Source organism: Pseudophryne corroboree, chromosome 10 (genome assembly GCF_028390025.1).
Source record: "Pseudophryne corroboree isolate aPseCor3 chromosome 10, aPseCor3.hap2, whole genome shotgun sequence".
NCBI classification, from domain to species: Eukaryota; Metazoa; Chordata; class Amphibia; order Anura; family Myobatrachidae; genus Pseudophryne; species Pseudophryne corroboree.
In genome coordinates this window covers 228195464-228483821 of record NC_086453.1, presented here as the reverse complement: position 1 = coordinate 228483821, position 288358 = coordinate 228195464, and the positions used below count along the sequence as shown (strand labels likewise).

The 288358-nt window shown below is 45.5% G+C and overlaps 1 long non-coding RNA gene and 2 pseudogenes across 1 annotated transcript; 1 reads left to right on the top strand and 2 right to left on the bottom strand.

Annotated features, from left to right (window-relative positions):
• Positions 1 to 58777: 58777 nt before the first annotated feature.
• On the top strand, positions 58778 to 264158 carry LOC134965447 (uncharacterized). Its single transcript, XR_010188366.1, has 3 exons — positions 58778 to 58858; positions 235978 to 236115; positions 264091 to 264158. It is a non-coding gene; the product is annotated as an uncharacterized LOC134965447 (long non-coding RNA).
• LOC134968333 (5S ribosomal RNA) lies at positions 205146 to 205264 on the bottom strand (annotated as a pseudogene).
• On the bottom strand, positions 211673 to 211791 carry LOC134968332 (5S ribosomal RNA; annotated as a pseudogene).
• Positions 264159 to 288358: the final 24200 nt, after the last annotated feature.

The following is a 288358-nucleotide window of genomic DNA, read 5'->3' as shown; positions in this document are numbered from 1 at the left end:
CTTAATACATTGAAAGCAAATTTTCCAATATTTTGACTGGTATAGGAAAGCTCCCCTAGGTGCATGGTTAACCTAGAGTACATGAAGCTTTGAATTAGTTTCTCAGTTTGGATGCTTGTAAAATGCAGTCTATATTGGGGGTCATTCCGAGCTGTTCGTAGCTGTGCTAAATTTAGCACAGCTACGATCAGGCACTCAGACATGCGGGGGGACGCCCAGCACAGGGCTAGTCCGCCCCGCATGTCCGGCCACCTGCATTGGCCCAACCGCGCCCCCTAAACGGTGGCTTAACGCCGCCGTCCAGCCCCCTCCCGCCCAGCGACCGCCTCTGCCCCAGAGGCGATTGCTAGGCAACGACGGCCTTCGGCTGTCTGGCATGCGCAGTTCCGACCTGATCGCTGCACTGCGATAAACTGCAGCAAGCGATCGGGTCGGAATGACCCCCATTATCTCTTACAAAAGCAGCAATTTGGATCCAAACCACAGAGGCTGAAGCAGAGGTGAACATAAAGCAGGCTGCAGTTGCTCCTGCATTGCATGCACTGAACTTAATTATACTGTACAGTATATGTACCGCTATGTACAGTGGTACCCATTTCTGGAAACAGACATACTTTATCTGTACACCCAGGACAAGTGGAGATAAGGGGCCAAATGAATAAAACAAAAGAAGAGAAAATCTTTGTAGATATTGCTTCTCAATATGTATTAAAGGGTTTTGCCTGTTTTCTGCCTGCTAGCACCAAGTGCAGGCTAGAACAATGGCAGAGGACCCATACACCTTAAGATTTACTGTCCAGCCATCCATTTAGCTGTCTGGAACGAAAATCTGTTACTGTTTGGGAGCAAATGACAAATTGGCTAAATCAATTAGTGTTTGGGAGCAAATGGTTGATTGTCATTCGCTCTTATACATTACCAAATTTTAATTCCAACTAGCAAATTGGTTGGCTGGTTGATTGGACAGATAATATTAATGCTGGCCATAAATTAGGCCGACCAGCATCCGATCCGATTCCTCATACGAAATCCCTTCAATTTCCGCGGGAGGCCCTGGCACACGATTTGTAGTTTTTTTGTGCATACGATGAAGCATACAATCTATCAATCGATTGTGTGTCTCACATAAAGTACGTAATCACCTGGAAGGAAATGCCACTCAAAAATGATGCTGATCGTATACAATGCATTGTATGCGCATAAAACAAGGTAGGATGTGCATACGGTTACGAAGGATAATATGGGCTGCACATATGATCTGAATATGCGACATTCGACCTATGGGGCCGCGCGTTGCATCGTATTCATAACCAAAACATGTATGATGTGCACACAATGCATCATATGACGCGTCTAAATCGTACATACAGTATGTACACGATATTGACCTAGTGTATGGCCAGCATAAGCAGCAAATATTTAATGATAAATGGACCCCTAAAACAGGAAACACTGACACAAAATCCTGCCAGGTCACCCTCCAAGCACTTATGGCCTTACTTACCCTAGTGGAGCATCTGTCTTCTTGAAGCAAATAGTCTACTTCCAATTACTTACAAAGTCCTACTGACAAAACAGAAAACAATGTAGTTTTATCATCCCAAAAACTTATTTTTGGATGACATGCAAGAGAGGGAATCTTGAATAAAGAATAACAAAAATAATAAACATGAATCAACTACCAATCAACTCAAAAATGTACTTCCTATTAAGCAACCATAGTTAGTACTAGCAGTGACCAGGCCAGTGTGCTGGCTGTATAACTAAATAAAATATTTCACTAGGTGCTGACTTGCTACTCTTGATCCTTAATTAGACTTTGATATTAGACTATACTATTATTTGTAGTACAATTTACAGGTTACACCGTAAACTTTCAACTTAAACTTTCCACTCTGGATCATTTAATTATTTGTAAAACAAATGTCCACCCAGATGATAAGAACAGTCTTTTCCATACCAAACAACGACTCCAACAGGTTTAGTAATACCTTATGAAAACCAGCGGTATTCCATAGTTCACTCAGACAGCTTACTCATTAGCTTCACCTGAGCAGAAAGTCCACTTTCTAGTTACAGTCTTCTAATGGACATCAGCCCTTCCCCCAATAGAATACTACTGGAAGAAGAGCAGATGTCCATTAGACATAATATTCTCTCTGGCAGCTTCCTTCTCCCAAGTATATCCTTTTTTGTTGGCATCTGCCCTATGTCTAGTAATGTTTCTCTCCTATGCAGATTCCTGATCACAAATAATAATCTCCTGTACATATGCCTTACCTTAATAGTACTCTTCTCCTTTGTTCTAGCTCTGTCTCAGGAATTTTACCAATGAGTGATGCACTTCCGGGTGCCAGCTAACATTTCACACATTATGGGATAGTGATGAGCGGGTTCGGTTTCTCGGAAACCGAACCCCCCCGAACTTCACGCTTTTTACACGGGTCCGAGTCAGACTCGGATCTTCCCGCCTTGCTCGGTTAACCCGAGCGCGCCCGAACGTCATCATCCCGCTGTCGGATTCTCGCGAGGCTCGGATTCTATCGCGAGACTCGGATTCTATATAAGGAGCCGCGCGTCGCCGCCATTTTCACACGTGCATTGAGATTCATAGGGAGAGGACGTGGCTGGCGTCCTCTCCGTTTAGAGTAGACTAGAGAGTAGTAGAGACACTTGATTTACTAATTTTGGGGAGCATATTAGGAGTACTACTTGCTGATAGTGTGATCAGTGACCACCAGTTTAATTAATCCGTTCTCTGCCTGAAAAAAAACGATACACAGTGTGACACAGTCACATACCATATCTGTGCTCAGCCTCAGTGTGCTGCATCATCTATGTAATACTGTATATCTGACTGTGCTGAGTGCTCACTGCTCACACAGCTTAATTGTGGGGGAGACTGGGGAGCAGTTATAGCAGGAGTACATATTTTAACAGTGCACACTTTTGCTGCCAGAGTGCCACTGCCAGTGTGACTGACCAGTGACCACTGACCACCAATATATTGTGATTGTCTGCCTGAAAAAGTTAAACACTCATCGTGTGGTGTTTTTATTCTATAAACGCATTCTGCTGACAGTGTCCAGCAGGTCCGTCATTATATAATATATACCTGTCCGGCTGCAGTAGTGATATATATATATTTTTTATATCATTATCATCCAGTCTATATTAGCACTGCAGCAGACGCAGTACGCTAGTCCACGGCTGTAGCTACCTCTGTGTCGGCAGTCGCTCGTCCATCCATAATTGTATACCACCTACCCGTGGTGTTTTTTTTTTTACTATCTTCTTGATACTAGTAGCTTACTTTAGGAGTCTGCAGTGCTGAGCTGACAGTGTCCAGCAGGTCCGTCATTATATAATATATACCTGTCCGGCTGCAGTAGTGATATATATATATATATATATATATTTTTTATATCATTATCATCCAGTCTATATTAGCAGCAGACGCAGTACGGTAGTCCACGGCTGTAGCTACCTCTGTGTCGGCAGTCGCTCGTCCATCCATAATTGTATACCACCTACCTGTGGTGTTTTTTTTTTTTCTATCTTCTTGATACTACTAGTAGCTTACTTTAGGAGTCTGCAGTGCTGAGCTGACAGTGTCCAGCAGGTCCGTCATTATATAATATATACCTGTCCGGCTGCAGTAGTGATATATATATATATATATATATTTTATCTCATTATCATCCAGTCTATATTAGCAGCAGACGCAGTACGGTAGTCCACGGCTGTAGCTACCTCTGTGTCGGCAGTCGCTCGTCCATCCATAATTGTATACCACCTACCCGTGGTGTTTTTTTTTTTTTCTATCTTCTTGATACTACTAGTAGCTTACTTTAGGAGTCTGCAGTGCTGAGCTGACAGTGTCCAGCAGGTCCGTCATTATATAATATATACCTGTCCGGCTGCAGTAGTGATATATATATATATATTTTTTATATCATTATCATCCAGTCTATATTAGCAGCAGACGCAGTACGGTAGTCCACGGCTGTAGCTACCTCTGTGTCGGCAGTCGCTCGTCCATCCATAATTGTATACCACCTACCCGTGGTGTTTTTTTTTTCCTATCTTCTTGATACTAGTAGCTTACTTTAGGAGTCTGCAGTGCTGAGCTGACAGTGTCCAGCAGGTCCGTCATTATATAATATATACCTGTCCGGCTGCAGTAGTGATATATATATATATATATATTTTTTATATCATTATCATCCAGTCTATATTAGCAGCAGACGCAGTACGGTAGTCCACGGCTGTAGTTACCTCTGTGTCGGCAGTCGCTCGTCCATCCATAATTGTATACCACCTACCCGTGGTGTTTTTTTTTTTCTATCTTCTTGATACTAGTAGCTTACTTTAGGAGTCTGCAGTGCTGAGCTGACAGTGTCCAGCAGGTCCGCCATTATATAATATATACCTGTCCGGCTGCAGTAGTGATATATATATATTTTTTTTATATCATTATCATCCAGTCTATATTAGCAGCAGACGCAGTACGGTAGTCCACGGCTGTAGCTACCTCTGTGTCGGCAGTCGCTCGTCCATCCATAATTGTATACCACCTACCTGTGGTGTTTTTTTTTTCTATCTTCTTGATACTAGTAGCTTACTTTAGGAGTCTGCAGTGCTGACAGTGTCCAGCAGGTCCGTCATTATATAATATATACCTGTCCGGCTGCAGTAGTGATATATATATATTTTTTATATCATTATCATCCAGTCTATATTAGCAGCAGACGCAGTACGGTAGTCCACGGCTGTAGCTACCTCTGTGTCGGCAGTCGCTCGTCCATCCATAAGTATACTAGTATCCATCCATCTCCATTGTTTACCTGAGGTGCCTTTTAGTTGTGCCTATTAAAATATGGAGAACAAAAATGTTGAGGTTCCAAAAATAGGGAAAGATCAAGATCGACTTCCACCTCGTGCTGAAGCTGCTGCCACTAGTCATGGCCGAGACGATGAAATGCCAGCAACGTCGTCTGCCAAGGCCAATGCCCAATGTCATAGTACAGAGCATGTAAAATCCAAAACACCAAATATCAGTAAAAAAAGGACTCAAAATTCTAAAATAAAATTGTCGGAGAAGCGTAAACTTGCCAATATGCCATTTACCACACGGAGTGGCAAGGAACGGCTGAGGCCCTGGCCTATGTTCATGGCTAGTGGTTCAGCTTCACATGAGGATGGAAGCACTCAGCCTCTCGCTAGAAAAATGAAAAGACTCAAGCTGGCAAAAGCACAGCAAAGAACTGTGCATTCTTCGAAATCACAAATCCACAAGGAGAGTCCAATTGTGTCGTTTGCGATGCCTGACCTTCCCAACACTGGACGTGAAGAGCATGCGCCTTCCACCATTTGCACGCCCCCTGCAAGTGCTGGAAGGAGCACCCGCAGTCCAGTTCCTGATAGTCAGATTGAAGATGTCAGTGTTGAAGTACACCAGGATGAGGAGGATATGGGTGTTGCTGGCGCTGGGGAGGAAATTGACCAGGAGGATTCTGATGGTGAGGTGGTTTGTTTAAGTCAGGCACCCGGGGAGACACCTGTTGTCCGTGGGAGGAATAGGGCCATTGACATGCCTGGTGAAAATACCAAAAAAATCAGCTCTTCGGTGTGGAAGTATTTCAACAGAAATGCGGACAACATTTGTCAAGCCGTGTGTTGCCTTTGTCAAGCTGTAATAAGTAGGGGTAAGGACGTTAACCACCTCGGAACATCCTCCCTTATACGTCACCTGCAGCGCATTCATCATAAGTCAGTGACAAGTTCAAAAACTTTGGGCGACAGCGGAAGCAGTCCACTGACCAGTAAATCCCTTCCTCTTGTAACCAAGCTCACGCAAACCACCCCACCAACTCCCTCAGTGTCAATTTCCTCCTTCCCCAGGAATGCCAATAGTCCTGCAGGCCATGTCACTGGCAATTCTGACGAGTCCTCTCCTGCCTGGGATTCCTCCGATGCATCCTTGCGTGTAACGCCTACTGCTGCTGGCGCTGCTGTTGTTGCTGCTGGGAGTCGATGGTCATCCCAGAGGGGAAGTCGTACTCGTAAGACCACTTTTACTACTTCCACCAAGCAATTGACTGTCCAACAGTCCTTTGCGAGGAAGATGAAATATCACAGCAGTCATCCTGCTGCAAAGCGGATAACTGAGGCCTTGGCATCCTGGGCGGTGAGAAACGTGGTTCCGGTATCCATCATTACTGCAGAGGCAACTAGAGACTTGTTGGAGGTACTGTGTCCCCGGTACCAAATACCATCTAGGTTCCATTTCTCTAGGCAGGCGATACCGAAAATGTACACAGACCTCAGAAAAAGACTCACCAGTGTCCTAAAAAATGCAGTTGTACCCAATGTCCACTTAACCACGGACATGTGGACAAGTGGAGCAGGGCAGGCTCAGGACTATATGACTGTGACAGCCCACTGGGTAGATGTATGGACTCCCGCCGCAAAAACAGCAGCGGCGGCACCAGTAGCAGCATCTCGCAAATGCCAACTCGTTCCTAGGCAGGCTACGCTTTGTATCACCGCTTTCCAGAATACGCACACAGCTAAAAACCTCTTACGGCAACTGAGGAAGATCATCGCAGAATGGCTTACCCCAATTGGACTCTCCTGTGGATTTGTGGCATCGGACAACGCCAGCAATATTGTGTGTGCATTAAATATGGGCAAATTCCAGCACGTCCCATGTTTTGCACATACCTTGAATTTGGTGGTGCAGAATTATTTAAAAAACGAGAGGGGCGTGCAAGAGATGCTGTCGGTGGCCAGAAGAATTGCGGGACACTTTCGGCGTACAGGCACCACGTACAGAAGACTGGAGCACCACCAAAAACTACTGAACCTGCCCTGCCATCATCTGAAGCAAGAAGTGGTAACGAGGTGGAATTCAACCCTCTATATGCTTCAGAGGTTGGAGGAGCAGCAAAAGGCCATTCAAGCCTATACAACTGAGCACGATATAGGAGGTGGAATGCACCTGTCTCAAGCGCAGTGGAGAATGATTTCAACGTTGTGCAAGGTTCTGCAACCTTTTGAACTTGCCACACGTGAAGTCAGTTCAGACACTGCCAGCCTGAGTCAGGTCATTCCCCTCATCAGGCTTTTGCAGAAGAAGCTGGAGACATTGAAGGAGGAGCTAACACAGAGCGATTCCGCTAGGCATGTGGGACTTGTGGATGGAGCCCTTAATTCGCTTAACAAGGATTCACGGGTGGTCAATCAGTTGAAATCAGAGCACTACATTTTGGCAACCGTGCTCGATCCTAGATTTAAAACCTACCTTGGATCTCTCTTTCCGGCAGACACAAGTCTGCTGGGGTTCAAAGAACTGCTGGTGACAAAATTGTCAAGTCAAGCGGAACACGACCTGTCAACATCTCCTCCTTCACATTCTCCCGCAACTGGGGGTGCGAGGAAAAGGCTCAGAATTCCGAGCACACCCGCTGGCGGTGATGCAGGGCAGTCTGGAGCGACTGCTGATGCTGACATCTGGTCCGGACTGAAGGACCTGACAACGATTACGGACATGTCGTCTACTGTCACTGCATATGATTCTCTCCCCATTGAAAGAATGGTGGAGGATTATATGAGTGACCGCATCCAAGTAGGCACGTCAGACAGTCCGTACTTATACTGGCAGGAAAAAGAGGCAATTTGGAGGCCCTTGCACAAACTGGCTTTATTCTACCTAAGTTGCCCTCCCACAAGTGTGTACTCCGAAAGAGTGTTTAGTGCCGCCGCTCACCTTGTCAGCAATCGGCGTACGAGGTTACATCCAGAAAATGTGGAGAAGATGATGTTCATTAAAATGAATTATAATCAATTCCTCCGTGGAGACATTCACCAGCAGCAATTGCCTCCACAAAGTACACAGGGAGCTGAGATGGTGGATTCCAGTGGGGACGAATTGATAATCTGTGAGGAGGGGGATGTACACGGTGATATATCGGAGGATGATGATGAGGTGGACATCTTGCCTCTGTAGAGCCAGTTTGTGCAAGGAGAGATTAATTGCTTCTTTTTTGGTGGGGGTCCAAACCAACACGTCATTTCAGTCACAGTCGTGTGGCAGACCCTGTCACTGAAATGATGGGTTGGTTAAAGTGTGCATGTCCTGTTTATACAACATAAGGGTGGGTGGGAGGGCCCAAGGACAATTCCATCTTGCACCTCTTTTTTCTTTCATTTTTCTTTGCGTCATGTGCTGTTTGGGGAGTGTTTTTTGGAAGGGCCATCCTGCGTGACACTGCAGTGCCACTCCTAGATGGGCCAGGTGTTTGTGTCGGCCACTAGGGTCGCTTAGCTTACTCACACAGCTACCTCATTGCGCCTCTTTTTTTCTTTGCGTCATGTGCTGTTTGGGGAGTGTTTTTTGGAAGGGCCATCCTGCGTGACACTGCAGTGCCACTCCTAGATGGGCAAGGTGTTTGTGTCGGCCACTAGGGTCGCTTAGCTTACTCACACAGCTACCTCATTGCGCCTCTTTTTTTCTTTGCGTCATGTGCTGTTTGGGGAGTGTTTTTTGGAAGGGCCATCCTGCGTGACACTGCAGTGCCACTCCTAGATGGGCCAGGTGTTTGTGTCGGCCACTAGGGTCGCTTAGCTTACTCACACAGCTACCTCATTGCGCCTCTTTTTTTCTTTGCGTCATGTGCTGTTTGGGGAGTGTTTTTTGGAAGGGCCATCCTGCGTGACACTGCAGTGCCACTCCTAGATGGGCCAGGTGTTTGTGTCGGCCACTAGGGTCGCTTAGCTTACTCACACAGCTACCTCATTGCGCCTCTTTTTTTCTTTGCGTCATGTGCTGTTTGGGGAGTGTTTTTTGGAAGGGCCATCCTGCGTGACACTGCAGTGCCACTCCTAGATGGGCCAGGTGTTTGTGTCGGCCACTAGGGTCGCTTAGCTTACTCACACAGCTACCTCATTGCGCCTCTTTTTTTCTTTGCGTCATGTGCTGTTTGGGGAGTGTTTTTGGAAGGGCCATCCTGCGTGACACTGCAGTGCCACTCCTAGATGGGCCAGGTGTTTGTGTCGGCCACTAGGGTCGCTTAGCTTACTCACACAGCTACCTCATTGCGCCTCTTTTTTTCTTTGCGTCATGTGCTGTTTGGGGAGTGTTTTTTGGAAGGGCCATCCTGCGTGACACTGCAGTGCCACTCCTAGATGGGCCAGGTGTTTGTGTCGGCCACTAGGGTCGCTTAGCTTACTCACACAGCTACCTCATTGCGCCTCTTTTTTTCTTTGCGTCATGTGCTGTTTGGGGAGTGTTTTTTGGAAGGGCCATCCTGCGTGACACTGCAGTGCCACTCCTAGATGGGCCAGGTGTTTGTGTCGGCCACTAGGGTCGCTTAGCTTACTCACACAGCTACCTCATTGCGCCTCTTTTTTTCTTTGCGTCATGTGCTGTTTGGGGAGTGTTTTTTGGAAGGGCCATCCTGCGTGACACTGCAGTGCCACTCCTAGATGGGCCAGGTGTTTGTGTCGGCCACTAGGGTCGCTTAGCTTACTCACACAGATACCTCATTGCGCCTCTTTTTTTCTTTGCGTCATGTGCTGTTTGGAGAGTGTTTTTTGGAAGGGCCATCCTGCGTGACACTGCAGTGCCACTCCTAGATGGGCCAGGTGTTTGTGTCGGCCACTAGGGTCGCTTAGCTTACTCACACAGCTACCTCATTGCGCCTCTTTTTTTCTTTGCGTCATGTGCTGTTTGGGGAGTGTTTTTTGGAAGGGCCATCCTGCGTGACACTGCAGTGCCACTCCTAGATGGGCCAGGTGTTTGTGTCGGCCACTAGAGTCGCTTAGCTTACTCACACAGCTACCTCATTGCGCCTCTTTTTTTCTTTGCGTCATGTGCTGTTTGGGGAGTGTTTTTTGGAAGGGCCATCCTGCGTGACACTGCAGTGCCACTCCTAGATGGGCCTGGTGTTTGTGTCGGCCACTAGGGTCGCTTAGCTTACTCACACAGCTACCTCATTGCGCCTCTTTTTTTCTTTGCGTCATGTGCTGTTTGGGGAGTGTTTTTTGGAAGGGCCATCCTGCGTGACACTGCAGTGCCACTCCTAGATGGGCCAGGTGTTTGTGTCGGCCACTAGGGTCGCTTAGCTTACTCACACAGCTACCTCATTGCGCCTCTTTTTTTCTTTGCGTCATGTGCTGTTTGGGGAGTGTTTTTTGGAAGGGCCATCCTGCGTGACACTGCAGTGCCACTCCTAGATGGGCCAGGTGTTTGTGTCGGCCACTAGGGTCGCTTAGCTTACTCACACAGCTACCTCATTGCGCCTCTTTTTTTCTTTGCGTCATGTGCTGTTTGGGGAGTGTTTTTTGGAAGGGCCATCCTGCGTGACACTGCAGTGCCACTCCTAGATGGGCCAGGTGTTTGTGTCGGCCACTAGGGTCGCTTAGCTTACTCACACAGCTACCTCATTGCGCCTCTTTTTTTCTTTGCGTCATGTGCTGTTTGGGGAGTGTTTTTTGGAAGGGCCATCCTGCGTGACACTGCAGTGCCACTCCTAGATGGGCCAGGTGTTTGTGTCGGCCACTAGGGTCGCTTAGCTTACTCACACAGCTACCTCATTGCGCCTTTTTTTCTTTGCGTCATGTGCTTTTTGGGGAGTGTTTTTTGGAAGGGCCATCCTGCGTGACACTGCAGTGACACTCCTAGATGGGCCAGGTGTTTGTGTCGGCCACTAGGGTCGCTTAGCTTACTCACACAGCTACCTCATTGCGCCTCTTTTTTTCTTTGCGTCATGTGCTGTTTGGGGAGTGTTTTTTGGAAGGGCCATCCTGCGTGACACTGCAGTGCCACTCCTAGATGGGCCAGGTGTTTGTGTCGGCCACTAGGGTCGCTTAGCTTACTCACACAGCTACCTCATTGCGCCTCTTTTTTTCTTTGCGTCATGTGCTGTTTGGGGAGTGTTTTTTGGAAGGGCCATCCTGCGTGACACTGCAGTGCCACTCCTAGATGGGCCAGGTGTTTGTGTCGGCCACTAGGGTCGCTTAGCTTACTCACACAGCTACCTCATTGCGCCTCTTTTTTTCTTTGCGTCATGTGCTGTTTGGGGAGTGTTTTTTGGAAGGGCCATCCTGCGTGACACTGCAGTGCCACTCCTAGATGGGCCAGGTGTTTGTGTCGGCCACTAGGGTCGCTTAGCTTACTCACACAGCTACCTCATTGCGCCTCTTTTTTTCTTTGCGTCATGTGCTGTTTGGGGAGTGTTTTTTGGAAGGGCCATCCTGCGTGACACTGCAGTGCCACTCCTAGATGGGCCAGGTGTTTGTGTCGGCCACTAGGGTCGCTTAGCTTACTCACACAGCTACCTCATTGCGCGTCTTTTTTTCTTTGCGTCATGTGCTGTTTGGGGAGTGTTTTTTGGAAGGGCCATCCTGCGTGACACTGCAGTGCCACTCCTAGATTGGCCAGGTCTTTGTGTCGGCCACTAGGGTCGCTTAGCTTAGCCATCCAGCGACCTCGGTGCAAATTTTAGGACTAAAAATAATATTGTGAGGTGTGAGGTGTTCAGAATAGACTGAAAATGAGTGGAAATTATGGTTATTGAGGTTAATAATACTTTGGGATCAAAATGACCCCCAAATTCTATGATTTAAGCAGTTTTTTAGGGTTTTTTGAAAAAAACATCCGAATCCAAAACACACCCGAATCCGACAAAAAAAATTCGGTGAGGTTTTGCCAAAACGCGTTCGAACCCAAAACACGGCCGCGGAACCGAACACAAAACCAAAACACAAAACCCGAAAAATTTCCGGTGCTCATCACTATTATGGGACAACTGTGTGGAACTGTGGTGACCATCAGTAGAGTTTCCACTGAAGTCAGTTCCCTGCAAAGGTCATATTCCCACTTACCTAGCGTGACAGGGAACTACTGTTTGGCCTTCATTAGAATGAAAAAAAGCAATTGGTAAATGTGATACAATACTTCTGTTTAACTTGGGTCATGGTTTTGAACCCATGCAGATGCAATAAGGAGGGCTGTTGGTGCAGTAGGTTGGGGTTTAGAGTAGTGATGAGCGGGTTCGGTTCCTCGGAAACCGAACCCCCCAGAACTTCACCCATTTTACACGGGTCCGAGGCATACTCGGATTCTCCCGTATGGCTCGGTTAACCCGAGCGCGCCCGAACGTCATCATCCCGCTGTCGGATTCTCGCGAGATTCGGATTCTATATAAGCAGCCGCGCGTCGCCGCCGCCATTTTCACTCGTGCATTGGAAATGTTAGGGAGAGGACGTGGCTGGCGTCCTCTCCGTTTATTAATGTTGATGCAAATATTTGTGCTTATTGCTTAATTGTGGGGACTGGGGGGCAGCTGTATTATATAGGAGGAGTACAGTGCAGAGTTTTGCTGACAGTGACCACCAGTATATGATGTCTGCCTGAAAAACACTCCATATCTGTGCTCAGTGTGCTGCATATATCTGTGCTCTCACTGCTTTATTGTGGGGACTGGGGAGCAGCTGTATTATATAGGAGGAGAAAAAAGGGGGGTGTTGTAGGTGCACTGTCTCTAGCATTACTGATATCATATAGCTTAACATATAATAAATAGTGGAGTTTAGTTATGAATTGATCAATGCATGAAGCTGCAGCCCCGCGGCAAGGGACTCCACTCTGCTGCAGTACCTAACACTATAGGGGTTCAAACCTAGGGCACAGGACCCCCCAAAAAACCACAGTCAAGCAACCCCAGGGCATCGCAGGGAATAATTATGTGTAGTGAGAAGTATTAAGGGATAGGTGAGAAAAAAAGGGTGTTATGGGGTGAATTAATATAAGTGAAAAAAATGTGTAACATGTATAATAAACAAACGGTGAAAGTGCCAAATTAAATGTAATGCTGCGATGCCCTGTTGTCGCCCAGCCACGGCAGTCCAGGAGGCCCCGTACCCCAGGAGCCACCCCATTTCTGACCTATTGTTCTGAATAATTGGACTTACCTAGAATTGTGCCATATTCACAAGTGCAGTCATGCTAGGTACCCTAGTTAAAATAAATGAGGGTCAGGTGCGGGTGGGTGCAAGTCTAAGAATGAAGGTGTCTCACTCCTTCAGGTGTGTCTATACAAAACACTTTTAGTTTGCTAGGGAGGGGCCTTAGACTGCACACCTATAGCTGCCAGTAATGTGAGGTGCTACCTACTGAGACTTGTAGTTCTACAGAAGAAAAAAGGGGGGTGTTGTAGGTGCACTGTCTCTAGCATTACTGATATCATATAGCTTAGCATATAATAAATAGTGGAGTTTAGTTATGAATTGATCAATGCATGAAGCTGCAGCCCCGCGGCAAGGGACTCCACTCTGCTGCAGTACCTAACACTATAGGGGTTCAAACCTAGGGCACGGGACCCCACAAAAAACCACAGCCAAGCAACCCCAGGGCATCGCAGGGAATAATTATGTGTAGTGAGAAGGATTAAGGGATAGGTGAGAAAAAAAGGGTGTTATGGGGTGAATTAATATAAGTGAAAAAAATGTGTAACATGTATAATAAACAAACGGTGAAAGTGCCAAATTAAATGTAATGCTGCGATGCCCTGTTGTCGCCCAGCCACGGCAGTCCAGGAGGCCCCGTACCCCAGGAGCCACCCCATTTCTGACCTATTGTTCTGAATAATTGGACTTACCTAGAATTGTGCCATATTCACAAGTGCAGTCATGCTAGGTACCCTAGTTAAAATAAATGAGGGTCAGGTGCGGGTGGGTGCAAGTCTAAGAATGAAGGTGTCTCACTCCTTCAGGTGTGTCTATACAAAACACTTTTAGTTTGCTAGGGAGGGGCCTTAGACTGCAAACCTATAGCTGCCAGTAATGTGAGGTGCTACCTACTGAAACTTGTAGTTCTACAGAAGAAAAAAGGGGGGTGTTGTAGGTGCACTGTCTCTAGCATTACTGATATCATATAGCTTAGCATATAATAAATAGTGGAGTTTAGTTATGAATTGATCAATGCATGAAGCTGCAGCCCCGCGGCAAGGGACTCCACTCTGCTGCAGTACCTAACACTATAGGGGTTCAAACCTAGGGCACAGGACCCCCCAAAAAACCACAGTCAAGCAACCCCAGGGCATCACAGGGAATAATTATGTGTAGTGAGAAGTATTAAGGGATAGGTGAGAAAAAAAGGGTGTTATGGGGTGAATTAATATAAGTGAAAAAAATGTGTAACATGTATAATAAACAAACGGTGAAAGTGCCAAATTAAATGTAATGCTGCGATGCCCTGTTGTCGCCCAGCCACGGCAGTCCAGGAGGCCCCGTACCCCAGGAGCCACCCCATTTCTGACCTATTGTTCTGAATAATTGGACTTACCTAGAATTGTGCCATATTCACAAGTGCAGTCATGCTAGGTACCCTAGTTAAAATAAATGAGGGTCAGGTGCGGGTGGGTGCAAGTCTAAGAATGAAGGTGTCTCACTCCTTCAGGTGTGTCTATACAAAACACTTTTAGTTTGCTAGGGAGGGGCCTTAGACTGCACACCTATAGCTGCCAGTAATGTGAGGTGCTACCTACTGAGACTTGTAGTTCTACAGAAGAAAAAAGGGGGGTGTTGTAGGTGCACTGTCTCTAGCATTACTGATATCATATAGCTTAGCATATAATAAATAGTGGAGTTTAGTTATGAATTGATCAATGCATGAAGCTGCAGCCCCGCGGCAAGGGACTCCACTCTGCTGCAGTACCTAACACTATAGGGGTTCAAACCTAGGGCACGGGACCCCCCAAAAAACCACAGCCAAGCAACCCAAGGGCATCGCAGGGAATAATTATGTGTAGTGAGAAGGATTAAGGGATAGGTGAGAAAAAAAGGGTGTTATGGGGTGAATTAATATAAGTGAAAAAAATGTGTAACATGTATAATAAACAAACGGTGAAAGTGCCAAATTAAATGTAATGCTGCGATGCCCTGTTGTCGCCCAGCCACGGCAGTCCAGGAGGCCCCGTACCCCAGGAGCCACCCCATTTCTGACCTATTGTTCTGAATAACTGGACTTACCTAGAATTGTGCCATATTCACAAGTGCAGTCATGCTAGGTACCCTAGTTAAAATAAATGAGGGTCAGGTGCGGGTGGGTGCAAGTCTAAGAATGAAGGTGTCTCACTCCTTCAGGTGTGTCTATACAAAACACTTTTAGTTTGCTAGGGAGGGGCCTTAGACTGCACACCTATAGCTGCCAGTAATGTGAGGTGCTACCTACTGAAACTTGTAGTTCTACAGAAGAAAAAAGGGGGGTGTTGTAGGTGCACTGTCTCTAGCATTACTGATATCATATAGCTTAGCATATAATAAATAGTGGAGTTTAGTTATGAATTGATCAATGCATGAAGCTGCAGCCCCGCGGCAAGGGACTCCACTCTGCTGCAGTACCTAACACTATAGGGGTTCAAACCTAGGGCACGGGACCCCCCAAAAAACCACAGCCAAGCAACCCCAGGGCATCGCAGGGAATAATTATGTGTAGTGAGAAGGATTAAGGGATAGGTGAGAAAAAAAGGGTATTATGGGGTGAATTAATATAAGTGAAAAAAATGTGTAACATGTATAATAAACAAACGGTGAAAGTGCCAAATTAAATGTAATGCTGCGATGCCCTGTTGTCGCCCAGCCACGGCAGTCCAGGAGGCCCCGTACCCCAGGAGCCACCCCATTTCTGACCTATTGTTCTGAATAATTGGACTTACCTAGAATTGTGCCATATTCACAAGTGCAGTCAAGCTAGGTACCCTAGTTAAAATAAATGAGGGTCAGGTGCGGGTGGGTGCAAGTCTAAGAATGAAGGTGTCTCACTCCTTCAGGTGTGTCTATACAAAACACTTTTAGTTTGCTAGGGAGGGGCCTTAGACTGCACACCTATAGCTGCCAGTAATGTGAGGTGCTACCTACTGAGACTTGTAGTTCTACAGAAGAAAAAAGGGGGGTGTTGTAGGTGCACTGTCTCTAGCATTACTGATATCATATAGCTTAGCATATAATAAATAGTGGAGTTTAGTTATGAATTGATCAATGCATGAAGCTGCAGCCCCGCGGCAAGGGACTCCACTCTGCTGCAGTACCTAACACTATATGGGTTCAAACCTAGGGCACGGGACCCCCCAAAAAACCACAGCCAAGCAACCCCAGGGCATCGCAGGGAATAATTATGTGTAGTGAGAAGGATTAAGGGATAGGTGAGAAAAAAAGGGTGTTATGGGGTGAATTAATATAAGTGAAAAAAATGTGTAACATGTATAATAAACAAACGGTGAAAGTGCCAAATTAAATGTAATGCTGCGATGCCCTGTTGTCGCCCAGCCACGGCAGTCCAGGAGGCCCCGTACCCCAGGAGCCACCCCATTTCTGACCTATTGTTCTGAATAATTGGACTTACCTAGAATTGTGCCATATTCACAAGTGCAGTCATGCTAGGTACCCTAGTTAAAATAAATGAGGGTCAGGTGCGGGTGGGTGCAAGTCTAAGAATGAAGGTGTCTCACTCCTTCAGGTGTGTCTATACAAAACACTTTTAGTTTGCTAGGGAGGGGCCTTAGACTGCATACCTATAGCTGCCAGTAATGTGAGGTGCTACCTACTGAGACTTGTAGTTCTACAGAAGAAAAAAGGGGGGTGTTGTAGGTGCACTGTCTCTAGCATTACTGATATCATATAGCTTAGCATATAATAAATAGTGGAGTTTAGTTATGAATTGATCAATGCATGAAGCTGCAGCCCCGCGGCAAGGGACTCCACCCTGCTGCAGTACCTAATACTATAGGGGTTCAAACCTAGGGCACGGGACCCCCCAAAAAACCACAGCCAAGCAACCCCAGGGCATCGCAGGGAATAATTATGTGTAGTGAGAAGGATTAAGGGATAGGTGAGAAAAAAAGGGTGTTATGGGGTGAATTAATATAAGTGAAAAAAATGTGTAACATGTAAAATAAACAAACGGTGAAAGTGCCAAATTAAATGTAATGCTGCGATGCCCTGTTGTCGCCCAGCCACGGCAGTCCAGGAGGCCCCGTACCCCAGGAGCCACCCCATTTCTGACCTATTGTTCTGAATAATTGGACTTACCTAGAATTGTGCCATATTCACAAGTGCAGTCATGCTAGGTACCCTAGTTAAAATAAATGAGGAGGAGTACAGTGCAGAGTTTTGCTGACAGTGACCACCAGTTTACGTTGTCTGCCTGAAAAACACTCCATTTCTGTGCTCAGTGTGCTGCATATATCTGTGCTCACACTGCTTTATTGTGGGGACTGGGGACCAGCAGTATTATTTAGGAGGAGTACAGTGCAGAGTTTTGCTGACAGTGACCACCAGTATACGTTGTCTGCCTGAAAAGCACTCCATATCTGTGCTCAGTGTGCTGCATATATCTGTGCTCACACTGCTTTATTGTGGGGACTGGGGACCAGCAGTATTATATAGGAGGAGTACAGTGCAGAGTTTTGCTGACCAGTGACCACCAGTATAAGTTGTCTGCCTGAAAAACACTCCATATCTGTGCTCAGTGTGCTGCATATATCTGTGCTCACACTGCTTTATTGTGGGGACTGGGGAGCAGCTGTATTATATAGGAGGAGTACAGTGCAGAGTTTTGCTGACAGTGACCACCAGTATACGTTGTCTGCCTGAAAAACACTCCATATCTGTGCTCAGTGTGCTGCATATATTTGTGCTCACACTGCTTTATTGTGGGGACTGGGGACCAGCAGTATTATATTGGGGGAGTACAGTGCAGAGTTTTGCTGACAGTGACCACCAGTATACGTTGTCTGCCTGAAAAACACTCCATATCTGTGCTCAGTGTGCTGCATATATCTGTGCTCACACTGCTTTATTGTGGGGACTGGGGACCACCAGTATATTATATAGGAGGAGTACAGTGCAGAGTTTTGCTGACCAGTGACCACCAGTATACGTTGTCTGCCTGAAAAACACTCCATATCTGTGCTCAGTGTGCTGCATATATCTGTGCTCACACTGCTTTATTGTGGGGACTGGGGAGCAGCTGTATTATATAGGAGGAGTACAGTGCAGAGTTTTGCTGACAGTGACCACCAGTATACGTTGTCTGCCTGAAAAACACTCCATATCTGTGCTCAGTGTGCTGCATATATTTGTGCTCACACTGCTTTATTGTGGGGACTGGGGACCAGCAGTATTATATTGGGGGAGTACAGTGCAGAGTTTTGCTGACAGTGACCACCAGTATACGTTGTCTTCCTGAAAAACACTCCATATCTGTGCTCAGTGTGCTGCATACATCTGTGCTCACACTGCTTTATTGTGGGGACTGGGGACCACCAGTATATTATATAGGAGGAGTACAGTGCAGAGTTTTGCTGACCAGTGACCACCAGTATACGTTGTCTGCCTGATAAACACTCCATATCTGTGCTCAGTGTGCTGCATATATCTGTGCTCACACTGCTTTATTGTGGGGACTGGGGAGCAGCTGTATTATATAGGAGTACAGTGCAGAGTTTTGCTGACAGTGACCACCAGTATACGTTGTCTGCCTGAAAAACACTCCATATCTGTGCTCAGTGTGCTGCATATATCTGTGCTCACACTTCTTTATTGTGGGGACTGGGGACCAGCAGTATTATATTGGAGGAGTACAGTGCAGAGTTTTGCTGACAGTGACCACCAGTATACGTTGTCTGCCTGAAAAACACTCCATATCTGTGCTCAGTGTGCTGCATATATCTGTGCTCACACTTCTTTATTGTGGGGACTGGGGACCAGCAGTATTATATTGGAGGAGTACAGTGCAGAGTTTTGCTGACAGTGACCACCAGTATACGTTGTCTGCCTGAAAAACACTCCATATCTGTGCTCAGTGTGCTGCATATATCTGTGCTCACACTGCTTTATTGTGGGGACTGCGGACCAGCTGTATTATATAGGTGGAGTACAGTGCAGAGTTTTGCTGACAGTGACCACCAGTATATATAGCAGTACGGTACGGAAGGCCACTGCTCTACCTACCTCTGTGTCGTCAAGTATACTATCCATCTAGATTCTATACCTGCGGTGCATTTTAGTTTTGCAGTTTGCTGACAGTGACCACCAGTATATATAGCAGTACGGTACGGAAGGCCACTGCTCTACCTACCTCTGTGTCGTCAAGTATACTATCCATCTAGATTCTATAACTGTGGTGCATTTTAGTTTTGCAGTTTGCTGACAGTGACCACCAGTATATATAGCAGTACGGTACGGAAGGCCACTGCTCTACCTACCTCTGTGTCGTCAAGTATACTATCCATCCATACCTGTGGTGCATTTCAGTTGTGCACAGTATATATAGTAGTAGGCCATTGCTATTGATACTGGCATATAATTCCACACATTAAAAAATGGAGAACAAAAATGTGGAGGTTAAAATAGGGAAAGATCAAGATCCACTTCCACCTCGTGCTGAAGCTGCTGCCACTAGTCATGGCCGAGACGATGAAATGCCATCAACGTCATCTGCCAAGGCCGATGCCCAATGTCATAATAGAGAGCATGTAAAATCCAAAAAACAAAAGTTCAGTAAAATGACCCAAAAATCAAAATTGAAAGCGTCTGATGAGAAGCGTAAACTTGCCAATGTGCCATTTACGACACGGAGTGGCAAGGAACGGCTGAGGCCCTGGCCTATGTTCATGGCTTGTGGTTCAGATTCACATGAGGATGGAAGCACTCATCCTCTCGCTAGAGAAATGAAAAGACTTAAGCTGGCAAAAGCACAGCAAAGAACTGTGCGTTCTTCTAAATCACAAATCCCCAAGGAGAGTCCAATTGTGTCGGTTGCGATGCCTGACCTTCCCAACACTGGACGGGAAGAGCTTGTGCCTTCCACCATTTGCACGCCCCCTGCAAGTGCTGGAAGGAGCACCCGCAGTCCAGTTCCTGATAGTCAAATTGAAGATGTCACTGTTGAAGTACACCAGGATGAGGATATGGGTGTTGATGGTGCTGGGGAGGAAATTGACAAGGAGGATTCTGATGGTGAGGTGGTTTGTTTAAGTCAGGCACCCGGGGAGACACCTGTTGTCCGTGGGACGAATATGGCCATTGACATGCCTGGTCAAAATACAAAAAAAATCACCTCTTCGGTGTGGAATTATTTCAACACAAATGCGGACAACAGGTGTCAAGCCGTGTGTGTTGCCTTTGTCAAGCTGTAATAAGTAGGGGTAATGACGTTAACCACCTAGGAACATCCTCCCTTATACGTCACCTGGTCCGCATTCATCAGAAGTCAGTGACAAGTTCAAAAACTGTGGATGACAGCGGAAGCAGTCCACTGACCACTAAATCCCTTCCTCTTGTAACCAAGCTCCTGCAAACCACACCACCAACTCCCTCAGTGTCAATTTCCACCTTACACAGGAAAGCCAATAGTCCTGCAGGCCATGTCACTGGCAATTCTGACGAGTCCTCTCCTGCCTGGGATTCCTCCGATGCATCATTGAGTGTAACGCCTACTGCTGCTGGCGCTGCTGTTGTTGCTGCTGGGAGTCGATCGTCATCCCAGAGGGGAAGTCGGAAGACCACTTGTACTACTTCCAGTAAGCAATTGACTGTCCAACAGTCCTTTGCGAGGAAGATGAAATATCACAGCAGTTATCCTGCTGCAAAGCGGATAACTCAGGCCTTGTCAGCCTGGGTGGTGAGAAACGTGGTTCCAGTATCCACCGTTAATTCAGAGGCAACTAGAGACTTGTTTGAGGTACTGTGTCCCCGGTACCAAATACCATCTAGGTTCCATTTCTCTAGGCAGGCGATACCGAAAATGTACACAGACGTCAGAAAAAGAGTCACCAGTGTCCTAAAAAATGCAGTTGTACTCAATGTCCACTTAACCACGGACATGTGGACAAGTGGAGCAGGGCAGACTCAGGACTATATGACTGTGACAGCCCCCTGGGTAGATGTATTGCCTCCCGCAGCAAGAACAGCAGCGGCGGCACCAGTGGCAGCATCTCGCAAACGCCAACTCGTTCCTAGGCAGGCTACGCTTTGTATCACTGCTTTCCAGAAGAGGCACACAGCTGACAACCTCTTACGGAAACTGAGGAACATCATCGCAGAATGGCTCACCCCAATTGGACTCTCCTGGGGATTTGTGACATCGGACAACGCCACCAATATTGTGCGTGCATTACATCTGGGCAAATTCCAGCACGTCCCATGTTTTGCACATACATTGAATTTGGTGGTTCACAATTATTTAAAAAACGACAGGGGCGTGCAAGAGATGCTGTCGGTGGCCCGAAGAATTGCGGGCCACTTTCGGCATTCAGCCACCGTGTGCCGAAGACTGGAGCACCAGCAAACAGTCCTGAACCTGCACTGCCATCATCTGAAGCAAGAGCTGGTAACGAGGTGGAATTCAACCCTCTATATGCTTCAGAGGATGGAGGAGCAGCAAAAGGCCATTCAAGCCTATACATCTGCCCACGATATAGGCAAAGGAGGGGGAATGCACCTGACTCAAGCGCAGTGGAGAATGATTTCAACGTTGTGCAAGGTTCTGCAACCCTTTGAACTTGCCACACGTGAAGTCAGTTCAGACACTGCCAGCCTGAGTCAGGTCATTCCCCTCATCAGGCTTTTGCAGAAGTAGCTGGAGACATTGAAGGAGGAGCTAAAACAGAGCGATTCCGCTAGGCATGTGGGACTTGTGGATGGAGCCCTTAATTCGCTTAACCAGGATTCACGGGTGGTCAATCAGTTGAAATCAGAACACTACATTTTGGCCACCGTGCTCGATCCTAGATTTAAAACCTACGTTGTATCTCTCTTTCCGGCAGACACAAGTCTGCAGAGGTTCAAAGACCTGCTGGTGAGAAAAATGTCAAGTCAAGCGGAACGTGACCCGTCAACAGCTCCTCCTTCACATTCTCCCGCAACTGGGGGTGCGAGGAAAAGGCTAAGAATTCCGAGCCCACCCGCTGGCGGTGATGCAGGGCAGTCTGGAGCGACTGCTGACATCTGGTCCGGACTGAAGGACCTGGCAACGATTACTGACATGTCGTCTACTGTCACTGCATATGATTCTCTCACCATTGAAAGAATGGTGGAGGATTATATGAGTGACCGCATCCAAGTAGGCACGTCAGACAGTCCGTACGTATACTGGCAGGAAAAAGAGGCAATTTGGAGGCCCTTGCACAAACTGGCTTTATTCTACCTAAGTTGCCCTCCCTCCAGTGTGTACTCCGAAAGAGTGTTTAGTGCAGCCGCACACCTTGTCAGCAATCGGCGTACGAGGTTACTTCCAGAAAATGTGGAGAAGATGATGTTCATCAAAATGAATTATAATCAATTCCTCCGTGGAGACATTCACCAGCAATTGCCTCCAGAAAGTACACAGGGATCTGAGATGGTGGATTCCAGTGGGAACGAATTAATAATCTGTGAGGAGGGGGATGTACACAGTGAAAGTAGTGAGGAATCGGAGGAGGATGATGATGAGGTGGACATCTTGAGGAGAGATTGATTGCTTCTTTTTTGGTGGGGGCCCAAACCAACCAGTCATTTCAGTCACAGTCGTGTCGCTGAAATGATGGGTTCGTTAAAGTGTGCATGTCCTGTTTATACAACATAAGGGTGGGTGGGAGGGCCCAAGGACAATTCCATCTTGCACCTCTTTTTTATTTCATTTTTCTTTTCATCATGTGCTGTTTGGGGACACTCCTAGATGGGCCAGGTGTTTGTGTTGGCCACTTGTGTCGCTTAGCTTAGCCATCCAGCGACCTTGGTGCGCCTCTATTTTTTTGAAGTGCTATCCTGCCTGACACTGCAGTGCCACTCCTAGATGGGCCAGGTGTTTGTGTCGGCCACTTGTGTCGCTTAGCTTAGCCATCCAGCGACCTAGGTGCGCCTCTTTTTTTTCTTTGCATCATGTGCTGTTTGGGGACTATTTTTTGAAGTGCCATCCTGTCTGACACTGCAGTGTCACTCCTAGATGGGCGAGGTGTTTGTGTCGGCCACTTGTGTCGCTTAGCTTAGTCACACAGCGACCTTGGTGCGCCTCTTTTTTTCTTTGCGTCATGTGCTGTTTGGGGAGTGTTTTTTGGAAGGGCCATCCTGCGTGACACTGCAGTGCCACTCCTAGATGGGCCAGGTGTTTGTGTCGGCCACTAGGGTCGCTTAGCTTACTCACACAGCTACCTCATTGCGCCTCTTTTTTTCTTTGCGTCATGTGCTGTTTGGGGAGTGTTTTTTGGAAGGGCCATCCTGCGTGACACTGCAGTGCCACTCCTAGATGGGCCAGGTGTTTGTGTCGGCCACTTGTGTCGCTTAGCTTAGCCATCCAGAGACCTCGGTGCAAATTTTAGGACTAAAAATAATATTGTGAGGTGTGAGGTGTTCAGAATAGACTGAAAATGAGTGGAAATTATGGTTATTGAGGTTAATAATACTATGGGATCAAAATGACCCCCAAATTCTATGATTTAAGCTGTTTTTGAGGGTTTTTTGTAAAAAAAACACCCGAATCCAAAACACACCCGAATCCGACAAAAAATTTTCAGGGAGGTTTTGCCAAAACGCGTCCGAATCCAAAACACGGCCTTGGAACCGAATCCAAAACCAAAACACAAAACCCAAAAAATTTCCGCTGCACATCACTAGTTTAGAGTGATTCTTAACTCCTTCTGTTGGTGAATGCATGTACGTGCAGGACATTGTCCCTCAGATTAACTGTAATATTGTGTCAGAGAATTGAGATCTCTGTCATGGTGATTTTTAATACCTACTCAGATTCATCCAAGACACTAATTATTGTGATGACTACCTATATCAGATCCTTTAGAGCAAGAATACTCAACGGCTGTGCCCAAGTACCACCAACAAATCATGTTTTGTGGATTTCTTTAGTCATGTACAGGTGTTACGCACACCAGTGCTAACAGGAGTATACCGGTGTATGAACAGAGAGGGAAGCGAAGCAAACGAACTCACAGACAGTATAACATAACATACACAGGAGGTGATGGAATAACTAATAAACACAAAGTGAACGGAGAAGCCCAAAGGCTCAGGAATTGGGTGTCTCCCTAGTGTCAGGAATGCTCAGATGGAATAGAGCGGACAATGAAGCGATGTGTAGTGATTTAATATGTGGAGCACCTGAAATGATGTTGCTAAGAGCAACAGAAAAAACCCCAAAGGGTTACCAACGGGTGTGGGAATAAACTCCTTGGTCAGAGATAGAAATATAGACACAAGGAGAGTATCCACAATCCTAACCCCTACTTGCAGGGCACAGGTTCAGCTTACTGCCACTAAACTGACACCTGGACGCCCTGCACAGTGAGGGAGGATTAAGCAAGCAGGTCTGAGAGTACAGCCGCAAACCTGCTGGGGTTCTTTTGCTATTCTGTGAACCCAGCAGGTTTGCGGCTGTACTCTCAGACCTGCTTGCTTAATCCTCCCTCACTGCTGGGTTCACAGAATAGCAAAAGAACCCCAGCAGGTCAAACAACTGACTCCAGTCTTACTGCTAGGTCCGGATTGGCAGAATGAAGTACCGAATCCCAAGGCCTAGTCGCAGTAAGCAACCAGTAAATACAAAGTCACACAGTACTAGCTAACTCTCTGGAACTGACTAACAAACAAAGATTCAGCAGCATTTGCCTAGCCTGAGAGGATGGTTTATATAGCAGGTGCTGTCCACGCCCCACTCAGACCTCACAAACTGTGAGCACAAAACCAGCGCCGGATTCCCTGCCGTGCACAGAGCCTGTAACCACTACACAGTAAAAACCCGGACCGGAGTATCAGCTGCGCTCAGGTTACTTCGCTAACACTTGCCTCCCGGTTGCCATGGCGACGTGGCAGCACAGAGCAGGAGATCCTAACAGTACCCCCCCTCTGACGAGGGGTCAAAGAACCCCTACCACCGGGTTTATCGGGGAACTGCGAGAAGAAAGAGCGTATCAGTCTGGGGGCATGAAGATCACAACTGCGCACCCACGACCGCTCCTCCGGGCCATACCCCTTCCAGTGCACCAAAAATGACAGCCGACCCCGAACCATCTTGGAGTCAAGAACCCTTTCAACCACAAACTCCCTCTGACCCCGTATCAGAAGAGGAGAAGGTCTTCCACTGGAAGAAGGATTACTAACCGCCAGTTTTAAAAGGGAACAATGAAATGTTTTATTGATACCCAATGAACGGGGCAGATCTAACTGAAATGCCACCGGATTGATAACCCTGGTGATCTTATAAGGGCCGATGAACCGGGGGCCTAACTTATGAGATGGCTGTCTCAACTTCAAATTCTTGGTGGACAACCAGACGAAGTCTCCTAATTTGAAGCTGCAGGGTCTTCTCCGCTTATCAAAAACCCTTTTGGTCACTAATGACACAGACACAAGGGCTTTCTTCACTTTCCTCCAAATACCCCTAAGGACCGAAACAACAGAGGAACCACCAGGCGTGGAATCCAGGGGGTCAAAAGAATTGGCCTTAGGATGATGCCCATACACACAAAGGAAGGGAGAGATCCCTGTAGCAGAGTGAGCCGCGTTGTTATAGGCAAACTCCGCCATGGGCAGATGAACAACCCAGTCAGTATGACACTTGGAGTCATAACACCTGAGGAACTGCTCCAAGGACTGGTTCACCCTCTCAGTCTGCCCATTAGACTGTGGATGGTAGCCTGACGACAAGCTCACAGAAATCTGGAGATCAGAACAAAATACCCTCCAGAATTTGGCCACAAACTGGGATCCACGGTCAGAGACCACATCAAGTGGCAACCCGTGGAGGCGCACAACATGCTGCATAAATAACTCAGACAGGCGTCTGGCCGATGGCAACCCAACCAGTGGAACGAAATGCGCCATCTTCGAAAACCTGTCAACGACAACCCAAATGGCTGTCATCCCCGAGGATTTGGGCAAGTCCACCACAAAATCCATGGAAATGTGGGTCCATGGCTTAGACGGAATAGAGAGTGGATGTAATGGGCCGACAGGAACCCCTCTAGGAGTTTTATTTTCGGGCACAAACGTCACATGCCCGAACCCACTGATCCACATCCCTAGCCACCGAGGGCCACCACACCGCCCTAGACAGCAACTCCCGAGTTCTGGCAATACCCGGATGCCCTGCCGACTTCTTGGCATGGAATTCCAGGAACACTCGCTGTCTTAACCTAGGAGGCACAAACAAGAGACCTACCGGAAGGTCTGGAGGAGCCTGCTCCTGTGCTCTAAGGACTAATGACAAGAGGTCCTGGGTAATGCCCACTTTAATACATGATGGGGACACAATGGGCAATGGCTCCTCGGTGGTCTCTTGAACTGGAGCAAAACTTCGCGAGAGCTCATCAGCCTTGATGTTTTTTGACCCAGGGCAATATGTTATCAAAAAATTAAAGCGAGCAAAAAACAAAGCCCATCATGCCTGCCTGGCATTGAGCCGCTTCGCTGACTCTAAATATGCCAGATTCTTATGGTCGGTGAGAATTGAGACCACAAACTTAGCCCCCTCAAGCCAGTGTCTCCACTCCCCGAGTGCATCCTTTATAGCCAACAATTCCCGGTTACCCACATCATAATTCATCTCGGCAGACGAAAATTTACGGGAAAAGTAAGCACAGGGATGAAGGCGATTATCAGACACCCCCATCTGAGAGAGCACTGCCCCAATACCTATCTCAGAGGCATCCACTTCTACCACAAAAGGACGCTCTGGGTCTGGGTGTCGCAGCACCTTGGCCGAGACAAATGCCCTTTTGAGACGGGCAAAGGCCGCTTTGGCCTCACAAGACCAGTGAGCAACATCCGCCCCTTTCTTAGTGAGTGCCACCAAGGGGGCCACTATAGACGAAAATCCAGCGATAAACCATCTATAAAAATTCGCAAAGCCCAGAAAACGCTGAAGCGCCTTCAAACTAGTGGGCTGCACCCAATCCAGGACTGCCTGTACCTTAGAACCCTCCATTTGAAAACCTTCTGAGGAGATAATATACCCTAGAAATGCGATTTGCTGGACTTCAAACTCGCACTTCTCCAGCTTCGCCCCAAGCTGGTGGTCCCTGAGTTTCTGGAGGACTAAGCGTACATGCTTCCGATGTTCCTCCAGGGAATGAGAGAAGATTAGGATGTCATCTAGATAAACAACTAAGAATCTATCCAAATATTCCCTGAGCACATCGTTCATGAATTCCTGGAAGACTGCCGGGGCATTAGAGAGCCCAAAAGGCATCACCAAATATTCATAATGCCCTGAGTGGGTATTAAAGGCAGTCTTCCATTCATCCCCCTCTCTTATTCGGATTAGATTGTAAGCACCGCGTAGGTCAATCTTAGAAAAAATGGTGGCAGTACGAAGCTGGTCAAACAAAACCGAAATGAGAGGCAGTGGGTACGAGTTTTTAATCGTGATACGGTTCAATTCCCTGAAGTCGATGCAGGGTCGCAACGAACCGTCCTTTTTACCCACGAAAAAGAACCCCGACCCAACTGGGGACTGTGAGGGTCTGATAAATCCCTTAGCCAAGTTCTCCTGAATGTACTCTGCCATAGCCTGAGTCTCAGGACGTGACAGGGAGTACAACCTGCTCTTGGGAAGCTTAGCATCCGGCAACAAATCAATGGCACAGTCATAGGGCGATGGGGAGGTAGTACCTCCGCAACTTATTTGGAGAACACATCCGCAAAATCTGCATAGCATCCTGGCAATCCTGTCAAACTTAGCTGCGAGAGCCTGACTGGAAAGCTCAAGCAACTCCTGAAACAATCACTACCCCAACTAAGAATCTCCCCAGAGACCCAGTCAAATTGAGGGTTATGGGCCCTTAACCAGGGTAACCCCAAAACCAATGGGGCAAAAGAACAGACAGTCACATAAAAAGACAATTTTTCAGAGTGTGTGGCTCCAATAAACAAAGGAATTTGGCTGGTGCAGGAGGTAATTTTACCCTGGGACAATGGTTCCCCGTTTAACCCACAGATCTCAATCTCTGATGCCAAAGGTACTGAGGGAACAGAGTGTTCCAGGGCGAATTGACGGTCCATGAAAGCCCCATCGGCCCCACTGTCAACAAAGGCCTCAGTCTTGACAGTTTGACCGAGGATCTCCAAAGTCACCGGAATGAGAAAAGTCTTTTTGGGAAATTCTGACTTCTGGCCTGACAGGATATTTCCCATCACCCTCAGGCCCTGAAGTTTTCCGGTTTTTCTGGGCATGATACTACAACATGACCTTTATTCCCACAGTACAAACACAAACCCTGCTGTCTCCTCCGCGTCTTCTCACGCGAGGAGAGGCGGGTAGCCCCAATCTGCATAGGCTCCTCGGAATATTCCTCAGAGTCTGAGGTTCCCTTGGGAAAAAAGGAAACTGCGGTCTCCCTTTCAAGCCTACGCTCTCTCAGCCGTCTATCCACCCGGATGGATAACTGCATGAGCTGATCTAAGCTATCAGGCGAGGGATATTGTACCAGTTGGTCCTTTATCTGGTCAGAAAGGCCCCTTCAGTACTGGTTTCTCAGGGCTGGGTCATTCCACTGGGTATCATGAGCCAACCTCCGAAACTCCGTACTATAAACCTCAGCTGGCCGTCGCCCTTGCTTAAGAACCGTAATCTGAGCCTCGGCTGAAGCTATCTTGTCAGGGTCATCATACAAAATGCCCAGTGCCGTAAAAAAAGCATCAACACTTTTAAGCGACGGACAGTCAGGCTGTAACCCATATGCCCAGACCTGTGGGACTCCTTGTAGCAAGGAAATCACCATGCCCACCCGCTGAATCTCCGACCCAGAAGACTGGGGCCTAAGCCTGAAATATAGCTTACAGCTCTCCTTGAAACAAAAGAACTGCGAGCGATCTCCAGAAAAACGATCCGGGAGATTTACTTTCGGCTCCTTAACCCTGAACTTGCCGCTGCTGCTGCGGGAGCTCCGCTAGCGGCCTGCGGGGTGTTCATTTTAATGGACATCTCATTAAATTGTCGAGTCAGGACCTGCACCTGATCGACCACCCGTTGCAAAGTATTTTGAGGGGTATGCTCCATATTCCCACAAAATTTCAACAGGAGTAGGGCTGCTGAATATGTTACGCACACCAGTGCTAACAGGAGTATACCGGTGTATGAACAGAGAGGGAAGCGAAGCAAACGAACTCACAGACAGTATAACATTACATACACAGAAGGTGATGGAATAACTAATAAACACAAAGTGAACGGAGAAGCCCAAAGGCTCAGGAATTGGGTGTCTCCCTAGTGTAAGGAATGCTCAGATGGAATAGAGCGGACAATGAAGCGATGTGTAGTGATTTAACATGTGGAGCACCTGAAATGATGTTGCTAAGAGCAACAGAAAAAACCCCAAAGGGTTACCAACGGGTGTGGGAATAAACTCCTTGGTCAGAGATAGAAATATAGACACAAGGAGAGTATCCACAATCCTAACCCCTACTTGCAGGGCACAGGTTCAGCTTACTGCCACTAAACTGACACCTGGACACCCTGCACAGTGAGGGAGGATTAAGCAAGCAGGTCTGAGAGTACAGCCGCAAACCTGCTGGGTTCACAGAATAGCAAAAGAACCCCAGCAGGTCAAACAACTGACTCCAGTCTTACTGCTAGGTCCGGATTGGCAGAATGAAGTACCTAATCCCAAGGCCTATTCGCAGTAAGCAACAAGTAAATACAAAGTCACACAGTACTAGCTAACTCTCTGGAACTGACTAACAAACAAAGATTCAGCAGTATTTGCCTAGCCTGAGAGGATGGTTTATATAGCAGGTGCTGTCCACGCCCCACTCAGACCTCACAGACTGTGAGCACAAAACCAGCGCCGGATTCCCTGCCGTGCACAGAGCCTGTAACCACTACACAGTAAAAACCCGGACCGGAGTATCAGCTGCGCTCAGGTTACTTCGCTAACACTTGCCTCCCGGTTGCCATGGCGACGTGGCAGCACAGAGCAGGAGATCCTAACAACAGGTGAGTCAATCTATTTTGCTGAGCCCCATAATAATTACCCCACCTGCTACCACAGACAGAAATCCTCACTTGAGGAGTTGAGGTAGACAACAACCAATGACTTAGAGCACACTGCCCTTTTGGTACTTGGTTACCCCAAGGACTTACTGCAGCAAGATAAAAGCTAGAACGTGTAAAAGTCATTTTTGCAGTCCAATAATGGCAATACAGTATCTAGACTTTAGGACCATAGTATAGCACCACATTACATGGCTTACAAATGCTGCAACTGTTCCGACACTCTTGCTCATTTACATCAATTAGACAAGTGCCTGAACTCTCTAGATGTCTTTAATAGTCATGTTACATCTTTATACCAGGCAATAATAATAATAGTTAGAACTATTATTATTATTATTATTATTATTATTATTAATAAGACTGGATATAAATACTGAAAGATGTGCTAGAAATAGTACATTTCAGAAACTGCGTATCTGCCACAACCTGGCGTAAGTGCACCCAAGTGGCACCATGAAGCATTAACATTTTACAGATAAATCTCTTGCATTCTGCAGCATTATAATGGAGTTGTATGGTGTGACAGACTTTGGCAGATGGTGGTAGCTTATGTCAATTGGCCAACCGTGTGATTTAGCAGAATAGGCCTCTCTGTACTATCTATCGCTTGCCCTTTCGTCATGGAGAGTGTCTAAATAAACTCCACGTGATCCAGTCCCAGTCCTTCATGTTGTTCTTGGCTCTGTCTAGTGCTGAAACAACTCCGGCTTTGCTAGGCAGAAACACAATTTGATATTGGTCTTGAATGTGAAAAAAAAGTTTTAAATAAAGAAACATTGCAGCTGGATAAATACCAAAGGGGAACTTGTGCAAGCCAAAATAAACCCCCGCAACAGGACCTGCCTCTTACATGGGATATCCCACTATAACAGAGCAAAGAAAGCAACTTTGTTAGCTTTGTCAGAGGTTCGTTTCTTGCCCTTTAGAGTCTTTTTCCTATGACTCTGCACTTAGAAATTGTAGTGGAAGACGAAGGAAATGTAATGACTGTGCAGATGGGACCACTGCCTCTATTTTATCCTGCAATATCATATAACAATAGCATGAGGGCTTATTATTCTGATTTACTCTTATTACGTGACTACAAAGTGGTCTAAACTTCTTCTCTGACAGAAGGCCACGAATCAGAGCTGTTTTAGCAATAGATCCCTACAATGTATATATAGGAACATACAGGAAGACTTAGAGGTGCACACAAATCCCGCTGCAATTGCAATTCCGAAGCAGTGGAATTGCGGAAATATGCAAATGTCACAGCTGCAGGGATTTGTACTGACAACCAGCATCTGAAATCCACCACTTGCATACAGTGACAAGTCCTCATTGTGACTGCCGTCTCTAATCCATTGGGACACATGCGTAGTGTGACTTGGGATGGGTGCGCAGTACAAAAATAATTGTTCAGATCCGCAAATATCAGCATTGCCTCCACCTCTGAATCAGGTCTATGTGTCCTGTGTGCTAAATAATGTATAACGTCTCAAAAGACCACCTATATTGACAAAATACTTTAGAAAAGGCTTAATTAGAACTGACTACTGCTTAATAAAATGACATCTGCAATTATTAAATAGTGATCATTAAAAAATATACTCAGTGGCACAACCTTCTATTGGCACCTTAAATTGTACCCATTGCCAATCAGTGGAGGAAGCCAGGGAGTGGCTACCATGAGATTATGACATTTGAGCCATCACAGAGGTAGAAGGAACAAAGGGGGAGATGTACTAAGCAGTGAAAAGAGTGGCAACCAATCAGCATTGAAGTAACATTTATAATTTACATACTATAAAATGATGCAGCTGATTCACTGGCTCACTTCTCCACTCTTTTCACAGCTTAGAACATCTCTCCCAAAGTCTCTACAGTGCAAAAACAGCTTTCTACTTCAGATTCTCCTCAATTTGCAGTAATGCATCTAGATTTCCACAGAGGTACATAGTTTAATTAAGCAAGATGCATGAGGAGTAGCGGTTCAGTATGCATAAGCATAGGGAGGAACTAGGCAGACTGAAGGTGCTATGAGCTGCATCTCCGATCAGCTCACAGGCAGTAAGCCTCCACCATTTATTACTTGTAGTTCCGGCTGCATGTTGCCTACCAACTGAGACACGACTGCTGAGTCACTGGTGGTCACACGACTGTGAACACATTTCAACACTCTGGGGGCACTTTCCTTAGGAGCATTCTGATTGATGAATATGGATTTAAATGACCTAGAGTGCTCGTGCTTCTGCTGGTTATAGTGTACTTGCTGCAATGCTCTCAGCACTGTGCATTGCTCCCAGCTTGTTCCTGCAGGGTTTGCTATCTGCTCTGCCCCTCGACTATGTCATTGAAGATGTTGTCTGCTACCTGTCCTGAACTTGGTTATGTTATTATAAATCCATTATCTGCTACCTGTCTCCATTGCTGAAGGGCTGGTGCAACAATACAAAATAATCATGATAATGATGACCATTAGCCAGGACTTATTATTTATTTATTTATTAGCAGTTTCTTATATAGCGCAGCATATTCCGTTGCGCTTTACAATTAGAACAACAATTATAGAACAAAACTGGGCAAATACAGACAGACAGACAGACAGAGGTAGGAAGTCCCTGCTCGCAAGCTTACAATCTATAGGGAAATAGGCATTGATACACAAGGATAGATGCTACCTATTGCATAATGGTTCCCCAGGTTGCTAGGTTCTTAATGGGTTGTATATGATATGATCACCCAGCAATGTTGGAAGACAAAATGTGAGTTTATGTGGACTGTACAGAGGGGATGTAACTTGATAGGGAAGCTGTTAAGGTTATGTGTGTGGGTCTGAAATTTGGTAGGCTTGTCTGAAGAGATGAGTTTTCAGAGAACGTTTAAAGTTTTGGAGACTAAAGGAGAGTCTTATTGTGCGTGGGAGTGCATTCCACAGAGTGGGTGAAGCCCGGGTAAAGTCCTGTAATTTTGAGTGTGAACAGGTAATACATGTGGATGAGAGACGCAGATCTTGTGCAGAGCGGAGAGGTCTGGTAGGGAGATATTTTGAGATGAGTGAGGTGATGTATGTTGGTGCAGTTTGGTTAATAGCCTTGTATGTAAGTAAAAGCATTTTATATTTGACACGGTAGACTTAGCTCCTCACCCACCCTCTAGGTCTCACATAGCAAGTCATCCACCGTAACATTATGGCCTCCTTCTGGCAGGGGATTCAGATTGATAAATTTCTCATTTGCAAGGTCAGTTCTCACTGTCCTCATTTGTAGACCTTCAGACACACCACCCCGTCCCTTCCTCTTACCCTTACCAATATCTGCAAATTGTCAGCGTTGTTCATTCGCAATCTCCATCACATACCCTTCGGCTGCTGACCTAATTCAAACACCTGTGCACTGGCGTTTCTATGATGGGTGCAGTGTGTGCAGTGCACACGGGCCCCTGGGTCCAAGGGGGCCCACTCCGCACACACTGCACCCATAAAATATACTTGCCATTCCAGAGTCCCGTGGCGATGGCCTTCTAGTGCGGGCATAAATCACTGGGAAAATGGCCGCCGTTGCTATTTCCGAGTGATTTGCGCATGCGCACTGGAGATGTCCCCGGGAACAAGGCGAGGGCGCCATGTTACTAGACACCTGCGCGTGCGCAGTAGACTCTAGCAATATGCCAGAGCGGAGGGGGCCCGTGACGGAGGCTGCATGAGGGTCCCCTCCTCTCTTAAAACGCCCCTGCATTTATTTTATTGGCCGGAAAGACAATGTGCAATATGTAATAGCCTGCAATGTGCAGGCTGTTTGGAAATGTTTGCAAGTCTGCCCATGTTTTTAAAGCAGCAATCATTTCCTAGGTAAAGCTGGCTTTGCTTTGTAAATGATTGCTGCTTTAAATATACAGGCAGACTCGCAGAAAATCCTGAACAGGCTGCACATCGCAGGCTATTACTTATTGCCCAATATATCAGTTTTACATCACTGTATTCTGGCGCCACCTTCCCTTGTCCGTGAACCCTATGAATTATCTTGGAAAACTGACATTTCAACCCCTATTGATGACAAGGGATGGAAGACCATTAGATCCTGAAATGCTTAGGCTTTAATCATTGTAGCCATACTGGAAACATGCCACAAGGTCTATCCCAGATGGTACTTGGTGCCATATAAATTACACAAGATGTTCTCTCTGACATCCAGTTTCTGTTGGAGACAATGTGAGGAGATGAGTACGTTCCTTCACACTTGGTGATCTTGTTCCATTATCAGCTCATTCCCGGGACCAAGTATTGAATTTGATTACACAGTAATTAGGTATGTCAGTATCCCGTGAAGCTTCTATAGAGCTTTTAAGTGGACCAGACTAATAAATAACTAGACAAACTGGTGGTCCATATATGTAACGTTGCTAAGTCTCTAATAGATAAGAACTGGAAGTATCCTTTGGCACCTTCATTAGCGGTCCTTTGGGCATAGGCGCACTTTGTGACCTCAATGGAATATATTACGAGCTTGCAAAATAACTCCCTGGTCACCTTTCATAAGGTTTGGTCCCTGTGGTATTAATCCCAATCCTCACTTCTCCCTGGCCTCTGCTAACTTTCCCTCTAGCCCCCTTTTTCATTCTTATTCTTCCCTCCTTTATTTGACTCTGCTTTTGCTCATTACATTCATTGTTACCCTTTCTGATTTTTCTAAATTGTTTACACTTACCCCCTTCCTTCCCTTATTTTTCCTTTTTATTCTTTAGTATTGTGTATTATACCCTTATTTATGTTTTTAACTCTGTGTCCATTGCGATTGCCCAATGGGCTCCAGTCTCTCCACATGGGCAAACGACTCCGTATCATTGTTTTGTGGGTTTATTATTCTCTCAATATCTCTCAAAAGTTTGTTGTGCAGGTACTGTGTATTCCCTTTGTACTGTAATCTTGTTTTTGGAAAAACTAAATAAAAACTTGACGTTGAAAAAAGAATTGGCACTATATTACTTCATTCTGCTCATGTTTCTTATTTGTAGTTTCCTACAAAGTTCCTACGAAACTTATACGATGGTAAAGTGTTCCATTTCTGTACATCTGGGTCATTCGAGACCACAGTAGATGTGACAGCACCGTCACAGCACGGACTGATGTCGGTATTGGAGCAGGTCATAAGTGCATTCCTGCCATGCATCAGTTGATTTATTAAATTGTCATTTGATGATAAAAAATATGTAATTGCTAATTTTCCGAATGTCTTAAGAGCAGTAGATGCTAGAGATGTAGCCCTTAAACCACTGGAAATGAATCAATCTTTTGTCATCGGAAACATTACCAATTCAATTTAGTTCAGCCAGCTGTGCAAAATGTCAGTGTATCAAGCAAAGCATGTTTACTCGTATATGCTGCAGGCACACATTGTGATTTTAAAATTCAAGATTTAGAAGAATCTTAGGTGTAAACATCTGACCCTCTTCATCATCATGTTTGGGTCATGCACACATTTTCAACTGAAATAAATAGAAACAACTGTTGAGGATACAGCCTAACTGATAGAGCACTGCAGTGCCAATACAGGAAGATGGGTGTGGTTCATTGGGTCGACCACTATTGGTCGACAGTGACTAGGTTGACACCTGAAATAGGTCGACATGGTCATTAGGTCAATATGGAAAAAGGTCGACATGAGTTTAAAAAAAAAAAATTGGTGTCATTTTCTACGTAAAGTGACCAGGAACCCCAACTAGTGCACCGTATCCCCTCGCATGGCTCACTTCGCTCGCCATGCTTTGGGCAAGGTTACTATTCCTAATCGTAGTCCACGTAGATCGAAATTTGAAAAAGTAAAAAAATGGAAAAATTGTGAAAAACTCATATCGACCTTTTCATGTGTCGACCTGCTGACCATGTCAACCTAAAACATGTCGACCAATAGTGGCCGACCTAATGACTGTCGACCAAAGTGTGGTCGACCTAAAGACCGGATACCCAAGAAGATAGTGCAAATTCTCCCAAAGTGTTCTAATAACAAATTGGCTGAGTGGTCAACATCATACATAGGGGCCGATTTATCACCATCTGCATCTGAGGATGCTAAAATCGAGCAAACTTACAATGCAATTATTGCATGCAGGGACAGAGCTTGCAAGCAAGATCTGTCCCCACGATGACACTCCGCAGCACAATTGGGGGATTTTTCGTGAAAAATACCGCAAGTGTGTGCTGTGGATGCGCCGCCGCCTGACATCGCCAATGCTACCGCCACCTAATAAAGTTCATTCATTAGTCTTCAATAAAATGTTCTCGGCCATATACAAGTGTACAGATCACATCTTTGTTCCAGGAGCGACTTTATCACCTCAGTTATCCCAACACTGGACAAAACTGGCTTTGGATATTCTGTCACCACAAATATTAACTCAACTGATCCTTATGTAAAATGATGAAAGAATTAGTTATCATTGATTGTCGGAGAACCTTACAACTTATAAGAAAGTCTATTCTCCTTCTTTCCAGTACATTTAACACATTCTATGATTTACTTTTTCCAATGCAGCCTATTTAACGCCTCGTCGTGACGACCCCTCCTCACACCGCAACCCCTCAGACCGCTGATTATACTCACCAGTGGTGATCGGTGCTACGGTCTACTCTGCCAGTCCTCGGGGCTCCCTGCTGCTGTGACCTCCGGTGCTGTAAAGTGAGCTGCCGGTTTGCAGCATCACTTTACTGCACCGGAGGTCACATGAGTAGCAGGGAGCCCAGATGACCGGCACCCCGCAACAGAGCACCAATCACCTAACCCTGGGGAGTTGAGTATGATTTTTTATTTTTTTAACACAGTGATCAGCTAGTGTGTCCATTGGACACATAGCTGATCACACTGCCGGCTCCCTGCACAGCTTTCTCTGCCTAGGGGTAGAGAAAGCTGTGCAAGAGTACAGAATCCACAGTGCTTCCCAGTGATCACGCCAGCTGCAGCTGGCGTAATTATCACAGGGCTCTCTCCAGTATTTTTTTACATTTGTTTTTTTTTGTAAATTCGTTCAGATCGCATTTCCGTTTATAAGTATGGGAAATACGATCTTGTTACAAAAAAGAATTACAATTAAAGGGTTTGGAGCAGTTATTCATGAAAACTGCTTCAAAAGCCCTTTAATACAGTCAGGTGAAACTAAAATAATTTGAAAAGGATGTGAAAATACCCTTTTCCACATTATTTTAGTAAAAAAAAAAAAAACATTAATATGCCCCATAGTCTCATAGAAAGATGTATGTCACATTTATTAACAGAACACACAGACATATATGTATAATTAAAACAAAAAACAACATACTGTACATTGCAAAATCCACTACAATAAATAACTCAATGCTGCTTTATGAATAAAGACCTCTCTGATGTGGTTTGATCTACTAATCATGATCTAAAGGTCCATCTAATTATAATCTCCTATATAATAGCCCAGATCTGTCACTCTATGACTGTGTGGCTAATGCTGGGCGTGGCTAGGAGCTCTCATTGGGTTAGCAGCAGGTCTATCACACCCAGTCCACAGCTGATTGGGCGAGAAACGCCCTCCCACACCCCAAAATAGGCCCACTGCATCTGCAGCAACATACCCTCCAACAATTAAAACATAAAAATCGGTATAAATTTGAAAAGGGGGCGTGGTCACGGGTAAAGTGGCGTGGCCACGCCCCTTTAACTATACTTTCAATGGAAGTTTGGAAAGCCAAAAATCGGTACAGACCATAACAAAATGGTACTGTACCTGCCAAAAAGGTACAGTTGGAGGGTATGCCACTGCATCTGCAGCAAGTCTGCGCTGTAGATAGGGAGAGAAAAAAATCCTTTTACTGCAGCATCCTATGTCCTGCTGCCAGTCCGCCTGCCCCCTCCGGCATCAACAATCCCCACTCCCTAGCTGGGGTGCAGGTGGAACAAAAGCTGCTGCGTCCACTGCTATAGATGTGTATGAAAGCTGCGCAGCGGAAGGCTTTCACAGCCCTCTCTGCGCCGCATACTCTCTGAGCCCCGGAGCCTCCTCTGCGCGTGATGTCACAAAAGTGCCTCCCCGCCACAGCCGCGCCCAGATCCCCATAGGCCCTGATTCCGCAACACAATGTAAAAGGTGACAGTGCTGTGCAGTGCAGTGTGTGTGCAGTGTCACTGACACTGCATAGCATTCTCACCTTTTTCATTGATTCAGCGAGTCAGTCAGTTCTGCCAGCCAGTCACTATTGTTAGCGCCGGTGTCCCAATGCACCGCATTACAGGGAGGTAGACACACTAAATAAACTACAGCTCCCAGCAGCCCTTAGCACCGAAGCATTCTGGCGCTAAGGCCTGCTGGGAGCTGCAGTTTATTGAGTGCATCTTGTTCCCTGTAATGCGGCGCGTTGGGACACCGGCGCTAATAATAGTGACTGGCTGCTTGGCTGCTGTGCGAGTCTCTGGGAGAGCCACTGCCAAAGGGAGGACAGCAGCTTAGCTGCTTCCAGGAGGAGAAGCAGGAGAAGCATTACCCGCCCCTCCCCCACTTGCAGTATCTCCGGGCCCCATCCGCGGCTCCCTCACACCCCCCACCCACGGTGGTTCCGGACCCCCTCCTGCACATGCAGCACCCCCGCATCTGACTCTCCCCCACCCATGGCACCACCGCACCCACCCCTCCCCCACCTGAGGCACCCCCGCAACCGCTCCTCCCCCACCCACGGTGGCTCCAGACCTCCACCCATGGCACCCGCCCATCCCCCACCCGCGGTACCCCCAGCCCTCCTCCCCCATCTGCGTCTCCCCTGCATGGGCCACTCCCCTAACCACAGCACCTACTAGGTGATTCATCAGGCCCTGCTTGCGCTGTTCACGCCATTGCAAGCTGCTACGACCCCTTAACCATTGCACGACCTTTGTCCATGCAATATTTAACCACTCACACAATTATGATTGGAGGTGATACTCCATATAATACAAATATTGCACGACCTTTGTCCGTGCAATATTTAACCACTCACACAATTATGATTGGAGGTAATACTCCATATAATACAAATATAGCACGCCACAAGAGCGTGCAAGGGTTAAGGGGGCATAGCCCCTTACGACGGTGTGAAGAGCACCCATAGGGCGCGATGAATCACCTAGTAATTATATAAGTGCGTAGCCTTGTATTTCTGAAAGTGGAAATGTGGATCTGATGCAGTCTATATAAATTGATATACAGTACAGTAGTTTAGTAGCCCACTGAACAGACCCGTTAATAATAATAATGGGCCTGATTCAGATGTGGTTGAAGGTGATAGCGCTGTATGGTGATGCAGCAGGAGACGTCCATTACAAGCAGACACCTCCTGCTGCAGTAGTGATCCCATGGTGATGCGCAACCCAAATGTCGCGGAGGCCAGGATATCTCCGTGCAACCACTAAACAGTGGCAACACACCTCCATTTTAAAAAACGGAGGCCGTTGTCACCCCTTTACCACCCCCAAATGGCATCAGACTGCCAATCACTGACAGTCTGATGCCAGAGTGCGTCCCGTGTTACAGGACCCATTTGCACGCACACAGAATGGGTCCTGTGCATTCGCAAAATACAGATAATCGGTACTTTGTGGAGCAGGGCGCACCTCCGTCTACATCCAGGTTCAGTAGTTTGAAATAACAGATCTTAGGCCCTCATTCCGAGTTGTTCGCTCGCAAGCTGCTTTTAGCAGCTTTGCACACGCTAAGCCGCCGCCTACTGGGAGTGAATCTTAGCATAGTAAAATTGCGAACGAAAGATTAGCAGAATTGCGAATAGACACTTCTTAGCAGTTTCTGAGTAGCTCCACACTTACTCAGCCATTGCGATCAGTTCAGTCAGTTTCGTTCCTGGTTTGACGTCACAAACACTCCCAGCGTTCGCCCAGACACTCCCCCGTTTCTTCAGACACTCCCGCGTTTTTCCCAGAAACGGCAGCGTTTTTTCACACACACCCATAAAACGGCCAGTTTCCGCCCAGAAACACCCACTTCCTGTTAATCACATTACGATCACCAGAACGAAGAAAAAACCTCGTAATGCCGTGAGTAAAATTCCTAACTGCATAGCACATTTACTTGGCGCAGTCGCAGTGCGAACATTGCGCATGCGCAATTAGCGGAAAATCGCTGCGATGCGAAGAAAATTACCGAGCGAACAACTCGGAATGACCACCTTAGTTCCATGAAGGCTGGAATTGGTGAGTACAAAGACGGTTAGAAGTCAGTCTGTGCTGTGTGGACGTTGTTGCAAAAGTCAGCAGGAGAGTCATACGCCCACTTCAGACGCTGACCCTTGCAACTGGTGCATATTCACTAGCAATCCTGACACTCCTGCTATTGGAGAATACAACAGCCGTGGTCACAGTAGATTCAATATTTGAGAAGTTAAGTAGGCTGCATAGGAAAGAGTAAATCCTAGAATGTGTTAAATGTACTGGAAAGAAGGAGAATAGACTTTCTAATAAGTTGTAAGGTTCTCCAACAATCAATTATAACTAATTCTTTCATCAATTTACATAAGGATCAGTTGAGCTAATACTGTATTTGTGGTGACAGAATATCCAAAGCCAGTTTTGTCCAATGTTGGGATAACTGAGGTGATAAAGTCGCTCCTGGAACAAAGATGTGATTTGTAAACTTGTCTTTAGCCGAGAACATTTTGTTGAAGACTAATGAATGAACTTTATTAGGAGCTTAACACAAATGTTTACTTTTTTTTTTCCCCTTTCTGGGTCACAGACATTAAACAGTAAATTCCAGAGTTTGATCTGAATCAGAATGGGAGCAACTCTCTTCTTCTACCTAAATAGGAGCACAATAAGAAAGGGTTATAATGAGTCGCCTGAAGGAAGATAAATTGAGCTTTATAGCTATGATAATAGGACATCGCTTTGGTCCTGTTCTTCGGAGAGTTAAACCTCCCAACATTATGTGATAGACAACCATGTCCTTTTTATGTAACAGCTGTAAAAGGGGTCACCTCATCCCATTTCAATAAGGGTCAAGACTGCCTTGGGCCTTTTACACGCAAGACATAAAATTATAAAAGTATTCCCTGTTTTTGTATGGAGTGTGTTCAGAGTTGGATTAAGGCTTTGGGGGGCCCAAGGCATCTAGGACTGGGAGGTCCCAAAGAACAACATCTGGGACACAGGGATCGGGTTATTGTGCACAAGCCATCAGCGCTACATGAAAAAGTGGACGTGATTACACATCATGCCTTCATTTTATGTTACACAGGATGTGTGTACATCCCTTCTGCAGCTGCTGGGCTGGACCTTGTCTAGTGCGAATAGCAGGGGAGAGCAGTCCCTCCCTACCTTTCCTTCTCCTTGGACACTGCAGCCCACACATATACACATACATACTGTCACACACCGATACACATACATACATATATACATACATGCATACATACTGTCAAATACACATACACACACACACACACACACACACACACACACACATATATATATATATATATATATATATAGTATAAGTAACAATGAGCGGCACTCAGCAGGCTTGTAGTAGAGAAAATGCAGTTAGTTTAATCCGACATGTTTCGGGGACAACCCCGTCCTCAGGGCCTAACCAATCTGGTTAGGCCCTGAGGACGGGGTTGTCCCCGAAACATGTCGGATTAAACTAACTGCATTTTCTCTACTACAAGCCTGCTGAGTGCCGCTCATTGTTACTTATACTGCATACTGGGAGATTGTATTCATCTTACCTGGGAGGGCACCGCAGCCATTCATCTACATGAACAGGGAGTGCCGGGACAAACAGCTTGGATATATATATATATATATATAGTCACACACATACATACAAACATAGTCACAGTCATACTTACACACTTACATACTGTAAGGCACATTCATACGTATGGTCACACATCGATACACATACATACATACATACATACATACATACTGTACATACTGTCACACACATAGTCATACACATTCATATATACACAAACACCTACAGTATACACATACATATTTATAGAGACACCTATCACAAGGGAGGTGCTAGCTGCACAATGGTGTCACTCTTCTAGGGGGCAACACCAGAATGCCAACTCCTCCGCAATGACAGGAGCTGGGTGATGCAGTGTGACATTATCCTGCAGTACTCAACTCCTGTCACTGTGAAGGAGCCGTCAGTGCAAGAAGAGTCAGTGCAGCCCGCATGACCCTGGAGTGAAGTAATTGGGGGATTCCTGTGAGGCCACACCCCTTTTAGGAATGTCAGTGGGGCTTCTGCTAGACCATGCCCCATCTGGGAAGCCTTTTTCAAAATGCACTTACCTTTGGGGCACTCCAGGGAGGGTCTCATAGGCGCGCCTGGTGCCACCGACTGCCAATGACACCTATATACATATTTGTATATGGAAGAGTGGCCACTCACAGTGGTGTCCCGACCATTTCATGCATGTGTCACAGCTTGTGACTGATATTCAGTACGTAGTTACAATGGCTTCGGCATCTTCTGATGACCACGCTGTGTGACCATAGGGTTGCTCATTAACTATTGTCCACAACTATCCACAATGTGCGTCTGATGTCTGTGTCTTCATACACTAGTGGCTGATGTCAGACACCTCTAGTGGGTGTCACAATACAAATACTGGCAGTTGCGAAGACATTTGTGTACATGTCTGTTTCAGACCCTCTGTGTGTTTCATTATATGCTTTGTGTGCATGTTTCCTATCTTGGGATGGCCATGGGCCTAATTCAGAGTTGATCGCAGCGGCAAATTAGCTAATGGGCAAAACCATGTGTACTGCAGGGAGGGAGGGGGGCAGATATAACATGTGCAGAGAGAGTTAGATTTGGGTGTGGTGTGTTCAAACTGAAATCTAAATTGCAGTGTAAAAATAAAGCAGCCAGTATTTACCCAACACAGAAACAGAATAACCCACCCAAATCTAACTCTCTCTGCATGTTATATCTGCCACACCTGCAGTGCACATTGGGGGTCATTCTGACCTGAACACTCGCTGCAGATCTTCACAGCGCAGCATTCAGGTCAGAACTGCGCATGCGCTGGCACTGCAGCGTGTCGGCGCATGGCTGACAGCCAACGGATGTCGTTGCCTAGCGATCGCCTTGCCATGCTGCCCCCTCCCGTTTGGCCGGAGTTTGGCCGCCGTTTTGTGGGCGCGGTCCGGCCAACGCAGGCGTGGCCGGACTGTGCGGGGGTCGGGCCGCAGCGGCTGCATGACGTCACACGCAGCCGCTGTGAGCCGGGCAACAACGAGTAGCTCCCGGCCAGCTGCAGGTGCTGCGCTGGCTGGGAGTTACTCTACAAGTACAAAAGCATCGCCGCTGTGTGATGCTTTTGTACTTGTGTGTGTGTGTGGGGGGGGGGGGGCAGCCTGACATGCAGGGTGAACTAGCCCTGTGCTGGGCGTCCCCCCGCATGTCAGGGAAGATGATCGTAGCTGTGCTAAATTTAGCACAGCTACGATCAGGTCGGAATGACCCCCATGGTTTTGCCCAACTGCTAACAAATTTGCTGCTGCGATCAGATCTGAATTACTCCCCATGTTAAGAGGTTGGAAACTCCTGGAATTGTGCTTTATTTTTCAAATATTGTAGTGCGTTAAGATTCCTACTACATATATATTGCTATCCACTCCCTCTGTTCCATAGTCCAAATATTGCCCCATATGTGTCTGTGGGATGCTGCAGGTGGATACACTCATCCACTTACTTTAGTTAATCCTTATATTTGCAATCCCTGTGTAACTCAATCTGCTTCCCCCAGGAGATAGTGGGTAACTAACAGGACAAGTGCCCCTGTGTTATTATATGTAATTTATTTGTGTCATGATCTAATAATATTACATTACAGTGGCGTAACTAGAACTTTGTGGTCCCCATAGCAAATCTAAATCTCTCGGCACATGTTACCACCTGCAGTGCAACATGGTTTTGCCCATAAGTGTGCTTTTTTGGTCTGCTAACAAGCTTGAATTACCCCCAGTGTCAGGGAGAGAGAGAGAGAGTGTTCAAGAAAGAGAGATAGAGTCAGGGGGAGAGAAGGAGAGACAGTGACAGGGAGAGAGAGACTGTGTCAGGTGGAAAGAGAGAGACAGAGACAGTGTCAGGGGGAGAGACAGTGCCAGGAAGCGAGTGAGAGTGTGTCAGAGAGAAGGACAGTGTCAGGGAGGAGTGAGAGACAGTGTCAGGGAGAGAGAGTCAGGGAGAGAGAGAAGTAGTGTCAGGAGGAGAAAGAGAGTATCATGGTGAGAAATAGAGACAGTGTCTGAGAGAGAGTGTCAGGAAGAGAGAGAGACAGTGTCAGGTAGAGACAGAGGGAGAGAGATGTCGGGAGGAGAGAGAGACAAAGTCAGGAAGAGAGAGAGACAGTGTCAGGGAGACACAGGGAAAGAGAGGCAGTGTCAGGGGGACAGAGGGAGAAAGACAGTGTCAGGGAGAGAGAGAGAGAGAGAGAGAGAGAGAGAGAGAGGCAGTGTCAGGTTGAGAGACAGTGTCAAGGATAGAGGGAGAGAGACAGTGTCAAGAGGGAAAGAGAGCATCAAGGAAAGATAGAAGGAGAGAGTGTTAGGGAGAGAGAGAGACAGTGTCAGAGAGATAGAGTGTCAGGGAAAAAAAGAGAGAGGCAATGTCAGGAAGAGACAGTGTCAAGGAGAGAGAGAGGGAGAGAGAGACAGTATCAGGGGGCTGAGAGAAAGTCAATGTCAGGAAGAAAAAACAGTATCAGGGAGAGAGACAATGTCAAGGATAGAGGGAGAAAGACATTTTTAGGATGAAAGTGAGGGAGAGAGTGTCTAGGAGAGAGATACAGTGTCAGAGAGAGAGTGTCAGGGGGAGAAAGAGAGAGACAGTGTCAGGGAGAGAGAGAGACAGTGTCATGGACATAGAGAGACAGCCAGTGTCAGGAGGAGAGTGAGGGAGATAAAGACAGTGTCAGGGGAAGAGGAGCAAGAGAGAGAGAGAGGGTGGAGAGAGGAAGGGAGGAAGGGGAAGCAAGTAGGAGAGACACAACATGAGTACATAAGTGAGCACAGGTCTCTGATGGAGCGGGCACTTCACGGTGTTAGGTCGCACGCCCTAAATAACCATGAGTCACAGCACTGCACTGCTTTTCTGCGGGGAGCTGGCCAGTTAGGGGCCGAGAGGGCATAGCCAGGCTGTACCAGTGTTTGCTGCAGTGTGGGTGGGGAGGCCCGCTGCATCCTACAGCTGCGGGGGCATGCTACCATTTTGTCCGGTCGGCGGGGTGAAGGGGGAGCAGCGGGCCTTATAGAAAGCCCATAACTGGGTGCAGGGGGAGCTGCGAGCTCTGGAAACAGCCCAGGCCCCATAGCAGCTGCACCAACGGTAGTTACGCCACTGTACAGCGCTGCATGATATATCAGCGCTTTAAAAATAATACATTATAATTACAACCCCAGTCATTAGCACTCACCTATGCTTGGTATTTGAGATTCAGTCACAGAGTGGAGCAAGCAGAGGGCCCTTCAGATTGCATCACCTTGATGCAAAGGGAAACAGTAAGGGAAAGTTGCCACTAGTTTGTGCTGTATAATGGTAGAATTTAGCACTCCCCAAATGGGGAAGACCATCAGGAAAGGTATGGGCAACCCACTGGATGATGACTGAAATGATACAGTGTCCATGTTTATGTGGCCCATGTAGATCATGTAGCTACCCAAAGTTATATGTAGCAAGTACCTATGCTACACATATCAGTTCTAAGAGGTTAGATGAACTAAGCCTTGCAAAGTGATACAATTCACGGTGATAAAGTACCAGTCAATCAGCTTCTAACCTCCATGTTACAGGCTGGGTTTGAGAAATGACAGGAGCTGGTTGGTTGGTACTTTATTACTGTGCAATTTTTGACTTTTCAAGGCTTAAGGGGATTACATATGGAGAGATTAGTGCTTAAAATCTAAGCAATCTGACTAGATTGCTTAGAAATTAAGCCCGGATCTCTCCGTGTGTAGGGTCCCGCGCGCCGCTATCGCCGGCTCTAGAGTGCTGAGCAGGGGGAGAGATGTGTGCTGAGCGGTCTGTTCTAGCACACATCTCCCCCGTGTGTACGGGGCTTTAGTACATCTGGCCCTAAGTAAGAAGTGAGCTTTACAGATAGCTTTGAAAGAAAGGGAGCACATTCAAATAAAACCTCTTTTGGCATCATAATTTTCAACATTGAACTGTGGATGCCATTATAAGGTCAGCATCACAGTTGTTAATTGTAGCCCACTTCACAGCAGGAGGGGTACTTGACAAATCAGCACTTTCAATATCAGTGCTTCATCTAAGAGTGGTGATGTGCACCAGACATTTTTCGGGTTTTGTGTTTTGGTTTTGGATTCGGTTCCGCGGCCGTGTTTTGGATTCGGACGCGTTTTGGCAAAACCTCACCGAAAATTTTTTGTCGGATTCGGGTGTGTTTTGGATTCGGGTGTTTTTTTTACAAAAAACCCTAAAAAACAGCTTAAATCATAGAATTTGGGGGTCATTTTGATCCCATAGTATAATTAACCTCAATAACCATAATTTCCACTCATTTCCAGTCTATTCTGTACACCTCACAATATTATTTTTAGTCCTAAAATTTGCACCGAGGTCGCTGGATGGCTAAGCTAAGCGACACAAGTGGCCGACACAAACACCTGGCCCATCTAGGAGTGGCACTGCAGTGTCAGGCAGGATGGCACTTCAAAAAAATAGTCCCCAAACAGCACATGATGCAAAGAAAAAAAGAGGCGCACCAAGGTCGCTGTGTGACTAAGCTAAGCGACACAAGTGGCCGACACAAACACCTGGCCCATCTAGGAGTGGCACTGCAGTGTCAGGCAGGATGGCACTTCAAAAAAATTGTCCCCAAACAGCACATGATGCAAAGAAAAAAAGAGGCACGCCAAGGTCGCTGTGTGACTAAGCTAAGCGACACAAGTGGCCGACACAAACACCTGGCCCATCTAGGAGTGGCACTGCAGTGTCAGGCAGGATGGCACTTCAAAAAAATTGTCCCCAAACAGCACATGATGCAAAGAAAAATTAAAGAAAAAAGAGGTGCAAGATGGAATTGTCCTTGGGCCCTCCCACCCACCCTTATGTTGTATAAACAGGACATGCACACTTTAACGAACCCATCATTTCAGCAACAGGGTCTGCCACACGACTGTGACTGAAATGACTGGTTGGTTTGGGCCCCCACCAAAAAAAGAAGCAATCAATCTCTCCTTGCACAAACTGGCTCTACAGAGGCAAGATGTCTACCTCATCATCATCCTCCGATTCCTCACCCCTTTCACTGTGTACATCCCCCTCCTCACAGATTATTAATTCGTCCCCACTGGAATCCACCATCTCAGGTCCCTGTGTACTTTGTGGAGGCAATTGCTGCTGGTGAATGTCTCCACGGAGGAATTGATTATAATTCATTTTGATGAACATCATCTTCTCCACATTTTCTGGAAGTAACCTCGTACGCCGATTGCTAACAAGGTGAGCGGCTGCACTAAACACTCTTTCGGAGTCCACACTGGAGGGAGGGCAACTTAGGTAGAATAAAGCCAGTTTGTGCAAGGGCCTCCAAATTGCCTCTTTTTCCTGCCAGTATACGTACGGACTGTCTGACGTGCCTACTTGGATGCGGTCACTCATATAATCCTCCACCATTCTTTCAATGGTGAGAGAATCATATGAAGTGACAGTAGACGGCATGTCAGTAATCGTTGGCAGGTCCTTCAGTCCGGACCAGATGTCAGCACTCGCTCTAGACTGCCCTGCATCAGCGCCAGCGGGTGGGCTCGGAATTCTTAGCCTTTTCCTCGCACCCCCAGTTGCGGGAGAATGTGAAGGAGGAGATGTTGACGGGTCACGTTCCGCTTGACTTGACAATTTTCTCACCAGCAGGTCTTTGAACCTCTGCAGACTTGTGTCTGCCAGAAAGAGAGACACTACGTAGGTTTTAAATCTAGGATCGAGCACGGAGACCAAAATGTAGTGCTCTGATTTCAACAGATTGACCACCCGTGAATCCTGGTTAAGCGAATTAAGGGCTCCATCCACAAGTCCCACATGCCTAGCGGAATCGCTCTGTTTTAGCTTCTCCTTCAATGTCTCCAGCTTCTTCTGCAAAAGCCTGATGAGGGGAATGACCTGACTCAGGCTGGCAGTGTCTGAACTGACTTCACGTGTGGCAAGTTCAAAGGGTTGCAGAACCTTGCACAACGTTGAAATCATTCTCCACTGCCCTTGAGTCAGGTGCATTCCCCCTCCTTTGCCTATATCATGGCCAGATGTATAGGCTTGAATGGCCTTTTGCTGCTCCTCCATCCTCTGAAGCATATAGAGGGTTGAATTCCACCTCGTTACCACCTCTTGCTTCAGATGATGGCAGGGCAGGTTCAGGACTGTTTGCTGGTGCTCCAGTCTTCTGTACGCGGTGGTTGAATGCCGAAAGTGGCCCGCAATTCTTCGGGCCACCGTCAGCATCTCTTGCACTCCCCTGTCGTTTTTTAAATAATTCTGCACCACCAAATTCAATGTATGTGCAAAACATGAAACGTGCTGGAATTTGCCCAGATGTAATGCATGCACAATATTGCTGGCGTTGTCCGATGTCACAAATCCCCAGGAGAGTCCAATTGGGGTAAGCCATTCTGCGATGATCTTCCTCAGTTTCCGTAAGAGGTTGTCAGCTGTGTGCCTCTTCTGGAAAGCGGTGATACAAAGCGTAGCCTGCCTAGGAACGAGTTGGCGTTTGCGAGATGCTGCTACTGGTGCCGCCGCTGCTGTTCTTGCTGCGGGAGGCAATACATCTACCCAGTGGGCTGTCACAGTCATATAGTCCTGAGTCTGCCCTGCTCCACTTGTCCACATGTCCGTGGTTACTTAACATTGGGTACAACTGCATTTTTTAGGACACTGGTGACTCTTTTTCTGAGGTCTGTGTACATTTTCGGTATCGCCTGCCTAGAGAAATGGAACCTAGATGGCATTTGGTACCGGGGACACAGTACCTCAATCAAGTCTCTAGTTGCCTCTGAATTAACGGTAGATAACGGAAACACGTTTCTCACCGCCCAGGCTGCCAAGGCCTGAGTTATCTGCTTTGCAGCAGGATGACTGCTGTGATATTTCATCTTCCTCGCAATGGACTGTTGGACAGTCAATTGCTTACTGGAAGTAGTATAAGTGGTCTTCCGACTTCCCCTCTGGGATGACGATCGATTCCCAGCAGCTACAACAGCAGCGCCAGCAGCAGTAGGCATTACACTCAAGGATGCATCGGAGGAATCCCAGGCAGGAGAGGACTCGTCAGACTTGCCAGTGACATGGCCTGCAGGACTATTGGCTTTCCTGGGTAAGGAGGAAATTGACACTGAGGGAGTTGGTGGTGTGGTTTGCAGGAGCTTGGTTACAAGAGGAAGGGATTTAGTGGTCAGTGGACTGCTTCCGCTGTCACCCAAAGTTTTTGAACTTGTCACTGACTTATGATGAATGCGCTGCAGGTGACGTATAAGGGAGGATGTTCCGAGGTGGTTAACGTCCTTACCCCTACTTATTACAGCTTGACAAAGGCAACACACGGCTTGACACCTGTTGTCCGCATTTGTGTTGAAATAATTCCACACCGAAGAGCTGTTTTTTTTTGTATTTTGACCAGGCATGTCAATGGCCATATTCGTCCCACGGACAACAGGTGTCTCCCTGGGTGCCTGACTTAAACAAACCACCTCACCATAAGAATCCTCCTTGTCAATTTCCTCCCCAGCGCCAGCAACACCCATATCCTCATCCTGGTGTACTTCAACAGTGACATCTTCAATTTGACTATCAGGAACTGGACTGCGGGTGCTCCTTCCAGCACTTGCAGGGGGCGTGCAAATGGTGGAAGGCGCAAGCTCTTCCCGTGCAGTGTTGGGAAGGTCAGGCATCGCAACCGACACAATTGGACTCTCCTTGGGGATTTGTGATTTAGAAGAACGCACAGTTCTTTGCTGTGCTTTTGCCAGCTTAAGTCTTTTCATTTTTCTAGCGAGAGGATGAGTGCTTCCATCCTCATGTGAATCTGAACCACTAGCCATGAACATAGGCCAGGGCCTCAGCCGTTCCTTGCCACTCCGTTTCGTAAATGGCATATTGGCAAGTTTACGCTTCTCATCAGATGCTTTCAATTTTGATTTTTGGGTCATTTTACTGAACTTTTGTTTTTTGGATTTTACATGCTCTCTACTATGACATTGGGCATCGGCCTTGGCAGACGACGTTGATGGCATTTCATCGTCTCGGCCATGACTAGTGGCAGCAGCTTCACCACGAGGTGGAAGTGGATCTTGATCTTTCCCTATTTTAACCTCCACATTTTTGTTCTCCATTTTTTAATGTGTGGAATTAATAGCCAGTATCAATAGCAATGGCCTACTACTATATATACTGCGCACAACTGAAATGCACCACAGGTATGGATGGATAGTATACTTGACGACACAGAGGTAGGTAGAGCAGTGGCCTTCCGTACCGTACTGCTATATATACTGGTGGTCACTGTGTCAGCAAACTGCAAAACTAAAATGCACCACAGGTATAGAATCTAGATGGATAGTATACTTAATGACAACACAGAGGTAGGTACAGCAGTGGCCTTCCGTACCGTACTGCTATAAATAGTATACTGGTGGTCACTGTGTCAGCAAACTGCAAAACTAAAATGCACCACAGGTATAGAATGTAGATGGATAGTATACTTAATGACGACACAGAGGTAGGTACAGCAGTGGCCTTCCGTACCGTACTGCTATATATAGTATACTGGTGGTCACTGTGTCAGCAAACTGCAAAACTAAAATGCACCACAGGTATAGAATGTAGATGGATAGTATACTTAATGACGACACAGAGGTAGGTACAGCAGTGGCCTTCCGTACCGTACTGCTATATATAGTATACTGGTGGTCACTGTGTCAGCAAACTGCAAAACTAAAATGCACCACAGGTATAGAATGTAGATGGATAGTATACTTAATGACGACACAGAGGTAGGTACAGCAGTGGCCTTCCGTACCGTACTGCTATATATAGTATACTGGTGTATACTTGCCTACTTTTGAAAACTAGTTTCAGGGAGATTCCAGGCGGCAGTGGAATGTGCAGTTGAGGGGCGTCTCTAGCTCCGCCCAGGGTGTGTGTCTAGCTCCACCCATGGGCGTATTTATTGCAATCAGGGGTGTGTCCTGTAATTGCAGGTAAAAACTATAATACTAAAAGCAGCAAAAGGCAGCATTATACCCAGCACTTTACATTATAACATTCCACCAAACTTGTTGAATCCTCCAGGAGGGACATCTGTGCGCGCGAAGGGACATGGCCTCGTTAATAAGGGTGTCGCCTCACAGGAAGTGCAGCAATTACGAGCCATGCCTTTTTTTGTTACTATGGGGGCATGAACAGCGCTCTGTGAGCAGCTGGCCATGCCCTGTGTCCTCTCTGCCGGTGAATAGACGCTGTGTGCATGCGCTCAGTGTCTATACACTGCTGCTCTGCTGACGTCTGCCAACTGCCCCTCCCCCAACTGCGGGACACTGATGCCCGCGGGTGGGACAACGGTACAGTCAGTGAAAAAATGGGACTGTCCTGAGAAAATTAGGACAGCTGGGAGGTATAACATAAACAACATACACAGCGCTCCTCGCCCATATTACATCCAGCACCACATTACACACAGCATACACAGCTCCTCCATATGGGATGTAATCTTGTTACCGGCGGTCAACATCACGACCGCTAGAAATCTCAACAGTCGGCATTCCGACTAACAGGGACTATTCCCACTCGTGGGTGTCCATGACACCCATAAAGTGGGAATAGAACCTGTGGTGAGCGCAGCGAGCCTGCAGCATGGCGAGTGCAGCGAGCCCGCAAGGGGCTTTGTTGCGCTCATCCCCGCCGCCGGCAATCTGGCGTCTGGGATCCCAGCGTCATTATGCTGACCAATGGGATCCCGACCGTCGGTCATCCGATCCCAACCCCCCCATATTACACCCAGCACACGAACTTACACCCAGCACACGACATTATACACAGCACCCCCCCATATTACACCCAGCACTTGACATTATACACAGCGCCCCCCATATTACACCCAGCACTTGACATTATACACAGCGCCCCCCATATTACACCCAGCACATGACTTTATACCCAGCACATGACATTATACACAGCCCCCCATATTACACCCAGCACTTGACATTATACACAGCGCCCCCCATATTACACCCAGCACATGACATTATACACAGCACCCCCCATATTACACCCAGCACGACATTATACACAGCGCTCCCCATATTACACCCAGCACATGACTTTACACCCAGCACATGACATTATACACAGCCCCCCATATTACACCCAGCACATGACATTATACACAGCCCCCCATATTACACCCAGCACACGACATTACACACAGCCCCCCCATATTACACCCAGCACATGACATTATACACAGCGCCCCCATATTACATCCAGCACACGACATTACACCCAGCACATGACATTATACACAGCCCCCACCATATTACACCCGACACAATACATTATACACAGCTCCCCCCATATTACACCCAGCACACGACATTACACCCAGCACATGACATTATACACAGCCCCCCCCCCATATTACACCCACACATGACAATATACACAGCCCCCCATATTACACCCAGCACATGACTTATACACAGCCCCCACCATATTACACCCTACACATGACACTATTCACAGCACCCCCCCCCATATTACACTCTGTACCAGCTTACATATTATTATACACAGACCCCCCTCCCCGTCCCCCTATATTACACCCAGTGCCACATTACATCCCCCACCATTACATCCGTACTGACCTGCTATAAAGCTGACCTGAGGACAGTGTGGGAGGGGACATGAACACCCAGAGAGAGCCGAGAGAGCCGAGGAGCTGCTGCTGCTGGGCTGATGATACACTGCTGAGTGTGGTGGGAGGGGCCAGCCACAGGGAAGCAAAGCCCTGCTTCTGACGGCTTCTCAGTGTGCACAGCAGGATAGCTGCTGCTGCTGCACACAATGCTCCGGTGGCTGTCCTGAAGTCTCCCGTGAAGGCCCCGCCCCCCGGCCTCTCCAGACTTGCGCAAGCGCAGTATAGCATGTCATGGGTGGCTTAATATCCGGGAGGGCTGAAAAGGTTTGCGGGACAGCGGGAGGCTCTTTTAAAATTCGGGAGCCTCCCGCTGAATGCGGGAGGGTAGGCAAGCCTGTACTGGTGGTCACTGTGTCAGCAAACTGCAAAACTATAATGCACCACAGGTATAGAGGCCCTCATTCCGAGTTGTTCGCTCGGTATTTTTCATCGCATCGCAGTGAAAATCCGCTTAGTACGCATGCGCAATGTTCGCACTGCGACTGCGCCAAGTAACTTTACTATGAAGAAAGTATTTTTACTCACGGCTTTTTCTTCGCTCCGGCGATCGTAATGTGATTGACAGGAAATGGGTGTTACTGGGCGGAAACACGGCGTTTCAGGGGCGTGTGGCTGAAAACGCTACCGTTTCCGGAAAAAACGCAGGAGTGGCCGGGGAAACGGTGGGAGTGCCTGGGCGAACGCTGGGTGTGTTTGTGACGTCAACCAGGAACGACAAGCACTGAAATGATCGCACAGGCAGAGTAAGTCTGGAGCTACTCTGAAACTGCTAAGTAGTTAGTAATCGCAATATTGCGAATACATCGGTCGCAAATTAAAGAAGCTAAGATTCACTCCCAGTAGGCGGCGGCTTAGCGTGTGTAACTCTGCTAAATTCGCCTTGCGACCGATCAACTCGGAATGAGGGCCAGAATGTAGTGATGAGCACCGGAAATTTTTCGGGTTTTGTGTTTTGGTTTTGGGTTCGGTTCCGTGGCCGTGTTTTGGGTTCGAACGCGTTTTGGCAAAACCTCACCGAATTTTTTTTGCCGGATTCGGGTGTGTTTTGGATTCGGGTGTTTTTTTCAAAAAACCCTAAAAAACAGCTTAAATCATAGAATTTGGGGGTCATTTTGATCCCAAAGTATTATTAACCTCAATAACCATAATTTCCACTCATTTTCAGTCTATTCTGAACACCTCACACCTCACAATATTATTTTTAGTCCTAAAATTTGCACCGAGGTCGCTGGATGGCTAAGCTAAGCGACCCAAGTGGCCGACACAAACACCTGGCCCATCTAGGAGTGGCACTGCAGTGTCACGCAGGATGGCCCTTCCAAAAAACACTCCCCAAACAGCACATGACGCAAAGAAAAAAAGAGGCGCAATGAGGTAGCTGTGTGAGTAAGCTAAGCGACCCTAGTGGCCGACACAAACACCTGGCCCATCTAGGAGTGGCACTGCAGTGTCACGCAGGATGGCCCTTCCAAAAAACACCCCCCAAACAGCACATGACGCAAAGAAAAAAAGAGGCGCAATGAGGTAGCTGTGTGAGTAAGCTAAGCGACCCTAGTGGCCGACACAAACACCTGGCCCATCTAGGAGTGGCACTGCAGTGTCACGCAGGATGGCCCTTCCAAAAAACACTCCCCAAACAGCACATGACGCAAAGAAAAAAAGAGGCGCAATGAGGTAGCTGTGTGAGTAAGCTAAGCGACCCTAGTGGCCGACACAAACACCTGGCCCATCTAGGAGTGGCACTGCAGTGTCACGCAGGATGGCCCTTCCAAAAAACACCCCCCAAACAGCACATGACGCAAAGAAAAATGAAAGAAAAAAGAGGTGCAAGATGGAATTGTCCTTGGGCCCTCCCACCCACCCTTATGTTGTATAAACAGGACATGCACACTTTAACCAACCCATCATTTCAGTGACAGGGTCTGCCACACGACTGTGACTGAAATGACGGGTTGGTTTGGACCCCCACCAAAAAAGAAGCAATTAATCTCTCCTTGCACAAACTGGCTCTACAGAGGCAAGATGTCCACCTCATCATCATCCTCCGATATATCACCGTGTACATCCCCCTCCTCACAGATTATCAATTCGTCCCCACTGGAATCCACCATCTCAGCTCCCTGTGTACTTTGTGGAGGCAATTGCTGCTGGTCAATGTCTCCACGGAGGAATTGATTATAATTCATTTTAATGAACATCATCTTCTCCACATTTTCTGGATGTAACCTCGTACGCTGATTGCTGACAAGGTGAGCGGCGGCACTAAACACTCTTTCGGAGTACACACTTGTGGGAGGGCAACTTAGGTAGAATAAAGCCAGTTTGTGCAAGGGCCTCCAAATTGCCTCTTTTTCCTGCCAGTATAAGTACGGACTGTCTGACGTGCCTACTTGGTTGCGGTCACTCATATAATCCTCCACCATTCTTTCAATGGGGAGAGAATCATATGCAGTGACAGTAGACGACATGTCCGTAATCGTTGTCAGGTCCTTCAGTCCGGACCAGATGTCAGCATCAGCAGTCGCTCCAGACTGCCCTGCATCACCGCCAGCGGGTGGGCTCGGAATTCTGAGCCTTTTCCTCGCACCCCCAGTTGCGGGAGAATGTGAAGGAGGAGATGTTGACAGGTCGCGTTCCGCTTGACTTGACAATTTTGTCACCAGCAGTTCTTTGAACCCCAGCAGACTTGTGTCTGCCGGAAAGAGAGATCCAAGGTAGGTTTTAAATCTAGAATCGAGCACGGTGGCCAAAATGTAGTGCTCTGATTTCAACAGATTGACCACCCGTGAATCCTTGTTAAGCGAATTAAGGGCTCCATCCACAAGTCCCACATGCCTAGCGGAATCGCTCTGTGTTAGCTCCTCCTTCAATGTCTCCAGCTTCTTCTGCAAAAGCCTGATGAGGGGAATGACCTGACTCAGGCTGGCAGTGTCTAAACTGACTTCACGTGTGGCAAGTTCAAAAGGTTGCAGAACCTTGCACAACGTTGAAATCATTCTCCACTGCGCTTGAGACAGGTGCATTCCACCTCCTATATCGTGCTCAGTTGTATAGGCTTGAATGGCCTTTTGCTGCTCCTCCAACCTCTGAAGCATATAGAGGGTTGAATTCCACCTCGTTACCACTTCTTGCTTCAGATGATGGCAGGGCAGGTTCAGGCGTTTTTGGTGTTGCTCCAGTCTTCTGTACGTGGTGCCTGTACGCCGAAAGTGTCCCGCAATTCTTCTGGCCACCGACAGCATCTCTTGCACGCCCCTCTCGTTTTTAAATAATTCTACACCACCAAATTCAAGGTATGTGCAAAACATGGGACGTGCTGGAATTTGCCCAGATTTAATGCACACACAATATTGCTGGCGTTGTCCGATGCCACAAATCCACAGGAGAGTCCAATTGGGGTAAGCCATTCTGCGATGATCTTCCTCAGTTGCCGTAAGAGGTTTTTAGCTGTGTGCGTATTCTGGAAAGCGGTGATACAAAGCGTAGCCTGCCTAGGAAAGAGTTGGCGTTTGCGAGATGCTGCTACTGGTGCCGCCGCTGCTGTTCTTGCGGCGGGAGTCCATACATCTACCCAGTGGGCTGTCACAGTCATATAGTCCTGAGCCTGCCCTGCTCCACTTGTCCACATGTCCGTGGTTAAGTGGACATTGGGTACAACTGCATTTTTTAGGACACTGGTGAGTCTTTTTCTGAGGTCTGTGTACATTTTCGGTATCGCCTGCCTAGAGAAATGGAACCTAGATGGTATTTGGTACCGGGGACACAGTACCTCCAACAAGTCTCTAGTTGCCTCTGCAGTAATGATGGATACCGGAACCACGTTTCTCACCGCCCAGGATGCCAAGGCCTCAGTTATCCGCTTTGCAGCAGGATGACTGCTGTGATATTTCATCTTCCTCGCAAAGGACTGTTGGACAGTCAATTGCTTGGTGGAAGTAGTAAAAGTGGTCTTACGAGTACGACTTCCCCTCTGGGATGACCATCGACTCCCAGCAGCAACAACAGCAGCGCCAGCAGCAGTAGGCGTTACACGCAAGGATGCATCGGAGGAATCCCAGGCAGGAGAGGACTCGTCAGAATTGCCAGTGACATGGCCTGCAGGACTATTGGCATTCCTGGGGAAGGAGGAAATTGACACTGAGGGAGTTGGTGGGGTGGTTTGCGTGAGCTTGGTTACAAGAGGAAGGGATTTACTGGTCAGTGGACTGCTTCCGCTGTCGCCCAAAGTTTTTGAACTTGTCACTGACTTATGATGAATGCGCTGCAGGTGACGTATAAGGGAGGATGTTCCGAGGTGGTTAACGTCCTTACCTCTACTTATTACAGCTTGACAAAGGCAACACACGGCTTGACAAATGTTGTCCGCATTTCTGTTGAAATACTTCCACACCGAAGAGCTGATTTTTTTGGTATTTTCACCAGGCATGTCAATGGCCCTATTCCTCCCACGGACAACAGGTGTCTCCCCGGGTGCCTGACTTAAACAAACCACCTCACCATCAGAATCCTCCTGGTCAATTTCCTCCCCAGCGCCAGCAACACCCATATCCTCCTCATCCTGGTGTACTTCAACACTGACATCTTCAATCTGACTATCAGGAACTGGACTGCGGGTGCTCCTTCCAGCACTTGCAGGGGGCGTGCAAATGGTGGAAGGCGCATGCTCTTCACGTCCAGTGTTGGGAAGGTCAGGCATCGCAAACGACACAATTGGACTCTCCTTGTGGATTTGTGATTTCGAAGAACGCACAGTTCTTTGCTGTGCTTTTGCCAGCTTGAGTCTTTTCATTTTTCTAGCGAGAGGCTAAGTGCTTCCATCCTCATGTGAAGCTGAACCACTAGCCATGAACATAGGCCAGGGCCTCAGCCGTTCCTTGCCACTCCGTGTGGTAAATGGCATATTGGCAAGTTTACGCTTCTCCTCTGACAATTTTATTTTAGATTTTTGAGTCCTTTTTTTACTGATATTTGGTGTTTTGGATTTTACATGCTCTGTACTATGACATTGGGCATCGGCAGACGACGTTGCTGGCATTTCATCGTCTCGGCCAAGACTAGTGGCAGCAGCTTCAGCACGAGGTGGAAGTCGATCTTGATCTTTCCCTATTTTTGGAACCTCAACATTTTTGTTCTCCATATTTTAATAGGCACAACTAAAAGGCACCTCAGGTAAACAATGGAGATGGATGGATACTAGTATACTTATGGATGAACGAGCGACTGCCGACACAGAGGTAGCTACAGCCGTGGACTACCGTACTGCGTCTGCTGCTAATATAGACTGGATGATAATGATATAAAAAATATATATATATCACTACTGCAGCCGGACAGGTATATATTATATAATGACGGACCTGCTGGACACTGTCAGCACTGCAGACTCCTAAAGTAAGCTACTAGTATCAACAGGGACGTGCAGTCAGGGGAGGCAGGGGAGGCAGTGCCTCACCTGTCATACTACACAGTTTTTATTATAAAAATAATCTGGAAAATACAAAGTAATTATTTCTAACTTATAAATATAATCATATATAATCTTTGTAGTCTTCAAATCATTTTTATAGTGTAAACTCACAAATGCTGCACTGCTCCAGGAAGACACAGAGAGTCGTGAGGCAACATCCAGCGGAGCCTCCACTGTGATAATAAGAACGACCTGGTGCAGGGGGGGCGGGGCTCCACAGCAGCCAATAATCCCGCAGAGAAAACGGACCACTAGAGGCAGCTACTACATCTGCCTCAATGATGATCAGGTGACCTGTCCAGGACGTAACCAGGAAGTTCAGACTTCAGACAGCTCACTTCAGAGACAGAGCACTGCTGCTGCGGTGATGCTCCTAAGCCTCCTGTGCCCTAGCTAGGTAAGGTCCTGTAACACATTTTGTGTGCCTCAGCTCTGTGTACTCACAGTTCCCCAAAGTGAGTGAGTATGCTGTGCACTGTTAGCACACAGCTGATCAATCATTCTCTCCTCTGTGACATGAGCCTGCCTGCTGCCCTACACTGGTGCAGAGGTCAAGGCTCATGGGCACTGACAGCCCACCCCTGTGCACAGCATGCAGCAGTCTCTGTGTGATGCTGCTGGCTGAGAGCTCTGCACAGGGGAACCACAGGACTTTGGCTCTGCAATATCATACTCACCCATCTTGTTATTTTGATAAAAATCTGCACATCAGGAGCTGCCCTGACTGTAATCTGGTATATACAGTACTACATGTAGCATACTCTGCACATTTATACTGTATGTGATTAGTGGCAGTGACCAATCTGAATTGCCCAGGTGGAACCTTTAGCTACAGTATGTGTATTTAATATAGAATGCAGTTAATGTGTGTATAGAACACTTTAAGTTGTTGTTTTGTAGTGTTGCCCTCTGAAACTGGAATAACATTAACTGCAATTTTTGGTATTATTTTTAGTTTTGTGTGTGGTTTTATCACATAATTGCCAACATGTACTTTTTTTTTAATCTACACAGCAGTACTGGAATAAAAAGTACTGTAACTTTACTTTGTATGCTCCCTCTTCCCTCCTCCTCTCTTCAGTGCCGGGTCATTTTGCCGGGACCTGCCTGACTCCCCTTTCACATAGACGTGCAAATTACCGGTTCGAGAATTTCGACCCGGTAATTTGTAGATCAAGACGGGTATTTTGTCTGTGTGAAACGGTCAACCCGTGTCGAAATTCCAGTGTCTCCGACCCTGGTAGATTCCAGGGTCGAAGTCTCGGGAATTACTACACGGGTCGACCCTTTCAGACAGAAAAAGGACCCTGGTGTTTCATGAAATTACCGGGTGGAACTGCTTCATCCGGTAATTTCATTTTCTGTCTGGTATTATATTAGCGTAGGTATCACTGCATGCTGGCTGTGAGATGATCAGCTGCTGATGGGCTGTACACTCACTGGGTGTTTCAGGGGTCATTAATATTGCTGTCTAATGATTACTTCTCCAGATTCCAAAGTGTGTGTAGGTTCCTCTATACTCTTCTCTTACAAAGCCGGCAAAAAGGTCACATCTAGTTTTGTGTGTTCATTTAGGTATGCTGCAGTTGTTTTATGTGAAAAAGTTGTATGTGTGTCAGACTGGTAACCGGATAAATACAGTAATGATTTATAGTAAACGTCAGAGGCAGGACAGACTTTACATATTTATTTATTGCTAGCCAGACTTTTTAATTCTGTAAATCATCCTGAGGTTTCGGTTCTGACCATACAGCGATACCAGCTTGCAAGTTAAGTGACAGACAAACCCTCCAAAATGTTACATTGACTGTAATACATACACAACATGCTTGGTAAAAGGGATGCAGTGAGGATACCGACTGACGGGATCCCGGCACTGGAAAAACTGACAACGGAATCCCGTACGCAGCTAGAACACCGGCGTTGACATCCAGACAGGACATGGGATCCCGGCATCTAAATACCGATGCCCGTAATCCTGATCCTTCTTTCAGCGGGATGCAATCACGTGGGAGGGGGGGAAAGGGGGGTTAGGTTTAGCCGTCAGAAGAGGGTTTAGGGTTAGGGTACAGTACTCCTCTATTGGGCTCATATATGCGTGTGTAAATCTGGCTCTGATACAAGCCAGTGCCTCCCCAGCCATTTACCTCACCGCACGTCACTGAGTATCAAGAAGATAGAAAAAAAAAAAACACCACAGGTAGGTGGTATACAATTATGGATGGACGAGCGACTGCCGACACAGAGGTAGCTACAGCCGTGGACTACCGTACTGCGTCTGCTGCTAATATAGACTGGATGATAATGATATAAAAAATATATATATATATCACTACTGCAGCCGGACAGGTATATATTATATAATGACGGACCTGCTGGACACTGTCAGCTCAGCACTGCAGACTCCTAAAGTAAGCTACTAGTAGTATCAAGAAGATAGAAAAAAAAAAAAACACCACAGGTAGGTGGTATACAATTATGGATGGACGAGCGACTGCCGACACAGAGGTAGCTACAGCCGTGGACTACCGTACTGCGTCTGCTGCTAATATAGACTGGATGATAATGATATAAAAAAAATATATATATATCACTACTGCAGCCGGACAGGTATATATTATATAATGACGGACCTGCTGGACACTGTCAGCTCAGCACTGCAGACTCCTAAAGTAAGCTACTAGTAGTATCAAGAAGATAGAAAAAAAAAAAAACACCACAGGTAGGTGGTATACAATTATGGATGGACGAGCGACTGCCGACACAGAGGTAGCTACAGCCGTGGACTACCGTACTGCGTCTGCTGCTAATATAGACTGGATGATAATGATATAAAAAATATATATATATCACTACTGCAGCCGGACAGGTATATATTATATAATGATGGACCTGCTGGACACTGTCAGCTCAGCACTGCAGACTCCTAAAGTAAGCTACTAGTATCAAGAAGAAAGAAAAAAAAAAAAAACACCACGGGTAGGTGGTATACAATTATGGATGGACGAGCGACTGCCGACACAGAGGTAGCTACAGCCGTGGACTACCGTACTGCGTCTGCTGCTAATATAGACTGGATGATAATGAGATATAAAATATATATATATCACTACTGCAGCCGGACAGGTATATATTATATAATGACGGACCTGCTGGACACTGTCAGCTCAGCACTGCAGACTCCTAAAGTAAGCTACTAGTATCAAGAAGATAGAAGGAAAAAAAACACCACGGGTAGGTGGTATACAATTATGGATGGACGAGCGACTGCCGACACAGAGGTAGCTACAGCCGTGGACTACCGTACTGCGTCTGCTGCTAATATAGACTGGATGATGATGATATAAAAAATATATATATATCACTACTGCAGCCGGACAGGTATATATTATATAATGACGGACCTGCTGGACACTGTCAGCTCAGCACTGCAGACTCCTAAAGTAAGCTACTAGTATCAAGAAGATAGAAGAAAAAAAACACCACGGGTAGGTGGTATACAATTATGGATGGACGAGCGACTGCCGACACAGAGGTAGCTACAGCCGTGGACTACCGTACTGCGTCTGCTGCAGTGCTAATATAGACTGGATGATAATGATATAAAAAATATATATATATCACTACTGCAGCCGGACAGGTATATATTATATCATGACGGACCTGCTGGACACTGTCAGCAGAATGCGTTTATAGAATAAAAACACCACACGACGAGTGTTTAACTTTTTCAGGCAGACAATCACAATATACTGGTGGTCAGTGGTCACTGGTCAGTCACACTGGCAGTGGCACTCTGGCAGCAAAAGTGTGCACTGTTAAAATATGTACTCCTGCTATAACTGCTCCCCAGTCTCCCCCACAATTAAGCTGTGTGAGCAGTGAGCACTCAGCACAGTCAGATATACAGTATTACATAGATGATGCAGCACACTGAGGCTGAGCACAGATATGGTATGTGACTGTGTCACACTGTGTATCGTTTTTTTTCAGGCAGAGAACGGATTAATTAAACTGGTGGTCACTGGTCACACTATCAGCAAGTAGTACTCCTAATATGCTCCCCAAAATTAGTAAATCAAGTGTCTCTACTACTCTCTAGTCTACTCTAAACGGAGAGGACGCCAGCCACGTCCTCTCCCTATCAATCTCAATGCACGTGTGAAAATGGCGGCGACGCGCGGCTCCTTATATAGAATCCGAGTCTCGCGATAGAATCCGAGCCTCGCGAGAATCCGACAGCGGGATGATGACGTTCGGGCGCGCTCGGGTTAACCGAGCAAGGCGGGAAGATCTGAGTCTGCCTCGGACCCGTGTAAAAAGTGTGAAGTTCGGGGGGGTTCGGTTTCCGAGAAACCGAACCCGCTCATCACTAATTAGAATGTAGATGGATAGTATACTTAATGACGACACAGAGGTAGGTACAGCAGTGGCCTTCCGTACCGTACTGCTATATATAGTATACTGGTGGTCACTGTGTCAGCAAACTGCAAAACTAAAATGCACCACAGGTATAAAATGTAGATGGATAGTATACTTAATGACGACACAGAGGTAGGTACAACAGTGGCCTTCCGTACCGTACTGCTATATATAGTATACTGGTGGTCACTGTGTCAGCAAACTGCAAAACTAAAATGCACCACAGGTATAGAATGTAGATGGATAGTATACTTAATGACGACACAGAGGTAGGTACAACAGTGGCCTTCCGTACCGTACTGCTATATATAGTATACTGGTGGTCACTGTGTCAGCAAACTGCAAAACTAAAATGCACCACAGGTATAGAATGTAGATGGATAGTATACTTAATGACGACACAGAGGTAGGTACAGCAGTGGCCTTCCGTACCGTACTGCTATATATAGTATACTGGTGGTCACTGTGTCAGCAAACTGCAAAACTAAAATGCACCACAGGTATAGAATGTAGATGGATAGTATACTTAATGACGACACAGAGGTAGGAACAGCAGTGGCCTTCCGTACCATACTGCTATATATAGTATACTGGTGGTCACTGTGTCAGCAAACTGCAAAACTAAAATGCACCACAGGTATAGAATGTAGATGGATAGTATACTTAATGACGACACAGAGGTAGGTACAGCAGTGGCCTTCCGTACCGTACTGCTATATATAGTATACTGGTGGTCACTGTGTCAGCAAACTGCAAAACTAAAATGCACCACAGGTATAGAATCTAGATGGATAGTATACTTAATGACGACACAGAGGTAGGTACAGCAGTGGCCTTTCATACCGTACTGCTATATATACTGGTGGTCACTGTGTCAGCAAACTGCACAACTGAAATGCACCACAGGTATAGAATCTAGATGGATAGTATACTTAATGACGACACAGAGGTAGGTACAGCAGTGGCCTACTGTACCGTAATGCTATATATTATATACTGGTGGTCACTGGTCAGCAAAACTCTGCACTGTACTCCTCCTATATAATATTATACTGGTGGTCCCCAGTCCCCACAATAAAGCAGCACACTGAGCACAGATATGGAGTGTTTTTCAGGCAGACAACGTATACTGGTGGTCACTGTCAGCAAAACTCTGCACTGTACTCCTGCTATATAATACAGCTGCTCCCCAGTCCCCACAATTAAGCAGTGTGAGCACAGATATATGCAGCACACTGAGCACAGATATGGAGCGTTTTTTTCAGGCAGAGAACGGATAACTGGTGGTCACTGATCAGCAAAACTCTGCACTGTACTCCTCCTATATTATACAGCTGCTCCCCAGCCCTCCCCACAATTAAGCAATAATGCACAATCAAGTTCAACAATAACGGAGAGGACGCCAGCCACGTCCTCTCCCTAACATTTCCAATGCACGAGTGAAAATGGCGGCGACGCGCGGCTGCTTATATAGAATCCGAATCTCGCGAGAATCCGACAGCGGGATAATGACGTTCGGGCGCGCTCGGGTTAACCGAGCCATACGGGAGAATCCGAGTATGGCTCGGACCCGTGTAAAAACGGTGAAGTTCGGGGGGGTTCGGTTTCCGAGAAACCGAACCTGCTCATCACTACTCATCTTCAGTCTATTCTGAACACCTCACACCTCACAATATTATTTTTAGTCCTAAAATTTGCACCGAGGTCGCTGGATGACTAAGCTAAGCGACCCAAGTGCCCGACACAAACACCTGGCCCATCTAAGAGTGGCACTGCAGTGTCAGACAGGATGGCACTTCAAAAAAATAGTCCCCAAACAGCACATGATGCAAAGAAAAAAAGAGGCGCAATGAGGTAGCTGTGTGACTAAGCTAAGCGACCCAAGTGGCCGACACAATCACCTGGCCCATCTAGGAGTGGCACTGCAGTGTCAGACAGGATGGCACTTCAAAAAAATAGTCCCCAAACAGCACATGATGCAAAGAAAAAAAGAGGCGCAATGAGGTAGCTGTGTGACTAAGCTAAGCGACCCAAGTGGCCGACACAAACACCTGGCCCATCTAGGAGTGGCACTGCAGTGTCAGACAGGATGGCACTTCAAAAAAATAGTCCCCAAACAGCACATGATGCAAAGAAAAAAAGAGGTGCACCAAGGTCGCTGGATGGCTAAGCTAAGCGACACAAGTGGCCGACACAAACACCTGGCCCATCTAGGAGTGGCACTGCAGTGAAAGGCAGGATGGCACTTCAAAAAAATTGTCCCCAAACAGCACATGATGCAAAGAAAAATGAAAGAAAAAAGAGGTGCAAGATGGAATTGTCCTTGGGCCCTCCCACCCACCCTTATGTTGTATAAACAGGACATGCACACTTTAACAAACCCATAATTTCAGCGACAGGGTCTGCCACACAACTGTGACTGAAATGACTGGTTGGTTTGGGCCCCCACCAAAAAAGAAGCAATCAATCTCTCCTTGCACAAACTGGCTCTACAGAGGCAAGATGTCCACCTCCTCCTCATCGTCCGATTCCTCACCCCTTTCACTGTGTACATCCCCCTACTCACAGATTATTAATTCGTCCCCACTGGAATCCACCATCTCAGGTCCCTGTGTACCTTCTGGAGGCAATTGCTGGTGAATGTCTCCACGGAGGAATTGATTCTAATTCATTTTGATGAACATCATCTTCTCCACATTTTCTGGAAGTAACCTCGTACGCCGATTGCTGACAAGGTGAGCGGCTGCACTAAACACTCTTTCGGAGTACACACTGGAGGGTGGGCAACTTAGGTAAAATAAAGCCAGTTTCTGCAAGGGCCTCCAAATTGCCTCTTTTTCCTGCCAGTATACGTACGGACTGTCTGACGTGCCTACTTGGATGCGGTCACTCATATAATCCTCCACCATTCTTTCAATGGCGAGAGAATCATATGCAGTGACAGTAGACGACATGTCAGTAATCGTTGGCAGGTCCTTCAGTCCGGATCAGATGTCAGCACTCGCTCCAGACTGCCCTGCATCACCGCCAGCGGGTGGGCTCGGAATTCTTAGCCTTTTCCTCGCACCCCCAGTTGCGGGAGAATGTGAAGGAGGAGATGTTGATGGGTCACGTTCCGCTTGACTTGACAATTTTCTCACCAGCAGGTATTTGAACCTCTGCAGACTTGTGACTGCCGGAAAGAGAGATCCAACGTAAGTTTTAAATCTAGGATTGAGCACGGTGGCCAAAATGTAGTGCTCTGATTTCAACAGCTTGACCACCCGTGAATCCTGGTTAAGCGAATTAAGGGCTCCATCCACAAGTCCCACATGCCTAGCGGAATCGCTCTGCTTTAGCTCCTCCTTCAATGTCTCCAGCTTCTTCTGCAAAAGCCTGATGAGGGGAATGACCTGACTCAGGCTGGCAGTGTCTGAACTGACTTCACGTGTGGCAAGTTCAAAGGGTTGCAGAACCTTGCACAACGTTGAAATCATTCTCCACTGCGCTTGAGTGAGGTGCATTCCCCCTCCTTTGCCTATATCGTAGGCAGATGTATAGGCTTGAATGGCCTTTTGCTGCTCCTCCATCCTCTGAAGCATATAGAGGGTTGAATTCCACCTCGTTACCACCTCTTGCTTCAGATGATGGCAGGACAGCATCTCTTGCACGCCCCTGTCGTTTTTTAAATAATTCTGCACCACCAAATTCAATGTATGTGCAAAACATGGGATGTGCTGGAATTTGCCCAGATGTAATGCATGCACAATATTGCTGGCGTTGTCCGATGTCAAAAATCCCCAGGAGAGTCCATTTGGGGTAAGCCATTCTGCGATGATGTTCCTCAGTTTCCGTAAGAGGTTGTCAGCTGTGTGCCTCTTCTGGAAAGCGGTGATACAAAGCGTAGCCTGCCTAGGGACGAGTTGGTGTTTGCGAGATGCTGCTACTGGTGCCGCCGCTGCTGTTCTTGCTGCGGGATGCAATACATCTACCCAGTGGGCTGTCACAGTCATATAGTCCTGAGTCTGCCCTGCTCCACTTGTCCACATGTCCGTGGTTACTTAACATTGGGTACAACTGCATTTTTTAGGACACTGGTGACTCTTTTTCTGAGGTCTGTGTACATTTTCGGTATCGCCTGCCTAGAGAAATGGAACCTAGATGGTATTTGGTACCGGGGACACAGTACCTCAATCAAGTCTGTAGTTGCCTGTGAATTAACGGTGGATAACGGAAACACGTTTCTCGGCACCCAGGCTGCCAAGGCCTGAGTTATCCGCTTTGCAGCAGGATGACTGCTGTGATATTTCATCTTCCTCGCAAAGGACTGTTGGACAGTCAATTGCTTACTGGAAGTAGTACAAGTGGTCTTCCGACTTCCCCTCTGGGATGACGATCGACTCCCAGCAGCAACAACAGCAGAGCCAGGAGCAGTAAGCGTTACACTCAAGGATCCATCGGAGGAATCCCAGTCAGGAGAGGACTCGTCAGATTTTCCAGTGACATGGCCTGCAGGACTATTGGCGTTCCTGTCTAAGGAGGAAATTGACACTGAGGGAGTTGGTGGTGTGGTTTGCAGGAGCTTGGTTACAAGAGGAAGGGATTTAGTGGTCAGTGGACTGCTTCCGCTGTCACCCAAAGTTTTTGAACTTGTCACTGACTTATGATGAATGCGCTGCAGGTGACGTATAAGGGAGGATGTTCCGAGGTGGTTAACATCCTTACCCCTACTTATTACAGCTTGACAAAGGCAACACACGGCTTGACACCTGTTGTCCGCATTTGTGTTAAAATAATTCCACACCGAAGAGGTGATTTTTTTTGTAATTTGACCAGGCATGTCAATGGCCATATTCGTCCCACGGACAACAGGTGTCTCCCCGGGTGCCTGACTTAAACAAACCATCTCACCATAAGAATCCTCCTTGTCAATTTCCTCCTCATCTTCAATTTGACTATCAGGAACTGGACTGCGGGTGCTCCTTCCAGCACTTGCAGGGGGCGTGCAAATGGTGGAAGGCGCCACCTCTTCCCGTCCAGTGTTGGGAAGGTCAGGCATCGCAGCCGACACTATTGGACTCTCCTTGGGGATTTGTGATTTAGAAGAACGCACAGTTCTTTGCTGTGCTTTTGCCAGCTTAAGTCTTTTAATTTTTCTAGCGAGAGGATGAGTGCTTCCATCCTCATGTGAAGCTGAACCACTAGCCATGAACATAGGCCAGGGCCTCAGCCGTTCCTTGCCACTCCGTGTCGTAAATGACATATTGGCAAGTTTACGCTTCTCCTCGGACGCTTTTAATTTTGATTTTTGGGTCATTTTACTGAACTTTTGTGTTTTGGATTTTACATGCTCTCTACTATGACATTGGGCATCGGCCTTGGCAGACGACGTTGATGTCATTTCATCGTCTCGGCCATGACTAGTGGCAGCAGCTTCAGCACGAGGTGGAAGTGGATCTTGATCTTTCCCTATTTTACCCTCCACAGAGGTAGGTAGAGCAGTGGCCTTCTGTACTGTACTCCTATATTATATACTGGTGGTCAGCAAAATTATGCACTGTACTCCTACTATATACTACAATGCAGCACAGATATGGAGCGTTTTTCAGGCAGAGAACGTATAATACTGGTGGTCACTGGTCAGCAAAACTCTGCACTGTACTCCTCCTATATAATACTGCTGGTCCCCAGTCCCCACAATAAAGCAGTGTGAGCACAGATATATGCAGCACACTGAGCACAGATATGGAGCGTTTTCAGGCAGAGAACGTATAATACTGGTGGTCACTGGTCAGCAAAACTCTGCACTGTACTCCTCCTATATAATACTGCTGGTCCCCAGTCCCCACAATAAAGCAGTGTGAGCACAGATATATGCAGCACACTGAGCACAGATATGGAGTGTTTTTCAGGCAGAGAACGTATAATACTGGTGGTCACTGGTCAGCAAAACTCTGCACTGTACTCCTCCTATATAATACTGCTGGTCCCCAGTCCCCACAATAAAGCAGTGTGAGCACAGATATATGCAGCACACTGAGCACAGATATGGAGCGTTTTTCAGGCAGAGAACGTATAATACTGGTGGTCACTGGTCAGCAAAACTCTGCACTGTACTCCTCCTATAATACTGCTGGTCCCCAGAATAAAGATATTTGCAGCCCCCTGAAGCAAAGTAAGAGGACGCCAGCCACGTCCTCTCACTATCATTTCCAATGCACGAGTGAAAAATGGCGGCGACGCACGGCTCCTTATATAGAATCCGAATCTCGCGAGAATCCGACAGCGGGATGATGACGTTCGGGCGCGCTCGGGTTAACCGAGCCATACGGGAGAATCCGACTCTGCCTCGGACCCGTGTAAAATGGGTGAAGTTCGGGGGGGTTCGGATTCCGAGCAACCGAACCCGCTCATCACTAGTCTTAATTAGGGAATTATTATAAACAATGTCTTACATAACACGTGGTGGTAGCATGTGTTTGATGGTTAGTATCTCTGGGGGGTACTAAGATTGGAAGAGTGATAAAGGGGAGAGAGCTAACGTACAAGCTAATCAGCTCCTGACTACCATGTTACAGTCTGTGTTTGAAAAATGACAGTTATGAGCTGATTAGTTGGTAGTTTATCTTTCTCCACTTTATCACTCTCCAAGGCTTAGTACATCTATCCCCTTGTCCTTTACACTTTATCCAATCTCTCTCTGTCTTCTTCTCTCTACAGATTTGTAAAAATTATCTCTCTGGGCTTTGTACCTGTCTGTTAACTTGGCTATTCTTTCTTTTTATATTTGCTTATTCATTTTGCTCTTGTCAGGCCGCCGATTCTTGTGCCCTGTTCCCTACTGGTGCTCCGCTTAGTCTGGCTTCAAATGTCCCGTGGCCATTGTCCTGGTTATTGATCTGATCCCCTTCTTCAGCCTCAGTGACATCCTTAGGATCCATCAAGGGTCACGCACTGTTAGGCAATTTGTAGTCCCGTGTCAGACCTTAGCGTATGAGTTCAGTTGGAATGATAAGGCACTAGTAGCTACCTTATTGAATGGACTTTTAGACAAAATAAAGGATGAGCTGGCAACCCGGGATCTTCCAGTGAAGTTGGATAATCTTATTTCCCTGGGCGTTAAAATTAATCTTCGTATTCAAGAGTGAATGGTTCAAATGTGATCAAGCTAAAGCTCGGCCAGTTCTCCATGCATTATCTCCACCTGCGTCTTCCAAGAACCCATGCAAATACATAGATCTTGTCTTACTCCTTAAGAATGCTCAAGAGAAGTTGTGTTTATGCTGTGCTGCCCTAGGGTATTTCCTTGGTTCTTGTCCAACCAACCTGGGAAACACTAGAACCTAAACTGTTATGAAAAATTCAGGTTAGGGGTGTTGTGGAAACCTTCTCCCACTTCATATTGAGAAATTGCCCAAGAATCCAACTGCATGCAACTTCATGTCACAACCCGGGTTTGTTACCCCTGTCGCAGGGACACTTACCGATCCTGACACCTGCCAACTCGTTCTCTGGGCACCATACATTCATCCACTGTCACCCCCAGGGGATGCAGGCTCCATTGTTTCAGGCCTGTTAGGCCTCAGTCCCTAGCTATCGATACCCAGAGTACTGCAGCCCCTGATCACCTGACCGCGATCTGGCCAATCACTAGTCAGCCTGAACTGCTCCATACCACCTGATGCTGCTCAGCCAATCCTGGCTGGTTCTGGGGTATATTTCTAGCCTCTGCCTTTCATTCATCACGAGTACAATGTCTTTCATAACTGAGTGAAGCTCAATTGTTTGGTATACTGCTGGTGCAGTTTTGTTTCCACATGCTACATAGATTCCTGATATCGCTCTACACCAGTGCTTTTCAAGCTGCACAGATAATTCCAGTTCATTCGTACTACACAGATTCCGCTCTTGGTTCTCCAAAGCTACCATCTGTTTGGGTGTTCAGTCTGCATCCGGTCCTGCAACCATCTGAGTGCTCCCCGATTCTGGACTATAGAGACAGCCCAGTTCAAGCCTGGCCAATACTCTGCCAAGTTTTGCCACTCAAGCATCCTGGACTACAGCTACCAAGTAAGAAGTGTGTCATTCATATCTACATTAACCATCCAGTATTAGCCTTATCAATCTACTGCTACACATCTCTCTACCACATATATTATCCTATCACCAACACTGAAGTCCCTGGTGGTCTAGTGGATATGATCCGGCATCTCTCCGCCGACACCCGGGTTCATTTTCTGGTCAGGGAGGTATCTTTCCTTATGCTAGAAATCCTTCTCAGGCCTGACATCATTATCTATACACATCCAGATTTATATATATATATATATATATATATATACACAGACTTTTCCCTGACACTGGTTCAACAAACAAACAGAAGCGTGATACTTCCTTTCCTTCCCTGTAGTTCAAGAATTTGGACTTTCAGTAAAATCTCTGCTTCGACCTGTCTTTTTGACTGCCATGGATGGAAGTCAAATAACCGAGGGAACAATCATTCATCAGACTTCACTGGTGACCCTACGTATAGAATACATCCTGGTGTACTCAAGACTTTTACATTCCTTCAAAGAATCTATTTGTGGCCCGATATGAAAGTAGATATCCAAGATTTTATGTTATCATGTTCCAAGTGTGCACAGCCCATGGTCTCTCGGCAAGCCCCAGTAGGGTACCTTCAACCAATATTTCATTGGACTTCATCTCTGTATTACCTGTCTCCCAAGGCTAAACCAATACCGTTTGGGTTGTAGTTTACAGATTCTCCAAGAAGGCTCAGTTCATTCCTTTTACCAGTTTACCATCTGCTATCCAGCTTGCAAAGATCTTTCTAGGAGAGATTTTTCATTTACATGGTCTTCCTACAGAAATCCTCAGAACAGGAAGTTCAATTTATAGTTAAGTTTTGGAAAGCTCTGTGTTCCGCCCTTCAAGTGAAGTTGAAGTACTCCTCAGCTTATCATCCACAGACTAACGGGAAAACTGAAGGGGTGAACCTAGAATTAGAGACCTTCCTCAGACTGTATATCACATCGTCATAAGATACTGTAACTGGGTTGATCTGCCCTGGGCAGAGTTTGCTCATAACTTTCGGTATCAAACTGCCACCAACCTTTCTTCACCGTATTCGTCTAACATCCTCGTATTCTGGACTTTCAATCCTTCCCTTCCAAAGATGTATGGGCAGCGTCTGCTACTCTGCAGCAGTTTTCTCAGATTTGGAAAGAGGTCCAATAGCCCCACAAGAGCGCCTCTGCTCATTATAACATTTTTGCTGACTGCAAATATCGAGCAGTACCAAGCTTGAAACCAAGCTATTGAGTTTGGCTCTCAACTTGCAATTTATGCCTCAAAGTTCCTTCCATGAAGTTTGCCCAACGTTTTATTTGACTTTATCCTATGGAACGGATCATCAATCCTGTGGCTTATCAGTTAAATCTTCCTCCATATCTGAAGATTCCAAATTCCTTCCACAATTCACTTCTTTTGCCTTTGGTCCTAAATCACTTTCAGCATGTGTTTCCCAGTGCTCTTAAAGTTCAGACTCACCATGAACTTGAATTTGAAATTGAAAAATGTCTAGATTTTCCTGTTGCTACTATGGACGTCTACAATATCTTACTGATATCATTCCGAGTTGATCACTCGCTAGCAGTTTTTAGCAGCCGTGCAAACGCATTGTCGCCGCCCACCGGGGAGTGTATTTTCGCTTTGCAGAGGTGCGAGCGCCTGTGCAGCAGTGAGTCTGCAAACACATATTGTGCAAAACAAGACCAGCCCTGTAGTTACTTATCCTGTGCGTTGATTCTAACAACGGAGGGACGGCTTTTGACGTCACACACCCGTCCAGCGAACGCCCAGCCACGCCTGCGTTTTCCATGACACACCTGCGTTTTTCTACGCACTCCCTGAAAACGGTTAGTTGACACCCAGAAACACCCTCTTTTTGTCAATCACCTTGCGGCCGTCTGTGCGATTGGAATTGTCGCTAGAACCAGTGCAAAACCACAATGGACTTTGTACCCATACAATGTGCGTGCGCATTGCGGTGCCTACGCATGCGCAGATTAGCCATTTTTTACACTGATCACTGCGGAGCGAACAACGGCAGCTAGCGATCAACTCAGAATGACCCCCATTGACCAGGAGAAAGAGCGTGAATTAATGCCTCTTATGTCCATGCTCCCTGCCTGATTTGATTCCATCCTCTTTCCCGTGCACAGCTCATCCAGTAAGATGTACAGTACATGTTATGTCTGTACCTTAAAACCTTCAGTGCTCATTCAACCCTCAGTGCTCATTCAGGGCTATGTTCACTAGAACTAATGAGTGCCAGCGTCTGTGATGACACAACCAGTGGACCTGGTCCTCACACTGTCCTATTATGTTTTAAACACTTACATTGAAAGGGTTTTTTTCCAATTGTAGAACTATAATGTATTGAGTTGTACATGCTGAATCCCACAACTGTGGCTATATACATTTTTTTTTCTGTTTTGCTTCCTATTGTTTTTTCACTAAAGTCTTTGGGCCGAATGTAATGACGACCGAGTTCGGCGGCCATGTGTGATGCCGGTGGAACTTGGATGTTTTTTAAAGGTCAATCACTTACAAGGCAAAACCATGCCTTGTAAAAGGTCAATCACTTACAAGGCAAAACCATGCCTTGTAAGTGATTACCCCTTTTAAAAAAAGGGCAGAGTGTGTCCGGCATCCTGGACAACTGCCGAACTTTGGCATAATTACATCCGGCCCCTTATAACATTTAAGCAGAATTTTCTTGTTGCTTTCATTAATAAATATTGCAGAAACATTTGCTGCAGTGTATGGATATATATAAAGTTGCACTATAGCAGAATGAGAATAATATTTGTCTAATTATTTGGATGAAGTCAGTCCATGCCATAACACAAGGTCAGAACCTATCCTCAGGCTGCGCCAATCTATGAACATCAGAAGACAATGGGCCTTATTCAGTATGATGCGATCGCATACTGAGAGGTTTATGTCCAGTGTGCACATGCAGGAGCCATACTGGTCATGTGTATGCAGTGAGATGCGATCGCATTTCACTAATGCGAACACCTCAGCCTGATTGACAGGCAGAGGCATTCATAGCGCGGTCCAGGGTGGTGATGCGCTGTTGCAGGGGCGTGGTGTCAGAACTGGGGGTGGGTTCGGGGCAGCCACACGATGTCACGCTGGACCACTGCAACGGGAAACATGGCAGCGGCCGACTGCCTTCCCAGCCAGGCTGCAGAGGCAGAGGGTCTTCCTTAATTCAATTGCGATCACAGAGCTGGCCACCATTAGCATGCTGAGCAGACTTGCTCTGTGCTGGGCGGATCCCAGCATGCAATCGCAAGCAGTTGTGGTTTTGCTAATTTAGCAAAACTGCAACTGATGCTGAATAAGGTCCAATGTGCATGATTCAGAGTTGCACGTAAGTCTGTTTTGCAGATGGATCTTGTGATTTTTTGCACTGCCCAAGCAGCTGCCAGCCTGTATGTAACTGGGTGGTAATGTATGCTCACTCAAGTTAGGCTGAAGTTAGGTTGAAGTATTCTGGGGGTATATTGTGGGTGTGTAGGTGGAATTGCCAGCTATGAAGGGTTGTGCATATGCAGAGATCCATCTGATTTCAAATAATCTCTTGCACCATGCAATGGGCTGTGCAAATGCATGCCAGTATTGATGAAAGTTAATTTCACAAGCGAATTAATGATCAAGGTGTAGCCATATAGATTAGTTGTCTCACAAGGAGGTTCGGGGAAGGGGGAAGGTGTGGATCATACCGTGTGACACCATTCAAGGGGGTAAAACCAAAATAGCAGAGCTGCTCTGCCCTCAGTGTGACAAGAACGGGAGCGTGACATGCGGTCATGCTTCCAAAATGTCACACACCCAGGGGTGTGGCTTCACAGACACAAGGCCATGCCCCATTGTGCACACAAGTAGCCTACACAGTCACCTATTCTAGAATGTGAAAGCTTCATTTAGGGTGAATGCTATTTGAATAACTGTATTTGGAAGTTGGAAGAGTGTATACTGTATGTTTCTGGGTTGGTTTTAAATCTTCTTTATGGTGGATACATAATGCCGTTATTAACCTCAAATCACAAAAGACAGCTCTCCTGATAAGAGCTGTCCTTTGTCATAGAAGGACTTTCGGGTGTATGACCTGGGTGTCCTCCTGTGCATGTGTAGAGAGACACGCTGCTGCAGAGGACACTGGGAGTGATCTGATTGGATCTCTCTCAGAAGGAATGAGAAAAGAAGCCCATTGGCTTCTATTGGGTAACGCTAGGAGTTAAAGTAATCTGGAACGGGGAGGAACTGTGTTCCGTCAGTTCTATTTGGAGACGGAACCAGTGCTGCCTTCCCCGGCCCACCTGATCTAAAAAGTCAGCCCGGAGCTGCAGGGAGATGCCGGGCGACCGACTCCTTCCCCACAGTGGCAACTTCCAGATCTGGCAGTGTGCACTATGGGAGAGACATCAAGACGTCTCTCCCAAAGTTTTGAGAAGCAGGTGGTCAGATGGACGGCAGCAGTCGGATGCAGGAGCAGGGCTTAAGGTCAGTATTGTTGGGTTTTTTGTTGTGTGTGTAAGCTGCACTACTACAGGGGGCATACATACTGGGGCCAATACTACAGAGGGGCAATACTACACGCCACGGGGGCAATACTACTGGGGCATTACCATTGGGGGCACTACTACAAGGGGCATAACTATTGGGGGCAATACGACACAAGAGCATAACTACTAGGGGCATTACTACTGGGGGTCACTACTAATGAGGACATTGTATAGGGGCACTTCATAAGGGGCATCACTCCTGGGGACATAAGGGACACTACTCATGGGGGCACTGCATAAGGGACACCACTACTGTGGGAACTACATAAGGGGCACTACCACTACAGTGGGCATTGCATAAGGGGTACTACTACAGTGGGCAATGTATGAGGGGCACTACTGCTGTGGGCATTATGTGTATTTGGGGTGCTACTACTGTGGGCTTTGTGTATAAGGGGCACTTTTGTGTGTCATAACACGAATAAGGGACACTACTATGTGGTGTAATGTGAATAAGATTGTGCTACTGTGCAACATAATTTGAATTGGGGATACTATTGTGTGACCACAGCCCTTTTTGAGACCACCCCCTTTATAGACCACACATCTTTTGTGGCACATGCCTGCGGCGCCCACAGTCCCTTTATTACATAGGCACCGCAGTGGGGCGGGGGGGTGGGGGGGGGTGAGTTCCACCACCTCTCTAAGACTACTTTTAGCACTGGGTAATGCCATCTAATTATTGCATTCCAGAGCTTGGTATGGTAGGAATGCTAACAAAACTCCAAAAAACTGCATTATCTGAGTTTGGTCCACATCTTCAACTTTAGTGCATACTGCCTTTAGTGCAAACATACCTAAATACTGTGATCACTGAATTGGACCATATTTTTTCTTTATATCTAGTGCCATTACGACCAGTGAATCCACAGCATTGTATCCACTTACCTGTTGTATAGGACATACTCCCTTCTGTTTTTTAGGGTTCTTCTTTATGGTTTATTATTCCTTTTTTTTTTTAAATAAAGTATTTTTATTTAGAAGGAGATTAGATTGCACATAGACATTGCATATCAGGAACATAGCAGGGACGTGCAGTCAGGGGAGGCAGTGCCTCCCCTGTCATTCATTAATGATTAAAATAATACAAAAAGATACATATGACACATATTCTGTGTCATATGTATCCTGTTCATATTATTCTAATAACTTCAGTGTATTAAACTAGATTGGGAGGCACTGATATCAAGTGCCTCCCGAGACAGCGTGTGGACAGTGGGAACGGGGGATAATGCCGGGGGCGGGGCCAAGCGCTGGGCTGAAAAAGCCCATTCCAAAATGCAATGAAAGCGGCACTTATGTAAGTGCCTCGCTGGCAGGGAAAGCACGCCCCTGCTATCGAGGCACATTTGATTGGACAGCGGATCCAGTGCTGGATCCGCTGGCCCAATCATCAATACGCAGTGGCAGGACAAGGAAGAGACTCAGAGGTCCCCTCTCTTCCTCTCCCACCAGCACCCGCGATCACCAGCCAGCACCCGGGGATTTAGAAGTAGAATTCAAGAACCGGGGAGGGGGGCAGAGCCAAGTGTCGCCATACAGCAGCAGCTAATCTGCACGGCGGCAGCGGCGGCGGCGGTAAGACCAGACACAGGGAGGAAATCGTGCGGCAGCCGGAGCTCTCCTCTCTCACAGGCAGAAACCCCAATGCCTGCTGCCATCTCCTGGCGGTGGTTTCTGCACGGGTCCCAGCGCTACCTGCTCTTCCATGTGATCTCTGGAGAGGTCCCACCGCCACAGATCAGGTACTACCATTTGTCCCTACCCGGATCCCCAGACTTCATATTTGCAGCCTTATCTGGGTGTCAGTGATGCCGGAGAGGGGATGGGGGGTGTAAAAAGGGAGATGCTGTCTGCCGTAATGTGTAATAAGAGGACGCTGTCTGCCATAATGTGTAATAAGAGGACGCTGTCTGCCGTAATGTGTAACAAGGGGGACGCTGTCTCTGCCGTAATGTGTAATAAAAGGACTCTGTCTGCCGTAATGTGTAACAAGGGGGACACTGTCTGCCGTAATGTGTAACAAGGGGGACGCTGTCTGCCGTAATGTGTAATAAGAGGACGCTGTCTGCCGTAATGTGTAACAAGGGGGACGCTGTCTGCCATAATGTGTAACAAGGGGATGCTGTCTGCCGTAATGTGCAACAAGGGGGACGCTGTCTGCCGTAATGTGTAATAAGAGGACGCTGTCTGCCGTAATGTGTAACAAGGGGGACGCTGTCTGCCGTAATGTGTAACAAGGGGGACGCTGTCTGCCGTAATGTGTAACAAGGGGGACGCTGTCTGCCGTAATGTGTAACAAGGGGGACGCTGTCTGCCGTAATGTGTAATAAGAGGACGCTGTCTGCCGTAAAGTGTAACAAGGGGACGCTGTCTGCCGTAATGTGTAACAAGGGGGACGCTGTCTGCCGTAATGTGTAACAAGGGGGACGCTGTCTGCCGTAATGTGTAACAAGGGGGACGCTGTCTGCCGTAATGTGTAACAAGGGGGACGCTGTCTGCCGTAATGTGTAACAAGGGGGACACTGTCCGCCATAATGTGTAATAAGAGGACGCTGTCTGCCGTAATGTGTAAAAAGGGGATGCTGTCTGCCACAATGTGTAAAAATGGGATGCTGTCTGCCGTAACGTGTAAAAGGGGGACGCTGTCTGCCGTAATGTATAAAAGGGGCTCTACCTGGTGTAGTGACGCTACTGTGCAGCGTAATTTGAATAATGGAGACTACTGTGCACCGTAGTATGAATTGGTATTATTTTGTGGCCATGCCCCTTCCCCATGAAGCCACACCCCTATACATTTTTCACGCGCCTACGGCGCGCACTGCTCCTATCTTGCATGGGATGGGGGGCGCCAATGCCGTTTCTTGCACACAGCACTAAAATGCTTAGTTACAGCACTGATGAAACGCAGCTACTACACCTATGCCCTGAGCACAGCACTAGCATCCAAGAGCCCCTAACCTCCCCCTATTGTTCCTAACCTCCCTGTGGCATTACCTAAACCTAACCCCCCTCCCTGCACACTAACCTCCCTGTGACGGTACCTAACCCTCCATCCCTGCAGCCTAACCCTAACATCCCTGCGGCGGTACCTAAACCTAACCCTCCGCAGCCTAATCCTTCCCGTTGATGCCTAACCCTAACCTCCCCAGGGGTTGGCTAAAGTACTATGTGTAAGACTGTAGGAGGTGATGATAATACGGTATATATATTTAAAATTTGATAATATATAATTACGAGGCTAGTCCCACTTTCCTAGGAGTGCGCGTGCCTATTGCGCACATTGGGGGGAGAGGGGGTGCTTTAACAGATCTCGCTCAGAATGCCAGTAGTTTTGGACCCAGGCCTGGCTGCTCTCTGGGTACTTTGCGATCTGTCCTGTAATCACAGTACTGCATAGGTTCTCAAACTCGGTCCTCAGGACCCCACACAGTGCATGTTTTGCAGGTAAACCAGCAGGTGCACAGGTGTATTAATTACTCACTGACACATTTTAAAAGGTCCACATGTGGAGCTAATTATTTACTTGTGGTTCTGCGAGGAGACCTGCAAAACATGCACTGTGTGGAGTTCTGAGGACCAAGTATGAGAACCTGTGCAGTACTGTATATACACAATTGCTGCAGTACCAGACCCCCCCCCCCCCTGTGCACTCTAATGTATTTGTTTTCCCTAAAAAGTGAGCTGAGGTTTGTGTTTTTGTGCGACTGTGGATGTACTTGAGAAGCCAGTGCCTCCCCAGCCATTGACTTCACCGCACGTCACTGGAACATAGCATACACATAATGACATGTCAACATCAGGAAACATCATTCACTTTCGGCTTATTATGATATTATGTCATACGTTCCTAGGCGCCTAGGTATGTGCATTTATTTATACCAATATCTTGCATAGTCCGTGCACTCTAGTATTAAAGAACTCTCATTATACTTAGTTTTGATTTTTCTCCCTATTTAAAACTCTTACGGACAACTTGTCCGAGTATAACTCCTCAAAAATAAAATATCAAACAGAGACCAAACACAGAAAACTCAAAAAAAAAAAAAAAGGGGAAACGAAAAAAAACAAAAACAAAAATTAATAGGGGGAAGAGGACACACTGGGGGATATTAACTCTCTATATCCTACCCTGTCTAGCTGGGCGTTGAGCCATCCTCTCATACACAACCCATTGGGTGAGAGGGAAGCCTATAGCCCTAGATAAATCATATTACAGCAGATCCAGGACCCGTTAGCAACCCTGATGCCACTAAGCTATAGGGTCTGGCAAGGAGTATGTGGAGTCTAGCCATGGAGACCAAATTCTATCAAATTTAGCGGAGGCATTATGCCTCATGTAAATGTATCGTTCCTTGAAAACCGTGTCGTTTATTAGTGCCTTAAAAGCGGGGAGTGTAGGGCCCTTGGGGGCCATCCATAGCCTCGCGATGCTCACCTTCGCCATTGCACACATGTTGCGAGCATAGAGGCCCTCTGGACTAGATACAAAATCAGATCCTCCCATTCCCAGGATACAAAATTGCGGAGTAAGCATGGCCTCGTCCACCCCCGTGTTCACCAGAATCGACCCGACCCCCGCCCAGAAAGCCCGCCACCTTGGGCAGTCCCAAATAACATGCCAAAAAGTACCTGCAGTCATTATTATTCCTTTTACTTACAGCTTGCACATTAAACAAAGCAAAAGAAAAGAGGATCTTGTGTGCAAACACAAAAATGTCTTCAAACATAAACGACATTGTAACACGGTTTAGAATTATAAGTCTGAGAAAGCCAAACTAGCTTTAGTATACAAATTATGGGGATAATTCAGAGTTGATCGCAGCAGCAAATTTGTTAGCAGTTGGGCAAAACCATGGGGGTCATTCCAAGTTGATCGCACGTAGCAACTTTTTGCTGCTCGTGCGATCAACTAGACGCCGCCTATGGGGGAGTTTATTTTAGCATAGCAAGGCTGCGATCGCTTGTGCAGCCCTGCTATGCTAGAAAAAGTTTTGTTCAAAACAAGACTGTGCGATGGATCCAGCGATGAAGGTCCCGGAATTGACGTCAGACATCCGCCCTCCAAACGCCTGGAAACCCCTGCGTTCGCTGCTCCACTCCCAGAAAACGGTCAGTTGACGCCCCGGAATGCCTTCCGCCTTTTACTCTTCTTGCGATTGCTGCAGCTATCGCTGGGCAACGACGTGCGTGCGCATTGCATCCGGTGCACATGCGCAGAACCGACCCGTTCGCACCGCTGCGACAAACAGTAGCGTGCGAACGGGTCGGAATGACCCCTCATGTGCACTGCAGGTGTGGCAGATATAACATTGCAGAGAGTTAGATTTGGGTGGGTTATTTTGTTTCTGCCCAGCCGCACAGAAAATAGTTTATTTGTATACTGTTGCATACTGTACACTGCAGCCCACCCCCCGCACGGTCCGGACACACCTGCGTTGGCCGGACCACGCCCACAAAACGGCGGCCAGACGCTGCCGTGCTGCCCCCTCATATGCATTGTTTTTTCTGTACTGTAGCTATTGTTTGTTATGTTTTATTGCTTCTTTTGTCAAGATTACCATTTATTTATTTAAATAGTTTATTTGTATACTGTTGCATACTGTATACTGCAGCCCACCCTCCGCACGGTCCGGACACACCAGCGTTAGCCAGACCGTGCCCACAAAACGGCGGCCAGACCATCGTGCCGCCTCCTCCCGCCCAGCAACCGCCTCTGCCTGCCAATCAGGCAGAGGCGATCGCTAAGTAATGACAGCCGTCAGCTGTCAGCCATGCGCCAGCACACTGCGGCGTCGGCACATGCGCAGTTCTGACCTGATCGTTGCGCTGCAAAGAACTGCTAGTTGATCGCACGAGCAGCAAAAAGTTGCTACGTGTGATCAACTCGGAATGACCCCCATGGTTTTGCCCAACTGCTAACAAATTTGCTGCTGCGATCAACTCTGAATTAGGCCCTATAATAGATCTGCAATGGTTTAATTATTAAACATATGCATTGTTTTTTCTGTACTGTAGCTATTGTTTGTTATGTTTTATTGCTTCTTTTGTCAAGATTAACATTTATTTAATTATTTAAATAGTTTATTTGTATACTGTTGCACTAACACTAAGGCTGGGGCCACACATAGCGGCCAAGCGGGTCCCGTTGAACGGGACACGCTTAGCCGGGAGGGGGGTTCTGTGTGCACACGGATCCTGTTCTGCGGGATGACGCAGAACAGGATCCAGCTAGTGACACACAGGATTTCATAGAACACAGCCGCACTGTGTGAACACATACATTGAAATGTATGTGTTCACACTGACATCCCGTCGTCCTGCCGTCCAGCCCAATCACAGCAGTCTCCTTGCGGCCAAGCGGGTCCCACTGAACGGGACTCGCTTGTCCGCTATGTGTGGCCCCAGTCTTATGGAACGTATGCATAAAATCACTAGAGAAACCACACTGAAATAGCAAATACTGAGAGAGCTTACAATTTATTGCTGGCATCTGGCTGCCCTGCCTGGTGGCACAGTCCCTGTCGAATTAGGCCATTCACATACTTACCGACAATCTGGCTGCCCCCTCAGGGCGCGGTGATGTCAATCAGAAGCAGTTTTCAGTCAGGATCACTGGTGTAGGTGGGCCCCAAACACCTTACAATTGTACCCATCATGATTCCTGCGCTCGACTGAAGAGTTGGTTCTCTTTCTCCTTCATTAGTACCTATTAATGGGGCTGGAAAATAACCACACACAGCCAAATAGTGGTCATCTTCTAACAGCATTTACCAACATGTCTGTGATAATCCCATCTACTGTACCAGATTTGTTATTGCATTAGACATAGAATAACATTGAATTCTTATTATATTTGTGTCCTGTGTGCAGAGGGGTCACAGTGCCAAGAGCAAACATTTGCCTTAAAGTGTTCATCTAATATGGCTTGAAGGGTATAACCAAATGCTGGGTGCGTGGTTGGGCTCTTATATACATACACCTTTGGGGGTTGAACGCACTCAGCCCTCAGCCTTATGCCTCACAATGTACACCAATACGTGCGTATATCAGAGTGCACACCCAAGAGTAGTATATATATATATATATATATATATATATATATATATACACAAATGATCCTCGGCACTCCGTTGCGAAAAGTTGGTGCAGCCTGCCCGGTGCCCTCCACAGCCAAACAGCAAAATAGAAATGTAATTGGCGGCACTCCTGGGACTAATTCCAGTGAATAAACGAGACCACCCCGTCTATTCCAGATTAACGTTTCGGTCTTTATTGACCGTCTTCAGACGCAACAATAATCAAGATACAAAACATCTTACCTTAAATAACTGTACAAATCACCACATGTGCAAACGCTCACGGAGCCCCGTGTAGCTACATCTGGTTACGTCATCAACCGCGGACCACAAAGTCCCGTCTCTGGCGCATACCGGCATACGTGCTCCCATCACCATGGAAACTTCAACATAAACAGAATCGGCAGCCCATTAATAAATGACATACATAGTCATCGTAATAAACATTGTCCAGTGATAATCTGAACATAACAATATTAATCAAAGTCATATATACATAAAGAGCCTACTTATCAAAAGACTTAACACGTTTTGTGAAACTTGCTACTTATAGAAAACATGAAAGGGACAATGTTTCATTCAGCCCATATGGGGACACTGTCTTAAGGCGGTGTATCCATCGAGCTTCTAATTGCAAGAGCTGTTTAGCCCTGTCACCTCCACGTTTAGTAAATGGTACTTGTTCTAAAATCCTGTACCTTAATGTGGATAAATTATGCCCACATTGCTTGAAATGTTTTGCAACGGGTTGATCTATTAGCTTCCCTTCCAATGATTGTTTTATTGCACTCCTATGTTGTGTCATCCGTTCCTTAAATTGGCAAGTTGTCTTGCCAATATACAATAAGTCACAAGGACAACGTATACAATATACTACAAAACGGCTGCTACAGGTTAAAACTTGTTTAATCATAATCTTCTGGCCTGTACGTGGATGCATAAAATGATCACCCACTTCCAGGTATACACATGTAGCGCAACCCGTGCATTTATAATTACCGGGTTTGCGTACAAGAAAAGAGCTAGAACTGTTATTCATTGGTTGTAGGTTAGCAATGTCTGTACGTACCACTTTATCTCTGATATTTCTCCCTCGTTTATAACAAGGCAACAGAGAGCTAGAGGAAAGTGATGGCAAACTAGTATCCGTTGTAATGACAGGCCAAACTCTTTTGGCCGTAGCCATTATCCGTTTGCTTGCTGGTGAATATTTTGATACATAAACCATTGCATCAACTTTTTTATTTACTGTATCAATTCGGTTACTTATCACCTTTGGTTGTTTCAAAGCACGTTGTTTAGCATCTTGTAATAATCTAGATTCTATTAGAATATCCCCTTTCCAAGAATTTCTTAATCATCTCATCCATTTGTCTCATCTCATCATCTACATCACTGCAGATGCGATGCACCCGCAATAGTTGTGAATATGGTAAACCACTTTTTAGGGGGTTGGGGTGATAACTAGATGCATGCAACAAACTATTTACATCTGTGGGTTTGTTATAAATTGAGGTGGTAAGTTTACCTTCAGACAAATTGATTCTCACATCCAAAAAGTGTATGGTATCAGGTTGGATATTAAAAGTAAATTTAATATCTTTATCCAAAGCATTAGCCTGATCCATCATCAAAATGAATTCTTCACGTGTGCCAGTCCAGAGGATAAACACGTCATCTATATAGCGCGTATAAAGCGCCATACGTGACCTGTTACTCTCATTGGCAAAAAATAGGTTCTGCTCCACACCAAACATAAAAGCATTTGCATATGCCGGTGCGGAGCAAGAACCCATGGCACAACCCTGTGCTTGAAGGAAAAATTCATCATTAAAGAGAAAATAATTTCTATGCAAAGTGAGAAAAATCAATTTCAGAAAGAATTCTAACTCTGGACCTGTATAGTGGTGATTATTCTCAATGAGAGTTTTTACAGCTTCGATACCTCGATGGTGTGGAATGCTGGTGTAGAGGCTGTTGACGTCAGCCGTACATAACCAACATTGTCCATTCACCTCCCCAATCTCATTTAGTTTTTCCAAAAATGAAGTCGTATCTTTAAGGTACGTACTTTGTTGTTGTATTATCGGCTGCAAATAATAATCAACATACTGTGCAACTTTTGTGTACAGGGAATCACGGGCTGAGATTATAGGTCTACCCGGGGGGTTCAAACGATTTTTATGCAGCTTCGGGATGGTATAGAAAATCGGAACCCGAGGACTTTCAACTAATAATGCTGTCATGGTTGCCTTTGAGATAATCCCCTCCTGTACTGCCTTTCCCAACACTTCTGTTAATTCTTTTACATATTTGGGAGTAGGGTCCAATGGTAATCTAGCATATACCGTGGTGTCATTTAACTGCCTATAAGCCTCTAGTTTATAATCTGCTAAATCCTGAATAACAATTCCGCCCCCCTTATCGGCAGGGCGGATTGTTATATCAGTATAACCCGATAGATCATTAAGGGCTTTGAACTCTTGTTTAGACAAGTTAGGTTTAATTTTAATAGAACTACCACAATCATCTATACATTTAGACACAGTCCTTGTATAGGATCTAATAGCCGGATTCATCGAATGGGGATCAAACGTCGATTTAGTTTTCACAGGACAGTCTCTGCCAGGAACATAGTCCTTCTCCTTATCTGCAAAAAATTCCTTTAACCTGAGTTGTCTATTAAATCGACTGAGATCAACTTTACTTTCAAACGTATCATGTTTATTTGTGGGCACAAAATTAAGGCCTCTAGATAATACACTAATCTCCACCGTTGAGATTTCTCTAGATGATAGGTTATACACTACTTCTTGCTTTTTGAACTCTTGCCTCCTTTGCCTTTGGCATTGCTTGCCGCGTCGGGTTCTTTTACTTCGGGGCCCTCGAGCTGGGCTCTCGTTTTCACACCTAAAGGGAGTTTAGAGGCTTTAGAGGTCTTGGAAGTAGAAGGTTGTTCCGCCTCACTGTTTGAAGCCCCACTGCTAGAGTCCGCTTCCAGCGGAAACCGTCTGTTTCTATTAAAGGTCTTGGATCTGAAATTCTTCTGTTTGAAAGTAGAGTTGTTGGCCCAAAGATATACCCTATTCTCCACATAGTCCTTAGATACTGTCACATATTTTTTGGTTTTGAATCTGATGAGATCTGATTTATATTTTTCTACTTGTGTGGTTAATTTACTCAACCAATCACAACTGGTATCAGTGGATAAATCATTGAGACATGCCATCTCAAGGTCTTTGATCTTTTTGCGGACCACTTCCAATTCTCGTGCCGCCTCCTCTACTACCAGCAAGATCAAGTCAAAGGATGCTTTGTTAAGCACTGCAGCCCATTTTCTGCAGAAATCAGGGTTATGTCGCCCTATAGTAGGAGTGTTCTTAATTCTAAACCCACGTGGAAGCATTTTATCCCGATAGTAATCTGAAAGTGACACTCCATGAAGATAAAAGTCAGTTTCACGGTTCTTCAGTCTCAAAAGTGCAGTGAACTGTTGCTCTAATGTATCTTTTGTATGTGTTGAAGACATCTTGTCCTTGAACAGGATTCTCTCCACATCTACATCAGATAATGACAAAAAATCACCTTGCGGCAACGTCACCTGCCGAAAGCCTGCCACCTCCTCTCGTACTGTATCCATTTTCCAACGTGAAATAGACAAACAGGAGAAAGTGAATCACCAGTTCTCGTGGTTGTTGCAATTAACAATGGCAATATGTCCACAATAAGAAACAGGTGCCTTAGTGCAATATAGGCATGGAAGCCAATTGTAATATATACACAAATGATCCTCGGCACTCCGTTACGAAAAGTTGGTGCAGCCTGCCCGGTGCCCTCCACAGCCAAACAGCAAAATAGAAATGTAATTGGCGGCACTCCTGGGACTAATTCCAGTGAATAAACGAGACCACCCCGTCTATTCCAGCTTAACGTTTCGGTCTTTATTGACCGTCTTCAGAAGCAACAATAATCAAGATACAAAACATCTTACCTTAAATAACTGTACAAATCACCACATGTGCAAACACTCACGGAGCCCCGTGTAGCTACATCCGGTTACGTCATCAACCGCGGACCACAAAGTCCCGTCTCTGGCGCATACCGGCATACGTGCTCCCATCACCATGGAAACTTCAACATAAACAGAATCGGCAGCCCATTAATAAATGACATACATAGTCATCGTAATAAACATTGTCCAGTGATAATCTGAACATAACAATATTAATCAAAGTCATATATACATAAAGAGCCTACTTCGGCAGGTGACGTTGCCGCAAGGTGATTTTTTGTCATTATCTGATGTAGATGTGGAGAGAATCCTGTTCAAGGACAAGATGTCTTCAACACATACAAAAGATACATTAGAGCAACAGTTCACTGCACTTTTGAGACTGAAGAACCGTGAAACTGACTTTTATCTTCATGGAGTGTCACTTTCAGATTACTATCGGGATAAAATTCTTCCACGTGGGTTTAGAATTAAGAACACTCCTACTATAGGGCGACATAACCCTGATTTCTGCAGAAAATGGGCTGCAGTGCTTAACAAAGCATCCTTTGACTTGATCTTGCTGGTAGTAGAGGAGGCGGCACGAGAATTGGAAGTGGTCCGCAAAAAGGTCAAAGACCTTGAGATGGCATGTCTCAATGATTTATCCACTGATACCAGTTGTGATTGGTTGAGTAAATTAACCACACAAGTAGAAAAATATAAATCAGATCTCATCAGATTCAAAACCAAAAAATATGTGACAGTATCTAAGGACTATGTGGAGAATAGGGTATATCTTTGGGCCAACAACTCTACTTTCAAACAGAAGAATTTCAGATCCAAGACCTTTAATAGAAACAGACGGTTTCCGCTGGAAGCGGACTCTAGCAGTGGGGCTTCAAACAGTGAGGCGGAACAACCTTCTACTTCCAAGACCTCTAAAGCCTCTAAACTCCCTTTAGGTGTGAAAACGAGAGCCCAGCTCGAGGGCCCCGAAGTAAAAGAACCCGACGCGGCAAGCAATGCCAAAGGCAAAGGAGGCAAGAGTTCAAAAAGCAAGAAGTAGTGTATAACCTACCATCTAGAGAAATCTCAACGGTGGAGATTAGTGTATTATCTAGAGGCCTTAATTTTGTGCCCACAAATAAACATGATACGTTTGAAAGTAAAGTTGATCTCAGTCGATTTAATAGACAACTCAGGTTAAAGGAATTTTTTGCAGATAAGGAGAAGGACTATCAGAGACTGTCCTGTGAAAACTAAATCGACGTTTGATCCCCATTCGATGAATCCGGCTATTAGATCCTATACAAGGACTGTGTCTAAATGTATAGATGATTGTGGTAGTTCTATTAAAATTAAACCTAACTTGTCTAAACAAGAGTTCAAAGCCCTTAATGATCTATCGGGTTATACTGATATAACAATCCGCCCTGCCGATAAGGGGGGCGGAATTGTTATTCAGGATTTAGCAGATTATAAACTAGAGGCTTATAGGCAGTTAAATGACACCACGGTATATGCTAGATTACCATTGGACCCTACTCCCAAATATGTAAAAGAATTAACAGAAGTGTTGGGAAAGGCAGTACAGGAGGGGATTATCTCAAAGGCAACCATGACAGCATTATTAGTTGAAAGTCCTCGGGTTCCGATTTTCTATACCATCCCGAAGCTGCATAAAAATCGTTTGAACCCCCCGGGTAGACCTATAATCTCAGCCCGTGATTCCCTGTACACAAAAGTTGCACAGTATGTTGATTATTATTTGCAGCCGATAATACAACAACAAAGTACGTACCTTAAAGATACGACTTCATTTTTGGAAAAACTAAATGAGATTGGGGAGGTGAATGGACAATGTTGGTTATGTACGGCTGACGTCAACAGCCTCTACACCAGCATTCCACACCATCGAGGTATCGAAGCTGTAAAAACTCTCATTGAGAATAATCACCACTATACAGGTCCAGAGTTAGAATTCTTTCTGAAATTGATTTTTCTCACTTTGCATAGAAATTATTTTCTCTTTAATGATGAATTTTTCCTTCAAGCACAGGGTTGTGCCATGGGTTCTTGCTCCGCACCGGCATATGCAAATGCTTTTATGTTTGGTGTGGAGCAGAACCTATTTTTTGCCAATGAGAGTAACAGGTCACGTATGGCGCTTTATACGCGCTATATAGATGACGTGTTTATCCTCTGGACTGGCACACGTGAAGAATTCATTTTGATGATGGATCAGGCTAATGCTTTGGATAAAGATATTAAATTTACTTTTAATATCCAACCTGATACCATACACTTTTTGGATGTGAGAATCAATTTGTCTGAAGGTAAACTTACCACCTCAATTTATAACAAACCCACAGATGTAAATAGTTTGTTGCATGCATCTAGTTATCACCCCAACCCCCTAAAAGGTGGTTTACCATATTCACAACTATTGCGGGTGCATCGCATCTGCAGTGATGTAGATGATGAGATGAGACAAATGGATGAGATGATTAAGAAATTCTTGGAAAGGGGATATTCTAATAGATTATTACAAGATGCTAAACAACGTGCTTTGAAACAACCAAAGGTGATAAGTAACCGAATTGATACAGTAAATAAAAAAGTTGATGCAATGGTTTATGTATCAAAATATTCACCAGCAAGCAAACGGATAATGGCTACGGCCAAAAGAGTTTGGCCTGTCATTACAACGGATACTAGTTTGCCATCACTTTCCTCTAGCTCTCTGTTGCCTTGTTATAAACGAGGGAGAAATATCAGAGATAAAGTGGTACGTACAGACATTGCTAACCTACAACCAATGAATAACAGTTCTAGCTCTTTTCTTGTACGCAAACCCGGTAATTATAAATGCACGGGTTGCGCTACATGTGTATACCTGGAAGTGGGTGATCATTTTATGCATCCACGTACAGGCCAGAAGATTATGATTAAACAAGTTTTAACCTGTAGCAGCCGTTTTGTAGTATATTGTATACGTTGTCCTTGTGACTTATTGTATATTGGCAAGACAACTTGCCAATTTAAGGAACGGATGACACAACATAGGAGTGCAATAAAACAATCATTGGAAGGGAAGCTAATAGATCAATCCGTTGCAAAACATTTCAAGCAATGTGGGCATAATTTATCCACATTAAGGTACAGGATTTTAGAACAAGTACCATTTACTAAACGTGGAGGTGACAGGGCTAAACAGCTCTTGCAATTAGAAGCTCGATGGATACACCGCCTTAAGACAGTGTCCCCATATGGGCTGAATGAAACATTGTCCCTTTCATGTTTTCTATAAGTAGCAAGTTTCACAAAACGTGTTAAGTCTTTTGATAAGTAGGCTCTTTATGTATATATGACTTTGATTAATATTGTTATGTTCAGATTATCACTGGACAATGTTTATTACGATGACTATGTATGTCATTTATTAATGGGCTGCCGATTCTGTTTATGTTGAAGTTTCCATGGTGATGGGAGCACGTATGCCGGTATGCGCCAGAGACGGGACTTTGTGGTCCGCGGTTGATGACGTAACCGGATGTAGCTACACGGGGCTCCGTGAGCGTTTGCACATGTGGTGATTTGTACAGTTATTTAAGGTAAGATGTTTTGTATCTTGATTATTGTTGCTTCTGAAGACGGTCAATAAAGACCGAAACGTTAAGCTGGAATAGACGGGGTGGTCTCGTTTATTCACTGGAATTAGTCCCAGGAGTGCCGCCAATTACATTTCTATATATATATATATACAGGGTCGGACTGGCCCACAGGGGTACCAGGGAAACCACCGGTAGGCCCCACTGCCTGAGAGCCCACTCCTTCCTCTAGGGATCAGCTTCCAGACTGTGCACTTGTATTATACATGGTAGATATGTTGCATTACACTGCACTAAACTATTGTGGATTTCAAGCCTCTGTGGAGGCTGGCCACACCCACTTTGTAGGCTGGCCACACCCCTATGTGTGGGCCCCTATAACTGCATTCCCCCGGTGTGCCCTTCATGCCCCAGTCCGACACTGTATATATATATATACACAGTATATACACTGTATATAATGCAACGTTATATTTGTGTGTGTGTGTGTGTGTGTGTGTGTGTGTGTGTGTGTGTGTGTGTGTGTGTGTGTGTGTGTGTGTGTGTATATATAGTGGGGCAAAAAAGTATTTGGACAGCCACCGATTGTGCAAGTTGACCCACTTAAAAAGATGAGAGAGGTCTGTAATTTCCTTCATAGGTACACTTCAACTGTGAGAGACAGAGGGCTAGATGCACCATCGCTTGGAAAGTGATAAAATGGAGAGTGAAAAAGTACTAGCCAATCATATCCTAACTGCCATGTCACAGACTGTATTTGAAAAATGGCAGTTAGGAGCTGATTGGCTGGTACTTTTTCACTCTCCATTTTATCACTTTCCAAGCGATGGTGCATCTGGCCCTAAATGTGAAAAAAAAACAAAAAAACAGGAAATCACATTGTATCATTTTTAAACAATTTACTTGTATAGTAACATAATATCTGTTACGTCTCTGAATAGATTTTGCCCACAGCGATAAAATATTGTTAAACAACACAAAAAATATATATTTTAAAAACAGACTTAAGGGCCCAACAGACTCGGCAGACGGGCGATCCGGCGGCTGGGGGGAGGTGACAGGGAGAGTGAAGTTTCTTCACTCCCCCCGTCACCCGGCTCCATAGCAATGCATGCTAATATGGACGATATTGTTCATATTGGCCTGCATGTTTAAATGAGCCGGCACCAGCGATGAACGAGCGCGGGGCTGCACATCATTCATCGCTGGTGCCTACAGACTGAAAGATATGAACGGTATCTCATTCAGTAATGAATGAGATCGTTCATATCTTTCACTGGTATCGACTAGTGTGTAGGGCTCTTTAATGATAAATAGGCCCCATAGAGTATTATAGTTTTGGTGTTGGTAACAGTATAGTAAGTGATAGTGAATATTTCTTATCATAGGTTAAATAACAGAGCTAAAACACTCCTTTCTGCCAGAGATCTTTCCCTTCTCCTGTAACGTACTGTGCATATACCCATACCTCCCAACTTTTCCATATTCGAATGAGGGACTCCCAGCGCGGCAAAGCCGCACCCACTGGAATAAGGGGGCTTGGCTTTCGAAGAGTGGGCGTGGCTTTGAAGAAAGGGGCTTCGTGGTAATGCCGCTATCGCGAGCCATGGCTCCCGTTTCTTTCTCGTCACTAGGGGGGCATGGCCAGTGCTCTGTGAGCTGCTGGCCATGCCACCAGTCCCCCTGCCTCTGTGAATAGAAGCTGTGTGCGCATGCAAACAGCGTCTATTCAGCGCTGCTCTACAGCAGAGCAGCGAGGGCAGGAGCCTCCCAAATGCCCCCCTCCCCCCACACACACACACACCACGGGACACTGCGGCCCACGGGTGGGCCAGCGGGACAGTCCCAAAAAAATGGGACTGTCCTGCAAAAATCGGGACAGTTGGAAGGTATGTATGCCTCACATAGGAAACATATCAGAGAACTGGACAAGATGGCAGGAAATGCTGCAGAGCTTATTTGCAGGTATTGATGCAAATGAGTGGATTGACAAGAAGTGTGATATATAACAATCAAATCATGTACAGGGCCGGATTAAGGGCCACGTGGGTCTGGGGCTGAGACTGATCAAGACCCTGTTGTGAGAGGCAGAGGAGGTGTGGCTAGTGCTGTGTGGGAGTGGCCAGTGCTATGTGGGGCATGTACACTCCGACACTATCAGCTTCAAAATACATCAGAAAATTATATAATTTTGTGAGAAAAATATAAATACAATTTTAATACTTATGATTTCTAGCTAAGTATGAGGCCAGCTGGGCTGCAGGTCATCGTCACGCAGTGGTGATGATGATGGGCCTATTTTTATGTATAGGCTTTGAGCTGTATCCCCTTCCGCCCCATTGTTAATCGGGCCCTGACCACGGCAGGTCAGTTCACCAAAGCTTTCCCAAAGGGAACGAGGGACAGAGGCCCAAAATTATGACTGGTGTTATCAGACTTGGAATACAGAAATGGCTTGCACTAGACAGCTCACTAAGGCAAGTCTGCAGTTCACAGCAAGGAGGTAACACCTTCCTAGAGCAAATGACGGATACTAGTAGGAAATAGAGTATTTGTAGTGCAAGACATCAAAGCATCCTGTGCTGGAAAGCACTTGTGTCACCCACAGGGCCATACTGATAAAAGGCCTGGCATTTCAATAATAAGAACAGGCAGTCAGAGGTCATATCCACACTTTCCTAGGATAAAAAGAGCAAAGGACTCGACACACTCCACATGCAGCAAACAATTGCAGGAAGGAAGTTAGCTCAGCTATTGCAGGTCCTTTAATCAACGATCTGAGTATTAGGATGTTGCAGACAGCACAGATTAAAAAAAGAAGATGGTAAGGTCCCGGAATCAAATTTTCAATTGCAGGGGAAGCATTTCATGCTTACATAATGCACAATATTAAGGCAGCATAGGATCAACATATTCCCAGTCCTGTCATGAAGCCACACGTAATTAAAATGACATGACCCTTGGAATAAAGGTGATTTATTCATTTTGTAACTTCACCAGGCATGAGAACAGTGTAACCTAGTGGGCGAACTTCAAATGACACCATGCTTTTCATTATTTTATATCTTATCAATGTAATGATAATATCTGAATGTGCAACTCAGCAATGCCTATGATCTTACTTATAATTGTTTGGTTGCATAGAATTTATTTCATGCAACTTTTTAGTTCTTCAGTACAAGTTTATGCAGGCTAATCCCAGAGAAAAAGAAAATGGAGAGTTTAAATTTTGAGTTTACATATAGAAAATCAGATGTAGGCATCTGGGGGTATATTTACTAACATTCGATTGAAAACCACTTTATGAATCTGCAGACTCGATTGAAATCAATTCCTTTTGAGCTTCTAAACTTTTTGAAAAACCCCTTATTTACTAAAGTTCGATTTTGCATTACATTTTCAAATCATATTCGACGTGGATTCATGTTTGGAAGGGATATACAGTTGAATTTATAAAATCCCTTCCAAAATCGAACCTCAAATCCCCATTAAAATCCCCAGCAAAATCGAATGCAAAATCAAACAGAATTTCCTAATTTCTTCCTATTGGTCCAAATGTACCACATGCACACTAATTAAAGGAAGCTCTCTTTTTACACAAGTGATGATTATTTTTGTTTTGTTTTAAAAAAAATACTTACAGCTGAAATAGTTGAGGATAAGCTTAACCCTAATCTTCCTTCCTGCCAGCCTTCCACTTTCTGTGCACACATAGGGGGTCATTCCAAGTTGATCGCTAGCTGCATTTGTTCACAGCGCAGCGATCAGGCAAAAAAATGGCAGTTCTGCGCATGCGTATGCGGCGCAATGCGCACGCGCTACATACGGGCACAATGAATGATGTAGTTTTGCACAGGGTCTAGCGATGCATTTCAGTCGCACTGGTTGCCGCAGAGTGATTGACATGAAGTGGGCGTTTCTGGGTGGCAACTGACCATTTTAAGGGAGTGTTTGGGAAAACGCAGGTGTGCCAGAAAAAATGCAGGCGTGGCTGGGCGAGCGCTGGGCGTGTGTGTGATGTCAAATCTGGAACTGAATAGGCTGAAGTGATCGCTAGCACTGAGTAGGTTTTGAGCTACTCTGAAACTACACAAAAAAATTTTGCATGAGCTCTGCGATACATTTGTTCGCACTTCTGCTAAGCTAAAATATACTCCCAGTGGGCGACGGCATAGCGTTTGCACGGCTGCTAAAAACTGCTAGTGATCGATCAACTCTGAATGACCCCCATAATCAGTTGTTGCTAAAAAAAACTAAAAAAAAAACCTCTACCTGCTCCCTGTTTATTTAATGAGTGATTATGCAATAGATGGCAGCAGAGCACAATATCGACCATTTTTGCCAAATTATATAATTATATGCCTTCCGAATAATTGAAAAAACAAAAAACAAAAGGTGCATGTCATGGATTGGGTAGCTATATGTGCCTCTTTTACTTATGCTCAGCAGGAGTTTGTGGATTTGACAATGGAGTCAGAAGCCAAGAGCAACAGCCATAGTCTAAATAACCTTTTTTGGTGGAATCGGAACAAATTAGAACAATATAGTAAAAATTACTATTAGCTGCTTTATTAGCACATACTGGTATCTTACACAATAACCATCCCTCTGGCATTTGTCCCACAAGAATTTTTGCAGACAGGGATGAATTGCTGATGGTGTAAGCATCATGGGATGAACCAGGATAGCCAGTTACAACATTCATGATTAAAAAAAATTCATTATATAATCCAGCCAAATTGCTCAATATTGTGCTTTGGTGCTATCTTATGCACATTAATGGAAAAAGCATGATCTTCACTATTCAACTCATGAAGCTGCTGATGGTGCTCTGATTGATCCTCCAGGGTATTCTCAGTCAGGTGGTGATTTGCATTGTGCAGGTAGGTGCATAACATACCATAACCTTGGGCATCTATTATTACTACTTCCACACTGCCCTACATGCTTTTGGGTACTTAAAAAGGCATCACTATCAATTTCCTACCATTAGAATGGTGTTTAAAAGCCAAAATCGAATGTCTAACATCATTCTAAACATTTGGGTATTTGATGTTCGATTTGGAGTTCGACTTTGAGTTCCATTTCAAATCAAATTTTAGTAAATGAGGGGATTCTATGTTGGGCTATGGGAAAACATCAATGTTTTTCAGAAATTTGATTTCTATTGGGATGTGAGTTAAATTTGGTAATAGAATCGATTTGAAATTTGATTTGGTCTTTAGTAAATCTGTTCAACCCAAATTGAATGGAAATCGAAAGGAAACAGAATGTCAAATTCCTTTGAATCACGAAAATCGAACTTTAGTACATTTTGCCCCTGGTGGCTTTGGAAACGGCTCCCACAAAGCCACAGGCTGACAGAACATACTAGGACTTCATGTTTCACTACAACTGGATAACCACAACTAATCATGTATCATATATTTACATGGAAGCAAAAATATTGTATTGTACGGGTTTAACAAGCATCATTCCCAAATTTATCACATTTGCTTTATCTATTTTTAATCAAGTTAGTAAATGAACCAACTTTTTCTAAAAACAAGAATAAAAAAAACACCTGACACCAATATGAGAATTTATTGTAACCAGTTTTTAAGCCTATGCTCAGTGGTTGAAGTGAAAAATGTAAAGTGAGTGTATGTAAAACGAAGGTTGCAATTATGCGAACGCCAAAGGCGCACGCGCGTGCTTCGGAAAAGAGGGCATGGCTACTCAAAAGGGGGCGTGTCCTTAAGTGTAGTGTACCACACCATATACCCCTTATACACATTATGCACCACAATAGTAGGACCCCTTATACTATCTAGTACTGGTGCCCCTTTCATATTATAGTACATGGTATGAGATGAAATTCACATTATACCACACAGTATGAGCCGAAATTCACATTATAGCACACGCTATGAGCCAAAAGTCACATTATAGCACACGGTATGAGCCGAAATCCACATTATAGCACACAGAATGAGCCAAAATTCACATTACAGCACACAATATGAGCCGAAATTCACATTATACCACATGGTATGAGCCAAAATTCACATTATAGCACACGGTATGAGCCGAAATTCAAATAAGAAGCACATAAGTTAATAAGTAGCACATAAGTGCTATATAAGTGAAGTGTGATTAAAATAATACAAAAATATATACAAAGTGATAGGGAAAATTATAAGTGTTAATAAAGTGTTAAGGTGTGCCGACCTGAAGCCCCCCAGCCATACCGGCACAGGGGCCACCGAACCCCACACCCACCCCATAAATAATTACATATATGTCTGGGTCTGAATGCCAAGTGTAAGGCTACATGATAATGGCTTCTACAGAATCTGAGAGCCAGCTTACCTGGAGACACCCCTAACTTCTCCAATGGCACTCTGGAGTCAGCAATCCCTCCTAATGCTGACCCATCCATGCCTCTCTCAATACAATGCACAAAATGGCAAGCTGTTCAATCAGATTGTAAAGTCACTCAGGTGCTAAAAGGGAGGGGTAATTCTGCGTAAGAAAAAACAATTTGTGTTCCCTAATGCACACTGAGTGAGAAATAATACTACATAATAATCAGATAATACGGGGATCTTAGTTGCGTATATTTGCAGATATAGGGTTAATCCCCAAGGCCGTTCGGCAAGGCGTCTCCGTCACTGGGGGTCCCTAATGAGCCAAAATTCACATTAAACCACATGGTATGAGCCGAAATTCACATTATGGCACACGGTATGAGCCGAAATTCACATTATAGCACACGGTATGAGCCAAAATTCACATTATAGCACACGGTATGAGCCAAAATTCACATTATAGCACACGGTATGAGCCGAAATTCACATTATAGCAAACGGTATGACCCGAAATTCACATTATAGCACACGGAATGACATTGTGTTCTACCCGGAACATTGTTGCTGAAAAAGCTTCCACATTGCTAATCACTAGCCCGTGATCAGAGAGAGGAGACTGCAGGCTCTTACGTGATATGCCGACTGAGATACATCTGACAAACAGCAGAGTGTAATTTCACGTTATTGGTGAGTTCTTATTATTTCTTACCATCTCTCACCAGCTACAAATAAGTAAAAGACTCTTACTGTACCTCGAGATATGTCCGCATATAAAGGAATAACTACCAGCGGCCGGGAGGACTGTATATAAAATCATGATCGGGCTCTCTTCTTCAGGTGAAATAATTTATCAGCATTTGGACACTAAAAAAACCCTTATAAAGGACACCTATATTGCAGTTCTTTTTAAATGTATTTAATGTGTTTGTTTGAATAGTGGGGTATATTTTATTCTTTACCGGCCGGTAATTTATTGATTCAATAAATATAAATTATTTATATTGATATACGGTGTATTATAATATTGATATATGATGTATCCCAATTATTAATTTATTACATTCTAATATCAGCGCCTCTATCTTCTCCACTTTGTGGGGAAACATTTTGTTTTTAGATTGTAAAGTCACTCAGGTGCTAAAAGGGAAGGGTAATTCTGTGTAAGAAAAAACAATTTGTGTTCCCTAATGCACACTGAGTGAGAAATAACACTACATAATAATCAGATAATACGGAGATCTTAGTTGTGTATATTTGCAGATATAGGGTTAAGCCCCCAGGACGTTCGGCAAGGCGTCTCCGTCACTGGGGGTCCCTAATGAGCCAAAATTCACATTAAACCACATAATATGAGCCAAAATTCACATTATAGCACACGGAATGAGCCAAAATTCACATTATAGCGCATGGTATCAGCTGAATTTCACATTATAGCACACAGAATGAGCCAAAATTCACATTATAGCACACGGTATGAGCCGAAATTCACATTATAGCACATGGTATGAGCCAAAATTCACATTATAGCAGATGGTATGAGCCGAAATTCACATTATACCACATGGTATGAGCCGAAATTCACATTATAGCACACGGTATGACCCGAAATTCACATTATACCACACGGTATGAACCAAAATTCACATTATAGCACACATAGTATGACCCGAAATTCAAATTATAGCACACGGAATGAGCAAAAATTCACATTATAGCACATGGTATGAGCTGAAAATCACATTATAGCACACAGAATGAGCCGAAAATTCACATTATAGCACACGGTATGAGCCAAAATTCACATTATAGCACACGGTATGAGTCAAAATTCACATTATAGCACACGGTATGAGCCGAAGTTCACATTATACCACACGGTATAAGCCGAAATTCACATTATAGCACACTGCATAAGCCAAAATTCACATTATAGCACACAGAATGAGCCGAAATTCACATTATAGCACACGGTATGAGCCGAAATTCACATTATAGCACACGGTATGAGCCGAAACTCACATTATAGCACACGGTATGAGCCAAAATTCACATTATACCACACGGTATGAGCCGTAATTCACATTATAGCACACGGAGTGAGCCAAAATTCACATTACAGCACACGGTATGAGCCGAAATTCACATTATACCACACGGTATGAGCCGAAATTCATATTATAGCACACGGTATGAGCCGAAATTCACATTATAGCACACGGTATGAGCCGAAATTCACATTATAGCACACGGTATGAGCCAAAATTCACATTATAGTACATAGAATGAGCCAAAATTCACATTATAGTACACGGTATGAGCTGAAATTCACATTATAGCACACAGTATGAGCCAAAATTCACATTATAGCACATGGTATGAGCTGAAATTCACATTATAGCACACAGAATGAGCCAAAATTCACATTATAGCACACGGTATGAGCCAAAATTCACATTAAAGCACACGGTATGAGCCAAAATTCACATTATAGCACACGGTATGAGCGGAAATTCACATTATAGCACACGGTATGAGCCAAAATTCACATTATACCACACGGTATGAGCCGAAATTCACATTATAGCACACGGAGTGAGCCGAAATTCACATTACAGCACACGGTATGAACCAAAATTCACATTATACCACACGGTATGAGCTGAAATTCACATTATAGCACACGGTATGAGCCAAAGTTCACATTATAGCACACAGTATGAGCTGAAATTCACATTATACCACACGGTATGAGCCAAAATTCACATTATAGTACATAGAATGAGCCAAAATTCACATTATAGTACACGGTTTGAGCTGAAATTCACATTATAGCTCACAATATGAGCCAAAATTCACATTATAGCACACGGTATGAGCTGAAATTCACATTATAGCACACGGAATGAGCCGAAATTCACATTATAGCACACGGTATGAGCCGAAATTCACATTATAGCACATGGAAAGAGCCAAAATTCACATTATAGCACACGGTATGAGCCGAAATACACATTATAGCACACGGTTTGAGCCGAAATTCACATTATAGCACACGGAATGAGCCGAAATTCACATTATAGCACACGGTATGAGCCGAAGTTCACATTATAGCACACGGTATGAGCCAAAATTCACATTATAGCACATGGTATGAGCCGAAATTCACATTACAGCACACGGTATGAGTCGAAATTCACATTATACCACACGGTATGAGCCGAAATTCACATTATAGCATACGGTATGAGCCAAAATTCACATTATAGCACTCGGTATGAGCAGAAATTCACATTATAGTACACAGAATGAGCCAAAATTCACATTATAGTACACGTATGAGCCGAAATTCACATTATAGCACACGGTATGAGACAAAATTCACATTATAGCACACGGTGTGAGCCGAAATTCACATTATACCACACGGTATGAGCCGAAGTTCACATTATAGCACACGGTATGAACCGAAATTCACATTATAGCACACGGTATGAGCCAAAATTCACATTATACCACACAGTATGAGCTGAAATTCACATTATAGCACATGGTATGAGCCGAAATTCACATTATAACACACGGTATGAGCCGAAATTCACATTATAGCAAACTGAGTGAGCCTAAATTCACATTACAGCACACGGTATGAACCGAAATTCACATTATACCACACGCTATGAGCCGAAATTCACATTATAGCATACGGTATGAGCCAAAGTTCACATTATAGCACACGGTATGAGCCAAAATTCACATTACAGTACATAGAATGAGCCAAAATTCACATTATAGTACACGGTATGAGCTGAAATTCACATTATAGCACACAATATGAGCCAAAATTTACATTATAGCATAGTATCAGCTGAAATTCACATTACAGCACACGGAATGAGCCAAAATTCATATTATAGCACACGGTATGAGCCGAAATTCACATTATAGCACACGGAAAGAGCCAAAATTCACATTATACCACACGGTATGAGCCGAAATTCACATTATAGCACACGGTTTGAGCCGAAATTCACATTATAGCACACGGAATGAGCCGAAATTCACATTATAGCACACGGTATGAGCCGAAGTTCACATTATAGCACACAGTATGAGCTGAAATTTACATTATAGCACACGGTATGAGCCGAAATTCACATTACAGCACACGGTATGAGCCAAAATTCACATTATACCACACGGTATGAGCCAAAATTCACATTATAGCACACGGTATGAGCCAAAATTCACATTATAGCACTCGGTATGAGTGGAAATTCACATTATAGTACACAGAATGAGCCAAAATTCACATTATAGTACACCAGTATGAGCCGAAATTCACATTATAGCACATGGTATGAGCCAAAATTCACATTATAGCACGTGGTATGAGCCGAAATTCACATTATACCACACGGTATGAGCCGAAGTTCACATTATAGCACACGGTATGAACCGAAATTCACATTATAGCACACGGTATGAGCCAAAATTCACATTACAGCACATGGTATGAGCCGAATTTCACATTATACCACACAGTATGAGCTGAAATTCACATTATAGCACATGGTATGAGCCGAAGTTCACATTATAGCACATGGTATGAGCCTAAATTCACATTATAACACACGGTATGAGCCAAAATTTACATTACAGCACATGGTATGAGCCAAAATTCACATTATACCACATGGTATGAGCCAAAATTCACATTACAGCACACGTATGAGCCAAAATTCACATTATAGCACAAAGTATGAGCCAAAATTCACATTATAGCACATGGTATGAGCCGAAATTCACATTACAGCACACAGAATGAGCCGAAAGTCACATTATAGCACACGGTATGGGCCGAAATTCACATTATAGCACACTGTATGAGCCGAAATTCACATTATAGCACACGGTATGAGCCAAAATTCACATTATACCACACAGTATGAGCCGTAATTCACATTATAGCACACGGAGTGAGCCGGAATTCACATTACAGCACACGGTATGAGCCGAAATTCACATTATACCACATGGTATGAGCCGAAATTCACATTATAGCACATGGTATGAGCCGAAATTCACATTATAGCACACGGTATGAGCCAAAATTCACATTATAGTACATAGAATGAGCCAAAATTTACATTATAGTACACGGTATGAGCTGAAATTCACATTATAGCACACAGTATGAGCTAAAATTCACATTATAGCACATGGTATGAGCTGAAATTCACATTATAGCACACAGAATGAGCCAAAATTCACATTATAGCACACGGTATGAGCCGAAATTCACATTAAAGCACACAGTATGAGCCAAAATTCACATTATAGCACACGTTATGAGCCGAAATTCACATTATAGCACACAGTATGAGCCAAAATTCACATTATACAACACGGTATGAGCCGAAATTCACATTATAGCACACGGAGTGAGCCGAAATTCACATTACAGCACACGGTATGAACCGAAATTCACATTATACCACACGGTATGAGCTGAAATTCACATTACAGCACACGGTATGAGCCAAAGTTCACATTATAGCACACGGTATGAGCTGAAATTCACATTACAGCATACGGTATGAGCCAAAATTCACATTATAGTACATAGAATGAGCCAAAATTCACATTATAGTACATAGAATGAGCCAAAATTCACATTATAGTACACGGTATGAGCTGAAATTCACATTATAGCACACAATATGAGCCAAAATTCACATTATAGCACACGGTATGAGCTGAAATTCACATTATAGCACAAGGTATGAGCCGAAATTCACATTATAGCACACGGAAAGAGCCAAAATTCACATTATAGCACACGGTATGAGCCGAAATTCACATTATAGCACACGGTATGAGCAGAAATTCACATTATAGCACATGGTATGAGCCGAAATTCACATTACAGCACACGGTATGAGACAAAATTCACATTATACCACACGGTATGAGCCGAAATTCACATTATAGCACACGGTATGAGCCAAAATTCACATTATAGCACTCGGTATGAGCTGAAATTCACATTATAGTACACAGAATGAGCCAAAATTCACATTATAGTACACGGTATGAGCCGAAATTCACATTATAGCACACGGTATGAGCCAAAATTCACATTATAGCACACGGTGTGAGCCGAAATTCACATTATACCACACGGTATGAGCCGAAGTTCACATTATAGCACACGGTATGAACCGAAATTAACATTATAGCACACGGTATGAGCCAAAATTCACATTACAGCACACGGTATGAGCCGAATTTCACATTATACCACACGCTATGAGCCGAAATTCACATTATAGCTACGGTATGAGCCAAAGTTCACATTATAGCACACGGTATGAGCCGAAATTCACATTATACCACACGGTATGAGCCAAAATTCACATTATAGTACATAGAATGAGCCAAAATTCACATTATAGTACACGGTATGAGCTGAAATTCACATTATAGGACACAATATGAGCCAAAATTTACATTATAGCACATGGTATCAGCTGAAATTCACATTATAGCACACGGAATGAGCCAAAATTCATATTATAGCACACGGTATGAGCCGAAATTCACATTATAGCACACAGAAAGAGCCAAAATTCACATTATACCACACGGTTTGAGCCGAAATTCACATTATAGCACACGGTTTGAGCCGAAATTCACATTATAGCACACGGAATGAGCCTAAATTCACATTATAGCACACGGTATGAGCCAAAGTTCACATTATAACACACAGTATGAGCTGAAATTCACATTATAGCACACGGTATGAGCCGAAATTCACATTACAGCACACGGTATGAGCCGAAATTCACATTATACCACACGGTCTGAGCCAAAATTCCCATTATAGCACACGGTATGAGCCAAAATTCACATTATAGCACTCGGTATGAGTGGAAATTCACATTATAGTACACAGAATGAGCCAAAATTCACATTATAGTACACCAGTATGAGCCGAAATTCACATTATAGCACAAGGTATGAGCCAAAATTCACATTATAGCACGTGGTATGAGCCGAAATTCACATTATACCACACGGTATGAGCCGAAGTTCACATTATAGCACACGGTATGAACCGAAATTCACATTATAGCACACGGTATGAGCCGAAATTCACATTACAGCACAAGGTATGAGCCGAATTTCACATTATACCACACAGTATGAGCTGAAATTCACATTATAGCACATGGTATGATCCGAAGTTCACATTATAGCACACGGTATGAGCCTATATTCACATTATAACACACGGTATGAGCTAAAATTCACATTACAGCACATGGTATGAGCCAAAATTCACATTATACCACACGGTATGAGCCGAAATTCACATTACAGCACACGGTATGAGCCAAAATTCACATTATAGCACACAGTATGAGCCAAAATTCACATTATAGCACACGGTATGAGCCGAAATTCACATTACAGCACACGGTATGAGCCGAAATCCACATTATAGCACACAGAATGAGCCAAAATTCACATTATAGCACACGGTATGAGCCGAAATTCACATTATAGCACACAGAATGAGACAAAATTCACGTTATAGCTCATAGAATGAGGCGAAAATTCACATTATAGCACACGGTATGAGCCGAAATTCAAATTATAGCACATTATATTTTTACCTATATTTTTAATTTGTCCCTCTTGCAGTGCAGAGTCCCTGATTGTTTTAAAAATACTGTAGTTATCCCAGTCCCAAAAACCTCAAAGGTTACTGATTTAAATGACTATAAGCCGATTGCTTTGACCCCTTTAATCATGAAGTGTTTTGAGAGGTTAGTTTTATCACGTATGAAAAGTTATATTCCCCCTGATTTTGACAGATATCAATTTGCATATAGATAAAAGAGGTCAACGGAGTTGTTCACTCCTCTCTTTGTCATCTAGAGAGACCTAACTCGTATGTTAGAATACTTTTCATTGATTATAGTTCTGCATTCAATACCATCCCCCCTAGTGCTTTGACTAGGAAATTGTGCAAGCTTGGGTTTCCTGCCATCTTGTGCATTTGAGTCTTAGATTTTTTCACTTTTTACGTATGATTGTGCCTCTACGTTTCCATCAAATTTAATTGTAACGTTTGCGATGATACGACAATTGTGGGGCTTATATCGGATAGAGATGAGACTATGTTTCGAGAGGAGGTGAATAGATTGGTCAGTTGGGGAGAGGTGAATAGTTTATTGCTAAATCAAAAAAAGACCAAAGAAATCATTATTGATTTCAGATAAACAAATAGACCTAACCTGCTGCCATTATCTATTGCTAATATGGAGGTCAAAGGGGTGAAATGTTTTAAATTATTGGACACTATTATTACTGATGGTCTGACCTGGAGTTCTAATGTTTTAACTATGGTTAAGAAGGTGCAACAGGGCGTGTATTTTCTGAGGAAATTGAAAGCGGCTAATCTGTCTAAAAAACATTTATTGAATTTTATTTGTGTAATTGAAAGTATTTTAACTTATTACATTTCTGTTTGGTACGATAATCGTACCTCAGCAGGTCGTAAGCTGTTGGAGCAACTGGTTAGGACAGCAGGGAATATTATTGGCACTGAATTGCCCACAGTAGAGGAGGTTTATATTAAGTATAGTAAGAGGAAAGGAAATAGCGTCTTAAAGGATTGAGAACATCCATACGACAGTCTGTTTGCTCTACTACCTTCGAAAAAGGCGTTTTCGCTGTATTAAATCCAGAACCTCATGGTTCAGAAACAGTTTTTTTCCTTCAGTTATAGTGAGGATGAACCTGACTGGGGAGTTCTAACCAGTGGTGCAAGTAGAAAAAATGTCTTATAGGTACTGTGTGCACACGCCCAAGGCGCGCACCAAAAAATTGGCGTGGTCAAATGCCACATGGAGTGTGGCAAATGAAAATGGGGGCGTGATACACATATGGGGGGCCAGATACACATATGACCCCAATAGTGCCAGATACATGTTGCCTCACAGTGCCAGAAATACATTGCCCCCACTGTGCCAGATATGCAATGCCCCCCTGTGCCAGATATACAATGCCCCCCTGTGACAGATATACAATGCCCCCACAGTGCCAGATATACATTGCCCCCACAGTGCCAGATATACAATGCCCCCACAGTGCCAGATATACATTGCACCCCTGTGCCAGATATACAATGCCCCCAAAGTGCCAGATATACATTGCCCCACCGTGCGCTCATTGCCCCCCCCCCCCCCCACACACACACACCCCTTACCGCTGTCTCTGTTTCTTCTATGTGAGGGGAGGAGAATGCAGCGCCTCTCCTGTCCCTCAATTCTCTTTGATGTCCGGTCTCACTCTCCAGCGGCGGTGGCGGGGTCACTCTGAAATGAGGTGCCGGTTCGTTAGCCAATCAGAGCTCGCAGACCGGCAGCCAATCAGGAGCTGCGGCTGCCGGTCCGTGAGCTCTGATTGGCTAGCAAACCAGTGCCTTATTCAGATTGACCCCGCCTCCACCGCTGGAGAGTGAGACCGGGCATCAAAGAGAATTGAGGGGCAGGAGAGGCGCTGCGCTCTCCACCCCTCACCTGTGGGTGGGATGTACTAACCCCCCCCCCCCCCCCCGCCGCGATATTTGGCTTTTCTCAGCGCTCTTTGGGTGGGATGTACTAACCTCCCCTGCCGCGTTATTTGGCTTTTCTCAGCACTCTTTGTATTATCTTCGTGGCTACTGGTCACCGCTCTGCTGCCCAGCGCTAGCTGTTGCTCCCCCACGCTCCCCGTCTTCATTCTCCTCTCTGCCATCTGCATCATCACCGCCGTGGCCACTAATTCATCCACTCTCTGTAGAGCTTGGTCAGCGCTACGCTCCCCCTGTCAGCTGCCTGCCAGGAAGCGGTGACAAGTGCGCATGTGCAGCTGACAGGGGGAGCGCAGCGCTGACCAAGCTCTACAGAGAGCGGAGGAATCAGTGGCCGCGGCGGTGATGATGCGGATGGCAGAGAGGATAATGAAGAAGGGGAGCGTGTGGGAGCAACGGATAGCGCCGGGCAGCGGAGCGGTGGCCAGTAGCCGCGAAGATAATACAAAGAGCGCTGAGAAAAGCCAAATAACGCGGCGGGGGAGGTTAGTACATCCGCCCGCAGTATGGTGGACAGCCCGGCGGTATGGCGTACCGGCTGGGAATTTCTTACTGGTACGCCGTGCCGCCCCGTACCGCCATACTTGCAGCGCTGGTTCTAATATATTCTGTTCTGACTGATATACATATGTGGTTGCTCTGGATGAAATTTCATTGTTCTGTACAATATTTTATTGTTTGATCAATTACAAATAAAGTATTTATCTTATCTTTATCTTATCTTACGGTATGAGCTGAAATTCACATTATAGCATACAGAATGAGCGTTGTCCTGGCACCCAAGGCACATGTTCTGCTCGCCCTGCCCTTATTATGCCACTGGCAACCCATCAGAGCAGGGGTCATACCAGTAGCATAAATAGGTGAGCCTCCATAGGTACCAATGGAGCCAAACAGGGAACCACCAGATGAGGATGGAGCTGTACAGAATGCTGGTCAGAGGCACTCCCAGGGGACAGACAAACCAACAGTCAGCCCAGGGGATACCCTCTGGGACACCAACCTCCACAGACAGACTTGGACACAATGACAGAAGAGTCTCCCCAGGTAAGCGACAGACAGCGGGGGGTCAGATGGGCCCAGCAGTCAGCAGAGTTGGAGTGGTTTATGGCAGACGATGTTTCGGGAGTTCCGAATTCCAGGCCATGGCTTCAGGCCTATCCAGATGTCAGAGCTTGGACGCTGGGGCTCAGTGGGCCCCTGGACATTTGCCAGTCTTGCCACGCTGTAGTTGTGCCACTGGGACACACCCAACGTCTTTGAGTAGATGGTTTGAGCTATTTTGTCGGTGGTGTCTTTGCAGAGTTTAGGGAGGTTTCTTTCAGCCAGGGAAGTTTCTGTAAGAGGGCATTGATATGACAAGGGGTTATTTTTGAAATTTAGACTGAATCTTTGGAGAATTATAGGTTAGGGTCATTTGAATCTTTGATAGAAGGTTGCGTGAGGAAATTTTGGAGGACAATAAATGTTTGATACATGAGGTTAAGTGTATCATACTGAACCAGTCAGATTGCAATTGGCAACAGTGCTTTGTAGGGCTATATGATCAGTCATACAGTAATATTAGTTTATGGGGTCAGAGTTTTGTTTAATTATAGAAGAAAATACATATAAGTTTTGTTTGAACTGTGTAGAAAATGGTAAATGGATACAATAGATTAACAAGATTAAGACAGTAGTTTGGGAGATTGATAAACTTGTCTGAAAAGGGGAGATTTCAGGAAACACCTGAAAGCTTGAAGGCTAGAGGAGAGTCTTGTTGTAAGCGGGAAGTAATTTCACAAGGTGGGTGCTAACTGAAAACAATCCTGACACTACAAATGGGAGCAAGTATGAATCTGGACGACAGGTGCAGATCTTGTGCATTGCGGAATGCGTTGTGCTGGAAGTACAGCGTTTTGGAAACAAGTGAAGAGATTGTAACTTGGTGCAGTTTAGTATTTGGCCTTGTATGCAATAATCCTTATAAATCTGAAATCCCAATGTGTTATAAAGTCAGGGTGGTATCTCAAATACAGCCGAAGTGTCACAAGTTGCCACAGTCATTTAGTGACACGTATTAACTCTACAATTCTTGGCCAAAATGAAATGCCTAGAGCAACACAATGTTCCCCACTAGTAAACATCCCTAATAAGTACGTCCTGTGTCAGAACTAGTAAACCTCCTGCTGCGTCGCCTTGAAGTATTAGGCTTGTTGTTTGTTATGCAAAGCTATTAAACAAGTATATCCATGTAAAAATGGAGGCATATTGAGTTCAACAGGCTTGCTCTATGCATGAAATGTAATAGAGCTTTTAATTAGGCGTTTTTCTTTCCTGTGCTTTGTGCATATAAGAGCATTTAATTGGCTTCATGTCTAATATAAATGCTTTGTGTTTATTTGAGAAAAGCTTACACCAAGGTAATGAGCAGAATACAGGCTGCAACCTAGCACTAATGGGTAGACCTAATCTAGACACAGAGGTTGCCACCAATTTGAGGTACATATGCTGAATTTGCTGAGCTACATGGGCTGGGTATTGTGTTGACTATAAGCTGCTTCAGGATGTCAGATTTCATGTGTGCTGGATTCAGAACATCATAGGTCTGGAGCTGTACTAGTGGTTAACAGAATCTGAAATTATGTTAGAGATTTAGCCAAATCCTAATGGGAACACATTATACAATCATCTTTAAAATGATGGGTTCCCTTAGTATCTACTGTCTGGTGAACACCAATGATCACCAGACAATGTCACACTGTACTATGAAAAACTTATGTTTTCCATATATGGGTGGGACACTGTGGAGGGAATTCAATTGTTTTTCCCCGCTGCTGACACTAGACAAAACAATTTAGTTTGCAGCCTCCCGAGGTGGTGAGATGAAATGTGCAATTAGTCAACACTTTGGGAGTTTGGTCACTCAAATCAGTACTTTAGACAGGCTTAGCCGCTTTGCATGGCTAAACCTGGTACTAATTGGCGCACATTTGTGGCACTCGAGTCCGACGGGGGGAACAATTGAATTGCTCTGATGAGCGCCCATTACGTTTGGACACCCACAAAACACTTCTGAGTTGATTGCATGTAGCAACTTTTTGCTGCTCGTGCGATCAACTAGACGCCGCCTATGGGGGAGTGTATTTTAGCATAGCAGGGCTGCAATGGCTTGTGCAACCCTGCTATGCTAAAAAAGTTTTGTGTAGAACAAGACTAGGCCTAGACATACCCTGTGCGATGGATCCGGCGATGAAGGTCCCGGAATTGACATCAGACATCCGCCTTCCAAACACCTGGACACGCCTGCGTTCGGATCTCCAAGCCCGGAAAACGGTGAGTATCCACCCCGGAAGGCCTCCCCGCTGTCAATCTTCTTGCGATTGTGCTAGCGATCACTTTCTTCTTTCTTCTGGTCGTTGCCCAGCGACAGCTGTTGCTGGGCACGACGTGTGCGCGCATTGTGGGCGCCGCACAGGCGCAGTCCCGACCTGTTTGCACCGCAGCGATGAACCACTGCGTGCGAACGGATCGGAATGACCCCCTATGTGCCTTCTCTTCCCCAAAATGACAAAGACAACTTTGTGGGTAATGTTACCCACGTTTCTTTCAAATGATTTGGCCCAGCAGTAAGCTACAGTAATGCCTGGAGATCATCTATGATCAATAGACAATGGGGGTCATTCCGGGTTGATCGTAGCTGTGCTAAATTTAGCACAGCTACGGTCATCTTCCCTGACATCTGCCCCCCCCCCCCGCACAAATACAAACCATCGCACAGCGGCGCAATGCTTTTGTATTTCTGGAGTATCTGGAGTTGCGCTGGCCGGGAGTTGTTTGTCGCTACTGCTGGCCACAGCAGCTGCGTGAGTCATCACGCAGCCGCCGTGGCCCGCCCCCCCAACGGTCCGGCCACTCCTGCGTTGGCCGGACTGCTCCCCCTAAATGGCGGCTTAACGCCGCCGTCCAGCCCCCTCCCGCCCAGCGACCGCCTCTGTCTCAGAGGCGATCGCTAGGCAACGATGACTGCCTTGCGCCGGAGCACTGCGGTGCCGGCGCATGCGCAGTTCCGACCAGATCGCTGTGCTGCGACAAACTGCAGCGAGCGATCGTGTCAGAATGACCCCCAATATTACCATGCAGTACGGGAAATATATATTTTTTCTATTTTTTTAATGACAATGGTCAATTGTCATTTGCTCCCATACATTACCAGTTTTTCATTCCAACCAGACAGATTGGACAATAAATCTTTAAGTACATGGCCAGCTGTAGTCCATAGACCCCTTAGTTTGAAAAATTATAGTTAACAGCTGATTGGTTGGGAATTTATCTCTCTCCACTTTCCACTTTCAGATATAAATCCACTTATTGGGCAAGGTTATATTGGATACCACCATTTCTCACAGAAATTATCCACTAAGATACCTACCCCTGGAAGAAATCCTCAGGACAAAATGCATAGGGTTTTATCAATTTGGGTTTATCAATTCAAAGTCCATTATCCAATCTGGTGAAGACCCTTCCCCAAGCTCACACTTGAAAAAGGTGGAGGAAGGTTACAATTACAGCTCTCCTTGATTGGTTGTGCCCCACTGTGCATTTGGTATCATTCATTGATTGCCCATTTGGCCTTTTTGGGTGATTCTTCTTGGTGAGAGGGTAGAATACAACCTGTGATGAGCGCACCATGCCTGCAGCGTGGTGCTGGACGCAAGGGGATTTCTAGCACTCGCCCTGCTGCCGACACACTGGTGGCCGGGATACTGCTGTCGGTATACATATATATGAATACTGTGTACAATTCTGGGCACCGTACTACAAAAAGGATATCCTGGAGCTTGAAAAGGTACAGAGGAGGGCGACCAAACTAATTAAGGGCATGGAGACGATGGAATACAAGGAAAAGCTTGAAAGACTAGGCATGTTTACATTGGAAAAGCGGAGACTAAGAGGGGATATGATCAACATCTACAAATATATAAGGGGACAATACACAGAGCTTGCGCGGGACCTGTTTTTGGTTAGATCAACACAGAGGACTCGTGGACACTCGCTCAGGTTAGAGGAGAGGAGATTCCGCACAACGGCGTAAAGGCTTTTTCACGGTAAGGACAATACGTGTTTGGAATTCCCTGCCCGAGGGAGTTGTAATGGCGGAATCTGTCAACACCTTTAAGAATGGGTTAGATAAATTCCTAATGGATAAGGATATCCAGGGGTATGGTGCATAGTCATGCATTATAGTTACTATAAATAGGGATAAAATGCAACGGCTGACAGCAGCATCAGTCAGAAATTTTAGTCAAATCATCATGCATAGGAGACCACAAATAGGCTGAACTCGATGGACAATTGTCTTTTTTCAACCTCAGATACTATGTTACTATGTTACTATGTTATATAAGCTGAATACCTGTGCTTCGCTATGGAATTTCAAGTATTTCCTTGCGTATGACTTTCAATTTGAAGAACTTCCTGGTAAACTAATTAGACTTACAACAGGATATGCTCTGCCCATCTCTGCCAATCTATGCCTCTGAAATAAAAAATATAAAAATATATATATATATATATATATATATATAAGTCAAATACCACTGACTCAGCACAAAATCTCAACCAAAAGGCTGCACTTCCTTGCCAGTGGCAGTTTTAGAGCAGACCATTATTTAAATAGGGGAGCCAAACCCAGCGATGTTTGACAGTGTTTAGGGGTGGCAGTTGATGTGGCTCCCCTATTTGAATAATGGAGTGCTCTGCAACTGTCACTGCAAGGAAGTGTAGAGATAGAGCATTGTGTCCTCCCCCCTCCGCGACTTGGTATCGCTGGCACCATGCATTCTTTATAGCCCCGGCTGGGTAGGCTGTCTTAACTTTCCCCTGTGAGGGTGGAATTATCTCACCCCTTTTAACACCTTTGTGGGTGGAATTTTGAAAAATCCCTCCTTAGTGGGTGCCTACATCACAAAAGAAAGCTACTGTCCAAACTTCACGTTCCTAGTCCTTATAGTTCAGGAGATTTTGTGATGAGTCACTGGTATTTTACAATGCATCTAAGCTTGCAGCCCAACATCATGGGGCCCCATTTCACTGCAAGTCCTACTCTATTACCTAGATTTTTGAAAATCTGGCAACTGCATTGTACAAGCCATGAACTAAAACACCATTATTTATTTATGTATTATTGCATTAAGGTGAGTGAGCTTACCATGGTGAGTGCTGGGCTCCCAGTATATTATTTAAGCAATGTGGTCACAGGCCATTGCACCTCTGCCTGGGAATAGTGAGTGCGGTGGATTTCTGTATATGTGTGTGTATATACGCTGCATCCAGAAAGTATTCACAGTGCTTCACTTTTTCCACATTTTGTTATGTTACAGCTTTATTCCAGAATGGAATAAATTCATTTTTTCCCTCAAAATTCTACACACAAGGGTGGTCATTCCGAGTTGATCGCAGCCAGCAACTTTTTGCTGCTGCTGCAATCAACTAGTATACGCCTATGGGGGAGTGTATTTTAGCATAGCAGGGCTGCGATCGCTTGTGCAGCCCTGCTAAGCTAAAAAAATTTCAAGCAGAACAAGACCAGCCCTATACCTACTTACCCTGTGCGATGGATCCAGCGTTGATGGGCTCGGCTTTGACGTCACTCCTCCGCCCTCCGTTCTGCTGGACACGCCTGCGTTAAACTCACCACTCCCTGAAAACGGCTCCAAACGCTCCGGATCCACCCAGCCATGCCTCCTTCCTGTCAATCTTCTTAGCGGTCGGCTCTGCGACCGCTTCCTTTGTAAGTTGCGACGTAACCCAGCGACCCCTGTCGCCGGGTAACGTCGCGCACTGTGCCTGCTGCGCATGCGCATTCTGCACCCATTCGCACCGCAGCGATAAACCGCTGCATGCGAACGGGTCGAAATGACCCCCAATATCCCATAATGACAATGTGAAAAAAGTTTAATTTGAGATTCTTGCAAAACAAGTGATGAGTTATTGTTTAGCCTAGCGTTTTCATGTTTATGACAATTGGAGTAAAATTACTTGAAATCTAACAGTGTGCTGGTTCTGTCGATACCATAACCCTGGAGTTATTGGATGGATGTGGATTGCATATTATTTGTTTCAACCAGACACCTGTATTCATTCACCTGAGAGTGTCAGTGCGGCTTCCCGGGACTTGGTTCTGTGATTACGATTATTAATATATTGGAGCTGCACCACTAATGGATTTTTAACACTGTATTGTCCAGTTTATGTGTTGTTTTGTTCTGTGAAACTGCTTGTATTGGTGTATGAACTTGCATCATCTAGTTTAGGATGAAATCTAAAATAAGAATCAACCAACCATAGGGGGTAATTCCAAGTTGATCGCAGCAGGATTTTTGTTAGCAATTGGGCAAAACCATGTGGGGAGGCAGATATAACATGTGCAGAGAGAGTTAGATTTGGGTGGGGTGTGTTCAATCTGCAATCTAATTTGCAGTGTAAAAATAAAGCAGCCAGTATTTACCCTGCACAGAAACAAAATAACCCACCCAAATCTAACTCTTTCTGCACATGTTATATCTGCCTCCCCTGCAGTGCACATGGTTTTGCCCAATTGCTAAAAAAAAATCCTGCTGCGATTAACTTGGAATTACCCCCATAGGCCACAACAGCAAGGAATTTTGCAGACAGTGGTGTCAGATATTGAATCAGTGCAGCTTTGACCTAATGGTCCTAGTGGTACAGCAAGTGAATACTGATATTGATATTGTGAAGAAAGAGATAGCCACTTGTGAGTCTCAGGGTCTTGATACTTTGAAATCAGACAGCTCAGTGGATTGGCTGGCTCAGATTGATGAAACTTTGGTGTCATTTAGGAGTGAACTACTGGCTTTTAAAAAATCCAAGTATAGAAAGGTTAAGAAAGATTACAAGAAGCGAGGGTGTATCATTGGATTTTCACCCCTTCTAATAGATGTCCCTGGAGGACAAGACAAGGTTATTGAAGAAGGGCTGAGACACAGTTTTCTGACATAGAATCTCACAGTTCCCATAGCTATTCGGATCACTCCACCTAAGGGAAGAATTCTTCTTTTATAGGCGAAAGGGCCAACACCAGGAGTTTTGTAAGGGTAAACAGGAATTCCAAAACTCTGTAGACGAGGGGAGGGGGGTGAGTCACAAAAGTTACTGGAAGAAATCAGAAGGGAAACAAGAGATAACCGTCATCAATTTGTCCAGTTAAACACCCACTGAATTAGAAACTTCTGTTTTGTCGGGGGGGGTCTGTCCTACGTACAAACAGATTTGACTGTGAGATTGAACTTTATAAATTTCAACGTCAAAGATTTCTTTTCAAATAAGGGTGAATTAACAGGACAACAACCACCGTTTAGAGGCAAGAGTACACTTGATCCTCCTTCTAATAACGCCTCCATAGAGACCTTCATGAGGCTGGTACGCAGTGATACATTAAATAACATTCAGAAAGGCAGGATGTATTTTTCTAATATGTCCAAAGATGAGAAGGAAGTTGTTAAGGGCCTGCGTGATAATCCTGACATCATCATACGCCCCGCCGGCAAAGGCGGGGCAATAGTATTGATGAATCGCCAGGATTATACTAATGAGGTGTTACGCCAAATCTCTGATTCGGACTATTACAAACTCCTCCCCTTTGTTCCCACCGAACGTTTTAAGAAGGAAATTGATTCCATCATCCTTTTAGGATTATCCAACAATTGGATAGATGAATCAACTGCTGATTTCTTATTACAGATATTCCCGAAAATTCAATTAATCTACATCCTGCCTAAAGTGCATAAGTAACTTGATAAACCTCCCGACAGACCTATTATTTCATCCCGTGTGTCCTTGGGCCAATCAATTTCTCAATACATTGATTTTGACTTGCAGCCATTAATTCAATCTACTCCATACTTCATCAGAGACACCACAGATTTTTTTATGCAAACTTAATGCCATTGGTCCACTGCACCCTGATTGTATACTGGTGACTTTAGACATCACCAGTTTATACACAAATATTGGGCACACTGAGGGGCTTTCCCTGTCAAGAATGTTGTTGGCCACAGTCCACAGTATGCAGGTCCCCCGCTGGAATTTCTTTTGTTGTTGATGGAGGTTGTTCTCCATAACAATTATTTTTGTTTAATAATTCATTTTATCTGCAACTCAAAGGCACAGCAATGGTGTCTAACATGGTCCCATCCTATGCTAACTTGTTCATGTACCAGTATGAACAACAGCACATAATGGATGAATTAATTTTCTCAGAGTACATCAAATTTTATGTGCGATTTATCTATGACCTCTTCATACTGTGGACTGGGGTCAAAAACCTACTAATGGATTTTGTAAACGAACTCAATGGTATATCAGGATCCATCAGATTTACCAGCAGCCATAACACTTCTGTGATTAACTTTCTTGATGTTTCCATATGTGTTACAAATGGGAAACTTTCAAAGGAATATATAGGAATCCCACTGATAAAAACTCTTTTGCTTGCCTCAAGTTTCAATCCATTAGCACTAAAGAGGGGACTACCATACTCGCAACTCGTCAGAGTTCCGAGGATTACCTCTAATAGAGAGATGCTACCGGATGCTCTCACACAGATGGCTATGACAGAAGCGAAGTTCAACAGGCAATTGACAAATGCTTACAGCTCCCTAGGGAAGAGCTACTGAAGGCTTGTGGTAAAATGACAGAGATGGACCGACTGGTCTTTGCCAGCACATACTCTATTTCATCTGGAATTGCTCTCCAATCGATACTCAAACATTGGTACATATTACAGTCGGATCCTGTGATGAATACATTCTGTAAGAAGCCACCACTGTTCTGCTATCGTCGCAGCCACAATTTGAAGGAATTTGAAGGAAAGTGTGACCTTCTCTGACATTAAGTCTACGAGTGGGCAGGGGAACTAACTGGCTACAACTTCAAATAGGTGCTTTCAAGTGCCTTGGCTGCATTAATTGTAACTTTATGCTGAAAGGAAAATCCTGTTGTCACCCTACTAAAAGGACACAATATCCCTTGTGCTATTGCATGACGTGTGACACCAAATTTGTGACTTATATGAGTATTTGTCCCTGCAATAAAGTATACGTAGGGAAGACCATATGCATGCTTAAAGAGAGGATCGCCATGCACAGATCTTCAATTAAAAAAGGGTACCTGAAGATTGATGGGAGCACACCCCCTGTTGCGAGACACTTTGTAGCCTATGGACAAAAATTGAGTGAGTTCTCGTACATGCGCTCCACTGACCGTAACTTCTGGTATCGTGATGCATGGCCTGCGTTCCACAGACGGGAACTTCGTGATGTGTGATGCGTTGCATAGCCGGCCTCCGGGAGAGCGGCGCGGGAGCCTGGGCGGCAGTTGGAGTGGTGGCCAGGGAGCATAAGTAGTGCTCCCAGGTGATGTGATGTTTGCTGTGCATGCAGGCACTTTCTTTCGCTGGCACTATGGCACCTTATAGTCGGCTATTACCCTGATGAAGGGTAAGTACCGAAAATGGCTGTTTGAGAGTTAAATAGAGGCTTTCTACTGCTTCTAAGTGATGAGGTTTTTTTGGCCTAGCGTTTTCATGTTTATGACACTTGGAGTAAAAATTGCTTGAAATCCAACAGTGTGCTGGTTCTGTCTATACCATAACCCTGGAGTTATTGGATGGATATGGGATTGCATATTATTTGTTTCAACCAGACACCTGTATTCATTCATCTGGGAGTGTCAGTGCGGCTTCCCGGTACTTGGTTCTAACATAGTAACTAAGGTTGAAAAAAAGACAATTGTCCATCGAGTTCAACCTATTTGTGGTCTCCTATGCAGTCTTATTATAGGACTAGTTATTTTTATGTTAGGACTAGTTAAATTAACTATAATGCGTGCCTACGCACCATAACCATGAATATCTTTATCCAATAGGAATTTATCTAACCCATTCTTAAAGGTTTGACTGAGTCCTCAGTTACTACTCTCTCAGGCAGGGAATTCCAAATATGTATTGTCCTTACTGTGAAAAAACTTTTTCGCCTCAATGTGCGGAAACTCCTCTCCTCTAACCTAAGCGAGTGACCACGTGCTCTCTGTGCTGATCTTATAGCAAACAGGTCCCTCCCAGGCTCCGTGTATTGACATCTTATATATTTGTAGATGTTGATCATGTCCCCTCTTAGTCTCCTCTTTTCCAATGTAAACATGCCTAGTCTTGCAAGCCTTTCCTCATATTCCAGCGTCTCCATGCCCTTGATTAGTTTGGTCGCCTGGCTCTGAACCTTTTCTAGCTCCAGGATATCCTTTTATAATATGGTGCCCAAAATTGCACACAGTATTGAAGATGTGGCCTCACTAGTGATTTATATAATGGGAGTATAATACTCTCGTCCCTTGCATCAATTCCCCATTTTATGCATGCTAAAATCTTATTAGCCTTCTTTGCTGCACTCCTACTTTGGGTACTGCTGCTTAACTTGTTATCTATGTGAACCCCTAAGTCTTTTTTCAGTACAGAATCCCCTAATATTACCACATTTAGTATGTAGGTGTTATTTTTGGTCTTGCCCCCACAGTGCATTTCCTTACACTTGTCTGTGTTGAATCTCATTCTCCATTTTGCTGCCCATGCTTCCAGTTTAGTTAAGTCATTCTGAAGAGACTCAGCATCCCCCTCCATATTTATAACCTTACACAATTTGGTATCGTCTGCGAAAATTGACACCGTGCTCTATAGACCTACTGTTAGGTCGTTGATGAAAATGTTGAACAAAAGTGGTCCAGTACAGACCCTTGTGGCACACCACTTAGTACTTTGGTCCAATTTCAAAATGATCCATTGACCACAATGCCTTGCTCCCTATTATCTAACCAATTACTGACCCAAGTGCATATTGTGCTCCCTAGCCCTATTTCTTGTAGCTTACAGATAAGACGTATGTGTGGTACAGTGTCGAAACCTTTGGCAAAGTCTAAAAAGATTATATCCACCTCCTTACCCTGATCCAGGTTCGCACTTACTGTTTCATAAAAGCCAAGTAAGTTGGTCTGACATGATCTGTCCTTCACAAATCCATGTTGGTTCCTTTTAATGACCTAATTTGCTTCAAAGAACTTTTGAATACTGTCCCTTAGAATACCTTCCACTACTTTCCCCACTATAGATGTAAGACTAACTGGTCTATAATTACCTGGTTCAGCTTTGCTCCCCTTTTTAAATATCGGCACTACCTCCGCTATACGCCAGTCCTTGGGAACCATACCCGAATCCATGAAGATCAAAAATAGAGGTCTTGCTAGTTCAGCGTGCAGCTCCATAAGAACCCTCGGGTGAATTCCATCGGGACCAGGTGACTTATTAATCTTTAACTTTTTTAATCGGCCACAGACTACTTCCTCACTCAAATAAGCATTTAGCAGTGGGATATTATCTTTGTTGAGATTTTGTGTTAGACCCATAATTTGGTCCTCTCTGCTAAATACCGTTGAAAAAAACTTGTTTAGTTTGTTTGCTATGTCATTATCATGTCATGTCATTATCATTTTTGATTAAGACTCCCCTCTTGTCCTTTAAAGGGCCTATACTCTCCCTCGTTAGTTTCTGTGATTATGATTTTATATATATATATATATATATATATATATATATTAGAGATGAGCGGGTTCGGTTCCTCGGAATCCGAACCCCCCCGAACTTCAGCCTTTTTACACGGATCCGAGGCAGACTCGGATCTTCCCGCCTTGCTCGGCTAACCCGAGCGCGCCCGAACGTCGTCATCCCGCTGTCGGATTCTCGCGAGGCTCGGATTCTATCGCGAGACTCGGATTCTATATAAGGAGCCGCGCGTCGCCGCCATTTTCACACGTGCATTGAGATTCATAGGGAGAGGACGTGGCTGGCGTCCTCTCCATTTAGATTAGAAGAGAGAGAGTGAGAGTGAGACACTTGATTTACTGGAGCTTAGGAGTACTCAGAGAGTGCAGAGTTTACTAGTGACTGACCAGTGACCACCAGTGCAGTTTTTTTATTATATTATTATTTAATATAATCCGTTCTCTGCCTGAAAAAAAACGATACACAGTGACACAGTAACAGTATACCATATCTGTGCTCAGCCTCAGTGTGCTGCATCATCTATGTATATCTGACTGTGCTGAGTGCTCAGTGCTCACACAGCTTAATTGTGGGGGAGACTGGGGAGCAGTAGCAGGAGTACATATTATTTAACAGTGCACACTTTTGCTGCCAGAGTGCCACTGCCAGTGTGACTGACCAGTGACCACTGTCTGACCACCAGTATATTGTGATTGTCTGCCTGAAAAAGTTAAACACTCGTCGTGTGGTGTTTTTATTCTATAAACGCATTCTGCTGACAGTGTCCAGCAGGTCCGTCATTAATTATATAATATATACCTGTCCGGCTGCAGTAGTGATATATATATATATTTTTTATATCATTATCATCCAGTCTATATTAGCAGCAGACGCAGTACGGTAGTCCACGGCTGTAGCTACCTCTGTGTCGGCAGTCGCTCGTCCATCCATAATTGTATACCACCTACCTGTGGTGTTTTTTTTTTCTATCTTCTTGATACTAGTAGCTTACTTTAGGAGTCTGCAGTGCTGACAGTGTCCAGCAGGTCCGTCATTATAATATATACCTGTCCGGCTGCAGTAGTGATATATATATATTTTTTATATCATTATCATCCAGTCTATATTAGCAGCCTGCGCAGTACGGTAGTCCACGGCTGTAGCTACCTCTGTGTCGGCAGTCGCTCGTCCATCCATAATTGTATACCACCTACCTGTGGTGTTTTTTTTTTCTATCTTCTTGATACTACTAGTAGCTTACTTTAGGAGTCTGCAGTGCTGCTGACAGTGTCCAGCAGGTCCGTCATTATATAATATATACCTGTCCGGCTGCAGTAGTGATATATATATATATTTTTTATATCATTATCATCCAGTCTATATTAGCAGCAGACGCAGTACGGTAGTCCACGGCTGTAGCTACCTCTGTGTCGGCAGTCGCTCGTCCATCCATAATTGTATACCACCTACCTGTGGTGTTTTTTTTTTTTCTATCTTCTTGATACTACTAGTAGCTTACTTTAGGAGTCTGCAGTGCTGCTGACAGTGTCCAGCAGGTCCGTCATTATATAATATATACCTGTCCGGCTGCAGTAGTGATATATATATATTTTTTATATCATTATCATCCAGTCTATATTAGCAGCAGACGCAGTACGGTAGTCCACGGCTGTAGCTACCTCTGTGTCGGCAGTCGCTCGTCCATCCATAAGTATACTAGTATCCATCCATCTCCATTGTTTACCTGAGGTGCCTTTTAGTTGTGCCTATTAAAATATGGAGAACAAAAATGTTGAGGTTCCAAAAATAGGGAAAGATCAAGATCGACTTCCACCTCGTGCTGAAGCTGCTGCCACTAGTCATGGCCGAGACGATGAAAAGCCAGCAACGTCGTCTGCCAAGGCCGATGCCCAATGTCATAGTACAGAGCATGTAAAATCCAAAACACCAAATATCAGTAAAAAAAGGACTCAAAAATCTAAAATAAAATTGTCAGAGGAGAAGCGTAAACTTGCCAATATGCCATTTACCACACGGAGTGGCAAGGAACGGCTGAGGCCCTGGCCTATGTTCATGGCTAGTGGTTCAGCTTCACATGAGGATGGAAGCACTCAGCCTCTCGCTAGAAAAATGAAAAGACTCAAGCTGGCAAAAGCACAGCAAAGAACTGTGCGTTCTTCGAAATCACAAATCCATAAGGAGAGTCCAATTGTGTCGTTTGCGATGCCTGACCTTCCCAACACTGGACGTGAAGAGCATGCGCCTTCCACCATTTGCACGCCCCCTGCAAGTGCTGGAAGGAGCACCCGCAGTCCAGTTCCTGATAGTCAGATTGAAGATGTCAGTGTTGAAGTACACCAGGATGAGGAGGATATGGGTGTTGCTGGCGCTGGGGAGGAAATTGACCAGGAGGATTCTGATGGTGAGGTGGTTTGTTTAAGTCAGGCACCTGGGGAGACACCTGTTGTCCGTGGGAGGAATAGGGCCATTGACATGCCTGGTGAAAATACCAAAAAAATCAGCTCTTCGGTGTGGAAGTATTTCAACAGAAATGCGGACAACATTTGTCAAGCCGTGTGTTGCCTTTGTCAAGCTGTAATAAGTAGGGGTAAGGACGTTAACCACCTCGGAGCATCCTCCCTTATACATCACCTGCAGCGCATTCATCATAAGTCAGTGACAAGTTCAAAAACTTTGGGCGACAGCGGAAGCAGTCCACTGACCAGTAAATCCCTTCCTCTTGTAACCAAGCTCACGCAAACCACCCCACCAACTCCCTCAGTGTCAATTTCCTCCTTCCCCAGGAATGCCAATAGTCCTGCAGGCCATGTCACTGGCAATTCTGACGAGTCCTCTCCTGCCTGGGATTCCTCCGATGCATCCTTGCATGTAACGCCTACTGCTGCTGGCGCTGCTGTTGTTGCTGCTGGGAGTCGATGGTCATCCCAGAGAGGAAGTCGTACTCGTAAGACCACTTTTACTACTTCCACCAAGCAATTGACTGTCCAACAGTCCTTTGCGAGGAAGATGAAATATCACAGCAGTCATCCTGCTGCAAAGCGGATAACTGAGGCCTTGGCATCCTGGGCGGTGAGAAACGTGGTTCTGGTATCCATCATTACTGCAGAGGCAACTAGAGACTTGTTGGAGGTACTGTGTCCCCGGTACCAAATACCATCTAGGTTCCATTTCTCTAGGCAGGCGATACCGAAAATGTACACAGACCTCAGAAAAAGACTCACCAGTGTCCTAAAAAATGCAGTTGTACCCAATGTCCACTTAACCACGGACATGTGGACAAGTGGAGCAGGGCAGGCTCAGGACTATATGACTGTGACAGCCCACTGGGTAGATGTATGGACTCCTGCCGCAAGAACAGTAGCGGCGGCACCAGTAGCAGCATCTCGCAAACACCAACTCTTTCCTAGGCAGGCTACGCTTTGTATCACCGCTTTCCAGAATACGCACACAGCTAAAAACCTCTTACGGCAACTGAGGAAGATCATCGCAGAATGGCTTACCCCAATTGTACTCTCCTGTGGATTTGTGGCATCGGACAACGCCAGCAATATTGTGTGTGCATTAAATATGGGCAAATTCCAGCACGTCCCATGTTTTGCACATACCTTGAATTTGGTGGTGCAGAATTATTTAAAAAACGAGAGGGGCGTGCAAGAGATGCTGTCGGTGGCCAGAAGAATTGCGGGACACTTTCGGCGTACAGGCACCACGTACAGAAGACTGGAGCACCACCAAAAACGCCTGAACCTGCCCTGCCATCATCTGAAGCAAGAAGTGGTAACGAGGTGGAATTCAACCCTCTATATGCTTCAGAGGTTGGAGGAGCAGCAAAAGGCCATTCAAGCTTATACAACTGAGCACGATATAGGAGGTGGAATGCACCTGTCTCAAGCGCAGTGGAGAATGATTTCAATGTTGTGCAAGGTTCTGCAACCTTTTGAACTTGCCACTCGTGAAGTCAGTTCAGACACTGCCAGCCTGAGTCAGGTCATTCCCCTCATCAGGCTTTTGCAGAAGAAGCTGGAGACATTGAAGGAGGAGCTAACACAGAGCGATTCCGCTAGGCATGTGGGACTTGTGGATGGAGCCCTTAATTCGCTTAACAAGGATTCACGGGTGGTCAATCTGTTGAAATCAGAGCACTACATTTTGGCCACCGTGCTCGATCCTAGATTTAAAACCTACCTTGGATCTCTCTTTCCGGCAGTCTGCAGGGGTTCAAAGAACTGCTGGTGACAAAATTGTCAAGTCAAGCGGAACGCGACCTGTCAACATCTCCTCCTTCACATTCTCCCGCAACTGGGGGTGCGAGGAAAAGGCTCAGAATTCCGAGCCCACCCGCTGGCGGTGATGCAGGGCAGTCTAGAGCGACTGCTGATGCGTCTCTGGTCCGGACTGAAGGACCTGACAACGATTACGGACATGTCGTCTACTGTCACTGCATATGATTCTCTCCCCATTGAAAGAATGGTGGAGGATTATATGAGTGACCGCATCCAAGTAGGCACGTCAGACAGTCCGTACTTATACTGGCAGGAAAAAGAGGCAATTTGGAGGCCCTTGCACAGACTGGCTTTATTCTACCTAAGTTGCCCTCCCACAAGTGTGTACTCCGAAAGAGTGTCTAGTGCCGCCGCTCACCTTGTCAGCAATCGGCGTACGAGGTTACATCCAGAAAATGTGGAGAAGATGATGTTCATTAAAATGAATTATAATCAATTCCTCCGTGGAGACATTGACCAGCAGCAATTGCCTCCACAAAGTACACAGGGAGCTGAGATGGTAGATTCCAGTGGGGACGAATTGATAATCTTTGAGGAGGGGGATGTACACGGTGATATATCGGAGGATGATGATGAGGTGGACATCTTGCCTCTGTAGAGCCAGTTTGTGCAAGGAGAGATTAATTGCTTCTTTTTTGGTGGGGGTCCAAACCAACCCGTCATTTCAGTCACAGTCGTGTGGCAGACCCTGTCACTGAAATGATGGGTTGGTTAAAGTGTGCATGTCCTGTTTATACAACATAAGGGTGGGTGGGAGGGCCCAAGGACAATTCCATCTTGCACCTCTTTTTTCTTTCATTTTTCTTTGCGTCATGTGCTGTTTGGGGGGTGTTTTTTGGAAAGGCCATCCTGCGTGACACTGCAGTGCCACTCCTAGATGGGCCAGGTGTTTGTGTCGGCCACTAGGGTCGCTTAGCTTACTCACACAGCTACCTCATTGCGCCTCTTTTTTTCTTTGCGTCATGTGCTGTTTGGGGAGTGTTTTTTGGAAGGGCCATCCTGCGTGACACTGCAGTGCCACTCCTAGATGGGCCAGGTGTTTGTGTCGGCCACTAGGGTCGCTTAGCTTACTCACACAGCTACCTCATTGCGCCTCTTTTTTTCTTTGCGTCATGTGCTGTTTGGGGGGTGTTTTTTGGAAGGGCCATCCTGCGTGACACTGCAGTGCCACTCCTAGATGGGCCAGGTGTTTGTGTCGGCCACTTGGGTCGCTTAGCTTAGCCATCCAGCGACCTCGGTGCAAATTTTAGGACTAAAAATAATATTGTGAGGTGTGAGGTGTTCAGAATAGACTGAAAATGAGTGGAAATTATGGTTATTGAGGTTAATAATACTTTGGGATCAAAATGAACCCCAAATTCTATGATTTAAGCTGTTTTTTAGGGTTTTTTGAAAAAAACACCCGAATCCAAAACACACCCGAATCCGACAAAAAAAAATTCGGTGAGGTTTTGCCAAAACGCGTTCGAACCCAAAACACGGCCGCGGAATTGAACCCAAAACCAAAACACAAAACCCGAAAAATTTCCGGTGCTCATCACTAATATATATATATATATATATATATATACACACACACACACATACACACACACACACACACACACACACACACACAGTTAAGGCACATTATCATGACCACCTCCTACATTTGATGTTGGCAGTGGGTCACATGAAGTACATCATGTGTTGTGCACTGGTTTGCTTGGTATATACTGCACACATATCACTCGTTACTGTCATGGGTAAAAGGGGAGATTTAACCAAGTATCAAATAGGGATGATTATCAGCTTTCGGCTAAGGGTGGCAGTATTTCTGAAACAGCGCAATTTGTGACTTGTTGGCATGCTGCTGTGGTGAAGGTGTATCGTGATTGGACAAATGGTGCCATTGTGAATAACCAACGTGGAAACTGTGGAGCACCACGTGACATTGATGTGAGAGGTGAATGTCGACTATGAAGGTGCATAAGGGACGACCGACACGCTACAGTACCTGGGGGCTACCAGACATGTGTCTAAAACGACATTTCAGCCCGTCTAGCTGCTGTCCGTGCTGCACACGGTGGTTACTCTGGTTATTAGCTGGTGGCAGGGGGGATTAGCCATAGGGCTCACCAGGAAGATTCCTGGTAGGCCGATGTGTCTGTGGGGCCTGTTTTGTGTGTTGTCATGTGGCCCCACATCCCAGATGACAGGCAGCCCACCGCACTCAGCACACTGTATTGTCCGTATTCATTCTGTTATTACATCTCTGCAGTACAGCAACTCTGCCATTCAGTGATGCTGCTGTGGTTATACGGTATGTTATACCTCTAGTGCTGCCGATGTCGGGCCACTTCTAACAAACTTTTATAGGGCCACTTTTAGTTTCCAATCCGCCTCTGGTCTCAGACACAACTGCAGCAAAGAAGCAAGGAAGGCCGCAATTGCATACAATCAGGTCCTTTGAAGAGGGATCCCGCCCCACTCAACAGACCCCACCACCTCATTAGACCACACCCCCATTAGGGCTGCTTCTATAAATTTCCTGGTTTGGTTATCCATCCCAATCCGCTCCTGGCTGGTGGTCATAATAATGTGACTTGACTGTGTGTGTATGTGTGTGTGTGTATATTTACATATATATATATATATAGAGAGAGAGAGAGAGAGAGATTTTTTTGTTCTACACATGCAATATTACTAACTTCTGAATAGTCTTTTGTGCCTGTTTGTTATCTTTATTCTATACCGCAGAAAATATGTTGCTGTTTTTAAAGATTTTTTGTTTTTGCAAGTAGCTTGTGTTTAAAACTGGTTTCTTTGTGGTTTTGGCAACTTCTCTGTTTCTGTTTGAGAATAAATCTGAGGATGTTTCAGGAATATGGATGTATTACTTACAATTACCTCAGGGCAGAACCCAACAGACTTTTATCTTTGTATCATCACAATAGATAGAGGGTGATTTGCGGACACCGGAATCCCGTCAGCTGACATTATACCGGTGGCCGGAATCCCGACACCCACCCGGAATTCCCACTCGGATGGTTGGTCCACGCTACCAACCGAGTGTGAATAGAACATGTGGCGAGCTAAGCTTGCCATCGGGCCCGAATCGTGGCGGACTCACTGCCACTAACTCGATTCCGGCAGACGGGATTCCACTGTCGCTACACTGACAGCCAGCATCCTGTCTGCCGGTACATAATACTGGATCCGTGGAAGCATAATGTAATCTGTTATGCATTAATAATAGTTAAAACAAATCTTCAATGAATGTGTTTTTTATTGCAGAATAAAATTGTCATTTACCTTTGCTTCCCAATAAGTTTCTCAGTATACTATATTAAATGTTGTGAATTACGGCTTTACTCAGAGGGAATTAAAATACAGTATGAAAAATTCACCCATATACAATGAAGGGAACATGTGAACTCACTGTGATCAAGTAACAAAGGGACCAATTTTAGTATGCTGACAGTCTCAGAGGTATTTCCTGCGATAGGCGAACCATTATTCTCAGTGGAGACTACTATCTGGACTATTTACAAAAGTCCAAAAAGCTTCAAAGCTAACTCCACTGTAACTCTATGAGGAGAACGGGTGGTATTCATGTGACCGGCGGTCGGGAGACTGATGGTCATATGACCTCCACCAACATCCCACCCCCTCACTATCCCGACGGCCGGCATGCCGACCAACAGGGACTATTTCCACTTGTGGGTGTACACGACACCCATAGAGTGGGAATAGAATCCGTGGCGACCGCAGGTCACCACCGGGCCCGCAGTGTGGCGAGCGCAGGGAGCCTGCAAGGGGCTGGCTGCACTCGCCCCTCCCCACCAGGATCCCAGCGTCAGTATGCTGCCGGGATCCCGGCGTCGGTATGCTGACCTCCAGTCAGCCATACTACACCCGGGGAGAACATTGCCAGAGAGATACCTCCCAGCAGCCTCCATGTTTCACCCCTCACTAAAATTTGCGAATTGATACTGCTCATTCTCGACCTTATGGCAGAAAAAGCAGAAAAAGTATAGAGATAGCAAGGGTTTTTTGATAAATAGGCACAGAAATAATGTCTTATCACCGTAATATGTGTCAATTGCAAACGTCAGCAATGATAAATAGGCCCCATAGGGTGGTCACTTTCATTCCCTATAGGGAATGTATACATTAAAGACATATTGCTGCTAGCATAGCTTACTTTGGGCCTGATTGCAGCAGGAAAATCTTTATGGGGGTACACACGGAGCAATGATCACTTAATTTCTAAGCAATGTGACTAGATTGCTTAGAACATCGCTCCATGGTGGTCATTCCGAGTTGTCCGCTCGTTGCCGTTTTTCGCAATGGAGCGATTAGGTAGAAAATGCGCATGGTACGCAGCGCGCATGTGCTTAGTTATATAACACATAACTTAGTAGATTTACACAGGCTCGAGCGACGTTTTTTCGACGCTCGAGTGATCGTAGTGTGATTGACAGGAAGTGGGTGTTTCTGGGCGGCAACATGGTGTTTTCAGGGAGTGTGCTAAAAAACGCAGGCGTGCCAGGTAAAAACGCAGGAGTGGCTGGAGAAACGGGGGTGTGGCTGGCCGAACGCAGGGCGTGTTTGTGACGTCAGGGTGTGTTTGTGACGTCAAACCAGGAACTAAACTATACCGCTCCAGACATCGGCCCTCATTCCGAGTTGATCGCTCGCTAGCTGCTTTCAGCAGCATTGCAAACGCTAGGCCGCCGCCCTCTGGGAGTGTATTTTAGCTTAGCAGAATAGCGAACGAAAGATTAGCAGAACTGCTCGAAAATCTTTTCCTGCAGTTTCTGAGTAGCTCCAGACCTACTCCTAGATTGCGATCACTGCAGACTGTTTAGATCCTGGTTTGACGTCACAAACACGCCCTGCGTTCGGCCAGCCACTCCCCCGTTTCTCCAGCCACTCCTGCATTTTAGCCTGACGCCTGCGTTTTTTAGCACACTCCCAGAAAATGGTCAGTTTCCGCCCAGAAACACCCACTTCATGTCAATCACTCACCGATCAGCAGAGCGACTGAAAAGCGTCGCTCGCCCCTGTGTAAAATTGCATAGTTTTGTGTGAAATTACTTGCCGCGTGTGCCCTGCGGCCCATACACATGCGCAGAACAGCCGATTTTTAGCCTGATCGCTATGCTGCGAAAAACGGCAGCGAGCGATCTACTCGGAATGACCCCCATCATGCGAATATAAATATATTTTCCTTGCTTCTTTCAGGACCACTTTTCCATATGGGATTTTCACCTTCCAGGTGTTGATTTATCACACTTTGGTGTTTCCTGAATCATGCAGCCTGTAATGTGATGGGAGGGTTACATAAACAAACAGGTGACAGTCGTCCCCAGGAGGTAATGTCCAGCATCAACACTAATTAGTCTTTCACATCTTGCAACAAGAGACATTACAACTTGATACACCAGCAAGAAAAGTCTCACGTGCCTGACAAACACTATCACCCCGCAGCTTCACAAGAACTTTATGGGGAATAGAAAGGTTCCATGTGTAGTCACTACACATTCCAGCATGTGTGAGCCCTTGCCGTACATTTACATCGCATGCAATGTCATTGGCATCAGATGTACTGTCAGTGGGCGTCATTCCGACCCGTTCGCACACTGCGATTCTTCGCAGCGGTGCGACCGGGTCGGTTCTGCGCATGTGCGCAGGCCACAATGCGCACGCGCGTCGTTGCCCAGCGACGGGCGACGCTGGGCAATGAAAAGAACAACGAAGAAAGTGATCTCTGCCGAGACCGCAAGAAGAGTGACAGGCGGAAGGCGTTCCGGGGCGTTAACTGACCGTTTTCTGGAAGTGGAGCAGCGAATGCAGGCGTGTCCAGGCGTTTGGAGGGCGGATGTCTGACGTCAATTCCGGGATCTTCATCGCTGGATCCATCGCACAGGGTAAGTAACTGCAGGGCTAGTCTTGTTTTACACAAAACTTTTTTAGCATAGCAGGGCTGCACAAGCGATCACAGCCCTGCTATGCTAAAATACACTCCCCCATAGGCAGTGGCGCACGCAGGGGGAGTTTCCAAGTACCTACAGTAGCTCTCTGCTTGTAGAATGTCCGGAGGGGTGGAGGGGGGAGCTGCTGGCTGCGCATGCTCAGCCACAGCAGCTCCCTCCGTCCTCACATTGCTGCCTGTCTGCTCCCAGTCCCTGATGGACCCTATGTATGTAATTATGTATGTACTATATTTACTTATTTGTAGTTATGTATGTATGTGTGTTTGTGTCTATCTACTTGTGTATGTATGTATATATGTATGTATCTATGTATCTATGTATGTATGAATATATGTGGGTAGGTGTGCGCGCATGCAGCGGTCTTTGTGAGTAGATTAATGTATTAAAGTACAAAAGGCATAGGCCCTCATTCCGAGTTGTTCGCTCGCTAGCTGCTTTTAGCAGCATTGCACATTCGAAGCCGCCGCCCTCTGGGAGTGTATCTTAGCATAGCAGAATTGCGAATGAAAGATTAGCAGATTTGCGAATAGAAAATTATTTTCTGAGTAGCTCAAGACTTGCTCCTACATTGCGATCAGTTCAGTCAGTTTCGTTCCTGGTTTGACGTCACAAACACACCCAGCGTTCGCCCAGACACTCCCCCGTTTCTTCAGACACTCCCGCGTTTTTCCCAGAAACGCCAGTGTTTTTTCGCACACTCCCATAAAACGGCCAGTTTCCACCCAGAAACACCCACTTCCTGTCAATCACACTCCGAAACCAGAACGATGAAAAATCCTCGTTATGCCGTGAGTAAAATACCTAACTTTTGAGTAAACTAACTAAGCGCATGAGCTCTGCGAACCTTGCGCATGCGCAGTAAGCGACTAATCGCAATATAGCGAAACTCGGCCACGAACGAACAACTCTGAATGAGGGCCTTAGTGTACCGATGTTTCAACGCTGCGCAGGGCATTTTTTTCAAGGTGCTATGCTGTAAGCTTGACAAAACGTCCTGCTTGGTGTTGACACGGTACAATATGCTTTTTGTACTTTTATACATTAATTTACTCACACCGCTGAGTGCCTCCTGTTTTCTACTGCACGGAGAGGGTGTGTGTATATGTGTGTGTGTGTGTATTTATATATATATATATATATATACATACATACATACACACACCCTAGCACCCACCCTCCCACGGAAACCCCCCTTGCTAAATCCTGCGTTTGCCCCTAATAGGCGGCATCTAGTTGATCGCACGAGCAGCAAAAAGTTGCTACGTGCGATCAACTCGGAATGACCCCCATTGTGTACTGACTCATTTAGCAGGGAAGTAGGTCCTGAACATTCCTGCTAGGCCTTTCTATAGGAAGATTTAGCATTGTCCCATGTTTACTATGGAAAATAGGATATCATACAAATATCTGTTCATAAATATGCCCCTTATACTTTTCTATGCATTTTCTTTTAGAATGACATTCAAGTGAATGCAAAGGCATCTTAAGAGCATATCTGAAACATTAAAGGCATATTTATTAATTATTGGGTTGAAGACCCAACATTCACTGAAACCAAGAGTGGCGGCCTGGCGGGGAGCGTGTACTAAATGCCCGGTCTGCTGGAGGGCCCCATGTCTGCTCCTCCCTTCTCCCTAACCCCCCGAGTAGCTGGGAAGCAGTCCCTCCTCCTCTGCAGCGCCATCCTCATAGTGCACATGCGCTATCTTACCGAATATCACTAGGAATATCACTGGGCCAAGAAGGAGGGACCTGCTTCCTGAACCAAGCAAGGTAAGATGCCGTTACACTCCCCTGGTTCTGAACAGTGCATTCCTTTCCCCATGGAGCACACAGGACTGCTTATGGTGATATATATTTTTTTTAGGGGATGTGGCAAAGCACCTAATTAGGTCACGCCCCCTCCAGTATTCAGGTCCGATGCTGCTCCCTGTGGCCCTGCAGATAGTTAAAATTTCCCGCTATTCCACCGGCGGATTGCAGTGTCCCGCGGTGGGGAGGGGAGGGGGGGGGCAATTTGGAGGCTCCCTGTCACTTACTGCTCTGCTTGGCGGGAAAGAGGGACAGGGGGCACTTCCCAAAAGGCCACTCCCCTTAGCCATGAGGCCACATTCCTTAATTTCATATTGTACTCCTTGGGAGGCATCAAAGTGTGGGGGGGTATGCTTAGGAGTTAATGAAAGAAGCAGTGAAAAGAGTAGAGAAGTAGATGAGTGGAGAAATTGCCCATAGCAACCAATAAGCTTTGACTTCGCACTTATCAGGTGCATTCTATAAAATGATAGGTAGACGCTGATTGATTGGCTGCTATGGGAAACTGCAACAATGGTTCACTTCTCCACTCTTTTCAACCATCAACCATTTAATTTTTGCAGGTACCCCCTGAAAACAGGTGTTTGTTAACAAGTATGCCCCAAAATCACTACCAAGATGCTTCAGAATGAAAAACATCCAACTGACAATATGGAAACGTTAGGTAATTCATTTTACAAGGATTTACCATATTCTGTTCACTAAATAGCTTAAAGAGAAAGAAAACATAGCATTAAACGTGACTGTGTATCAGTGTTTGCATGCTACTGAGTCAAAGGGGTTCTCTACTTCAAACAAAACAAATTTATTTTGTGATACGTTTGCGACCCAGAAACAAGTAATAGATTTAGCGTCTTTCCTGACACTTTGGGAAATAAAGAAACAGTTCTCCCTACTGAGGGTAATATGCCTGCTGCCTGACTATGGCTTAATATGAGAAGACACGCTGGGGGAAGTCCACAGCTAATCAGAAACAGACGTGACAGTAAATCCGGTCCTAGATTAATTATTATGGGAAGCGGGACCTATGGCTATCCTATCTACAAAGATGAATTGAATGATGAGAAAACAGTAGCAGATGCCAATATGATGACTAGGATGTGTGTCTAATGTCAAGTAACTGCTACAAGGAATAGGTCTGAGAAAAAGAAGATAAAGAAGTCCTATAATATCATAAGCAATAAAGGGCGAATCCTCATTTTAACCTGAAATCACCAAAATAGAAATAGCAAATACAAAGTATCAGCAGCTGAAAAAGTGTGAGACAAATAAACTGCAAAGAACAAAACAAAAAACAAAAAAAAATACATTTAAGTTATACATCAACAATTATAGAAAAAGGGATCAAAGTCCATAAAGGGTAAATACCAATGATACCTTGAAGTATAAAAACCTAAAACTATTTTTTTCCCTAACACCTCTCCCACCATGTGGAGAAGTATGGTGGTCCCATTTTTGCTTAACCGTATGACAATGCCGACACTGATAGGTACTTTAAGGTGGGTACACAGTAGGCGATGTGCTCTACGAGCGACATCGCCTAGTTTCCCCCTCACGGGCTGGGTGGTCGGCAACAGTGCATACAGACTGAGCGATATGACAACCATATTGCTCAGTGACATCACACCATAGCCAGCCCGTGCAGGCAGCTCTTGGACGACAGTCCAAATTAAGCTATATGCATGGCCGACAGCAAGGGTAGTTAATGACCCACGGGGCCGGGCATCGCTCATTGCCGACATACACACTTGGCGAAAATTAAACTACATCGCTCAGGAAGGGTGAAACTGAACGACGTTGTTTACTTTCTCAGCAAGTGTGTATGCACCTTAGTCTTTGTGTCGGCATATATTATGGTTTTGAGTAAGTTTTCTATCAATTTACTTTTTTTTATGTGCAAAACAGAAATATGTCTCTATATTAGAGAGGTTTCATAAGTTTTACCGATGCCTAATTGCAAATTAATTTTTCACAAGCAAATGAAACGTGGGCATAAGTGAATGTCATATAACCCATGCGCATATACTGCCAATGTACAATTGTACATATTATTTGTTTCCATCTCTACTATCCAGTAGAGATGAGCGGGTTCGGTTCCTCGGAATCCGAACCCGCCCGAACTTCATTTTTTTTTACACGGGGCCGAGCGACTCGGATCTTCCCGCCTTGCTCGGTTAACCCGAGCGCGCCCGATCGTCATCATCCCGCTGTCGGATTCTCGCGAGGCTCGGATTCTATCGCGAGACTCGGATTCTATATAAGGAGCCGCGCGTCGCCGCCATTTTCACACGTGCATTGAGATTCATAGGGAGAGGACGTGGCTGGCGTCCTCTCCGTTTATAGAGAAGAGAGTGAGACTAGAGTAGAGAGAGACACAGTAGTAATTTTGGGGAGCATTAGGAGGAGTACTACTACTTGCTGAAGTGATAGATAGATAGTAGAGATGAGCGGGTTCGGTTCCTCTGAATCCGAACCCGCCCGAACTTCAGTTTTTTTTACACGGGTCCGAGCAGGCTCGGATCTTCCCGCCTTGCTCGGCTAACCCGAGCGCGCCCGAACGTCATCATCACGCTGTCGGATTCTCGTGAGGCTCGGATTCTATCGCGAGACTCGGATTCTATATAAGGAGCCGCGCGTCGCCGCCATTTTCACACGTGCATTGAGAGTCATAGGGAGAGGACGTGGCTGGCGTCCTCTCCGTTTAGAGAAGAGAGAGACACAGTATTTTGGGGAGCATTATTAGGAGGAGTACTACTATACTGTATACTACTATACTACTTGCTGAAGTGATATTTATAGATTAGATAGTGTGACTGTAAGTGTATTATCTGACTTGTGGGGGAGACACTGACAGTGGGGAGCAGTTAGAGTCTGAGAGCAGGACTCAGGAGTACATATAACGTACAGTGCACACTTTTGCTGCCAGAGTCAGTGCCACACTGCCATTGTTGTGACCACACTGACCACCAGTATAATAATATATTTTGTGATTGTCTGCTTAGGCCTCGGAGTACTAGTTGCAAGTTGCAACGTGACCTGAAGTGACCACCAGTTTAATAATCAATCACCACCAGTTTAATATATATATATATATATATATATAATTGTATATAATATATATATATATATAATATTGTATACCACCTACCCGTGTTTTTTTTTTTTTTCATTCTTCTTTATACATACTACTATAGTAGCTTACTGTAGCAGTCTGCGGTGCTGTGCTGACCTGACAGTGTCCAGCAGGTCCGTCATCAGTCATTACATAATAAATATATATAGTACCTGTCCGGCTGCAGTACTAGTGATATTATATTGATTTCATCTCATTATCAATAATTTATCATCCAGTCTAGACTCTATATTAGCAGCAGACACAGTACGTTAGTCCACGGCTGTAGCTACCTCTGTGTCGGCACTCGGCAGTCCATCCATAATTGTATACCACCTACCCGTGGTTTTTTTTTTCTTTCTTCTTTGTACATACTACTATAGTATAGTAGCTTACTGTAGCAGTCTGCGGTGCTGCTGAGCTGACAGTGTCCAGCAGGTCCGTCATCAGTCATCATTACCTAATAAATATATTATCTACCTGTCCGGCTGCAGTACTAGTGATATTATATATACATACATATATATATTGATTTCATCTCATTATCAATCATCCAGTCTATATTAGCAGCAGACACAGTACGTTAGTCCACGGCTGTAGCTACCTCTGTGTCGGCACTCGGCAGTCCATCCATAATTGTATATCACCTACCCGTGGTTTTTTTTTTTTCTTTCTTCTTTGTACATACTACTATAGTATAGTAGCTTACTGTAGCAGTCTGCGGTGCTGCTGAGCTGACAGTGTCCAGCAGGTCCGCCATCAGTCATCATTACCTAATAAATATATTATCTACCTGTCCGGCTGCAGTACTAGTGATATTATATATACATACATATATATATTGATTTCATCTCATTATCAATCATCCAGTCTATATTAGCAGCAGACACAGTATGTTAGTCCACGGCTGTAGCTACCTCTGTGTCGGCACTCGGCAGTCCATCCATAATTGTATACCACCTACCCGTGGTTTTTTTTTTCTTTCTTCTTTGTACATACTACTATAGTATAGTAGCTTACTGTAGCAGTCTGCGGTGCTGCTGAGTTGACAGTGTCCAGCAGGTCCGTCATCAGTCATCATTACCTAATAAATATATTATCTACCTGTCCGGCTGCAGTACTAGTGATATTATATATACATACATATATATATATTGATTTCATCTCATTATCATCCAGTCTATATTAGCAGCAGACACAGTACGGTAGTCCACGGCTGTAGCTACCTCTGTGTCGGCACTCGGCAGTCCATCCATAATTGTATACCACCTACCCGTGGTTTTTTTTTTTTCTTTCTTCTTTGTACATACTACTATAGTATAGTAGCTTACTGTAGCAGTCTGCGGTGCTGCTGAGCTGACAGTGTCCAGCAGGTCCGTCATCAGTCATCATTACCTAATAAATATATTATCTACCTGTCCGGCTGCAGTACTAGTGATATTATATATACATACATATATATATTGATTTCATCTCATTATCAATCATCCAGTCTATATTAGCAGCAGACACAGTACGTTAGTCCACGGCTGTAGCTACCTCTGTGTCGGCACTCGGCAGTCCATCCATAATTGTATAACACCTACCCGTGGTTTTTTTTTTTCTTTCTTCTTTGTACATACTACTATAGTATAGTAGCTTACTGTAGCAGTCTGCGGTGCTGCTGAGCTGACAGTGTCCAGCAGGTCCGTCATCAGTCATCATTACCTAATAAATATATTATCTACCTGTCCGGCTGCAGTACTAGTGATATTATATATACATACATATATATATATTGATTTCATCTCATTATCATCCAGTCTATATTAGCAGCAGACACAGTACGTTAGTCCACGGCTGTAGCTACCTCTGTGTCGGCACTCGGCAGTCCATCCATAATTGTATACCACCTACCCGTGGTTTTTTTTTTCTTTCTTCTTTGTACATACTACTATAGTATAGTAGCTTACTGTAGCAGTCTGCGGTGCTGCTGAGCTGACAGTGTCCAGCAGGTCCGTCATCAGTCATCATTACCTAATAAATATATTATCTACCTGTCCGGCTGCAGTACTAGTGATATTATATATACATACATATATATATTGATTTCATCTCATTATCAATCATCCAGTCTATATTAGCAGCAGACACAGTACGTTAGTCCACGGCTGTAGCTACCTCTGTGTCGGCACTCGGCAGTCCATCCATAATTGTATACCACCTACCCGTGGTTTTTTTTTTTTCTTTCTTCTTTGTACATACTACTATAGTATAGTAGCTTACTGTAGCAGTCTGCGGTGCTGCTGAGCTGACAGTGTCCAGCAGGTCCGTCATCAGTCATCATTACCTAATAAATATATTATCTACCTGTCCGGCTGCAGTACTAGTGATATTATATATACATACATATATATATATTGATTTCATCTCATTATCATCCAGTCTATATTAGCAGCAGACACAGTACGGTAGTCCACGGCTGTAGCTACCTCTGTGTTGGCACTCGGCAGTCTATCCATAATTGTATACCACCTACCCGTGGTTTTTTTTTTTTTTTTTCTTCTTTGTACATACTACTATAGTATAGTAGCTTACTGTAGCAGTCTGCGGTGCTGCTGAGCTGACAGTGTCCAGCAGGTCCGTCATCAGTCATCATTACCTAATAAATATATTATCTACCTGTCCGGCTGCAGTACTAGTGATATTATATATACATACATATATATATATATTGATTTCATCTCATTATCATCCAGTCTATATTAGAAGCAGACACAGTACGGTAGTCCACGGCTGTAGCTACCTCTGTGTCGGCACTCGGCAGTCCATCCATAAGTATACTAGTATCCATCCATCTCCATTGTTTACCTGAGGTGCCTTTTAGTTGTGCCTATTAAAATATGGAGAACAAAAATGTTGAGGTTCCAAAATTAGGGAAAGATCAAGATCCACTTCCACCTCGTGCTGAAGCTGCTGCCACTAGTCATGGCCGAGACGATGAAATGCCAGCAACGTCGTCTGCCAAGGCCGATGCCCAATGTCATAGTACAGAGCATGTCAAATCCAAAACACCAAATATCAGTAAAAAAAGGACTCCAAAACCTAAAATAAAATTGTCGGAGGAGAAGCGTAAACTTGCCAATATGCCATTTACCACATGGAGTGGCAAGGAACGGCTGAGGCCCTGGCCTATGTTCATGGCTAGTGGTTCAGCTTCACATGAGGATGGAAGCACTCAGCCTCTCGCTAGAAAACTGAAAAGACTCAAGCTGGCAAAAGCACCGCAAAGAACTGTGCGTTCTTCGAAATCCCAAATCCGCAAGGAGAATCCAATTGTGTCGGTTGCGATGCCTGACCTTCCCAACACTGGACGTGAAGAGCATGCGCCTTCCACCATTTGCACGCCCCCTGCAAGTGCTGGAAGGAGCACCCGCAGTCCAGTTCCTGATAGTCAGATTGAAGATGTCAGTGTTGAAGTACACCAGGATGAGGAGGATATGGGTGTTGCTGGCGCTGGGGAGGAAATTGACCAGGAGGATTCTGATGGTGAGGTGGTTTGTTTAAGTCAGGCACCCGGGGAGACACCTGTTGTCCATGGGAGGAATATGGCCGTTGACATGCCTGGTGAAAATACCAAAAAAATCAGCTCTTCAGTGTGGAGGTATTTCAACAGAAAAGCGGACAACAGGTGTCAAGCCGTGTGTTGCCTTTGTCAAGCTGTATTAAGTAGGGGTAAGGACGTTAACCACCTCGGAACATCCTCCCTTATACGTCACCTGCAGCGCATTCATAATAAGTCAGTGACAAGTTCAAAAACTTTGGGTGACAGCGGAAGCAGTCCACTGACCAGTAAATCCCTTCCTCTTGTAACCAAGCTCACGCAAACCACCCCACCAACTCCCTCAGTGTCAATTTCCTCCTTCTCCAGGAATGCCAATAGTCCTGCAGGCCATGTCACTGGCAATTCTGACGATTCCTCTCCTGCCTGGGATTCCTCCGATGCATCCTTGCGTGTAACGCCTACTGCTGCTGGCGCTGCTGTTGTTGCTGCTGGGAGTCGATGGTCATCCCAGAGGGGAAGTCGGAAGACCACTTGTACTACTTCCAGTAAGCAATTGACTGTCCAACAGTCCTTTGCGAGGAAGATGAAATATCACAGCAGTCATCCTGCTGCAAAGCGGATAACTGAGGCCTTGACAACTATGTTGGTGTTAGACGTGCGTCCGGTATCCGCCGTTAGTTCACAGGGAACTACACAATTTCTTGAGGTAGTGTGCCCCCGTTACCAAATACCATCTAGGTTCCACTTCTCTAGGCAGGCGATACCGAAAATGTACACAGACCTCAGAAAAAGACTCACCAGTGTCCTAAAAAATGCAGCTGTACCCAATGTCCACTTAACCACGGACATGTGGACAAGTGGAGCAGGGCAGGGTCAGGACTATATGACTGTGACAGCCCACTGGGTAGATGTATGGACTCCCGCCGCAAGAACAGCAGCGGCGGCACCAGTAGCAGCATCTCGCAAACGCCAACTCTTTCCTAGGCAGGCTACGCTTTGTATCACCGGTTTCCAGAATACGCACACAGCTGAAAACCTCTTACGGCAACTGAGGAAGATCATTGCGGAATGGCTTACCCCAATTGGATTCTCCTGTGGATTTGTGGCATCGGACAACGCCAGCAATATTGTGTGTGCATTAAATATGGGCAGATTCCAGCACGTCCCATGTTTTGCACATACCTTGAATTTGGTGGTGCAGAATTTTTTTAAAAACGACAGGGGCGTGCAAGAGATGCTGTCGGTGGCCAGAAGAATTGCGGGACACTTTCGGCGTACAGGCACCACGTACAGAAGACTGGAGCACCACCAAAAACTACTGAACCTGCCCTGCCATCATCTGAAGCAAGAAGTGGTAACGAGGTGGAATTCAACCCTTTATATGCTTCAGAGGTTGGAGGAGCAGCAAAAGGCCATTCAAGCCTATACAATTGAGCACGATATAGGAGGTGGAATGCACCTGTCTCAAGCGCAGTGGAGAATGATTTCAACGTTGTGCAAGGTTCTGATGCCCTTTGAACTTGCCACACGTGAAGTCAGTTCAGACACTGCCAGCCTGAGTCAGGTCATTCCCCTCATCAGGCTTTTGCAGAAGAAGCTGGAGACATTGAAGGAGGAGCTAACACGGAGCGATTCCGCTAGGCATGTGGGACTTGTGGATGGAGCCCTTAATTCGCTTAACAAGGATTCACGGGTGGTCAATCTGTTGAAATCAGAGCACTACATTTTGACCACCGTGCTCGATCCTAGATTTAAAGCCTACCTTGGATCTCTCTTTCTGGCAGACACAAGTCTGATGGGGTTGAAAGACCTGCTGGTGAGAAAATTGTCAAGTCAAGCGGAACACAACCTGTCAACATCTCCTCCTTCACATTCTCCCGCAACTGGGGGTGCGAGGAAAAGGCTCAGAATTCCGAGCCCACCCGCTGGCGGTGATGCAGGGCAGTCTGGAGCGACTGCTGATGCTGACATCTGGTCCGGACTGAAGGACCTGACAACGATTACGGACATGTCGTCTACTGTCACTGCATATGATTCTCTCACCATTGAAAGAATGGTGGAGGATTATATGAGTGACCGCATCCAAGTAGGCACGTCACACAGTCCGTACTTATACTGGCAGGAAAAAGAGGCAATTTGGAGGTCCTTGCACAAACTGGCTTTATTCTACCTAAGTTGCCCTCCCACAAGTGTGTACTCAGAAAGAGTGTTTAGTGCCGCCGCTCACCTTGTCAGCAATCGGCGTACGAGGTTACATCCAGAAAATGTGGAGAAGATGATGTTCATTAAAATGAATTATAATCAATTCCTCCGTGGAGACATTGACCAGCAGCAATTGCCTCCACAAAGTACACAGGGAGCTGAGATGGTGGATTCCAGTGGGGACGAATTGATAATCTGTGAGGAGGGGGATGTACACGGTGATATATCGGAGGATGATGATGAGGTGGACATCTTGCCTCTGTAGAGCCAGTTTGTGCAAGGAGAGATTAATTGCTTCTTTTTTGGTGGGGGTCCAAACCAACCCGTCATTTCAGTCACAGTCGTGTGGCAGACCCTGTCACTGAAATGATGGGTTGGTTAAAGTGTGCATGTCCTGTTTATACAACATAAGGGTGGGTGGGAGGGCCCAAGGACAATTCCATCTTGCACCTCTTTTTTCTTTAATTTTTCTTTGCGTCATGTGCTGTTTGTGGAATGTTTTTTGGAAGGGCCATCCTGCGTGACACTGCAGTGCCACTCCTAGATGGGCCCGGTGTTTGTGTCGGCCACTAGGGTCGCTTATCTTACTCACACAGCTACCTCATTGCGCCTCTTTTTTTCTTTGCGTCATGTGCTGTTTGGGGAGTGTTTTTTGGAAGGGCCATCCTGCGTGACACTGCAGTGCCACTCCTAGATGGGCCCGGTGTTTGTGTTGGCCACTAGGGTCGCTTATCTTACTCACACAGCTACCTCATTGTGCCTCTTTTTTTCTTTGCGTCATGTGCTATTTGGGGAGGGTTTTTTGGAAGGGCCATCCTGCGTGACACTGCAGTGCCACTCCTAGATGGGCACGGTGTTTGTGTCGGCCACTAGGGTCGCTTATTTTACTCACACAGCTACCTCATTGCGCCTCTTTTTTTCATTGCGTCATGTGCTGTTTGGGGAGGGTTTTTTGGAAGGGCCATCCTGCGTGACACTGCAGTGCCACTCCTAGATGGGCACGGTGTTTGTGTCGGCCACTAGGGTCGCTTATCTTACTCACACAGCTACCTCATTGCGCCTCTTTTTTTCTTTGCGTCATGTGCTGTTTGGGGAGGGTTTTTTGGAAGGGCCATCCTGCGTGACACTGCAGTGCCACTCCTAGATGGGCCCGGTGTTTGTGTCGGCCACTAGGGTCGCTTATCTTACTCACACAGCTACCTCATTGCGCCTCTTTTTTTCTTTGCGTCATGTGCTGTTTGGGGAGGGTTTTTTGGAAGGGCCATCCTGCGTGACACTGCAGTGCCACTCCTAGATGGGCACGGTGTTTGTGTCGGCCACTAGGGTCGCTTATCTTACTCACACAGCTACCTCATTGCGCCTCTTTTTTTCTTTGCGTCATGTGCTGTTTGGGGAGGGTTTTTTGGAAGGGCCATCCTGCGTGACACTGCAGTGCCACTCCTAGATGGGCACGGTGTTTGTGTCGGCCACTAGGGTCGCTTATCTTACTCACACAGCTACCTCATTGCGCCTCTTTTTTTCTTTGCGTCATGTGCTGTTTGGGGAGGGTTTTTTGGAAGGGCCATCCTGCGTGACACTGCAGTGCCACTCCTAGATGGGCCCGGTGTTTGTGTCGGCCGCTAGGGTCGCTTATCAACCTCACACAGCTACCTCATTGCGCCTCTTTTTTTCTTTGCGTCATGTGCTGTTTGGGGAGGGTTTTTTGGAAGGGCCATCCTGCGTGACACTGCAGTGCGACTCCTAGATGGGCCCGGTGTTTGTGTCGGCCACTAGGGTCGCTTATCTTACTCACACAGCTACCTCATTGCGCCTCTTTTTTTCTTTGCGTCATGTGCTGTTTGGGGAGGGTTTTTTGGAAGGGCCATCCTGCGTGTCACTGCAGTGCCACTCCTAGATGGGCACGGTGTTTGTGTCGGCCACTAGGGTCGCTTATCTTACTCACACAGCTACCTCATTGCGCCTCTTTTTTTCTTTGCGTCATGTGCTGTTTGGGGAGGGTTTTTTGGAAGGGCCATCCTGCGTGACACTGCAGTGCCACTCCTAGATGGGCCCGGTGTTTGTGTCGGCCACTAGGGTCGCTTATCTTACTCACACAGCTACCTCATTGCGCCTCTTTTTTTCTTTGCGTCATGTGCTGTTTGGGGAGGGTTTTTTGGAAGGGCCATCCTGCGTGACACTGCAGTGCCACTCCTAGATGGCCCGGTGTTTGTGTCGGCCACTAGGGTCGCTTATCTTACTCACACAGCTACCTCATTGCGCCTCTTTTTTTCTTTGCGTCATGTGCTGTTTGGGGAGTGTTTTTTGGAAGGGCCATCCTGCGTGACACTGCAGTGCCACTCCTAGATGGGCACGGTGTTTGTGTCGGCCACTAGGGTCGCTTAGCTTAGTCATCCAGCGACCTAGGTGCAAATTTTAGGACTACAAATAATATTGTGAGGTGTGAGGTATTCAGAATAGACTGAAAATGAGTGGAAATTATGGTTTTTGAGGTTAATAATACTTTGGGATCAAAATGACCCCCAAATTCTATGATTTAAGCTGTTTTTTAGTGTTTTTTAAAAAAAACACCCGAATCCAAAACACACCCGAATCCGACAAAAAAAATTCGGTGAGGTTTTGCCAAAACGCGGTCGAACCCAAAACACGGCCGCGGAACCGAACCCAAAACCAAAACACAAAACCCGAAAAATTTCAAGTGCACATCTCTAATAGATAGTGTGACTGTATAATGTATATCTGACTTGTGGGGGAGACACTGACAGTGGGGAGCAGTTAGAGTTTGAGAGCAGGACTCAGGAGTACATATAACGTACAGTGCACACTTTTGCTGCCAGAGTGCCACACTGCCATTGTGACCACACTGACCACCAGTATAATATATATTGTGATTGTCTGCTTAGGAGTACTACTTGCAAGTTGCTGATAGTGTGACCAGTGACCTGACCACCAGTTTAATAATCACCACCAGTTTAATATATATAATATATATATATAATTGTATATAATATATATATAATATTGTATACCACCTACCCGTTTTTTTTTTTTCTTTCTTCTTCTTTATACATGCTACTATAGTAGCTTACTGTAGCAGTCTGCGGTGCTGCTGAGCTGACAGTGTCCAGCAGGTCCGTCATCAGTCATTACATAATAAATATATCTACCTGTCCGGCTGCAGTACTAGTGTGATATTATATATATATATATATTGATTTCATCTCATTATCATCCAGTCTATATTAGCAGCAGACACAGTACGGTAGTCCACGGCTGTAGCTACCTCTGTGTCGGCAGTCGCTCGTCCATCCATAATTGTATACCACCTACCCGTGTTTTTTTTTTTTCCTTTCTTCTTTATACATACTACTATAGTAGCTTACTGTAGCAGTCTGCGGTGCTGCTGAGCTGACAGTGTCCAGCAGGTCCGTCATCAGTCATTACATAATAAATATATCTACCTGTCCGGCTGCAGTACTAGTGTGATATTATATATATATATATTGATTTCATCTCATTATCATCCAGTCTATATTAGCAGCAGACACAGTACGGTAGTCCACGGCTGTAGCTACCTCTGTGTCGGCAGTCGCTCGTCCATCCATAAGTATACTAGTATCCATCCATCTCCATTGTTTACCTGAGGTGCCTTTTAGTTGTGCCTATTAAAATATGGAGAACAAAAATGTTGAGGTTCCAAAATTAGGGAAAGATCAAGATCCACTTCCACCTCGTGCTGAAGCTGCTGCCACTAGTCATGGCCGAGACGATGAAATGCCAGCAACGTCGTCTGCCAAGGCCGATGCCCAATGTCATAGTACAGAGCATGTAAAATCCAAAACACCAAATATCAGTAAAAAAAGGACTCCAAAATCTAAAATAAAATTGTCGGAGGAGAAGCGTAAACTTGCCAATATGCCATTTACCACACGGAGTGGCAAGGTACGGCTGAGGCCCTGGCCTATGTTCATGGCTAGTGGTTCAGCTTCACATGAGGATGGAAGCACTCAGCCTCTCGCTAGAAAAATGAAAAGACTCAAGCTGGCAAAAGCACCGCAAAGAACTGTGCGTTCTTCGAAATCCCAAATCCACAAGGAGAGTCCAATTGTGTCGGTTGCGATGCCTGACCTTCCCAACACTGGACGTGAAGAGCATGCGCCTTCCACCATTTGCACGCCCCCTGCAAGTGCTGGAAGGAGCACCCGCAGTCCAGTTCCTGATAGTCAGATTGAAGATGTCAGTGTTGAAGTACACCAGGATGAGGAGGATATGGGTGTTGCTGGCGCTGGGGAGGAAATTGACAAGGAGGATTCTGATGGTGAGGTGGTTTGTTTAAGTCAGGCACCCGGGGAGACACCTGTTGTCCGTGGGAGGAATATGGCCGTTGACATGCCTGGTGAAAATACCAAAAAAATCAGCTCTTCGGTGTGGAAGTATTTCAACAGAAATGCGGACAACATTTGTCAAGCCGTGTGTTGCCTTTGTCAAGCTGTAATAAGTAGGGGTAAGGACGTTAACCACCTCGGAACATCCTCCCTTATACGTCACCTGTAGCGCATTCATAATAAGTCAGTGACAAGTTCAAAAACTTTGGGCGACAGCGGAAGCAGTCCACTGACCAGTAAATCCCTTCCTCTTGTAACCAAGCTCACGCAAACCACCCCACCAACTCCCTCAGTGTCAATTTCCTCCTTCCCCAGGAATGCCAATAGTCCTGCAGGCCATGTCACTGGCAATTCTGACGATTCCTCTCCTGCCTGGGATTCCTCCGATGCATCCTTGCGTGTAACGCCTACTGCTGCTGGCGCTGCTGTTGTTGCTGCTGGGAGTCGATGGTCATCCCAGAGGGGAAATCGTAAGACCACTTTTACTACTTCCACCAAGCAATTGACTGTCCAACAGTCCTTTGCGAGGAAGATGAAATATCACAGCAGTCATCCTGCTGCAAAGCGGATAACTGAGGCCTTGGCATCCTGGGTGGTGAGAAACATGGTTCCGGTATCCATCATTACTGCAGAGCCAACTAGAGACTTGTTGGAGGTACTGTGTCCCCTGTACCAAATACCATCTAGGTTCCATTTCTCTAGGCAGGCGATACCGAAAATGTACACAGACCTCAGAAAAAGAGTCACCAGTGTCCTAAAAAATGCAGCTGTACCCAATGTCCACTTAACCACGGACATGTGGACAAGTGGAGCAGGGCAGGGTCAGGACTATATGACTGTGGCAGCCCACTGGGTAGATGTATGGACTCCCGCCGCAAGAACAGCAGCGGCGGCACCAGTAGCAGCATCTCGCAAACGCCAACTCTTTCCTAGGCAGGCTACGCTTTGTATCACCAGTTTCCAGAATACGCACACAGCTGAAAACCTCTTACGGCAACTGAGGAAGATCATCGCGGAATGGCTTACCCCAATTGGACTCTCCTGTGGATTTGTGGCATCGGACAACGCCAGCAATATTGTGTGTGCATTAAATCTGGGCAAATTCCAGCACGTCCCATGTTTTGCACATACCTTGAATTTGGTGGTGCAGAATTTTTAAAAAAACGACAGGGGCGTGCAAGAGATGCTGTCGGTGGCCAGAAGAATTGCGGGACACTTTCGGCGTACAGGCACCACGTACAGAAGACTGGAGCAACACCAAAAACGCCTGAACCTGCCCTGCCATCATCTGAAGCAAGAAGTGGTAACGAGGTGGAATTCAACCCTATATATGCTTCAGAGGTTGGAGGAGCAGCAAAAGGCCATTCAAGCCTATACAATTCAGCACGATATAGGATGTGGAATGCACCTGTCTCAAGCGCAGTGGAGAATGATTTCAACGTTGTGCAAGGTTCTGCTGCCCTTTGAACTTGCCACACGTGAAGTCAGTTCAGACACTGCCAGCCTGAGTCAGGTCATTCCCCTCATCAGGCTTTTGCAGAAGAAGCTGGAGACATTGAAGGAGGAGCTAACACGGAGCGATTCCGCTAGGCATGTGGGACTTGTGGATGGAGCCCTTAATTCGCTTAACAAGGATTCACGGGTGGTCAATCTGTTGAAATCAGAGCACTACATTTTGGCCACCGTGCTCGATCCTAGATTTAAAACCTACCTTGGATCTCTCTTTCCGGCAGACACAAGTCTGCTGGGGTTCAAAGAACTGCTGGTGACAAAATTGTCAAGTCAAGCGGAACGCGACCTGTCAACATCTCCTCCTTTACATTCTCCCGCAACTGGGGGTGCGAGGAAAAGGCTCAGAATTCCGAGCCCACCCGCTGGCGGTGATGCAGGGCAGTCTGGAGCGACTGCTGATGCTGACATCTGGTCCGGACTGAAGGACCTGTCAACGATTACGGACATGTCGTCTACTGTCACTGCATATGATTCTCTCCCCATTGAAAGAATGGTGGAGGATTATATGAGTGACCGCATCCAAGTAGGCACGTCACACAGTCCGTACTTATACTGGCAGGAAAAAGAGGCAATTTGGAGGCCCTTGCACAAACTGGCTTTATTCTACCTAAGTTTCCCTCCCACAAGTGTGTACTCCGAAAGAGTGTTTAGTGCCGCCGCTCACCTTGTCAGCAATCGGCGTACGAGGTTACTTCCAGAAAATGTGGAGAAGATGATGTTCATTAAAATGAATTATAATCAATTCCTCCGTGGAGACATTGACCAGCAGCAATTGCCTCCACAAAGTACACAGGGAGCTGAGATGGTGGATTCCAGTGGGGACGAATTGATAATCTGTGAGGAGGGGGATGTACACGGTGATATATCGGAGGATGATGATGAGGTGGACATCTTGCCTCTGTAGAGCCAGTTTGTGCAAGGAGAGATTAATTGCTTCTTTTTTGGTGGGGGTCCAAACCAACCCGTCATTTCAGTCACAGTCGTGTGGCAGACCCTGTCACTGAAATGATGGGTTGGTTAAAGTGTGCATCTCCTGTTTATACAACATAAGGGTGGGTGGGAGGGCCCAAGGACAATTCCATCTTGCACCTCTTTTTTCTTTAATTTTTCTTTGCGTCATGTGCTGTTTGGGGAGTGTTTTTTGGAAGGGCCATCCTGCGTGACACTGCAGTGCCACTCCTAGATGGGCCAGGTGTTTGTGTCGGCCACTAGGGTCGCTTATCTTACTCACACAGCTACCTCATTGCGCCTCTTTTTTTCTTTGCGTCATGTGCTGTTTGGGGAGTGTTTTTTGGAAGGGCCATCCTGCGTGACACTGCAGTGCCACTCCTAGATGGGCCCGGTGTTTGTGTCGGCCACTAGGGTCGCTTAGCTTACTCACACAGCTACCTCATTGCGCCTCTTTTTTTCTTTGCGTCATGTGCTGTTTGGGGAGTGTTTTTTGGAAGGGCCATCCTGCGTGACACTGCAGTGCCACTCCTAGATGGGCCCGGTGTTTGTGTCGGCCACTAGGGTCGCTTAGCTTAGTCATCCAGCGACCTCGGTGCAAATTTTAGGACTAAAAATAATATTGTGAGGTGTGAGGTATTCAGAATAGACTGAAAATGAGTGGAAATTATGGTTTTTGAGGTTAATAATACTTTGGGATCAAAATGACCCCCAAATTCTATGATTTAAGCTGTTTTTTAGTGTTTTTTGAAAAAAACACCCGAATCCAAAACACACCCGAATCCGACAAAAAAAATTTGGTGAGGTTTTGCCAAAACGCGGTCGAACCCAAAACACGGCCGCGGAACCGAACCCAAAACCAAAACACAAAACCCGAAAAATTTCAAGTGCACATCTCTACTATCCAGTGAGCTTATGCCCAGTCCCATCCTTAGCTGACAGGAGAGGTAGCTAGTGTGGATTTCTGATGTTCTGTACATTCAGACATGCTCCTCTGAATACCACTGATCATAGGCGTTTCTATAATGGGTGCAGTATATGAGGTGCACACGGGCCCCTGAGTCCAGTTCTGGTCACACCGCACACCCTGCACCCATATTTAATGACTTACATCTCTGGTGTTTCGCGTTGCTGCTGCTGATGCCGAAGAAATCATGCAGGAAATAAAACTGCGGACATTTCCCAGTGATCTGTGCATGCGCAGTAGAAATTTGTCTCCGGGAACATGGCGGACGCCATGTTTCCAAAGACCTGCGCATGTACATAGAGGAGGGGGGCCACAGAAAGGAGTTAGTTTGCACACAGGTCCCCTCTTCTCTTAGCCGCCCCTGCCAATGACATAACACATGATTATTTTCCTCTGTGTGCAGAACTGCTGCTCATTGGGTGTTTCATGGTTTGCTCAGCATTCTGTGTAAACTCTAGAGACATGTGCATAAAAAATCTCACTTTCTCTTACGTCCCAGAGGATGCTGGGGTCCATATTAGTACCATGGGGTATAGACGGGTCCACCAGGAGCCATTGGCACTTTAAGCGTTTAACAGTGTGGGCTGACTCCTCCCTCTATGTACCTCCTTCCAGACTCAGTTTAGAAAATGTGCCCGGAGGAGCCGGTCACAGCTAGGGGAGCTCTACAAAGCTTCTTTAGAAGAGTTTATTTTAGAGTTTGTTATTTTACATGGAGGCTGCTGGCAACAGCCTCCCTGCATCGAGGGACTGAGGGGGGGAGCTGTGTCCGCCCTGCGGGGTCTGAGCCACTGTCTCCGCTGACTGGACACTGAGCTCCAGAGGGGATAGATCGCTCCCCGCCGCAGGGGAACGCTCACCTCAGCAGCATGCCGCCACCCCCTTACAGAGCTGAAGTGTGGTGAGTGAGTCAACGGCTCCCAAACAAGTAGGGAGCGCAGTACTAACTGCGCTCCGGGGGTTCAGCGGTACTTGCTGCGGCGCTGTGAGGGGCGCCCTGAGCCGACGCCTTAATCCTACACTGACGAGTAAGCCTGTCGGGGTCCGCGGATCTCAGCCAGCACAAAATCCTCAGGCCAGTATAATCTTGGAAGAGCGGGAAGACAGCGCCATTAAGGGGGCGGAGCTTCTCCTCAGAGCGGACCCAGCAGCGTTCAGCGCCATTTTCCTGCCTGCAGACACGCTGCCAGTGGAAGAGCAGTCCCTCCAGAGCACCTCCAGCTATCTGTACGGTACCAGGGGGTCGTAAAAGGGAGGGGAGGCTGTGTAAAGACTGTGTCACCTATTAAGGGACACAGTCAGCGCTGGTTAAGGGTCTCCCTATACCTATATAGCGCTGTGTGCGGGTTGGCTCCAATCTCTGTGTCTCTCTGCCATTCTTGGGGGATAAACTGTACCCTGTACCCTGTGTGTATGTGGGGTGTATGTGGGGTGTACATGCAAACATGTCTAGAGACTCATATGCTGCAGAGGATTTATCTTCTCAGGAAGATCCCATCCCAAGTAATCAGGATTGCACTGTTGTAGCGCAGATCCCAGCTAGAAAACCGGAGAGGTTAGCCTCTTTTAGGGGGGCTATTTCTCAGATTTCTGAAAGGGTTGCAAGGACTGAACATGCAACTCAGGTATTGCAGTCCTCTATGGCAGTATGGTCCGATACTGCTCCCTCGGGGCCCCCTGCAGTACATTCTCACAAACATGCTCTTGCCCAAATTATGCAGGATGACACGGATACCAATTCTGACACAGCAGATGGTGATGGGGATGTGTCGAGGGGGACGGCATCACTTGCTAAGGGGGTGCAGTTGATGATTGAGGCCATGCGAGAAGTGTTACATACAGTATTTCTGACACACCTCCTGAGCAGGTTGAGGAGGCCTTTTTCACAGACAGTAAGAAAGCCCCTCTCACCTTCCCGGCATCTAAGGAATTAAATGCTATTTTTGAAAAAACCTGGGAAAACCCAGAGAAAAAATTCCAGATCCCTAAAAGGGTTCTAGTTGCTTTTCCCTTCCCGGAAGATGATAGAAAAAAATGGGAGTCCCCGCCTATTGTTGACGCCTCTGTCTCTAGGCTTTCAAAATAGGTGGTCTTACCACTCCCGGGATCTACTGCGTTGAAAGACCCGGCAGATCGCAGAGTGGATGCTACGCTCAAATCCATATACACGGCTTCAGGGGCTATACTGCGGCCAACTATTGCCTGTGCATGGATTTCAAAAGCTATAGCAAAGTGGTCAATCATTCTGCAGGAGGACTTGACTGCGATGGATAAAGGTGACGTTGATTTATTTTTATGTAACATACAGGATTCTGCAGGGTTCCTGGTAGAATCCATGAAGTATCTGGGTTCCATGGCTGCGGGGATCTCCTCCATGTCCGTCTAGGCTTGCAGGGGTCTCTGGCTGCACCAATGGTCTGCGGATGCGGAATCCAGGAAAAGTACGGAGAGTCTACCCTATACAGGTCAGGCTCTGTTTGGGGAGGCTCTGGATGCGTGGATTGCCACAGCTACCGCGGGTAAGTCTCCTTTTCTCCCCTCAGTTGCACCGGCTACGAAGAAGCCTTTTACTCCCAACACGTCACAGTCCTTTCGGCCCGCTAGGCCTAGAAAGAACAAGCCCTCTCACACCTTTAGAGGTGGTCGTGCCACATCCAAAAAGCCTGCTTCTGGCACCTCAAAGTCCTCAGCATGACGGTGGACGGCAAAGCCTGGAGGTAGGTCAGGTGGGAGCAAGACTCCGGCATTTCAGCCACGTCTGGGTGTCGTCTGGATACAGGATATTGTGTCCCGAGGAGTACGGGCTGGAGTTTCAAACTCTCCCACTTCACCGATTCTTCAAATTAGGCTTGCCGGCTTTTTCGGCAGACAGAGCTATTCTACTGGACGCTATCCGAAAATTGATAGTGTCCGAGGTCATTGTTCCAGTTCCACCTCATCAGTTGAACAAAGGTTACTATTCTAACCTTTTAGTGGTACCAAAGCCGGATGGTTCAGTAAGGCCAATTCTGAACTTGAAATCTTTGAACCCTTATCTCAGGGACTTCAAATTCAAAATGTCGCTGAGAGCAGTCATCTCAGGACTGTTGGAGTCCCTGGACATCAAGGATGCGTACCTCAACATTCCCATTTGGTCTCCGCATCAGGCTTATCTCAGGTTTGCACTGTTAGATGATCATTATCAGTTTCAGGCACTGCCGTTCGGTCTCTCCACGGCACCGAGGGTCTAAACCAAGGTGATGGCAGAGATGATGGTTCTCCGCAAGCAGGGGATGAACATAATTCCATATCTGGACGATCTGCTGATCAAGGCATCGTCCAGGGAGAAGTTTTTAAGATCCATTGCTCTCACAACGCATCTGCTCAAGGAGCACGGTTGGATCCGGAACCTTCCAAAGTCTCATCTGGAGCCGACAAGGAGGCTGTCTTTCCTGGGGATGATCCTCGACATGGAGGTGCAGAGGGTGATTCTACCAGTGGAGAAAGCGTTGGTGATTCAAACAATGGTCCGGAATGTCTTCAAGCCTGTCCGGGTATCGGTTCATCAGTGCAGCCGCCTTCTGAGGAAGATGGTTGCCTCCTACGAGGCTCTGCAGTACGGAAGGTTTCATGCTCGATCCTTTCAACTGGATCTGTTGGACCAGTGGTTGGGATCTCACCTACACATGCACCAGAGGATACGTCTGCCACCGAAAGCCAGGATTTCGCTCCTCTGGTGGCTACAACTATCACACCTTCTGGAGGGCCGAAGGTTCGGAGTTCAGGACTAGAGCCTTCTAACCACGGATGCAAGTCTAAGAGGTTGGTGAGCAGTCACTCAAGGGGAAACCTTCCAAGGACGGTGGTCAAGGGAGGAGTCCCTTCTTCCGATAAACATCCTGGAGCTAAGAGCCATATACAGCGGCCTTCTTCAAGCAGCGCACCTTCTACAGGATCGGGCTGTTCAGGTTCAGTCGGACAACGTGACCACAGTGGCCTACATAAACCGACAAGGCGGAACGAAGAGCAGGGCTGCAATGTCAGAGATGTCAAGAATCCTCCTCTGGGCAGAAAGGCACGCTGTAGCAATGTCGGCAATATTCATTCTGGGAGTAGACAACCGGGAAGCGGACTTCCTCAGCAGATATGATCTCCATCCAGGAGAGTGGGGCCTCCACCCGGAGGTGTTCGAGGAGGTAACCGGTTGGTGGGGGGTTCCTCACATAGACATGATAGCCTCCCGCCTCAACAAGAAGCTGCGGAGGTACTGTTCCAGGTTGAGGGACCCACAGGCAGTGGCGGTGGACGCACTGGTAACACCATGGGTGTTCACATCAGTGTAGGTGTTCCCTCCACTTCCTCTAATTCCAAAAGTTCTACAACTTGTAAAAAGAACAAAAGTTCTGGCAATCCTCGTTGCTCCAGACTGGCCAAGGAGGGCTTGGTACGCGGATCTGCTGAATCTACTGCTGGAAGATCCAAGGCCCTACCTCTTCGGGAGGATCTTCTAGTGCAGGGGCCACTCGCTTGACGGCATGGTGGTTGAGCGCTAGCTCTTAGCTCGGAAGAGGTATTCCGAGCGAGGTTATTCCTACCCTGGTACAGGCTAGGATGGGGGTAACGTCTTAATATTACCATCAAATTTGGAAAAAATATGTATCTTGGTGTGAATCCAAGAAATTTCCTGCGGTGGAGTTTCAACTTGGACGTTTTCTCCTTTTCCTGCAAGCAGGCGTGGATGTGGGCCTGAGATCGGGCTCCATCAAGGTCCAGATCTCAGCTTTATCCATTTTCTTCCAGAAAAAATTGGCTGTCCTCCCTGAGGTTCAGACCTTTTTGAAAGGGGTTCTGCACATCCAGCCTCCCTTTGTGGCACCAACGGCACCCTGGGATCTTGATGTGGTGTTGCAGTTCCTGCAATCGGATTGGTTTGAGCCTCTACAGGAGGCTGAAATCAAGTTTCTCACGTGGAAGGTGGTAACTTTGTTGGCCTTGGCTTCTGCTCGACGTGTGTCGGAATTGGGAGCTATGTCCGGTAAAAGTCCCTATCTGGTCTTCCATTAAGATAGGGCGGAACTCAGGACTCGTCAGCAGTTCCTTCCTAAGGTTGTGTCGGCTTTTCATATCAACCAACCTATTGTGGTGCCAATGGCTACTGACTCCTCAATTGCTTCAAAGGCCTTGGATGTTGTGAGGGCTTTGAAGATTTATGTGAAGAGGATGGCTCATCACAGAAAATCGGACTCTCTGTTTGTCCTCTATGATCCCAAGAAAATTGGGTGTCCTGCTTCTAAGCAGTCGATTTCACGCTGGATCAGGTTCACCATCCAGCATGCATATTCTACGGCAGGATTGCCATGTCCAAAATCTGTTAAGGCCCACTCTACTCGTAAGGTGGGTTCTTCCTGGGCGGCTGCCCGGGGTGTCTCGGCTGTACAGCTTTGCCGAGCAGCTACTTGGTCTGGATCGAACACGTTTGCTAAGTTTTACAAGTTCGATACTTTGGCCTCTGATGACCTCAAGTTTGGTCAAAGCAGTTCTGCAGGAGCCTGCACGCTCTCCCTCCCTTTCTGGGAGCTTTGGTACATCCCCATGGTACTAATATGGACCCCAGCATCCTCTAGGACATAAGAAAAAATAGGATTTTAATTACCTACCGGTAAAATCCTTTTCTCGTAGTCCGTAGAGGATGCTGGGGTCCATATTAGTACCATGGGCCAGCGCTTCTTTATCCTGCAGTGGTTATTTGGTTCAGTACTGCCTGGTTTCTAGGTAAGTTCTGCGTTCTTTACTGTTTCAGTACTGTTTCAGCTGTTGCTGAGTTTTCCGGCATGTTGTCCGGATTTGCCTTGTTGTGTGAGCTGGTATGAATCTCGCCACTATCTGTGTATTTCCTTCTCTCGAAGTATGTTGTCTCCTCGGGCACAGTTTCTAGACTGAGTCTGGTAAGAGGGGCATAGAGGGAGGAGCCAGCCCACACTATTAAACTCTTAAAGTGCCAATGGCTCCTGGTGGACCCTTCTATACCCATGGTACTAATATGGACCCCAGCATCCTCTACGGACTACGTGAAAAGGATTTACTGGTAGGTAATTAAAATCCTATTTTCTGAAATACTCAAATCACCTTCCTTGGCACCAACAATTAATCATTACACAGTCAAAGTCCCTTAGATCATTTGTTTTCTCCATTCTGTTGTTTGGTCTGTACAACAACTGAACCTCTTGACTATGTATGCATGCTTTTATACATTGAATTTGATAAAGCTAAATATTTATCTTACTTAAAACCCTTTAAGAGGTCTAAGAACACTGTACGCTATTGACGTATGGAATACCGTAAGGGTACGCACGTTGCGTAACAATCGCTTAGCCGTAGTCGAGACGCTCAAGCGTCACGTTCGCTCACGGCCAAGAGATCACAGGCAGGCACGCTATTGGCCGCCGACTAACGTAATGATACGCTATTAGCGTAGCGGACGCTCGGGACCACGAGGAGATCACAAGCGGCGCTGACGCTCACAGTGTAAAACCTTTATAACTATACCATAAAACAGTGTATTATGCAGTAAACCCTGGTGTAGTGATAAAGTGTAAATGTAACACAGTGTAACCTTATTAACTTAAAAGCTGTTCGAGCGTCTCCGACGCTCTGCGAATACTTAGAAATATAAGAAATACACAGATACTGATCTTAGGTTCTAACACCTTATATGAACGTTATATTTGCAAAAAGAATAATACAATACAAGTCATACACTACCAATATAACATAGACTAACTAACCAGATAACTACACATGAAATACAATACAATACAATTACGTTTAAGGGAAAATGAGAGAGAAAGAGGAGAGGAGGGAGAGAGAGAGATATGGCTCACAATAACAATAAAGACAATATGATTGCGGAGAAAACTTACGCACAAAGGGAATGATCGCATGCGCCTTTCTGAATATCCAGCTCCCGATTATCAGTGATGAGAACCGCTGAAGAGAGAGAGCTGGATCAGATCGGCTTGTCTATTTATGCCCCACACACAATACAATACCATGGTCCCTACAATCTCATTGTTCATTGGACACAGGAATTCGTCTTCGCATTATAACAAAAGGTCATAGGTTGATTCATACAGGTGGGCTGTGACTATTTCCAACTGCTCAGGTGGGTGGGAAACTAGGTTTCCCGCCGCATGGATAAGTGAGTGCAAATAATAGTAAAAGTACATAAACTTCTTATGTCCATAACTATTCGCACGAGCGATTAATCCGCTTCAAACCAACACCGGAATATTGCTAATTAAATATTCTTCCGATGGATACTAAACACCACTGTATAACCCTTGTCTGACCCTTCGTATCAAACAAAGAGGGATCTCTTTGTTTATGAACATGTTACATTAACTAAACTTTCAGATTCTATCAAAGGGACCATAATCTACAAAATACATTATATGGTAAAAATATGTAACGATCGAGTCGCCCGCTAGACGCACACAAACTCTACCGTAAATGCGCATACCGTGCGCCTGCGGGTGCACGCACCAGCGGGTATGCGTACGCACGGGAGAGCGTGGGCACGCGCAGCGGGGACACGCATGAGGTGCAAATATGGTAGTGTGCATCATGATATTTTTCTGACTTTGACAGTCCACCCTTTGGCAGTCACCAATAACTGCCACTTTCTAAAACATTTCAAAAAGAGAAAAATATATGTCATGTGTAAATACATTTCCATGGTTGGGTAAGGGAGGAGAGGAGAAGGTGTGAAAAGGGTATGACCTAGTGAGATAGCAGAAGCATGTGTGTATGAATCCATGTTTGGGAGGTCATGTATCATCGTGCCGTACGTGTTGTAAATCAAGCTTCGAGGTATTGCGAAGTATACATTTGAATTCCTTCTTGTCCCGCGGTACGGGTCTGTGGATGGGCTGTCAAACTTTACCGAGCTCTTTTCGGAACAAAATGGGGGAGCACATTTTAGTTGATGATACATGAATGGGGGGGATATGTGATTGCTGATATCTGTGCCTGTATTCCCTATCGACTATGTGTGTCATTACCTGGAGGTTGTAGAAATGAAGATAAAGAACAATTATGGTAAATGCAGTGGTATTCTATTGATAAAGCTAGATATTTATCTTATATAAAACCCTTTGTGAGGTCTAAGAACACTGTACGCTATTCACGTATGGAGTACCGTAAGGGTACGCTCGTTGCGTAGCAATCGCTTAGCCGTAGTCGAGACGCTCAAGCGTCACGTTCGCTCACGGCCAAGAGATCACAGGCAGGCAGGCTATTGGCTGCTGTCTAACGTAATGATTCGCTATAGCGTAGCGGACGCTCGGGACCACGAGGAGATCACCAGCGGCGCTGACGCTCACAATGTTAAACCTTTATATCTAAACCATAAACAGTATATTATGCAGTAAAACCTTAGTGTAGAAATAGGGTGTAGATGCAACCTAGTGTAACCTTATTAACTCAAATGCTGTTCGAGCGTCACCGACGCTCTGAGAATACTAAACACTATAAGAAATACACAGATACCTGGGCTTAGGGTCCAACGCCTAATAAATATATATTATGAATGATATACTTGCAAAAGAATTAACACAATACAAGTCATACACTACAATATAACATAGACTACCTAACCAGATAACTACACAGGAAATACAATACAATACAATTACGTTTTAAGGGAAAATAAGAGAGAAAGAGGAGAAGAGAGAGAGAGAGAAATGGCCCACAATAACAGTAAGAACAATATGGTTGCGGAGAAACACTTACGCACAAGGGGAAACGATCGCATGCGCCTCTGGACATCCAGCTCCCGATTTTCAGCAATGATAACCGTTGAAGAGTGAGAGCTGGATGTGATCGGCTTGTCTATTTATGCCCCACACACAATACAATTCAATGGTCCCTACAATCTCATTGTTCATTGGACACAGGAATTCGGCTTCGCATTATAACAAAAGGTCATAGGTTGATTCATACAGGTGGGCTGTGACGATTTCCAACAGCTCAGGTGGGTGGGATACTGGGTTTCCCGCCGCATGGCTAAGTAAGAGCAAATAATAGTAAATGGACATAAACTTCTTATGTCCATAACTATTCGCACGAGCGATTAATCCGCTCCAAACCAACACCGGAATATTGCTAATTAAATACTCTTCCGATGGGTACTAAACACCACTGTATGACTCCTGTTTGACCCTTCGTACAATACAAAGAGGGATCCCTCTGTCCAGGAACATGCTATATTAACTAAACTTTCAGAATCTATCAAAGGGACCATGATCTACAAAATACATTATATAGTTAAAATATGTAACGATTAAGTCGCACGCTACGATCACATAAACTGTACCGTAAATACGCATACCGTGCGCCTGCGGGTGCCCGCGACTGTGAGTATGCGCACGTACGGGAGAGCGTACGCATGCGCAGCACGGACCTGTGTGAGGTGCAAATATGGTAGTGTGCATAGAGATATTTTTCTGACTTTGACACTATGTCAGGTTAATGAACATTTGTCGGTTGAAGTCTTGTCTGGTGTCTGTTGAATGCAGTCTTCTTTGGGCTTTTGCCAAAAAGTGTGGGCAAAAAGCTTTGTCAATGTCCATAGACTTACAAAAGTGTTGAGCTAGCGTAAATTTTAAATTTCTAGGGAAACTGGGGGTCTATGGCATAGTTCATCAATTATCTGTGTATAAGGTTGTCAAAACTTCTTCTTTAATCCATCTGTTGTCTGTGTACAGGATCATCAAATTCCTCGTCCAAGTGGGTCTTTTTACCTTGGAGAAAACAGAGAAACAGGTGAAAGAAACGGACCGTATAATCGCATTTTCATCACATCATTGTCTCTACCATTGGGTCATAAATCAAATCCATTGGAATTACAATTTCCTCACTCCTTAGACTCATTACCCTGGTACTACGTTTGCACTTCGTTAAAGCCTGAACGCATCTAAATATCAAGCCAATCGTTATGACGACACCCAAGATACATAGGAGAAACTTCCCTACATCCATTATGACTCCTTGAGCCCATTCTCCTAAACCAGAGAACCAATTTCGCGGGTTCAACCATGACACCCAACCAGTCAGCTCATTACCCACAGCAGCAAGGGTGAGATTGTGTCTCCTGCGAAATTCCCACTTTAATTGGAGAATGTCGTCCATCTTTTGGTCTATGACCTCGACCGGGTCCTCGGTACTATTCGTAATATAAGTGCAGCATTTCACGCCGTACTGCGTTGCCAGTGTGACACAATATCCACCTGTCACTGCCGTGAGATAATTAAGAACCATCCTATGCTGAACCAGTTCTGTTTTATAAGCTTGAAGCTCCCTTCCGGTATACCTAAAAGTGTCATCATACATTTCTGTGATATTGTCTAATAAATTTGCAAGCGCAGAGATATACCTATAGTTCAGCACTCCTCTAGCGGTGCGAGTGAAATCTAACGCAAGTAGAACCTGAATCCCGGTGGATTTATGGATCATGTCAGAGGCCGAATGCTCTGTCCTTTCTGTCAGTTGCCTTTTAACTACGTGCTCGTAATGGGTGTGAGTATAAGGAGCTTGGGCACCACGGTGTATATCTTTCATTTTGGCATGTGATACAGTCATTACTTCAGGCAGTACTTTTCCAATATAACACAATCCTTCAGAGTTTGGGGCAAGCCACTTATACGCCTTCCTCCCGCATATGAAATATGCATCATCGGGGAGAACATATGGGACGGAGTAGGACATAACCATATTACACATCTTCCATGTGAAATCTCCTAACCCTAATTCTCCCATCTGTCTAGTACACGTATCAGTTTGTACGATATGTGCACAGTATCCTGGTGATACCTCTCCAACTCTCGTAATCCTACTTCCTAGGGTATACCTATATCGGAAAGATTTTTCTCTACTGGCTATGTGGCGTATAAGCTCTGTATCTGTAGGCAATCTATCTGCTCTATATGAAAAGGTCATGGTTTTGTTACTCCATGACACTTCCCAATTTCCCGGCTTTCGGGGATTGGAAATGTTAAAACATATTAGGGACTTATCCACATGATATTGGTGGAGCTTCAAACTAGGAGGGCTGGAGATATTAAACCTCCTGTCCACCGGTCTCCCACCCTTTAGCTCAAGTACCTCCCCTATCGTTAAAGGAAATGGTACTAGCCCTGATTTGCTATGGCCTTGAGGTACTTGAGAGCATATCCAACAATCTGTCTGATTTAACACTTTACCCACTAAGGAGTGATAGTCACTCAATGGATGCCGGTCCATGTGGATATTAAAACTGGATTGGCATTTCTTGATGCACCCATCCTCAACTACATTGTCACAGAGCCTACAGATACAGTTTTCTTCAGCTATCAATCCTTCACAATTCCTTCTATTGTCAATGCTATCGGATCGTTTTCTGATACTCGCCTTTACTTGTTGATTAAGTTGTTCTTGGAAAACTACGCCTCCATCTTTGTCATCAGAACCCATTCCAGAACCTCTCTCGACCTCCATGGTACTCTCGCCGGAACAGACTGCTCTGGTCAACATCATGGTCAACAGGAAAATCCGGATCACAGTCTCTTGGGGCAAGTCCATCTTATAGGAGGAAACGGAGAAAAATGAGAAGGGGGAAAAAATAGTTGAGGGAGAGGGGATGGGAAGTGGAGAAAAACAATAAAAGGGAACAGGGAATCGACAACTGCTTTTGGTCTTATGATTTTCAATGCTCAGGTGCCGCCTCAGTCCTCCTGAAACAGACACTCCAGTGATACAACTTCCTCTACCGTCTGTTCCTTATCACGGGACCTCTCTGGATCAGCAACCTTCTTACAATGGGACGAATGAACCCAAGTCTCTCTCTCGGCAACCTTCAATGCTGTAGTGCTAGTCAATAAGACCTGGTATGGTCCTTCCCATCTGTCAATAAGGCAACCTGAGCGTAGAAAATTCCGTATCATTACATAATCCCCAGGTTCAATGTCATGACAATTACTATCTGGTAAATCAGGGATCACTAACTTCAAATTATCATTTTGATTCCTTAGCTGTTTACTCATGTTAACCAGGTACTTTACAGTCACTTCATTGTTACACTGCAAATCGTCCTGAGGGTTAATCATAACATGCGGTTGTCGACCAAACAAGATCTCAAAGGGAGACAGATTAAGAGGGGACCTGGGAGTGGTTCTGATGCTGTATAGTACCATGGGTAAAGCTTCTGGCCATGTTAATCCTGTCTCTGCCATAACTTTGCTCAGTTTATTTTTAATAGTGCTGTTCACTCTTTCCACCTTTGCACTCGCCTGGGGGCGATACGGAGTGTGCAGCTTACTATCAATTCCCATTAACTTACACATTCCTTGAAAGACATCACCTGTAAAATGGATACCCCTATCACTTTCAATTATTCTAGGGATACCGTATCTACACACAAATTCCTGCACAATTTTCTTAGCAGTAAACATAGCGGTATTTGTGGCCACAGGAAATGCTTCGACCCAATTTGAGAATACATCTATACAAACAAGTACATATTTCAAATTTCGACAAGGGGGTAATTGTATAAAGTCAATCTGTATTACCTGAAAAGGGCCGCCTGTAGGTGGGATATGAGATGGTTCTGTTGGTATTGCCTTTCCGATATTCTTCCTCAAACAGGTAAGGCATGACATTGATCTTTTACCTGCATGAGATGAAAATCCTGGGGCGCACCAATATGCTCTTACCAACTTACACATTCCCTCCTTGCCCAGATGAGTCAGCCCGTGTGCTGCCTCAGCCAAACATGGAAGGTATGCTCTGGGGGCCACTGGTTTACCTTGTCCATCCGTCCAGAGTCCTGAGGACTCCTGGCCATATCCTTTTGCCTTCCAGACTGCCTTTTCCTGTGTGGAACACAAATTTTGCATTTCACACAACTTTTGTGTGTTGATGGTATTAAATACCATCAATTGTGTGGTGTCTGTCTGTCTGGGGGTACCAGCTGCTAACTTAGCAGCTTCGTCTGCTCGGCTGTTACCAAGTGATACTGGGTCCTGGCTATATGTGTGTGCTTTACACTTGATAACAGCCACTCTGTCGGGTTCCTGTATCGCTGTTAGAAGCCTTTTGATGTGAGCTGCATGCGCTACCGGTGTACTAGCTGCCGTCATGAAATTTCTAAGGCGCCATAGGGCTCCGAAATCATGGACTACCCCGAATGCGTATCTAGAGTCGGTGTAGATATTGGCTGACTTGCCCTTAGCCAATTCACATGCTCTGGTTAGGGCGACCAGTTCAGCAACCTGGGCTGAGTGAGGTGGGCCTAGCGGTTCAGCTTCTATGGTGCCTTGGTCGTCTACGACTGCGTATCCAGTACACAAGTCTCCCGAGTCTGACTGTCTGTGACAACTACCGTCCGTGTAGAAAGTAAGATCTACATCTTCCAGTGGGTTGTCACTGATGTCAGGCCTTGCCGTGAAATTTTGGGTCAAATATTCCATACAATCATGCATGTCATCTTTTGTATTAAATCCTCCTTCCCCACCACTCTCATCCTCCACCCTTTGTGCCTGTCCAGGCACACCTGGGAGATATGTTGCAGGATTTAATGTACTGCATCTCCTTATGGTGATGTTTACGGGGGCCATTAGTGCCAATTCCCATCTTGTAAACCGCGCTGATGAAACGTGTCTGGTTTGGGCAGAATTTAGCAAGGCTGACACTGCATGTGGTGTATGAATTGTGAGGTTGTGACCTAGCACTACATCTTCGCTTTTCGTTACTAGCAATGCTATCGCAGCAACGCTTCGCAAGCATGTGGGGAGGGATCGCGCTACCGTATCTAGCTGAGCGCTGTAGTATGCTACCGGCCTGCTGGCATCACCGTGCTTTTGGGTTAGGACGCCTGCCGCGCAACCAGCACTTTCTGTTCCGTACAGCTCAAAGGGTTTCCCATAGTCTGGCATACCTAATGCTGGCGCCTGCGTTAGGCACTGTTTAAGTCTCTCAAATGCCATCTCGGACTCGTCTGTATGCGAAATCCGATCAGGTTTGTTTGAGGAGACCATCTCCTGCAAAGGTAATGCTAGAATGGAAAATCCTGGGATCCAGTTACAGCAATACCCACACATTCCTAAAAACGTTCTGATCTGTTGCTGGGTTTGTGGCAGAGTCATGTCTCTAATTGCTTGGATTCTATCAGCGGTCAGGTGTCTCAGTCCTTGTGTTAGACAGTGTCCTAGATACTTTACTTTAGTTTGGCATAATTGCAATTTGTCTTTGGAAACCTTGTGTCCTGTGTCTGAAAGATGAAACAGGAGCTGTTTCGTATCCTTCAGGGACGCTTCCAATGAATCTGAACACAGTAGTAAATCGTCCACGTACTGTATCAATATTGATCCACTCTCTGGTTGGAAAGACTGTAAACAATCATGCAAAGCCTGGGAAAATATACTTGGACTGTCTATGAAACCTTGTGGTAATCGAGTCCATGTGTATTGGACTCCTCTGTATGTGTGAATGCAAACAAATATTGACTGTCAGGGTGTAGAGGTACCGAGAAGAAAGCGGAGCAGAGGTCAATAACAGTGAAAAATTTCGCAGTGGGAGGGACCTGCATAAGGATGACAGCTGGATTTGGCACTACGGGGAACTGACTCTCAACTATTTTGTTAATCCCCCTTAGATCCTGCACTAGCCTGTAACCCCTCCCCCCACTCTTTTTTACAGGGAAGATGGGACTATTGGCAGTGCTGGATGTTCTTACCAGAATGCCCTGTTGTAGCAAGCGCTCTATTACGGGATAAACTCCTAACTCCACCTCTGGCTTCAGAGGGTATTGTGGGATTTTTGGAGCTATCCTACCATCTTTTACTTGCACAACTACCGGAGCTACATTTGCCATTAATCCAGTGTCATGTCCATCTTTAGTCCAAAGTGACTCTGGTATTTGGGATGTCATTTCTTCTACTTGGGATGGAGTCCTATTTGTCATAACGGTATGTGTCATTAATTTTGATTGGGAGTCTAACATGTCTCGCACTTCCTGAGCGTGATTCTCAGGTATGTCCAAGAATACACCTTCAGGAGTACAATAAATGACGCACCCCATTTTACACAATAAGTCTCTTTCCAGGAGATTAGTCGGTGCCGATGCAGCCAGCAAAAAGGAATGCTTGGTATGTAAAGGCCCTATTGTAATCTCTGCTGGTTTGCTAACAGGGTAATGCTGGACTACTCCCGTTACTCCCATGGCTGGAATTGTCTTACCAGTGGTTCTCATGCCCACTGTCGAATTTATCACTGATTTGTCCGCCCCCGTATCTACAAGAAAGTTTAATGTTTTACCAGCTACATCAATTGCAATTTCGGGTTCACTTCCAAGACTTGCAATCAATTTTACAGGCTGCAGATTACAGGTATGGCCACACCCCTATTGGGTATGGTGACCTCCCTGAATCCTGCTGGCAGCAACTACTTGTGAAGGGGTTAACTGGGAACTGCCAGAAGCTTGCCAGTCTCCTTTTGGGGGATATCTTTTTGTTTCCCCTGCATGTGGCTCATAACTCCGTCTCTGCGGGCCCTGATCCCAATGTCGTGTGTCATGTCGTGGTCTAGGGGGTTGGTATGAGTTTTGTGAATTTTTCACTCTACAGTCTCGTGCCATGTGTCCCTGTCTATGACAAGAATAACAAGTTACCACATTTGACTTACCCACAGGGTTTGGTGATTTATACAAAGGCTGCCTTGTGGTCAGGGCCTGTATACTTACTGCCATTAACTTATCACCTTGTAATTCCCTGTGTCTGGTGATGTTCCGATCGTGATCAATAGCTGCCTCTCTCAAAGTAGCCACCGACAGACCTCGCCAACATGGTTGCGTGGTCTGTACCCTTGTCTTTAATGCTTCTTTTAAACCATCCATTAGCACAGATACTGCTACTTCTCTATGATTTATGTTGGTTTTAATGTCCTCTATGCCTGTGTATTTAGCCATATCTAGTAATGCCCTGTGAAAATATTCTGCAGCTGTTTCTGACTCCTTTTGTTTGATGGAGAAAATTTTGTTCCATTTAACTACAGCTGGAAAATACTCTTTTAACTGTAAATTTATTCTTTTTACATTGTCTTGGTTGTACACATCTGTAAGGGGTACATCCTGATCCAATCCACAGTCAGCTAAAAATTGAGCTGAGTCAACATTGGAGGGTAAACATGCCCTCAGCAATATCTGCCAGTCTTTGTTATTGGGCTCTACAGTGTTTCCTAGGTCTCTGATGTATTTCTGGCTAGCTACTAGATCTTTTCTAGGATCAGGGAATTCAGACACTATGGTTCTTAATTCCATTCGGGAAAATGGGCTGTACATGGCAATGTTTCTGATAGGAGTGACTCCTGTAGTGTCAGTTTTCCCATTTGGCACAGCTATTACCCTAACGGGATTAAGCCTAACAACATCATTCTGAGTAGATTCTACAGCCTGTGGTGAAATGGTTTCAGCATAGTGTAAGGTGCCGTACTTACCCGTTGATACGACCTCACCTGTCCCTCCGCTAGGGGCCTTTGCTACTAATCTTAAGGGTTGGGCCGTGCCTACTGTTGTTTCTGATAAGGTGGCTGCTAGAGAGAGCGCCGATATTGTTGCCGATTCGTCCTCTTGATCACACTCCTGGGGAAAGTTTAAAACAGGGTACAACTTGCACGGGTTAATATTTGCATTGGTTAACTTATTAACATTATCTTTAACATTTATACAGTTGCTAAGTGTTTGTTTGTTACACCCTAGTGCGTCATTCTCCGCAACCAATTTCTCTCCTGATATATATGGTGGCGGCGGTGCCGTGGCTATCAGTTTCCTGATAGGGTTAGATCCCGCCGCCTGAGCCAATCCTCTCTGTATTTCACCCTCCTGTTGCCCTGTTGCCATAACTGCAAATAATCATAATGTTTGATCCGTCTCTTTGTTGATTTAATGAGACATATCCTCCTCCTTAGATTTAGTAACACATCTGGGCTAAAGCTGCCTACTCTTGGGAACTTCTCCCCGTCATGTACCGTCATTCTCTCCCATTCATCACATAAAACCTCTGTGTGTGAACCGTATTTTTCACACATTACATACCTTGCCGACCCGATTGGTCGGTTTACTGAATCAACCCGAACCGAGGTTGATCGCCCCCTACCTGAACAATTGGCCCCCATACCTGCAGGTGTTGCTTTCTTCAGCGAACCCTTACAAAAACCAAAATGTTCAAGATAGGCTGACGGTGGCGGTTTACCGAGTACCCCACTCACTCGCCCACGCCGACCAATACGACCTACACACTGCCCTAGTACTGGCGTACTCGACCCAGGGCCCCTGCGACCTGAACCGCTATTTACTGGAACATGTGAGGGTGATCCGCAGAGCACTTACTCTTTCCAGTAACTATTGGTTGCTGGATAGTTCCTTATTGACCAGCGAACTTCCCTTAAAATAAAAAAATTACACAAATCACGTTAAAATGTACAAATAGCGTTTATGACCCCTTTCGTACACAAATGGCACTGGGTCAGATTACTAACTAATGCACACAATTACGTGCGGTACAATCATTCAGTACATAAGCAACTAATCTTATGTACGGAGCGACCAACGGAATCGAAAATTACGGCTGCGAATTCCTTCAGCCAGAGCTTTATGGCCTATATGGGTTCCGCACCAACCCTTCTTGGTGTTGTGCTACTTTTCTCTATAGCGGACTTCTTAGTCTGCTGTACCTAGACCTCCTGGTCTGTTCCGGACCTCCTGGTCTGTGCTACAGTAGACCTCCTGGTCTGCTATACTCTAATGCTCAAATTTTATGTTTAACAAGGGATGCCTCCCTAGCCACCATGTACGTCACTTACATGCATGTACCTCACGAGAACTCGACTTCTTGTGGTTCAACCTCAAAAATTGTAGAACTTATATAATTGCAAACACTCACTCACCACATGTACACTTTTGTTTCTATTTCTATTTCTGCGCAGAAATTTCTTTCCTTTAGACCAGATGAGTTGTAAATTGGAGAAGGATCTATTAGCTTAAATTTCGGACACTAAAATCGACTTGCGCTATTTATCGCGTTGCCACCTTTTCGCCTGCTAAAATAACACTATCGTGTGATTTGAGTTACGTGGGCGTACCCGGACGCTCTGTTGCGTAATATACGCTGCGTGCGTCGACCTTTGGGTTGCGTACGCGAGTCTCAGCCTTTTGTTAGAGACACGTGTATGCAAAGCAAATATCCACCGTAACACAATTAACACGTTTATCAATGTAGACGATCCTCGATCATCTACCGAGCACCACACCGGTCTCTCCTTGTATCCTTAGGCAGAGCTGTGTGCGTGCTTTGCAATTTACCCCTTAAGGTATTACTTTTACTCTTTAACTATTAAATAGCGACAAATCTCTCTCAGCACATTTATCAATTATAAAATGGCAAACAGGAGAGTGATATGAAAATACACGAATAAAAAGAAATGCAGATATATGCGTGCGTGTGTACGCAAGACAGAAATAAACAGTTTTAAAAGACACTAGCGTGTTGTTCTTACCTCCGGTTCCGGATTCCTTCAGCACCCTTTACTAAGTGAAGCAGACGCTTATCCAGACAGCACTACGAGGAATATGACCTCCCGCCCTTTGCTGATGGATAATGTCTGCTGAAATTACCTAGTGCAGATATGTGAGGACAGACGAGCCGCCAATTGATAAAGCTAAATATTTATCTTACTTAAAACCCTTTAAGAGGTCTAAGAACACTGTACGCTATTGACGTATGGAATACCGTAAGGGTACGCACGTTGCGTAACAATCGCTTAGCCGTAGTCGAGACGCTCAAGCGTCACGTTCGCTCACGGCCAAGAGATCACAGGCAGGCACGCTATTGGCCGCCGACTAACGTAATGATACGCTATTAGCGTAGCGGACGCTCGGGACCACGAGGAGATCACAAGCGGCGCTGACGCTCACAGTGTAAAACCTTTATAACTATACCATAAAACAGTGTATTATGCAGTAAACCCTGGTGTAGTGATAATGTGTAAATGTAACACAGTGTAACCTTATTAACTTAAAAGCTGTTCGAGCGTCTCCGACGCTCTGCGAATACTTAGAAATATAAGAAATACACAGATACTGATCTTAGGTTCTAACACCTTATATGAACGTTATATTTGCAAAAAGAATAATACAATACAAGTCATACACTACCAATATAACATAGACTAACTAACCAGATAACTACACATGAAATACAATACAATACAATTACGTTTAAGGGAAAATGAGAGAGAAAGAGGAGAGGAGGGAGAGAGAGAGATATGGCTCACAATAACAATAAAGACAATATGATTGCGGAGAAAACTTACGCACAAAGGGAACGATCGCATGCGCCTTTCTGAATATCCAGCTCCCGATTATCAGTGATGAGAACCGTTGAAGAGAGTGAGCTGGATCAGATCGGCTTGTCTATTTATGCCCCACACACAATACAATACCATGGTCCCTACAATCTCAATGTTCATTGGACACAGGAATTCGTCTTCGCGTTATAACAAAAGGTCATAGGTTGATTCATACAGGTGGGCTGTGACTATTTCCAACTGCTCAGGTGGGTGGGAAACTAGGTTTACCGCCGCATGGATAAGTGAGTGCAAATAATAGTAAAAGTACATAAACTTCTTATGTCCATAACTATTTGCACGAGCGATTAATCCGCTTCAAACCAACACCGGAATATTGCTAATTAAATATTCTTCCGATGGATACTAAACACCACTGTATAACCCTTGTCTGACCCTTCGTATCAAACAAAGAGGGATCTCTTTGTTTATGAACATGCTACATTAACTAAACTTTCAGATTCTATCAAAGGGACCATAATCTACAAAATACATTATATGGTAAAAATATGTAACGATCGAGTCGCCCGCTAGACGCACACAAACTCTACCGTAAATGCGCATACCGTGCGCCTGCGGGTGCACGCACCAGCGGGTATGCGTATGCACGGGAGAGCGTGGGCACGCGCAGCGGGGGCACGCATGAGGTGCAAATATGGTAGTGTGCATCATGATATTTTTCTGACTTTGACAAATTGCTGCCACATAATTGACTAATTAGATATCTGCATTTATGGGCAATGGGCTGCATCTAATACAGTGTGAGCATATATAACCGTGTTCTTATAATTAAACATTGCAGCTAATGCTACTATTGCTAGTATTAACATTAGCATATCAGACATTTATTACTGAAATATTATTGATATGTTCAACTGACATATTACTGGACATTTCTGCAGCTGGCATATCACTTTTAGCATTTCACCGATATCACCACTACTGGCATATTACTGATAGCATGTTATCCTGCATCACAGCTGGTATATTACCATGCATTTACAGCTGGCATGTTACCGCGCATCACAGCTGGTATATTACCATGTCCTTACAGCTGGCATGTTACCACGCATCACAGCTGGTATATTATCAAGCATTTACAGCTGGCATGTTACCGCGCATCACAGCTGGTATATTACCATGCATTTACAGCTGGCATGTTACCGCGCATCACAGCTGGTATATTACCATGCCCTTACAGCTGGCATGTTACCACGCATCACAGCTGGTATATTACCATGCCCTTACAGCTGGCATGTTACTGCGCATCACAGCTGGTATATTACCATGCATTTACAGCTGGCATGTTACCTTGCATCACACTGGTCACATTACAAGACATTGGGGGTAATTCTGAGTTGATCGCAGCAGTATTTTTGTAAGCAGTTGGGCAAAACCATGTGCACTGCAGGGGAGGCAGATATAACATGTGCAGAGAGAGTAAGATTTGGGTGTGGTGTGTTCAATCTGCAATCTAAATTGCAGTGTAAAAATAAAGCAGCCAGTATTTACCCTGCACAGAAACATAATAACCCACCCAAATCTAACTCTCTCTGCACATGTTATATCTGCCTCCCCTGCAGTGCACATGGTTTTGCCCAACTGCTAACAAAAATCCTGCTGCGATCAACTCAGAATTACCCCCATTGCTCATTGCTGCTACCTTTTTACCATGCATCACAGAGAGTTACCATGAGAGTTACTTTTGCCATTACAGAACATTACTGCCGGAGTATAACTTTTGCTATACTATGGGGCACTATTATCACACTGCCCACTATAGGTCACCTTCACAAAGGCTATTGATTCTCGGGGATTTTGGTAACATAAAATATTGGGATGATCTGGAAACTATTGATCAACACTTTACTTACATCTTTATTTTTTTTTATTTTTTGCGCTCACTTTTAAAGTTTGTGTTTTTATCTTCCTATACCAAATGAAGGCTATGCAAGAAATGGTTGAGAGGGCTAATCCCTCTTAAAAGCTTAATTACCTACTGGTGGGAAGTGAGTCAAGTACTTATCATTTAAGAATAACTTTTTCCAAGCTATGTGCCGTGCTCTGCATGTGCTACAGATTACAGGCTTATCCTTCACATCCTCAACTCTGATGCCTCTCACTGCATTAGGAGGAGGTTTCAAATTATACTGAGCTAAGTGACTGATCTTAAGTGTAGTCTGCAAAAAACCTTATTGTAAATACAGAAGAGAGCTGATGTAAGAGCCGCTAAGTTGTTTTCCTTTATGTGTGGATAGACTTATTCAAGGCTGGTTCCTGAGCGTTCATTTTGCTTATTTGTCAGTTTAAAATAACACATGTGGTTTAGCATCAAAACTGATTTGGATTTTTTTTCTGATTCCAAGTAAAAGTTTGTCCTGTACAATTGTAGCTTGTTCCCGTTTACACTTTGCTGAGTTTTGTACCTTCATGCTTGTCTATTAGGGTAGTTAGCGTGTGTGCTGTATGGATCATTCAAGGCAGGTGAGTTATTGCAAAAGGCAGGATTTGTTTGAACAGGTTTTATCATGCTGCCAATATGTAGGTTCTACAGTGTTAACATTGTAGAGATTTATTTCATGTGTTCTTAGTCTATTTCATTATTTTTCAGTGTTATCAAACTTTTTATAGCATTTTACAGAAAACGTTTAATCCAGAAATTCCCAACCTCGGTCCTCGAGGCAGACTAACAGCCCAGGGTTTTAGTGATAGCCATGCTTGAGCACAGGTGACTTAATTAGTACTTCAGTCATTTTGATTTAACGATTTGTACTGAACTCTGGACATCACTAAAACCTGCACTGTTAATGTGCATTGAGGACCAAGGTTGGGAATGCCTGGTTTAATCATTCATATAATACTTGCCTACCTGACCCTCTCCATGAGGGAGAAAATGCTCTGTTCCTGGTAATGTATGATTGCCATCACCTGTGGTGAAACACCTTTATTATCAATTAACTAGCTCACCACACGTGATGGTTATTAGGTGTTAGTGCATTAGAATGCTTAATATTTGTAGACTCCCTTACTAATATGTATAAGCCTGAATCTTCAGTGATGGTCCCTAGGACCAGAGGGATGCTGGGAGTGGGTGGTCCAGTGTGCAGTGTGCCTGGAGTTGGTGATGGAATAAAACAGCACAACAGTGAACTCACATGTCTCTGTATACTGGATTTACAAACATATGAACAAAACATGGTGTCAGAAGAAGTTTAACTTGGACTGCTAGTGATCTCAGAGTGTGAAAGAATCCTGCAGCAGTCTGTAAGGCTGTGATACTCAGTGTCTGCAAAGCCTGCCGTGTGCTCCTCTCTTCAAACAGTGAGTAACCATGGATAAACTGGCTCCTCCAACCGGCATGCTGATGTCTAGTGACTTGTCTGAAAACTGGAAAAGATTTAAGCAAAGGTTTAATATATATCTTGCTGCATGTGGAGCTGATACAGAGGCTGACAAAACTAAGGCATCCATTTTCCTCCATGTGATAGGAGAGGATGTGCTGGACATTTATAATAGTTTTCAGTTTGATGAGGGCAGAATATAGTGCTATCTTCTATAATGCAAAAGTTTGAAGATTACTTTGTGCCAAGGAAAAATGTGACATATGAAAGATATAAGTTTTTCACATGTGATCAGAAGTCTGGAGATGATTTGATCTGTATGTTACAGAGCTGCAATCACTCAGTAAAACCTGTGAGTTTGGTGATTTAAAGGATTCACTGATTAGAGATCGTATTGTCTGTGGAATACCTGATAATGGACTCAGAGAGAGACTGCTGAGAGAGCAAGACCTAACACTAGATAAGGCAGTGACTATGTGCAGATCTGCCGAAATAACTAGATTTCAAGCCAAAATGTTACACAAGGAAGTTGATGGTACTGTACATGTAGTGCAGAAAACAGAGCCAAGCAAACCTCCATTCTCAAGAATGAAGCTGTCTAAGCCACAGTCTAATAAGGAAATTTGTAGTAGATGTGGAAATGCTCACAATCCTAAAATGTGCCCTGCTTATGGTAAAACCTGCATGAAATGTGGTAGACTAAATCACTTTGCCAAATGCTGTAAAATGAAAAGTTAAACAACCAAAGTGCATGCTGTTAAACAAACAGAGGAATTCTTTGTGGATTGCATTGAACTTTGCAGTTCAGATAAGAAAGAATGGATTGTCCCTTTAACTGGGAACGAGATTGTCATTCCCTTTAAGCTTGATACTGGCGCTCAGGTGAATTTAATATCATTTCAAGACTATAAGACTTTTAGAGTAAAACCTAAAGTTCATCCAGCCAAAGTGAAAGTAACAGGGTACACTGGGGAGGAAATTCCTGTGAAAGGTACATGCTTAGTGACACTGAAATATAAGGGACAACAGTTTAAAACATCTCTACTGATTGTGGATAAAAATGTGCAACCGATTCTAGGATTAAGTTCCTGTGAGAAACTAAGCTTGCTAAAGAAAGTTTTTATGGTGACATCACAAGTAGAGGATGACTGCAAATCGATGTTTACAGAATACAGAGACTTGTTTGAACGTCTAGGTTGTTTGCCTGGAGAGCATAAAATAAATATAGACACGCAAGTTTCTTCAGTGATACACCCTTGTAGAAAAGTGCCATTTGTGCTGAGAGAAAAACTGAAACAAGAGTTAAATCGCATGGAAGCCTTGGGTGTGATACAGAAAGTTGATGAGCCTACTGAATGGGTAAGCTCCTTTGTAATTGTTGAAAATGAAAAAATGGACAACTCAGAATATGTCTAGACCCCAGAGATTTAAACAAAGCTATTAAACGAGAACATTTCAAACTACCAACCAGAGATGAAATCATGTCGCAATTTGCGGGAGCAAAATGGTTCAGTAAATTGGACGCATCTTCAGGATTCTGGCAAATGAAGCTAGATGAGGCCAGCTCAAAGCTTTGTACATTTAATACACCAGAAGGTCGATACAGATTTCTTCGACTACCATATGGAATATTGTCTGCTCCAGAAGTATATCACAAAAAGATACACATGATTTTTGAACATATTCCAGGTGTTGAAACAATGATGGATGACATTATTGTCTGGGGATCTACAAAGGAAGAACATGATTCTAGATTGAGACAAGTAATGGAACTTGTCAAGAAAGTGAATCTAAAGCTAAACAAGGACAAATGTGAATTTGGCATGAATACACTTACCTTTATGGGTGACATGGTCTCAGATCAATGTGTAAAACCAGACCCAAGGAAAATATCAGCCATAGTGAACATGGAACGTCCTAACAACAAAGACGACATCAGAAGATTCCTAGGAATGATTACTTACTTAGGAAATTTTATTTCTCAACTCTCTGAATGAACAGCCTCTCTTAGATGGTTGTTGGACAAAGATAACGAGTGGAGGTGGTCAAATGAACAAGAAGAAAGTTGGCAAAACTTGAAACAGATCATTACAGAGCAACCAGTGCTAAAATTCTTTGATCCTGCGAAAAGAATAAGAATTTCAGCAGATGCTTCGCAATTTGGCTTAGGCTCAGTGTTGTTACAAGAACATGAGGATACATGGCAACCAGTAATCTATGCATCAAGAGCACTGACAAGTGCTGAAACAAGGTATGGTCAGATAGAAAAAGAACTTCTAGCGATCACATATGCATGTGAGCGATTTCATCAGTTTGTGTATGGTCAAACATTTACAGTGGAAACTGACCACAAGCCATTGGTAGCTATCATGACTAAATCATTACATGACTGTCCCATGAGAATTCAACGAATGCTTATCAGACTACATAAATATGATGTACACTTGCTGTAGTGTCGCGGTAAATACATGTACATTGCTGATACACTTTCTCGTGCTGTGGACAAAAGTGAAGGTTCCAAAAGTCTGATGGGTGAAGAGATAGAAGCCTATGTTAATTTGATTGTAGCTTCTCTACCAGTGTCTCTTGCAAGACAAGAACAAATTAGGAAAGAAACTGAGACAGATGACACAATGAAAGTGTTGAAAGATATCATTCTGAAAGGTTGGCCTGCAGAAACAAATGTGTGCCCGCTGTCTATTCATGATTATTGGATGTACCGCAGTGACCTTACAGTTGTCGATGGTATTATTTACAAAGGCAATAGATTTGTCATACCTGCACGACTAAGAAAAACTATGCTGTGCAAGATACATGAAGGCCACTTAGGAGAAGAAAAATGTAAGCGGAGATCATGTGAATTTATGTATTGGCCAAGAATGAACCAAGACATAGTACAGACTACAGCTACATGTGAATTATGTCTTACGTATAGACCGAAACAACAAGTCGAGCCACTGAGTCCTCATGCAGTGCCAGAGAGATCGTACCAGAAAGTTGGCGCAGATTTGTTTGATTGTAATGGGAAAACATACATTGTCGTGACTGATTATTACTCTAACTACCCAAAGGTGAAGACACTACATACAACTACTAGTAAAGCCGTAATTAATTGCATGAAGTCAATCTTTGCAAGGCATGGTGTTCCTATGGAAGTGTTCACTGACAATGGTCCTCAGTTTTCCAGTGCTGAATTTAGACAATTTGCTGATGAGTGGGAATTTGTCCATACTACGTCAAGTCCCCACTATCCACGCTCAAATGGGTTTGTGGAAAGTTCAGTAAAAACTGTAAAGAGTCTCATGAAAAAAGCTCAAGAAGGTAAAGAAGATTTCTACAAAAGTCTTTTAATCTACTGGAGTACACCTTTACAGAATGGACTTTCTCCTGCACAAATGCTGATGGGAAGGAGGATTAGAGCAAATCTCCTGATACATGATGAACTGCTTAATACACATAACAGAAACTGTTCCATGACAGGCGAGCAAAAAGCTTATCTGATCTAAAATCGGGTGACCAAGTCCGTCTCAGAGATCACGAGAAAGGTATTTGGGTGCAGAAAGGTATTGTGCAAGCACAAGTAGCACCAAGATCTTATACTATACGTACAGAGTGTGGAACGGAAGTAAGAAGAAATCGGGTGGATTTAAGATCTCAAGCTAACCATAATGAAGACAACATGACTGAAGAATACCCTTCATCTGACATGTATGATGATCCTGATAATGGTGAACAAACCACGATTCTAGAAAGGTCCAACATTGTCGATGAAACACAGACTGTGTATGAAAGACCCAAAAGGGAAATACGAAGACCTGAAAGACTTATTGAAAAATGTTAGATGATGTTCTCAATATGACGTTAATTGTTGCATTGACGCATACAGGGTTTATCTTTAAAGAAAAGAGGATGTTATGTTAGTGCATTAGAATGCTTAATATTTGTAGACACTCCCTTACTAATATGTGTAAGCATGGGTCTTCAGTGGTGGTCCCTAGGACCAGAGGGATGCTGGGAAGTGGGTGGGCCAGTGTGCAGTGTGCCTGGAGTTGGTGATGGAATAAAATAGCACAGCAGTGAACTCACATGTCTCTGTATCCTTATGACTGGATTTACAAACATATGAACAAAACATTAGGTTATTTTATATTAAAATAAGACTCCTCAGTCTCCTCTGTTACCTTATCAGGGATATGCAGAACGCCTCTGATAGCTTCTATGAGAGCCTCTATTCCCTGTGACAGAGAAGCCTCCCCCACCTCTGAGTCCACCTCCCCCTCCTCCATGTCTGACCCGTCATCATCTGAGTCAGACTGCAGGATATGAGCCAAAGGACGTTTTTGCAGAGAAATGGCAGGGGACTGAGACGCTGGTTTGGGTAGAGTCTCTGTTCATAAACTCAGTCATCGATAGTTTTAAGTATTGCGTCTCTTTCTCATTGCGGGACAATTTAGAAGAGATATTGGAAACCATTCCCCTAATATTATCCAGCGAAGCTGGTTCTGCCCCGCTAGCCTGGGAGGGTACACTGCACTGAGTGCACTGCAGTGAACCCCCTGGAGAAGAGGAACACTGTGCCTTACATGAAACACACTCTTTGTCTGACATACTGTGACAGTGACAGCACACACACACACACACACACACACACACACGAAAAGGTTAAATGCACAATTAACCCACAAAGAGCCCTGCAAGAGACACAGAGATAGCCTGGAGCCAGCACACAGCGCCCTTACTGCTAATGCCAAGCTTAGCCGGGTCGCAGACTAAGTACCCAGATTGGGGACTTAGTACACTCAGACACTCAGACGTGCAGTCAGGGGAGGCAGAGCCTCACCTGTCATGCTCCCTATCATACTCACATTTCTTACTATAAAAATGATTGGGATAACACAAAGAAGATATAACTTATAAGCATCTTCTTTGTATTAATGCAATCATCTTCATAGATAAAACTTACCAGAGTTGCAGAGCTCATGGAACTTGCAGGGAGAGATAGAGATGAGGCAGCAGCAGCTCAGCCTCATCTCTTACATAGGCCCTCATTCCGAGTTGTTCGCTCGCAAGCTGCTTTTAGCAGATTTACTCACGCTAAGCCGCCGCCTACTGGGAGTGAATCTTAGCTTCTTAAAATTGCGAACGACGTATTCGCAATATTGCGATTACACCTCTCTTAGCAGTTTCTGAGTAGCTCCAGACTTACTCGGCATCTGCGATCAGTTCAGTGCTTGTCGTTCCTGGTTTGACATCACAAACACACCCAGCGTTCGCCCAGACACTCCTCCGTTTCTCCAGCCACTCCCGCGTTTTTCCCAGAAACGGTAGCGTTTTTCCGCACACACCCATAAAACGGCCAGTTTCCGCCCAGTAACACCCACTTCCTGTCAATCACACTACGATCACCAGAACGATGAAAAAGCCGTGAGTAAAATTCCTAACTGCATAGCAAATTTACTTGGCGCAGTCGCACTGCGGACATTGCGCATGCGCACTAAGCGGAAAATCGCTGCGATGCGAAAAAAAATACAGAGCGAACAACTCGGAATGACCCCCATTGTCGGACACTGCCTGTACAGATGGGCAGGGCTACACAGCGGCCAATAAGACCGCATAGAATAGGGAAATGTGAGGCATGCCTCACAGTGGGGGCGTGTGTGAGCTCTGATGGGCAGCTTGGATTGGCCATGTGACCATCCAGGAAGTGAAGAAAGGCAGACACCGGAGCTGAGCAGCTTGGCAAGGGAGGAGGGAAATGGGACCCGCAGTGCCTGGGGCAGGTGTGTGTGTGGCATCTGTAGTGAGTGTGGGGACAGGACTGTGTGTGTGAGTTTGTGTGGCATCTGTAGTGAGTTCGGGGACAGGACTCTGTGTGTGTGTGTGTGTGTGTGTGTGTGTGTGTGTGTGTGTGTGTGTGGCATCTGTAGTGAGTGTGGGCACAGGTGTGTGTGTGTGTGTGTGTGGCATCTGTAGTGAGTGCTGGGGCAGGTGTGTGTGTGTGCGTGCGTGCGTGCGTGCGTGCGTGTGTGTGTGTGTGTGTGTGCGTGCGTGTGGCATCTGTAGTGAGTGTGGGGACAGGACTCTGGGGGTAATTCCAAGTTGATCGCAGCAGGAATTTTGTTAGCAGTTGGGCAAAACCATGTGCACTGCAGGGGAGGCAGATATAACATGTGCAGAGAGAGATAGATCTGGGTGTGGTGAGTTCAATCTGCAATCTAAATTGCAGTGTAAAAACAAAGCAGCCAGTATTTACCCTGCACAGAAACAAAATAACCCACCCAAATCTAACTCTCTGTGGCAAATGTTATATCTGCCTCCCCTGCAGTGCACATGGTTTTGCCCAACTGCTAAAAAAATTCCTGCTGCGATCAACTTGGAATTACCCCCTCTGTGTGTGAGTTTGTGTGGCATCTGTAGTGAGAGCAGAGAGAGGACTCTGTGAGGGGGTGTGTGTGTGTGTGTGTGTGTGTGTGTGTGTGTGTGTGTGTGTGTGTGTGTGTGTGTGTGTGGCATCTGTAGTGATTGTGGGGACAGGTGTGTGTGTGTGTGTGTGTGTGTGTGTGTGTGTGTGTGTGTGTGTGGCATCTGTAGTGAGTGCTGGGACTGGTGTGTGTGTGTGTGTGTGTGTGTGTGTGTGTGTGTGTGTGTGGCATCTGTAGTGAGTGTGGGGACATGACTCTGTGTGTGAGTTTGTGTGGCATCTGTAGTGAGTGCAGGGACAGGAATCTGTGTGTGAGTGTGTGTGGCATCTATAGTGAGTGCGGGGACAGGTGTGTGTGTGTGGCATCTGTAGTGAGTGCGGGGACAGGTGTGTGTGTGTGTGTGTGTGTGTGTGTGTGTGTGTGCGTGTGTGTGCGTGTGTGTCTGTTGCATCTGTAGTGAGTGCTGAGACAGGTGTGTGTGTGTGGCATCTGTAGTGAGTGCGGGGACAGGTGTGTGTGTGGCATCTGCAGTGAGTGCGGGGACAGGTGTGTGTGTGTGTGTGTGTGTGTGCGTGTGTGTCTGTTGCATCTGTAGTGAGTGCTGAGACAGGTGTGTGTGTGTGTGTGGCATCTGTAGTGAGTGCGGGGACAGGTGTGTTTGTGGCATCTGCAGTGAGTGCGGGGACAGGTGTGTGTGTGTGTGTGTGTGTGTGTGTGTGTGTGTGTGTGTGTGTGTGTGTGTAATCTGTAGTGAGTGCGGGGACAGGTGTGTGTGTGTGTGTGTGTGTAATCTGTAGTGAGTGTGGGGACAGGTGTGTGTGTGTGGCATCTGTAGTGAGTGCGGGGACAGGTGTGTGTGTGTAATCTATAGTGAGTGTGGGGACAGGTGTGTGTGTGGCATCTGCAGTGAGTGCGGGGACAGGTGTGTGTGTGTGTGTGTGTGTGTGTGTAATCTGTAGTGAGTGTGTGGACAGGTGTGTGTGTGTGTGTGTGTGTGTGTGTGTGTGTGTGTGTGTGTGTGTGTGTGTGTGGCATCTGTAGTGAGTGCAGGGATAGGACTCTGTGTGTGTGGCTACAGTAGTGAGACGTACAGTAGTGTACATATATGTTCCTGCTCTCCCTCCCCAGGTGCTGCTGACTATATAACTGATGACTGTATTGCCCTGTGTAACCTGCTGCACCAGGCCAGCGGTGTTCTGCAGGTGAGAGGGAAATGGGGGGCACCTAACCCAGAAGTTAATATCCACCAGTCTACTCACAACACTAGGGTGATGGCTGTGACCTGGCTATTACTGTATGTACGTTCCCCCAGTGTTTGTATGGATGTAGTGCAGGAACATAAGCGTTAAATTGTGTAGGGGGTGAGACAGGCTCCTGGCACTGAGAGCCTCCACCATTTGTGCCTCCCCAGCCTCTGACCTCACCGCACGTCACTGAGTACACTAGTAAGTGCGCTCACCCCTATCCCCCTCCCCCCCCCCCCCCCTTCTATGAACCCCTCGTACCGTTGAGGCAATCTGGAGTCTCTCCAGAGGAGCTGCGCGTCCCTGTCAGTCAGCGTCTGTGTCCACTGCAGTAGGAAAATGGCGCTGGTGAGCTGCTGGATCCGCTCATAGTGAAGCCCCGCCCCTTGAATGGTGCGCGGTCTTCCCACTTTTTTTTATACTGGCTGAGGTAATTTAGTGCCTAAAACGGAGTCAGTCCCCTTTTAAGTCTGTAATGCCAGTCTGGGTACTGTGTACACATATAGGGGGTAATTCCAAGTTGATCGCAGCAGGAATTTAGTTAGCAACTGGGCAAAACCATGTGCACTGCAGGGGAGGCAGATTTAACATGTGCAGAGAGAGTAAGATTTGGGTGGGGTGTGTTCAATCTGCAATCTAATTTGCAGTGTAAAAATAAAGCAGCCAGTATTTACCCTGCACAGAAATAAAATAACCCACCCAAATCTAACTCTTTCTGCACATGTTAAATCTGCCTCCCCTGCAGTGCACATGGTTTTGCCCAATTGCTAACTAAATTTCTCCTGCGATCAACTTGGAATTACCCCCATAGTGTACTGAGACTCAGTTCGCCCCTCAGAAGCTGTGTGTCTGCACTGTGTACTGAGTCTGGAGACCCAGCCGCCCCATGTAGAAGCCGTGCATCTCCGTACCCTCATGCCGCCATAATGGCTGGCGACCCGCTAACCGGGACACCGGCTTAGTACTCACAACTCTTCTTTCTTCTGGCTCTGTTAGGGGTGGCGGCGTGCTGCGGGAATGTATGCTCGCCGTGATGGGGCTTGCGAATAGTTCCCTCAGGAGCTAGTGTGCTGTCAGTGGGGAACGGGACCATTAACCCTTCAAGAGGTTGGGCTTTCTCCCCCCTAAGTCCCATGAAGCAGACAGGCTGGTGCCATCCAGTCCTGCCTGAAAATAACAAACATAAAATAAATGCAGAAAACTCTTCAGGAGCTTCCAGAGACGTGACCGGCTCCTCCGGACACATTTTCTAAACTAAATCTGGCAGGAGGGGCATAGAGGGAGGAGCCAGCGCACACTATCAAATTCTTAAAGTGCCCAAGGCTCCTAGTGCACTCGTCTATACCCCATTGGAAAGATTGCTTTCCAATATGGAGTTTGGGAAGCAGCTCTGTAGCAGAGACACCAATGTGAAGTTTGGGAAGCAGTTCTGTATCAGAAACACCAATGTGGAGTTTGAAAATTAAGCTCTGTAGCAGGTACACCAATATGGAGTTTGGAAATGAAGCTCTGTAGCAGAGGCATTAGTGACTGCAGCAAGGAAACAGTCCATGGAGGTAAACCTTTTCTTGCACTTTGCCGCCTAGAGTTGAGCATTACTTGGGTGGGTGTAGGCATATTTGGGGCAAATAGTGCAAGATCACAACAGTCTTTCATTACCACTTCTACAAGTACTTCAAGCAAGTCCAGACCTTTATTACACTATTTACAAATTATATGAGCCCACTTCAACATTTTTCAAGGTAGAAAATGACACATATGAACTTTATTAAAAATAAAATGTTGGTATTTCCTATATTTGACAATACTGAGATAGACCTGAATTACTAAACGCTAAAACAAAAACAAAAATTCCTACTGAGCTGGGAGGCCACCAGCGCCGTCAGCCTTATCCCCTCTACCAGTGGAACAGCAGGTCTTCCACCAACCACAAAGACTACCTAGAAGATTGAAGAGAATGGCAAGTCACATGAAAGGCAATGGCTTTGTTCTCACAATAAAGCCACTTAATAGCCTATCAGCATGAGAAACCAAATTGGAGCTGGTGTGTGGATGGGGAACAAAAAGGATTGCGACACATTTAGAATATGACTTGTTCTACTGATTCACACTTCCTTAACAGAAGCAAAACATTGACCCATAAGATTTTGCGACTTTAACTTCAAGCAAAATCATTAGCTTTCAATGAGTGGGAGCTAGGACTACAGTGAATTTCTGGTTTCAAATAAACGGTTATGTCTGTGTGCTCTGACTTCTAATGTCTAGCCACTAGCTTCCATTTGTCCCATCATGGGTCTGCTAGCTCCCGTTATTTTCACGTTTGGGTCCTGTTATTGAAAAATAAATTGGAAGATCAGGACCAGAACATTATGTAGAGGGTGATACTGGTCATGCAGTTAACATGACATTGGGCTAGACTAGAGCAAGTGACATTGTAGCATGACATAAGTGTCAGACAGTGAGACTCCATAGCATAACCTTTAAATGACACAACAAATTACAAATAATGGACTCCTACCTATAACTTTATCTAATGTCATTATGCATTTTCTGTACTTACAAAAATCACGCTTGTATGCTTCAAAGGAAAATACAAGTCCTTTGATGTTCAGTTTACCTGCTGCTTTGTAGCAGAAACACAACATCCGCTAAACCAGTCTGAACATGTTTAGTTATCATCAAGCCAATCAGGATGATTTTTTTCAAGTGAATTTGAAAAAAAATACTTATTTGGACTTTTATAGACCTCTGTCCTACTAATTAACTATTACAAACCTAAATACACTGATAGCAAAAAAAAGCAACAAAAATATATACCCAGCACTAGGCAAAACCAGTATCCAAATTAATAATTGAAGAAGTTATTTACCTGTAGCAGTTGTAGTAGAATGGGGAAAATTTGCAGAAGAACTGAGAAAGGGTGAGAATCCTCTAGTGAATAACGCTACAAATATACAGATGAAACAAATGATATACTGTATGACAATTTATTTATACATTTTAATAGACATCAAAATCACACACAATTAAAACCATACACATATGTAACCCTGACCTGTAGGTAATGTGGTTGTATGCTCCACTGGGGCAGGGATTGATGCGAATGACCAAATATTCTCTATTAAGTGCAGTGGAATATGTGTGCGCTATATTAATAACTGGTAATATACTGTATAAATAATAAAGCCATATATAAAAGGTTAAAATTGCTATTGGGCATATTTATCAATATTATTTTTACTAAAATATTGTGAAAAAGAGTGTTTTCAAACCCTTTTCACATTATTTTAGTATCATCAAAATGTACTAAAGGGCAATTGGAGGAGGATTTGTAAAAATATAAATTTTTGTTTTAGTAATCAGATTGCATCTCCCATAATTGTAATGAGAAATGTGATCTGCCTGAATTTACCCCAAAAATGTAAAAAATAACAGAGGGAGCCCTGTGATAATAGCGCTGTCTTGAGATAGCATTATTTAGGCTTCCCTTTGGCTTCCTGACTCCTGCACAGCATTCTCTGCCTGCTGGGCATCCAGGGACTGGTGATCGGTGAGGGCAGTTGGGCATCTGATCGCAGTGCTCCTGCTGTGACCCCCTGATGCAGTAAAGTGATGTTGTCAAGCCAGCACCTCATTTTACAGCACTAGGGGGACACAGGGGAAGACAGGATCAGATAACCACTGCCATACTGGATCACTGATCAGGTAAAGTCAATTGGGGATCACTGGGGGGGTGCCAATGGCAGCAGCACAAATGATATAACATTGAGCGGATACAGCACTGAGCAATGAGGGGTGTGGCATAATGAAAATGACAGGAGTTGGTTGGTTTATTGATTGGTACTCCCTTTCTCTCCACTTTATCTCTCTCCATTTTTTGATAAATCTTCCTCTCTTTACCCAGGAAACAAAGGTTCCTAGCTACACTCCTGGTTACAATGTTTAACCAGAGCTGCAGGATCATTTTTTTATATATAAAATCTATTTATTTTATTACAAAAAAATCTATATATATATATATATATACACAGGTTTACTGAACAGAAAAAAAAAATATGAATACATGGAAGAATAAGACTTACAGCATATGCCTTTATGTTCCAAGGCAGTGAAAATAGATAAAAACTATTCTATGCATGCAGAACCTCCAGCATGACCCTTGCCACCCAGTACAAAATACTACTGAACAATACAATATACTGATAATATAAACAATATACAATAAACAATATACAATATACAAAATACATTATACAATAAACAATACAATATAATGTACTGAACATACAATACTACAATTTCATGTTGCTGAATGTGGAGGGTGGTTTCTTAATAATAATAATAATAATAATAATAATAATTTTATTTATATAGCGCTCTTTCTCCAATAGGACTCAAGGCGCTTAACAGATACATAGCATAATATAGTACAGAAAATAATGAAGTACATTTTCATAAAATACAGAAGCATGAAGATACTAAAAAGGACATTATGGAAATGCTTGAGTAAACAGGAAAGTCTTGAGTCTACTTTTGAAGGATTTTATAGTTGGGGCCTCTCGCACTGTGCGGGGAAGTGAGTTCCATAGAGTCGGAGCCGCATGACTAAAAGCTCGACCCCCAGATGAATTACGGTAGATTCTAGGTACTGCTAAAAGTCCTTCATCTACAGATCGTAGTAATAGAGTGTAATTCTTAGCATGCAGTAAATGTTAATGTATCCCAGTTAATGGGCAGCAGCCAGCAGAGCATTATGTACCATGGATGGGATCAGGTTGGAAGATCTTTACAGGTTAACGTCATATATTTGCAGCATAATAACTACATACAGTAACATAGATGAATAACATAGATGAATGTATACAGTATATCAAGAGAATGTTACAAGCAACTAAATAGATCCCCATTCAGACTCTTTTCAACAAATGTCAAGGTTGGAAGAACTAAACTCCTAACCCACAATGTGTATTTCTGTGTATGCTTATACACTTCACTCTACACAATGTGTTTATAAGTCCAATTTTAGTTTGTGTATCCAGTTTATTTATATGTGCATCTTTGTTATATAGTACAATATTTTTGCCTAAATTTGCATGTCTGCTATGTGCGGTTGGCATGAGTAGATCAGTTTAGAAAATGTAGTGTGTTGTGTTAAAAAACAAACAAAAAAAACACTTCAACTGCACTCTACACCACTGTATCTGGAGGGCAAATGGAATATGACCACTAGAGATGAGCGGGTTCGGTTTCTCTGAATCCGAACCCGCCCGAACTTCATGTTTTTTTTCACGGGTCCGAGCGACTCGGATCTTCCCGCCTTGCTCGGTTAACCCGAGCGCGCCCGAACGTCATCATGACGCTGTCGGATTCTCGCGAGGCTCGGATTCTATCGCGAGACTCGGATTCTATATAAGGAGCCGCGCGTCGCCGCCATTTTCACACGTGCATTGAGATTGATAGGGAGAGGACGTGGCTGGCGTCCTCTCCATTTAGATTAGGGTTGAGAGAGAGAGAGAGAGATTGACCTGAGGCTGTGATACTGTAGAAGAGAGTGCAGAGTTTAGTGACTGACGACCACAGTGACCACCAGACAGTGCAGTTGTTTGTTTTATTTAATATATCCGTTCTCTGCCTGAAAAAAACGATACACACAGTGACTCAGTCACATACCATATCTGTGTGCACTGCTCAGCCCAGTGTGCTGCATCAATGTATATATATATCTGACTGTGCTCAGCTCACACAGCTTATAATTGTGGGGGAGACTGGGGAGCACTGCAGTGCCAGTTATAGGTTATAGCAGGAGCCAGGAGTACATAATATTATATTAAAATTAAACAGTGCACACTTTTGCTGCAGGAGTGCCACTGCCAGTGTGACTAGTGACCAGTGACCTGACCACCAGTATATATAATATTAGTAGTATACTATCTCTTTATCAACCAGTCTATATTAGCAGCAGACACAGTACAGTGCGGTAGTTCACGGCTGTGGCTACCTCTGTGTCGGCACTCGGCAGCCCGTCCATAATTGTATATACCACCTAACCGTGGTTTTTTTTTCTTTCTTTATACATACATACTAGTTACGAGTATACTATCTCTTTATCAACCAGTCTATATATTAGCAGCAGACACAGTACAGTGCGGTAGTTCACGGCTGTGGCTACCTCTGTGTCGGCACTCGGCAGCCCGTCCATAATTGTATATACCACCTAACCGTGGTTTTTTTTTCTTTCTTTATACATACATACTAGTTACGAGTATACTATCTCTTTATCAACCAGTCTATATATTAGCAGCAGACACAGTACAGTGCGGTAGTTCACGGCTGTGGCTACCTCTGTGTCGGCACTCGGCAGCCCGTCCATAATTGTATATACCACCTAACCGTGGTTTTTTTTTCTTTCTTTATACATACATACTAGTTACGAGTATACTATCTCTTTATCAACCAGTCTATATTAGCAGCAGACACAGTACAGTGCGGTAGTTCACGGCTGTGGCTACCTCTGTGTCGGCACTCGGCAGCCCGTCCATAATTGTATATACCACCTAACCGTGGTTTTTTTTTTCTTTCTTTATACATACATACTAGTTACGAGTATACTATCTATTTATCAACCAGTCTATATATTAGCAGCAGACACAGTACAGTGCGGTAGTTCACGGCTGTGGCTACCTCTGTGTCGGCACTCGGCAGCCCGTCCATAATTGTATATACCACCTAACCGTGGTTTTTTTTTCTTTCTTTATACATACATACTAGTTACGAGTATACTATCTCTTTATCAACCAGTCTATATATTAGCAGCAGACACAGTACAGTGCGGTAGTTCACGGCTGTGGCTACCTCTGTGTCGGCACTCGGCAGCCCGTCCATAATTGTATATACCACCTAACCGTGGTTTTTTTTTCTTTCTTTATACATACATACTAGTTACGAGTATACTATCTATTTATCAACCAGTCTATATTAGCAGCAGACACAGTACAGTGCGGTAGTTCACGGCTGTGGCTACCTCTGTGTCGGCACTCGGCAGCCCGTCCATAATTGTATATACCACCTAACCGTGGTTTTTTTTTCTTTCTTTATACATACATACTAGTTACGAGTATACTATCTCTTTATCAACCAGTCTATATATTAGCAGCAGACACAGTACAGTGCGGTAGTTCACGGCTGTGGCTACCTCTGTGTCGGCACTCGGCAGCCCGTCCATAATTGTATATACCACCTAACCGTGGTTTTTTTTTCTTTCTTTATACATACATACTAGTTACGAGTATACTATCTCTTTATCAACCAGTCTATATATTAGCAGCAGACACAGTACAGTGCGGTAGTTCACGGCTGTGGCTACCTCTGTGTCGGCACTCGGCAGGCAGTCCGTCCATAATTGTATACCACCTAACCGTGGTTTTTTTTTCTTTCTTCTTTATACATACATAGTTACATAGACATCTCTTTATCAACCAGTCTATATTAGCAGCAGACACAGTACAGTGCGGTAGTTCACGGCTGTGGCTACCTCTGTGTCTGCACTCGGCAGGCAGTCCATAATTGTATACTAGTATCCATCTCCATTGTTTACCTGAGGTGCCTTTTAGTGGTGCCTATTAAAATATAGAGAACAAAAATGTTGAGGTTCCAAAATTAGGGAAAGATCAAGATCCACTTCCACCTCGTGCTGAAGCTGCTGCCACTAGTCATGGCCGAGACGATGAAATGCCAGCAACGTCGTCTGCCAAGGCCGATGCCCAATGTCATAGTACAGAGCATGTCAAATCCAAAACACCAAATATCAGAAAAAAAAGGACTCCAAAACCTAAAATAAAATTGTCGGAGGAGAAGCGTAAACTTGCCAATATGCCATTTACGACACGGAGTGGCAAGGAACGGCTGAGGCCCTGGCCTATGTTCATGGCTAGTGGTTCAGCTTCACATGAGGATGGAAGCACTCAGCCTCTCGCTAGAAAAATGAAAAGACTGAAGCTGGCAAAAGCAGCACAGCAAAGAACTGTGCATTCTTCGAAATCCCAAATCCACAAGGAGAGTCCAATTGTGTCGGTTGCGATGCCTGACCTTCCCAACACTGGACGTGAAGAGCATGCGCCTTCCACCATTTGCACGCCCCCTGCAAGTGCTGGAAGGAGCACCCGCAGTCCAGTTCCTGATAGTCAGATTGAAGATGTCAGTGTTGAAGTACACCAGGATGAGGAGGATATGGGTGTTGCTGGCGCTGGGGAGGAAATTGACCAGGAGGATTCTGATGGTGAGGTGGTTTGTTTAAGTCAGGCACCCGGGGAGACACCTGTTGTCCGTGGGAGGAATATGGCCGTTGACATGCCAGGTGAAAATACCAAAAAAATCAGCTCTTCGGTGTGGAGGTATTTCACCAGAAATGCGGACAACAGGTGTCAAGCCGTGTGTTCCCTTTGTCAAGCTGTAATAAGTAGGGGTAAGGACGTTAACCACCTCGGAACATCCTCCCTTATACGTCACCTGCAGCGCATTCATAATAAGTCAGTGACAAGTTCAAAAACTTTGGGTGACAGCGGAAGCAGTCCACTGACCAGTAAATCCCTTCCTCTTGTAACCAAGCTCACGCAAACCACCCCACCAACTCCCTCAGTGTCAATTTCCTCCTTCCCCAGGAATGCCAATAGTCCTGCAGGCCATGTCACTGGCAATTCTGACGAGTCCTCTCCTGCCTGGGATTCCTCCGATGCATCCTTGCGTGTAACGCCTACTGCTGCTGGCGCTGCTGTTGTTGCCGCTGGGAGTCGATGGTCATCCCAGAGGGGAAGTCGTAAGCCCACTTGTACTACTTCCAGTAAGCAATTGACTGTTCAACAGTCCTTTGCGAGGAAGATGAAATATCACAGCAGTCATCCTACTGCAAAGCGGATAACTGAGGCCTTGACAACTATGTTGGTGTTAGACGTGCGTCCGGTATCCGCCGTTAGTTCACAGGGAACTAGACAATTTATTGAGGCAGTGTGCCCCCGTTACCAAATACCATCTAGGTTCCACTTCTCTAGGCAGGCGATACCGAGAATGTACACGGACGTCAGAAAAAGACTCACCAGTGTCCTAAAAAATGCAGTTGTACCCAATGTCCACTTAACCACGGACATGTGGACAAGTGGAGCAGGGCAGGGTCAGGACTATATGACTGTGACAGCCCACTGGGTAGATGTATGGACTCCCGCCGCAAGAACAGCAGCGGCGGCACCAGTAGCAGCATCTCGCAAACGCCAACTCTTTCCTAGGCAGGCTACGCTTTGTATCACCGCTTTCCAGAATACGCACACAGCTGAAAACCTCTTACGGCAACTGAGGAAGATCATCGCGGAATGGCTTACCCCAATTGGACTCTCCTGTGGATTTGTGGCATCGGACAACGCCAGCAATATTGTGTGTGCATTAAATATGGGCAAATTCCAGCACGTCCCATGTTTTGCACATACCTTGAATTTGGTGGTGCAGAATTTTTTAAAAAACGACAGGGGCGTGCAAGAGATGCTGTCGGTGGCCAGAAGAATTGCGGGACACTTTCGGCGTACAGGCACCACGTACAGAAGACTGGAGCACCACCAAAAACTACTGAACCTGCCCTGCCATCATCTGAAGCAAGAAGTGGTAACGAGGTGGAATTCAACCCTCTATATGCTTCAGAGGTTGGAGGAGCAGCAAAAGGCCATTCAAGCCTATACAATTGAGCACGATATAGTAGGTGGAATGCACCTGTCTCAAGCGCAGTGGAGAATGATTTCAACGTTGTGCAAGGTTCTGATGCCCTTTGAACTTGCCACACGTGAAGTCAGTTCAGACACTGCCAGCCTGAGTCAGGTCATTCCCCTCATCAGGCTTTTGCAGAAGAAGCTGGAGACATTGAAGGAGGAGCTAACACGGAGCGATTCCGCTAGGCATGTGGGACTTGTGGATGGAGCCCTTAATTCGCTTAACAAGGATTCACGGGTGGTCAATCTGTTGAAATCAGAGCACTACATTTTGGCCACCGTGCTCGATCCTAGATTTAAAGCCTACCTTGGATCTCTCTTTCCGGCAGACACAAGTCTGCTGGGGTTGAAAGACCTGCTGGTGACAAAATTGTCAAGTCAAGCGGAACGCGACCTGTCAACATCTCCTCCTTCACATTCTCCCGCAACTGGGGGTGCGAGGAAAAGGCTCAGAATTCCGAGCCCACCCGCTGGCGGTGATGCAGGGCAGTCTGGAGCGACTGCTGATGCTGACATCTGGTCCGGACTGAAGGACCTGACAACGATTACGGACATGTCGTCTACTGTCACTGCATATGATTCTCTCAACATTGATAGAATGGTGGAGGATTATATGAGTGACCGCATCCAAGTAGGCACGTCACACAGTCCGTATTTATACTGGCAGGAAAAAGAGGCAATTTGGAGGCCCTTGCACAAACTGGCTTTATTCTACCTAAGTTGCCCTCCCACAAGTGTGTACTCCGAAAGAGTGTTTAGTGCCGCCGCTCACCTTGTCAGCAATCGGCGTACGAGGTTACATCCAGAAAATGTGGAGAAGATGATGTTCATTAAAATGAATTATAATCAATTCCTCCGCGGAGACATTGACCAGCAGCAATTGCCTCCACAAAGTACACAGGGAGCTGAGATGGTGGATTCCAGTGGGGACGAATTGATAATCTGTGAGGAGGGGGATGTACACGGTGATATATCGGAGGGTGATGATGAGGTGGACATCTTGCCTCTGTAGAGCCAGTTTGTGCAAGGAGAGATTAATTGCTTCTTTTTGGGGGGGGGTCCAAACCAACCCGTCATATCAGTCACAGTCGTGTGGCAGACCCTGTCACTGAAATGATGGGTTGGTTAAAGTGTGCATGTCCTGTTTTGTTTATACAACATAAGGGTGGGTGGGAGGGCCCAAGGACAATTCCATCTTGCACCTCTTTTTTCTTTTCTTTTTCTTTGCATCATGTGCTGATTGGGGAGGGTTTTTTGGAAGGGACATCCTGCGTGACACTGCAGTGCCACTCCTAAATGGGCCCGGTGTTTGTGTCGGCCACTAGGGTCGCTAATCTTACTCACACAGTCAGCTACCTCATTGCGCCTCTTTTTTTCTTTGCGTCATGTGCTGTTTGGGGAGGGTTTTTTGGAAGGGACATCCTGCGTGACACTGCAGTGCCACTCCTAGATGGGCCCGGTGTTTGTGTCGGCCACTAGGGTCGCTAATCTTACTCACACAGCTACCTCATTGCGCCTCTTTTTTTCTTTGCGTCATGTGCTGTTTGGGGAGGGTTTTTTGGAAGGGACATCCTGCGTGACACTGCAGTGCCACTCCTAGATGGGCCCGGTGTTTGTGTCGGCCACTAGGGTCGCTAATCTTACTCACACAGCTACCTCATTGCGCCTCTTTTTTTCTTTGCGTCATGTGCTGTTTAGGGAGGGTTTTTTGGAAGGGCCATCCTGCGTGACACTGCAGTGCCACTCCTAGATGGTCCCGGTGTTTGTGTCGGCCACTAGGGTCGCTAATCTTACTCACACAGCTACCTCATTGCGCCTCTTTTTTTCTTTGCGTCATGTGCTGTTTGGGGAGGGTTTTTTGGAAGGGACATCCTGCGTGACACTGCAGTGCCACTCCTAGATGGGCCCGGTGTTTGTGTCGGCCACTAGGGTCGCTTATCTTACTCACACAGCGACCTCGGTGCAAATTTTAGGACTAAAAATAATATTGTGAGGTGTGAGGTATTCAGAATAGACTGAAAATGAGTGTAAATTATGGTTTTTGAGGTTAATAATACTTTGGGATCAAAATGACCCCCAAATTCTATGATTTAAGCTGTTTTTTAGTGTTTTTTGAAAAAAACACCCGAATCCAAAACACACCCGAATCCGACAAAAAAAATTCGGTGAGGTTTTGCCAAAACGCGTTCGAACCCAAAACACGGCCGCGGAACCGAACCCAAAACCAAAACACAAAACCCGAAAAATTTCAGGCGCTCATCTCTAATGACCACTTGAAAAGGTAATGGAAACTCTGCACTCACAATATACAGAATCGGTAGGATTTCCCATCAGTTACATTATAAACAAACATATTGTCCGCAGTGTAATGTCGAGCAGAGTTTGTCAATATGGTAGTAATGTTCATTATAGCATTGTAACCGCGTTGGCACTCTAATTGTAAACATGAATGAAAAGCATCATGCTTAAAGTTCTAGTGCACCCCAGAGCAATAGTTAGTGCTTGGGTGGAAGTGAGTATTTAACTGTGTTGCATTGGATTGTGGGTGTAAACCAGTGGTGGGATTCAGCCGGTTCGCACCGGTTCTTCAGAACCGATACCTAATGTTAGGTATGGTTCTGAGAACCGTTTGTTAATGAGCGCCGCCAGCATAGGTGCAGATTCCGTTACCCCAGTAGAGCTTGCCGCCGCTGCCCCCGCAGTAGATTGAGACGCGCTGGGGGCTGCAGAAGCGCTTCTGTATCATAGCAATGGAAAAAAATAAAAATAAATGGCCGCCGCCCAGGAGGATACAGATGCTAGAGGTCACATTTGACCTCTAGCGCCTGTCTCATCGGCGGCGGGCATTTTAAGAGGGTGTTTTTTTTACACTACTATGGTACAGAAGCGCTTCCACAGCCTCCAGCGTGTCTCAATCTACTGCGGGGGCTAGCAGTAACCACTGATGCCCGCACCCACCCTCCCTAACTTTACTGATGCAGACTGCCAGGAGATACCTGGCAATACGCAGGAAAGTCCTGGCAACGCACAGGAGACCCCCTAGCAACACATATGAAACCCCTGGCAACGCACAGGAGACCCCTAGCAACGCGCATGAAACCCTTGGCAATGCACAGGAGACCCCTAACAACGTGCATGAAACCCCTGGCAACGCACAGGAGACCCCTAGCAATGTAAGTGGCATTATTGTGTGTGGGCATAAAATGGTGTTAGGGCCATAACTGTGTGTATCATAATATGTAATTGGCGTTACAGTGTGTGGCATAACGCATAATGGGTGTTATTTGAGTATTAAATGCATGAATTATTAAACTACCTTTCAGTATACTTAAAATGGTCATTAGGACATAGAACCTGTTGTTAATTTATTTGAATCCCACCACTGGTGTAAACGATGTCAGTTAGTGGCCAGGAATAAGACAAAACCACTTCAGTGCCATGTTCAGATGCACAGGCATATATAAAATGGGTGCATACAGAGCTGGATTAAGGCTTCGGGGGGGCCTGGGGTAGACAAGACAGGGGGGCCCTAAGGTTTAAAATTAAAATCATATTGTCTAGTGGATGTTATAAAGGTAAGGGGGCGCTGTAATGTGGCATAATATAAACTAAGGACACTGTATGTCATAATATGAATTGGGGGTACTGTGTGGCATAATGTGTACTGGCAGCCCTACAATAAGACATAATATAAACTAAGGCACTACTATGGTTTATAAAACAAACTATGGGACATAAAATTAACTGAGGCACTACTATGCAATTATAGGGCATAAAATTACCAAATGCTGAGGAAAGGTGTCACTTTAGAGCATTGCAACAGGGGCCCTTTCAAAATGTTGCTATGGGGCGCACAAATGTTCTGGCTACGTCCCTGCATACAAGTACTGCGATAAACATACACACGATAACACTGATTTATAAGACTAATAAATACTAATTATTATACATGCATATATATTATAACATAAATATGTCTATACAAAAAAAAAAAAAAAAATATATATATATATATATATATACACACACATGTATAGACAGACAGACAGACAGGGCGGCACTCTGAGATTAGAAAAAGTGTGGTTTATTTGAGCATTACGGGGGATGATACCCCGTCATCAGGACCAAGCGGCCCTGGTGACGGGGTATCCCGTATCATTCCCCGAAACGTTGAAATAAATTATTAATTTTTTCACTTTTTCAAATGTGGGTGTGTTGCCCTATCTATTTGTGCATTGCATACAGAGGTGTAAGCAAATGCACCACGTGAAGGCATCCAGGTGATGCAAGTTGAATGGTATCATTTGTCCAGGGAGTGCCAGATACAAAAATATATAAAAAAAATATATATATATATATATATATATATAGAATAAAAAAATGGAGCAAATGCCACTACAACAGGAAGAAAACAGCAGCACTCCGATGGTCTTGTTCAAATAGTGCAAATGCCGAGGCGATTACAGCCCCTTTGTAGGGACAAATAACGTTATAACGCAAATAAAGTATCATTCACTCTGATTAAAAATATATATATACATACACATATATATATATACACATACACAGATATATATATATATATATATACATACATATACATACATATATATACATACACACACAAACATTTATACACTGTTTGGGGTTAGCTGCGCACTGAGATCCTCGTGTGCAGATGAGCTGCTGCACTTGTTGGTGACCAGCCTACTTGGTTACAGAAATTCTAGAATGTAGTGCTGCGCTCAATCCTGGCTCCTATGATTAGTTTGGTACTAATGCTCTATGTACAGTGAATTAATAATATAAGGTGAATACTGAATGTTTATCCCTAGATTAGAGGTAATTTAAAGATGAATAGCGTAGGTGATAATATTACGTAAATAGATGGGGACTATTACGCAAAGGGTTACTGCGTTTGACAGACTACAGGGGTGTACATTTATGTACAATTAGCTTGGGTACGTAAAGGATTGCAGTGTTTGACAAATGACAAGTATGTGCAGTTATCCTAGGTAGTGAAAGTACCAATGTTGTTTATTATAGTAATAGGCTAGCATAAGCTCATGAAAAAGAATCAAAATGAAAATGAAGTGAAAATAAATAAAATTAATGTAAAATAATGTCTCAAAGTTCATCAAGTCTAAATTGCAGATTGCGGCGTCCCAACACATCTGCTCGTAGTAAGTCTTTCTTAATTAAGCAATGGTAAATGTGACAATGAGTTAATGCAATGTCCTCCGGGGTCTTCACGGTGAAATGAGCTAACGGGTTAAAGCATAAGTAGGATAAAGGGGCTCCAGACTGGTCTATCCTCTCTTGCCCCAGCCCCCCGTGGTGCGTCCTAGTACAGACGTCCCCTGGGAGCCGGTCGGTTTAAGAGGTTAACCTGTCTAGCGTAGGGGGGAAAACTCAGATAGCGCTCTACGGAGCAGCCAGCTGTGTAACCCTCGCCGCATACGGAGACTCACCTGTCACCTTCTCCTGCTGTCCACCGCGCTCCGTCACCGGCTTCCTCTCCTCGTCCGTATGCGTCGGGGGCTTTAACCCGTTAGCTCATTTCATCATGAAGACCCCGGAGGACATTGCATTAACTCATCTTCACATTTACCATTGCTTAATTAAGAAAGACTTACTACGAACAGATGTGTGGGACGCCGCAATCTGCAATTTAGACTTGATGAACTTTAAGAGACATTATTTTACATTAATTTTATTTATTTTCATTTCATTTTCACTTTTTGATTCTTTTTCATGAGCTTATTCTAGCCTATTACTATAATAAACAACATTGATACGTTCACTACCTAGGATAACGGCACATACTTGTCATGGGATCAGTACGTAATCCCGCTGGACGGGATCCTGGCGGTCAAAATACCGACGCCGGAATCCCGACCACACAATCCCGACAGGGGTGGCGAGTGGAACGCAGCCCCTTGTGGGCTCGCTTCGCTCGCCACGCTGCGGACACGGTGCTTCGCTACGCTCGGCACACTATTATATTCTCCCTCTATGGGTGTCGTGGACACCCACGGAGGGAGAATATGTCGGGATTGTGCCGGTCGGGATTCTGGCATCGGTATTTCGACCGCCGGGATCCCGTACAGCGGGATGTTGACCGCATCCCCTTGTCATTTGTCAAACACTGCAATCCTTTACGTACCCAATCTAATTGTACATACATGTACACCCCTGTAGACTGTCAAACGCAGTAACCCTTTGCGTACTAGTCCCCATCTATTTCCGCAATATTATCACCTACGCTATTCATCTTTAAATTACCTCTAATCTAGGGATAAACATTCAGTATTCACCTTATATTATTAATTCACTGTACATAGAGCATTAGTACCAAACTAATCATAGGAGCCAGGATTGAGCGCAGCACTACATTCTAGAAAACATTTATACACACACACATATATATATATATATATATATATATATATATATATATTATACACGAGATGACCCAGAACCTAACCTTTTTTTTACTCTGCTGGCTGGGTGCTGGCTGCCTCGATGCGCTGTCTTCCTTCCTGTTCACTGACTGAACCTGGAGCCTGCCCGCCCAGCCAATGGTGAGCCGCAGGCTGCTGCTCTTCAAGTCATTGGACAGCTGAGCCGCCGCTCAGCTGTCCTTTCCTGTATACACTCCTTGCGTGCTGCGCCAGCGGCCAGCCTTTCAATGCTAGCGTGGGGAGCCGGGAGCCGCTGGGGACAGCCATCGCTCATCTACTGTGCGTAGCGCCGGGAGATGGGACCGGGAGCGCAGTGCTGCAGATCGGACCAGAGATCCGATCTGTGGTGGCAGCGGGGGGCCCTTTCAAAAAGGGTGCCCGGGGTACTTATCCCCAGGGCCCCCCTCTTAATCCGGCTCTGGGTGCATAGTGTTCAGTGGAGATGGGCCACAACCCATATAAAAATATACTTACTGCTCCGAAGGCCAGGAATCACTGATGGCCATTTTCCCGGTGATTCGCCCATGCGCAGTACAGATGTCCCCAACATGGCGCCCGAGACCTGCTCATACGTAGTAGACTCTGGCACCCAGAGTCTCCAGCACTGACAGAGAAGAGGGGGCCCTCTCCTCTCTAAAACCGCCCCTGCTCGGAGGTGTTGCTTTCACAGTCCACCTGAAGTAAGGACGTGTGCTACAAGCTACAAAAGACATAATAAATATGATGTTTGTCAATAGGATGTCAAGTTAGAGACATTATGGAAAAAAGTAATAACAAATGAAAAAAAAATGTGTCAGAAGATAAGTGTCAGTACAAAGGTAAGCGGAAATAAAAATAAAGGGTAAAATTAAATGATTAATGAGAACATCATCAGTGGATTTTATCTGAAGTGGCACTCAGCAGACAATGAGCAAGCATCAGACCTTACATGTGACAGTCTATAAAAAGATAAGAAGACACATTATCTCACAATCATTTAACAACTAAATAAAGACCATTATCTGCTGATGTTAATTTATCAGCAAGCTCACTTAATACACTTGCACAGGTGCATTGGAGACCTACACTTTCAGGGCTCTTGTATAATAGAGATGATTTGCAGATTAATCAGAAGGATATTGTGTGCAGCCACTTAGATATTCTGGATTCCTAGCCCGCAGCTACACTACATTTACGACTTCCTGCATATCCTCTTCACCAGCTTCCAACACAGAGAAAAGCAAGGTAATGAGGGAGAAAATGGCCAAATAATAAAAAGAAAGTTACTCTCATTTGCTGAATTCGTAAAAAGGAAAGAATAATACTATTTGTTGTTTATCTCTGTTGGGTTTTAATCTTTTACAGTGTGGTGTATAGTAAGAATAATCCAAAAAGAACTTGTATATAATACTGTATATATAAATATATGTAGAATATAATTAATATATAATACAGAAACTAATATATAGAGAGTACAGCTTAATTACTGTAGATACCTAAATTGTTTCTCAAATTAAATATATATTTTATTGAAACTCAGCATGTTGACATTACGAGCATGATCAATGTTAAAATTGATGAAATGTCTACATGATTAGAATGTCTACAAAACTTCCCTGGTGGTCTAGTGGTGACTTACCTTGTACGGCAGGTCTGGCGCTCAGCTAAAGAGGACCTCCAGTGGATTTTGTGGCACTTCCAGAAGTGAGTATCACTAACCCTAATCCATAACCCTACCCCTAGAGTGCCTAGCCTTAACCTCCCCTGCCATAGCCTAAACCTAACCCTCCCCCTAGTGCCTTGCCCTAAACCTCCCCTCCCATAGCCTAACCCTAACTCTTCCTCTAGTGCCTAGCCCTAACCTTCCCTCCTGTAGCCTAATCCTCCCCATCTAGTGCCTAGCCCTAACTTCCCCTCCTGTAGCCTAACACTACCCCTTCCCCTAGTGACTAGCTGTAACTTCCCCTCCTGTAGTCTTACCCTAATCCTCCCCCTAGTGCAGTGGTTCCCAAACTTTTTTGAATCATGGCGCCCTAGAGTATCCAAATTTTTTCATGGCACCCCTAGGCCAAAAGTTTCTTATTGAGAAATTTAGAAAGAAATATTAAATTAAGTAAACTGTGTTTATAGACCATCCTTAGGTTTAATTGTGTGGTGAGGGACAAGATTTGCCACCAGCACTGGTTTTGTATATTACATTGACCATAAATAATTTAAATTGGTCCTGGACCACCAACCCAGGGCACCCCTGCAAGTGTCCTGAGGCACCCCATTGTGCCACGGTACAGAGTTTGAGAACCACTGCCCTAGTGCCTATTTCTAAACCATCCCTCCCATAGCCTAACCCTAATCCTTCCCAGTGCCTAATACTAACCACCCCTATGACAGCCTAAACATCTGCTGCTGACACTGTAAGCATGTCAACATTCTGCATGTGTTGACATGTTCGTTATGGACTTTTTAACAATGTAGATATCAATACCCTTTGTTACATTGCATTGTGATGTCGACATTATGAATGTCAGCATTGTAAATGTTCACATTTTGACTACGTCCCATCCTCAAAACCCCATAACAGTTCAGGTTTTTTAGGATATGCTCGAGTACAGGTGAGTTAATGAGCTCTTTAGTCATTTTCAGTCAACCACCAATGCCCAACTGAAGACATAAATGTACTTTTTCTTTTATCCTGTCTCTTGCAGGCCTTCCTGTATGAAAATATATTTTGCATCTACTGTTGACATATACATTTGTTTTTTTACATGACTTCTGTTTTGCAGGCCCTTCTTGGAAATAAGTTTGCTCAATAGTGTCTGTCTGTCACGATCCGGGTATCTGGACGCCATTACTTACCCTTCAGATGCCTCCTGAGGCTGGCTCAGCGTTCCAGGACCGGATCCCATCCGTTACACTGATGTCCACATTCCTGCCTCCTCTCCTGTCACTCTGAGACGCGGTCACCGCGGCGCCATGTAACATCTGGAATGGCGTTCCCCGCGGCCTCCACCGCTGTCCCTGAGTTCCTGCATGCAGAGTGTCAGAGTGGCGATTACGTCAGCCGCGGCCTCCGCTGTGCCCGCGTGGTTTAGATGTGCAATCATCAGTCTGGCGTCTCCTGTCTCCTGTGGCCGGCGCCGCCATTGCTGTTTCAATTCTCACATGGATTACAAACCAAACTTCCCTCCAAGTGTCTGCATGGGCGCAGCCATCTTGGATTTTGTCATCTGATCATTTCCACCAATCTGCTGTCTGTATTGTTAATTTGCATAATTGCCTAGCCAACCCCTTCCTTGCTGCAGGTATAAATATGCTGTGCCTGAGCAAGGAAGGCGTCAGTGCTTTGGTTGTCTAACCTAGTTCCAGTTTGTCTCTTTCCTGTGGTTGTCTTCCAGGTTCCAGCTCCTGTCTCCAGACTTCTGCTATAGAGACCCGCACCAGCATTCCATCTGCGGTGTAGCCTGACTCTCCGATCCATTCTGGACTCACCTGTTTCCAGCTACAACAATCACCTGCTTCCAGCCCAGCTTCCAGCAGTGTACAGCTTCTCTTAAAGGGCCGGTGTCCTTTCTGCAGTTTACCACTCTCCACCGGTATTATTATTTCACCGCTCTCAAACAATCACCTGCTTCCAGCCTAGCTTCCAGCAGTGTACAGCTTCTCTTAAAGGGCCGGTGTCCTTTTCTGCAGTTTACCACTCTCCACCGGTATTATTATTTCACCGCTCTCAAACTCCAAACTTCATTATTATTTCATCGCTCTCAAGTTCGTTTATTATTTAACTGGTTCCAGCCAGTATCCACTCCGTACCAACAACAGTCTGGTTCCAGCCAGTATCCACAGCAGCAGTTTTACCTTCAGCAGCCCAGCCTTTCCTGGAACATCAGCTGGTACGATCCTGGGTTCTCTCCATTGCTACAGTCAGGCCTGGTAAGGACTTTCCAACTAGAAGATTATAAGAACTGTCTCACACTACCAGTGCCTGTGGCCCTTGCCACCCTGTAGTACCCAGGAATTGTATTTATCCTCTGTTGACTTTTATGTTTCCTTTTACTGCTGCTGTGTTACGGAGTTTGTCATAATAAACATCATTGACTTTTATCCTGGTTGTCGTGGTCACGCCTTCGGGCAGTTATTCTACATGTTACTTACATGTCTAGGGGTCTGATACAACCTTCCAGGTTCCGTTACATCTCAGCCCCTACAACTGAGGCTGCCTCCCGTCAGCTCAGGCCCTCAGTTGTGACACTGTCTGGATAAAGAGGTGATTTGTTGAAGAGGAATGTGCTTAGGGATTTTCATTAGCCAACCACTCTGTAGACGTATGATAAACAATGTGTATGGGCAAACTACATGATGACTAAAGAAACACTGGCATGTGTCTGTGGGCCATCCTTGGATGGGGCAGGGCTGGTGATGTCACAGCTGTTCCAATGGGGTGTAGTAGAGTATGCCGGCGGGCGGGCTCCCTGCGGCCAGCTTACCGGCGCTGGAATCCTGACCACCGGCATACCGACAGTTGGGCGAGCGCAAATGAGCCCCTTGCGGGCTCGCTGCGCTCACCATGCTGCGGGTACGGTGCACGCTACCTATTCTCCCTCCAGGGGACCCCAAGAGGGAGAAAAGGTGTCGGTATACCGGCTGGCACCGGTATACTGTGCGCCAGGATCCCAACAGCCGGCAAACTGAAGACCACCCGTTCTAATGGTTGCCAATTCAGCTTTATAACTTCATCATATGCCATTAGGGTCCTGTCTTAACATTGTTAGAGGAACTTTACCTGCAGTATGAGGGAGGAATACTTTATTATCTAACAGAGTGCAGTGGAAATTCAACTTTGAGGTGAACAGCACATTTTACATTCATGGTTAGCATGTGAAAATCTAAGTTTTGGGGTTTAGTTATCATTTACTAGCACTGCAAATAATGGCACCCATTTATCAACGAGTTTCCTGTCTGGAAACCCGTTTTTGGGGATACATAGGCTGTTTTTCCATTTATCAATCCTGATAGCGATGGTAACATGCAGCGCTATCGGGATACCGTCCACCCCTTTGGTGTGTATTGCTGTCCTTATTGATGAACAAGCGCTATTCCCAAAATGGTTGTGTCTATGTTACCTTCATGCTCAGGACCTGGAAATGACAAAACGAGAGGGCAGGAGAGAACTTCCGCCCTTACAGCACCTAAATGTTTTCTTCGTTCTCCGTTCGTTTGGGGTAAAAAACAAAATTCTATGCAGCATTGGACCCTCGCAGGATCGCTTTGCTCACCACACTTCGGGCTTGGTGTCTCGCTTTGCTCGCCACACTTTACTATTCCAAATAGATTGTGACATGGACCCAGGGGGTTATGGGAAAGGTCCTCTCCAAGAAGGTAAACTAGACGCTACCTTCCCAAAATGGCGCTTGCATACCTGAACTGGCTTCAACTGCTTCTGGCTCCTGTTAATTCACAGCTAATGCAGTGTTCGCCGGTGCTGTCCCCGTCTCCCGGAAGTCTTCCCGGCATGCCTTGCCTCTGCTGGGTTTCTATGGTGACAGTTCAATCAGGCAGTCCCGTTCGGCGGCATATTTGACAGGCTGTCTCTCTTTTTAGGACGTCTGCTGAGGTTTCCTCCGTGTGTGTGTTCTGTTAATGTTATTTTTCATTAATATTAGCTTTAGTGAGTATTATGCAGGCTTTATTTGTAAATTGTTTTTATAATTAAACGAATGTTATTTCTTTGTTTTGTGATGTTTCTTTGCTATATTAATTTTTTTGTTTTATTTTTATGAATAATCATCATGCAGTCCGGATCCCGTAATGGCCACCGCGTCGGGAAATCATTACCGCGCATGTGCCGGGAATTAGCATAAAATGGCGCATGCGCGGTAGGAAGACAATCCGTGGAAACAGTTCATTCGTCAGAGCTGATGCAGTGTAGACATCAGCGCTGACAATACAGAAAACACTTCTGCTTGCCGTGGCATAGGCTGTTCATAAATAGATGAGCACACAGCCACTATACCACGGCGACAGAAAACGCCATTTTGTGCAACACTTTTAACTGCATGATAAATGGTGGTCAATAATGTGGAAGACTTAGCTTAGGCTTTTGCTTGTTTTAACTCTAGATGCTCTGTGGAAGTAGCGGAACCACCATGGGTGTGGCCGCTAGATGGCCTGGAGATTAGTTATTTCTCCCTCCACCAATGCCCTTGCACTATCACCCCCACAAAGACACCTGCTGCACTCCCTAGGCTCTTTTCGGCCAAAGTGAATTTCTCCTTTGAACGGTGCATGCACAGGGGTACACAATCCAGACCGCACATGCACAGGGTAAGCTGACCGGCGGACAGGAGACCGCCGGTCAGCCATACTACACCCATGCACAGTAGTGGCCTCACTCTGCTCATTTCAGCACAGAGTGGGGGTCCCAGGAGATACCAGCGGCATTGCCACAGTAGGCCCCTACATACGATTTGTTATGGGGCTCATCATCAATACACTCTTATGCCCCTGCACTGTGGTAATACTTTGCAGACCTACAGTACAGATCAGTTAATAATCTAATACCCATAAAAAAAATAATTATGAGGATTTGAATTCATTTTGTAGGTGGATAACTTTAGTCCCTTGAGGGGGGAAAAACTGCTGTGGATAGGTTTCATTTCACATTTGTTGTTGTAAGTTTCATGTCTTTCTCTTGAATTACACTAAACAGAGCCCCAGGACATGTTTATCGCAAGCCAAATGATGCTGTGTCTCTACCTGTCCTAATTGCATCATACAGCATAAGATGTGTTCTACGGTAAATACACTCAAGCATTGTTTAAAGTGGAAATCTTGCCTATGTGCCCAAAGGGCTTTTTTTACATTCTTTATATTTATACTTTCATCAATACATACCTTATAACACCCCTATACCTATGTTTTCTACATACTCATTATTAGAATTGTATGCCAATTGTACAATAGCAACCAGCTCCAACCCATCTTGGTATGTCTCCCAAGATGTCTGCAGCGTCCGGAAATCGAGACTGAGCATCTGCCAGAAAATTAATACAGACGTCGCATGCGCAAAATTGCAAAAAAAACCACACCCCTTCTTCATTCGCCATCGCTGCTTCAACAACAATTGCGCTCACATGGGAGATCACACATGATAAATAGTAGACAACAGAAACAAAATAACACAATATTTTACACGCACTACATGCACTTTGATAAATGGGGCGTTAGCTCACTGTAGTTTCTGCAGACAGCGAAGTCACCAGGACATTATCTCTTCCATGTGGGCCCTTTGCTCGTGCGCTGTCTGTTATGGTTTTGGCTCAAACTGCAAAAAGCTCCGCTTGCTCTGTGGTGTCTTACATGCAGAGAACACTGTTAACCCCCTTTTCCAGCAAAAATGCTCGATAAACAGACATTTAAATACATGGCATTCAGCATCTTATGAGCGGAATATTATTTACCTAGTACAGTAGCTGTTTGCCTTTATTTCTATCTGTCACAACAAAAGTGAACAAGCACCAGTGACATGCAGAGAGGTAAGGCCGAGCCTTTCCTGTCATACTAATGTACATTGGGGGTAATTCCAAGTTGATCGCAGCAGGAAATTTTTTAGCAGTTGGGCAAAACCATGTGCACTGCAGGGGAGGCAGATATAACATGTGCAGAGAGAGTTAGATTTGGGTGGGTTATTTTGTTTTTGTGCAGGGTAAATACTGGCTGCTTTATTTTTACACTGCAATTTAGATTGCAGATTGAACTCACCACACCCAAATCTAACTCTCTCTGCAAATGTTATATCTACCTCCCCTGCAGTGCACATGGTTTTGCCCAACTGCTAAAAAAATTCCTGCTGCGATCAACTTGGAATTACCCCCATTATACGCTACAGTTTTCACTATATAAAGTATATGAAAAATACATTACGTTATTCTAAGCATTTTTATAATCAAAACTCTGGAGTAACAAATCTATGGTCCTCATTCCGAGTTGATCGCACCAAGCAACTTTTTGCTGCTGGTTCGATCAACTAAATCCCCGCCTATGGGGGAGTGTATTTTAGCATAGCAGGGCTGCGATCGCTTGTGCAGCCCTGCTATGCTAAAAAAGTTTCACACAAAACAAGACCAGGGTTGGACATACTTACTCTGTGCGACGTGTCCAGCGATGAGGGTCACGGCTTTGACGTCAGACATCCGACCTCTGTTCGCCTGGACACGCCTGCGTTTTTCTTACCACTCCCCGAAAATGGCTCCAAACGGTGAGTTGCTGCCCCAGAACGCCTTCCTGCAGTCAATCTTCTTGCGGTCGCCGCTGCAACCGTTTTCTTCGTAGTCAGCGTCGTTGTCTGATGACGGCTGTTGCCGGGCAACGTCGCGCGTGTGCAATGCGCACGCCACGCATGCGCATTCCAGACCCGATCGCACCGCTGCCAGGAAGTGCAGCGTGCGATCAGGTCGGAATCATCTCCTATGACAGGTGAGGCAGTGCCCCCACTGCCTTCCTTTCCCGGCCATCTCTGGCCAAAACTCACCAAATTTCCAGCAGTATAATGCCCACATGAGATCTTTGGCTCATATATTGTGTGTAAATACTAGCCAGTGCCTCCTCAGCCATTTACCTCACCGCACGTCCCTGATAAGCACCACATAAACTTCCGCTGTTGTAACTGGGAAACTTGTATCATTTAAAGCAGCCATGTGCTAACATCTTTAGGGGTCAGCAGATAAGCTTATTCTTAATTAAAGAGCCCAGGGCTAGACCGTGTCAACCAAGGGCAACATTAACACTATTTAGGGATCAGCAGAAATTAGGTTTATGTTAATTTTTTTTCTTTTGTTTATATTTCATCTTAATGCTAAACCTGTGAAAGCTACTCATTTATCATGTGATAATCATTGAATACTTTGCATTGAATAATGTAGGGAGAACCAGTAACTCATTTAAGACATGTTTACTCATGGTCAGCCTGTATAGCATACTACTGCTTCTGGGTTTTATTAATAAAAGGTTATACTTCCATTGTGCAAGTTGCTCATCAATCCAAAAGATATCACCATTGCGTACTGGGAACTTCACCTCTTATATGGGTAGAAATCATTTGATCATTAGCAGTCAATTGTGTTTTTATGAAAAGTTCCTCAGCTGAACAGGGAAGAAAATCTAATTTACCTAACTGCTTTTACTTATAATAAGGGAACATACCAAGGGCATAGCTACCATAGAAGCAGGGAGTGCAGCTGCTATGGGGCACAGAGCTGAGAGGGTCCCACCTTCCCTGTGACAGTTACATGTATTATATACATTTTTCACCATTGATATATACATAGGGGCCCTTACAAACTTTAGCCTTGGGGCCTGCACTATACAGTGGGGATTGAAAGTTTGGGCACCCCAGGCAAAAATTCATTTTAATGTGCAAAAACAAGCCAAGGAAAGATGGAAAAATCTCCAAAAGGCATCAAATTACAGATTAGACATTCTTATAACATGTCAAAAAAAGTTTGATTTTATTTCCATCATTTACACTTTCAAAAGGACAGAAAACAAAAAATGGCGTCTGCAAAAGTTTGGGCACCCTGCAGAGTTAATACCTTGTACTGCCCCCTTTGGCAAGTATCACAGCTTGTAAACGCTTTTTGTAGCCAGCCAAGAGTCTTTCAATTCTTGTTTGAGGTATCTTCGCCCATTCTTCCTTACAAAAGTCTTCCAGTTCTTTGAGATTCCTGGGCTGTCTGTGACGCACTGCTCTTTTAAGGTCTATCCATAAATTTTCAATTATGTTGAGGTCAGGAGATTGTGAAGGCCATGGCAAAACCTTCAGTTTACGCCTCTTGATGTAATCCACCGTGGATTTTGAGGTGTGTTGAGGATCATTATCCATTTGTTTAAGCCAGCCTCTCTTTAACTTCAGCTTTTTCACAGATGGCATCAAGTTAGCGTCCAAAATTTACTGGAATCTTATTGAATCCATTTTTCCTTCTACTCGTGAAATGTTCCCTGTGCCACTGGCTGCAATACAACCCCAAAGCATGATTGATCCACCCCCATGCTTAACAGTTGGACAGAGGTTCTTTTCATTAAATTCTGTGCCCTTCCTTCTCCAAACGTACCTTTGCTCATTCCGGCCAAAAAGTTCGATTTTAACCTCATCGGTCCACAGAACTTTATTCCAAAATGCATCAGGCTTGTCTATATGTTCATTTGCAAACTTCAAATGCTGATTTTTGTGGTGAGGACGTAGAAGAGGTTTTCTTCTGATGACTCTTCCGTGAAGACCATATTTGTACAATTATCTCTTTATAGTGGAATAGTGTACCACAACTCCAGTTTCTGCCAGATCTTCCTGGAGATTTCGTGCAGTCAAACGTGGATTTTGACTTGCTTTTCTCACAATCCTGCGAGCTGTTCTGTCTGATATTTTTCTTGGTCTTCCAGATCTTGCTTTAACTTCAATGTATTGGGGGTATACCGCACTGGAAAATAGTGATGTATCTAGTAGATATTGTTGGACCAAAATATTAAATACAAGGAGAAAACCAATGTTTTCTAATTTGATCTTGAGTTTGGTGGTGCACCCTGAGTCAGTGGTAAAACATGCGAAAAAAGGGAGAGAAGAAGACTCTTTTGTGGGTGCACTCTTGTATGTTTGAAAGTCTCAGAAGAAACAATAGGTAGAAATTAAATATAAATTTTTAAATATAAATTTTATTAACAACAATTAGTAAAATAGTAGTAAAGTAAGCTGTCAAAAATCAAGGTGGGGGTTAGGGGGGGGGGGAAGGGGGTTTTTGGGAAAGAAGGAAACACAGAACAAAATTTAATTACAGTGTAAATACTGAATATTGGTTCTGAGCTGCCTGGGTGCGAAAATAACAGCTGGAGGCCTGAAAAGATGAGGCAATTTTATTCTCTTGTGAGTGATAATGAGGAGACAGATAGGATGGGTAAAGATAGAATAAGCAAGATGAATCTGCTGTTAGTGTTAGACGCTGAGCAAAACCGTCCAGGAATTTCTACTAAACTGAGTATTCCTCAAGAGTCTCCCACTCGAGTACTGACCCAGCCCTACACTGCTTAGCTTCCAAGATCGGAAGGATTCGGGCGTTACCAGTGTGGTATGATAGTAGAAGACATATTTGATATCGAGGGCTCGAGAATCACTGATGAGAGTTCACGAAAATGGAGAAGAAAAAGAATAAGTTGGAGAGGAAAATAGGGGATCTGCTGCCACTGTTAGACCGGGATAATTACCCCTGAATCAGTGGTGAGAGTCCTGAAAAAAGTAAAAAGTTGGAAGAAGGAAGGAAAAAAAGGAAGAAGAACAATGCTGATATGTAGTGGTTTGAGAAAGGTTGATAGTCAATAGGCTGCTTAATTGCGGGGTGCTGATAGTACCTATAATGTAGGTGCTTGATGTAATAGAGAACAAATTGTACACAATTAGCAGACAATTAAGTTGATTTGAACCATGCAACACCATTAATTTGATGCTATCCGATTATTATCCTTTGTGCCAAAATGGTATCAGTTGGGAAGATGAGGAAATAATATCAACGATTCTAACAAGATATGTTGGGATTAATTATGTCCCACTGTATACAGAGCTACAGAAATGCTAGATGATAATAATAGTAGAAAATGAAAACTTGAAATAATATAAAGATATGAGATACAAAAAAATATTGATAATTTGCTGAGCCAAAAGAATATGTCAGTTTAATAACTGAACATCAAAGGTTTAGCAATATCCTAAGTGATAACAGTATAATGCCGCTGGATGCCGACTGCCTATAAAGCGAGTACTTGCATAAAACAGATTTGATGAATAATATTGAGAAATAAGCATCTGAAGTTGAATACAAATAAAGGTGCAAGAAAAATACTGCAGTTATGCAGATATTACCCGGAATTGTGGGGGCGATCGGTCACTGGTATGTGGCAGAGTGCTGTATGAGTACGTGATGTCCGTATCAGAGTCCAAGCATATTAAAGATGCAGGATACAGTGGTTGTCAAGTTTGAACAGTTCGTTATGGCCGCAGAGCAGACCGGTCTGCCTGATATGTTACGGAGACGTGGTCTGTTTAAGTCCGTTGCGGGCAGGTGGTGGAATGTCCAATAATATCTGCAGGGCTGATGCGGCTGAAGGAGGAAGGGACGCAATGTTCAAAGTCCCGTCGCGGCAGTGTGTGGCGGCGGCGGGTTGATGTAGCGGCTGCTGAAGAATGAGCGGCTCGTGGTTCAGGCTGTCCGGAATCGGCTGTCACCCCCAGGCAGTGGGGTATGGAACGGAAGACGCGTTTCACCCGTTCACCGGGCTTGATCACTTCCTGTTCATGGAGGGGATCGTGCGGGCTTTATCTTGCAAGGGGGCTGGTCAATGTCCAATCAAAAGGGAGGTGTGTCCTACGTTGCCAAATTGCTGCACAGGTGGAATTGCTGTTCTGATTTGTATGGTTCCCTATTAAACTTGCAAATAGTGGCCCATTGCACAAAAGGAAAGAAGAAATATATGAGAAATATACAAGGCAATTGGATATAAATGAGCATAACAATTATTGTTATAAGGAAAAGATAAGTCGACAAATTGATAAATAAAATTATTATATAAAAGAAATATAGAAGATTATGATAATAAGTAAGAATAGATTATGAATATATGTAAATAAGAAATAATCAAATTGATACATAAAATGTACATATATTGAGACAGCATATCTTAACCTAAGTTATATTCTGACGCTAGAGACATTATAAGAGGATATTTGTAAATATATATATATATTTGTGTATAAGTGGCGTGGATGGAGGTGGTGGGAATCGCTATGGAAAGACTGGGGGGGAAAAATATATTGTGGGGGGTGGATTTTTTGGAGTGAAATAATGAGATAAATACTATAAATGTGGGGGGGGGGGAAAGGGGGGGGGGGTTTGGTTGGCGGGTGGAAAGGAAAATGTGTCTGTGTATAGGAGTGAGATGGGGGGGTGTTTTTTGGAATGGTGGTGGGATTGGGAGGATAGAGTGGGGGGGGGAGAGGGGGAAAGGGGGGAGGGGAGGGGAAGAATGGATGGGGGGGATGGAAAGGGGGGGAGGGGGGGGTTTGGTTGGGGTTGGGGTGTTGGAAAATGTGTGATGTGTCACAGGTGATGATCCTGTGTGGGCGTGGGAGTGGTGTGGTGTGGTGTGGTGAGGTTGTGGAAAAAATGGGGGAGGGGTGAAGGGGCAATTGTAGGGGATGGGAGTAGGTGTGCAAATGTAAGTACTGGGTGAGCTGTATGGATGCGTGGAAGTATTATTGTGAATTTCTATTGTTGGAGGGATTGTGTGTTGTGATTGATGTTGGAATAGGCTATGTCTATGATGTGGGTTGGATGTGAGGTGCATGTGAATGGACTGGAAGTGAAGGGGTGGTGCTGTCTGTATGATGAAGGTGGGAGTGAGAGTGCTGTAGTGAGAAAGGTGAGTATGATGTGTATGAGGAGTGATTGCTGGGGGTGTACTAGGTGTGGGTGTGCTGAGGGGCGTATGGAAGAGGAAAAGGGACAACACATAATTAGTACTGGATAAGAAGTTATTTAAAGAAATGCACTGTAATTGATATATTCATTCAAACCAAACGGTTTAAGACAACCTAACCTGAAAGTCCATTCGCTTTCCTTCTTAATAAGTTCTTTACTTAAGTCACCACCGCGTACGCCTAGGTGGACCCTATCTAGGCCAAAGGCGCGCATCTCACATGGTGAGTCATGATGTAAAGCATGGTAGTGTCTGGCTACTGATGTTAGTTTTTTGCCTTTCTGAAGATCCGATGATGAGTTGCGAATGGAACCCATATGTTCCAAAATCCTGGTTTTGAATTTTCTAGTCGTCATGCCTACATATCGTTGATTGCAAGCACAGGTTAGACAATAGACTACCCCTTGTGTGTCACAGTTAAAAAAGTGTTGTATAGAAATATCTTTGCCAAGTCTGTCCTTGACATTGTCAGTTATCTGTATCTGTGGGCAGGCCTTACATTGCCCACATGGAAAAGATCCCTTTGGGAGTTTGGATTTGGTCATTTCACGTGAGAAATGGCTCCGAACCAGCGTATCTTTAATGTTCTTAGATCTCCTCCAACTGATTTGCAAGGTGGGATCCAATAAAGGTGATAACTCTGGATCCAGATGTAGGACAGGTAGGTGTTTTTGAATGGCCTTTTTTAATAAACGCCATTCTGGACAAAAGGTCCCTACAAATCGAATCTTGGTATCAGCTTTTGGTTCTTGGGGTTTTTCTTGGAAGATCAGGGATTCCCTGTTGGTTTTCAAAATGGATTGTTGAGCTCTCTTCAGAGAGCGTTTACTGTATCCCCGAGCTTGTAATCTGGTCATGAGTTCTCTGCTCTTCTGTTTGAACACCTTCTCCTCTGTGCAGTTCCGTCTAAGACGAAGAAATTCACCCTTAGGGATGTTTTCAATAGTAGGTGGGAAATGTGAGCTCGTTTGGTGCAGTATACTGTTTGTGGCTGTATCCTTGCGAAAGAGTTCTGTAGCCAGGGTCCCACTTGTTGTCTTGTAGATGTTCAAGTCCAAAAAAGATATCTTGTCTCTACTGATTGAGTGAGTGAGAAAGATGTTCAAATCGTTTGCATTGAGGATGTTTATGAAATCCAACAGGAGTTTCTCGTCTCCTTCCCAAATCACAAAGATATCATCAATGTATCTCAGCCAATTGATGATATGTTTTGTATAAAGATGATTGTCATCGTTGAAGACTATTGTTTGTTCCCACCAGCCGAGGAACAGGTTGGCATATGTGGGAGCACAAGCTGCACCCATTGCTGTTCCTCGAATTTGCTGAAAAAATTGGTCACCAAAAGTGAAATAGTTTTTACTGAGAACAAAGCTCAATATTTCACATAAGAAATCATGAAATACATTTTTTTCTTCCATATCCAGGAAGAATTTGGTGGCTTGTACCCCTTGTGAGTGTGAAATGCTGCTATACAGAGCTTCCACATCTAAGGTGACTAGGATACAGTTCTCATCTAGACATATGTCATGTATTTTCCTTAGGAGATCAGAGGTGTCTTTAAGATAGGAGGGTAGTGTCATGACATGGTCCCTGAGATGTAAATCCAGAAATTTGCTTGGGGTTTCCAGGAGTCCCCCATTTCCTGACACTATGGGTCTCCCAGGCGGTTTGTTGATGTTCTTATGTATCTTGGGCAATAAGTAAAATGTAGGTACCCTGGGATTCGAGATCTCGAGGTACTTAGCCTCTTGTTGTGTGATAGCCCCAGTGGCAAATGCCTCTGCAATCATATGCATGTATTGCTTGTGAAATTTTGCTGTGGGATTCAGTGGTAATCTGATATAGCAGGATGTGTCCAGAAGTTGTCTCCGTACTTCCTCCTCATACATTGTGGTGGGCCATATAACGATATTGCCTCCCTTATCCGAGGGTTTGATAACGGTGTCAGTCCATGTTTTAATCTCTTTGAGGGCTTGTCTCTCTCTGTATTTGAGATTTTTAGTGAGACATTTTTTGCGGGAGTTGGTTTGGATCTCATCAAATTCTTTGGAGACTAGATCTAAAAAGACCCTGATTTCTGGGCTGTTGGTGTCAGGAGGGAAAAAAGTGGACTTTAGTTTGCATGTTGGTCTTGTTTTCCGTGAGGCGGAAACGTCCGAAGCGGATTCCATATGCAATTCCTCCTGTATCTGGATAGCCGTATGATCTTCTTCGGTCAGTAGTGTGATTGATGCACTAGGATCCTCCAAAGGTCCTGAATGGCTGGGTGGTGGAGTCATGATACTTGGGTCAACAGAGGATTTGGCAAAGAATTTTTTTAATAATAATTTGCGACCGAAGAGTCTGAGATCCTTCTCCCACAAAAACCTATTAAAGGGTGATGTGGGTGAAAAAGATAGACCCTTACTGAGAACCTCTAATTGATCTTCCGTAATGGTTTTGGTACTGAGGTTAATAATTTGCAATTTGTCGGTAGTTATCACTTCCTGGTCGTCCGTACCGGATAGTGAGATGTTCTTGGGGTGGTCCAATCTCGCTTGTTTCTGTCTGTGTTTCGTCCCCCCCCTTCTTGTCGGCCTTGAGGCTTGCTTCTGCCTCTGGTACGTTGGCCTCTCCCTAAAAAAGGATCCTCACTCTTGTTATATCTATGGGTGAGAGTGCTTCCTTCGGGATGTTCCGTGGAGGAGTCTTCACTGTATGATGATTCCAATTCAGAAGAGCTCGGATCTTCTCTAGTTGGTCCTCCTCTAGGACGTGGAATAGGAGAGTGCCAACGAAAGATTTTTCCTAAGGAGAAGTCGTTTTTGTCTCGTAAGAATTTGGTGCGTTTTCTTTCTATAATATTGGTTTCATATGTATCCAAATCTTTCTTGTATTTTTCAAAAGTGTTTTGAAAAGTCAGGTCTTTCTCCCAGGTTTCTAAGTTTTGACCCAATTCTTCAATACTTTTTTCTACTTGATCTAGTATCAGATTGTCGTGTTTGATCAAGATTAAAATTAGTTCATTGGAACATTTTAATAAGCTGTTTTCCCATTCAGTTTTTAGGTTGTCCGTGGCCAGAGGGAAGGAGGGGAAGATACGTGGTCGTAGGCCTCTGGGTGACAGTTTATTTTTGTGGTAGTTTTCTAATGTAGTGATGTCCCAGGTAAGCCTAATCCTTTTTTGTAGGTTCTTCTGTAATTTAGATAGATCAGATTTCCAATCTTTAGGAGTGCTGGGATTGTGAAAGGTATCTGAAAAGATATCTCCAAATTCCTCTATATTTCTACGTTTGGATGTTAGTTCAGTTTTTAATGAAAATGCTGTCATTGCCTTGAATATAACAATAAACGGGGGGGGGGGAAACCAATTATTGTAACAGAAACGACTACTATACAAGAGGAAAGAAATCCTATAACAAGGTATATAAATCCGTGCAAGGTATGGAAAGCTGAGTCTTAACTCAGTGTACTGAATACATGAATGTATTGGGGGTATACCGCACTGGAAAATAGTGATGTATCTAGTAGATATTGTTGGACCAAAATATTAAATACAAGGAGAAAACCAATGTTTTCTAATTTGATCTTGAGTTTGGTGGTGCACCCTGAGTCAGTGGTAAAACATGCGAAAAAAGGGAGAGAAGAAGACTCTTTTGTGGGTGCACTCTTGTATGTTTGAAAGTCTCAGAAGAAACAATAGGTAGAAATTAAATATAAATTTTTAAATATAAATTTTATTAACAACAATTAGTAAAATAGTAGTAAAGTAAGCTGTCAAAAATCAAGGTGGGGGTTAGGGGGGGGGGGAAGGGGGTTTTTGGGAAAGAAGGAAACACAGAACAAAATTTAATTACAGTGTAAATACTGAATATTGGTTCTGAGCTGCCTGGGTGCGAAAATAACAGCTGGAGGCCTGAAAAGATGAGGCAATTTTATTCTCTTGTGAGTGATAATGAGGAGACAGATAGGATGGGTAAAGATAGAATAAGCAAGATGAATCTGCTGTCAGTGTTAGACGCTGAGCAAAACCGTCCAGGAATTTCTACTAAACTGAGTATTCCTCAAGAGTCTCCCACTCGAGTACTGACCCAGCCCTACACTGCTTAGCTTCCAAGATCGGAAGGATTCGGGCGTTACCAGTGTGGTATGATAGTAGAAGACATATTTGATATCGAGGGCTCGAGAATCACTGATGAGAGTTCACAAAAATGGAGAAGAAAAAGAATAAGTTGGAGAGGAAAATAGGGGATCTGCTGCCACCGTTAGACCGGGATAATTACCCCTGAATCAGTGGTGAGAGTCCTGAAAAAAGTAAAAAGTTGGAAGAAGGAAGGAAAAAAAGGAAGAAGAACAATGCTGATATGTAGTGGTTTGAGAAAGGTTGATAGTCAATAGGCTGCTTAATTGCGGGGTGCTGATAGTACCTATAATGTAGGTGCTTGATGTAATAGAGAACAAATTGTACACAATTAGCAGACAATTAAGTTGATTTGAACCATGCAACACCATTAATTTGATGCTATCCGATTATTATCCTTTGTGCCAAAATGGTATCAGTTGGGAAGATGAGGAAATAATATCAACGATTCTAACAAGATATGTTGGGATTAATTATGTCCCACTGTATACAGAGCTACAGAAATGCTAGATGATAATAATAGTAGAAAATGAAAACTTGAAATAATATAAAGATATGAGATACAAAAAAATATTGATAATTTGCTGAGCCAAAAGAATATGTCAGTTTAATAACTGAACATCAAAGGTTTAGCAATATCCTAAGTGATAACAGTATAATGCCGCTGGATGCCGACTGCCTATAAAGCGAGTACTTGCATAAAACAGATTTGATGAATAATATTGAGAAATAAGCATCTGAAGTTGAATACAAATAAAGGTGCAAGAAAAATACTGCAGTTATGCAGATATTACCCGGAATTGTGGGGGCGATCGGTCACTGGTATGTGGCAGAGTGCTGTATGAGTACGGGATGTCTGTATCAGAGTCCAAGCATATTAAAGATGCAGGATACAGTGGTTGTCAAGTTTGAACAGTTCGTTATGGCCGCAGAGCAGACCGGTCTGCCTGATATGTTACGGAGACGTGGTCTGTTTAAGTCCGTTGCGGGCAGGTGGTGGAATGTCCAATAATATCTGCAGGGCTGATGCGGCTGAAGGAGGAAGGGACGCAATGTTCAAAGTCCCGTCGCGGCAGTGTGTGGCGGCGGCGGGTTGATGTAGCGGCTGCTGAAGAATGAGCGGCTCGTGGTTCAGGCTGTCCGGAATCGGCTGTCACCCCCAGGCAGTGGGGTATGGAACGGAAGACGCGTTTCACCCGTTCACCGGGCTTGATCACTTCCTGTTCATGGAGGGGATCGTGCGGGCTTTATCTTGCAAGGGGGCTGGTCAATGTCCAATCAAAAGGGAGGTGTGTCCTACGTTGCCAAATTGCTGCACAGGTGGAATTGCTGTTCTGATTTGTATTGGTTCCCTATTAAACTTGCAAATAGTGGCCCATTGCACAAAAGGAAAGAAGAAATATATGAGAAATATACAAGGCAATTGGATATAAATGAGCATAACAATTATTGTTATAAGGAAAAGATAAGTCGACAAATTGATAAATAAAATTATTATATAAAAGAAATATAGAAGATTATGATAATAAGTAAGAATAGATTATGAATATATGTAAATAAGAAATAATCAAATTGATACATAAAATGTACATATATTGAGACAGCATATCTTAACCTAAGTTATATTCTGACGCTAGAGACATTATAAGAGGATATTTGTAAATATATATATATATTTGTGTATAAGTGGCGTGGATGGAGGTGGTGGGAATCGCTATGGAAAGACTGGGGGGGAAAAATATATTGTGGGGGGTGGATTTTTTGGAGTGAAATAATGAGATAAATACTATAAATGTGGGGGGGGGGGGAAAGGGGGGGGGGTTTGGTTGGCGGGTGGAAAGGAAAATGTGTCTGTGTATAGGAGTGAGATGGGGGGGTGTTTTTTGGAATGGTGGTGGGATTGGGAGGATAGAGTGGGGGGGGGGAGAGGGGGAAAGGGGGGAGGGGAGGGGAAGAATGGATGGGGGGGATGGAAAGGGGGGGAGGGGGGGGGGTTTGCTTTAACTTCCACTGTTCCTGATGACTGCCATTTCTTAATTACATTCCGAACAGGGGATATGGGCATCTGATAACGCTTTGCTATCTTCTTATAGCCTTCTCCTGCTTTGTGAGCATCAACTATTCTCAGTTTCAGTGTTCTACACAACTGCTTAGAGGAACCCATGGTGCTGATTGTTGGAGCAAGGTCAGATGAGTCTGGGTTTTTAAAACCTTTGAGATTGATATTACCTGGTCTTTCCAGACGATGATTGAGAACAATCCATGACACTGCCAGGTCTCAGCTGTCCAAAGGGGGCAGTACAAGGTATTAACTCTGCAGGGTGCCCAAACTTTTGCAGACGCCATTTTTTGTTTTCTGTTCTTTTGAAAGTGTAAATGATGGAAATAAAATCAAACTTTTTTTGACATGTTATAAGAATGTCTAATCTGTAATTTGATGCCTTTTGGAGATTTTTCCATCTTTCCTTGGCTTCTTTTTGCATATTAAAATGAATTTTTGCCTGGGGTGCCCAAACTTTCAATCCCCACTGTATCTAGGTATACCATTAGACCTGCTAATTGATTTGTAATGTGGTTTAAAATGAACTGGAGGACATTATATGTTACATAATATGACCTGGGGGCACTGTAATGAAGTGGAGGCACTATAGTGTGTCATCATATGAACTGGGGACAGCATTGTAATGTGGCACAATATGAATTGAGGACACTGTGGGGTATATTCAATTGAAGTCGAAAGCTGCCGTCTGTCAAAAAAAGACGGCAGTTTTCGACTTTTTAAGGTCGGAAGAGATTCCGACCTATTCAATCTAACCCCAAATTATTCGACAAGTTTAGGAATTTGACTTGTCGAAAAGCACATGGATCGGCGGAATAGCTGCCGATCCACATGCTTGTGTTGATCGGTTTTGGCCCCCTTTTCAACCATTTCAATTCGACTTTAAAAAAAGTCGAAGTGAGATGCGGGAGCAGAGACGGGGAAAGCCACGGGCAGACGGGGAGAACAGCGCCGGAGGATGTGTCACAGCCGCCGCTCACAGTAGCGTCCACTCGGCTCCAGCAAGCGAGGTCTTGCTTGCTGGTGCCGGGTGGACGCTGCTGTGAGCGGCGGCTGTGATGCAGGAGCAGAGACGGGGGAGAGGCAGAGACGGGGGGGGGAGACGGGGGAGAGACACGGGCAGACGGGGAAGAGCAGCGCTACAGCAGCGGCTATATAGCCGCTGCTGTAGCGCTTCTCTCCCCCGTCTGCCCGCGGCTCTCCCCCGTCTCAGCTCCCGCATCTCAATTCGACTTTTTTAAAGTCGAATTGAGATTGCATTGAATAGCCCAGGTCGGATCCATTCTGACAAATGAATGTCAGAATGGATCCGACTTCAATTGAATATACTCCTGTATGTCATAATGTGAATTTGAGGTACTGTGTTTTCTTAATGTGTACTGGCAGTCCTACAATGTGACATAATGTGAACTAGGGCACTACTACGATTTCTAAAATAAACCGGGGCAGACAATTTTCAATGTGTTTCTTTTGGGCCGGGGTTGGGGATGGGGGAGACGACGGGGCACCTATTCTCTGCAATTTTAACTACCTATATATGTCATCTTAACTTTTTTTGTGATGGATTTCCATATGCTCTGTTGTCTTGATGACTTTATGTACACTATGTATTGTCTATCATTATTGCTGTCTTTAATAACCGAACATTTGTCCCCTACAATGTCTGTGTGAACGACACTTGATGCTTCAATAAAAATTGTTTAAAAAATAATAATAATAAACTAGGGCACTATTATAAGGCATAACATTAACTAAGGTACTGCTATGGTTCAGAAAATAAACTAGGATACTACTATGGTGCAAAACACTAGGGCACTACTATGGTTCAGAAAATAAACTAGGGTACTACTATGGTGCAAAACACTAGGGCACTACTATTGTTCAGAAAATAAACTAGGGTACTACTATGGTGCAAAACAGTAGGGCACTACTATGGTTCAGAAAATAAACTAGGGTACTACTATGGTGCAAAACACTAGGGCACTACTATTGTTCAGAAAATAAACTAGGGCACTACTATGGGGCATAAAATTAACAACTACTGCAGAGAGGTGTCTCTCTAGAAGCATTGGGACAGGGGCCCACTCTAAAAATTGCTAAGGGGACCACACAGTCCGGGCTAAACCCCTGGAACATACAGTACACCCAGAGAAGACCAGCAAATTCACAGCAGCATAGGCATATTTCCTACAGATTCCATGGGCATATTTTTATTATTACAACATGTACAGCCAGAAAACACAAATTCTAGTAGTGAATTAAAGGATCTTCATAATGGGATCCGGTCTGAAGATCGACAGTGTCTAGGTCGACAATGTTTAGGTCGACCACTATAGGTCGACAGTCACTAGGTCTACATGTTTTCAAGGTCGACAGGGTTTCTAGGTCGACATGTTCTAAGTCGACATGTCAAAAGGTCGACGTGAGTTTTTCACAATTTTTTCTTTTTTTGAACTTTTTCAAACTTAACGATCCACGCGCACTACGACTGGGAACGGTAACCTGTGCTGAGCACAGCGGTAGAGGAGCGAGGCACCTTGCCCGAAGCATGGCGAGTGAAGCGAGCCATGCGAGGGGACACAGTGCACTAATTGGGGTTCCCGGTCACTGTACGGAGATAGCGACACAAAAAAAAACTCATGTCGACCTTTTGACCTGTCGACCTAGAACATGTCGACCTTCAAACCCTGTCGACCTAGTGACTGTCGACCTATAGTGGTTGACCTAAACATTGTCGACCTAGACACTGTCGATCTAATGATCCACACCCTTTATAATCATTATATATCAACAAATGCAAATATTAATGTCATTAAAAATGACTGAAAGCCATACAGATATTTACAGAAGCTTGTATGCAGTTTAGGGTCACCTGTGTTTTTTCAATAAAACTAGTGTAGGCGCCTGTAAAAGGGGTGTAAATTGAAAGTTGAGTAAAATAATGTGTAACGTAAATATGGTGTAACTGTAAACCTAACAACATATTTAATGAAGACAATTCCTGTATTAGATGTCAGTTGCTTTTCCTTAAAGACCTTTTTTTTATGCATTCTCAAAATGTCATTAAAATTAGTCATTAGACTAGTAGTACTAAAATATCCTTAATTAGATTGTTAAGAAAATAAAGTTGTTTCTGAAGGTATAAAGCGATTTAAAAATAGCTTTGAGGAGGAAAAATCCCTTACAATGCCAGTATACTACTTGGAGCAGCTTTTTCGTCTTTTTTTTCATGCAAATCCACATGAGTTCTATGACAGTTCCACTGGGATTCCGTGTGGTGTTGGGATTCCGGCGTTGGTCACATGATCGTGGGCATCCAGAGCGCAGGGATGCTGACCGCATCCCCTATAAAAGTGCTGTTAAAAAAAAATTCCTCCTAATTTTAACATCGCCCAAGGCTGTTAATTTGCTGTTTTGCTAAACTAGAGATAAACGTTGTGTTTAAACAAAAAAATGAAATAAATGTAACTTTACATTTTCTGTATATTTTGCAATGGTAAGCGCAACTCCCAAAGGGTATGGGAGTGGGGGGATGGGGGGATTCAGACTGACTGAGATAATCAGGGGGGAGGGGGGAAGTTTAATGTAATTGTTTGACACAAGAGTTAATTGGGAGTATGAGAAAGAATGAAAGAGATGGCAGGGATGTAAATGAAATGTTTCTTTATTGCAAATAGGATGAAAATTGCTCAAAACATCACGTAAGTTAACGGACTACCCTTTTCCTGTATACCATCCGTAATGGTATACTTCTATTTGATAGGGTGTATGTCAGATTTACTTTTAATTACACCTTTACCATAGGATTACACAAACCTATGTGCCCTGTGATGTCCCTAATTGTGGATGATAAGTCAGATGGTTCTGGGCTGACTACATGAGGTGTCCCGCTTGTCTGCCCCTGTAATGTTTAAAAGTGTGCTGACTGGTGTAGTGTGAGATGGCAGGCTTGTTGTGCTCACCGCCAAGGGCGCATTCGGTGCGCCTATCCCGGCTCAACTTCCGCCTCCCTGCCGCTGGTGCTTCTCAGTCCCTGGCCGCCGGTCCTCAGATGTTCCCCGCTGTCCGGAGTGCAGCAGCCACTGCGCTCCGTTTGTGTGAGGGTTTCCTTAACCGATTCCTGGTTCTGGGTCACGGGGTCCGTGATTGGCTGTGAGTGATGCGGACAAGGTGTCTTACCCTCTCCCTTTCCAGCTGGGAGAGGGAGGTTTTTCGATGGTTTCTGAGTAGTGCACTCGAGGTGTCTTGCTCCAACGCGTTTCAGCACTTATCCACTTAACTGACGATTTTTCCCTTCAAAAGCGTTAACAACATTGTTTTTTATTTAATAAAGTTGAAAAAGTATTTTTTAAAATATTTAAACATTATATTATGCACATCTGCAGAACGGATCTCCTTGTCAAAAACGGGGGGACAGGGTGCGACGGCGCAGTTGCATGAAATCTGACCATGCCAGTTTATATGCCTTTGTCAAGGATCCATGACAAAGGCACATTAACTGAAACGTGTTGGAGCAAAACAAAACAAGGAAGGGAAGGTGTGCATGTAAGGTTATAAGGGGTATGAGAGGGTAACGGTCATGTATTTTAAGCTAAGATTTAATAGGAACATATTTTAATATAGCTGTGTAAAAGAGTAATAGGGTGTCTACTAGTTTGGGGTGAAATCCAGTTAGATAAACTAACTCAATAAATGTACTGTATTTAAATAACACATAACATTATCTGTTTGCTAAATTAGACATTTGGTTTATAAAATTAGGTGTGCTGGTCATTTATTAACCAGAAAAGCAGCTCTCTTATAAACTACAGAGTTAAAGTCAAATTAATCCAGTTAGGTATGAGATGTTAAGAGAGCGCTACTGTGCATACTCCAAAATGGCTCCTCCAGGGATGCTTCATTCTCTAACCAAGATGGCCACCAGCAGGGCCGAAACTAGGATTTTTGTCACCCGGGGCAAGGTAGTCATTTGACACCCCCCCCGGCAAAAAAAAAAAAAATTATTTTACAATAAATAAATAAAAATAATAATAAAAAAAATTAAAATAAATAAATACATGAATAAAAATATTATATATATATATATATATATATATATCTCTCTTTCAGAACTTTTTTACCTGAAAAATTGCCTTTTCTAACATGAATTTCATATCCAGGAAAAAGTGTCCCCATTTTACACAGTACGACAGGCAAGTGTCCCCATTCCCCATTTTACACATTGCGGCAGACAGGTGACCCCATTTTACACATTGCGGCAGACAGGTGTCCCCATTTTACACATTGCGGCAGGAAAAAGTGTCCCCATTTTACACATTGCGGCAGACAGGTGACCCCATTTTACACATTGCGGCAGACAGGTGTCCCCATTTTACACATTGCGGCAGGAAAAAGTGTCCCCATTTTACACATTGCGGCAGGCACGTGTCCCCATTTTACACAGTACGCTGGCAAGTGTCCCCATTTTACACATTGCGGCAGGAAAAAGTGTCCCCATTTGACACATTGCGGCAGGCACGTGTCCCCATTTTACACAGTACGCTGGCAAGTGTCCCCATTTTACACATTGCGGCAGGAAAGTGTCCCCATTTTACACATTGCGGCAGGAAAAAGTGTCCCCATTTGACACATTGCGGCAGGAAAAAGTGTCCCCATTTGACACATTGCGGCAGGCACGTGTCCCCATTTTACACAGTACGCTGGCAAGTGTCCCCATTTTACACATTGCGGCAGGAAAGTGTCCCCATTTTACACATTGCGGCAGGAAAAAGTGTCCCCATTTTACACATTGCGGCAGGCACAGGTCCCCATTTTACACATTGCGGCAGGAAAAAGTGTCCCCATTTTACACATTGCGGCAGGCACAGGTCCCCATTTTACACATTGCGGCAGGAAAAAGTGTCCCCATTTTACACATTGCGGCAGGCACAGGTCCCCATTTTACACAGTACGCTGGCAAGTGTCCCCATTTTACACATTGCGGCAGGCACAGGTCCCCATTTTACACAGTACGCTGGCAAGTGTCCCCATTTTACACATTGCGGCAGGCACAGGTCCCCATTTTACACAGTACGCTGGCAAGTGTCCCCATTTTACACATTGCGGCAGGCACAGGTCCCCATTTCACACAGTACGCTGGCAAGTGTCCCCATTTTACACATTGCGGCAGGCACAGGTCCCCATTTTACACAGTACGCTGGCAAGTGTCCCCATTTTACACATTGTGGCAGGAAAAAGTGTCCCCATTTTACACATTGCGGCAGACAGGTGACCCCATTTTACACATTGCGGCAGACAGGTGTCCCCATTTTACACATTGCGGCAGGAAAAAGTGTCCCCATTTTACACATTGCGGCAGGCACGTGTCCCCATTTTACACAGTACGCTGGCAAGTGTCCCCATTTTACACATTGCGGCAGGAAAAAGTGTCCCCATTTGACACATTGCGGCAGGCACGTGTCCCCATTTTACACAGTACGCTGGCAAGTGTCCCCATTTTACACATTGCGGCAGGAAAGTGTCCCCATTTTACACATTGCGGCAGGAAAAAGTGTCCCCATTTGACACATTGCGGCAGGAAAAAGTGTCCCCATTTGACACATTGCGGCAGGCACGTGTCCCCATTTTACACAGTACGCTGGCAAGTGTCCCCATTTTACACATTGCGGCAGGAAAGTGTCCCCATTTTACACATTGCGGCAGGAAAAAGTGTCCCCATTTTACACATTGCGGCAGGCACAGGTCCCCATTTTACACATTGCGGCAGGAAAAAGTGTCCCCATTTTACACATTGCGGCAGGCACAGGTCCCCATTTTACACATTGCGGCAGGAAAAAGTGTCCCCATTTTACACATTGCGGCAGGCACAGGTCCCCATTTTACACAGTACGCTGGCAAGTGTCCCCATTTTACACATTGCGGCAGGCACAGGTCCCCATTTTACACAGTACGCTGGCAAGTGTCCCCATTTTACACATTGCGGCAGGCACAGGTCCCCATTTTACACAGTACGCTGGCAAGTGTCCCCATTTTACACATTGCGGCAGGCACAGGTCCCCATTTCACACAGTACGCTGGCAAGTGTCCCCATTTTACACATTGCGGCAGGCACAGGTCCCCATTTTACACAGTACGCTGGCAAGTGTCCCCATTTTACACATTGTGGCAGGAAAAAGTGTCCCCATTTTACACATTGAGGCAGGCACAGGTCCCCATTTTACACAGTACGCTGGCAAGTGTCCCCATTTTACACATTGTGGCAGGAAAAAGTGTCCCCATTTTACACATTGAGGCAGGCACAGGTCCCCATTTTACACATTGCGGCAGGCACAGGTCCCCATTTTACACATTGCGGCAGGACGGTGGTGGAGGGAGAGAGAGAGAGAGGAAGGGAGAGGGGCTGACTTACATTTGAAGCGGTTCTCGCCGCTCTTCAGCCGCCTCTCCCTCCTCGTCCGGTCTGCGCGGCTCCCCCTTCTCCCTCCTCCGGCGGGGTTTCGTGGAATGACGCGTTTGCGCCGTGACGTCACGACGCAATCGCGTCATTCCGCGAAACCCCGCCCCCCCGAGCTGGGCACTCGGGAGAAGGGGGTTTCAACGTTATAAAAGTGCCGCGGCGGGTGTTAGGGGGTCTCGGCGCCCCCTCCAATCCGGCGCCCAGGTCGCCTGCCCCCCTAGCCCCCCCCTAGTTTCGGCCCTGCCACCAGAGTTACTAGTGTGCCATCTTGTTACTGTGTAGAGTGACATTGCATACCTCATAACATTATAAAGAGCAGGACTCCTTCAGTGCATGCAGCTGAAAAAGGGGCATGGCCTCGGTGACAGGGGGCGTTGCTTCACTGGAATAGCGCAATTGCTAGCCACACCCCCATTTTCATCATTGTTGGGGCATGGTGGGGTCCCGCACCCCGGATTCATATCTATTGTTAGGGACCCCCAGTGAAAGAGAGACACCTTGATGATTGTCCTGGGGGTTTAAACCCTATATTTGCAAATATAAGCAACCAAGATCTCTATATATTTTACTGTTATGTAGTGTTATTTCAGAAGTCACTCAGTGTGCATTAGGGATGCCAAAATGGTTTTCTTACTCAGAACTACCCCTCCCTTTTAGCACCTGAGTGACATCATTAATCTGATTGAGCAGCTTGCCAGTAAATATGTATTGTGGTCATGCCACCAGCCTCTCTGTCTCCCATGAATAGACACTGTGCGCGTCTCACCGGCTGGTGAGATGTGACAATCCTGCTCCTCTACAAGCTCTGTTTCATGCCCTTAACCAATGTGATCACAGCCAGTACGGCTGTACCTACAACTCTTAATAAACCACACTACTGGTTATGTTACTGGACTGGTCTTTGGGTCAGGATCAGAGGCAGAACTCTGGGAGGCAACGGAGTCATCTGCCGCCGGGCTCCTGCTCTGAAGGGGGGCACCTCTCCATCCATTCTGTGACACCATTGAATTAAGTTAATTGATAGCTGCAGCTTTCTTTTCAGTGTCCGACTTCCTCACTGGTCCTTGCACCTTACAAATCACACCCTCTTTATTATACTGAATATACACATTTTACAAGTGTCACACCCAGGATTAGAAACCACGACCTATTACACTGGAAGCAGTCACCTTACTGATGAAGCTGTTTGCTCCTGTCTAGGAAATATGAGAATTTTAACTATATGAAGATACTTCTCTGACAATTACACGTAACTTCATATAGTTAGAATTCTAATGCTACCTCTACAGGAGCAAATAGCTCTATCAGTAAAGTGTCTGCTGTCAGTGTAACAGCAGTCATACCCAGGATTAGAACCCATGACCTAAGAATTGTGTGATTTAAAATAAAAGACAATTAAATGTATAAATACAGTATATACATTTTTTTCAGAACACTCCATACACACACACACATACACATACATATATTTATCTTAATATAGTAAATAGGGGGGCACCAATATTTATCTTGCCTCCTGGCAACTGGGACAAACTTACGCCACTGGTCAGGATCATTCTGTTGATGTGTACACTACTCTGCAACACCACTGTATGTGCAGTGCACACATATTTCCAGCATGAGGCAAGTTCCATTGAGCTATAGATACTGTATATACATTACAGAGTTATGAAGAACACTGATGTGAGTGGAGGAAATTAGAAGTATTTAGAACTTATGGTCCAATATTTCTCTAATATCTCCTATTTTTATTCGGCTAGATATGTACACATTTACATTGTTGGACAAGAGCTGACAACTGTGTTCTTTGAGAGCAGAACAATATGGAGAAGTGTGCAGCGAGCAGTAAGCTACTAGCTGTCATTTATATACAAGTGAAGGGAAGTGATAGAGATTACACAGGGTTCCTAATGAAAGTCATTAGTGGAGCATCACATCCACTGACGTTGCTAACGATCGTGGTACACACATTGAGACTGATACAGAGATAAATGCAAGTCGGCTGTAATTGCTCCTGCATTGCGTGCAGAGAATTCACCTGTGCCGAGTTGTACGTATCTCTGCAGCTGGATCACCCTCATTTGTGTGATTGGGTTATTATTTGTGCGCACTTGCATCTGCCCTGTCCTTTGTATAAAAGATCTGTCTGAGATAAGTACGCAGAACTCTGCATAGCCTGTCATTCTGTTATCTCGCCCTCACTAAACCTTTGAGTGAATGCTCCATTACTACTCATTTACGCCTCTTCATCTGCAAGTAGAGATGCAACTGAGCTACATACAACGTTGCATGCACATATGCTTGACTCCGGATTATGCACAGACAGTGCAGAACATGCTAGATAGAGCCAATTTCCACTTAACTGTACATCAGCCTCATTATGATTAAATGTCATGTTTCTTGCCTTTGTACTGTACTACTGAGAGTGTTGGTGCCAGCTGTTACTGGAACATCCTCATCTATATATATAAATATTGTTCTTGGCTCAGAAGACACTTTTTATTGTGGCCCCCAAAAACTTGTAAACGTTCTATCATCTTCTTTAGCAGCCGTCAGACCTCAATGATTGTGGCCTTCTATAAAGAGTGGGGCTGTCTATGACGTCCCTCAGCATTTACGACTGCAATAGAAGCCTAGAGAACATGTGGACAACTCCAAGTTTTCCATCTGCATGCTGTGTGCCTCTCCACAGTCACTATTATTCTTTCACAACATTTCTTCCCTTTTCATTCGTATCTTTGAAACCTGTGTGGGTTTTTTCCCCCCTCATTTGCAGCACATGCTTTAATCTCGGTAACAAGGTTTTGTCTTCTTACCTCCTGCTAGTGGTTTTGCTGTAAGACAATAGGCTGTTTACACTAATAGACCAACACAGATACAAACAGCACAGTGGAGAGCCAGTGGAATTCAACATTTCTCCATCTGTTTCCAAAACCAATATTGACCCAGGACCCCTGTCTCTTTCCTTTGCTGAAAGTGTTAGCAGACAAATCAAGGATTTTTTTTGTTCCAGACCCCAGGAGATGGGTCTAACGGTGCCCTCCACAAAGTATCTCCTAGGCTGGTGACTTGCCAGTGGCACAAGCGAGGGATCCACTGTTCCTTGAAGTGAACTGCAGGGGAGACACTTTATAACAGAACCCAGAACCATGCAATTTTGTTTTAAGTTACGGTCTGATAAAAAGGGATTGTGCTGTCGTCAAAAACAGGCTTGTCCCAAGCTGGGGAAAATATTAATAGTATGGAGAATGGGATAGAGGGATGTGGTCACTCCTCATTGGGTTGCTGGATTCTGTCTAATGTTTCTATTAATTAAGAGGCACTGATGTTTGTGAGTACAGTGGGGATGGAGTCAGCATTCAGAAATATCCCATGGACATTGCTCAGCGAAGCAGTGAGCAGGAAAGCGGTGAATACAGTTGGAAAAGTTCAGCTCAACATGACCCATTTCTGCGTATGCTAGTGCCAGGACAGGAAGCTGCATTTACGCTCGTAGTGTCATACAACAGTGCAATAACAGGAACCTGTGCTTTAATCCCGCTAATGTACCAATTTACCTTTGTACTGCTACCTCCCATCACAATGACCTGCAGGTGCAATGAACAGCGCTCCAGTGCACTTGGCTTTCCACAAAAAGAAAAAATTCTTATAAAACTGCCCCTATTCCATGGATTAAAGAATAATAATAATAATGTACAGTATCCCCCATAATGATCGATAGTTGAGGAGGAATTAACTTTTCAATCATTATGTGTAGGAAGCTGGGTATTTAGTATTTACCAGTCAGCATAACAACCAGCTCTAGAGCTTTAGATGTGGTTACAAAAAGAGTCCCAAATGAGGGTCATTTATGAAGCAGAAAAGCTTCCGAAAATGCTGGCCAGTTTGTATGGCACAACTGTGACTAAGGGGGACATGTACTAAGCAGTGATAAGAGCAGAGAAGTGAGCCAGTGGAGAAGTTGCCCATGGCAACCAATCAGCACTGAAGTAATATCTATAATTTGTATACTATAAGATTATACAGAGCTGCTGATTGGTTGATGGGGCAACTTCTCCACTGGCTCACTTCTCCGCTCTTATCACTGCTTAGGAAATGTCCCCATAATTTTCATATAGTGCATAGCCAAGAAAATTCCTTCTTATGGAATTGCCTTCATAATAATAACACTGGGGGCCTTATGTAATAGGCCGCGAGATGTAGGCACAGGAACAAATGTGGCCCATATTTTCAAGCGCCAATGATTTAAAAAAGAAAACAAACCTTAGTGCCTGCATCTCATGAGCTATTACACGAGGTCCTGAGTGACCTAATGCAAGATTTTGTGTCCAGGTGAAAAAGCTTATGGTGGAACGAGGAAAACCTCACTTTGATATCCAGCCTACTACCCCTTTGGGACCACACCCTTCATTTAGTTCACCATTTCCTTTTTTTCTCATAAAATACAATTTAGTGAATAAGACTTGTGTTTCTTAGGGCAGCGGTTAGCATACCGCCAATCAGGATCCCGGCGATCACAATACAGACAACGGAATGCAGAACTGGAGTCCGAGATCAGCTAGGAAACCAAAAATGGCTTGCATGCTTGGTTGCTCCTTATTAATAGGCAAATAATAATATCATAATAATCCCCAATGTTACTAACACTCTGCAACATAATTGAGCAAAAATTAAGTATTTAGGACAATTTACTTAAACCATTGTTATGTGTACATTAGTCCTGATGCAGAGTGGGAGGTAAATCGGGCATACTCTGTACTAAGTGACATCATCTCCCATCGCTGCCAATCGTCACGATGCTAATCGCATATGTACTTACATTAGCATTGCAAAGGACAGCTCTTTCCGATAAGAGCTGTCCTTTGCATTCTTCCGGCGGCTCCCTGACTTCTGGGTTTCGGCCCAGGAGTCATTCTGCGCTTATGCAGAGTGATGGGGGTGGTCGTGGGGCATGCTGGGAGAGATCTGATTGGACCCCTCACACCAGCGCTGCGGAGAGAAGCCTATAGGCTTCTATAGGGTATTGCCAGCAAAAGCTGGCGATCCCCTCAGCAGCGTTGTCCCAGTGGCCGGGGATTAGTGCATTCCGAAAATGCGGTACACAGGGGTTTACCGCTTTTTCTGTTTAGCATATCCCGCCTCTGTGGAGCATGCATGGACAAATTATTATTATTATTATATTATTATTATTACATTTTATTTATAAGGCGCCACAAGTGTTTCACAGCGCCGTACAAAGGACAGTACAGGAAGACAAACTTAGCATTACAGTAAATAAATAAATAACAAAAATAGAGTACAGGTAACAAAGAGCACCACAATTCTCAAGATATAAAACAGCTAAGATGTAAGTAGTGAGGGAGTGATCATTTTACTACTAGGGGCTGGTGGCCATAGATGGAGATGAGCCTTTACCAGCAGGAGAAAAAGCGGGTAAAGATGGTCGCTGAGTAGGGGAGAGCTGTGAGTGAAATGTGTTGAGAAGAGGGCTTGGATAACAAGAGGAAAGAGGGCCCTGCTCTGAAGAGCTAAAAATCTAGTGGGAAGGGTCGACAGACAGATGACATGAGGTACAAGTAAGCGGGAGGTAGCCTGGTGGCAGTATGTAAGCAAAGCTGAGATGTTCAAGGCATGAGGCAGGGGGATGTAGGAGCGACCTCAGGGCTAGGTTATGCACTAGGAGGGTATGCTTTGATGAATAGGTAGGTTTTTAGTGCCCGTTTGAAGCTTTTCAAGATCAGGGAGAGTCTAATGGAGCGGGGGAGTGCGTTCCACTGAAGGGGTGCAGCACGGGCATAGTCTTGAACTCAAGCATGGGAAGCAGTGATCAGAGCAGTGGAGTGGCGATGGTCATTTTCGACCGTAGGGGTCGGGAAGGAGTATGAAGGGAGAGAAGGTTGGAGATGTAGGGAGCAGTGAAATTAGAGATGGCCTTGTATGTGATGGTGAGTAGTTTGAAGAGGATTCTGTAGGGGAATGGGAGCCAGTGTAGATTTTGTCGAAGGGGAGTGGCAGATATGGAGCTGCGGGAGAGGAAGATAAGCCTAGCTGCGAAGTTCAGGACAGATTGGAGGGGAGCAAGATGGGAGCAAGCGAGGCCAGTGAGGAGAACATTGCAGTAGTCGAGTCGTGAGATGACCAGTGAGTGGATAAGTTTAGTTGCACTCTGGGAGAGAAATGGCATGATGTTCGCCTATATGCAGAGCTGTACGTATCTTGGGATGCGATAGTTGCAACCAGTCATTGTCATCAGTGCACACTTGCCCCTACACACACTACACTAGGTGCAACAGACACCTTTCTATACAGATGTATGTCCTCTTACAATCTACGCTTCTCAGCCCGCAGTTATGTCGGCACATCCTCACTGATCTTTGCCTACGTAAGGACCATCCATTAAAACTCGGTTACACTTTTTCAGTCATAAGTACAGATGAGATTGAAATACATCCAGCTGTGCAGTCAGAAGCGTTATAAGGTTGGAGGGGGCCAGTGTGTCCGGTGACCGCCTCCCACTTGGCCCCCAGTGCATTAGCAGACTATTAGGAAGACTCTGGCACTGTGCCAGAGTCTTTAGTGCATGGCATATTTCTGGAATTGTCTTCAAAAATATGGTGCCTACACCTAGGGACATACGCTGAGGTAAATGGCTGTTGAGGCACTGGCTAGTACCAGAGCCAAATTGACACACAATATATGAGCCAAAGGGTTCATGTGGGCATTATACACAGGTGCATCAGTATATACTGCTGAAAATTTGCTGACTTTTGATCAAAGATGTGCGGACTAGACCTCCACTGTCATAGACTTTTTACTCCATAGTTTTGACTATACAAATGATTAGAATAACACAGCGAAGATATTTCTAATATATTCTTGTATTTTTCATATACTTTATATAGTCTAAATTCTGGTGTATATTGGAGTATGACAGGAAAGGCTCTTCCTCACCTCACTGCACATCACTGCCTACACCAATATTATGATGATTTACTTCAGAAAAATGGCACCTGCTCCATGTTTCCTAAGATAATACCAGAAACAAGATTGGATTATGGGTCCCAATAGGCAGCATAACCACTACAAGCTTATAAGTGTTCCCAGGGCCCTCCATAGGTGCCCCTGTACAGGGAGCCCAAATGTACCTTAGTTGTAGTGGTGGCACTCCGGTAATAAATGACAAGTAATATTCCTGCATCAGCTTGTCAATTATTACTGGAGTACCGCCGCTACATCTAAGGTATATATATATATATATATATATATATATATATATATATACATACACATATATATATATATATATATATATATATACAGGCAAAAGACTGGCACTCCACTTTCCTGAAGTCAACTGCCGCAGGTGCTCAGCTCCAGAGAAGATGAAGGGAATGAGATGAGAGGCACTCAGCGGTCTTGTATAAATGAAGAAGCAAATGCTTCTTCATTTATACAAGACCGCTGAGTGCCTCTCATCTCGTTCCCTATATATATATATATATATATATACACACATACATACACACACTCTACATGCCTATATATAATTTCATATATTTCCTCTATGAAGGCATAATTTTTTCTGTTGTGAATGACATTTCTCAGAAGAAACAGAAAGTAGGAGAAAGCGATACTGCGTGATCTCTCTGCTAATGGGTATATTACACCATTAGCTCAAATTATAGGAGCTGGTGAAATAAGCATTGTGAACTCCCCAGAGCCTGCAAGTAACCTTTAATTAAACGGATTGCTTTTTGAGAATTCTTTATTAGTCTCCTAACTTCCTATTAGGGGAAGCAATAGAACGCAGTAATAGAACCCATGGAGGTACCTGTGCTCATTGATGTTGAATGAATTGAAGGAGAACAGTGGATTTACATTGCCAGCGGGCGACATATTTACCCTCTGCTGAGAAAAGCTGGGTCACTGCAACTGTTCAGAGGGAATCACCTGAGGCAGCACTCAGCACAGATGATTAACTGAGGCTGGACTCCCTGCCATGATGCTGCTCTCCTTCCTTACAGTGGTGCTGAGTATACAGTATTTGTCACTGAAGGAGGGGGAATGCTCTGACAGCATGCTGTGTGTGTGCAGACCTAGGAGGTAGGATGAGGCATGCTGCATGAAAGGACCCCTGGAAGACAGCACTCTGCATTTGCAAAAGCTAGATAAAGGATCTTTGCATAATCCATAGTTTGACATGGGGAGCGTGGAGGGAGGGGGATGTGTAAATAGTCAACAAACATGACAGCATGGGGGTGAGGAATAAAAGGTAAATTAAGCAATATAGGAAGAGTTTTGATCTGAAACAAAAAACTTTATTGTACATAGAAAATGTGAAATACTGACTCATATTTATTTATCAGCACAACTTGAGACACTTTGTACAAGTACAAATATCACTGAAATGGTGTTAACACCCTTCTAGTTAATACATTAATTTACCACCCGTCTCTGCTATAAGTGGGACAATTAGGCTCAAAGCATTTTGTTTAGAGTGGAAGGAGTCATGTTTATGGGTCTACAAATATCCTAATATTTTTAATTGGTACATTGCACTCACAAAAAGGAGCTGATTCAAAAATCCTTGTGGCTCTATAATCTACATTTTGTTATGAGGGCCCTGTGCCCTGGGCAGCAGCAGCAGCACCGCTTGGCAAACCCTGGTTACTGCCCTGGCCTGGCTCAGCATAGCCTAATGAGCCCTACACACCGCTTGGCAAACCCTGGTTACTGCCCTGGCCTGGCTCAGCATAGCCTAATGAGCCCTACACACTGGCCGATTATACTGAAAGATATGAACGATCTAATGAGATATCATTCATATCTTTCAGTGTGTATGCACCAACGATGAACGATGCGCGGCTCCGTGCTCGTTCATCGTTGGTGCCGGCTCATTTAAACATGCAAGCCAATATGGACAATCTCGTCCATATTAGCATGCAGGGCTATGAGACCGGGTGATGGGGGGAGTGAAGAACTTCACTCAATCCTGTCAGCCCCCCACCACCGGGTCGCCCGTCGGCCATATCGGCCGTCGGGCACCTCGGCAAGTGTGTAGGGCCCATAAGTGAAACTGCGCCATTACAATCTAGTTCCAACTCTTTGGTCGTAAGTCTAGATGCAATAGACTCTGCATGCCCACATCTGCGTATGCCCATTTGCACATGCCTAGCTATGCCCACAAACAGGCATATTTGCATCAGATCGTTTTTGTGAGTGCAATAAACCAAATAAAAATATTAGGATATTTGCAGACCCATAAACTTGACTCTGTGCAAAATGCTCTGCACCTAATCGTCCCACTTATAGCAGAGACAGGTGCTAAATTAATTCATTAATTAGATGGGTGTTAAACACCATTTCAGTGATATTTGTTTATATTAATAACAGGGCCGGCTCCAGGCATGTTCGAATAGAGCGGCCGAATAGGGCGCCACACTTAATGGGTGCCGCTGGCTCATGCCGCCATATTTGAGCCTGCCCTGGAGCCAGGTCCCTGCCTGCACAGTGTCCGTCATGTAGCCTGCCTCCCACAGCCCCCATGTAAGCGGCACTGGCCCGTGAGCCCAGTTAGAGCTTGCGGACCGGCAGCTAAGGCTCCTGATTGGCTGCCAGACCGCGAGCTTTGATTGGCTCACGGACTGGCGCCTAATTGGAGCTGGGGAATCACTCGGCTCCCTCCTTCCCCGTCCTCCCTAGTTCCTGCTCTACGCTCCTCTCTCTGGCTCTGGCGGCAGTGCCTGTGTCATGCCCTCCTGCATACAGTAGGTAGCGTCTCACTCCCTCTGTGTCCTCCCGTCTGCGCTTCCCAGGCAGCAGCTGAGATCTACAGTAGCAGCAGCCGCTCCCTCTCTCCTCGGCTCCTCTCACATGCGGGCTGAGAGATACTCCCCCCTTTGTATCCACACACAGTAACAGCAGTGCCAGCCACACTAGCCTGCTTGCGCCTGCCTCCCTCTATTACCATGCACATCATTGTATGTATCTGGCATTGGGGGCATATATGGCACTGTGGGGACATGTGTATGTGGCACTGGGGGCTTATCTGGCACTGTGGGAACATGTGTATCTGGCATTGGGAGCATATCTGGCACTGTGGGGACATGTGTATCTGGTACTGGGGGCATATCTGGCACTGTGGGTACATATGTATCTGGCACTGGGGGCATCTAATGATTTGGCACTGTGGGGGCACATATCTATCTGGCACTGGAGGCATATATGTATCTGGCACTGTGTGTTCATATATGTATCTGGCACTGTGGGGTCATATATGTATCTGGCACTGTGGGCATATATGTATCTGGAACTGTGGGGACATGTGTATCTGATATTGCTGGGGACATATAATGTGTATCTGGCACTGCTGGTGGGCATATCATGTGTATCTAGCCCCGCTGAGGGCATTTCATGTGTATCTGGCACTGCTGGGGGGCATATAATGTGTCTCTGGCACTGCTGGGGGGGCATATCATGTGCATCTGGCACTGCTGGGGGGCATATCATGTGTCCCTTGCACTGCTGGAGGGCATATCATGTGTATCTGGCACTGCTGGGGGGGCATATCATGTGTATCTGGCACTGCTGGGGGGGCATATCATGTGTCTCTGGCACTGCTGGGGGACATATCATGTGCATCTGGCACTGCTGGGGGGCATATCATGTGTATCTGGCACTGTGGGGCATATATGTATCTGGAACTGTGGGGACATGTGTATCTGGCACCTCTGGGGGACATATCATGTGTATCTGGCACCGCTGGGGGCATATCATGTGTATCTGGCACTGCTGGGAGGGCATATCATGTGTATCTGGCACTGCTGGGGGGGGCATATCATGTGTCTCTGGCACTGCTGGGGGACATATCATGTGCATCTGGCACTGCTGGGGGGCATATCATGTGTATCTGGCACTGTGGGGCATATATGTATCTGGAACTGTGGGGACATGTGTATCTGGCACCTCTGGGGGACATATCATGTGTATCTGGCACCGCTGGGGGCATATCATGTGTATCTGGCACTGCTGGGGGGCATATCATGTGTCTCTGGCACTGCTGGGGGGGATATCATATGCATCTGGCACTGCTAGGGGGCATATCATGTGTCTCTGGCACTGCTGGGGGGCATATCATGTGCATCTGGCACTGCTAGGGGGCATATCATGTGTATCTGGCACTGCTGGGGGACATATCATGTGTATCTGGCACTGCTGGGGGACATAACATGTTTATCTGGCACTGCTGGGGGGCATATCATGTGTATCTGGCACTGCTGGGGGGCATATCATGTGTCTCTGGCACTGTTGGGGGGCATATCATGTGTATCTGGCACTGCTGGGGGGCATATCATGTGTCTCTGGCACTGCTGGGGGGGATATCATATGCATCTGGCACTGCTAGGGGGCATATCATGTGTCTCTGGCACTGCTGGGGGGCATATCATGTGCATCTGGCACTGCTAGGGGGCATATCATGTGTATCTGGCACTGCTGGGGGACATATCATGTGTATCTGGCACTGCTGGGGGACATAACATGTTTATCTGGCACTGCTGGGGGGCATATCATGTGTATCTGGCACTGCTGGGGGGCATATCATGTGTCTCTGGCACTGTTGGGGGGCATATCATGTGTATCTGGCACTGCTGGGGGGCATATCATGTGTATCTGGCACTGCTGGGGGGCATATCATGTGTATCTGGCACTGCACTACTGGGTTCATTATGTGTATCTGGCACTGCACTACTGGGGTCATTATGTGTATCTGGCACTATACTGGAGACATTATGTGTATCTGACACTATACTCAGGCCCGGCGCTACCCGCTCGTGTGTGTGAGGTATGTCTGCGTAGTGCGTACGCGCACTTTATGGACGCTAGTACTGGGGGGGCATTACGTATAATGACGCTACTACTGGGGGAGGCCATTACATGCAAGGACGCTACTACTACTGGGAGGGTGCATTACGTATAAGGACGCTACTACAGGGGGGGCATTACGCGTAACAACGCTACTACTGCTGGGGGGGGCATTACTTATAAGGACGCTACTAGTACTACGGGGGAATTGCATATAAGGAGGCTTCTACTGGGGGTGCATTATGTATAAGGACGCTACTACTACTGTGGGGCATTACGTATATGGACGATACTACTATTATGGGGAATTACGTATAAGGACGCTTTTACTACTGGGGGTGCACTACGTATAAGGACGCTTCTACTACTACTACTGGGGTGCACTACGTATAAGGACGCTTCTACTACTACTGCTGGGGGGAGCATTACGTATAAGAACGCTACTACTACTTGGGGGCATTATATATAAGGACGCTACTATTACTCGAGGGGCATTACGTATAACAATGCTACCACTACTAGAGGGGCATTACGTATAAGGATGCTACTACTGGGGGGGCATTATGCATAAGGACACTACTACTACAAGATGCTACTACTGGGGGGGCCATTACGTATGAGGACGCTACTAGTACTGTGGGGGGGGGGCATTACGTATAAGGACGCTACTACTACTAGGGGGGAATTACGTACAAGGACGCTTCTACTACTGGGGGTGCACTACGTATAAGGACGCTTCTACTACTGGGGGGGGCATTACGTATATAAGGACGCGTCTACTACTGGGGGTGCACTACGTATAAGGACGCTTCTACTACTGGGGGGGCATTACGTATATAAGGACGCGTCTACTACTGGGGGTGCACTACGTATAAGGATGCTACTACTACTCTGGGTGCATTATGTATAAGGATGCTACTACTACTGGGGGGGCATTACGTATAAGGATGCTACTACTACTGGGGGGCATTATGTATAAGGATGCTACTACTACTGTGAGTGCATTATGTATAAGGATGCTACTACTACTGGGGTGCATTATATATAAGGACGCTACTACTACTAGGGGGGAATTATGTACAAGGACGCTTCTACTACTGGGGGTGCACTACGTATAAGGACGCTACTACTACTGGGGGGGCACTACATATAAGGACGCTTCTACTACTGGGGGGGGCATTACGTATATAAGGACGCGTCTACTACTGGGGGTGCACTACGTATAAGGACGCTTCTACTACTGGGGGGGGCATTACGTATATAAGGACGCGTCTACTACTGGGGGTGCACTACGTATAAGGATGCTACTACTACTCTGGGTGCATTATGTATAAGGATGCTACTACTACTGGGGGGGCATTACGTATAAGGATGCTACTACTACTGGGGGGGCACTACGTATAAGGACGCTACTACTACTGGGGGGCATTATGTATAAGGATGCTACTGCTACTGTGAGTGCATTATGTATAAGGACGCTACTACTACGGGTGGGGCATTACGTATAAGATTAATAAGATTGTGCTACATTGTGGCGTAATTTTAAATGGGGGTACTATTGTGTGGCCATGCCCCTTAGTTGTGAGACCACACCCCTTTTCCCGGCGCACGCCAACGGAATATGGGAGGGCGCAATTTTATAGTTTGCAGGGGGGCGCCGAACACCCTAGCACCGGCCCTGACTATACTGGAGACATTATGTGTAAGGAACACTACTGTGACTGTTATGTGTAAGGCTGCTAATTGTGTGTGTAGAGGGGGTGTGAAAATATATTTATTTATAGTTTGAAGTTGCGTGGCCACGGCCACTTTTCTATGGGGGGGGGGGCGCTTTCACATTTTCTTGCTCGGGGTGCTAGTAGGCCTGGAGCTGGCCCTGGTGTAGCCAGATGGTAGATCTATTGTTCAGCATACCAACGGAATAGTCCCTGTTGGTCGGCATGCCGACCTTCGAGATTGTGAGGGGGCAGGGTGTAGGGGGAGGTTATGTGACCGTCGGTCTCCTGACCCCTGGTCACATAACTACATCCCAGCCACCGGTAGCACAGGACAGTTCCCACTGGGCTGGGTCCCATGCTCCCCTCAGTGGCTTGCCACAGCAGTCTAGCTCTCCTTCGCGTTGGGTATGTATGACCAGCGGTCAGGAATCCGCCGGTCACAATACCAACGGCGGGATCCTGGCTGTTGGAAGGCTGGCGGGCACTGCGCTCGCCGCACAGCAGGCTTGGTGGCTCGCTGAGCTCGCCACAGGTTCTATTCCCACTTAATGGATGTTGTGGACACCCACGAGTGGGAATAGTATTTTCAGACGCCGGGATCCCGGCGTTGGTATTGTGACCGGCGGTCTCCTGACTGCCAGTCACATAAACATATCCCCTCCCCGCCCTCCTGCTGGGCTGATTCATATAATAATAATAATAATAATAATAATTTTATATATTTTTATATATATATATATATATATATATATATATATATTGCTTTAATTCAGCAGTATTCAAAGTTGAGTCACAGACATCAAAAACATGATACATTGTACAAAGGACTTAGAATTACAGCAAGTACAGGGTGATTCAAAAGTCGCAGTACACCCTTTAGTTTCAAAAACTGTGCAGGAAATGGGAAAACTGAATACTCCAGTAAGGTAAGGTATGGTTGAGGTGGGCTATCTTGAAATTGGCCATCTTGAATCTAAGTCAGTTTTTTCAAATGGAAAGGGGGTTGTGTAATATGTCAAACAACATCAGAATTTGCTGAAAAGTTTATTGCTGCAAACATATTTGAAATAGCAGTTATGGTTAAAAAGTTACAACACTTTTTTTGTTGCAGGTAACTGAAGATGGCTTTGACAAAAGAGGAGAGAACTGAGGTCATTTTGATGTCTGGAGAACTAAGTTTCCGTGTTATAGCTACAGATTTTAACAACCGGCACCCAGAAAGACCTCCAATTTTCTATAACACTGTCAGGTGACTTTTGAATCACCCTGTAGAAAACCACACAGAAATAATTAAAACTTAAAAAGCACAACAAGCATAGTGCAGGGTTTGGTGCAGGCAATTTGGGCAATAACTTTCATGGATTGTATATTCCACCCACTATTACCACTTTCACATTGCAAAACCGGGTCACATCCAGGACTTGTATATGAGTCCTTCCCGGGTGCGACCCAGTTGAGACCCCTATCAGACTGGCGGCACCAACTCGGCAAATTGCCGGGTTGCTGACGTCAGCGGTGACGATCAGATCAGATCATCTCCAAGCACCGCCTGTCCCTCGCATCGACCCAGCAAACCGTTTACACTGCACCTGACCCGGTAATAACCCTGCTTTATTCCCGGGTTGACATACTGGGTCAGGTGACCCGGGAAATCGACACTTACCCCTTTCACACCGCACAATGGCCCTCATTCCGAGTTGTTCGCTCGTTAGTGGTTTTCGCAACGGAGCGATTTGTCGCAAACTGCGCATGGGCAATGTTCGCAGAGCGCATGCGCTTAGTTATTTTACTCAAAAGTTAGGTATTTTACTCACGGCATAACGAGGAATTTTCATCGTTCTGGTGATCGGAGTGTGATTGACAGGAAGTGGGTGTTTCTGGGCGGAAACTGGCCGTTTTATGGGTGTGTGCTGAAAAACGCTGCCGTTTCTGGGAAAAACGCGGGAGTGGCTGGAGAAACGGGGGAGTGTCTGGGCGAACGCTGGGTGTGTTTGTGACGTCAAACCAGGAACGAAACTGACTGAACTGATCGCAGTGGCAGAGTAAGTCCCGAGCTACTCAGAAAGTAACTGCAAAGAAATTTCTATTCGCAATTATGCAAATCTTTCGTTAGCAATTCTGCTAAGCTAAGATTCACTCCCAGTAGGTGGCGGCTTAGCGTGTGTAAAGCTGCTAAAAGCAGCTAGCGAGCGAACAACTCGGAATGAGAGCCATTAACCTGTGTCAACCCGGCAATATACCTTGTTATTTGTGCGGTATGAAAAAATAAGATTTTACTCACCGGTAAATCTATTTCTCGTAGTCCGTAGTGGATGCTGGGAACTCCGTAAGGACCATGGGAAATAGACGGGCTCCGCAGGAGACTGGGCACTCTAAAAGAAAGATTAGGTACTATCTGATGTGCACTGGCTCCTCCCAGTATGACCCTCCTCCAGACCTCAGTTAGGATACTGTGCCCGGAAGAGCTGACACAATAAGGAAGGATTTTGAATCCCGGGTAAGACTCATACCAGCCACACCAATCACACCGTATAACTCGTGATACTATACCCAGTTAACAGTATGAAATACAACTGAGCCTCTCAACAGATGGCTCAACAATAACCCTTAGTTAGGCAATAACTACATACAAGTATGGCAGACAATCCGCACTTGGGATGGGCGCCCAGCATCCACTACGGACTACGAGAAATAGATTTACCGGTGAGTAAAATCTTATTTTCTCTGACGTCCTAGTGGATGCTGGGAACTCCGTAAGGACCATGGGGATTATACCAAAGCTCCCAAACGGGCGGGAGAGTGCGGATGACTCTGCAGCACCGAATGAGAGAACTCAAGGTCCTCCTCAGCCAGGGTATCAAATTTGTAGAATTTAGCAAACGTGTTTGCCCCTGACCAAGTTGCAGCTCGGCAAAGTTGTAAAGCCAAGACCCCTCGGGCAGCCGCCCAAGATGAGCCCACTTTCCTCGTGGAATAGGCTTTTACTGATTTAGGATGCGGCAATCCAGACTCAGAATGCTCCAGCTGAATTGTGCTACAAATTCAGCGAGCAATAGTCTGCTTAGAAGCAGGAGCACCTATTTTGTTGGGTGCCTACAGGATAAAAAGCGAGTCAGTTTTCCTGACTCCAGCCGTCCTGGAAATATAGATTTTTAAGGCCCTGACTACGTCCAGTAACTTGGAATCTTCCAAGTCCCTAGTAGCCGCAGGCACTACAATAGGTTGGTTCAAGTGAAAAGCTGATACCACCTTAGGGAGAAACTGGGGACGAGTCCTCAATTCTGCCCTATCCATATGGAAAATCAGATAAGGGCTTTTACATGACAAAGCCGCCAATTCTGACACACGCCTGGCCGAAGCCAAGGCCAATAACATGACCACTTTCCACGTGAGATATTTAAAATCCACAGTTTTAAGTGGCTCAAACCAATGTGATTTTAGGAAACTCAACACCACGTTGAGATCCCAAGGTGCCACAGGAGGCACAAAAGGGGGCTGAATATGTAGCACTCCCTTTACAAATGTCTGAACACCAGGCAGTGAAGCCAGTTCTTTCTGGAAGAAAATCGACAGAGCCTAAATCTGGACCTTAATGGAACCCAAGTTTAGGCCCATAGTCACTCCTGACTGTAGGAAGTGCAGAAAACGACCCAGCTGAAATTCCTCTGTTGGGGCCTTCCTGGCCTTACACAGCGCAACATATTTTCGCCAAATACGGTGATAATGGTTTGCGGTTACTTCTTTCCTGGCTTTTATCAGCGTAGGAATGACTTCCTCCGGAACGCCCTTTTCCTTTAGGATCCGGAATTCAACCGCCATGCCGTCAAACGCAGCTGCGGTAAGTCTTGGAACAGACAGGGCCCCTGCTGTAGCAGATCCTGTCTGAGCAGTAGAGGCCATGGGTCCTCTGATATCATTTCTTGAAGTTCTGGGTACCAAGCTCCTCTTGGCCCATCCGGAACCACGAGTATCGTTCTTACTCCTCGTTTTCTTATAATTCTCAGTACCTTTGGTATGAGAGGAAGAGGAGGGAACACATAAACCAACTGGTGCACCCACGGTGTCACTAGAGCGTCCACAGCTATTGCCTGAGGGTCCCTTGACCTGGCGCAATATCTAGTTTTTTGTTTAGGCGGGACGCCATCATGTCCACCTGTGGCCTTTCCCAACGGTTTACCAACAGTTGGAAGACTTCTGGATGAAGTCCCCACTCTCCCGGGTGTAGGTCGGGTCTGCTGAGGAAGTCTGCTTCCCAGTTGTCCACTCCCGGAATGAACACTGCTGACAGTGCTAAGACGTGATTTTTCGCCCATCGGAGAATCCTTGTGGCTTCTGCCATCGCCATCCTGCTTCTTGTGCCGCCCTGTCGGTTTACATGGGCGACTGCCGTGATGTTGTCTGATTGGATCAGTACCGGCTGGTTTTGAAGCAGAGGCCTTGCCAGACTTAGGGCATCGTAAATGGCCCTCAGTTCCAGAATATTTATGTGTAGGGACGACTCCTGACTTGACCAAAGTCCTTGGAAATTTCTTCCCTGTGTGACTGCCCCCCAGCCTCGAAGGCTGGCATCCGTGGTTACCAGGACCCAGTCCTGTATGCCGAATCTGCGGCCCTCTTGAAGATGAGCACTCTGCAGCCACCACAGTAGAGATACCCTGGTCCTTGGAGACAGGGTTATCAGCCGATGCATCTGAAGATGCGATCCCGACCACTTGTCCAAGAGGTCCCACTGAAAGGTTCTTGCATGGAACCTGCCGAATGGAATTTTGCTTCGTAAGAAGCTACCATTTTTCCCAGGACTCGTGTGCAGTGATGCACCGATACCTGTTTTGGTTTCAGGAGGTCTCTGACTAGAGATGACAGCTCCTTGGCTTTCTCCTGCGGGAGAAACACTTTTTTCTGTTCTGTGTCCAGAACCATCCCCAGAAACAGTAGGTGTGTGGTAGGAACCAGCTGTGACTTTGGAATGTATAGAATCCATCCGTGCTGTTGTAGCACTTCCTGAGATAGTGCTACTCCGACCAACAACTGCTCCTTGGACCTCGCCTTTATAAGGAGATCGTCCAAGTACGGGACAATTAAAACTCCCTTTTTTCGAAGGAGTATCATCATTTCTGCCATTACCTTGGTAAAGACCCTCGGTGCCGTGGACAGTCCAAACTGCAGTGTTTGGAATTGGTAATGGCAATCCTGTACCACAAATCTGAGGTACTCCTGGTGAGGATGGTAAATGGGGACATGTAGGTAAGCATCCTTGATATCCAGGGATCAGAGCCGGCCATAGGCATAGGCAAACTAGGCAATTGCCTAGGGCATTTGGTATGCTTAGGGGCACCAGCAGCTTCTGCTGATTAAAATGATATGCGGCATGCCTATATTCTGTGTGTGACTGCGGCAGTATCTGCATATGAAATGCTACGTTGCAGTGTATTCCTGGAAATCACTGTAATGTAGCATTTCGTATGCAGATACAGCCACAGTCGCACACAGAATATAGGCATGCTGCATATCATTTTAATCAGCAGAAGCTGCTTGTGCAACCTAGCCACATAGCAATGCAAATAAGATGCATTTTCATAAACAAAAGGCGCCCGACGTTAGCAGAGCTGCCAGCTGACTCATGCCAGGCATATCCTGCAGAACTAGTGGCGGTGCTAGGGGGCACCAGCCAAAATCTTGCCTAGGGCATCATATTGGTTAGGGCCGGCTATGGGCGGCTAGCAGGGACAAGGCAAGGCTGCGGCATCAGGAAAGCAGGCAGGCCGCAACCCGCGGAGACTCCCAAAGTGTCTCCCGGCTCCACAACCACACTCTCCCTGATAGCAGCACTCAGCTGGGGCAGGGGGTGTCAGAACGCAGGCCATCCGGATAGATGTTTCCCTGGGTGAATGCTGCTGACAGCATGTGGGAGCCGCATCCAAGATGGCCGCTGGGAGCAAAGGTGCCAGATAAGCAGTGCTCCAGTGAGACTCCGTCATCGCGTTCACACTGCTGTGGACATCGGCGGGGCACCTGCGGGCAGCGGGTGGACTGTACAGGAAACCAGCTGTCAAAGACAGCTGCAGCAGACTCTGTCGGCGATAGCGTTCCTGATATCAGCCTCCTGGAAGTCCCCAACGGCCGCTGAACCAAATCTAATCCCCGGCTTCTAAAGGGGAGAAGGCCGCAACCTGCAGGAGCAAAGGTAGAAGCTCTCCAGCTCTGCAACCTATCTCCATGGTACCAGAGAGTGGTGAGGTACAGGATTGGGGAAGCAGCTGATGGAGGGTTCGGGTTATATGGGTTAAAATCTTAAGCAGGGCAGGAGCTCCAATCGTCCACGTCCTTCTCCTTTGCTTGCTAGGCCACGCCCCCTCCAGACAAGGTTGTATTGAAGATAACAGGTTACAAGTGATACAAGATAAACAGTAGTCACTATGATAAGGTATCAGTCTCTCCTGGGCTCAGTACTGTATGACCATACAGCACTGTGGTGCTCCAATAACACAGTGACAGACTTGGGCATATGGATCCTTTAATAGAGACAAGTAAATAACATGCACCTGCAGTCTAATCAGCCTGACCTTTAAGTCTGTTGACTCAGACATGCGATGTTATTGTGCCTGATTCAAGCACAATAACACTCAACTTGTAATGTTTAACCATTTAACTACATGCTAACATTAAGGAGTTTGCCTAGAGTTCATAATATAATTTCCTGTATTGATTATATCTTTGTTGCGACAATGATTTCCATTCTGATCTCTGATCATGCCTCCATCAAGCTCAAATTGTTGAGTGGGAGCAACAGCATCAGCCACTTTTGTCGCTTCCCTACTTACTTGTCTCACAATGCAGATTTTATTACTTTTCTAAACAACAAATGGCAAAATTTGTGGATGATAATATTGATAACTTAAATACTCTGGTATTGTTTTGGGAAATCTTGAATGCATTGATGTGAGGATGGATTATTTTCTACATAACTGAGAAGCCGAAGTATTATGCCCCTATATGTATACTCTGGTAAAACATTCTTAAGATATATATACATGGGTGTAAAGGGAGATGTGTGCTGACCCCCCCCCCCCTGCTCCCCGCTCAGCACAGCGCATAGGGGACGGACATGGGGGCCAATCTAGCAACGGCGATAGCAACGCGCGGGACCGCACATCGCTGTCGACGGCACCCCTACACACAGAGTGATGTTCAGCTAATTTTTAAGCAATCTAGTCAGATTGCTTAGAAATTAGCTGGACATCGCTTCGTGTGTACCCCCATTTACTCCCAGAGGCAATGGCGATGCCTGCCTTCAGGCTCCAATCCCTGAAGGGGCACCTGCATGTACAGCAGCACCTGTGTGGTCAACAGCAGGATCCAAGTGTGACTGCTGCTCTTTCAATGAAGCGCTGCGACACACCTGCTGCTGAAAAGTTAATCGGCTCTGTCCCAGAAGCCCTGCTAACAACTGCAATAGGGGACAAGACGGCTCCTGCTTGGTACCACTCATCCTGCGCTGCAGCAAGTGACGGTGCACCCACCACTGCTGCTGGACAGTAAGATAAGACCCACCGGTGCGTGCTGCAGATGGCTGAATCACAGTGTAGCTGGTGCCCTGCCAAATCACTGTTTGCTCTAGTCCCTGTAGACCGGCTGTATGTATGTATGTATGTATGTATGTATGTATCTATCTATCTATCTATCACATCATACTCAGGCTTAGGCCTGGAAACACAGGTATAAACAGAAAATAAGCACATAAACATACAGCAGTCAGTCCGCTGAAATGGCTTGCAGCCATACTTGCTATGCTCTCCTGGCACAGCCAATGTCATCAGTCCCTGGCAGTACGGAGACTCTGGCCTCCTAACTGGCCTCTAGCAGGCATCAGTACATAGAACTCTGGGTTAATTGGAGTTTTAAACTCTTCCTGTTCTCTGGTACTGAGTTCCTGCTAGATCTGGCCAATACACAAAACCCGGAATTCCAAATCTCCACTGCAGCTGCAGAATGTTCAGGTCTGTTCAGGTCTTTTTTTCGTTGTGGAAAATTGAAGAAAAATAAAGTGGAGAGAGATTATGTACTAACCAATCAGCTTCTGTCATGTTACAGACTGTGTTTGAAAAATGATAATTAGGAGCTGAGTGGTTGGTACTCTCTCTACTGTACCTCAGTCCAAGCGTTGATACATCTTCCCATTAACATGCACAGAAACCTCTTACTATAACAGGAACAGGTTTTAAAGGTGGGGCAATAGATCTGGTATATTACTAATACATGTGGTTATACAGTACAATAACATGTAAGCCACTGTGGGAACATGTTTTATGCAATACAAAGGGTATGTTTGAAATAAATTAATTGCGCTTGAGAAGTATAAGCAGCCCACAGCCAGTGGTTAAGGTGACACCATGTTTTATGCAGCACATACAGTATTGTGTTGCTATAGCGCAGTGATCTTCCACTCGTAGCTCGCGAGCTACCGGTAGCTCTCCGTAGTATTTTCGGTAGCTCACAGAGCGCACGGGCTTGGGCAGTCACTGGCACTCCTCCTCCCTTCATTTTTAATATGGTGCCGGCCGTCAGCCAATCAGGGCTTGTGGACCGGCAGTGGCGCCACCTGATTGGCTGCCAGACTTACCGGCACCAAATTTTAAATGCCCGCCGCCGCCGTAGACTCTGTCACCCTCACCGCAGCCACTCTCCGGACTTCACAGGAGAGGCGCGCGCTGCGCTCTCCTCCCCTTCCGTCCCTCATACAGGAGGAGCAGCACCAGCGGCTGTAGAAGAAGCCAGCAAGGGTTAGCACTGTGTGGGGCACTGTATTGGACACTGCGGTGGGGGCATTTTATCTGGCGCTGCGGGGGGGCATTTTAAATGGCATTTTGGGGGGAATTGTATCTGGCACTGGTGGAGGCATTGTATCTGGCACTGCTGGAGGCATTATTTGTGTATCTGGCACTGCTGGGGGCATTATTTGTGTATCTGGTACTGCTGGGAGGCATTATTTGTATATCTGGCACTGCTGGGAGGCATTATTTGTGTATCTGGCACTGCTGAAGGGCATTATTTGTGTATCTGGCATTACGTGGGGGGCATTACTTGTAGTTGTGAGGCCACACCCACTTTCGCAGGAATGCACGCGCATTTGGGGGAGGGGGTAGCTCCTTCAGAGGTTTTATTTTCCGAAAGTAGCTCACACCCCAATTAGGTTGGAGACCACTGCTATAGCGCTTCCTGCTTCGCCTTTTTACCAAGGCGAAGCAGGAACCAGTACTGATGAGATGTATTGCCATCTTGTCTGCCGTAGTTGGGGAGTGAAAAATACCCCCTCTGGTGATCCCTGTCACAGCCCGCAGTGCATCAGTCTAGTGCTGTATCTATCCAGGGCCGGTTCGAGCCCTCTCTGCGCCCCGTGCAGGAAATGGGTGTGTGGCTTAATACAGGGGGCGTGGTCAGTTACGCCCCCTGTACAGTAGTAGCGCCGCTTAAATGCTGAGCGGTGCGCGATGACGTCATCGCGCACCGCACAGCAAAGGTCCTATCCACAAAGGGAAACTAGACGCGTAGCGTCTAGTTCCCTTCGTGGAGAGGACCTTTGCTGTGCGGTGCGCGATGACGTCATCGCGCACTGCTCAGCAAAGGTCCTCTCCACGAAGGGAAACTAGACGCGTAGCGTCTAGTTCCCTTCACAGGGGACACAGCCGCACAGCCAGGGGAGACGGCGGGCAGCGGAGGGCACAGCAGTGGTGGATCTTGCCATGGTGCGGCGCCCTCCGGACGGCGCCAGCGCCCTCCGGAAGGCGGCGCCCCGGGCAAAAGTCTTGCTTGCCCGTGGCAAGATCCGCTACTGTATCTCTCCTCCTGGCTGACTCTGCTGGGCATGTGCAAGATTTCACAAGCCTCGCAAGATCTCCCATGCAGTCAGGGTCAGAGCTGTCCTTGCTGTGGTGATAGGGCAATGACCCCTGCAGCTGTGAAAAGCAATAGCTGCAGGTGTCGTAACACTGGCAGGGACATCAGCGCGCTTTCTTGTAGATAGCAGCGCCGAAGATGACAGGGGCGCATAGTCATCTAGCAAACACTGCCACATTAATACATGGATGAGAACAAATATATGTCACACGTAACATGTGCAGTTGCTGTTTTCTTACCTATCACCACAAAATACATCTACTCCTGTATCACCTACATTTCAGACATTTCATCTAATGTTAAATTCACCAACCATACAGAAATCTCAGCCCAAGTTTTCCCTATTGTACAGTATATTATATACTATCCTATAGACTAATGATTCATTAATTCAAACATTCATGGGCGTATCTATAATGGGTGCAGGGTGTACAGTGCACATGGGCCGCTGGATCCCGGAGGGCCCACACAGAACATGCTGCGCCTATATAATTATACTTACAGTGCATCCGGAAAGTATTCACAGTGCTTCACTTTTTCCACATTTTGTTATGTTACAGCCTTATTCCAAAATGGAACAAATTATTTTTTTCCCTCAAAATTCTACACACAATACCCCATAATGACAACGTGGAAAAAAGTTTTTTTTTGTGATTTATGAAAAATAAAAAACTAAGAAATCATATGTACATAAGTATTCACAGCCTTTGCCATGAAGCTCAAAATTGAGCTCAGGTGCATCCTGTTTCCACTGATCATCCTTGAGATGTTCCTACAGCTTAATTGGAGTCTACCTGTGGTAAATTCAGTTGATTGGACATGATTTGGAAAGGCACACACCTGTCTATATAAGGTCCCACACTTGACAGTGAATGTCTGAGCACAAACCAAGCATGTAGTCATAGGAATTGTCTGTAGACCTCCGAGATAGGATTGTCTCGAGGGACACATCTGAGGAAGGGTACAGAAAAATATCTGCTGCTTTGAAGGTCCCACTGAGCACAGTGGCCTCCATCATTCGTAAATGGAAGAAGTTCGGAACCACCGGGACACCTCCTACAGCTTGCCGGCCATCTAAACTGAGTGATCGGGGGAGAAGGGCTCTAGTCAGGGAGGTGACCAAGAACCCGATGGTCACTGTCAGAGCTACATCATTCATCTGTGGAGAGAGGAGAACCTTCCAGAAGGACAACCATCTCTGCAGCAATCCATAAATCAGTCCTGTATGGTAGACTGGCCAGACGGAAGCCACTGCTTAGAAAAAAGGACCATTGCAGCCCGCATGGAGTCTGCTAAAATGCACTTGAAGGACTCTCAGACCATGAGAAACAAAATTCTCTCATCTGATGAGACAAAGATTGAACTCTGTGGCTTGAATGCCAGGCTTCATGTTTGGAGGAAACCAGGCACCGCTCATCACCAGGCCAATACCATCCCTACAGTGAAGCATGGTGGTGGCAGAATCATGCTGTGGGTATGTTTTTCAGTGGCAGGAAGTGGGAGACAAGTCAGTATAGAGGGAAAGATGAATGCAGCAATGTACAGAGCAGGGGCGCTTTAAGAGAGGAGGAGGCCCGTATTCAGCCTCCTCCATTCGGGCCCCCTCCTCTCTGCCCAGAGCACTGTAGAGTCTGAGCACTAGAGGGCTCAGACTCTACTGCCGCTGAGCCATTTTCACTGTGTTTTCACATCGCTACGGATACCGGCGCTGGACTTCGGAGGGGTGAGCATTTTAAAATGGGTGCAGCATGTGCGGTGGGGGCCCCCTCTGGACTCAGGGGCCCATGTGCACCACACACGCTGCACCCATTATAGAAACGCCAGTGGTACCGAGACATCCTGAATAAAAACCTGCTCCAGAGCGCTCTTGACTGGGGCGACGGTTCATCTTTCAGCAGGACAATGACCCTACCACACAGCCAAGATATCAAAGGAGTGGCTTCAGGACAACTCTGTGAATGTCCTTGAGTGGCCCAGCCAGAGCCCAGACTTGAATCCGATTGAACATCTCTGTAGAGATCTGTAAATGGTTGTGCACCGATGCTTCCCATCCAACCTGATGGAGCTTGAGAGGAGCTGCAAAGAGGAATGGGCGAAACTGGCCAAAGATACAGTAGCTGTGCCAAGCTTGTGGCATTATATTAAAAAATACTTGAGTCTGTAATTGCTGCCAAAGGTGCATCAACAAAGTATTGAGGAAAGGCTGTGAATACTTAAGTATATGTGATTTCTTAGTTTTTTATTTTTAATAAATTTGTAAAAAATCTAAAAAAAAACGTTTCTCACATTGTCATTATGGGGTATTGTGTGTAGAATTTTGAGGGAAAAAATGTATTCCACTTTGGAATAAGGCTGTAACACAGGGATCGGGAACCTTCGGCCCTCCAGCTGTTGTTGAACTACACATCCCAGCATGCCCTGCAACAGTTTTTGCATGGCCAAATAGCAAAACTGTAGCAAGGCATGCTGGTATGTGTAGTTCAACAACAGCTGGAGAGCCGAAGGTTCCCCATCCCTGCTGTAACATAACAAAATGTGGAAAAAGTGAAGCGCTGTGAATACATTCCAGATGCACTGTGCCCCTCCAGAGTCACAAGGCAGCTGGCGCAGGTGACATAAATCACTAGGAAAATTTTGCTGTGGCCATTTTGCCCAGTGATTTGTGCGTGCGTGGTAAATATGTTCCTGGGAAAAAGGTGCAGGTGCCATTTTTCTGGAGACCTGCGCATTCGCAGTACACAGATTCTTCAGCACTGCGGACACTAACAAAGAAGAGGCCCGCAAGGAGCCTGCACACTGGCCTCCTTCTTTCTTAATCCGCCCTACAAACATTATTTGATGAAACCCCAGAAGAATGACCATAATGCGTATATTACAGAAGAAGACATTGTGCATTTATTTGTTCATTGCCTTCTAGTAAATCACCTGATGGCTTTAATGGAGGCTCTTGAAAAATAATATAATAATAATAAGAAGAAGAAGAAGAATTTTATTTATATAGCGCTCGTTCTCCTATAGGACTCAAGGCGTACCATAACACATTTTTTTCAGACTTTTTACATTATGACACAAGGGGAGATGTACTAAGCTTTGGAGTGTGATAAAGTGGAGATAGATAAACTACCAACCAATCAGCACATGACTGTCATGTTGCATGTTGTGTTTGACAAATGACCATTAGGAGCTGATTGGTTGGGATTTATCTCTCTCCATTTTATCACTCTTGAAATCTCTCCAAACTTCAATGAAAAAAAAACATTGAACTCATCACATCCTTTTGTCTCATTTCTTTTTTTAATCAAGATTTCAAACTATCTAATAAAATAATGGCTAGCTGTTTACAAAACATTATGTCCTCCCTCCTTACCTCACACCAACTGGGGACTACCGATGGGCATCATTCCGTTAAGGGGTGCGAACAGTTTTGGCAAGTGTTCTAGCCACTTCCAATACTAGCAATGCACTTTTAAGACTGAATGCTAAAAAAGTGTTAGAAAAATAATGCTGGTACCACTTTTGCATTACTTTTATAACAAATGATCCTGAGGCTTCCTTTGTTAAATTTGTCAAATACATATACAGGTATTCAGTACCCCCTCCACCACCACTCCCACCCCCACCACAACCAATGCTTCATTTCTCATTAATGGTCTAGAGGGGGGTAATATCTTACCTGTTAAATCTGGCCTTTCACCCCCTTATTAGAGTCTTGTAAAATGAGGATGCTTTCCCAGGGATACACCACTTCCCAACATCAGAAATCAAATTGCCTGCAGATGATTTCCTCCTCTTTTTCTGGAAAATCTGCCTCCGTTCTCCATTGAATTATATATAAAATCAAGCAATTTGTGCTAATTTATGGTTTTACTGTTAATCTGGAGCAACCCACAGTGCTTTCCATTTGGGTCTCCAAAGGGCAAGGAAGTACAGTATATAAAATGTATATAGAAAAAGAACCAAGCGTAACAACAGTGTTATGAAAAGCTGACATGCTTTGCCACTCTCTTTCCTGGGTTGGGCAAATATCATTAAAATTAGATGTTTTCCAAAGATACTCTACCCACTCCAAGTATAATTTCTTATTTTGACTAAAGACCCCTAAACACCTGTGATACATTGTTGCAATTTCCTGATCCCATGACAAGTTAACAATCATCAATGGTGGTTCTGATTGGTGGTTCTAATAAGACCAGTGAAACGGAGGCTGGATGTATGGAGGCCTTAAGTTTGATGGGTCTTTTATTGTTTCCACTCTTCAGAAATTCATTTGGAATTACAAAAGGCCACATATGTGGTTGCTTGCAAAGGTCCAGAATGCAGAGCGGAATCAATTTTCCAGATCTTTGATTATATAGAAAGTCAGCACTCGGTCGCTACATGAATAATTTGATTCACATACGCTTCTGCTATCATAGTAGGAAGAAAAGTATATCCCAATATTCTCTATAATTCCCACATTTACAGAATACGTCTATTGTTGCTGCTTTATTATATGCTAAGAAGATCCTCTCAGCCAGCATGTACCGGGAAATGTACTGTAGTTCCTCTTGTTTTTGCAGTTCAGTGGTCCTATACAGAGCAGGCCATAGGCATAGGCAAACTAGGCAATTGCTAGGGCATTTAATATGCCTAGGGGCATCATCAGCTTCTGCTGATTAAAATGATATGCAGCATGCCTATATTCTGTGTGTAGCAGTTCATATGCAGATACAGCCACAGTCTCACACAGTATATAGGAATGCTGCATATCAGTTTAATTAGCAGAAGCTGCTTGTGCATCCTAGCCACATAGCAATGCAAATACGATGCATTTTCATTAAAAAAAGGTGCCCGACATTAGCATTGATGCAAGATTTGTGAGGACACATCTGTATCCAAGCAGAGGCTGTGTGCATGTGAGTGGGTTGGTTGTGCAGTAGTGTTCGGAATATGTGTAAGGAGCATTATGTGTGTCATGTAAAAATGCATTAATAATGTGCAACATATGTGTAAAGGGCCACTATGTGTGTCATTATGTGTATAAGGGCATTAATAATGTGCGGCATATGTGTAACAGGGTACTACTGTATGTGTGTCATTATGTGTATAGGGGCACTAATAATGTGCAGCAAATGTGTAGGGGGCACTATGTGTGTCATTATGTGTATAAGGTTGTCATAATGTGTAAGGTGCATTATGTTTATAAGGACATGAATGTGTCTCATATGTGTAAGGGGCATTACTGTGTGGAATTGTGTGTATAAGGTGCTCTACTATGTGGCATTGCATATAGAAAGGGCACTACTGTGTCGTCTAATGTGAATAAAGAGCAATAAGGTGTGGTGTAATGTGAATAAGGAGCAATTCAGTGTGATGTAATGTGAATAAGGGGCTCTACTGTGAGGAGTAACGTTTATAAGGTAAAGTGATACTACTGTGGGATGTAATATGAATTATGGACACTATCGCAAGATAAAATGTGAATAAAGTTGCAGTACTGTGTGGCGTAATTGGAATTGGGGTTACTATTGTGTGGCCATGACTCTTCCCAGCAAGAAGATGCCCCTTTTTGGGCTGTGCGTCAAATGTGCGAACTGTTCCTATTTAAAATATAGGGGGTACAAGGACTGCTATGGGTGAGGGGTGATGGTGCTGGGAAAGAGGTGCAAGGTCAGAGGCAGAACCAGCGGTGGTGCTAGGGGGCACCAGCCAAAATCTTGCCTAGGGCATCATATTGGTTAGGGCCGGCTCTGCCAGGGATACCATGTAATCCCCCTCCTCCAGGCTTGCAATAACCGCCCTGAGCGATTCCATCTTGAACTAGAATTTTTTTATGTATGTGTTCAAGGATTTCAAATTTAAAATGGGTCTCACCGAACCGTCCGGTTTCGGTACCACAAACAGTGTGGAATAGTAACCCCGTCCTTGTTGAAGTAGGGGCACCTTGACTATCACCTGCTGGGAATACAGCTTGTGAATTGCCTGTAGCACAGCCTCCCTGCCTGAGGGAGTTGTCGGCAAGGCAGATTTGAGGAAACGGCGGGGGGAGACGCCTCGAATTCCAGCTTGTACCCCTGAGATACTACTTGAAGGATCCAGGGATCCACCTGTGAGCGAGCCCACTGATCGCTGAAATTTTTTTGAGGCGGCCCCCCACCGTACCTGGCTACGCCTGTGGAGCCCCCGCGTCATGCGCTGGACTCAGAGGAAGCGGGGGAAGAATTTTGATTCTGGGAACTGGCTGACTGCTGCAGCTTTTTCCCTCTTCCCTCGTCTCTGTGCAGAAAGGAAGCGCCTTTGACCCGCTTGCTTTTCTGAGGCCGAAAGGACTGTACCTGATAATACAGTGCTTTCTTAGGCTGTGAGGAAACCTGAGGTAAAAAATTTTCTTCCCAGCTGTTGCTGTGGATACGAGGTCCCAGAGACCATCCCCAAACAATTCCTCACCCTTATAAGGCTCTATGTGCCTTTTAAAGTCAGCATCACCTGTCCAGTGTCGGGTCTCTTATACCCTCCTGACAGAATGGACATTGCATTAATTCTGGATGCCAGCCGGCAAAATATCCCTCTGTGCATCCCTCATATATAAGACGACGTCTTTAATATGCTCTTATGTTCGCAAAATAGTATCCCTGTTTGACAGGGTCACAGACCACGCTGCAGCAGCACTATCTGCAGGTCTCAGTCTAGTACCTGAGTGTGTAAATACAGACTTCAGGATAGCCTCCTGCTTTTTATCAGCAGGTACCTTCGAAGTGGCCGTATCCTAAGACGGCAGTGCCACCTTTTTTGACAAACGTGTGAGCGCCTTATCCACCCTAGGGGATATCTCCCAGCGTAACTTATCCTCTGGCGGGAAAGGGTACGCCATCAGTAACTTTTTAGAAATTACCAGTTTCTTATCGGGGGAACCCACGCTTTTTCACACTTCATTCACTCATTTGATGGGGGAACAAAACACTGCCTGCTTTTTCTCCCCAAACATAAAACCCTTTTTTAGTGGTACTTGGGTTAATGTCAGAAATGTGTAACACATTTTTTATTGCCGGGATCATGTAACGGATGTTCCTAGTGGATTGTGTATATGTCTCAACCTCGTCGACACTGGAGTCAGACTCCGTGTCGACATCTGTGTCTGCCATCTGAGGGAGTGGGCGTTTTTGAGCCCCTGATGGCCTTTGAGACGCCTGGGCAGGCGCGGGTTGAGAAGCCGGCTGTCCCACAGCTGTTACGTCATCCAGCCTTTTATGTAAGGAGTTGACACTGTCGGTTTATACCTTCCACCTATCCATCCACTCTGGTGTCGGCCCCACAGGGGGCGACATCACATTTATCGGCATCTGCTCTGCCACCACATAAGCCTCCTCATCAAACGTGTCGACACAGCCGTACCGACACATCGCACACACACAGGGAATGCTCTGACTGAGGACAGGACCCCACACAGCCCTTTGGGGAGACAGAGAGAGAGTATGCCAGCACACACCAGAGCGCTATATAATTTAGGGATTAACACTATATTGAGTGAATTTTTCCCAATAGCTGCTTGTATATACAATATTGCGCCTACATTTAGTGCCCCCCCTCTCTTTTTAACCCTTTGAGCCTGCAAACTACAGGGGAGAGCCTGGGGAGCTGTCTTCCAGCTGCACTGTGAAGAGAAAATGGCGCCAGTGTGCTGAGGGAGATAGCTCCGCCCCTTTTTCGCGGACTTTTCTCCCGCTTTTTTATGGATTCTGGCAGGGGTATTTATCACATATATAGCCTCTGGGGCTATATATTGTGATATATTTGCCAGCCAAGGTGTTTTTATTGCTGCTCAGGGCGCGCCCCCCCCCCCAGCGCCCTGCACCCTCAGTGACCGGAGTGTGAAGTGTGCATGAGGAGCAATGGCGCACAGCTACAGTGCTGTGCGCTACCTTGGTGAAGACTGATGTCTTCTGCTGCCGATTTTCCGGACTTCTTCTTGCTTCTGGCTCTGTAAGGGGGACGGTGGCGCGGCATCGGGAACGAACACCAAGGCCAGTTCCATGCGGTCGATCCCTCTGGAGCTAATGGTGTCCAGTAGCCTAAGAAGCCCAAGCTAGCTGCAAGCAGGTAGGTTCGCTTCTTCTCCCCTTAGTCCCTCGATGCAGTGAGCCTGTTGCCAGCAGGTCTCACTGTAAAATAAAAAACCTAAAATAAACTTTCTTTCTAGGAGCTCAGTAGAGCCCCTAGTGTGCATCCAGCTCGGCCGGGCACAGAAATCTAACTGAGGTCTGGAGGAGGGTCATAGTGGGAGGAGCCAGTGCACACCAGATAGTACCTAATCTTTCTTTTAGAGTGCCCAGTCTCCTGCGGAGCCCGTCTATTCCCCATGGTCCTTACGGAGTTCCCAGCATCCGCTAGGACGTCAGAGAAAGGTATATGTGGGATAGCTAACACTTAGAAGAGATACAAGATTTCATAAGCAGGGTGTCTCTTCCCTCATGTGCTTTTCTGACTCTTACTTATACTCCCTTTAATGGCACCAAATCCCTGGGTTTTCCTGCGCCCTGATACTTATTTCAGTGTTGTCTGCTAACGAACTATGTTTATAATATACCCTGTACTTGTCCTATATTGTCTTGAATTGTAAGTCACTGATTTCTTGCTTTGCCTATTTGTTTATATACTCTGTATTTGGGCGCTGCAGATCCCATGTGGCGCCATATAAAAAATAATAATAATGTCACAAAATGGGTGGGAGCAGCGTCGTAACGTTGAGCGTAGGTTCCCAACAAAACCATCAGGTTCATGTATTTTTCATCCCATCCACGAGCATACCAGATTAGGCAGCCATGTTGGATGCACTACGAAGGTTACACTGTGAGAGATAAGTTTCTGCAATCAACGCTTGGAGCAGGCAGCGCTAAGAGCTTCTGAACATGCAGAAAAGCTCATTGCAGGAGCAATGCAGAGCAGTTGGTCTGCTTACATTTGTGCCGCCAGCAAATCATACATATTGGGGCCAACCTACTACTGTGCTCAGAGTGGGATGAGTGTATGAGCCCACCTTTTCCTGCTGCTCACCTAAGTCACTGACTGTACCACCTCTCCTGACCACACTGTCCCGGCTCCTTGCTCTTTTTAAAGGAAGAAATCAATATACCAAGGGAGCACTGTGTATGTTGGGGGGAGTGGGGGATATTGGGGCACTGTGTCTACTGGGGGATAAGATTGGAGTGCTATGTGTACTGCGCATAATATGTGGGGCTCTATGTACTCTGGGATAATATGGAGTGTTGTGTGTACTATGGGGTAATATGAGCCGCTATGTGTACTGCGGGGTAATATAAAACACTGTGTGTACTGGGGGGGGGGGGGAATAACATGGGGAGCTGTTAGGATTAACCTCTGGAGTTTTTGCTGAAACACCACCAAACAATGTAGCAATAAACTTGAAGTATTTTAATTAATTAAATAGAGGAACAAACAAGGAATTCCACTCGGTGATGCAGACACAGGGAAATATGCAAACAGGCAGGCAGTGGTAGGTATTCAGGATATCCAGTTAGCTTGGTAATGCAGACACTGATAATGATGATGAATCACTGATAAAGCAGAAGACTTGTATGAATAGTAAGCAAACTAAAGTCCAGAAATAACAATAGAAGGATAACCTGAACTGGTACAGAGGTTCCTTAAGGGTTGCCGACTTGTAGCTGAAACTGGAATCCAATATAGATAAAGAAATGCAGGAACCAAACTGGCAGCATGAGAATAATAAACGCAGGACCAACACAGGAATTCAGATCTCAGGCAGGAAACACAGAGCCGTAAGTAGACTTTTTCTAACTATATGAAGCTACCTGTATCCCGTAAAAAAAATAACCAGCACCATATTTGAGCAGTTTACAGCCACACATACATGCAGTTTACCGCCACACATACAATCCCTTGCGGCTACACACTGCTAAGATCAGCCCAGCCACAACGCTGATCACTCCTTCACAAAGTACATGGTAAGCTTCATATAGTTACAACTCTCCAGCTTGGAATTCTCTGGCTTTCTATACAAGGGCAGATAGCTCAATGAATAGACTGTCTGACTGCAATGTCATAATCCTGGGTCCGAATCCTGGGCACATCAGCATCCCTAAATGTAATACAGGACAGTGTGACTGAACAACAAAGAGCTCTCAAGTCAAGTCCATGAATGCTGTATAGGTACAGTATTTGCGACAGAAGGGGTGGGGGTAAGGGACAGGGGTGGTCAGGAGATGCTGGGCTTCAAAAATTGGGGAAGCTGCAAGTGACAGAAATTAAAACTAGAGATGTGCGGGTTCGGATTTACTCGGGGCTCGAAACGCCATCTTATTGGATCACGGATGTCACACGTTTTGGATAGCCAATAAGCAAAACCAGAAATACCCGAGTAAATCCGAGTAAAACCGAACCCGCTCATCTCTACTTAAAACAGATAATTGACAAGTGCTGCCATCAGCGCCCCCTACCCTGCAGCGATATGTGCGGTGCACACTCCGCACACACCTAGTTACTGCCCTGAGGAAACATAATTCAATGACCAACAATGCCTGCTATAGGCAAATATCAGCTGTTGTCGATGTTGATTAGTTAGAAGATCACTGACAACACCTCAGAGTCAGGAGGCCTACTGACCCCTAGTGGTGGGGAAACATATTGCACAAGAACATAACAAAACAGGACAGACACACATAACAGGAGCTGTATGTACTGTGGGGTAATATAGGGGGCACTGTGTGTACTGGTGGGTAAAATAGGGGTGCACTGTTTACTGGGGATATTATGGGATACTGTATACTGGGGTAATATGGGGCACAGTGTATACTGGAGTGTAATATCAAGGCGCTGTGTGCACTGAGGGGTATTATAGTGGATGGCAGTGTGTATACTGAAAGGTATTATGGGGGTGCTGTGTATACTGACTGTGTATACTGATGGTATTATAGGGGGTGTGTATACTGAAGGGTATTATGGAGGGTGCTGTGCGTACTAAGGGGTACAATGGAGGCACTATGTACAATACAGAATAATTAAGGTGTTATGTGTATAATTAGGAGATGAAGCTGTCAGCCATATTTATCACTATTAATTAATAAAATATAAATGTAATATTGATTACAATCTCATTGTGATATTTGCAATTTTTTAAAGAATGGATTAAGATCGGTATCACTGGAAAGAGCTTGTAAGAAAGCTCTGTCCTGGAGAATCCCATCCCAGCACTTCTCAGGATTTGTTTTTGCATGTACCAGCTACCCCTTGTGGTGCCTCCTCTCCTCCACTCCCTGATAAGTCTGCCCCAGATCTCCCCCTGATGCCTGGCTCCCGGCCCACTCTCCTGGCTATGGTCAAACAGTAACTCACCATCTGTAATAGATAATGAAATAAAACTTACCTGCATGCTGTGCACAGGGATCGGTCAGTGATCTCCTTCTCTGTAACCTGGTCAGCTGATATGTGTGGTCTGCTGAGGTACAGTGAAAGTCCCAGATGGCATCTCAGCTGACTGCGTCATAGAGAAGGAGCTCACCGATCACTGAAGCCTGAGTTAAGTTAAATTTTATTTATTTTTTATTATACCTATTTATTTTCTCTGTGGCTGATCACAGAAGCTGGCTTTGGGCTCTGCTCTGCATGTCAGCAGCGCTTTATGCAAGGTCCCCGCGCTCCTTTCTCTAAGGTCCCCCCGACCGCAGCAGCGCACTACTTTGCTGTGCAATGTTAAGCTAGCCATACATCAGACCAACTTTTCTCCAACTCTCCAAACTTCCAACCGTCCAACTTGTCTGTCCAACTAAAACAGTTCTCCGCACATCTAACCAACTTTTCATCAGTGCTCCACACATCTAACCAAATTTTCATCAGACCAGCCAACCTACCAACTTCTCTCCAACTTGTGATGTCATCGAAGTAGGCGGACAGTTTCTCTTTGAACATTGCTATGCGGCATACCCCCATGCACCTGTTCCATCCCCTATACACATACCCCTATGCACCTGCCTTATCACCTGTACACAGGGGGTTGTACAGTAGCATGGCTTGCGGGTGCCGAGAGGGGATGGCTCTATGGATTTCGGGTGTCATAGTACTGGAGGTGGGCTTACTGCCCACATGTTGCCAAGCATTGTACCAAACACCGGACTGGTGCACACATGATTCTAATTATTTACACAGATATACCTCGGCGCTGTATGCTAATGCGTGTGCAGTGCTGTGTACACTACATACAGTGACTGCACACACAACATACAGACAAGCTACATGCACACGCAGAGTACATAAAGCATTTTAATTTGCGGTGTAAGAATAGTGTGTTCCGCAGTACCGCTGCTGCTGAGGTGACAGGGGCAGCCTGGCAGCAATGATGTACTGCCGCAGCTGCCCTTGGTCCTGCTCCCGAAAAAACTAGAAACAGAATTTGACGGCAGATAAGAACCATTTGGTCCATCCAATCTGCGCTTAAATGATTTCCTAAAGAAATAATTTTGTAAAATAAATAAATAAAAAACAGCAAAAGATGAATTAACTGAATCCTAAAATGAAAAATTAGTTAAGCAATAACAAAACAGTTTTCAGTGGTCAAAAAGCCTCCACTGTTCCTATCCAACAAACAGGTCTGTCTTAAGGCTGGTGGGGGCCCAGGGGCAGTAAATATGTTGGCAAACCCTGAGCACCACCTGTGCCCCCCACACCCTGAGCATCCCCTGTGCCCCACCTGCATCGCAGACACTCCCCCTGCAGCATGCACACACCCCAGCAGCACACATACCCACAGCACAAACACACAACTGCAGCACAAACACACACAACCCTGCAGCAGACACACACACACACCCACCCACAGCAGGTACACTACCTGCTGTGCGCTGTAGCATGGCCAGGGACAGAGGACCGCAGCAGATGCGGCCGGCTCAGGGTCAGTGTCTCGCGGGCTGTTTATTCATTATCCCGTGACACTGACTGTAGATGGAGCAGGCAGAGGCATAGCTAGGGTTTTCGGAGCCCAGGGCAAGATGGAAAATGGCGCCCCCCCTCCAAAAAAAACACAAAAAAACACCAAAACAAGCATGTGCGCGCGGCGGGGGAAAAAATGGGCGTGGCCATGCACTAGAAGGGGTGTGGCCACGCACCAGAAGGGGTGTGACCACTGAAAATGGCCCACAGTGCCAGTTACATTGCCCCACAGTGCCAGATACAATGCCCCACAGTGCCGGATACATGCCCCACAGTGCCGGATACATGCCCCACAGTGCCAGATACATTGCCCCACAGTGCCAGATACATTGCCCCACAATGCCAGTTACATGCCCCACAGTGCCAGTTACATTGCCCCACAGTGCCAGTTACATGCCCCACAGTGCCAGTTACATTGCCCCACAGTGCCAGTTACATTGCCCCACAGTGCCAGTTACATGAAAAATGGGCGTGGCCACGCACCAGAAGGGGTGTGACCACTGAAAATGGCCCACAGTGCCAGTTACATTGCCCCACAGTGCCAGATACAATGCCCCACAGTGCCGGATACATGCCCCACAGTGCCGGATACATTGCCCCACAGTGCCAGATACATTGCCCCACAGTGCCAGATACATTGCCCCACAGTGCCAGTTACATTGCCCCACAGTGCCAGTTACATTGCCCCACAGTGCCAGTTACATGCCCCACAGTGCCAGTTACATTGCCCCACAGTGCCAGTTACATTGCCCCACAATGCCAGTTACATTGCCCCACAGTGCCAGTTACAAGCCCCACAGTGCCAGTTACATGCCCCACAGTGCCAGTTACAATGCCCCACAGTGCCAGTTACATGCCCCACAGTGCCAGATACATTGCCCCACAGTGCCAGATACATTGCCCCACAGTGCCAGTTACATGCCCCACAGTGCCAGTTACATTGCCCCACAGTGCCCGTTACATGCCCCACAGTGCCAGTTACATTGCCCCACAGTGCCAGTTATATTGCCCCACAGTGCCAGTTACATTGCCCCACAGTGCCAGTTACATGAAAAAATGGGCGTGGCCACGCACCAGAAGGGGTGTGACCACGCACCAGAAGGGGTGTGACCACTGAAAATGGCCCACAGTGCCAGTTACATTGCCCCACAGTGCCAGATACAATGCCCCACAGTGCCGTATACATGCCCCACAGTGCCGGATACATGCCCCACAGTGCCGGATACATTGCCCCACAGTGCCAGATACATTGCCCCACAGTGCCAGTTACATTGCCCCACAGTGCCAGTTACATGCCCCACAGTGCCAGTTACATTGCCCCACAGTGCCAGTTACATTGCCCCACAGTGCCAGTTACATTGCCCCACAATGCCAGTTACATTGCCCCACAGTGCCAGTTACAAGCCCCACAGTGCCAGTTACATGCCCCACAGTGCCAGTTACAATGCCCCACAGTGCCAGTTACATGCCCCACAGTGCCAGTTACATTGCCCCACAGTGCCAGTTACATTGCCCCACAGTGACAGTTACATGCCCCACAGTACCAGATACTGCCCCACAGTGCCAGATACATGCCCCACAGTGCCAGTTACATTGCCCCACAGTGCCAGATACATGCCCCACTGTGCCAGTTACATCCCCCTCTAAGTGCCAGACACATGCCCCATTGTGCCGTTTGTTAATATCTATGTGAGGGGAGGAGAGCGCAGCGCCTCTCCTTGCCCTCACCGCTCCAGGTCTCCGGCGGCTGTCTGGCGCGGCGCCGGTTCGCTAGCCAATCAGAGCTTGCGGACCGGCAGCCAATCAGGAGCCGGCCCGCAAGCTCTGATTGGCTAACGCCGCCGGAGACAGGACACAGCAGCGCTGCTGGCAGCGCTGCTAGTGCTGGCAGCGGCGGTGAGGGGAGGGAGAGACGCTGCGCTCTCCTCCCCTCACATTTCGGCGTGACAGGGGCGAGTGGGGCATGATGCCCTGGCCGCCGGCGGCGCCCCCCTCTCCTGGGCCTGCCAAGGCGCCCAGGGCACGTGCCCCACTCGCCCTACCCTAGATACGCCTCTGGGAGCAGGTCCTCGGCTGCTGCTGCCACCGGAGGGCTACTCCGCTTGATGCAACACTGTGTGGGAGCCCCTAATGTGTGGGGGCCCCAGGACAACCGCCCGTCGCCCCTCCCTTAATCCTGCCATGCCAACAAATATGTACTGATAACATGAGCAAAGGTAACAGAAAAAAGATGCACCTAACATACTGATATTATACCTCCCAACTATTTAGTAGTCGATCGCACGCCTCGGGAAAGGGAGCATGGCCTCCGGTGCCAGGGCATGGCATTTTGGAAGCAAGTACAGTGCTCCCCAAGAGAGTGACAGAGTGAGAGAGGGTGTCAGAGAGAGAGAGAGAGGGAGGGTGTCAGAAAGGGAGAGAGGGGAGCAAACTAGGAGGAGAAAAAGGGTGTAAGGGAGAGAAAAGAGGAAGAGAGACACTGGACCCAAAACTAAATCCTAGATAACTGCATTTATCGGCCCGGCCATGCACAGATATGGTACAAAGAAGCTATTCTGTTTTATTTGTATTATACTGGGGTGAGAGAGAGTCTGAGAGAGTGTCCTGGAGAGAGAGGGGGGTGTCAGGGAGAGAGAGGGAACAGAGAGAGAGTGTCAGGGAGAGACAAAGAAACTGAGGGTGTCAGGGTGAGAGAAAGAGAGAGAGGCAGAGAGGTAGAAAGAGAGGGAGGGTGTCAGAAAGAAGGTAGTAGAGAGCAAGATGGTGTCAGAGAGGGTATCAGGGAGACAGATGTTAGGTGTCAGGGAGACAGAGAGAGAGGCAGATAGAGAGGGGGAGAGTCCGAGAGGGAGAGAGAGAGAGCCGGTGTAGGGGGAGGTGTGAGGAAGAGACAAAGGGACAAGTATGTCAGGGAAAGAGAAAGTGACTGTGAGTGTCGGAAAGAAAAAGACTGCGGCTGTCAGGGAGAGGCGAGAGAGGCAGATAGAGAGGAAAAGAAAAATATAGGGAGGGTGTCGAAGGGAAAGAGTGTAGCGAGAGAGAGAGGGGAGAGAGTGTGAGAAGGTGTCAGGGAGAGAGGGCATCAGGGAGACAGACAGAGAGAGAGAGGGAGGAGGGAGAAAGAGGGTTCAGAGAGAAAGAGAGAGAGCGAGTGGCTGTAAGGGAGATAGAGAGGAGGGAAGAGAGCGAAGGGGTGCCAAGGAGGTGGGGAGTGAGAGAGACAGCCTGTGTCAGAGAGAAATAGAGAGAGCGAAAAGGTGTCAGGGAGACAGACAGAGAGGTAGGAGAGAGAAAGGGGGGAGGGAGTGAGAGAAGGTGTCAGGGGGAGAGAGATAGATAGTGCCAAGGAGTGAGAAAGAAAGAGACAGTGTTGGAGAAAGAGTGCCAGGAAGAGAGGGGGGGAGGGAGCAAGGGGGGGCATTACCTGCTCCAACATCAGATCTCTGATAGGAATGGGGACTTCATGGCATTAGGCCCCACCCCTTCACCATTCACCCTGAATTCCTGGCATTATGCCCGTGAGGGGGGCAGGGATACGATTGTCAGCCACGCCTACTTTCTACAGCTTTGTCTAAAATAAACAAAACGCACCAACTGCGCTGCTACCTAGAGCAAGGTCTACTGCACTGTGGGGTGTCCTGGCCGACCATCCTCTCTATAATCCGGCCCTTACCCTGCCCACTTTTTCATGCAATACATAAACAGAGCAGCTTCCCCATACACCCTACCTCTGCCCCTACTCAGGCTGCATGTAGTGCCCGAGCCTCACAGCGGCTGTGCGGCGGACAGCGCTCGGGGGAAGTCCCCAACAGTAGGACAAACGTGGGCTCCGTAAAGTGCGTTTGAGCGGGATTTGGCTGAATTTTTTAGCAGCACTACCGCAGCTACTGTATACCTGCGCTCCAACAGCAGTGTCTGCTAGAAGGACTAAGGGGGACATTTACAAAGCAGTGATAAAAGTGGAGAAGTGAGCCAGTGGAGAAGCTGCCCATGGCAACCAATCAGCTGCTCTGTATATGTTTATAGTATGCAAAGTATTAATGTTACATCAATGCTGATTGGTTGCCATGGGCAACTTCTCCACTGGCTCACTTCTCCACTTTTATCACTGCTTAGTACATGTCCCCCTAATTCCGTTATTCAGCTCCGCTACCAGGTGACAGGGGTCCTGGTGTGACAGGGGCAGCCTGGCAGCAGAGAAGTACTGCACCCGCTGCCCCTGGTTCTCCGCCAGCCACCGCTACCCCTGAAATTCCTCCCACCTCCCGCTCCGCTGCCGGGTGACAGGGGTCCCGGCTCCTGCTGATCTCCACCACTGACAGGAGTCTCGGTGTGACAGGGGCAGCCTGGCAACAGTGAAGTACTGCCGCTGCTGCCCCTTGTTCTCCGCCATCCGTTGCCGCAGCTACAGGGATTACAATACAGGGGCAGCGCGGCAGCAGTGATGGACTACTGCAGCTGCCCCTGAACCTCCTCCCGGCTCCTGCCGCCGCTGCCGGGGATCATGAGCTGACAGGGCAGCTCAGCCGGCAGTGATCGGGAAGAAGTAGGCAGACACTGCTGGTCGGTGTCCACCTACTTATCGTTCAGTTGGGAGGAGCGTCCCCCCTACACCTAAACGATTAGTTGGGAAAATCAAGCAGGTTTGATTTTCCCAACTAGTTGGACAGACTATTTCTGCCCATTTTTCAGCATGTGGGAGCAAACGGCTGATAATCGTTTGCTCCCACACACTGCCAGATTATCGTTCCAACCAGCAAACTAGTTGACTGGTTGGAACAATATCGTCCTGATGTATGGCTAGCATTAGTGTTATCCACCGGCCACAAGTTACAAGATCAGCTGCTTAGGATTCCTGTTGCAAACGCTGGTCCCTCACTGCAGCACAGTGGCGGTATACCCGCCATTGCAGCAGTCACAGTGTCACCAGCCACATCCCAAGGGACCTACCGGCACCTGTTAGGGAAGCTCAGATGACTCCCGCCGGACTGATGTCCTTTGCTGCAGTGAGTGACAGCAGTGCTGACAAGAGGGGAAGGGCCTGAGGATGGGGTATGGGCCCCCCTGTGTTAAGTTTCCCCTGTGCCCCCCAAAGGCTTAATCTGGCCCTGCTTGTCAGTATACATGAAGCTCAGAGCAGGAGTACGGGAAATGTAGAGAAGCCTACATAACATCATCTGAAGATGGCATTGTTATTGCAAAGCTCCCTGTGGTATGTTTTTTACATGTTGACATTAGTAAATGTAAAGCAATCTGTTTACTTAAAGAATGCGAATTTACAGGCTTGGAGGAGTTTTTTATATACATTTAGAAGATACTAAAAAAAATGAGAAAGGTTGTGAAAACATAAATTTTCATATTATTTTAGTTTAAAAAAAATGAAAAATAAAGAGGGCAAAATGAGTGAGCTTCATACAACATGAAACTAGTCCAAACACATATGTATTATTCACAGTCCAGAGTAGTGGTATGATTAAGAACCTAACTATAATGGGGCCTGGAAGCTTAGGGGGGCATAAAAAGGTAGACGCAATGCCAATGATTGCACAGTTTAGTGCTTTTTTTTTGGACTGCTGTGGTGAGAGGGCTTGTGTCTCACCACAATTGCCTACATTCTGGTGGGATCAGCTTCCCCCAAGGAAGAAGAAAACAAGACCTACACTTTCTGCACCTGCAGTGGGGATTTATAACTATGGGCTTTCTGGATTGCACAGCTGCAAGTCAAAAAATAGAAATCCAGGTTTTCCAGCTCACCCAGAGCCAGCAGGAGGTCAGAAGCAGGATAGGGGTTTAAAACCTCCCATACACCCACTGCACGGGGCGCTGATGCCTGTTAGAGGCCAGTGAGTAGGTGCAGTTTGTAGTGCCAGGGACTGTGAACGTTGGCTGTGCCAGGAGTGCATAGCATGGGTAGCTGCAAGGCATTGCAGCGGTCTGACTGCTGAGCACAAGGAGTTCTAAGACTTTTTATGTTTGTTTGCTTATTTTTCAGTAATGTACCTGTGTTTCCACTTTCCAGGCCTTAGCCTGTGTATGCTTTGCACAGTGTCTGATGCAGTAAAGACACTGTGTTTTACCGGGAAACCTGCCTTACAAGTCCTTATTTCCAGTACCATTTTACAATGCGCATTCATCAGAGTCGCACTGCACACACACCAACTTAGATCACCTTACGGCTGTTGCAGTGTGGACTTGGATGCAGCATGATTGACAGACGGTGTGTGTTTGTGGGAGGATACGGAGTGTGCCGATTAAAACTCAGATGTTTTGGGGGTGTATCTCAGCCTGCAAATTCATTACAAATGTAACAGTGTGATTTATCCTAAACTATTGTGCTTTAAACATAATACACTATTTGCGCACCCTATTCTTTTTGTCTTTGATATTACAGATGCTGCCTTTGATGAAGAGTAAAGAGGGGAGCTGCGGTTGACATTGTTATTGGACATTATACTGAACTATGATTATATTTAGTCACTATAGTTCCATTTGTATGATTTTGGTTTTGTTATATAAATATATATCTCATATATAAAATCATTGGTCTGTTTGTCTGTCCGGTTATGCATTTGGACACCCCTGGGAGGAAAGCAATGCAAGGTGGTCCTATTAGATCCTAGCCAGGTTTTTAAGGGGGCCGGGGTCCTGGTCGGTCCTCACAGTGGAATGCACCGGACAGAACTTTGACCCAGGGAGCCTGTTCTGGGCCTTCCACTACATGGATTTGGAAGAAAACTTCATAGAGTGGTAACATTGGACCCAGAAGACATACTAGGGGGTTGGGGTCGGTCAGACCTCACGGTGGAATGCACCGGGCAGAACTCTGACCCAGGGAGACTGTTCTGGGCCTTCCATTGGATGGATTTGGAAGAAAACTTCACAGAGTGGTAACATTGGATCCTGGAAGACATACTAGGGGGTTGGGGTCGGTCGGAACTCACAATGCAATACGCTGGGCTGAACATTGACCCAGGGAGCCTGTACTGGGCCTTCCACAGATAGATTTGGAAGAAAACTTCACAGAGTGGTAACATTGGATCCCAGAAGACATACTAGGGGGTTGGGGTCCAGGTCGGACCTCCCGTTGGTGTACACTGGGCAGAACTTTGACCCTGGTAGCCTGTTCTGGGCCTTCCACTGGATGGATTTGGAAGAAAATTTCACAGAGTGGTAACACTGCATCCCAGAATACATACTAGGGGGTTGGAGTCCCGGTTGGACCTCCAGTTGGTGTATGCTGGGCAGAACTTTTACACAGGGGGCCTGTTCTGGGCCTTCCACTGGATGGGTTTGGATGAAAACTTTAATGAACTGTAATAACTGACAGAAATAACCATAATTCAATGACCTGAAATAGCTTACTGAATAACTATAAAATAATTAAGTAAAATAACTGACAGAAATGGAGGTGGGAAGTCAAGCAATGTTGTGTCCCCAAAAGCCTTGGAATATCAACATTGATAACAGAAGGAAAACTTTAAACCTATCTTGCAATGGAAAAGTGATTACATAATGGAACAAAAAGAAAAGCTGGGGATCAGGGCCCATCTAGGAGTGGCACTGCAGTGTCAGACAGGATGGTACTTAAAAAAATTGGCCCCAAACAGCACATGATGCAAAGAAAAATAAAATAAAAAAGAGGTGCAAGACGGAATTGTCCTTGGGCCCTCCCACCCACCCTTATGTTGTATAAACAGGACATGCACACTTTAACAAACCCATCATTTCAGCGACAGGGTCTGCCACACGACTGTGGCTGAAATGACTGGTTGGTTTGGGCCCCCGCCAAAAAAGAAGCAATCAATCTCTCCTTGCACAAACTGGCTCTACAGAGGCAAGATGTCGACCTCATCATCACCCTCCGATTCCTCACCCCTTTCACTGTGTACATCCCCCTCCTCACAGAGTATTAATTCGTCCCCACTGGAATCCACCATCACAGGTCCCTGTGTACTTTCTGGAGGCAATTGCTGGTAAATGTCTCCAAGGAGGAATTGATTATAATTAATTTTGATGAACATCATCTTCTCCACATTTTGTGGAAGTAACCTCGTACACCGATCGCTGACAAGGTGACCGGCTGCACTAAACACTCTTTTGGAGTACACGCTGGAGGGGGGGCAACTTAGGTAAAATAAAGCCAGTTTGTGCAAGGGCCTCCAAATTGCCTCTTTTTCCTGCCAGTATACGTACGGACTATCTGACGTGCCTACTTGGATGCTGTCACTCATATAATCCTCCACCATTCTTTCAATGGTGACAGAATCATATGCAGTGACAGTAGACGACATGTCAGTAATCGTTGGCAGGTCCTTCAGCCCGGACCAGATGTCAGTTTTCGTTCCTGACTGCCCTGCATCACCGCCAGCGAGTGGTTTTAGAAATGTGATCCTTTCCCTGGCAGCTCCAGTGGCGGTAGAAAATGAAGGAGAAGCTGTTGGCGGGTCACGTTCCACTTGACTTGACAATTGTCCCACCAGCAGGTCTTTGAACATCTGCAGACTTGTGTCTGCCGGAAAGAGAGATACAACGTAGGCTTTAAACCTAGGATCGAACACGGTGGGCAAAATGTAGTGCTCTGATTTCAACAGATTGACCACCTTTGAATCCTAGTTAAGCGAATGAAGGGCTCCATCCACAATTCCCACATGACTAGCGGAATCGCTCCGTTTAAGCTCCTCCTTCAATCTCTCCAGCTGCTTCTGCAAAAGCCTGATGAGGGGAATGACCTGACTCAGGCTGGCAGTGTCTGAACTGACTTCACGTGTGGCAAGTTCAAAGGGTTGCAGTACCTTGCACAACGTTGAAATCATACTCTTGCTTCAGCTGATGGTGGGGAATGTTCAGGAGTGTTTGCTGGTGCTCCAGTCTTCGGCATGCGGTGGCTGAATGCCGAAAGTGGCCCGCAATTCTTTGGGCCACCGACAGCATCTCTTGCACGCTCCTGTCGTTTTTAAAAAACATTCTGCACCACCAAATTCATTGTATGTGCAAAACATGGGACGTGCTGGAATTTGCCCACATGTAATGCACGCACAATATTGGTGGCGTTTTCCGATGTCACAAATCTCCAGGAGAGTCCAATTGGGGTATGCGATGATGTTCCTCAGTTTCCGTAAGAGGTTGTCAGCTGTGTGCCTCTTATGGAAAGCGGTGATACAAAGCATAGCCTGCCTAGGAACGACTTGGCGTTTGTGAGATGCTGCTACTGGTGCCGCCGCTGCTGTTGTTGCTGCGGGAGGCAATACATCTACCCAGTGGGCTGTCACAGTCATATAGTCCTTAGTCTGCCCTTCTCCACTTGTCCACATGTCCGTGGTTAAGTGGACATTGGGTACAACTGCATTTTTTAGGACACTGGTAACACTCTTTTTCTGACGTCTGTGTACATTCTCGGTATCGCCTGCCTAGAGAAGTGGCACCTAGATGGTATTTGGTACCGGGGACACACTACCTCAAGAAATTCTCTAAGTCCGTGAACTAACGCCGGATACCGGACACACGTCTAACACAAACACAGCTGCTAAGGCCTCAGTTATCCGCTTTGCAACAGGGTGACTGCTGTGATATTTCACCTTCCTCGCAAAGGACTGTTGGACAGTCAGTTGCTTACTGGAAGTAGTACAAGTGGTCTTTCGACTTCGCCTCTGGGATGACGATCGACTCCTAGCAGCAACAACAGCAGCGCCAGCAGCAATAGGCGTTACACTCAAGGATCCATCGGAGGAATCCCAGTCAGGAGAGGACTCGTCAGAATTGCCAGTGACATGGCCTGCAGGACTATTGGCGTTCCTGTCTAAGGAGGAAATTGACACTGAGGGAGTTGGTGGTGTGGTTTGCACTGGGAGCTTGGGTACAAGAGGAAGAAGGGATTTAGTTGTCAGTGGACTGCTTCCGCTGTCACCCAAAGTTTTTGATCTTGTCAATTACTTCTGATGAATGCGCTCCAGGTGGCGTATAAGGGAGGATGTTCCTAGGTGGTTAACATCCTTACCCCTACTTACTACAGCTTGACAAAGGCAACACATGGCTTGACACCAGTTGTCCGCATTTCTGTTGAAATAATTCCACACCGAAGAGGTGATTTTTTTTGGTATTTTGACCAGGCATGTCAATGGCCTTATTTATCCCATGGACAACAGGTGTCTCCCCGGGTGCCTGACTTAAACAAACCACCTCTCCATCAGAATCCTCCTGGTCAATTTCCCCCTCAGCGCTAGAAACACCCATATCCTCATCCTGGTGTACTTCAACAGTGACATCTTCAATTTGACTATCAGGAACTGGACTGTGGGTGCTCCTTCCAGCACTTGCAGGGAGCGTGCAAATGGTGGAAGGAGCCACCTCTTCCCATCCAGTGTTGGGAAGGTCAGGCATCGCAACCTACACAATTGGACTCTCCTTGGGGATTTGTAATTTAGAAGATGGAAACAGTTCTTTGCTGTGCTTTTTGCCAGCTTAACTCTTTTCATTTTTCTAGCGGGAGGATGAGTGCTTCCATCCTCATGTGAAGCTGACCCACTAGTCATGAGGAACATAGGAGAGGGCCTTAGCCGTTCCTTGCCACTCCGTGACGTAAATGGCATATTGGCAAGTTTACGCTTCTCCTCAGACGCTTTTAATTTAGATTTTTGGGTTATTTTACTGAACCTTTGTTTTTTTGATTTTACATGCTCTCTACTATGACATTGGGTATCGGCCTTGGCAGACGACGTTGATGGCATTGAATCGTCTCTGCCATGACTAGTGGCAGCAGCTTCAGCACTAGGTGGAAGTGGATCTTGATCTTTCCCTATTTTACCCTCCACATTTTGTTCTCCATTTTTTAATGTGTGGAATTATATGCCAGCTGCAAGATACAGCAATGGACAACTGTACTGTACTACTATATACTGGTGGTCACCACAATGCAGCACTGTACTGCTATATACTGGTCCCTACAATGCAGCACAGATATTGAGCACTGATCCGGAGAATAGAACTGAGTCTGACACGGAGCTGCAATATAACGCTATGGCCTACTGTACTGTACTAATATATATTGGTGGTCACCACAATGCAGCACTGCACTACTATATATACTGGTCCCCACAATGCAGCACAGATATTGAGCACTGATCTGGAGAATAGAACGGAGTCTGACACGGAGCTGCAAGATACAGCAATAGACAACTGTACTGTACTACTATATACTGGTGTTCACAATGCAGCACTGTACTACTATATACTGGTCCCCACAATGCAGCACAGATATTGAGCACTGATCCGGAGAATAGAACTGAGTCTGACACGGAGCTGCAAGATACAGTAATGGACAACTGTACTGTACTACTATATACTGGTGTTAACCACAATGCAGCACTGTACTACTATATATTGGTCCCCACAATGCAGCACAGATATTGAGCACTGATCTGGAGAATAGAACTGAGTCTGACACGGAGCTGCAAGATACAGCAATGGACATCTGTACTGTACTACTATATACTGGTGGTCACAATGCAGCACTGTACTACTATATACTGGTCCCCACAATGCAGTAAAGATATTGAGCACTGATCCGGAGAATAGAACTGAGTCTGACACAGAGCTGCAAGATACAGTAATGGACAACTGTACTGTACTACTATATACTGGTGGTAACCACAATGCAGCACTATACTACTATATACTGGTCCCCACAATGCAGCAAAGATATTGAGCACTGATCCGGAGAATAGAACTGAGTCTGACACAGAGCTCCAAGATACAGCAATGGACAACTGTACTGTACTACTATATACTGGTGGTCACCACAATGCAGCACTGTACTACTATATATACTGGTCCCCACAATGCAGCAAAGATATTGAGCACTGATCTGGAGAATAGAACTGAGTCTGACACAGAGCTGCAAGATACAGCAATGGACAACTGTACTGTACTGCTATATACTGGTGGTCACCACAATGCAGCACTGTACTACTATATACTGGTTCCCACAATGCAGCAAAGATATTGAGCACTGATTCAGAGAATAGAACTGAGTCTGACACGGAGCTGCAAGATACAGCAGTGGACAACTGTACTGTACTACTATATACTGGTGGTCACCACAATGCAGCACTGTACTACTATATATACTGGTTCCCACAATGCAGCACAGATATTGAGCACTGATCTGGAGAATAGAACTGAGTCTGACACAGAGCTGCAAGATACAGCAATGGACAACTGTACTGTGCTACTATATACTGGTGGTCACAATGCAGCACTGTACTACTATATACTGGTCCCCACAATGCAGCAAAGATATTGAGCACTGATCCGGAGAATAGAACTGAGTCTGACACGGAGCTGCAAGATGCAGCAATGGACAACTGTACTGTACTACTATATACTGGTGGTCACAATGCAGCACTGTACTACTATATACTGGTCCCCACAATGCAGCAAAGATATTGAGCACTGATCTGGAGAATAGAACTGAGTCTGACACAGAGCTGCAAGATACAGTAATGGACAACTGTACTGTACTACTATATACTGGTGGTAACCACAATGCAGCACTGTACTACTATATACTGGTCCCCACAATGCAGCAAAGATATTGAGCACTGATCCGGAGAATAGAACTGAGTCTGACACGGAGCTGCAAGAAACTGCAATGGACAACTGTACTGTACTACTATATAATGGTGGTCACAATGCAGCACTGTACTACTATATACTGGTCCCCAAAATGCAGCACAGATATTGAGCACTGATCTGGAGAATAGAACTGAGTCTGACACGGAACTGCAAGATACAGCAATGGACAGCTGTACTGTACTATATACTGGTGATCACAATGCAGCACTGTACAACTATATACTGGTCCCCACAATGCAGCAAAGATATTGAGCACTGATCCGGAGAATAGAACTGAGTCTGACACAGAGCTCCAAGATACAGCAATGGACAACTGTACTGTACTACTATATACTGGTGGTCACCACAATGCAGCACTGTACTACTATATATACTGGTCCCCACAATGCAGCACAGATATTGAACACTGATCTGGAGAATAGAACTGAGTCTGACACGGAGCTGCAAGATACAGCAATGGACAACTGTACTGTACTACTATATACTGGTGGTCACAATGCAGCACTGTACTACTATATACTGGTCCCCACAATGCAGTAAAGATATTGAGCACTGATCTGGAGAATAGAACTGAGTCTGACACGGAGCTGCAAGATACAGCAATGGACAACTGTACTGTACTGCTATATACTGGTGGTCACCACAATGCAGCACTGTACTACTATATACTGTTCCCCACAATGCAGCAAAGATATTGAGCACTGATTCAGAGAATAGAACTGAGTCTGACACGGAGCTGCAAGATACAGCAATGGACAACTGTACTGTACTACTATATACTGGTGGTCACAATGCAGCACTGTGCTACTATATACTGGTCCCCACAATGCAGTAAAGATATTGAGCACTGATCCGGAGAATAGAACTGAGTCTGACACGGAGCTGCAAGATACAGCAATGGACAACTGTACTGTACTGCTATATACTGGTGGTCACCACAATGCAGCACTGTACTACTATATACTGTTCTCCACAATGCAGCAAAGATATTGAGCACTGATTCAGAGAATAGAACTGAGTCTGACACGGAGCTGCAAGATACAGCAATGGACAACTGTACTGTACTACTATATACTGGTGATCACCACAATGCAGCACTGTACTACTATATATACTGGTCCCCACAATGCAGCACAGATATTGAGCACTGATCTGGAGAATAGAACTGAGTCTGACACAGAGCTGCAAGATACAGCAATGGAAAACTGTACTGTACTACTATATATACTGGTGGTCACCACAATGCAGCACTGTACTACTATATATACTGGCACCCACAATGCAGCAAAGATATTGAGCACTGATCTGGAGAATAGAACTGAGTCTGACACAGAGCTGCAAGATACAGCAATGGACAACTGTATTGTACTACTATATACTGGTGGTCAGAATGCAGCACTGTACTATTATATACTGGTCCCCACAATGCAGCAAAGATATTGAGCACTGATCCAGAGAATAGAACTAAGTCTGACACAGAGCTGCAAGATACAGCAATGGACAACTGTACTGTACTACTATATACTGGTGGTCATAATGCAGCACTGTACTACTATATACTGGTCCCCACAATGCAGCAAAGATATTGAGCACTGATCCGGAGAATAGAACTGAGTCTGACACGGAGCTGCAAGATACAGCAATGGACAACTGTACTGTACTACTATATACTGGTGGTCACAATGCAGCACTGTACTACTATATACTGGTCCCCACAATGCAGTAAAGATATTGAGCACTGATCTGGAGAATAGAACTGAGTCTGACACGGAGCTGCAAGATACAGCAATGGACAACTGTACTGTACTGCTATATACTGGTGGTCACCACAATGCAGCACTGTACTACTATATACTGTTCCCCACAATGCAGCAAAGATATTGAGCACTGATTCAGAGAATAGAACTGAGTCTGACACGGAGCTGCAAGATACAGCAATGGACAACTGTACTGTACTACTATATACTGGTGGTCACAATGCAGCACTGTGCTACTATATACTGGTCCCCACAATGCAGTAAAGATATTGAGCACTGATCCGGAGAATAGAACTGAGTCTGACACGGAGCTGCAAGATACAGCAATGGACAACTGTACTGTACTGCTATATACTGGTGGTCACCACAATGCAGCACTGTACTACTATATACTGGTCCCCACAATGCAGCACAGATATTGAGCACTGATCCTGAGAATAGAACTGAGTCTGACACGGAGCTGCAAGATAACACTATGGCCTACTGTACTGTACTACTATATACTGGTGGTCACCACAATGCAGCACTGTACTACTATATACTGGTCCCCACAATGCAGCACAGATATTGAGCACTGATCCGGAGAATAGAACTGAGTTTGACACGGAGCTGCAAGATAACGCTATGGCCTACTGTACTGTACTACTATATACTGGTGGTCACCACAATGCAGCACTGTACTACTATATACTTATCCCCACAATGCAGCACACTGAGCACAGATATTGAGCTTATCAGGCATAGAACGTAGCCACGTCCTCTCCGCTCAATCGACAATGCACGAGTGAAAATGGCGGCGATGCGCGGCTCTTTATATTGAATCCGAATCTCGCGAGAATCCGACAGCGGGATGATTAAGTTTTCCCCCGTTCGGGTTTTGCGTCTTAGGCGGGAAGAACTGAGGCTGCCTCGGACCCTTATAAACCACGTGAAGTTCGGGGGGGTTCGGATCTCGGCGAACCGAACCCGCTCATATCTAATATATATATAATTTTCTTATATGCACAGTCTATTTAAATTTATATAAGAGAATGATACATATATTTACCACACATGATATAGTTTGCTACAGCTGGTAACATAGAAGCATAGAATCTGACAGCAGAAAAGAACTGCTGCAGAACTACAAATCCCTGCATGCCCTGCCTCAGTTTTAGCATGCCTTAATAGCAAAACTGAGGCAGGGCATGCTGTGATGTGTAGTTCCACAGTGGATGGAGGGCCGCAGGTTGAAGACCCATGGGCTAAGGTATTAGGGTGAGGGTTAGGTTAGGGTATTAGAGTGAGGGTTAGGGAAGGGATGCTCTATGTCCTGGATTTAGCAGGATTGTACGAGATTCAGAGTATGTGCCCCAGCTCCTGGAAATAGTAGTGCAGAGAGTGTGGGTTAAATGTCCGGTGGTCAGCAGGATACAGGTAACACATCCTCAGGCTACAGCAGCATCAGGAAAAGAGCCGGGCACAATCTCACGACCAGGTCACAAAGGTCTAGCTGGGGAGAGTGTCCAGGATGGAGTACAGGAGCCATAGGGGAAAGACTAAAAACAAGCAGAAGTCTCTCAAGCTAGTGCCATCTCCCCACAATGTCCAAGCAGGATCTACAGGGCACACCCAAGAGACCCCAAACCTTGGTTGCAGGCACAGGCAGTAAAGTATTCACTGGTCAGGTAATACAGACCATAGGTGTTGGTTATGGGGAGTTAGTGAACTCACATTTGAAGTTTCAAAGCAGTCCATCTGTAGTTCTATTAGCTGTTAGATGTTTTCTCCTTCAGTTTTCCTCCAGTTTAAGTCCATTGTAAGTCCATTTTAGTCATCAGCCGGTAGTAATAAAAAAGTGAAACAAACAAATGGTGAGAGGGAAGAATGTCATCAAAGATTCACAATAAAATCCTGTCTTAAATCAGGCTTTAGGTTGCACATTACCTAAAGTAAACAGTTGTGTTATTCAAAGCTGTGCTATTGCACATTACCTGTAGATGAGAAGAAGATAAGAGTTACACCACAGTCTTTGCAAGGGTCACATGTGGCTGATAAGAAGTCCAGTGTAAGTACGTTTTAGTTATCAAATTCTAATAACACTTATCATCTAAACACTTTGAATCTTAATAATGACTGAGACAGCCTACAGCTGCTTCTTTTTACTATTTTCTATTTATTGCACCTCTGAACATTTTTATAATGAGTGAGACTGGCCGAAAGAAGGATTTCCCTTTGTAGTTATTTTATATAGCAAGTATCACTATGGCATAGTATACAATATTATGGTCCTGATTTTGAGTCATACACAATGGCAATGGGGGTCATTCCGACCCGATCGCTCGCTGCAGTTTATCGCAGCTCATCGATCGGGTCTGAACTGCGCATGCCGGACGGCCGAAGGCCGTCGTTTCCTAGCGATCGCCTCTGCCTGATTGACAGGCAGAGGCGGTCGCTGGGTGGGAGGGGGCGGCACGGCGGCATTTGGCCGCTGTTTTGGGGGTGTAGTCCGGGCAATGCAGGCATGGCCGGACCGTGCGGGGGGCGAGCCGCAGTGGCTGCGTGACATCACACGCAGCCGCTTCAACCAGGGGCAGCGAAGAGTTACTCCTCAAATGCAAAAGCATCGCCGCTGTGCAACGCTTTTGCACTTCTGCGGGGGGGGGGGGGGGCACTGACATGCAGGGCGGACTAGCCCTGTGCTGGGCATCCCCCCGCATGTCTGAGTGCCTGATCGTAGCTGTTGGAAGCAGTGGAGCTATGTTTTTATCTGTGCAGACAGATGAAAACTAACCTAGTTTTGCCTTGTAAATGATTGCATACCTCCCAACTGTCCCGATTCCAGTGGGCAGGTTGGGAGAGCCAGTGATCACACTGCTCTGTTTTGCAAAGCCACCGGTGATCACTGAACACATGTATATGAATCGATGACTATCATGTTAAAAGAGCTGGAGGTTTTCCAGTAGACATGAGTAAATGCCATTTGCTAGCAGTCTATTATCACTTCCCAGTAATCATCTAGTTACTGGTGCCTCACACACTATTACATGAACCTTTAATACTCTGCAGAGGCCTGCGTGTGCTATGAGGCCTTGCTGTAACACAAAGGACATGTGATTATTTTTATTGCAAGGTCAGTGCCGTGTCTCTTGCCGCTGTAGGGTTTAACGCGTGATCTAGTTGCTTGGGAGACAGCCAGAGACGTATGCTGTATAATGGTCTAATGTTATAATGAGTTCTGTTACTATAGGCAACCCCAGGTTTGTTTGTCACATCAGATGCTGACATCAGAGCTGTTACTCAGGTGTGATGAAACTGAGCATGTGAAACCTTCACCCACACAGCAAAGAGCAGTGATGGTAACATGCAGAGGATATAGAGTGTCATGAACTCAGTATTTCTCCTATCACACTAACAACTTATGAATCAAAGGTCGACAGCTGCAGAGTGCAGAGCAGATTTAGCATGTAATGCCGGGGGTAATTAGCGTTTTTAAGTTGAGACAGAGTTCAAATACAAATTAATATTGTATTAATTGTCATTATTTGGATGTGTATATTATTGAAAATGGGAAAACTGTAACTTTAAAGCCTAAACTCATTTAGGAAGCAATCTGATCTGTGGCCCTTGCACCTGATTTGCATCAGTGTAGAGCAGGGGCAATGGCAAGATCACAATAATACAAATCAATGGGCATTGCATCATCAAGCTACCTGAGGAAGTGGGCAGCAGGCAGGACACTAACCTACTCTCTGGGGTGTTCAGGAGAGCCCCGGACTTACAGAGTCTCTCAGACATCCAGGAGAGTAGGTGAGTATAGGAAAAGGAAAATTCCAAGTGAGAGATTTCTAAATGGGACTGTCCAAAATGAGGACAGACAGTATGAATGCCCCATGTCTATGAAAGACCTATACACACACTGTCAATGTAAATAGATCAGGTCAATTCATGAAGTATTGAAAAGAGTGGAGAAGTGAGCCAGTGGAGAAGTTGCCCATGGCAACCAATCAGTTGATACATATCATTTTATAGACTGCTCTTGATAAATGTTACATCAATGCTGATTGGTTGCCATGGGCAACTTCCCCACTGACCCACTTCTCCACTCTTTTCGCTGCTTCATGAATAGACCCCTTACATTAAGCACAGGTGATATGAAATACAGTTTCCCCCATCTTTGCTCTTGATACAATATTTACATTTTAGAAAAACATTTGACTCTGCTATACAGACAATCACTGTTTCAGTTAAAGAATATTGGTCTAAGTGAGACATTTGTTCTAATCTGGTCGCTTTAGAAGAACAGGTCTAAAATGTTGTTAAGAGTTTGCGTTGTTGGGACCTTAAAAATGTCTCCAAAATGTGTTGGTAAATATGTCATCCTGCCCTACTTGCATGCTTTTAAAAAATATTTTAAAAGAGTTTGCAAAACAGGAAAATAGCGCATCTTCAATTATTACAGTATGTTCCAAGTTGTGTCCAACCATTTCTTGCCATAGTTTTTGCCCTAGTATTTGAGTGCAGATTTCTTAATAAATGGCGTCCATAGTTACAGCTGTCAGGCTCCGGAGCCTTACCTCCGGCGGGTGCTCCCGCGGGTTACCGTCCCGCTGGTTGGCGGCAGGGTGCTGCTGGTGGCGGGTCCTCCTGGACGGATGTGCGGCTGCCAAGGGCCGGGGGCCGAGGGTCTGGAGAGCTGGGCGCTGCGGCGGGGATCGCTGTGGTAATGTCCTCTAGTGGTGACACAGTATAGTGTGTCAGAGACAGAAGCTGGCTAAAGCTGTGTGTTAACAGCTAAGTATGTCTCCTGTGCTGGGGGCAGCCATGTTGGAGACCAGAGTATTACCAATGAAGTTCCCAATCTGTGTCCAGCCAATCCTGCGTGTTCTCCCCTTACAAAAGGGGGCTGGCTCAGAGGGAGGGTGCCAGTGCTTCAAGTTACCTCCTTGTGAAAGGTTCTCCAGCTCTGTGCTCCCAGGTTACTTCTGGTCCCCTGGTCCTGGTTGCTCTCATCCATTGGTTATCTAAACGCTGCTGCAGTCCTGCTGTCTAAGTCTGTTGCCACTCGTGGAAGCACTCACGGGGTCCCAGTTCGTAGAGATACTCCAGGTGCTAAGGGCGGTTCCCGCAGACGTCTTCATTTCTTCAAAGTCCAAGTTCTTCAGCCTCGTCTTTCAATCACAAACCACAGTCTTCATTTCTTCAAAGTCCAAGTTCTTCAGCCTCATCTTTCAATCACAAACAACGTCTTCATTTCTTCAAAGTCCAAGTACTTCAGCCTCGTCTTTTAATCATAAAACACAGTCTTCAGTTCTTCTTTACCGGAGTTCTTCAGCTTCACTCTTCAAGTCATTTAACCATAGACTCGAATTCTTCCAGTTTCTTCTATTTCTCCAATATTCGTGTACAGCCTGATTATTCATTAAAACTACAGTTATCTTCCTACGAAGTCCTCCTTTTCTTTACGCCCTCCGGCCAATGTTAACACTTAGTTTGGCTTCCACCCCATGAGGAGGAATTACATTCAGCCACCTCGTTTACTCTCCTCACAGGTAGCTGTCCCTTCAGCCAAAACTCGGTTGTCGGAACCCTAACTTACGCAGAGCGTGACAACGGCATAGTTACATACAGTGTCGGACTGGGGCATGAAGGGCCCACCCGGGAATGCAGTAATAGGGGCCATACTTAGGGGTGTGGCCAGCCTACAAAGGGGGTGTGACCATCCTCCACAGAGGCTTGCAATACACAATTGTCTTGTGCAATGTAATGCAACATATCTACCATGTATAATACAAGTGCACAGTCTGGAAACTGATTCCTAGAGGAAGGAGTGGGCCCTCAGGCAGTGGGGCCCACCGGTGGTTTCCCCTGTACCCCTGTGGGCCAGTCCGACCCTGGTTACATAGTTACATGGTCAGTGAGGTTGAAAAGAGGCAAAATGCCCATCAGGTTCAACCTGTATTCTGTGTTAAGATGTTCATATTGTAATGCGCCTGCTGGAGTAATGGTTTAGTACCAATTGACAGCTATGATTCTTACCACTCCCATATAATTTAATGTCAATATGTTAAATGCTATAGCCCTGGATACATTTTCCAGTTAGAAATTTGTCCAATCCATTTTTAAATGCATTTACAGAGTCTGCCATTATTACCTTCTCCGGCAGGGAGTTCCAAATCTTCATTACCCTTAACGTGAAGAACCCTTTCCTACGATGTGTACGGAATTTTCTTCCTCTAGCCTCAGTGAGTGGCCACGTGTCCTATACAGAGTTCTTTTAATAAACAAATCCGCTTCTAGCTCCTTGTAATGACCCTTTACATATTTGAAAATATTAATAATGTCTCCTCTTAGTCGCCTCTTTTCTAGTGTATACATATTTAAGCTAGTAAGCCTTTCCTCGTACTCCAGTGTCTCTAACCCTTTAATCAATTTACTAGCTCGCCTTTGTTATGCACACCAGTGCCAGCAGTAATATACTGGTGTCTGAACGGTGAGGGATGCAAAACAAATTAACTCACAGACAGACTGGGGAATATAACAATACATACACAGAAGGTGATAGGGTAACAAAATAAACACAAAGTGAACAGAGAAGCCCAAAGGCTAAGAAACTGGGTGTCTCCCTAGTATTAGGAATGCTCAGATGGAAAGAAGCGAGATGTAGTGATTTAATACGTAGAGAACCCGAAATGCTGTTGCTAAGGGCAACAGCAAAACCCTAAAGGGTTACCAACGGGTGTGGCAGTAAACTCCTTGGTCAGAGATGGAATAATAGACACAAGGAGAGTCTCCACAATCCTAGTCCTCACTTGCAGTGCACTGGTTCAGCTTACTGCCACTAAACTGACACCTGAACACCTTGCACAGTGAGAAAGGATTTTGGCAGGCAAGTCTGAGAATACAGCCGCAAACTTGCTAGGTTCACAGAGTAGCAAAAGAACCCCAGCAGGTTAAACGACTGACTCCAGTCTTACTGCTAGGTCTGGATTGGCAGAGTGTAATACCAAATCCCAAGGCCTATTTGCAGTAAGCAACAAACAAATACAAAGTTTACACAGTACTAGCTAGCTTTCAGGAACTGACTAACCAACAAAGATTCAGCAGTATCTGCCTAACCTGAGAAGAGGGTTTATATAGCAGGTGCTGTCCACGCCCCACTCAGACCTCACAGACTGTGAGCACAAAAACCAGCACCGGATCCCCTGCCGTGCACAGAGCCTGTAACCACTGCACAGCAAAAGACCCGTACCGGAGTATCAGCTACGCTCAGGTTACTCCGCTAGCACTTGTCTCCCGGTTGCCACGACGACGTGGCAGCACAGAGCAGGAGACCCTAACAGTACCCCCCCTCTGACGAGGGGTCAAAGAACCCCTGCCACCGGGTTTATCGGGGAACTGCGAGAAGAAAGAGCGTAACAGTCTGGGGGCATGAAGATCACAACTGCGCACCCACGACCGCTCCTCCGGGCCATACCCCTTCCAGTGCACCAAAAATGACAGCCGACCCCGAACCATCTTGGAGTCAAGAATCCTTTCAACAACAAACTCCCTCTGGCCACGTATCAGAAGAGGGGAAGGTCTTCCACTGGAAGAAGGATTACTAATCGCCCGTTTTAAAAGGGAACAATGAAATGTTTTATTGATACCCAAAGAACGGGGTAGATCTAACTGAAATGCCACCGGATTGATAACCCTAGTGATCTTATAAGGACCGATGAACCGGGGACCTAACTTATGAGATGGCTGTCTCAACTTCAAATTCTTGGTAGACAACCAGACGAAGTCTCCTAATTTGAAGCTGCAGGGTCTTTTCCGCTTATCAAAAACCCTTTTGGTCACTAATGACACAGACACAAGGGCTTTCTTCACTTTCCTCCAAATACCTCTAAGGACCGAAACCACAGAGGAATCACCAGGCGTGGAGTCCAGGGGGTCAAAAGAATTGGCCTTAGGATGATGCCCATACACACAAAGGAAGGGAGAGATCCCTGTAGCAGAGTGAGCCGCGTTGTTATAGGCAAACTCCGCCATGGACAGATGAGCCACCCAGTCAGTCTGACACTTGGAGACATAACACCTGAGGAACTGCTCCAAGGACCGGTTCACCCTTTCAGTCTGCCCATTAGACTGCGGATGGTAGCCTGACGACAAGCTGACAGAAATCTGGAGATCAGAACAAAATGCCCTCCAGAATTTGGCCACAAACTGGGATCCGCGGTCAGAGACCACATCAAGTGGCAACCCGTGGAGGCGCACAACATGCAGCATAAATAATTCAGACAGGCGTCTGGCCGATGGCAGCCCAACCAATGGAACGAAGTGCGCCATCTTCGAAAACCTGTCAACGACAACCCAGATGGCTGTCATCCTCGAGGATTTGGGCAAGTCCACCACAAAATCCATTGAAATGTGGGTCCATGGCTTAGATGGAATAGAGAGTGGATGTAATGGGCCAACAGGAACCCCTCTAGGAGTCTTATTTCGGGCACAGATGTCACATGCCCGAACCCACTGATCCACATCCCTAGCCACCGAGGGCCACCACACCGCCCTAGATAGCAACTCCCGAGTTCTGGCAATACCCGGGTGACCTGCCGACTTCTTGGCATGGAATTCCAGGAACACTCGCTGTCTTAACCTAGGAGGCACAAACAAAAGACCTACCGGAAGGTCTGGAGGAGCCTGCTCCTGTGCTCTAAGGACTAATGACAAGAGGTCCTGGGTAATGCCCACTTTAATACATGATGGGGACACAATAGGCAATGGCTCCTCGGTGGTCTCCTGGATTGGAGCAAAACTCAGCGAGAGCGCATCAGCCTTGATGTTTTTTGACCCAGGGCGATATGTTATCAAAAAATTAAAGCGAGCAAAAAACAAAGCCCATCGTGCCTGCCTGGCATTGAGGCACTTCGCTGACTCTAAATATGCCAAATTCTTATGGTCGGTGAGAATTGAGACCACAAACTTAGCCCCCTCAAGCCAGTGTCTCGACTCCTCGAGTGCATCTTTAATAGCCAACAATTCCCGGTTACCCACGTCATAATTCATCTCGGCAGGCGAAAATTTACGGGAAAAGTAAGCACAGGGATGAAGGCGATTATCAGACACCCCCATCTGAGAGAGCACTGCCCCAATACCCATCTCAGAGGCATCCACCTCCACCACAAAAGGACGCTCTGGATCTGGGTGTCGCAGCACCTTGGCCGAGACAAATGCCCTTTTGAGACGGGCAAAAGCCGCTTTGGCCTCACAAGACCAGTGAGCAACATCCGCCCCATTCTTAGTGAGTGCCACCAAGGGCGCCACTATAGACGAAAATCCAGCGATAAATCGTCTATAAAAATTCGCAAAGCCCAGAAAACGCTGAAGCGCCTTCAAACTAGTGGGCTGCACCCAATCCAGGACTGCCTGTACCTTGGAACCCTCCATTTGGAAACCTTCTGGGGAGAGAATATATCCTAGAAATGTGATTTGTTGAACTTCAAATTCGCACTTCTCCAGCTTCGCCCCAAGCCGGTGGTCTCTGAGTTTCTGGAGGACTAAGCGTACATGCTTCCGATGTTCCTCCAGGGAATGGGAGAAGATTAGGATGTCATCTAAGTATACAACTAAGAATCTATCCAAATATTCCCTGAGCACATTGTTCATGAAGTCCTGGAAGACTGCCGGGGCATTACAGAGCCCAAAAGGCATCACCAAATATTCATAATGCCCTGAGTGGGTATTAAAGGCAGTCTTTCATTCATCCCCCTCTCTTATTCGGATTAGATTGTACGCACCGCGTAGGTCAATCTTAGAAAAAATGGTGGCAGTACGAAGCTGGTCAAACAAGACCGAAATGAGAGGCAGTGGGTATGAGTTTTTAATCGTGATACGGTTCAATTCCCTGAAGTCGATGCAGGGTCGCAACGAACCGTCCTTTTTACCCACGAAGAAGAACCCCGACCCAACTGGAGACTGTGAAGGTCTGATAAATCCCTTAGCCAAGTTCTCCTGAATGTACTCTGCCATAGCCTGAGTCTCAGGACGTGACAGGGGAGTACAACCTGCTCTTGGGAAGCTTAGCATTCGGCAACAAATCAATGGCACAGTCATAGGGGCGATGGGGAGGTAGTACCTCTGCAACTCTTTTGGAGAACACGTCCGCAAAATCTGCATAACATCCTGGCAATCCTGGCAAACTTAGCTGCGAAAGCCTGACTGGAAGGCTCAAGCAACTCCTGAAACAATCAGTACCCCAACTAAGAATCTCCCCAGAGACCCAGTCAAATTGAGGATTGTGGGCCCTTAACCAGGGTAACCCCAACACCAATGGAGCAAAAGTACAGACAGTCACATAAAAGGACAATTTTTCAGAGTGTGTGGCTCCAATAAACAAAGAAATCTGGCTAGTGCAAGAGGTAATTTTACCCTGGGATAATGGTTCCCCGTTTAACCCACAAATCTCAATTTCCGATGCCAAGGGTACTAAGGGAACAGAGTGTTTCAGGGCGAATTGGCGGTCCATAAAAACCCCGTCGGCCCCACTGTCCACAAAGGCCTCAGTCTTGACAGTTTGACCGAGGATCTTCAAGGTCACTGGAATGATAAAAGTCTTCTTGGGAAATTCTGACTTCTGGCCTGACAGGATATTTCCCAACACCCTTAGGCCCTGAAGTTTTCCGGCTTTTATGGGCATGATACTACCACATGACCTTTATTCCACCAGTACAAACATAACCCCTGCTGTCTCCTCCGCGTCTTCTCACGCGAGGAGAGGCGGGTAGCCCCAATCTGCATAGGCTCCTCGGAAAATTCCTCAGAGTTTGAGGTTCCCTTGGGAAAGAAGGAAACCTCGGTCTCCCTTTCAAGCCTGCGCTCTCTCAGCCGTCTATCCACCCGAATGGATAACTGCATGAGCTGATCCAAGCTATTAGGCAAGGGATATTGTACCAGTTGGTCTTTTAACTGGTTAGAAAGACCTCTTCGGTACTGGTGTCTCAGGGCTGGGTCATTCCACTGGGTATCATGGGCCAACCTCCGAAACTCCGTACAATAAACCTCAACTGGCCTTCGCCCTTGCTTAAGGATCAAAATCTGAGCCTCGGCTGAGGCCGTCTTGTCAGGGTCATCATACAACATGCCCAGTGCCGTAAAAAAAGCATCAACACTTTTAAGCGACGGACAGTCAGGCTGCAACCCATATGCCCAGACCTGTGGGTCTCCTTGTAGCAAGGAAATCACTATGCCCACCCGCTGAATCTCCGACCCAGAAGACTGAGGCCTAAGCTGGAAATATAGCTTGCAGCTCTCCTTGAAACAATGATCCGGGAGATTTACTTTCGGCTCCTTAACCCCTGAAGGTACTGCTGCTGCGGGAGCTCCGCCAGCGGCCTGGGAGGTGTGCATTTTAATGGACAAATCATTAAATTGTCGAGTCAGGACCTGCACCTGATCGACCACCTGTTGCAAAGTATTTTGAGGGGTATGCTCCATATTCCCACAAAATTTCAACAGGACTATTGGGCTGCTGAATATGTTATGCACACCAGTGCCAGCAGGAATGTACTGGTGTCTGAACGGTGAGGGATGCAAAACAAATGAACTCACAGACAGACTGGGGAATATAACATTACATACACAGAAGGTGATAGGGTAACAAAATAAACACAAAGTGAACAGAGAAGCCCAAAGGCTAAGAAACTGGGTGTCTCCCTAGTATTAGGAATGCTCAGATGGAAAGAAGCGAGATGTAGTGATTTAATACGTAGAGAACCCGAAATGCTCTTGCTAAGGGCAACAGCAAAACCCTAAAGGGTTACCAACGGGTGTGGCAGTAAACTCCTTGGTCAGAGATGGAATAATAGACACAAGGAGAGTCTCCACAATCCTAGTCCTCACTTGCAGTGCACTGGTTCAGCTTACTGCCACTAAACTGACACCTGAACACCTTGCACAGTGAGAAAGGATTTTGGCAGGCAAGTCTGAGAATACAGCCGCAAACTTGCTAGGTTCACAGAGTAGCAAAAGAACCCCAGCAGGTTAAACGACTGACTCCAGTCTTACTGCTAGGTCTGGATTGGCAGAGTGTAATACCAAATCCCAAGGCCTATTTGCAGTAAGCAACAAACAAATACAAAGTTTACACAGTACTAGCTAGCTTTCAGGAACTGACTAACCAACAAAGATTCAGCAGCATCTGCCTAACCTGAGAAGAGGGTTTATATAGCAAGTGCTGTCCACGCCCCACTCAGACCTCACAGACTGTGAGCACAAAAACCAGCACCGGATCCCCTGCCGTGCACAGAGCCTGTAACCACTGCACAGCAAAAGACCCGAACCGGAGTATCAGCTACGCTCAGGTTACTCCGCTAGCACTTGTCTCCCGGTTGCCATGACGACGTGGCAGCACAGAGCAGGAGACCCTAACAGCCTTTGAACTCTTTCTCGTTCCACAATATCTTTTTTATAATATGGTGCCCAGAACTGAACACAGTATTCCACAATATTTGTACAGTGGCAGGATTACATCTTCGTCCCTTGTAGGAATGCCCCGTTTTATGCACGCAAGCACTTTACTTGCCCTCTTTGCTGCAATTTGACATTGCGTACTGTTATTAAGCCTATTGTCTATGAACACCCTCAAATCTTTTTCCACCACAGTTACCCCTATATTTTCCCCATCTAGAATTTGGGATGCAAGTGTGTTTTTTTGTCCCAAAACGCATAACTTTGCATTTTTCTATATTGAACCTCATTCTCCATTTAGACGCCCAGGTTTGAAGTTTAAATAAGAGCCCCATGGAATACTTGGATTAATAGTTTATATTCTACCTGTAGTTCTGTCTTGGAATAGTTGTTTAATGTTTATAAATACTAAGAAGTTAGGCATTGTTTCTATATTTAACAGAAAGTCATGTAATGTACAGTATTATAGTGCATTAATCCTTACAAAGGGACCTGAATACATTTGAAGATTTGGCATAACACGATAGAGGATGTGAAATGTGTTTGAATTGTCCACATCAATGGTCATTTCTCTTTTTTATATAAATAACTATGTAACTATATAATCTTTCATGTATATGTAAAATGTATGGGGTTTTTTCTAATAGCCAAATTGTTTACACAGTAGTGTAAATAACAGGGAACAGATGAAAATGTAGGTCCTGAATATAATGATATGCATTACCAGAGGCAACAAGTTAATTGTGGTCTTTGTAATCATAGAACTGTCACAATGCTAGATGATAAACTGATCGTCCAGAGCCTTTTTCTACATTTTTGTAATGTGATAGTAAAACAATGTTATAAAGTCTACATGCTGTATGGTTAATCACAGTATCATCATCTTATCCAACCAACATAACTGTATGCTGCCCCAATTCTTTACAGACAGACACAGTAAGTGTTAGGGGGTTGGTATCAAAATCTCAGCACTCACTATCCCGATCATCAGAATGCAGACAGCGACATCCCAAAATCCTGACGGATCCCAGTGAGTATTTTACCTTTACCCCACCCCTTCTGCAGTCTAACCCCAATGTCCCCTGCTGCAATCTAACCTTACCCCCCCCCCTCCTGCAGCCTAACCCTACCCCCACCCCGCAGCCTAGCCCTAACCCTCCCACTAGCACATTACCCTAGCCCCAGTGCTAACGATTGGGATCCTGATAAAGCTAACTATTTATCCTGTAACATTCACAATAAATGGGTAAGAGCCACAGTACACAATTGGCGTATGAGGTACCGTAAGGGTACGCACTTAGCGTAGCAGACGCTCGGCCGTGATCGAGACCCACATGTGACACGCTCGTTCACAGCTTAATGCGTGGTGTCGGGCACACTATAGGCGGTTGACTACCGTAATGTACGCTACCAGCGTAGCGGACGCTCGAGACCACGAGGAGATCACGAGCGGCGCAGACACTCACAGGATGACAATCAGTAAACCTTGAATGTAATGCACCGAAAGGATACTCTTATACTGTAAACCTTGTACTGAAATATTGTAGAGATATAACGCTGCTTAACCTTGTTAATACTAAAGCTGATTTGAGCGATCGAGACGCTCCTATTACCCTCTGCAATGTAATGAACACACGATACCTTGCTAAGGTTCCAACACCTTTACTAACAAGCTTTTAGTTATATTGAAAAGGGGAAACAGTTTACAAGTCATACACTACAAGCTAACATATAATTCTAACAGAATATCTAGACAGAAATATACAATAGCGTCACAAACTTATACTATAACAGAGAGAGAGGGAATGGCCAATACAAACAGAGAACAAGTTGATTACAGAGAATTACTTACACACACTGGGAACGATCGCTGCGCAGCTTTCTGGTACCAGCTCCAAGTTAGTCAAGATGAAAACCGTTTGTGGAGAGTGAGAGAGCTGCCCAGGCTGGCTGATCTTATATACACTGCGTACAGTACACTACAAAGGGACCTATAATCTCATTGTTCATTGGACACAGGAATGTCTCCCTGCATCATAACAAAAGGTCATAGGTTAGTTTGAACAGGTGGGCTGCGACTATATCAAACTGCTCAGGTGGGAGGGAATCTGAAGATTCCCGCCGCATGGGTAATGAATCGCAAATATAGTGAATGTCCATAAAATACTAATGGCCATAACTATACGCAGGAGCGATTAATCTTTACCTAACCAGCACCGGATTGTTTCTAATAAAATGTTCTTTAGTTAGGTACCAGACACAACTGTTCAAACCCTGTCTGACCCTTCGTACCATACAAAGAGGAATTCCTCTGTCCAGCGATCATTTACATTAAACAAACTTACAGTCATTATTAAGGGGAACATTATCTATAAAACATACTATTTGGTTTTATTATTTAACGATTGAATCGCCCGCTAGACGCACACAAACTCTACCGTAAATGCACATACCATGCGCTCGGGCGCATGGCCGAGGCGCCATCACGCGGCTGCGAGTATCCGCACGCACGGGAGAGAATGTGCACGTGCAGCAGGCACGCGCATAGAGTGGATATATGGCAACGTGTAGCATGATATTTTTCCGACTTTGGCAGTCATCAATAACTGCCACTTCCTAAAACAGTTCAAAAAAGAAAAATATATGTCATATGTAAATACATTTCTATGATTAGGTAAGGGAGAAGATCAGGTGGGAAAAAGGTATGACCTAGTGAGATAGTAGAAGCATGTGTGTATGAATCCATGTTTGAGGGGTCATGTAGCATCGTGCCGTACGTGTTTTAGATCAAGCTTCAAGGTATTGCGAAGTGTACATTTGAATTCCTTCTTATCCCGTATTACGGGTCTGTGGATGGGCTGTCAAACTTTACCGAGCTCTTTTCGGCTTTTTAGTTGTAACAAAATGGGGGAGCACATTTTAGTTGATGATACATGATTGGGGGGATATGTGAGTGCTGATATCTGTGCCTATATTCCCTATTGACTATGTGTGTCATTACCTGAAGATTGTAGAAATGAAGATAAGAAGCAATTATGGTAAATGCAGTCATAAACTATGTGAGTTTAATATACATTTGCCGATTGAGGTCTTGTCTTGTGTCTTGTCTCGATGTACATGTTGACTGTAGTCTCCCGATGCTTTTGCTATAAATGGTGAGCAAAAAGCTTTCTCAATGTCCATAGACTTACAATCTTTAAAGTATTGGGCTATCGTGAAAGTTAAAGTCACTAGGGATATTGGGGGTCTATGGCATTGTCCATCAATGGTCTGTATAAAAGAGGTTGTCAAATTCTTCTTCCAAGCGGATGTCTTTGTACCTTGGAGGAAAACAAAGGAGAAACGGGTGAAAGAAACGGACCGTGGAATCACATTTTCATCACCACATTGTCTCTATCGTTGGGTCATACATCAAATTAGTTGTTGTTAGTACAGTGTCCTCGCTCCTCAGACTCATCACCCTGGTATTACTTTTACGCTTCGCTAAAACCCGAACGCATCTAAATATCAGACCAACCAATATGACGACTCCCAGAATACACAAAAGAAATTTCCCTACATCCATAATAATACCTTGGGCCCATTCTCCTAAGCCCGAGAACCAATTTCGTGGGTTCAACCATGACACCCAACTGGTCAGCTCATTACCCACAGCAGCGAGTGTGAGATTGTGTTTCCTTCGAAACTCCCACTTTAATTGTAAAATGTCATCCATCTTTTGGTCTATGACCTCGGCTGGGTCCTCCGTGCTGTTTGTAATGTACGTGCAGCACTTTATTCCATATTGAGTTGCCAGGGTAACACAATACCCGCCTGTCACAGCTGTGAGGTAATTGAGAATCA